The following is a 226,081-nucleotide window of genomic DNA, read 5'->3' as shown; positions in this document are numbered from 1 at the left end:
TTGTTATTGTTATTGTTATTGTTATTGTTATTGTTATTGTTATTGTTATTGTTATTGTTATTGTTATTGTTATTGTTATTGTTATTGTTATTGTTATTGTTATTGTTATTGTTATTGTTATTGTTATTGTTATTGTTATTGTTATTGTTATTATTATTATTATTATTATTATTATATCTTAACACAGGGTTTTTCTTAGGATCCTTGCTGTTCCCAAAAGCGCCGCCTTATTTATACAGATCAGTCCTCACATTTGTCTCTATTTCGTCTCGTCTAGAGGTCTAGATCTGCAGTACTTTCGGAATGGTGCCAAGCGCTCCAACCACCATGGCTACAACTTTGACTTTCACCTGCCAAATCTTACTGTTATTAATATTATTTGTAGGTTGACCTCGGTGATCAGCAGCAGTTGACTGGAATCGTAACACAGGGTCGCCATACTACAGCTGGTCGAAAGAAATATTGGGTTCACAAATATTTCGTCCAGTTCAGCCAAGACGCAGAGCATTGGAACTTTATTGAAAAGCCAAATGGAAGACGCCAGGTAAAAAAACAATTTTCAATTGTATTTATTTCTTTTCTGGGACAGATAAAAAGTACAATAGTGCATGTTGGTAAAAACATTAAAAGATACAACAAGACAAATTTTAATACAGAGGAAGGAAAGAGAACCACCTTGAGCCCAAAAGATTTCCTAAAAAGAAACTCCAGCTCTCCAGCAGGATCCAATTTCATGACTCTGCTTAACGACGAATTCCGTGCTTATGATCACGATTCCCTGCTTACGTGCAAGCGCCGAATTTCTGCGCTAGCCTTGTAAGCGTAGACTGCCTAGTAACGGTGAGTACGCACGCGCAGAAGCCAAAATTCGCCGCTAACCGCGTGAAATACGCTTTCCGTAAGCACAGAGTTCTCTGCTTCTGTAAGCGCTGATTCCTTGCTTATGGTAAGCAGAGCCATGAAATTGGGCCCTGGTCTTAAAGGCCGAGTCACACTGCAGCGATAACGAGAACTATAACGATCACGACGCAAAGAGAACGCATTGTATTGGTTGGTTTGCTCCACGCAGAATACGCACACGCTCATTAAACCAATAGAATGCGTTCTCTTTGTGTCGTTATCGATATCGTTCTTGTTATCGCTGCAGTGGGACCGGGCCTTAACACTGAACAACAATAAATTGAAAAAGAAAAACCAAATATAATTAAAATTACTTTTGTTTGTGTCGATTTGTATTCACCATTATTAAAGGCAGATACTTTTTGTAATTGTCTCAGACCATCCTCACTTGGCATTAAATAACAAACCTGTGAATTTTTCTGCTCAATTGGTCTTCAAAGGTGCAAGAGATAATGGTGTTTTTATGGTAATAGTATAAAACATTGTACAGTGATAGACTGAACGTACTTAAAGACACTGGACACTATTGGTAATTGTCAAAGACCAGTCTTCTCACTTGGTGTATCTCAACATATGCATAAAATAACAAACCTGTGGAAATTTGAGCTCAATCGGTCGTTGAAGTTTATGCTCTTGTTTTAGTGGTTGTTTTGGGTTTTGTTTTGTTCGGTAGAGGGAGGGGGGTTCCTTCCTTCTCCACCACGGTAGAGAAGGAGGGGAGAGGAGGGGAGACCGAATAAATAATAATAATAATAATAAAGAGGTTGGAAGCACACAAAACAATCAAAGCTGGGAAAGGGGGAGAAACGACCACGGTGAGCAGTTAGCAGTAGCTAATTGTATTGTATCATGAAAGAAGTTCATCAGGACCACAAACAGCGCCACCAACCGACTGGTGGTGCCTCGTTCTGAGGATACCTAGTGATACTAGTCGAAAGTATTGGCTGTGTTTTATAGATAATTGATTTCTTAATTGTATTTTTTTATCAATATTTTGACGACAGCATTTCTACGGCAACGTGGATAAGAACACAGCTAAGTACAACTTCTTGGAGAAGGCCATCGTTGCGAGGTACATTCGCATCAGACCTAAGAATCCACGCCGGAAAAAGATTGGTCTCCGTGTGGAGTTCCTTGGTTGCCCTGGTTAGTAATTCTTCACTCTTCTTCTCACAACAAATACCTAGGTGGTAAATTTGGGACTTTTTATTTATGGCTGTTATTATTAATTAGGGTTTTAAACATAGTCACTGGTCGGAATACTTTGCAGGGACACTATGTGTCTCAGGCTTTTTTGCTTGCTCATTGTAATATCATCATTTCCCATGTATAAATTAGTAAGTTTTGTAAGTTATTTTTATGCATGGAACTCTACCTTTCAAGACAGTCTCTGCCAAGTCCAGTTGAAGCGCGAAACCAGCTAAGACCTATTATATATCATTGTGTATTTTCGTTGCCATTAACTGCTTCAGTATTTCTTATTGTTGATGGAAATGTGCATGTTATAAGTTTTGCTATTATGGTTATGATTACGGCTAGATGTTCCACATCGTCATATGTTGGAATAGAGTATGCCCTTAGAAACACTCTCATTAAAAGTTGCAGATGTAACTGTAGCCACCGTTTTGGCCTTGGGCTAAGACTACTCAGCGGCCATTTTGTAATTCCAAGTTTGGCACTCGGGGAGAAATGGCAAACTCATGAATAAGATGCATGCCATTTTTTGTTCTCCTCTTTTTTTTTATAGAATTGGATCCATGTGCTAGCAGCCCATGCCAGCAGGGAGGTACGTGCAAGCAAGCGTCAGGCCTAAACCCGGACGGTTATGTCTGCAAATGTCCGCAGGGATGGACCGGCAAGAATTGTGATGCAGGTATTTCAAATTATGTTTAAAATGCCGTCTGGATTACTCCGTTTTTAACCGAAAATCCATTTTTTTTTAAACCCCCACCCCCCCCCCCATAAAGATCAAATTCATAAGAAAATGGAACACCCCAGATTTCAGAGTATGGCTTTCGAAGATTAATGTACATGTATGTAAGCAGGCTTCTTACTCGCAAGCTTTGGCGCTCGCAAGCTTTGGCACTCGCAAGCTTTCACGCTCTGCGCTCGCAAGCTTTCACGCTTTGCGCTCATAGTTCAGCCTATCACATCCCTGTTTTTTAGTTTGTTATTTTATTTCCAAGTTCATTCTTCTACACATCAAACAAGCTACCACTAACTCAAGTTTCAAGAGTCTTTGAAAAACATTTCTGTTCAATTCATTGTATACGTTTATTTGTTCATCTGAGCGCTTAGAGACTTTCTTTTTGAGGTGTTAGGCGCTATAGAAATGCAGTTGTTATTATTACTACTATTTTATTTTTATTTTTTATTTTCAGAGGAGGGAATTTGTCACAGTGCAGGTGATTCACACTACCATACATTTGACGGACGCCACTTCTACTTCCCCGGGGAGTGCTCTTACACTCTAGCCAAAGACTGCAGCGTCGGCGCAACTCCTATCTTTGATATCGTAACGAACAACGCCCCGACGGGACGGCAGATTGAAATCGCCACTAACGGCATAGTATGAACAGTTTACTTGTTTTAATATAGATCTCTTAAAAAAAAGTACTTTAAAACGGTACAAAAAGTATGGTACGAAAAGTATGGTACAAAGTACGAAAACGACAACAAGTGATCTTTGCTGAAATTCATTACATATATTTTTAGTCAATAAGGAAGTTGAGTTTACTCAAGATAAAACGGATTTTCATTGTATAAAAAAACATACTTCTGAATACCCTTCTCCGTTGCTTTTCAGAAATATTTTGGAAAAACCCCTATTACGTCATCACTAGGCTACGCTTCGAATTGGAGATACCCAAGCCTTTATTCGTATGGACTGTGAAAGGGGTAACCCTGTTTCAGCCCTAGGAGTAGGTGGCAATGGCCTCTGGAAAAAAATAATTGTAGCCCACACCTTGAAGTGGCCTTCAGGCCTTGTGTGTCAGGCGACTGAATAAAAATAAAAAATAAAAATAAATAAAAAATCACTCATGTGTATGTCTTATGTACATGTAGGAGCTCCGTTTTGTAAAGCCACTTTGTCGCAGCATAGAGGTATAACAAAGCAACATCTCACACATGACGTCATGTCTGTCAACGGCAGAAATGTTTATAGTTTTTCAAAACCTTTCGGTTTCGGCCTTATTTTTTTGTAAACACAATGACAAACAAACACATAATAACAAGTTTAAATGGCATTCCCGTTGTTTTGGTATAGCATGAAGAGTTTGTTTGCCTACATTGTTTTTTAGATGTTTGAGTTTAAACAAGAGGGAGTCGTTCATGTTGACGGTGAGGCCTGCAATCTTCCCATCAAGCGTTACGGTGTATCGGTCATTCATAACGCACTGACTGGCGTTGTAAGTATTATACTTCTTCTTCTTTCGTTTGATCTCTGGACCAAGCTTTACATTGAATAACATTAAGTTAGTAGATAAGTGCCTTAAAGTTGCGTCGTCATCCTATGAGTCATGGCTGACCCTTTGTGACCCTGATTATGATGGAGTTCCACTTATGCCTATCCAGTGTAGATCGATATGCATCGTTTACTGATAACCCCGTGAGTTCTTTGATTCCATCAGTCCAACAAAGTTTTTGACGGCTACGTGAGCGATTATCTTCAAAACATTCTTGCACAATGATCTTCTCCAGGTTGTCCCCCTGTCTTCTGGATATATGGCCAAAGTATTGAAGCTTGTTTTTGTCAATCTTTGAGGACAGGGTGGGTCTATCTTCTCCTATCAGGTTCCTAACAAGTTTGTTGATTTTTAATCTCTTTGAATTTTCTCGTAGCTGCTTGAAACAACTTATGGTTTGACTGTAGAATGGGACGGACATCACAGAGTTATCGTAAGCCTGCCATCTTCATTTGGAAGCACCGTCTGTGGTCTTTGTGGGAACTTCAACGGTGACAAAGACGATGATATTCAGGTATGTTTTATTGTTTTGCTACTTCCCTTTGTTATATGCCCAAAAAACCGAAATAACCATGTTTAGTGTCCCCACCCGCTTCCTTTTTAGAGGCCATCTCCTTTTAATTAGTTTTTTTTTACGAAAAAAAGGAAAACATTTAAACATTCTCAGACAGAACAAATAAATTTTGAAAAAAGTTGGTTGACTTTAAAAAAAAAAAAAAAAAAAAACTCCTTCCTTTTTGAAAAAAAAGGGCAGAACGCTAAACTTTTTTTTTTTTTTTGCCTTTTTCTTTTTTTTGCTTGATTTTCTATGTAACATAATAGTTATAAGCCCTTTTCACACCAGTCTATTCCTCAGGGTTACTCCACGGATATAACAACCTGCCTTTTCACACTATGATTGCTTTACCCACGGTCTACCCTGGCAAATGGGCACACGCGGGAATAGCCACCCCAGCTCTTGAGTAGGGGTAAGCGGTAAAACCCCAGGGTATTATGAAAACTTAAAACCGAAACCCAGTGGAATATGGAAACAGTTTGAAAGTGTGCCGGGGTATCGAGTTTGGGCCACTTGATGTCACACAATCATTCTTACATCATGTAGAGTGTCGGCCCTTTTTTTAAGGGTAAACTCACAGGCCTGTGTTTAACAATGTCTTTTTTGAATTTTGTATATGTTTTAACATTTTATTATAGGACCCTATGACCGAAGCACAGTTTGGAGAATCCTTTGCTACAAATGCTGCGTGTGGAGAATGCGTGGAATGCATATTGCCCAAACCGTGTCAACAATACCCTGATAAGCTCACCAAGGCCATGGCATTGTGCAAACCTATTCTTGACACTGCTGGTAAGAAAGAGGTTCTGTTTTTATTTTATTTATTTTTTCCTTTAAGGCATTGGACATGTTTGGTAATTTTCAAAGACCAGTATTCTCACTTGGTGTGTCCCAACATGTGCATAAAAATAACAAACCTGTGAGAATTTGGGCTCAGCTGGTCATCAAAGTTGCAAGAAAGGAGAGCCTCTGGACAGGAACTGTGTTTCTTTCGGCAATCCTTCAGGCTCCAGCTGTTTTGTTTTCTCCCTGTATTTAAATTCCTCATTGCTGTATTTTTAAATGTTTTTACCTTATCAAAGTGCGATATTGTACTTTTTATCTACCCCAGAAAATGAAATATATTTAACTCGAAATTTTGTTAAACAATTTATTGCATCTTCTAGGTCCTTTTGCAGACTGCCATCATGTTCTGAAACCAACGTTCATTTATGGCGACTGTCTTGAAGACATTTGCGGCTCTGACTTGATCAGCATAGTACCAGTTTGCACCCAATTGGCTGAGTATGCTGATTTGTGCGCCATGCATGGAGTGGTTATCAAGTCATGGAGAAAGACGGAACTGTGCAGTGAGTAGAAATGGGATTATAACAGGAATGGGGTTTTTCTGTTTTTAAACTTAAATCTGGGGTTTTTTGGTCAGAAAAAAAAATATTTTTTTAAGTAAGAACATGAAGATAAAACATTTTTTAAGAAGAAAAAAAAACGAAAAAAAACCAAAACCCAGCAATTTGGTTAAGTATTCTTTTTATAACAAAGATCAAATTCATAAGAGCATGAAGATAAAACCGTATGGAACACCCAAGGTTGCAGAGCAAATCCAAAGATGAATGTATGTAAGAAGGCTTCATGCTCGCAAGCTTTTTCTTTCTTTTTTTTAATAGAAGAGCTGCTTATTTGTAATCTGCTATTTGTAGTTCTACATGGTTATTTTATTTTTCTCTTTATGCACATAGACTGTTTTGTAGTAGGCCCTGTACATCTATTATTTAATAGATGGAAATTGCAATCGGCGCCTTTGAATGGTACCTTCCAGATACTGTGCGCCTTATAAGTTTTATTATATTATTATTATTATAAAGAATTTTTTTTTTTTTTTTGCTGGGTTTTATCCATTTACACCGATGTGTGTTAGCACTTTATACTCGGCACTTTCCCGAGCTCTGTGAAAATTTTTTTTTTTATTCCTGATGCATATTTTCATCTATTGAATCGTACCCGCTGCTAAAATACAGTATTCAAACTGCCAGGCGATCTCGGTGGTCTAGTTGGTAATGGTATGGTACTGCTCTAAAATTGCAAAGATTATGGGTTCCAATCCCACCCGAGTAACATGCCTGTGATTTTGTTTCACATTTTTTTTTACATGTAGCTTGGGCAAGTACTGAGTAAACAGTGCTAACATACATCAATTGGTAAAACCAAATTGAATATTCTTTATCCCCGATGCAACTTTAACATCTATTATTTTTATTATTAATTTTGGTTTTAACCCATACACCGATGTGTGTTAGCACTGTAACCTCAGTACTTTCCTGAGCCCCCGAGTCCCGTAAAAAAATATCACAGGCATATTACTCGGGTGGGATTCGAACCCACGACCCTTGCAATTCTAGAGCAGTGTCTTACCAACTAGACTACCGAGATTGCCCGGTAGCTAGAGGCAGTTCGAATGTTTTGGCAGCGGGCACCACAACGATATAATGCATCAGGGATAAAGAATATTAATTTTGGTTTTTACCCATACACCGATGTGTGTTAGCACTGTATACTCAGTACTTATTTTTATTATTATTGTTATTATTTTTATTTTTATAGTTATTATTATTATTTGTGTTATTTAACAATCCACAGGTATTACCTGTCCGGTGGGCATGGTGTACAATCCTTGTGGCAGTGCTTGTCCAGCCACCTGCGGGGATCCTCACGCTCCTAATACTTGCACCAAACCATGTGAAGAGACCTGTGAATGCCCAGAAGGACTCCTGAAGGAAGGCAACAAGATGTGCGTGGAACCCTCCCAGTGTGGATGCACCGACAACGGCTGTTATTTTGAGGTAATCATATACAAATAAAGAATGTTTATGAGTGCAATGGTGCAAATATTTTCATGAGTTGAAAGAGGGAATGTTCTTTTCAACGAGGTGGAGCATTTCCTCTTTCAACGAATGAAAATATTTTTAAAATTGCACGATTGACAAACATTCTGCAGAGTGTGGCTTTGAGTTCCAGCAGCTCGACTCAATCAAGACATTTAACCATCAAGACACTTAACCATGATACTTCGTCCATCGGAAAAGAACCTAGTGCACTTAGCGAAAAAGAGAAGGGGTTCGCCCCGGTGTTCCTGGTTTGATTGGCTGCATATTGCGCCACAGCTTCTTGTAAACCATTACATGGTGATGTGTAAAAAGAGTAGGTCTCAAAATTCAAACGTCCCACAAACAGTCCTACACAAGTATTCCTTATTTTGTTAATTTTCTTAATAGGTAGGTGCTTTCGTTTGTGTGTTTTGTTGGTGGTTTATTTGTGTCACTTTGAGTCTTTTAATGTAGCTTCCAATGACAGAAAAACTGTTTATTTTTTTTGTTTATTGTTTTCTTTCGATTGAAATTTTTACTTTCATTTTGCCATTGGCCACGAGTGTAAAAAGCAATAAACCAAGCTTTCTAAACTATCTATCACATACCTTGCAGGAAAATACTGTATGTTAAAGCGCCTTGAGCGTCACTGAGTGATGGACATGAATTACTGAGTGGCGGATACATGTATCTAATCATTTTCCATGTTTAAATTTGTAAGTTTTCTTTGGTAAGTTATTGTATTTGTAATAATTATTGTAGGCGCCCTGGGCACTCTATTGGTGGATATGTGCACGCTATAAGTTTTGCTATTATTATAACAGAAGCCGTTTTTTTTTTTTTGCCTGGTAGGGTAGCCTCTAGCTACCGGGAAACCTCGGTAGTCTAGTTGGTAAGACACTGCTCTAGAATTGCAAGGGTCGTGGGTTTGAATCCCACCCGAGTAACATGCCTGTGATATTTTTTCACAGGACTTTGAGAAAGTACTGAGTATACATTGCTAACACATCGGTGTATGGGTAAAAACCAAAATTAATATTTATTTTTATTGTTATTTTGCAATGCAGAGTGGCTCTACTTTCTACCGTTTTGGCTGTACTGAGAGGGGTCTGTGCGGCATAGATGGAGAGGTAGTGTACATACCTTCACAGTGTGGAGAGAATGCTGTCTGCGGATCTAGAAATGGAGTGTATGGTTGCTACTGCGATAGCGGATTCTCTGGAGATGGCCAACAGTGTCAAAGTAAGGGATTTGGGTTTTTTTTCTCACTCGGAACTCTTTGTAATTTGTATATTTGTTATCTCTTTGTAGCTTGACTGCAATTCAACCTTTGGCTGCGGTGGTCTTTGTTTTTAATAAACCATTTCAAATCAAATTGAAGAATCCTCATCATTCAATATCAACTGCTGTGGTTTTGAATAAGGAAATGTAAGAGTGACAAGGTCTTAAAGCCACTTGACACTATATATTGGTGTTTACTCAAAATAATTGTTAGCATAAAACCTTACTTGGTAACGAGCAATGAAGAGCTGTTGATAGTATAAAACATTGTGAGAAACGGCTCCCTCTGAATTAACGTCGTTTTTGAGAAAGAAGTCATTTCTAAGTAAAATATTTGAATTGAGGTCTTGAAATCAAGCATGAAACCACACAACTTCGTGTGACAAGGGCGTTTTTTATTCCATTATTATCTTGCATCTTCAACGACCAATTGAGTTCAATTTTTCACAGGTTTGTTATTTTGTGCATATGTTGAGATACACTAAGTGTGAAGACTGGTCTTTGACAATTACCAGTAGTTATGTCTAGTGTCGTTAATATTGCTCTAAACCATTTTGATGTATTGTCCTGCTTTTTAACGAATATCTTTTTTGGATTGTGTGTATTATTGTGTATATCTCTGCTTGTTTGCCTTTTATTGTCATTCAGTGATTGTTATTATCTTCTGTGCTTTTTTATATGCCCTCTCTTGCCTTAATGTATTTTTTGGGATTTAGGAGACATACGCCTTTTTGCGATAGTTATTTTTTTAACTTTTATGCTTTCCTGGGCACCCCACTGTTGTTTTACTTTGTTTTCTTAAATATGTTTAATGTATGTACATGTGCTTGTAAATGTGATTGCCCGAATAAATATTATTATTATTATTATTATTATTATTATTATTATTTCTTTTAAAATTTGTCTACATCTTTTTAATGAAGAGTTACATTTTGTTCATATTCAAGGTGTTAAAGACGACGCCTCTCTGCTCGTCTGCGAAGGTGAGGAGTTAAGCATCTTCTGCGCTCCTGGTGAGACTATCGTCATCATTGAAGCCGTATACGGAAGGAGCGAAGATTTCCAGAAGTGTCCGAGCGCGACACAACCACGCGGAGTTTGCGATGACGGGTCCGCGCTATCCGTTACGAGAACCAAGTGTCAAGGGAAGGAATCATGTATATTGCCGGTGTCTTCTGAGGTTTTTGGAGATCCTTGTTTTGGTGTCAAGAAGTACCTTGAGGTATGTCCTAAATTACTGTCAAACGGTAGGGTCCAGTCCTTGCTCTTAGGCTTTATACTAAAGACAGTGCACGCTATTGGCAATTGTCAAAGACCAGTCTTCTCACTTAATGTATCTAAACATATGCAGAAAATAACAAACCTGTGAAAATTTGAGCTTGATTGGTCATCGGAGATGCGAGATAACTATGAAAGAAAAAAATACCTTTGTCACACCAAGTTGTGTGCTTTCAGATGCTTGATTTCGAGACCTCAAATTCTAAACTTGAGGTCTCGAAATCAAAATCGTTGAAAATCACTTCTCTGTGTTTAACTTGCCCCCAGGAAGTTTTAGTTGCCCTGATTTTAAGTGCATCTTTCTGGTGCATTAATGGTAGCAATCACAACCTGGGCCCAATTTCATTGAGCTGCTAAGCACAAACATTTGCTAAGCATGAAATTTATTTCCGATAAAAACAGGATTACCAGCCAAATTTCCATTTGTTGCATAGTGCTTGTTACTGGTATTCAGCTTTTGTTTGCTTTTGTTTGCTTATTTTTATCAAGGAAGAAATTTCATGCTAAGGAAATTTTTGAGCTTAGCAGCTCTATGAAATTGGGCCCAGTATAATAGGCAAATGAAGTTAAATTCCGACACTCAAAAATACAATAAAACATTTTAAAAAAATGTATTAGTCACATTGGAATAGAAGAAATATATGGGCATTGTAACCAAGTACGTTGCATAGTTTTTAAAAGCCCACCGGGCAAGTTGGGAGGTGGTGTTTACTAGCCCGCAGCAGTTTTTTACTAGACAATGTTCACCAGGCTAGTGTTAAGGGCGAGCTCGGGGTCGTAGATTGGTTTTTATTAATAGTTATACACAGTTCTTATAAAGCCCTTTATGTGCTCCGGATGGGCTTCTCAAAGCGCTCAGTATTTTTCCTACAAGGTATGTGGAGATACGTGTATGTGACCTGGGGTGAATTTCACAAAGAGTTAGGACTCGTCTTATCTCGAGTTAGGACCAGTTACTAATCCTAACTTAGGACTATCCATGCAATTTGTGTATCTCCTAGGACTCTTCTAAGTTAGTCCTAACTCTTTGTGAAATGGACCCTTGTTCCTTTATATAGCACCATGTTATGGTTTACAAGGTGCTATGGCACAAAAGGCAGCCAACAGGGTTGTAGCTAGACCAATTTTAATGGTGGACAACATTTTGTTGGAAGTCCACCACGGGCAAGGGGAAAAATTATTCATGTTTAATTATGGGGCCAATATTGCTGAAGTGTTCCCAAACTGTTCATGTTATGGGGCCATGCAATAAGTTGAATGGCCTTTTGATTGTGTTCTTTCTCTGTGACATTTGATTCTCCTCATCATTAGCTGTATCTCAGATCAATGCAAAGTGGACAATATTTGAAATCTGTGCTGGGCAGCATTATGTTTTTTTGTCAGAGTGCTGGGCAAAAATTGTGAGTCCTGGGCAGGCCCACCCAGCACCGCCGCCCCCCGCGGCTAAAACACTGGCAGCCAAACATTTCTAGTAATACACATTGTTTATACAGCATTCTCTACTCAATAAGTCAAACTTTAAGACACATTTCCTTCAGATTTGTCGCATTAAATGGCGGATTCGGTTGTTGAATACTAAACAGAGCGTGTTTTGATTGTTTTTTTCTAAGGTTGATTACCAATGCAGTGCCTTGGCTGCTGTACCTCCTGAATCCAGCCAAGAGATTATGAAGAGAGTATGCCAAGGAGATGATATGGAGATAGATTGTGGAGATCTCTTTATTGAGGTAAAATATCTTAGTGTTGTATCTTTAGCAATTTTTATCATGGTCTTCCATGGTCTGGAAAATTTGAGCTCAATTGGTTGTAGAAGTTGCGAGATAATAATGAAAGAAAAAACACCCTTGTCACACGAAGTTGTGTGCTTTCAGATGCTTGATTTCGAGACCTCAGAATCTCGAAATCAAATTCGTGGAAAATTAATTCTTTCTCGAAAACTACGTTACTTCAGAGGGAGCTAGCTGTTTCTCACAATGTTTTATACTATCAACAGCTCTCCATTACTTGTTACCAAGTAAGGTTTTTTGTTCATAATTATTTTGAGTAATTACCAATAATGTCCACTGCCTTTAATAAGCGCTATATAAATTCATGCTGTTATTATTATGATTGTTTTGATCAGGTTGTGAGTGCTGTCTACGGACGGTTGACCGATGGTCAAGTGTGTCCAGGAGGTAACATTCAGAGCACGGACTGCGTAGCGGCATCATCCCTATTGGTTGTTCAAGAGATGTGTCAGGGAGAACACAAGTGTACTGGTCTTCAAGCGGCCAGTCATGTATTTGGTGCCAATCCATGCGAAGGAACATTCAAATACTTGGAGGTAATACATTGTTTAAATTAACTTTTTAAAATAAAGTTATAAACCCTGAGGGAAGCTGCCAGAGTGTCAACCAATCGATCAATAAAAAAACCCACCATTTATTGAGTGCCAAAATAAAAAAAAAATTGTTCGAAGACGCTCTTGAAATAAGAATACACTTGTTGAAAAGGATAACATTTGACCAGTTTTTTTATGAATAGTCTGAGCACCCTTGATGTGATTTTGAAAAGTCAGAAGCCATATAACTAACTTCCTTTTTCATTATTTATATCACAATCCCTTGCCAGTTTTGTTATTTACAAATAGATGTGCTCAAATTAAGTTCAACTGTTGTGTAATGCAAGGAAAAGAAGCCAGTGCACTTATCGAAAAGAGAAGGGGTCCGCCCCCGGTGTTCTTGGTTTGATTGGCAGAATATTTGCTACAGCACCTTGTAAAACATTACATGGTGCTATGTAAAAAAAGTAGGTCTCATAATTAAAATCTATAGTCCCACATATGCCTTGCAGGAAATACTGTATGTTACAGTGCCAGGAGATATGTGCGCCTTATAAGATTGGTCTTTTAAAAAGCGTTTGAAACCGTTTGTTATGAAATGCATATGGTTGGATAGATAATTTTAAAAGTAGAATATAATACAAGTAGTCCACACAAACATGCCTCGAAATTGCATGGTTTTCATGTTAAGTCGCGATCAAACACGGTCGGCCATTTTGTGGCGTCAAATTTTTGATGTTTGTGTGGATTATAATATTCTACTTTTAAATTATCTATCCAACCATATGCATTTCATAACAAACGGTTTAAAACATTTTTTAAAAGACCAACTTGACCGTTCCAAGGCATCGTGTTCCTTTAATACTGATATTTATTATTGTTAATAATGGATGATCAGTGTTAAACCATTCTTGTAATTGTCTACTCTCTTCTTCTCACAACTCCTTCTAAAACACGTACAATTTTCTTTCATTTATACCACAGGTCCGGTACATGTGTAACGCAGATGTGTTGCCGAAAGAGAGCATTAGCATAAACCCTTGCGCCCTGGAACCGTGTAAGAATGGTGGTCAGTGTGTTACTGTTCATACTGTGGAAGGGTTCATGTGCAAATGCCCTCATGATTGGACTGGACCAACCTGTGAGAATGGTAAGGCTATCAGCGATTTTTAAAGGTTATCTTAAATCCGAACTTTGACCTCACCCTTACTGTGGCCTAGGCCAAATGACATTCGACATTGCCTCTACAATGGGTCTGTTGGGCATACTAAGCTTACTGAGCTTAAAGATACTGGACACTTTTGGCAATTGTCATATCTCAACAATATCTAATTTGGTATCTCAACATATGCATAAAATAACATACCTGTGAAAATTTTAACTCAATTGGTCATCGAAGCAGCAAGATAATAATGGAAGAAAAAACACCCTTGTCACACGATGTTGTGTGCTTTCAGATGTACCTTGAATTCAAGAAGCTCAAATTCTGAGGTCTCGAAATCAAATTCAAAACATTAAAGTGAGAAATAATTTCTTTTCTCCTGACGATGACTAAAGCAAGCTAGTCGAAACGTTGAGACCATTTTCAGAACTGACTCCGCGGCAGTACAGTTATTCAATCCTATAAGCTAAAGTAGTAGTCCAGTCTAATTTCTATACCATCCGCCCTGGTAATAGTTATAAAAGCAGGACAGTTCTTTTCAGAACTGAGAAGTCTCCCGAACCTCCGATTATCTACTCCACGGCAGTAGAATACAGCAAGACAGTTCCCTAAGAACAACTCTACCTGGCAAGTAGATACACACATGGTGTTACCGCAAACCAAATATACAACTTCTTTCTCGAAAACGACATTACTTCAGAGGGAGCCGTTTCTCACAATGTTTTACTTTACTGTCAACATCACTCAATTGCTTGTTTCCAAGTAAGATTTTATGCTAATAATTATTTTGAGCAATTACCAATAGTATCCAATGCCTTTAAATAAGCTTGCATTGCTAAAGCAGGTTTCCTACCACTAGACGACCAATCATCGGGCAGGATGGATATAAAGGTAACCTTGTGTCAAGTTTCATGCTCTTAAGGGAAGGTGCTTAGCCGCCCCACTATAGGGTCAAAATCAAATTATACTCTTTATCATGTTTATACCCAATGCAAAAAATAACATCTTTTGAATTTTTTTTTAAATTTTAAATCTGACCAATACTGACAAAATTAAACTCGTTGGTTTCATTTACAGAGGAAGTCAGTTGTCGCATATCGGGACTATCTCATTTTATCGACTTCAACGAGCAGAGTTTCACATTCTTGGGCGATTCTAAGTACATCTTAGCGGAAGGATGCCTGGGCAGCGAGCACACATTCAAAGTGATGGTCGAGATGAGCAGGTCACCCATCAATAACGAAGTGACCTCAGTTAAAGATGTCCATGTGCATTATGATGACAGGGTAGGTTTAGCTTTAGTTATTTGTCTGTTTGTTTGTTTGTTTGTTTGTTTCTTTGCTTGTTTGTTTGTTTCTTTCTTTCTTTCTTTCTTTCTTTCTTTCTTTCTTTCTTTCTTTCTTTCTTTCTTTCTTTCTTTCTTTCTTTCTTTCTTTCTTTCTTTCTTTCTTTCTTTCTTTCTTTCTTTCTTTCTTTATTTGTTTGTTTGTTTCTTTATTTGTTTGTTTGTTTGTCTGTTTGTCTGTTTGTCTGTCTGTCTGTCTGTCTGTCTGTCTGTCTGTCTGTCTGTCTGTCTGTCTGTCTGTCTGTCTGTCTGTCTGTCTGTCTGTCTGTCTGTCTGTCTGTCTGTCTGTCTGTCTGTCTGTCTGTCTGTCTGTCTGTCTGTCTGTCTGTCTGTCTGTCTGTCTGTCTGTCTGTCTGTCTGTCTGTCTGTCTGTCTGTCTGTCTGTCTGTCTGTCTGTCTGTCTGTTTGTTTGAACAAAAGAAAACGGCAGCGTTTTTTTCTTTTCATAAGGGGACAGATATAGCTTATCTCACTTATACTTTTTGTGTCTTTCTTATAGATTGTTCAGCTCAAACATGATTGGACATATATAGCTTATCTCATTTAATAGTAATAATAATAATAATTAACCATTCTTATATAGCGCATAACACATAGAAATCAAACATGTCCTTAAGCGCTCTAAAGAAAAACACAACAGAATACAAAGACAAGATGTACTGGGTAAAAAACAAAATGGATGAATTAAATGTTAAATAAGTGCGTCTTTAAAGCAATCCTATACTTTTTGTCTTTCTTATAGATTGTTGAGCTCAAACATGAGCACAGGGTTCTAGTTGATGGAGAGAAGGCATCTAGCTCAGTCAACCTCAACTTTGGTAAAATAAAGCTCTGCCGAGTCGGTAACTACTTGGTAAGTGACTTCAAATTTTTTAATATTTTCAGTTTAATTCTGGGGCTCCACAGTCAAGTTCAGTTTTATAATGCAATGATTGAGTCCTTTAGATTTAAGTCTCAAATCTTATTTAGTTAGTTTTAAATAGGCCCCCTATTGACCTGTTATTCACAACAAACAAAGACCTGTTTGTTTCTACAAACACTCTGTTTGTAGTTGTTGTTATTATTGTATCAGCGTCTTCGGAAACTTGTGAATTGATAAATAAATGTAATAAAGAAATGTTTTCTAAATGGTGGATATCAGGTGTTTGAAAAGAAATTACCAAATTATGAATAAAAAAAGTAAAACAAATAAGATGAGTAAAATATATTAAATGAACATGAATTAAAATGAGTAAGATTAATCAAAAGAATAGAAATATATCAAATATATATAATATATCAAATAAAAAACTAAATAAAAATAAATGAACAAATAAAATATAAAATAAGACAAATCATATTTTTGTATTTTCATATCTGTTATCTAAATTATAGTTGCTGAGAACCGATTTTGGAATGATAGTTGCATGGGATGCTCTTAATCGTGTTCAAGTAAGAATACCTGACATCGTATCCAAGAAATCTTGTGGTCTATGCGGCACATATCAAGGAGTCTCAGATGAACCCGTTGGGTTTGTCAATAGCGACGGGAACAAGGTAGGTTGTTTTTTAGTTCAAAATATACTTAATATCGAAGTCTTATCGAGCTTGACCTTCCTTAGGCTCCCAGGGCCCAAAATAGCTTGCTTATTTTACACATGTTACTGGCAAAAATCTCGTGCCATGTACATTGCTTGTGACTAATATTTAGCTGTTGTTTACTTAGCAAAACAATTGAGTGGAGTCTTAGCCGGTCATCTGATTTTACAAAGATTTTGTTGCTTAAGCAAAAAATTTTGCTTAAGCAGCTCTATGAAATTTGGGCCCAGAGGATAAGCTAATATCTTCTCTTGAATTAAACTTTGATTGTCTTTTTTGCCTCTTGAAGGTTGATGACTTGCACGCGTTTGGATCGAGCTGGCGTGTTGCAGCTGACCCTCCAGCGTTTGTTCACACCAATCTCATAGACACACCTGCCTGTATTAAGTGGCCAGAGAATCTGCAGTACGCAAAATACGCTTGCTCCTCTCTGGACAATGATGACCAAAGCAGTAAGACTTTAATTATTATTCATAAATACCTCAGAGTTCCGCTATTCCTATTGGTGGAGAGCGCGTCACAAGGGGTGTTTAAACAGTTGATAATGACCAGCTTGAGCTGTTTACAACTGGTTGTTTTCGGCTATGTTAAGATGCATACTACCTGCACGAATGCATATCCGAAAATTGTCTCTGTCAAAAAAATGCAACACACGTACAGAGCTCAAGGACGTCAGAAAAAGTATAAGTTTTACAGAGTTTCTTTTAACCAAAAAGGCATTTATGCATGGGAATGAAAGAGTAGTGACTCGTTCTTATCCTGCCGTTAAAAACCTTTCAGGGTCGTGGCCGTGTGATAAAGGCATCGCACTGCCACGATTCTGTCGGTTTCAATGGCAGTTTAAGAACTCGTCGCTACCCTTTTATTCCCTTATAAATATTTAAAGATAGAGTAAGATATTTGGCTGTAAGACCACCGCAGCTTTGGCCTTTGAAAAAAAACCTTGTAGAATAAGAAATTTTTGAAATGGTAGCCATTGCTTGTTATACTATCTGTATTATAAAAGCAAAACATCCTTCTTATGACATACTCAGACTGTGTACCATGTTCCTTGCTTTTATCATTTAAAACACATCTCCATCACCTACCTGCCACATTACATTGGCGAAACATTAGTTTACAACATAAGTTTAAAGGATGTGGAACATGTCTGTTATCCATATGCCATGTTAAAGTATTTATAAAGAAGCGATTGAACATTATACCTGTTTGATAGAGTTTACCTAGGAGGGGAAGCTTCTGGGAGATATGGTCACATTTGAAAGAATGCATCAAAAACACTCACAGACCGGTGAGATCTTGTGTGCTCTTCTATGGCATACAGACCCCTTACATTTTAAAATTATTATATGTAGTACATGTTCGTGTATAGCGCTTGGCTATGGGTTGGGTCCTGAGTCTCGGCTGAATAAAGGTGTAGAGGACGAACGTCTTACTCGGTTAACAGCTGACTCAAGACTGTCTCGTGGCTGGCCCGCTCGCACAGTCCAGCCACTGGCACGCTTGGGTGACTTTATTATTTGTCAACACGTAATGTCTACAACATAATACTATACATCACTTCATATGGAAGTGTCATGGCCGAGCGGATAAGAGCACCAAATTCAAACTCTGGTGTTTCTGATCAGCAGAGTGTGGGTTTCGAATCCCCAGCCGTGACACTTGTGTCCTTAAGCAAGACACTTAACCATTGCTTCGTCCTTTGGATGGGACATAAAGCTGTTGGTCCCATGGGTTGTGTAACGCATGTATAAGAACCCAGTGCACCTATCGAAAAGAGAAGGGGTTCGCCCCGGTGTTCCTGGCTGTGGCTGCTGAATGCGCCGTAGCACCTTGTAAACCCTTATAAGGTGCTACATGTTTGGGTCTCAGAATTCATCACTGCAATAACCTTTCTTTCTGGAAGTTTGTATATACTCAGCGCCTTGAGTACCTTGTTTGGTGGATATGTGCACTATATAAGACTTCGATATTTTATCTTTGATACTTTCTCACAGGTCCATTCAAGAGCTGCTTTGGTAAGGTCAACCCATCAAGGTACTATGAGAACTGTTTGTATGACCTTTGTGCCTCGCTGCCTAGTCGGGAGTTATTCTGCCAGGCTTTGGCTGAGTATGCTGATGCTTGTCTGGACGATGGTATTATTATTGAAAACTGGAGGAGCACCGTCTTTGGAGGACAGTGTGGTAAGTTTGTTTGTTTTCTTCTTAATTAAAAAAACCCAAACAATTAACCACAAGGGAAACTGACTGGGTTTGACAACTCATCTTAAAGGAACATTACAGAATTGGTTTTTATTAACAAAACAGTTGCTGGCAGTGTAAGAACTTTATGTACTCCACCATATAAACATAAACTGACAAACCTGTAGAAGTCTGAGATCGACCGGCCATCTGGGTCACAAGAAAAATAGTGAAGAACTGATTACACATTTTGCATGACATCGATTAAAAAAAAAAAGAATAAAACACTCAGCGTTAAATTGAATTAGTTTTATTTATTTGTCATCAAATGTGACATTTTAGACGTAAATATTTACAGGGAGGATTTCTACTATCATCATCATTAGACCGTGGAAGTTTTATGTAAATCTGTGATCTTAGACAAGTTTTTTTCTTACCAATTTTGTAACTTCCTTTAAGATGAATCTTAGTGTTTTATAAAATCGGCCCTGGGGTCGATTTCACAAAGAGTTAGGACTAGTCCTAACTTAGGACTAGTCCTAGGAGATATACAAATTGCATGGATAGTCCAAGGTTATGACAAGTTACTGGTCCTAACTCGAGATACGACTCGTCCTAACTCTTTGTGAAATCCACCCCTGGATCCTTTAATTTGCCTTTTTGAGGTATGGTGGACACTACAGGAGTGCACGGTTTGGGTTGGTCGTCTACAGACAAATGAACCCAAACCCAAATATGTTGTATGAATGTGTTCACCATATCTCAAAATGGTGTATGGCCCTCACTTCTTTTAAAAAAAGTTTTCTACCTCATGGTCGACACCCTGAACAAGTTGAAAAATTGTTTTAATTTATCCGTAAGCATAAGCAAAAGTTATATCATGTCGTCTGATCCGTGCTTCTACTTTTGTTTGACTCTTTGTGGGTTTTCTATCGATGGTTTCTGAAATTCTTTTTTTCAAAATTGAAATGCTTTCACTTGCCATTATATATTTTTCTCCTGCTACAATTTTTAATTTCAGTGCGGATTTTATATTTTATCAATTGTTATTTTATTAAATTAAATTAAAGTTTATACGTTATATTTACTTTAAACAACACACCAAACTTTAAATCTTTTTTTCAAATGTTTCCATTTGTTTGTTTGATTGACAGCAATGACATGTCCTAAAGGTCAAGAGTACAGCGCTTGCATCAAATCCTGTCCGAAATCATGCGGTGAGCCTCATGCTGGCAAGGAACCAGTAGATAGGTACGGTTGTCTTTAAATGCGATTTTCTTAATTTTACGTGGTCTGCTTGTTTTGTGGGTGGTTTTTTTTTGGGGGGGGGGATAATTTTTATCTACATTTTGTAATAAAGTTTTTAGTATTTCATACATTCAGTGTTTTTATGACTTGGGGCTTGTGGAAGACACATCTTTTAATGCATTTTGTTTTGTTTTTTGTACTTCCTTGGACTACTCCTGGTCAAGATGTTTCATTGTACGAAGATTTCAGATATATTATTAGTCCATTGATTTGTTTTTGATCATAAGAAATGTCACAGCTCTGCTGTATGCTGCTATGACACTTTAAAACAAATAGACTACAAATCATCAATATAATTATCTGGGTAACGAAGAAGCGATCTCTGTTTTTTCTTCAGGTGTTATGAGGGATGTACTTGCAAAGCAGGAGAAGATCTTAAAAACTTCCAAGATGGAGATCAATGTTTGCCAGAGTCGAAGTGTGGCTGCGCCCGTCGGGGTATCTACTACCCGGTAAGAAAAAGATTCCTCTTTTAAAGTGAAACATGTCAAACAATAAATAAATGAATAAATAAATAAATAAGTAATGTGGTTATTTAAAAGGATAACAGTTTTTATCCCCCCAAATTTTTATTTGAAACCACGAACGCATGTGTTTTTCTTGAGGATTTTCGGTAATATCTAAAGAAAAAAACACAGGAATTTTCAGCTGTTAGTTTTATTATGTACATCTTCATTTGTACAAGATTAAAACAATCAAACAGTTATTATTATTATTTATTCAGCATAAAAACACAAATAAAATACAAACATAAACAAAATAAAAGCCAGGGACATATGCCTGGAACTGAAAAAGTTTACTACAAAACTGTAGTCTGCAGGCCTTCAATTTTAATATCCCTGGCCAACGAACCAAAGTTACAAAAAACCAAGTTCACATGTTTGTTATTTCATGTATGGACGATGTGACCGCCCTCTGTTGACATAACACTGTATATGTCATGTTTCGCTGGGCAAAAAGAGGCATAGTCAAGGTAAGATTGCTTACCCTTTATAGCTGGCTGCCACAACATATGATTTTGCCCCGCGATATACGCACATTCATGTTATGGTTTTCGAGTCACGGCACAGGTCACACCATCTATATTTTGGGTCTCATAAAGTACGAAAACTGGTCATTGACATTTATATTTCTATCCATTCTCGCCTTATGTAGCCCGGACAGCGGGCTGTGAATGAGGTCTGCACAGAACAGTTTGTGTGTCTACCCGGGGGTGACTGGATCTCCAACCCGTTGACATGTGATGTCAACGCTCACTGTGGATTGGTCGATTACAAGCACGGCTGCGTATGCAATGCTCAACACGTTGGAAACGGCAAGAGATGCTACCGTAAGTTTATTTCATCCCCCAATCGTTAACTCTGTTGACACTGTTTCTCTTATCCTTGTGGAAAACAGCCCCCTGGGGATAACATTTATCCTCAGCGAACTCCACTGGCTCCAGATTAAAACATATAGAACCAACTAATAAAAAAAAACATGTAGCTCGTCCAGACTTTAAAAAAAGTTGGTGAGGGAGGTCCTTAATATTTGTTATTTTCCTTTTTTTTTTTTTTTTTCCAAGACGGATGCCATGTCTAAGATGGCGCCATAACATGCGGACCTTTCTATTTACAACGTAACAGCCGGGTTTTTGACAACTGAGCTTGAAAAGCTATGGAAAGCCATAAATGCAAATAAAGAACAGATAGTTTGTGGCAACATTTGATACACATTAATTTTATTTAATAAAAAAAAAAAATCATAAGAGATATTTCAGCTAATAAATGAATCTTCTAAGAAAATTGATTTTTTATTTTTTATTTTATTTTTTTAATAATAATAATAATAATAATAATAATAATAATAATAATAATAATAATAATAATAATAATAATATGAACTACAAAAAACATGATGCAGCATCCAAAGTTGGAGCGGGCAGGGACAAGTAAAATGTTATTTATTTTACTTGGCCCAAAGGTATAAGTTTTATCCTCACTTTAAAGGTTCTTCATGGACTATCTCAAGACTACACTTCTGATCTTCTTCATAATTGTTTGCCATCTTCAATCTTTTGGCCAATTCTGTTCTGATGCAAACTACTGTTTCCATAACTTCTATGCTCAAAGAGCCTTTAACTTCGTTGCACCTTCATTCTGGAACGGCTTTACCCGTTTATAAGCGCCAAGCTGACCTTGGTTCTGATTTCAACAGCTTTGTAAGACTCGCTCATTTGAACAAATTTAACAAATTGCTTCATATTTTATTTAGTGTTTGGGGTAAGGATAAGGATAATTTTATCAGCAACCATAATCGAGTTGGATTCGTTTTAAGCTACATCAAAAATTACAAAATACATCACACTATAAAAACCAATAATTTACTTATTCAGTTATATGAACATCTCAGTTGGTAGAGCACCGTTTCCAGCTCCAGTAAATTTTATCTTTATTCAAATCCCAAATTATATCCAATCCAATCTGACCTATTTGAGAAGTACACAAGGCCAAGAAAATATATCTTCACGTTGTCCAGCTGAATCATTTATGTATTTAGAGAAAAAAGAAGGGAAGAAAACTACAACATTTAAAAGCAGTGGACACTATTGGTAATTACTCAAAATAATTATCATCATAAAACCTTACTTGGTAACCAGTAATGGGGAGAGGTTGATAGCATAAAACAATATGAGAAACAGCTCCCTCTGAAGTGACGTAGTTTTCGAGAAAGAAGTAAGTTTCATCGAATCTGATTTCGAAACCTCAAGTTACGAATTTGAGGTCTCAAAATCAAGCATCAGAAAGCACACAACTTCACGTGACAGGTTTTTTTTTCTTTCATATATTATCTCGCAACTTCGACGACCGATTGAGGTCAAATTTTCACAGGTTTGTTATTTTATGCATATGTTGAGATACACTCAACTGTGAAGACTAGTCTGTGACAATTACCAATAGTGTCCACTGTCTTTAAGGCATTTAACACCCTATATCTGTGAACACTGTTATACCCTCTCCAGACCATGGAGACATCAAACACGAAGAAGCGTCTCAAGGAGGGAAGCTTAGCATCAACTGCGGATCAGAGTATGTAGACATCATCTCCGGCACCTACAGTGTCTTCGATAGAAGCAGTGCAGGGTCACCCACCGACCGAGACTGCCCTACCGACAACACCCTGGACGTACTCGCCAATCACATCATCGGTGGTAGTAAACTCAAGGTCATCTCCTCAGCCATGCAGTTCGGCGACAGCTGCCAGCCGGAGAACAACCTCTTGAACGTCACTTATTTGTGCTCAGAGGAGCTTCCAGTGCACGAGGTGGAACACGGTAAGGTGGTTCACATGAGAGCTTGTGAGAATAGGATGGTTCAGCTGAAGTGCAAGAAGGGACAGAAGATGGAGATTCTGAGCGCTAAGTACGGGAGGAACGCCGGGAGTGAGGTATGCCCGAGCAAACAGATTCGTACGACAAGTTGCTTAGCACCACAGGACAAGACCCTTAAAAAGGTAGCTTTTTAATCAAGGAATAAAAGAGTAGGCGACGAGTTCTTAAACGTGCTTATTCGATATAAAGATGGTCAAACTTTTCTCTTAACATTTTTGCCAGAAGTGCTAAAGCTTTTGAGAAATTAGTAACACCTGTTTCATATAGGCGCGCTAGAGTCGCGCTCAACCAAATAAATCAGACGGACAAACTTATTATAACATTCATATTGGCTCGACTCATGAAAAGATCGACGTCTCAAACCATGGCGCTCCAAAGTTATTCCAAACAACTGCAACAGTCGATCTTTCAACTTCTAGCTAGTCTAGTCCCTCCTAACTGTTTCAGACGTTAATCTGTTCATGAATTTCAAAGAATTTAGTTCAGCACGACTCTGTGCTTGTCTGAAGCGGGTGTGAAACGCTTTTTATGATAATGTATTTTTGTTTTTCTCGCAGCTTGAGAAGCATTGCCGTGGACGTGACAAGTGTATAATTCACGTGAATGGACGACGTTTCTTCAGAAACGATCCATGCAGCGGAACTCACAAGTACCTTGATGTAACCTTTAAGTGCAACGACTATTAGAAAGTATGCAAACTTTAATTTTATCAATTAAAGGGAGTGTAATTACTCAAAAAATTAATGATCATAACACCTTTGACATTTTAAGAAACAATTCCTTTGAAAGGAAAGTGGTTTAAGTGAAAGATATTCAACAAAATGTCAACCTGAGAAAACTTGTTTGCATAAAATTCATGAAATCACACATTTCATCATTCAAAAGCTTTTCTTATGTCAAAAACTTTTTAGCAGTCTTTAGTCTTTGAACAAGGTTAAAGTTGGTGTCAAAGATTTTTTTTAAAATCATTATAAGTGATGTTTGAAGCTTTGCACAGTGTAAAGGATAAGGGCCATGTCAAACGAGGCAATTCACAGGCAACCAGTTCCAGGCAATCTCCATGAAGAAAAAGCATTCACATTTGAATGTTCACCTATTTCTCTTGTGGATTGTAAGACAATGTTTGAAACATGGCCTGTTTGCTACCAAAGTGGTTCTGCAGCATGCACTGTAGTTGGTTGCCTGCAAGTTGCCTGCAAAAGTTGCCTCGTGTGACAAGGCCCTAAGAATGAACTATAAATAATAGTAAACTTGCTGCTACAACCATGTAATAAATCTCTTCTTAGGGAGTGTATACTCTGGAAAGAGTTGGTTTGGTCTTGACGTTTTAAACAGTATACTCTGCTCGTCTTCACGAGAAAAAGAAAAATGAAGACGAGTGGAGTATACTGTTCGAAATCGTCGAGCCCAACCGCCCTTTTCAGAGCCAACATTCCCCCAAAGGAGAATTGACCAAGTTCATAAAGCCTGTAAGCATGAAAACCTGCTAAGCACATACAAATCTCGCTATAGCAGAAACTGTTTACCAGCCAAAATTCCATAAAATTTACATTGTCGCAACTGGTGTCCCTCCCATTTTTTACTTAGCAAAAGAAATTTGCTTAGCAGTCTTTTCTGCTTCACAGCTTTATAAAATTGGGCCAGGTCTTTGACACTTCTTATGTTGGACTCTAGATTTGAAAATATTGTTTCTTTATTGCTAACTTATTTTATATTTTTCCCCCTTTTTAAAAATCTACAGGAAAGCTCAACATCTGGAATATCAAAACCAACTAGTCTGCAGGCAAAAAAAACCTAAACTCATTGGGATTGATTACTTTAGCTTGTAAGCTTAGTGTTAAATGTGTATTTTTTGTAGGACACAAAGCACAATGTCCTCAGATCTATTTTAAACCTACACGGTTTAAAGAGAATGATAGTTGAAACCTTACTTTAAAATACTACTTTCTGAGATGCTGTAGTTTATGAGAAATGTGTAAAACAATGCCACAAAAAAACAACTTTCATCTCATGAGAGTAAAATTTTAAGGGAAGCTTTCTGCCATCATTATCTTCATTTCAATTCAATTCAATTCAATTCACATTTATTTCCACAAAATCATTTCCACAAATAATACAGACTACATTGTAATGCATACATGTATATATAAAATACAACAAAAGAATACAATTAGAGGAAAGCGTGTGGAGGCAAGGCTCAAAGTAAGCCAGGTAGCTTGTATCAGTTTGCCTACATAACAATGTTAATCTGTGGAACTTGTGTTTTGTGTCCTAAAAAAAGTACCCCGACCCTTTAAATAGATCTTGTGCATTGACTTCATCAAGTCACCATCTTAGAGGTAAACCGTTGATGAAACGATGGAACCTCACAGATCAGTACGCATGACGCACAAGATTGACAAATAAACAACCTCTATAGGAGACTTGCAGGGATGATAGGTGGCAGCAGACTTACCAGGTAAATCCAGGAGTGCGTTTTGGCGACCCCAACCAAAAACTGTTTCTGACGTCATAACCAAAACGGTAACCGAGCTCACAACTCGGTTATCGTTCAGTCTGAACAGCAGAACCAACGACCAACAACCGAAACAGTTTTTGGTTGGGGTCGCCAAAACGCACTCCTTGACTTGCAATCACAAGGTTGTGGGTTTGAATCCCCAGCTAAACGCTGAGCTCACAATGACTAGAATAAATATTGTTGTCTAGTTACTGAATCACAATTTCTTGATTTGTGTAATTCATAATCATAGACGTTAAACCAATGTTTGTGAGAGAGATTGGCTGTTGCCAGCTTGGCGTTTATATCCCTTGTGGTCTGCTGCCACCTAGCGTTGGAAAGTCTCCCATTGCACCTCTAGGCGATTGTGCCCTACGCAAATGACGTCATGCGCATAAGGTCTATTATGTAACAGTTGCTTTTAGTTTTTACCGATATTTCCAGAAAATAAAGTAGAGCAGGTATAATATTATAGAATATGGTTAAATAGACTATATCATAATGAAAATAAATATTTATTTTAAAATCTAAAAGTTGAAGGGGTGTTAAATAAATATGTATCTATCATTAAAAACGTAATGATTATTTTAAATATTTAAGGTGATTAAGATGTGCGATATTTAAGTGCAATACAATATAAAATTTAATCAGCAGTTTATTGAAAGTCTTTAACAAGCAAACTTTGTCTTAGGTTTCTGGTATCGTAAGATTGCCCCCTTTAGAAACAGAAGACAAAAATATGTTATAATTTGCCTCAAGTGGTTTTGGGTGTAATGTTTAATTTTATATAGATTGGAGGAAGAGCTATATTTACATTGAAACTGATGATATTTTTAAAGTTTGAAACCTTGCTTTGTGGAAACACAATTGGTGGGTTTTTTGAAGGCACCATGCACATATAACTCTCTGTATGAGTGGTGGTGGTTCTGAAAAGAACAGGGCCGAATTTCATAGAGCTGCTAAGCACAACAATTTGCTAAGCATGACATTTATGCCTCGATAAAACAGGATTACCAACCAAACTTCCATCCTAGCTCACCGAGAGAAAGTGATGGGGAGAGAGTTCATTTGACCTGATGTCTCCAGAAGACGATCAGAGCATACTGATCGAAACGTCGAGTTGAAACCAACGGTTCTTTTCAGAACCACCCCAAGAACTCATTAGAGATAGTCATTAAATGGTGTTACTGCAAACCTTTCTATATGATGTCTCCACAAAGACCAACGGGGCTCGAATTTGGGGGTAAAATACACAAGGCAGCAGGTCTAGTTGCTCAAAATGTTTACTGGACCAAACATTATTTTACATGACCAGAATCAAAATAAGAAAAAATTAGTGACACAGTTTCACATGTATCTAATTAGCACCGAGACCCACTGTGTTATTAAAGGCAGTGGACACTATTGGTAATTGTCAAAGACTAGCCTTCTCACTTGGTGTATCTCAACATATGCATAAAATAACAAACCTGTGAGAATTTGAGCTCAATTGGTCATCGAACTTGCGAGAAATGAATGACATAAAAAAAACACCCTTGTCACACGAAGGTGTGTGCGTTTAGATGGTTGATTTCGAGACATCAAATTCTAAATCTGAGGTCTTGAAATCAATTTCGTGGAAAATTTACTTCTTTCTCGAAAACCATGGCACTTCAGAGGGTGCCGTTTCTCACAATGTTTTATACCATCAACCTCTCCCTATTAATCGTCACCAAGTGTCCAATAGTGTCCACTGCCTTTAAGAGATGGGTGTGGTTATGCATACTTAAAAAAAGGGGGGGGGATACCACCAACATAGAGCTATAGGTAGCTCAGTTGGTAGAGCTCGGCACGTTAATTATGAGGCCGTTGGTTCGCAGCCCACTCTACTCAATTTTTCTTCTTTGTTCAACCCCAAATCATACTTCATTTTCAATAGAATTGAAAGGTGTCATTCATCATTTGAACATATTTCTGTTCAATGTTTTACACAGTGAGTTATTTGAGTGCTATTCAATTAGAAAGAAAAAGCAAAAAAAAAACCCAAAACACACAAGGCAGCTGGACTTTTCCCAGTCATGGGTTTACTGGCCCAGTACTAAAGCTACTGTCCTCTGGTCTGTGTTTCTGTTTTAAATTCGAGCCCTGTTAGTTTTCAGAGGTCATACTTTCATTATTAATACCTTAATAATTTACACTCAATATTGTGATAATGGTATTTGGGGTGATTGGGTTATAATATTAATAGACAATGGCATAATTATTTAAGTACAGACTAAGACATATTTTCTTTTAGATAAGTTGTAAGGAAATATTACAAACAATAGTAAGTATTGTGTTTTTTAGAACAGACTCTCTTTAAAATCCGAGACAACAGACTTTTTGAGATATGATGGCTACTATAGGAATGAACAGCTTGCTTTGGATGTATGAAGACAACTTACCCAAACTTAATGTTGTCATTTATTGTGTCCACCAAATTTCAAAATGGCTTGTTAACATGGTATAATGCCTTTATTATGGTGTCAAGGTACGAAGTAAAAGAAAACTTTCTCTTGGTGTAATTTCTAAATGAAGTTTCAGTTATAATTATTGCTTCTGTCTAGCCCACCTTGTTGAGCTGTAATGGCTCTCTTTAAACATGAGTCTCATCACAGTCACATAATGGCGACTGTGATGAGACCGATGTTAAAAGAGAGTCATTTACAGCTCAACAAGGTGGGCTAGCTTCTGTCTTGACATAATATTGTTCTGTCTTAAAAATTATGTTGTCCCTTTCTGAACAAGGAGGGGACAACCTTGGACCAGAATGACAGGCCTCAACTCATAAAAGGCAGTGGGTTCCGTCTCTACAGCAACCAAAATCTGATTTAAACTTTCATGAAATCTAGATAAAGACCTGTAATTTGCAATTACTCAAAATAATTGCTATCATAGCAGCTTACTTGGTAACGAGCAATGTAGAGCTGTTGATGGTATAAATCATTGTGAGAAACGAATCCCTCTGAAGTTGAAGTAACATAGTTTACTCAAATAAAGACTTCAACTGAAGCCTTTCCTATTCATCTGGGCCCAATTTCATGGCTCTGCTTACCGCCGAATTCTGAGCTTACGATCGCGATTCCCCGCTTACTTGCAATCGCCGAAATTCTGCGCTAGCCTTGTAAGCGTAGAATGCCTAGTAACGTGAAGTACGCACGCGCAGACGCCAAAATTAGCCGCTAACCCGTGAAATACGCTTGCCGTAAGCACAGAATTCCCTGCTTCCGTAAGCGCCGATTCTGTGCTTACGGTAAGCAGAGCCATAGCACACAAAGTAATAGAACAAAGGTGTTTTCTTTCATTACTCTTTTGCATATTCGATGACCAATTGAGTCAAAATTTGCACAGATTGTTATTGTATGCAAACATATTGGTACAGCTGCTGCCCAATTTCATGGCTCTGCTTACCGCCGAATTCCGCGCTTACGATCACGATTCCCCGCTTACGTGCAAGCGCCGAAATTCTGCGCTAGCCCTTGTACGCCTAGAATGCATAGTAACGGGAAGTACGCAAACGCAGAAGCCAAAATTCGCCGCTAACCCGTGAAATACGCTTGCCCCCCGTAAGCAAATAATTCCCTGCTTCCGTAAGCGCCGATTCTGAGCTTACGGTAAGCAGAGCCATGAAATTGGGCCAATCTTTTACATGCAAAATATACCAAACGTGTCCATGCCTTTAATTTGTATTCAGCGCGTCTCTGAGGCAAAGGAATGTGGCATTGTTACGTATGCAGATTTTACCTCGTTATGTATGCAAATGAGGTATTTCTGGTTCACTAGCGAAATGCTGTGCTGCAGGGAAAAGAGCAATGCCACGCTCGTTAGGTAGTTTTGTACGGGGCGGCGGGCAAGATGGACGACGGGCTGACTGGATTGACCACTCACTTTATAACTTCTGAGGAAGAATTCAGAAAAGACATTTCATTTACAGAACTTTTCTCTGTAGTTTGCTTACTATTTGGATATATTTTAGGCGAACTACGACAACCTGTCTTAACATCCAGAACTGGGAGAAACAAACAGACAAAATGAGTTTCAAAACATCCTTTTCGGCCGTGCAGGAGAAATGAACAATCGGCATTGACCACGCTGGACTATTTTGACCTCGCAGTTCGAACCACAGCCTTGTTGTTGAGCTTGCACGTGGACTAAAAACTCCATTGAACACATTCTTTGCTACAACTGACGGGAACTGGAGATTTCGGTTTGCGAAAAGGAATAGTGGAATCATGGTTTTTAAGATAGCGTGGACACAGCCTAGTCCAGAGGATGGTGGAAGAGAGGGAGCAAAAAACACTGGGTGAGTGAGATGATAATGATAAAGATTTCACAAAACTAGCTAGACTTCTAGCTAGAAGTCTTTTATTATTTTCGTGAGAAATTACCTCTTTCTCAAAATCTATGCTACTTCAGAGGGAGCTGTTTCTCACAATGTTTTGTACCTTCTAAAGGGTCTATGTACTTTTTGTAGGACAAAAATATGTCCACAGATTTACATTAAACTTACACAGTTTGAAGATAATGATAGTAGAAAGCTTGCCTGAAAATAGGTGCTGCAGTTTTTGAGAAAAGAGTAAAACAATGTCAAGAAAATAATTTTCGTCTCAGTGATCATGAGACGAAAATTATTTTAGCATGTAAAAACGTATTTTCATGACATTGTTTTTCTCAAAACTACAGCACCTCAGCAAGTAATATTTTCAGGAGAGCTTTCTACTATTATTGTCTTCAAACGGTGTAAGTTTAATGTAAATCTGTGGACGTTGTGTTTTGTGTTACAAAAAGTACCCAAATCCTTTAACAGCTTTCCAATGCTCGTTGCCCAAAAAAGTCAGTTTTTAAGTTAATACTGTTTTGAGTAATTACCAAACGTGTACCTTCCCTTTTTTAACTACATTAAATTAGTTAAATACAAAACAACCATGGGAATACTTTTTAGGCATCTGAAAGCACACAGTGCAACAAGGGTGTTTTTCTTTCATAAGAATTGGGAGAATTCAGAATATTTTGTGGATGAGGCCATAAAAGGTTACTCAAAATTCTGGTCCATTCACTATTTTACCATATCAGGGTATTTTCTCTATTTTAATTAAATTAAATTGTTTGAATAAAACTACGAACCTTGGAATATCTGCAAGCACACAAATTTGTGTAACAATGGTGTTTTTCTTTCTTTGCATCCACTATTGCAATTGCGATGACCAACTGAACCCAAATGTTCACAGATTTGTTATTTAAAGGCAGTGGACATGGTAATTACTCAAAACAATTATTATCTTAAAACCTTAATACCTTACTTGACTACGAGTAACGGGGAGAGGTTGATAGTATAAAACATTGTGAGAAACAGCTCCCTCTAAAGTAATGTAGCTTTATGCATAATGTTCAAGTACACCAAGTGTGAAGAGTAGTCTTTGAAAATTACAAATAGTGGCCCTTGCTTTAAAGGTAGTGGACACTATTGGTATAGTTACTCAAAAAATTATTAGCACAAAACCTTACTTGGTAACTAGTCATGGGGAGCTGTTGATAGTATAAAACATCGTTAGAAACAATCGACTCCCTCTGAAGTAACATTGTTTTCGGAAAGAGGATATTTGCCACGAATTCTATTTCGAGACATCAGAATTAGATTTTGAGGTCTCGAAATCAAGTATTTAAAGACACACAACTTCGACTGCCAATTGAGTTCAAATTTTCACTGGTTTGTTATTTTATGCATATGTTGACACACACCAAGTGAGAAGACTGGTCTTTGACAATTACCAATAGTGTCCAGTGTCTTTAATATGTATGTATTTACTTCTTTATTTACTTAATGGTAAACATTCTCTTATTTTTGTGACTACAGAACTTCAATATCCTCCCCATTGCCACATCGGAGGATGGTTTTGTTTCCTGACCACCATTGAACGACTTTGTCTATGGATCCATTTGACGTAAAAGGAGGTCATCAAGGGTAGGCCATAATCTAACCCGTTTCTTTTGCAGCGCCCCCCCCCCCCCCTTCTCCCATTCGTGTACAGAGACAACCCATTTCTTTTGCAGGGTCCTTCCCCCTTTTCTCCCGCCCATGTGAACAGAAACTCGACTGAGTACTTGTTGATGTTGTCTACACACATGATTCTTTTGTTAAGTGACGTATCCACTTCTCAAGATGTTCTTTCACAGCTTGCGGGATTTTTCTTGTTTCATAATTTGCATTATTGGTCGAAGCCAGTGACGCTTCTGCGCAGTTCTTTGGACTTCACTCAATTGGAGATGTTCATTGGACTTCAAAGTCCTCCGTTGACACGTTTAAGTGCTGTAACGATATAGCTTCTTCAATAGCATAAATAAAATCATACTTACAAGGCAGTGGACACTAATGGTAATTACTCAAAATAATTATTAGCATAAAACCTTACATGGTAACAAGTAATGGGGAGAGGTTGATAGTATAAAACATTGTGAGAAACGGCTCCCTCTGAAGTAACGTAGTTTTCGAGAGAAAAAAAGTAATTTTCCACGAATTTGATTTCGAGACCTCACAGAATTAGATTTTGAGGTCTCGAAATCGAAGCATCTGTTTTATTTCATTATTATCACGCAACTAATATGCACTTATACACACCGATGTGTGTTAGCAATGTCAGTACTTATCCGAGTTCTGTGGAGAAAAAAAAATCACATGGCTTGGGTTCGATCCCACGACATTTTAAAATGGTTTTTAAATACTACACTCAAGTGGAAACTTACCTGTAAACACTAACAAGGAATTGCTTTTTACTTTGTACCTATATACATAATTATATAGAACACTCGAACGCTTAGTTTATAAGTTTTATTAAGACCGGGGTGTCAAGACCCAGTTCCTTCAGTTTTCTTAAACAAATATGTATAAAAAACGGCTTATTATTTGTGTTGTTTACAGTAGGTACGGCGTTTATTTACCAACCACTTCGTCAACAAATGTTGGGGGGAAAAACGCATTGTAATTTTTGTAATGCCCCAATTTGTACAGGTTTATTTCACTATGTGTAAACCTGTATTATTATTGGAATACTCCTGAACACAAACGGCCTTCAGTTAAGATATTTTAAGTTTATATTTACTACATTTTTAATTAACGGTAACATTATTTATAAAAACAAAACACGATCAATCCACACAAACGTGGTAGTGCGCTGTAACCTTTATGACGACAAACGTCGCGATTGTAAAAATTGTTTATACAAATCAATTTACAATTTATTCATTTATTAGGCGCAAGTTTCATTAAACAAAATATGTAGGCCTACAGATGCGAATTACAATATAAAAAAGGTACAGAAAGTTTAACAATGGAATATACACTGAAAAATACAAGAACAATAGTTAAAACTATCGAACAGATATTATACATCAGCCGGTTAAAGGCCACACTTAAAAACCTATTAAAAAGCCTGCCGAAATAATTAGGTTTTGGTGAGCAATGTTTTGAAGGTACCGGTACATGCGTTATTAGCGGTTGTGATGGCTAAAACTTGTTCGACATTTACAGCCATTGGACACTTTCGGTAAACAGTGTTGTCCAAGTCCCACACTTCGTGTATCACAACTTATATATAAAATAACAAACCTGTGAAAATTTACGCTCAATCGGTCATCGGAGTCGGGAGAAAATAACGGGAAAACCCAACCTTGTTTCCGCACTCTTCGCCGTGTCATGACATGTGTTTAAAATAAATCCGTAATTCTCGATATCGAGAATTGATATTGTAAGCATTTTTGTATCACTATTTCAAAAGAAGTCTTTCACCATTACCTTCTGTAAACCCTGTAAGTTATTTGTAAATCTGTGAAATTTTTGTTTCTGTACCGAAAGTATTCAATGGCTTTAAACCCAATATCAGATATAGAGATGTCCTTTGTTTAAGCTGATGAAACTTCACCCATTACGAAAGGGGAGATACATGTACAATTACTAAAATCGAGTAATCTGCGGAAAATTTGCCAACGCCAAATTCTGGTGAAAGGTCACATTTATAATTATAAACCAGCGAAAAAATCTATATGAGGTAATGTGGCGACTTCGATATAACCCAACCGTTTCCTCACCCCCCCCCCCCCCCAAAAAAAAAAGAGAAGAGAATTTCAGAAATAATGGGAAATAATAAAACGTTCTAATAAATGTTAAATTTTCATCGGGGATAAAGAATATTAAATTTGTTTTGTTACCCTTATCCTGACAATGCCCCTGTCTGACCAGTGGAAAAAGATCGGAGACCTCCTGCAGGACGGCCGATTAGTGAGTGTGATTAGATCTCTTTGTACTAAGGTGTGGTACCGCCACTCTGCACCGTTGCCTTCGTGTAAAGTTGAATCATTGGAGACAAGAATTGTGAATACACACGTTTTCATTTACCGTTTGTGGTGTTTACATGGAAATATTATAGCATATATTTATATATTTTTTGCAACTTTCCTGTCACTAGCGGTGGTTCAAAATTTGGGTAATAGCACACGAGGGTGGTTGGTATTCAGTTGTGTTTTTCGATTTGGTGGGCGAAAGTGTACACAAATGTTATCAGGTCTCAAAAAAGTTGGTGTTTCTTTATTATATCTATACGACATACGACACCATAGTTGAGTGAAGAACCAACCGTCGATTTCACAAAACTCTTCCTAACTTAAGACTAATCTTAGGACTTAAGACGAGTCCCAACCTTGCACTGTAGCATGCAGACCTTAAGATTAATCCTAAGTTAGGACGAGCATGGGACGAGTTACTCGTCCTAACTCGAGATAAGACGAGTCCTATAACTCTTTGTCAGTTTGTGAAATCGACGGCAAGTGCGCACGCACAAACTCACATACGCCAGGTCGCCCATTGTTTGTATAAGGTACGTGGGTGATTACGAGGTGTTGTGATTTCGTCACGCATCGTCAGTTTTTCAACCAGCCACGATATGTTAAAATGTACATCCAAGCTAGTCTATGTATTCCGGTCATGATGAAGGTTGTTTTGAATTGTGTACACAACACCATTAGGTGCGACCAGTGAGTGTGTAACCATGTGTAACTGACGGAAAACCGTTACCTTTAAGGGACCATGGCAGTTGTACCTGGGTACCAAGATGGCGGTATTTCTGGGTGTATCACAGTCTTCACAATGTGGATGTTGTATGCAGTTTGGACAGTTGTTGTAAAGGGTATGGCGGTCATGCTACCCACACTGCAAGAGCAGTTTCAGACGACAACATCGCTTATTGGCTGGGTGATTGCAACGACGGGTACTGCCATGGGATTGGCGTGTAAGTTTCGTTAAAGGAACACGTTGCCTTGGATCGGTCGAGTTGGTCTTTGAAAAGCGTTTGTAAAACCGTTTCTTATAAAATGCATATGGGTAGAAAGATGTTGTAATAGTAGAATACAATGATCCACACAAACATGCTTTAAAATTGCGTGGTTTTCCTTTTACCTCGTCGACTAACACGCCGGCCATTTATGGGGGTCAAAATTTTGACTCCCATAAATGGCCGACGGTGTTAGTTCGCACAGTAGAAGGAAAACCAAGCAATTTTGAGGCAAACTTGTGTGGATCATTGTATTCTACTTTTAAAACATCTTTCCAACCATATGCATCATATAAAAAACGGTTACAAACGCTTTTGTTTTGACCAACTCGTCCGATCCAAGGCAACGTGTTCCTTTAACCATTCCTCAAAAATAGTAGGCCTAGACTCTATAGGTCTATATAGTAACGTCTGCACGGGGCCAGTATTGCGTTCATGTTGGCCTCCTAAAAGGTACTGGACACTATTCGTAATTACTCAAAATAACGGTTAGCATAAAAACTTACCTGGTAGTATTTATGAGCAATGGAGAGCTGTTGATATTTAAAAGAAACGCCAACGGCTCCCTCTAAAGTAACGAGGTAATTTCTCACTCAAATAATAAGGACTCCAGCTGAAGCCCTTTATTATGCATCTGAAAGCACATCACAAAGTAATGCAACAACCTTGTTTTTTCTTTCATTATTCTCTTGCAACTTCGATGCTTCGATCAACAATGAACCCAAAGCTTCACAATATATTTGGATAGACCAAGTGGAAATACTGGTCTTTGACAATTTACCAAACGTGGCCAGCCGTCGATTTCACACAAAACTCTTCCTAACTTAAGACTCTTATAATGACTTAGGACGAGTCCCAACCCTGCACTGTAGCATGCAGAGACCTTAAAGACACTGGACACTATTGGTAATTGTAAAAGACCAGTCTTCTATCTTCGTGTATCCCAACATACGCATACAATAAAAAACCTGTGAATATTTGAGCTCATGGTCGTCGAAGTTTCGAGATAATAATGAAAGAAAAAACAACCGTGTGCTTTCAGATGCTTGATTTCGAGACCTCAAATTCTAAATCTGAGGTCTCGAAATCAAATCCGGAGAAAGTTACTTCTTTCTCGAAAACTATGTTACTTCAGAGGGAGCCATTTCTCACAGTGTTTAATATTAACAACAGCTCCCCATTACTCGTTACCAAATAAGGTTTTATGCTAGTAATTACTTTGAGTAATTACCAATAGTGTCCACTGCCTTTAAGATTAACCCTAAGTTAGGACGAGTTACAATTTACTCATCCTAACTTGAGATAAGACGAGTCCTAACTCTTTGTGAAATCGACGGCAGTGTCCTGAAACAACTGAGAATTTTATTTCTATATATCCTGTCCATGACTAGCTTCTGCTCATGTTCATCCTTTGAGTCTTTTAGTTTCTCTATTCATGCTTTCACTACCCTCTAGTTCCGTCTTAGCTCGTTAATTGGCCTTTTCTTTGTTTGTAAGTCCTGTTTCGTATACTTGTCTGTCGTTATGTGGGAGGCATCACCTTTAAAGCTGAGGCTTGTGATGGCTGTGCCCGTTACAACAATACAAAACAAAACAGGATAACAGCACTAAACTACAGGTTGGTTAAAGGCAGTGGACACTATTGGTAATTACTCAAAATAATTATTAGCATAAAACCTTTCTTTCTGACGAGTAATGGGGAGAGGTTGATGGTATAAAACATCGTGAGAAACGGCTCCCTCTGAAGTGCCATAGTTTTCGAGAAAGAGGTAATTTTCCACGAATTTGATTTCGAGACCTCAGATTTAAAACTTGAGGTCTTTAAATCAACTATCTAAACGCACACAACTTCGTGTGACAAGGGTGTTTTTTTTTTTCATTATTATCTCGCAAGTTCGAGGACCGATTGAGCTCAAGTCTTCACAGGTTTGTTATTTTATGCATATGTTGAGATACACCAACTGTGAAGGCTAGTCTTTGACAATTACCAATAGTGTCCACTGCCTTTAAACAAGGTATAAATAACGCTAGTAGAACAGTCTACGAAGTAAACAAAGGGACTTATAATGATACAAACAATACGAATGTTGTATTTTAAGTTCTTTTCTGAGGTCCAGTATTTTGTTGATAAGTATATTATCTATACAAGACTGCGTCTTTTGAATATGCCTCCATATTTGGCAATAATATGGAACTAAATGTCGAGTTGAATTGAATCGAGTTGAATTTCGGGTCACTCCAGCTCTCACCAGTACCCAAATGCAAAAATGTGAGAATGGAACTTCCCATAGAGCAATTCTTTGCTCATTATGCGTAGATGGTTCCTGTTTTGTTGACACTCGCTCCTGTACGGTCCCTTTTGGCCGAGTGCACTAATGGGGACTGTTGAATCTGATTCACAAACTCTGTGTAGAGCTGTGCGTTCGGATCGGCCAGAACACTTGAATGACAGTCGTTGCTCAAAGTGAAACCTCAACCGAACATCAACAAAACAACAATTCACAGAAAGAAAAGAAGCCACTGTGCCGTAGGCAGTGACTGTGAGGTGGGTTTGAAGGGAAGTTTTCAATCCACCGAAAGAAAATGGAGCCACTGGGTCGTAGGCAGTGGCCGTGAGGTGGGTTTTAAGTGAATTTTTCAATTCACAGAAAGAAAATAGTGGGGCCGTATAGGAAATGACCGTGAGGTGGGAAGGTTGAGACAGAGTAAAATGTTGTGTGGAAGGTTTTGACCCAAAGACGACGAGGGGCAGCCAATGAGTCAACAAATAAATTATAAGTCAACAAAAAGAGTAATTGAGGCAATTATAATGCGTTTGTTCGCCATTAATTTGATATTTCGTAATAACGATTTAAAAATCAGGCCCCAACCTCAAGGTTTGGACAAACTAAAAACACTTCTGCCGTTGACGGCGCGCGTCAAAATGACAACGCTTTGACGTCATTGTATGTGAGCTTGCTTTGTTATACCTCAACGCTGCAACAAAGTGGCTTTACAAATTGGAGCTCCCAACTATGACATAAGATGAGTGATTAAATTTCAATACATTTATTCCAAAGCTGTCATACAAAACAATAATACAATAATGTACATTTAGGTCGAAATTAAACAAGCAATATAGTATGAGGTATGAGTGGGTACACAATACTTCAAAAAAGCAGCAATTTAAAGACAACATTTAGGTGTAAGGTTAAGCGAAATGCTTTTGTGCCCTAACCTCTGGACAGACAAACATGTAGCATGATTCAACCAAGGAACACAAACAAAGACAAAGACAAGGGACAACACGGACAGACGAATACGTATACATGTATCTACCAACAACTCAAAAGCGAGTCATCATTAAGTTGACTCTTACTATTATTAAAGTCATGAATTATAAAATTATAATGAGTATGCATTCGAGTAGTAGTTATTGTAGTTTTTTTTCTCGAAAATACAGGAAGAGTGATTGCAGATCAAATTGTACATAATATTTTGCCCAATTTCAAATGATGAAAATCAGTGAATTTTAACAGTTTAAGAGTACAAAATAATGCAACAGTATGGCCAAGAAAGTCAGTGTTAGAAGTTATTCTAACGGAGCTTTTCGCGAATCTTTCAGAAAATATCTGGATAAGGGTATGCAAAATGATTAAGAGGTTTTCAACTAGTGGTTTAATCCCAACGAGACCTGGTTCTTGATAATTTTACCGAGACGAAGTCGAGGTAAATTATCAAGAACGAGGCCTCGGCGGGTTTAAACCAATAGTTGAAAATCGATTCAACACACTTTAATTCCCATTCATAAATACCTTTTCGGTCAAAAACATCAACACTTTTTGGTCAAAAAGTAAAAATAAATGCAACTATTACAATTGTGCATTGATTTTTTTCAACACAACACCCCTCCAGCTATGAAATGGTATAGGCCTTCTCCTTATAAGGGAATGTTGTGTGCGTCGCGCGTATCGCGTGATGTGGCACAAGTGTTTCAGCCGTCGACCAATAGGAATGAAGAAACTGTCTTAAAAGAACAGGTGCAAGCTCGCGTGTCACGCCCATGTTTCGACACATTTTACTGGTCATAAACAACTTGTTTATACACACACACGTGACGCGCTCTCCACCAATTGGAATAGCGAAACTGTGGTATTTATATTTTTTTTTACACAATTCAAATCTATTTATAGTCAAATGACTCGATGTCTGATTGATTGAAAACATTTTAAATGAAAATCAGTGAAATTCACGACTTGACATTATTTTTCGTTCAAGCAGGTCTTTAAATTATTATTTTCATTTTCCACTGATAAAAAAATCTTTTATTTTTACAGCCCCATTTGCAGGTTTAATTGGCCGTCGATTTGGGACCGGTGCCTCCATTATGATGACTGGGTTTATCGTCGGCGCCGCGGTCGTAGTTGGGTCTTTGTCAACAAGCATTATTCACTTGTCCATATCACTAACGCTTGCAGGTGAGAATGAGAGTATAACTGTAAAAAGAAGAAAGACAAAAAAAATTCTTTGGAGTTTAAACAGAAATGTTGTACTCACTTTTTAAAGGCAGTGGACACTTTAGGTTAATACTCAATGATTATCATAAAACCTTTCTTGGTGACGAGTAATGGGGAGAGGTTGATAGTATAAAACGATGTGAAAAACGGCGCCCTCTGAAGTAATTCAGTTTTCAAAAAGAAGTAATTTTCCACAAATTTTATTTCGAGACCTCAGAGTTAGAATTTTAGGTCTCATAATCAAGCATCTGAAAGCACACATGTGTCTAACGAAGGTGCACCTTCTTTTGACAAGGGTGTTTTTTGTATCATTATTATCTCGAATTCAAATTTTCACAGTTTTGTTATTGTATTCATAAGTTAAGACACATCAAGCGAGAAGACTGGTCTTTGACAATTACCAACAGTGTCCAGAGTCTTTAAACATATTTTATTGATTATAACTTTGCCACTTAGAAATCAAACACACACAATAACCTATAACACGTTTAGGGTTATACATGTGGAAAACGTGGGCACAAAACGTATGCTTAGAAATATGTTGAAATTCTAAACACTGTTTTTAGAGTTTTATTTGTTTGGTACATCATTGTAAGTTTGAATGCACTCTTAAAACGTCCTAGACCCAATTTCATAAACCATGTAAGCACACTAAGTTGCTAAGCACAGAAAAGTATTTCTTAACAGAGACAGTTTACCAGCCAAAACTTCATGAAGTTAGCATTGTTGAAGCTGGTGCACCACTCAAAGTAGCTTAGCAATGTAAATTGCCTTGTGTTTTTTTCTGTTTTACATCTTTATGAAATTGGGCCCTAGTCAGATTTAACCCAGATTCCGGTAATTTAGGTGTGTGCTTTTGAAATTGTTTGATGATGTAATGCGCTGTATAGGATTTAAATAATATTAGTTTCATTTTGACACGATCTTCCTATCAGGTGTTGGGCTTGGAATCCCAACAGTTCTTACCATGGCAGCAGTCGGTCAGCGGTTTACCACGAACTATGCAACAGCCGTCGGTATTTCCAAGTCGGGCTCTTCCATTGCAATGCTCACGCTGGTGCCCCTCATCCAACTCTTCCTGGATACGTACGGCTGGAGGGGAACCATGATGCTCATTGGAGGGCTCTCGTTTCATCTTGTCGTATGTGGCGCACTCATGGTCGTTGTTGATAAAAACTTACCTCACACGCATGCGTACATCGCGATGGAGCAAAACGAAGACCATTCTGAAAATGACGTCACCTCCCGATGTGGCACGTTTTGGAAGTACGTAACGCACAACTTGGATTTGAAACTCCTCCGAAACATGTGTTACTGGGCGGCAGCAGCAATTTATTGTGTTAACTATACAGTTTTTGACATGTGGATTATCTTCTTTGTGTCGATGGCACAATCGAAAGGATTCTCTCCCGAAGATGCAGCAATATTTGTCACCGTTGCGGGCGTTTTCAACCTGATATCCAAACTCATTCAAGGATATCTTATTGATCGAGTGTTTAGGTCTTGCTGGGCACCTCTGTGTGTAATGACGATTGTATCTTCTGCAATGTTAATAGCAACTCCCTGGCTGAACTCCTATTGGCTACTGATGACATCATCTTCTATATTTATGTTTTGCATCGGCATTACGACCTGTCTTCAGGATGTTCTGTTCAAACAGATATTTGGAGCCGAGTTACTGTCCGGTATTTTTGGCTGGTTTGGAATCAAACTGACAATCTTAAGACTGTGTGTGGAATTTATTCCAGGTAAGTTATTGAGTCATTCTGGAACAAAGCAGCATTCTACGAAACGCTTTGATCAGATTAGCCCCAGACTCCGAGAGTGCCAGGGGGCCTAACCCTGACCCATTCTCGGGTCAGGTTTACCCAGAAAATTTGTTCAAAAAAATTGACCAAACTGCGTCAGTGTGATACCCTTTGGGGTCAATTTGATATAAGACTCTGATTCATTGGTCGGAAATGGTTCTGGCCCCCTGTGACTCAGCTCGGGGTCAATTCCGAGCCAGGATGCTGGTTTATCACCAACATCTCGCATAATGGCTCCACATATAGTGTTCTTGGTATTAATTTGTTTAGGTAGATTTCTTTAAACTGGTGGTTCTTTTGTTGGTTATTTGGGGTGTCTAGGCCGAACGGATGAGATCACCGAACTCGAGCTCTGGTGTTTCTGTTCAGCAGAGTGGGGGTTCGAATCCCAGTCGTGATACTCGTGTGTCCCTGAGCAATTCAATTTACTACAATTGCTTCTCTCCACCTAGGGGAAAAATGGTAATACCTTAGGGGGCAGAGATGGTCCTTGACGTTGGTAAGCTTAGAGCGCTACGGCAGCACTGGCTGTACACTCCCCAGGGAGCTGAGATGGTTTTAAGGAATGAGAAGGCCCAGTGATTAGGGGTCATGATTTTGGAAGCGCTTTGTAAAAAGTGCTTTATAAAAAACGAATATTATTATTACTATTGTACCTGTTTATTTTTGATATATCTCGATAAAAATAAACTTAAACTTTTAAACGGTAGGCCTACTTGTGTTTTGAGAAAATGAAGCGATATCTGGGAACAATTAAGAAAAACATATATATATTATTGGTTTATTTAAAACATCCAAACTTGGCAGCCAGAGGCTGAATTGCGTTTAAAATTACAGAGCATAAGAAATATATATATACTATTTTTAAATTTACAGAAAAACATTAGGATATAAAAATATTTATTTAAGTACAAATACAAAATACAAGATATTATATCAAACATATCAAACAATTACAGGTAAATACGCAAGCTGAGTTACGACGGATTTAACAATCTGAGCTTTCCGTGTTTTTTTTTGTTTTGTTCCAGGTTGGTTTTACGATATGAGTGGTACCTTCAACGAGGCGTTCATCTTCATAGGCACAGCTGCAGCAGTCCCACTGATCCCACTGGTAGCGTACAGATACTTCAAGATCGTATGATTCCGTGGTCATCACACGGTGTGGTCAAAAACTCCATCTTATTGTGACCCACTCCGTGAAAATGAGTCAGATGTCGTCCAATGCAATGTGCAATATATATATATATATATATTTTTATTTTTATTATTATAAAGATCTATATTTGCATGGTTAACCTTTAGAACACTTACTTTTAGGCAATAAAGCTTTGAACACAACAGTTTTGTGATCATATATGTCTAATTTGTATCCTTTTGCGCGAAATGGTAGTTGAATTTTGTTTTTTTATACTAGTAATTCTTTTTTCAAAAAAAAATGGTTCATTGGCTAATTTCAAACGAGAGTAACTCGGCAACGCGATACACCCCAATGCTCAGACATAATACCAAGTTACTGCTGCTCGTGTGTCCTTTTCAGCCATGCTTATAACTCAATTCTTTAAATTGTCAACATCGGACTCATTTTCACAAAGCGGGTCACATTTTGTCATGGTCGCAGTACATTATTGCGCAATTTTTTCATGACACTTCTGTTGTTGTTTCTTGTGTACAGAGTAATAAATAAGTTGAACAACAACTGTTACCTAAAACCCCAGGGATGCACATAATAAATAAGCAAGCATTCTTTCCTACTTATCTGACAAAATAATGAAACATTATTTTTTAAAGTGAAGGTACACGTTTGGTAATTAGTCAAAACAAATATTAACTTTAAAACTGACTTGTTAATGAGCATTGGATATCTGTTGATAATATAAAACATTGTGAGAAACGGCTCCATCTGAAGAAGCATAGATTTTGAAATAGAGGGAATTTCTCACGAAAATAATAAAAGACTTCTAGCTAGAAGTCTTTTATTCCTATTTGAAAGCACACAAATTCGTCCAACAAGGATGTTTTATTTTTTCATCATTTTCTCCCACCTCCGATGACCAATTGACCACAAATTTTCACAGGTTTGTTATTTTATACATAATATGTTGAGATTCACCAACTGTCTGTGACAATTACCAATAGTGTACATTCCCTTTAAGAGAAGTTTAGCTTGTTTTATTATGGAGTGGTTTTACTGAAAGCACTCGTGTTTGTGGCTGCTACCATATACAGCAGCGACAGTTCAACGAGTACAGTTGTGTAACTATTTTTGTGAAATAAACTGTTCATTCATTTGAAAGTTTCAATGTACAAAATAATGAACGTGTGTTTTTGTGTTTGTATAAATGTGTGTTTTAACTGTAATAAATCTAAGCACAGTTAGATGAAAGCATGATTAAAAAGAAAAAGTCTCAAAATAATGTTCGCTTAATTGAAATATCAATGGATTGATCAATGTGTGGTGAAGAGGTTTTCAACTAGTGGTTTAAACCCGCCGAGAGAGGTTCATTCCATAGTTTGGGGACAGCCGATGAAAAGGATCTGTCACCCAATGTTTGTAACATGTTGGCCATGGGCAAAAATAAACACAACTTATTGTTAGAACGTAAACAGTGTCTGTTATGGATGATTTCTTTGCACCAATTAGATAACTTGTACTGCATGTTAAAATGAGAACTTTAAAAATCAATACGAAATCTGATAGGCAACCAGTGCAGGTGACGCAGAACTGGCGTAGTGTGGTCATTGTCTTTGTATACCACATTCTACCTCCGTGGTCCCCACCAGCAAGTCTCGCAGTTACAATAATCAACATGAATTAGGGTGACTGAAGAATCCTTATAGACAGATGTTTACAAAACACGTATAATGTTATGAAGATGAAAGGCAGAAATGGAACATGCCTTAGAAATATGAATATCAATACACACATTTGTATCAAATCAGGCACCCAAGTTTTTAACAGATATATTTGGTGCAACTCTTGAATCTCAAAACTTGATCTTCATACCAGACAATTTAGGTTTAGATAAATGGTGCTTTATATAGTACTTTTATAAATTTAGTTTTGTCATCATTGATCAAGAGTCTGTATTGAAGCATTCTTGTATACGAATATCATTAATACAGTTTTCTACAACTGGAATGGCCGCATCTTGGCTAAGAACCGTACCGGGTTAAAGGCAGTGGACACTATTGGTAATTACGCAAAATAATTATTAGGATAAAACATTACTTGGTAACGAGTAATGGGGAGAGGTTGGTAGTTGAAAAACATTGTGAGAAACGGCTCCCTCTGAAGTGACGTACTGTTTGAGAAAGAAGTAATTTTCCGTGAATTTGATTTCGAGACCCCAAGTTTAGAACTTGAGGTGTCGAAATCAAGCATCTGAAAGCACACAAGTTCCTTGTGACAATCGTTTTTTTATATTTTTATTTAATTGTTACCTCGCAACTTCGATGATCAATTGAGCTAAAATTCTCACAGGTTTGTTATTTATGCATATGTTGAGATACACCAAGTGGGAAGACTGGTCTTTGACAAATTCCAATAGTGTCCAGTGTCTTAAAAAAGGACAAATAATATAGTGGAGTATCGTCTGCATTAAACGGTGAACAAGGTTAAAACGTCTGTATTAAAGATATGCACTGTACACTAGGGGTAATTAGCATGAAAACTTACTTGGAACAAGCAATGGAGAGAGCTGTTGATAGTACAAAAAAATATGAGAAACGGCTCCCTCTAAAGTAACATAGTTTTTAAGAAAAGACATTATTTCTCAGTTAAAAAAATAAAATGGGTTTGCTGAAGCCTCTTATTATGCATCTAAAAGGACACCAAGTTGTGCTTTTCTCTTGCAACTTCGATGACCAACTGAGCCCAAATTTATGCATTTATATTGGGAGTACCAAGTGAGAATACTGGTCTTTGACAATTACCAAACGTGTCCAGTGCCTTGCCATTGGACCCGTTCGGTAAACAGTATTTTCCAAGGCCCACACTTCGTGTATCACAACTTCTATACAAAATAACAAACCTGTGGAAATTTAGGCTCATCGGAGTCGGGAGAAAATAACGGGAAAACCCATCCTTGTATCCACACGTTTCGCCGTGTCATGACATGTGTTTAAAATAAATCCGTAATTCTCGCGTTCGAGAATTGATATTGTTTTACTGTTTTCTCAAAAAGTAAAGCATTTCATGGACTAATATTTTAAGAGAAGTCTTTCACCACTACCTTCTGTACACACTGTAAGCTATTTGTAAATCTGTGAACTTTTTTTTTCTGTACCGAAAGGGTCAAATGGCTTTAAATACATTTGAAAAATAATTAAGCAATGAGAGACCACCTTTGCATTACATCAGCAATTTTCTCTCTTCTTTACGTGGCCAGACGCGGCTGTTGTTGAAGTCATTTAAGTGGCCAGCCGCATACACCCATTCGACGATCTTTCATTAGCACTACCAGAGGTACCATACCCAAAGACTGCACAACACCAATGAAGATAAATGCTCCATCGAAGTTGCCGCTAAGATCATACAACAATCCTACATACATGGAAGACGAAGAGAAACGAACTGAATATATAGACGGAAACGAGTAATCTGGTTATGTGAGCTGCACGTGTCTTTTGGTTAACAGAACATCTTGAAAGTATAAAACTGTAGGAAATGTAATATTGTTAATAAAACTATAACATAACTCAATCAACATAGGTGTAACGAGTTGTTTTAGCTATTGTTTGAAAGTACGAATGGAATACCATAATACCAATACGAGAACCGTTACCATGGGTAACACCGTTTTCAATTTGTCAATGTTGAACAAACAACTACAATAACAAGTTAAACTGAAACAAACTCTTCTTACCTGGAAGAAATTCAATGGCTAAGCGTAGAGCTCCTGTCTTTAACCCCAACCAGCCATATACACCGACCATCCTCTCTACACCAAAGACTTGTTTGAAAAGAAGATCCTGAAGACAAGTGAGGACACCAAGGCAAAACAAAACAGAGAAAGATGACATCATCATGAGCCAATAAGAGTCCAGCCACGGAGTTGCGCAGAACATAGCAGATGATGTGGCTAACATAACAAACATGAAACCCAAATAAGACTTGAATACACGGTCTACGATGAATCCTTGAATCAGTTTGGACAGCACGTTACCAACGCCCGCAACGGTGACAAATATCGCCGCATCTTCGGGAGAGAATCCTTTCGACTGGGCCATTGACACGAAGAAAATTGTCCACATATCGAGGGTTGCACGGGTTGAACAGTAAATTGTTGCTGCTGCCCAGTAACGCGGATTACGAAGTAGATTCATATCAAAGCTGTCGACTACACACTTCCACAATGTGCTACATCGGTGGTTGGTTTCTTGCCCAGATTGATTTTCTTCTTGTTCAACTTTGTCATATTTTCTCACTTCAGAGGTCCTCCTCTTATCAACCACGACCATGAGGGCGCCACAAACGGCAAGATGAAACGAGATTGCTCCAATGAGCAGCAAGGTGCCACTCCAGCCGTACGTATCCAGGAAGATTTGGGTCAGAGGTGCAAAGAAAAGGAAACCTATGGAACCTCCTGTTTTAGAAACTCCGACGGCTGTTGCAAAATTTGTTTGAAACCGATGAACAATTGCTGCTTTGGCGAGCACCCGTGATAGTCCAAGTCCAGAACCTGTACGAAATGAATTAACAGTACATTTGCTAATCAGTGAATACACACCTTGTTACAATCATATAACACAGACTTGATAAAAATAAAAATTACGCAGCCCAGGAATCAAACGAGTCTCGGTGACGTTACGATAGCACCGGTGGGGCAGCAGATTCTGTTCCCGGGAGCTTCTGCCCCGCCATCAATAGCGCCCTCTTTTGAATCCTTCCCCTCCAGTCCTTGTCAATTTCCAATCAGGAGGACAGAACTCCAGCAGATAGATTGCCTAAATAACCGTTATCACCGGGTATGCAGCAGACAGTTAGTCAGTCAGACAAGAAAGTTCTGTTTGAGTATACAGGCAGAAAATAAAATTTTACTTTGCAAGAAAAAAATTAACATTTCCTTGTTTAGAGTTACTCTAGACCAAACAGAAATCCCTTTATGCTCTCGAATAATTTATGTTCGATGTCATTATAGCACTTACTTGCAAACACCATTAATATCAAAAAGAGCTGAACAATGCTAGATGAAAACGATCCGGCAACACACGCAGCACCGACCATGAACCCACACATCATAACGGAGACACCGGTCCCAAATCGTCGGCCAACTAGTCCGGCAAAAATACCTAATGGAATAAGATATAGAGAGATCAAGTCATTAATAATTGTTGAGGAAACTTTCGATGTAGAACTGCTTCATTGATCTAGAGTGATCCAAGGTTTGCATGTACGGAGCGTACTTAATGGTAGTCAAAATAACAAAATTGTGTGTTGAATTATTTCATTTTGAATCTGCCTCAGTCTGTTGCAGGTTGTTGTCGGAGATTGCGCGTACCACAGTCGTCGGTGTTGAGGAAGAAATAGACATAATCATGACAAATTAAAGCAGCATAGAAATTAATTTCCCCATCATTACCTCCTGCTCCGGCGGTGGTGCAAATTGCTGCAATTACCCAACCAGTGAGTGTCGTAGTTGTTCCAAACTGCTCCTGCAAAGTTGGCAACATTATCCCAAGTCCTTTAAAGAATACCGTCCAGATTAAAGTGACCGACCACGCCGTCAAGACTGCAACCCACCCGTAAAGACCCCCATCTTGTCCCGGTAACTCTTGCATGATTTCTCCCTAGTGTCAAGTCATCTGCATCTGTTAGCTACAGTATGAACGCCTGGTGTGGCTATCCCACACAGTCTCGTACTGTGTTCTTATCTATGTGTACTACAGCCCTTGGTGCGTTATGGAGTAAGACTACCCCCAAAAAGACATTTAAGGCAACCCATCTTTTATTTGCTTTTTTGTTATTCACTCATCCAAAAGGCACCCCTCTACTTCGTTACATTCATAGAATATTGCATTCCTTCCTGTTTTTTTCCTGATGTGATTGCATGCGGATTACACAATACACAACAGCTGTATTGTTATTGAAGTTAAAGGTCTAAAGAGACACGACCGTGTAAAAGCCCCGACCGTATAAGCCTCGGACACAAGTCAAGAAGCATTTATCTGTGCGTGGGGGTGAGTGGGTGTAGACATCATTGTGGATATTAAGTCAAAGATAGTCAAGAACAGTTCAAGAAAGTAATTACTGTAAATGAAATGAAAAACATATGATGTAATGCGTTTGATTTGGTTGAAAGTAGCCAGTTGCCCGAAATTTAAGTTAATTGCTCGTTCAGTTTTTCTAACAAACGGGTGAAAACCATTTCTTAGACAGTCCCGAATGACATAGGTGTTTTATTTTATTTTAGCGAACGTATCTACAAACAAGATACTCAAGACGCTTATTATCTTTCCGAAAGATAGGTTCTATTTGGAATAAGCGTGAAATCAGCATTGCAAGTGAGGTATACACGTTTTGTCAACATACCGCACGCTGCAGGGTTGGGGCATCGCAACCGGGTTTTAAATGATCTTAGGAGTATCGTTACCTAGACTTGACTTGAGTCCCAATTCCGTGAGAGTCATTTTATTGTCAGTCCCATCGCCTAAACGTCAGAAACTTTTGCGCGGCCGGTGTCCCAGAGATTTCTGTCCACCGGAGATTTGGTCCCCCATTAGGGAATTTAACATGGACTGCAGGAGGATGATTCCAAGAGGGCGCTAGCATAGAAGTACTTTGTACACAATTTGCCATTGGGGGGGGGGGGGACCGAATCTCCGGGGTGTGGGGGGGGGGGACACGCATACAGAATATCCTGCCACATCGGCATCCCCCACCTTGCCGCGTCCCCGGACCACACTAGTTAGATTTGGTTTTATAGTCGGCACGATATGCTTCTTAGGGACCTCTCGCACAAGAACGGGACTTGAATCAAGTTTAGTATCACACCTGAGACGGACTGGATAGAATCAATTTGTTTCAATATGGCATTATATCGCCATAAATGCACCTCCTAAAAGGTTATTAGAACAAGTCGTGCATCTGTCTCTTGGAATAGAATATCAAAATATCATAAAGTTTTCATAAATTGTCCCTGTTATACGAGGCCAGTTGCTGTTGTTGAAGTCAGTGGACGATCTTTAGATACATGAGGACCAGCAGAGGAACCAAACCCAGAGACTGCACAGCACCAATGAAGATAAATGCTCCATTGAAGTTGCCGCTAAGGTCATAGAACAATCCTAAAAACATAAAAGACGAAGAGAAATGAACTTAATATTAAAACGGGAAAAATAACCTGGTATAAAATAATGTGAGGTGAGTTTGGTTAACTTACATTCCTCATCAATCTAAATCTTAAGACAAAGCCAAGATTGCAACCTTCTTAAATGGATGTTTGATAAAAGCTTCAACACGACTTAAGCAACTCATGTGTTAAATTGTCTTTCCCGTGTTGTTTGGAAACGCGAAATGGACACCGTCATTTGAATAACATTAGGCCTATAATGGTAGTATCAGTATTGACGCAACCAATTCGTTTCTATAGTCTGTCATTGTATTATCAATCAGTACGTAAATCTAAACTATAATATACAGCAATCCTTCAGCCATCTTGAGCTCTTTGTGGGACTAGACAATGCGATGGTACCTGGGTTGTACTGCGCTGCGACGGGTTGAAGGGTTGGGCTACACAGCGATCATTGCGCTCCGTGCGTTACGTGACCTACAGTGGGTATTGGATGTTAACAAACACGGCGTACTGCATATAAACGTGCGTTAAAAAGACAAGATTACTGTTGCATTGTTTTGCTCAAAAAGGACTAAATTCTCGAAATCACTGAAGAATATTCTGGAGTTTATAACATGAGACCTTACCGGTGGCTGAACAATGCCAATAATGGGTAAACACAGTTCCACCAAATAGGAAACTCCAAGAGAATGTTCACATGATGTCATGTGTTGTGCACAGAAAGTGTGGTTTTACATTGCCCCTCATTGTAATGATTTTGTTGCCAACATTTTCAACAAAAATCTCTTTAATCAGCTATGAGTGGGACAACTTCGCGATCTCCCTTATCACACCCCAACTTCACGCCGTGCACAACGCAAAATCCACGGCGCGTGAGCTCGCTCAAACTATCAGTAATTTACGTAGTCTATAAACCATACTCTCAAAAGAAACCTATTTTGTAGTAGAATACTGGTAACATCAAACAGCAAATGTGATTTAAATCATTGTCACAATATTCAACTTTAAGGGCTCCGTTTTTAGTTAACAGTGTTATTTATCGAAAATACAGCCAATGGTCCATCGGTACGAGTCTTCACATGTCTTTACTGTGTAGCTGTGTTTTTATACGTGATCACATGTAAACATTGGTTGCGCAATCGGTCTATTTCATGGCTCTGCTTACCGCCCAATATTATTCTGCGCTTACGATCACGATCACGATTCCGATCACGATTACCCGCTTTACGTGCAATCGCCGAATTTCTGCACTAGCCTTGTATGCGTAGAATGCCTAGAGTAACGTGGAGTACACTAGCCTTTAGTCAAGGCGCACGCGACACCCGCAGATGTCAAGCACGTCACACACGAAAAAAGACCAGCGCGAGCGGCGGAGCCGCGAAGCGCCTTTAGCAACTGGTTTTGGGGCCTTATGTTTTTCTTTACTTTTTGCCACAGATATTGGTGGGAGAAATGTAATGCATAATGCGATGAGCGTGATGAGTTGTTGGCCAATAAGAAGACGCCATGCCATAGATCACTTGATTAAAAGCTAGGAGTACACACGCGCAGAAGCCAAAATTCGCCGCAAATCCATGAAATACGCTTGCCGTAAGCATATAATTCCCTGCTTCTGTAAGCAGAGCCATGAATTTGGGCCCCGGTCAGTCCCGGATTAATGTACTTTTAATTTGCAAATCGATTGTACAAAATAATGAAATTTTCCCGCTACCACACCGCCGTGTATGCTACCACCAAGCATTCAATATCAGGGAAGGATTGCTGTATATACTTATTACCTGGAAGAAAAACTAGGACCAGCCGTAGAACACCCCCCTTTACTGCCAGCCAGCCGTATACACCGACCATCTTCTCCACACCGAGGACTTGTTTGAACAGAAGATCCTGAAGACAAGTGAGGGCACCAAGGCAAAACAAAACAAAGAAAGTTGACATCATCATGAGCCAATAAGAGTCCAGCCACGGAGTTGCGCAGAACATAGCAGATGATGTGAACAACATCACAAACATGAAGCCCAAATAAGACTTGAGTAGTCGGTCCATGATTAGTCCTTGGATTAGTGTCGACGACAGATTACCAACGCCCGCAACGGTGACAAATATCGCCGCATCTTCGGGAGAGAATCCTTTCGATTGAGCCATCGACACAAAGAAAATTGTCCACATATCGAATGTAACAAAGGTAGAACAATAAATAACTGCTGCTGCCCAGTAACGCGGATTACGAAGTAGATTCATATCTAAGCTGTCGACTACATACTTCCACAATGTGCTACATCGGTGGTTGGTTTCTTGCCCAGATTGATTTTCTTCTTGTTCAATCTTGTGATAATTTCTCACTTCAGATGTCCTCCTCTTATCAACAACGACCATGAGGGCGCCACATAAGGCAATATGAAACGAGATTGCTCCAATAAGCAACATGGTGCCCCTCCAGCCGTACGTATCCAGGAAGAGTTGTGTCAGAGGTGCAAATAAAAGTAAACTTATGGAAGACCCTGTTTTAGAAACTCCGACGGCTGTTGCAAAATTTGTTTGAAACCGTTGAGCAATTGCTGCTTTGGAGAGAACCATTGATACTCCAAGTCCAGAACCTGTACGAAATGAATTAACGTAGCATTAAATGCTTTTGACTACACCACCAGAACTTGTTATACGGTCTTGAGAAAAGAATCAACTTACGCAGCCCGGGAATCGAACGGGTGTAGGCGATGAGAGATACCGGTGAATAGGCTAGTCTTGGCCAACCTGCGCTCGGTTGAAAATTTATATAGGGTGCTTTCGTTTAGCTTCCCTGGGTCGACCCCGATGTTGCGTATTTTATTTTTTTCCAGGACGAATGTGGGCACACAATGGGAAACTTTAGACTATCTGCCAATCACCAAGAGAGGGCGCTCTTCACCAGGTAATGTCAACAACTTGGGAATAGGAGAAGCATGAGTGACGGTCACTGACAGCAAATACCTTGTGTTTTGCGTGTTTTTGATTTTGTATTTTAGATTTAGCAAAACTGTATTTTGTTTTTCATATAACCCATTGCCAGCATAAACCAAACTGTTCTGGAACAGGACGTACTGGACACGAGTTCCCCAAGGATGACAAGCGGTGTGCATGAGATTTTGGGAGAGTTTCTTCTAGGGTAACTAGCAAAAATTCCAAAATGCTGACCTACCAAAACTTGAGAAGAAATCTGAAGTTTAGTTGTATGACAATGTATCTGATTTAAATTTTCAAGAGGCTGAGAGACTCCTAAATATTTTTTGAGTGTTTTTGAATTTTTAGCATTTACCATTGTTTGCTATAGGAGTTGTGCACCCTTACCTGGTAGGTCTGCTGCCCTCTAGTGGCAGAGCTTTCCAAAAGTCTCCCATTACCCCACACGTTCGCCCTCGAACCAGGAAAAAACCCCAGACACGCCACCACGTGAGCCTTCCCGTGGTGACGTCAGTGCACCTCGGGCCAGCCCCAAGTGACCCAATCCACAAGTGGGGCTCACGTGGTGACGTGTCTGGGTTTTTTTTCCTGGTTCCAGGACGAACGTGGGGTAATTGTGTGCCCACGTTCGTGCTGGAAAAAAATATAATACGCAACATCGGGGTCGACCCAGGGAAGCTAAACGAACGCACCCATAGTGCGCCCTTTCCCGGAATGATTTAGCCAACTTGACTGGCTCTGTCCCCATTGGTCCCCTGTCTTAATCCGAAGAGATAAAAACGGGTAGGCCTACTTACTTTTTAGAATCAGTGATTTCATTGGATACAATGATTTCATTGGATAAACGTGCAGTGACATAAGCTTTCCATATAGCTGTGTTTTGATTTGTTGGAGGGGATGCTGCTAACAAATATCACATCGGACAATCAAACACAGATACGGAAAGCTTACTTTCGGTCGTCTGCATGCAGTGTCCACGTGTGTATTACGTACAGTACATGTAAATGCATGTAATGTTAGTGTAGAATTTGGCTGCGTAACTCTATGTTAAATGAATGTAGGCGAAAGGTATTAGTATGGGGATTTATCTACGATGCCACTCTTTGGCGTTATTTACGAGCCTCGAAATGTGACGTCAGATGTTTAGGCTAGTACGTCTTTATCCCGAATTTGTTTTTCAAGAGGATAAAGGGAGATTTGTCTATTGGTTTTACAGACCCAGAGTTCTACCCAGATAGGAAATTGAAACGTACTTTGCGAGAGGTTTTTCTTTATCCAAGGCCAGACTAAGATTCCTTTCAATGTAATTAAAGCACTCACTTGCAAACACCATTAATATCAAAGCGAGCTGGAAAATGCTAGATGAAAACGATCCAGCAACACACGCAGCACCGACCATGAACCCACACATCAAAATGGAGACACCGGTCCCAAATCGTCGGCCAACTAGTCCGGCAAAAGGAGCTAGAGGGGTAAAAATAGAGAGGAGAATTCATGAACAGTTAAATTAAACTTTATTGATCAATTTTAACAACTTATCATGAAGGATGGCGTGTAAGAAACATAAATGATAGTACAAAAAAACCAATTTGATTATTTTGGTTAAAACTTAGCAGACAAAGAAACCGGGTGCACTGTAGTTTTTTTTTTTCTTCTTTGAGATCATTTAAAAAAGACTATAAAATACATCAGTTCAGTTTCAATGTTTTAGCAATATAGGGACACTGCATTGCCCATTTAAACACATTAGGCCTATTTGTTTGTTTCTAATGGTGAAAACCATGACATTTCATAAGGATAAACATGTACTCTAACGACACTCGGGCTAGAATTCATCCGTAATGAGGGTCCCTAAGCCAAAAAGCTGTACCGTAGCTGCAGTACGGCGCTCGCCATCAAATTAACAGTTTGGGGACAGAGCATCACAAAACAACTGGCGATGGCTAAGGTCAAAGGTCAATGGTGGCCGGGAGTTTTCAGAGCCCCCGGGCTCTTGCAAAACAAGCTAAATATAATAGCAGAGTCTTATACCTGTCTGCATGTTTATTTTGAGTTGATGAAGATAGAGAGACTTTGGTCAAGAAAACAAAAAAAGATATTTATAAATGTCCCCATTAATGGTATAATTGTCAAAGACCAGTCTTCTCACTTGGTGTATCTCAACATATTCATAAAATAACAAACCTGCGAAAATTTGAGCTCAATTGGTCGTCGAAGTTGCGAGATAATAATGAAAGGAAAAAACACCCTTGTCACACGAGGTTGTTTGTTTTCAGATGCTTGATTTCTACACCTCAAAATCTAATTCGGAGGTCTCGAAATCAAATTCGTGGGAATAACTTCTCTCTCGAAAACTACGTTACTTCAGAGGAAGTCGTTTCTCACAATGTTGTATACTACCAACAGCTCCCCATACTCATTACCAAGTAAGGTTTTATGCTAATAATTATTTTGAGTAATTACCAATAGTGTCCACTGCCTTTAATAATTACCTATCACTCCGGCGGTGATGCCAGTTGCTGCAAAAACCCAACCAGTGAGTGTCGTAGTTGTTCCAAACTGCTCCTGTAAAGTTGTCAACATTATCCCAAGTCCTTTAAATAAAAACGTACTGATTAACATGACAGCCCACGTTGTCAATACTGCAACCCACCCGTAAAGACCCCCATCTTTGCCCGGTAACTCTTGCATGATTTCTCCCTAGTATCACGTCTCGTCTTGTAATCACATAACTCCGAAATGTAGTTTTCTAGCAGTCCTACATTGGCCGCTCGTGGTACGTTATGGAGTAAAGTCTACACGTATGCCACAACACACTATCAATGCAATGTTTTTATTTTATTTGTTATTTTTTACTGATCCGTAGTGCTTGTTATATACCTCATAATATAATATATAGAATCCTGTAATCTGATTGGTTAAAAATGGAGTCATGGAAATAGCTATGCCCCCTTGTTTTTTATCAAGATGGCGTCATAGTTGACTAAATAATGGTCGCAAATAGGTCGTTCGTGTGTAATGAATGATGTAGGGCTTACATGTACATGTACGACTAGCGTTCCGTAGCCTTGCTCAAGGCAGTCGCATTATTCGCTCCGAAAAGACGCCGCTGTAAACCCACCCGTATACCCTGTTCGTGGTGCGTGCGATCACACCGCATGACCCACCCGTATACACACTGTCAGATCGTACGAATACTGTTCACACAAGTCACGCAGAGTGAATACGGGTGGGTTTTATACAACGGCGGTCTTTTTTTCGGAGTGGATAATGCGACTGCCTTGAGCAAGGCTAAGCGTTCCGTGTCACCTTCGCAGATGACCTTTCATCGTATTCAGTGTTGTTGATTAATCGGTATATAAAATAAATATTGACTGCTTAATAATCGGGGCACTGTTACAATTATAGGCCCTCGGTGATGTCAAAACCATGGCTATGCCCCCAGCTTCGCTTCGGGTATAAAAAGGTTTTGACATCACCTTGGACCCATACTTTTAACTGTGCCCCTCATAGACCAGTCAATATTTCCATACTACGTCATGGTTTCGACATCGCCGAGGGCCTATAGTTTTAACGATGCTCCGAATATTTAGCAGTCAATTTTTTTAAATGTTTTTTTTTATCATAAATAATAGAGATTCTTCTAATCTTGATTATCTCAGTTCGACATGTACACAAATAACTCTGACCACTCGGTGATTGGTCGGCTGCGAGGAATGGTCACAGTTCGCGCCGTGACACACGGGCGCTGCTAACAAAATGGACGCGTACACAATATAGGCCTTCACACTTTGGGTACGATTACACGAGCGACCTTTTCATCGCCCAGTGGTTTTTGTGCCCAGCATGGTTTTTCAAATAGAAACTTTGATTGGCTACAATGTTCCCGTTTTTTTATGGATCCTTCCCTTAATCCAGTTCCCCTTTGTCTATATATAAGAATTATTATATGAAGCTTTTATATATAATTCTACACGCCATTTCATTATTTACAAACAGTGATGGTAAATTGTTAATAATTATTGTGCTCATGCAGTTATTTTGATATACATATTGGACAACTTTCATTATATAGGGCAACGAAAGCGGTTCTTTCAATTATACACATAAAATTGTGTGTTGTAAACTTTATTATTTTTAAATGAAAGTAAAATAGTGGATAAAATGATTAATGTTATGTGAATAACATCGTTAAATACCAAGTTTACACTTGGCGCCTCATACGACACAACGTGCAGACAACATGCAGCTTTAGATTTCGCATCCACGACGTCGACTGACACGTGACTACATCTTGCTGAGGCATTGCACATGCGTCAAGTCGTCACCAAATAGTGTCTGCACGAGTCGAGGACCCCACTAAATTATGGTTTTGACGTACGTCCGGAAAAAACACAGCCGTGCTCGACGTGAACGTAGCCTTTATCAACGCGCACGCGGCACCCAGATGTCACTCACGACGGCCTAATGCCACTCAAGAAAAAAAGACCAGCGAGAGTAGCGACGCAGCGAAGCGCCTTGAATAAAGGCTAACGTTACAACGTGAACGAAGTCCGCGTTCACACAAATCTAAGGTCCCTATTATTGTGGTCCCGAGAATGGAACAGGATGCAGAGCATCACAAAACAACAATTTTCTGGCGATGGCCCACGATTGGGACTTGACTCAAGTCTAGGTCGATGCTGTGGCACAGTTAATTATAACATCATCTTGATAGGAAAAGGGGGCAAAGCTATTAATTTCAAAGTCTCCATTTTTTCAAGTTTAATATCAGTTCCTCGTTGCAAACCACAAGTACGTTTATTTTCAGCGGATTGTCTTCATTTGGAACCAGCTTCCGCTGTCAGTCAGATCTAATGTTTCCTTGTCAGCATTTAAGACTCTTCTGCTTCAACTTTGTATCTGACTTCTCAGCGGATGATGTTTGCACTTAAATGTAAAGTTGCCATTACTCTTGTTTTCGTTCGTTTTTGTCAGTTCCGCCTTCAACCGCACACCCCCCGAAAAAAAAAAAACGAGAAAAAAAAACCGAAATAAAAATCACTTGATAGAGCAGGTGTTCCTCTATCAGAATCAAGTAAGAAACAACTGGGCTCTTCAAATTATTTACAACTTGATGACTATTTTTGTACAGCTAATAGGTTACAAACTGGTAAACTCAGCTGTTTTTAAATTTACTAAAACAAATTATGGTTTGGAATTTTCTCATGTCGAGAGCTGACATATTTTTACCAAAAAGGTGGTATTTTACCCTAAAGATGTCTGATTTTAGAGGTTGTTGCCTTGACTGCATGGTAAGTCGGATCGGGCTTAAAGTTGGTGTGTATTCGTTGCCCATAAGGACCTACAAGCACAGCAGTTTGTTATCAAACTCGGAAGAAATGAGGTAAAATAAAGTAGTGACGAAAAGCGGTGTGTAGTCATGCATTAACCACGATATAGCTGACCTAGCAAGCCAATAATGCCCCAAATGAAAATATTATTATATACGGCACTATGGAACAGTGAATATTACAAAAAGGCTTAACAACAGTTGCCGAGATTGCATTGATAGTGTGGGCCTATTTCTACTTCTAAAAGGTCTGGATGTAATGAGGGAGTGTTGTAGCATATACACGTACACTTACCCCCTTAAAGTACCACGAGTACTATAAAACGGATACATGATAACACACAGGACGAGACTAGGGAGAAATCATGCAAGAGTTACCGGGCCAAGATGGGGGTCTTTACGGGTGGGTTGCAGTCTTAACGGCGTGGACTGTCAGTTTAATCTGGACGGTTTTCTTTAAAGGACTTGGGATAATGTTTCCAACTTTGCAGGAGCAGTTTGGAACAACTACGGCACTCACTGGTTGGGTAATTGCAGCAATTGGCATCACAACGGGAGTGACAGGTAATTATAATAATGAGGCTAGTTTGCTTTAATTTTCACGGCCTTGTCTTTTTCTTCCTCAACTCAAAGTAAATATGGACGAAGGTATAGGTTTTAGCTCCTTTTTCAATAGCCCCATAAATATTGCAAAATACGATTGACTCCCTCCACTTCTCGCATGTGGCAAGCTTTCCCACTAAACGTTCATCAGTTGTTTTGTCGTTATTTCCCCTTCAGCTCCCTTTGCCGGACTAGTTGGCCGACGATTTGGGACCGGTGTCTCCGTTATGATGTGTGGGTTCATGGTCGGTGCTGCGTGTGTTGCCGGATCGTTTTCATCTAGCATTGTCCAGCTCGCTTTGATATTAATGGTGTTTGCAAGTAAGTGCTGTGATGACATCGAACATAAATTATTCAAGAGAATAAAGTGATTTATGTTTGGTCTAGAAGAACTTTAAAGCCAATGGTCACTTTCTGAACAGAACAAAAGTTAAAAGTTCACAGAATTACAAATAACTTGCAGGGGTTTACAGAAGGTATTAATGATGAAAGACTTCCCTTGAAATATTATTTCATGAAATGCTTTACTTTTTTAGAAAACATTAAAACAATTATCAATTCTCGATATCGAGAATAATGGATTTATTTTAAACACATGTCATGACACTGCGAAAAGTCCGGAAACAAGGGTGGGTTTTCCCGTTATTTTCTCCCGACTCCAATGACTGATTGAGCCTAATTAATTTTCACAGGTTTGTTATTTTATTTTTATATATAAGTTGTGATACACGAAGTGTGGGCTTTTGGACAAGACTGTTTACCAATGTTGTGCCATTGCTTGAAAATTTGGAATGTCCATTTTTTTCATTGCGATAAAAAATATAAAAAATAAAACGTTAACGTAGAAGTTTTATTTTTGGCTCGAACAAAAAAGCAACAACATGTGGGGGCGGGGGGGGGGAGAGAGAGAGGGTAAAAACAAGCTAAAACAGCCTCGAATCTTAGGCCGTGTCCGAAACGACGACTTCGGCTACAGCTACGTCTAGATCAGCGCGTCTGCCAGTGTTGAAGAATAGGCAGACGCGCGCGCCCTAGCCGTAGCTGTAGCCGAAGTCGCCGTTTCGGACACGGCCTACGTCTTGCCTGGGAGAAGGAAAAACCTCTTGTATCCGCAAGTTGAACAAACAGCATCGCGTGAGCGTTCAATAAAAAAAACTCAAACGTGTATTTCATATTCAACGCGCGTGCAGAATGACGCGCTTGTCATCTTGTGGTCCCGTGGCGTTTTGTGCACGAAGCATCGCTCGTGCGCCCTCTAGTTCTTATATATAACCCTATGGTATCCGCAAGGATGAGTTATTCACGAGCCTCGAAGTATGCGATGTTCAGCCAGTGGGGGGATTGGGGGGGGGGGGGCTAGCCTGAACATCTGACGTCACATTTCGAGGCTCGTGAGTGACGTCCATAATTTCACCTTTCACCTACATTATTATTTCACACACGGTGGAATCCTACCAGCATGGCACATGCAAATACATGTACTGCACACAATACGCATGTATACACTGCATGCTGACAACCGAAAGCTTTGTTTGGTTGGTCCGATGAGATGTTTGTAAACTGCACTCACATCATTTCGGACCAATCAAAATACAGATGTGTAAAGCAACTCACTCCACGTCTATCTATTAAATCATTGTATCCAATGAAATCACTGGTTCTGAAAAGCAAGTCCCTGTCTTTATCCTTGCAGATAGCGACAGGGGCCCAGTCTAGTGGGAGCAATCTAGAGCCACACTGATCGCCTGTATTAATAGACAGACACTTGTTTTTCAGTACCAGCAATTTAATTTGATACAATGATTTCATTGGATAAACGTTCAGTGACGTAAGCATTCTGTACCTGTGTTTTGATTGGTCCAAGGCTAGAGCCAGTTATAAAGGTTTTTTGTTTATCTCGTAAGAGGAGGCGTTTTAGCGATATACAACCGAGTACAGTACACTAGTTAACTGTTGATCACTGACGTCTTGGGCTAAGACTAGTCACGCCGGTGCTCTCATCGCCTACACCCGTTCGATTCCCGGGCTGCGTAAGTTGGATCTTTTCTCAAGACCGTATAACAAGTTCTGGTGGTGTAGTCAAAAGCATTAATGCTATGCTAATTCATTTCGTACAGGTTCTGCACTTGGAGTATCAATGGTTCTCACCAAAGCAGCAATTGCTCATCGGTTTCAAACAAGTTTTGCAACAGCCGTCGGAGTTTATAAAACAGGAGGTTCCATAGGTTTCCTTTTATTTGCACCTCTGACCCAAATCTTCCTGGATACGTACGGCTGGAGTGGCACCTTGTTGCTTATTGGAGCAATCTCGTTTCATATTGCCTTATGTGGCGCCCTCATGGTCGTTGTTGATAAGAGGAGGACCTCTGAAGTGAGAAATTATCACAAGATTGAACAAGAAGAAAATCAATCTGGGCAAGAAACCAACCACCGATGTAGCACATTGTGGAAGTATGTAGTCGACAGCTTTGATATGAATCTACTTCGCAATCCGCGTTACTGGGCAGCAGCAGTTATTTATTGTTCTACCTTTGTATCATTCGATATGTGGACAATTTTCTTCGTGTCGATGGCTCAATCGAAAGGATTCTCTCCCGAAGATGCGGCAATATTTGTCACCGTTGCGGGCGTTGGTAACTTGTTGTCAAAACTGATTCAAGGATTCATCGTAGACCGTGTTTTCAAGTCTTATTCGGGTTTCATGTTTGTGATGTTACTCACATCATCTGCTATGTTCTGCGCAACTCCGTGGCTTGACACTTATTGGCTCATGATGATGTCATCTTTCTCTGTTATGTTTTGCCTTGGTGCCCTCCAGTGTCTTCAGGATCTTCTTTTTAAACAAGTCTTTGGTGTAGAGAGGATGGTCGGTGTATATGGCTGGTTGGGGGTAAAGACAGGAGCTCTACGCTTAGCCATTGAATTTCTTCCAGGTAAGTAGAGCTAGTTTCAGGTTCACTTGCTGGTGTGGTTGTTGGTTCCGACAAACTTGAAACAGCATTGCTCCTAATACTGGTATTGTCCCGTAAGTCCCGTATGGTTTTCCTTTCGTATGCCCAAGATAACCAAACTCACCTCACATTATTTTATATCAGGTTATTTTTTCCCGTTTTAATGATAAGTTCGTTTCTCTTCGTCTTTTATGTTTTTAGGATTATTCTATGACTTTAGCGGCAACTTCAATGGAGCATTTATCTTCATTGGTGCTGTGCAGTCTATGGGTATGGTTCCTCTGATGGTCCTCATGTACTTAAAGATCGTCAAATGACTGTATGCATCTGGCCACTTAAAGGATTTGGGTACTTTTTGTAACACAAAACACAATATCCACAAATTTACATTAAACTTACACCGTTTGAAGATAATAGAAAGCGTAGGTTTAAATATTAGTTGCTGAAGTGCTGTAGTTTTTGAGAAACAATGTAATGAAAATGCGTTTTTACATCCTAAAATAATTTTCGTCTCCTGTTCAGTGAGACGAAAATTATTTTCATGACATTGTTTTACTAATTTCTCAAAAACTACAGCACCTCAGCAAGTAATATTTTAAGGGAAGCTATTATTATCTTCAAACTGTGTAAGTTAAGTGTAAATCTGTGGACATTGTGAGGTTTTTTCCTACAAAAAGTACATAGACCCTTTAAAGAAGAGAGAAATTGCTGATGTAGGTGGTCTCCCAACTTTTAAAATAACTGATGATCCAAAACTTGCTCCGTGAAAGTTTAGAAATCGTTGTCTAAGAAACACCGTTTTGTGTTTTTCACTGTTCTTGACAAAGTGTTTGCCCAACCCGGGCCTACATCTGCTTTAAAGACACTGGACTGTATTGGTATATTGTCAAAGACCAGTCCACTTGGTGTATCACAACATATAAAATAACAAACCTGTGAAAAGTTTAGCTCAATATTGGTCGTCGAAGTTGCGAGATATTAATGAAAGAAAAAACACCCTTGTCACACGAAGTTGTGTGCTTTCAGATGATTGATTTCGAGACCTCAAAATCGAATTCTGAGGTCTCGAAATCAATTTCTATACGTCACTTCAGATGGAGCCGTTTCTCACAATGTATTATACTACCAATAGCTCCCCATTACTCGTTACAAAGTAAGGATTTATGATAATAATTATTTTGAGTAATTACCAATAGTGTCCACTGCCTTTAAGCAGCAAATAATATTGATGAAGAGTCACAGCAGGAGCCACAATTTGTACACGTGCATGCATGTTATTTTGACTGGCACCCTTTCTCTGCAAAGATTTCATTTTATGTTATTATGATTTCATTGGAGAAACGTGCAGTGACGAAAGTTTTCCATATCTGTGTTTTGGCTGGTTAGGTGAAAGGTGATAATGGACGGGGATTGACTTAGGCTGGCATATTATACACGTAATTCACGGGAGCCTCGAAGTGTGACGTTAGATGTTCAGGCTAGGGTCGCCCCTGAATATCTGCAAATTTGTCTTTGGTTTTTATTTTGTTACCCCCCCCCCCCAGTTTAACTCGTATTGGTGTTTCTGCTTATTTTTTTTGACAATATTGTAGGGTCTATGTACTTTTTAGTTGGCTAATGTACTTTTTTCTAACAGAAATTATGGTGTTCACGGATTTACATTGAGCTTGCAGGGTTTGGGGATGGTCATGGTGGAGGGCTTCCCTTGGAATGTTGCTTGCTGGTGTGCTGTGGTTTTTGGGGGATGGGTGGGGCAATGTCACAGAGTTAATTTTCGTCTCAGTTTTGGCGTGTAGGGTCGTATAGGCCAGTTATGGGATGTTTTGGTATAATATCATGTCTGGTTGATGGGTTTTTGCATGCTAAAATAATGTTCATCTCACTGAGACGAAATAATTATGTTTTGTGACTTGTTTTGCTCATTTTTCGGGGGCTGCAGTTCCTCGGTGTATGGTATTTCGGGGAGGCTTTCTACTGTCATTGTCTTCAAGCCCTGTAGGTTTGTTGTGAATCTGTGGACATTTTGAAAAAGTACCTTGTGTATATCGTTTGTGTTATTGCTTTTTACTTGCCATCTTTTGTTTAAACTTTTACTGCAATTTTAGAACGTTTAATGTGTAGTATATAATGTGTATTTTTTATGAGCTAGGTCTGGGAGAGCACATCTTTTTTGATGACAGTTTTTGGACTTTTGCCCTTCCCTGGACGGCCTGTGCTTGTTTTATTGTTTTGCTATTTTTTGTCCGAAGAATTAAAATAAAAAAATAAATAAATCATGCACTTGCAGTCGAGCACCCCATTTAGAGTCTTGGAACGCATTGTATCTTTCATAAACAGCCGTTTTATAACTACTACTGGTGCTGCTCATAATGTGAATACATCAATAAAAATAAAAATAAAACAAAAGAAATGTATACCGCCTCTAACTTATTTGTACAGCAGCCTGAGATAGTTTAAAACCCTATGGAGGCCAAGGTTTCTTATTAATAATAACAAGAGTGTGGTGTTTTTTTTTAATAAAAAATATGAGGTTCTACAACTTCAATGCAAAGGGTTCGCTCGGCCCCAGCGGCCAGTCTATCCAGGACCGCTGGGATTGGCTAATCGCTTGCACAGATTCCTGTTTCAGGAAGAACGTCATGAGTACAGTGCATAGAGATATGGTGCAGTGTGAGTGTGATGCATGATGGGACTGTGCATTATTAAACCAATGACAGTGCATGATACGTTTGCCCATCCCAGCGCCTTTGGTTAAAGCAAGGCGCTGGGGACGAGCGAATGCAAAGGGTTGAGGCTACCCGCTTAAAATTGAAGCATTGTGACGACAGAGGGCGCTGTATATGTTAGACGGGTTTCAGGGTGGAGCTTTAGTCCCACCCGGCCAAAATGTTATACTTTTTAAAGATCTTTTTCAAACGTGACGTAATGCGTCACATGGGGCTCCTCGGGAATTTATAAAGCATTTTCTTTTAGAATCACCTTACTCCAAAGTTAATGGAAAATAATAGGTTTTTCCCCCTCACAATTTGCTGACAAACGTATCTGCCAGAAATGTTTCTCAGATTGTATTACATGTGTAATGAATTTCATTTACGGTCTCTAAGCTTCCTGCGCGGTTGGATAAAACCGCCCTGAATCTTTGGCAATGAAAAGGCTGACCGCCTTTTGAAATGAAGAAACGTTCACAGGTTAGTTACATTGCATATCTCATCACTGAAGTTGCAAAGGGATAATGACAGAAAAACCATCCTGTGTGTGCTTTCAGAATTGGCTTCAGGAGGCCGCCGGACAAGGAGTCTTCTAATTAAGTGAGAAACGTTTTATATTAACTCTCCATTTTGCTCAAATAGGTTTTTATGCTAACATTTTTTTTGAGTTATTACTTATAGTGCGAGTGTAAAAACAACCGAACGGTTAATTAAACCAAAAAATTGTACGAGGGATTTTGGATAATATGGCAATCTGTCCCCCCCCCCCACACACACGGTCAAGTTTGACCATTACGTTCGAGGACACCTATTGTACTTTCTGTTGTTCAAGCAGTCCCTATTGTTTTGTACACCATGAGGACCCATGAAAACAAAGGACTGATTAGTGAGGACCTGTTGTCCCTATATTGATGTCCTCGATAGGGCCATACAAACCCATGGCAAACTGTGTACAAACTTAGCTTGATAGCGCCCTCTTTCGAATCATCCTCCTTCAGCCCATGTTTAATTTCCCATCCCAAGGGGGACATAACCTTGGAGACCGGTGTCGCATGCAATTATGTCCTCTAATGCAATACTATCCGGAGGACATTATTGCATATGCAATAATGCTCGCTGGACGGTTTTTCATATGCAACAATTTCCGCCGGACGGTTTTGCATATTTGCAATCGTGTCCGCCCGGACGCTGCTGCATAATGCCATTGTGTCCGCCCGGTCACATTTGTATATGCTATGCAGTTGTGTCCGCCCCGTGCAAAACCGTCCTTGCAGTAAATTAAACGCACACATACCTGTACAGTCTCATGTACATATGTCTACCGGACAGTTTTTGCATAGCCCCGGTTGCATAAGCAAAGCTGTCCGGAGCGTACAGTATTGCATGGCGGACACAATTGCATCTGACACCGGCCTCATCTAGATGCCGAGTAGGTTGATGAGAAACCCCATGCAAAGCAGAACCTTTATGTCTGTGGCTCTACCTGAAAATCAAAACAACAAATAGCGCCCTCACTCGGTTTGTTTTCATACTTCGCAGCGCGCATCTTCAAAATGGCGGACAGTCAACCCGTTCGTCTGCAAGAAAAAGGTAGGTCGAGGTCTTTTTAGAGTGGTATTTTATAGACTACATTCGTATTGTTCAGTCAAGACACACTGCTTGTTCGGGTAGGATCTGCTTGCATGTTTACAAATACTCGTGTATCGAAAGTCTACACACAATACACTGCTGCATAATTTAGTATCTCTCCAGCGTGCGTGCATAAAAAATTCACACACAAATTCACAAGGCCTTCACTTTTACACACGGGCATTTCACAGCACACAGGCACACGGCACAGCAGAATCTAGTTGTAATCATAACCCTCCACCCTCCCGACGGTCGGAGGCTGGTCGATGGTTAACAGACAATGCGCACAAGGTTTGACCGTAAGTGCGATTTCAAACAATATTAAAATTATTGGCTGACTACGTACCGTAGTCACCAGCTTTGCCCAATTTTTTACCACTTTCATCAAAAAACATGACACAAACTCTTAAATACAGGGTCGGGTATCACTATAAAGATTTGCTGATAGGCATTCACTAATATTGTTTTATGAAACAGATGGTTACAGGTGTTCGAGAGCATCAAGTTAGATTCATGAAAAGCTCCAAGGCCAGTCCTTTTGAATTTGAAAATATGGATTTTTACAAAAATCGAAAAATAATAAAATAAATAGTAAAAAAAAAGGATGCGGCCCCCCAAAAAGGATGTGGGCGGGGACGATCAACTGTTTTTTTTTGGCCTAAAATAAAAAGAACAGGGACTTTTGGGGATATTTTATTTATGAATTTATTTGTTTATTTATTTATTTATTATTATTTTTTTTGGGGGGGGGTGGGGGGTGGGAAAGGAATGTCTGCATCAGATCAGGCCGCCACTTGGTATGGGATTTATTTTGTTTTTAATGGATTCATGACGGACTTTATTCCCCTTTTTAAATTTTCCTAGAAGAGGAAGTGGAAGGCCTAGGCCTAGCTCAAAGGGAAATGACCATTTAAATTTTAACCTTTTTAGAAAAGTAAATTCAAGCCCACATTTCATCATGCACTCAATATTCTCGAAGGAACTCAAATTGGTGTGTAGCGAGCAGCCTTGCCAAGACCACTAAACTGCCAAAGACCCCCGAATTAGTAAATTAGATTTTTGTTCATGATTTTGATGTAGTAACTGTTCAATGTACCTGTGCCTCTCTGTAAACCGACTTTTACCAACACCCTCTGTAAACTTAAACCTGTCCAGAACGGCAGAAGAGTTGACAGAATATTTAGGGAATAACAGTGCGAGTACTCGGTCTTCACTGCGTGGTAATGACCGGGTTGGTGGCTGGCGCTGTTAGTGTAATAATGGACCGAGCCGGAGGCGAGATCCGTTAACAGCGCCAGCCACCAACCAAGGTCATTACCACGCAGTGAAGACCGGGTACGAACACTGTTATTCCCATTAATAAATACCTTTTTTAGCGAATTAAACGGCTAAAATTGTCCAAATTTTGTGACTTTTCTCTCGGCGGTACTTCCAGACATGTTCAGGGGCCATATTTGAGCTTTTCATGGTTCCCATCTCTTTCGTGTGTTAATCACATTACTGATCTTTGAGACCAGTGACTCTTTTAAATAATGATCTGTTCAGCGCCTTCACTGGGGTCAAAGGAGGCAATTGATTGGATGATAGCTGTTCCTTGTGCATTAAAACGCGCATGAGCTCGGCGTCAGTTTATACACGCGCTCATGTTACACGCAGGCACTCGAAATTGATACATTTTCAGCGGGCGTACGCGTAAGTGCGCGAAGTTGCAATGAAACTTACAGGGATATATATTTAAGCGTGCGATACAGTGCAACGCACAAGGTTTACACAATGTATGCTGATTTAGTGGCCACTTATTCGCTATTTTCCAAAGCTGGTCGTTATACCACCGTTAACACTTGACCGGGTTTTGACCAATCAGAGACTTGAAACCGTCCAAGGTATTTATTAATAGGCCTTATACATTAATTATCTGCCAACCCTTCTGGATAGGTTTAAGGATTTTTTTATTTTTTATTTTTTTATTTTTTTTTTTTTTTCTATGCAAGTCGCCTGAAGGCCACTTCAGGGTGTGGGCTACAATACTATTGGTCCAGAGGCCATTGCCACCTACTCCTAGGGCTGAAACAGGGTTACCCAGTTTACAGTCCATTCGGATGTAGGCTTGGGTATCATCAGTCCAAAGCCTGGTCGGTAGAGCAGAAAGCACTACCTCCCTAATTTTATGTAGCAAGTGTCACAACCGGGATTCGAACCTACACTCTGCTGATCAAATACCAGAGCTTGAATCCGGTGCTCTTAACCGCTCGGCAGTGACACGCCACAGGATATAATTTGACAAAATAATGACAATAAAGAAGTTGCCGGATGCAGATTTTTTTCCTTTTTTCTAGTTTCTAATTTTCTTCTCTCCCCAACCCCACCCCACCCCTTATCCTTTGTCAATCATCCAGAACCCACTCCCCTAATGCCACCCTCTTACAAAAAACAACAATAACAAAAACGAAACAATAACAATAAACAAACACCCCAACAAACAAACAGCAGCAAGAACAAAGTGTGAGCCTGTACTTGCTTCGTTTTTTATAGAACAATCGCCCTAGATGAGGAAATTGTAAAACTGTACTGCAAGCATTTCCAGGGCATGGAGGCAACCGCCTTCATTGCCTCCTTGAAGTATCAGGCCTGAAGTACTGAAGTACATGTAGGCCCCCTATTGTACATGTAATGTAGGTGCAGAGACCTGGGTGTGGTGAAGTTGGTCTACATGTATGTCATGTTCTTTCTTTCTTTTCTTTCTGATGCAACGACGTAATGCATTGTTCTTAGAGGAAACTGCCAATAGTGTTAAAATTAGGTTGGAAGTCCCTTATTAGCACACCAGTAGTAAGTAGAGGGGCTCTGATGATCAGAATCTATAATCACTGTCATACACACACCTGCAGTTAGTCCATGTGAACTTACTAAATGTAATGTACGTACTGTAAATTTTTTGTGATGCATCAAACACCAGGGCCCTACTGGGTGTGTAATGTATGTACATGGCTCAAATGTAACACTAGACTGGAGGTCAGTAGTTTCAGTGTTGGGCCAGTACACTCAAGACAGGACAAGGTCGGCCGTCTTCCTTTTATTTCAAATCAATGTCTTTGTCTCAAAAGAATGATGCTCAATTGTTGAGTTTGAGTATCACCCAGAAAAAGAGAGAGATAAAACTGCTCTTAGTATTCTGTTCAGATACGTATGTAAACAGTTTATATGATAAAACCGTGTTCTTATTTTTATTCTAACTCATTTCTCATTTTGATTCTGGTCTTGTAAATTAAATCTCGCTCCAGTCAAAGATTCTCAGCTACAAGTCCTGTGGTCTTGTAGAAACTTGTCTCTGCTTATTAAAGCAAAAAATATTGCTTAGCAGAAATTGTATTGTGATGACCAGGGCCCAATTTCATAGAGCTGCTTAAGCAAAAAATTCTGCTTTTAAAAGCAAAATAATCCATGCTTAGTAAAATCAGAATACCGGCCAAGACTCCACTCAATTGTTATGCTTAGTAAACAATACATGTAGCTAACTACAAGTCACAAGCAATGATATGGCATGAAATTTTGGCCAGTAACGTGTGTAAAATAAGCAAGCTATTTTCGTGCTTAACAAAATTTTTTGCTTAAGCAGCTCTATGAAATTGGCCCATGATAGTTTGGCTGGTAACCTTATTCTGGTAAGAATAATTTTGTGGTGCTTAGCTACTTTGTGTGCTTTAAGCAGAGCCTCTATGAATTGGGCCTGTGGATTCATTTGGATTCATTTGCTTCAATTTCATACAACAAAGCTGTAAAACTAAAAGGTTAGACTGGACTGAAGGGCCTGAGGCCAGTCATTGCATCGGGCCAGTAAACTAATGAACAGAGACAAGTCTTGTGTTCTGGTTTTTTTGTTCAAGTTTTCAGTCTGATTAATCTCTTTTATAGTTCTTTCGCGCAGATTGACCGATCGCGCCCAACATATATACAAATGATTTTCTCTTATTTCATGATCGTTCAAATCAAAACTGTTCTTGAACTGCGTGCGATTATTTTGGGTCTTATTTGAACTCTGGTACAAGCCATGATCAACATGTTTATATTCAAATGTGTATCTAGATCTTTTAAAACAAGTAACCAAATTTATAGATAAATTACATGGTACACTGTATATATTTTTCATGAACCTCATCTAGGCCTATCACATCATCTCACCTTGTCAGGCCTAGAATTTCATTTTTGTGAAAACATGTGAAAAGGGCAAGGTCATTTTTGTTTTGCAAACGGCACTTTCATTGGGAAATGAAGTCTGAAATGGGAAACTTTTGATGGAGCACCTAGGCCAAGACCAGGGGCAACGGATGCTACGGTGTGCGTGTATGTCCAGGCCTGGTATGTACTTTCTTCATTTGGATTACAATGTACACTTGTACATTGTGTAATACCCACTGTGCAATAAAAAGTAAACTTAGATGAAACATCACCAGCTGAACATCACATACATGTATCAGCTACATGTGAGTACATGCATGACATGCCCTACATGTTGGTCTTTGAAATTGTTGACGTGAAGGAAACTCCACCCCTACTCTAAATTATGGATGCTCCTGTTTCTCTCTGCCCCCCCCCCCCAATTCCCTTTCCTTTTTCCCCCACCTGACCATGGCTGGCTAAAGCTGTACTGGTCCATGTATTCAGTACATGTGTGTATTACACATGCATTCAGCATGACGATGACTAAAAGTAACTCTACTTCCCAGAGCGTGTTGGCGACGTCTTACCTTCCATCCTGATTCTGTGCCGGCTTTTTTTTAACCCATCCCTTCTTGATTTCTTGGCAAGCTTCTTACGGAGCTCTGCAGCTTGTCTTCTCAAAGTCTGTGATGAGTTGCATTCTTGGACGAATCGCTACCGGTTCGTAAATCACAACAGACATTAAGAGTTAATTCAACATGCTTTGAAGACAAAAAAAACTCTTTCAGTATGGTGCTCAGTTTGTGATCTGTCAGGCTCCGGGGATTTTGGCGTCAGTGGTTTTTGTTGTTATGTAACGCGTTTTTCTCGCTGAACGACTTAAATGGAACCTGTCGGAACATTGCCATTTTCTTCTTTGATTGACCAGCAACTGGCAGATGAGGATTGTTACGCTGGAGACACGAAATTTCAAGGTAACTTTTGTCAGATCTTCCGTGGCTTGCTTAGATTTTGAAAAGTCGGCAACATTTCATAAAAGTGGAATTTTAAAAGTGATACTGATTCAAGCTTCTTCCCTGGCCCTTTGCTGGTAAGTATTGGACATCTGTGAGCAATCGTAACACCAATACTCTTCATTGGTTTCCTTTTAAAAGGTAGGATCATGAGTTTGTTTTTTCTTCTTTCGAAACATAATTAATGCTGATTTATAGGAATTATCAAAAAAGATGTGCATTTACCTGTGAAAGTTTTAAAGACACTGTCCAGACACTATTGGTAATTGTCAAAGACCAGTCTTCTTACTTGGTGTATTTCAACATACATAATATGCATATAAAATAACAAACCTGTGAAAATTTAAGCTCAATTGGTCGTCGAAGTTGAGAGATAAATATGAAAGAAAAAACACCCTTGTCACACAAAAGTTGTGTGCTTTCAGATGCTTGATTTCGAGACCTCAAAATCTAATTCTGAGGTCTCGAATTCAAATTCATGGAAAATAACTTATTTCTCAAAAACTATGGCACTTCAGAGGGAGCCGTTTCTCACAATGTTGTATACTATCAATGTCTCCCCATTACTCGTTACCAAGTGAGGTTTTATGCTAATAATTATTTTGAGTAATTACCAATAGTGTCCACTGCCTTTAAAGATGAACACTAGGCCTAATGAATACAGTGTCTAGTTATTGATAAAACAGTAAAGCATTTTTTGCAGTATTTTCGAATCCATGGGTTTAGCGGGTGACAGCAGGTGCCAACCACAACGCAGCATTCATAAAATCAAAAACCACTGAAATTTGAACTCCAAAAGTCACCATTCTAAAGGCGATCTTGGGATTGATTTCTTATTAGCGGGGCACCGATACTGGTTTACTAAATAATTTTGCAGGATGCTTACTACCAAAACCATCTTATTAAGTAGGCTTTGCGATAAAGATATGTTATTATTATTATAATTGTTATTATATTTTTTTTTTTTGGGGGGGGGGGGGCAACTTGGTTTTTTCCAACTTTACACGGCATCCAGGGTTTTCCTCATGAATGCAAGCAAGAATGCTGAACAATTGTTTGTGTTGCCATTTTCTTCAAATCGTTCGACATTTCCGTCCGAAAAATAGAAATGATTGTACAATTTTCAATTTTTTTTTTAAATTTAAAAAAAAAAGAAGTTTGTTACAAAATTAATAATTTTATTACAGGCATGATATTCTTTTTACCCACATCTGTTTTTCGATTTGAAATGTTGATTAAAGCCCATACCATACATGGTCCCTTGTTTTAGGTGGTAAAATAATCCTACTTTACTAAATAGTTCAAATTAGTTTCAAGACTGCTCTGACCATTCTCATATTGAAACACTTTTTGGGTGGTTTTAACATGTAGATACTTTTTAAAACAACCTTAAAAACATTGTAAAACCTGCTAATGTGTGACAGACGCAAAGTGCTCTTTTTATTGTGATCCTTGTAATTTACAATGTACACGCTAGTCGCTATACAGACATTTATTCCAGACTGTTGACTTCAAACAGAGTTCATGTGTTTCATGTTTGATCATTAATTGATGGAGGGTTCTTTTTATCTGAAAAAGAGCAAACATCAGATTGTTTTCACCTTTACAAACAGGGGCCAATTTCATAGAGCTGCTTAACCAAAAACTTTGCTTAAGCAGAAAAATAGCTTGCTTATTTTACAAATGTTACTGGCCAAAATTTCATGCCATAAACATTGCTTATGACTAGTATTTAGCTGTTGTTTATTTAGCATAACATTTAAGTGGAGTCTTGGCCGGTAATCTGATTTTACTAAGCAATAAATTTTTTGCTTAAGCAAAATATTTTGCTTAAGCAGCTGTATGAAATTGGGCCCAGGTTGATAATTTATGCAAATGAAGTAAATAGATTAGAAATTTCCTCTCAAGGTGATTATTGAGTAATTGTGGATTTCCTGAGCTGTTTGAGTCATAATCAAGCGAGGGAGCTCTTCGCCACTTGTTTCAAGGGAAGGTATACGTTTGGTAATCACTCTTAAAAACAATGGCGATAAAAACTTACTTGGTTAAAGCCATCGGACCCTTTGGGTAAACAGTGTTGTCAAAGGTCCACACTTTGTGTACCACAACTTCTATATCAAATAACAAACCTGTGAAATTTTAGGCTCAATCGGTCATCGGGGTCGGGAGAAAACAACAGAAAAACCCACCCATGTTTTCGACATGTGTTTAAAATAAATCCGTAATTCTCGTTAACGAGAATTTATATTGTTTTACCGTTTTTTTTTCAAAAAGCATTTCATGGACTAATATTTCAAGAGAAGTCTTTCACCATTACCTTCTGTAAACCCTGTAAATTATTTGTAAATCTGTGAACTTTTTTTTTTTTTTTCTGTACCGAAAGGGTCCAATGGCTTTAAAAGTACAGCAATGGCCAAAAGCTATTTTAAGAATCATTTCACTTTGATATCTTTTTATCCCCCAAACTTTGAATCTGAGAAGCGTTACTGTCGTTTCTCAGCTTAGGGGCCTATACGTTCCAATCACAGATTATTCTTCCTACGTGAACATAGCCACTCCAGATTTTCGACGATTTCTAAAAAAAATGCTAGCCACCATTTGAAAGGAAATTCCTCCGTGGTTTTATAAATTACATAATTTTCATAGTATTCAAGCAATCAAAAAGATCCGAAAATCAGTGTACATTCCCTCTAAAGGGTCTATGTAACTTTTGTAGGACAAAAAACACAATGTCCACAGATTTACATTTAACTTACACAGTTTGAAGATAATAATAGTAGAAAGCTTCCCTAAAAATATTACGTGCTGAGGTGATGTAGTTTTGGGGAAATGAGTAAAACGATGTCATGAAAATAATTTTCGTCTCACGAGACCAAAATTATTTTAATCATTTACAAACGTATTTTCTTGACATTGTTTTACTCATTTCTCAAAAATTACAGCACCTCAGCACGTTATATTTGAAGGGAAGCTTTCCACTATCACTATCTTCAAACCCTGTAAGTTTAATGTAAATCTATGGACATTTTTAAAAAGTACCCAAATCCTTTAATAGGAATCCTTGAAGTGAAAGGAGTTATTTGTTCAATCACTGGGTATTACAGGGACACTACAGAACCAGTTGGATTCAATACAGTTTGGAAAAAACATGCATTGCATACTCATCACGACTTGGACTGGGTGGAGGGCGTGAGCAAGTTTTGCCTGAACAAGTACAATGTACATGATAGATCCCAGAGCAAAGTACACACACAAACACCATGCTGACTTGTAAGCCTGGTTCATACTTCCTGTCATGTTGATGTCACAAATTCGCAACAAATAATTCGCAGTAGTTCAACTCTGCTCAACTCACTTGCGAATATCGATGTGAAAGGAAGGTTGTGACGTCAAATGCACATCATCAAATTCGCAGGATATATGAACCGGGCTTAACTGGCCTCATACTCTACCATGCCCATGCAAGAGGCAACTGATTGCATACTGTACATTATAGTCCCAGTCCTAGCAACGGCAGCCACAGCAAATTATTATGAAAATGTAATGTTAATGTTAAAGGGCGGCTACAGGATGCTCTGAAATACTATTACATTTTTTTAATAGATGGAGTCCATAGGAAACAGAAAAAAAATATAACGAGTCTCTTACCTCCGAAACACTCCAAGCCAAAATTCTGAAAAACGTAAGGTCAAACAAACCCGCGCAGACAAAGGACTCGTGAAGTCATCGGCGGCTATTTGATATGGAAATAGCGCCCTCAATTGGCCAAAGCTGGAGAACTGTGCACAAACCCTATTGGGAAACTATTGCGCCAATGACATCAAGTGGTCATTGCATATCATTTTCATTATAAAGACGCGCAGAGGGGTGCTTTTTGACTTGAATTATTTATTACTAAATGCAAATTTTAAGCGTAAAATGGTTATAAACCAGTATTTACGATGTCTTTATTTTGGCAAAAAAAAAAGATTATAGTAAAAATATTGGATTATCCTGTAGCCCCTGTTTAACCAAAAACTAAAAAATTAGTATTCATTTTAAAAAAGTTAGTATATTTACAAGATTGTGTGTTTTCTAATTTTCAATAAGCGCTACTAGTAGTACCCAAGACTTGCTCAATCTATAAAACCCATCCGTCATTGTTCGTGCCATGCGTGGATTAATGTTGGATTCTGTGTATTTTGATAATGGAAAACCAATCAATCATTCTTTAATGAAATTAGTATCCTGGGAGTTTCATTATTGAATTAAAATAAAACTAGGTCTGGTACGGTACTTATAATAATAAAACCGGCAGAATTATTTAGAGTGGTGTCTTGGGCTGTGACCATGGTAACCTCTTGCCCGGAAGAGAATGCTTCTCTCCTGTTGGCCAACTAAGTTATAAGATGTGGGGGAAAACGTAAGGTGGAGTAGTCACTAGTCAAAAACTAGTCCTGACATGAGGCTTAAGCCGTGTTTCCATTTGGCTTTTTCTTCCACTGCCACGTAGAAATTTACTGTGACTGGCTTTGGTGTATTGTATTAGTACCATGTTTTCCCATCTTACAGTCTTGACTTTATCTTCTGCGACGTTTGCATAGCATTAAACAGCGTGGTTCATCAGGCAGGCTGGACAAGATGCCAGTCCATATCAGCTCTTGCTAGTACCTGAGTGTAGAGAAGCTCTTATCATAAAGTGACTTAAAGGAACACGTTGCCTTGGATCGGACGAGGTGGTCTATAAAAAGTGTCAGTAACCGTTTTTTATAAAATGCATATGATTGGAAAGATGTTTTAAAAGGAGAGTACAATGATCCACACAAATTTGCTTAGAAATTGCGTGGGGTTCCTTTTACTTTGCGAACTAACACGGTAAAAAATTTGACTCCCATAAATGGCCGACCGTGTTAGTCGACGAAGTAAAAGGAAAAACATTTCGAGACAAGTTTGTGTGGATCATTGTGTTCTACTTTTAAAATATCTTTCTAACCATATAGGCCTATGCATTTTATAACAAACGGTTACAAACGCTTTTGAAAGACCAACTCGACCGATCCAAGGCAATGTGTTCCTTTAATCAAGGACACAAGTGTCACGATGACCAGGCCAGGATTTGAACCCTTCAAATTAACTACAGAGCTTGAGTCCACAGTCCAAGACTGCTTGGCCACAACACCCCACACCCTTAATTTATATAATACCATAACAAAGTGACGTTTTGATAATTTCATATCATCGAAAGTTGTTTCTTTAGTTCACAATGACTATTTGTTATCACTATTCATGGTATAACTGAACCAGGGTCCAATTTCATAGAGCTGCTAAGTACCAAAATTTGCTTAGCATGAATTGTTTGCCTTGATAAAAACAGGATTTCCCAACCAAATTTCTACGTGATTTTCAAGATGACCATACAACAGCTGAATACCAATAACTAGGAAATGCAAAAACATGGAAGTTTGGTTGGTAATCCTGTTTTTATCAAGGAAGAAATTTCATGCTAAGCAAATGTTTGTGCTTAGCAGCTCTATGAAATTGGGCCCAGCAACTAAACCAGACATGTCTGGAGGTCCTTTTTGGCTTGTTGACAACATGATTAACAAATTAATTGCAAAGTCAGTCTAAAGCCAACCTCATCATTGTGCAAATGTAGTGTTTAGAAATTATCAGTGAACATCTGAATGATGTGACACTAATTAATGTATCAATCAAGCTATTGTGTTCTAATGAACGTTCTACCTACTACTACCAGTATTGGGTGCATAGTGTTAAAGGGAAGGTACATGTTTGGTAATTACTCAAAACAAATATTAACTAAAAAACTGACTTGGTATTGAGCATTGGAGAGCTGTTGATAGTATCAAACATTGTGAGAAACGGCTCCCTCTGAAGTAGCATAGATTTTGAGAAAGAGGTAATTTCTCACTAAAATAATAAAAGACTGTAGAAGTCTTTTATTCCCATCTTAAAGCACACAAATTCGTCCAACAAGGGTGTTTTTTCTTTCATCATTTTCTCGCAATTTTGATGACCAATTTAGCTCAAATTTTCACAGGCTTGATATTTTATGCTTAAATGTTGGGATACACCAAGTGAGAAGACTGGTCTTTGACAATTACCAAATGAGTACCTTCCCTTTAAATGAACAATGAACAAGGCCAGTTCGTTTAACTTGTTTATCATTACATAAATTTACTTCATACATTGTCCTTACGCCATAAAAAATACTGGGAATTGCGCTGTATTTCATTGTATTTACAGACAATAAAAAAGATACTGAAACTGAACTCAATGCAGTTGGACAACAAAGGTCGATTTTTACTACATTCATGTACCTTCCGCCAGAAGACGATCAGAGCATACCGATCAAAACATCAAGTTAAAACCTACATTCTTTTCAGAACCACCCCAACTCAATTAAAGATTATCAGTACATGGTGTTACTGCAAACTATACAATATCGTATTTCCACCATGCAAAGTTTCAAATCGCACTTACATTATACAAGTACTTTGCAACACTCGTCTGGGTTTGATTAAGGGAATCAATGTGTGGTGAAGAGGTTTTCAACTAGTGGTTTAATCCCAACGAGGCCTGGTTCTTGATAATTTTACCAAGACGAAGTCAAGGTAAATTATCAAGAACCAGGCCTCGGCGGATTTAAACCACTAGTTGAAAACCGATTCAACACACTTTGATTCCCATTCATAAATACCTTTTTAGTCAAAAAGTCAAATAAATGCAAAAATTATAATTGTTCAATGATTTCTTCCAACACGGCACCCCTCTAGCTATGAAATGGTAAGGCCCTCGGGTAAACAACTCCTTATAAGGGAATGCTGTGCGCGTCGCGCGTATTGCGTGATGTGGCACAACTGTTTCAGTCATTGTGCTTGACCAATAGGAATGAAGAAAACAGTCTCATAAGAACAGGTGAAAGCTCGCGTATCACGCCCATGTTTCAACACTTTTTACTGGTCATAAACAAAGGTTCATACACACCCACGTGACGCGCTCTCCACCAATAGGAATAGCGAAACTGTCTGAGGTATTTATGAATAATACTTAAACCTTTTTTTTTCCTGTCTCAGAGAACATGATGATTCTGGATTTATCTGGTCGAAGCTTGAAGAGGCTGGACAGGGTGAAGCAGACGGCCGATGAGTCTTCACCTTCCTCCTGCACAACTCTCATCTTAGATCGGAATGCAATCTCTAAGATTGAGTACCTGGAGGACTTTCATGCTCTGCAGCAGGTAAAGACAGTAGGCACAACCTCATTCCCAGGGGTGATTGATCTTGCCGCGCCATCCCTTGTACCCCCTGGAGTTGGTTCATAATTAATTTTGAATGGTTTTACTCTCCTAAAAGCATTGCTGCTGTCCTGGAGAGGGTGGGTTGCAAAATCCATGCTCTGTGCTTGTGCTGTCAATATTATGTTGATCAGAATATGATATTGCCAATTTATCCCGAGAGTAGCTCGTCCTAACTTAGGATGGGTTCAATGTGTCCTAACGTCTATGGTTACGGAACTAAGATTAATCCTTAGTTCTTAGATTAATAAGTTTTGAAGAGTTTGGTGAAGTCCACAACTGGAGCTTCGTTGAGTGACGGATGCGTGCTAAGTAAGAAGCCACTATCTATTATTATTGGGTGCGTCCGTTTAGCTTCCATGGGTCGACCCCGGTCTGCCCCGGTACGTTCGAATAGCTTTGACGTCATTCCAAGGGCTCACCCGAGTCAGCCCCAAGTGCCCTGCTTGTGGAGTAATTCACTTGAGGGTGACCCGTGGTGCATGGCGTAACCACGAGAGGGTGAGGGTGATCGTTCAATTAGCTTTTGTCAGGGGCTCACCCGAGTGAGCACTGCAGGGTTGACCCAGAGAAGCTTATCGAACGCATCATATAGGCCTACTATCTACAAGGATCTCCATTGAGTCTCTTTGATCTTGCTTATTCCCATACAGCTTTCCATAGCCAGTAATCGTCTGGTACGCATGAGTGGTATCTCAAAGACCAGGACGCTACGTGTACTCAACCTACCTAATAACAGCATCCAGTCAATAGAGGGCTTGAGGGATCTACTCAACCTGGAATGGCTTAACTTATCTGGGAACAGCATCAAGGTAAGGCTAGTGGCTGTGGATTTTGGCTACAGTGACTTGCGGCTGCTCATGGCTTTGACTTAGATCTTTCTGGTGTTTACAATCAGTGACTACTGTATGAAAATGATTTTGTTTTGGTGACTTTAGTTGACTGGATGTGCACTATACCCTGCTTTAGCCCCAATAGTGAACTAGTACCCCAAAAATGCTCCAACTAAAGCTCGAAGGCCATTTGTTAAAAAGCTTTAGATTAGTCAATGTTCACCCCAAGCTTATCATCATTCATTGGAGAAAGAAAGATCTGATCTTTAAAAAAAAATAATAGAATTGCTAAAAACAGTTTTGTTTCGTAATCAATTTCTTGAATTTGATGACCTTGATACTCTCGGTCTGCTACTCAGATCGTTCTGACAATCCTTTTGTTTCATACTTTGTCAAGATGATCTTGGGGTCGTCCAAGAGTGTCCTGTTTTTTATTATTTATGTGTTAATATCCCTTATACTGTATATTTGATGTAATTTTTATAAATATTTTTATCTTCTCCATTTTTGGAGATTTTGAGGAAATAAATAAACAAATAAATAAATAAATTTTGCAATCAGTTCAAATTGGAGTGGAAAGATCTGGTTGTGTGCAAAAACATTTTGGGGTTTAATACAGAACACACTTGTGGAAACAAAGATCAAGAACTTGGACATTTATTGGCTGGTTCCAAGAGGTGTTTAATTATTTGAAAGGAAACTCAATTAGTAAGAAAATTATTTCAAAGAATTCTGCTCTACTAATACAATATTCACTATCATAATAGAGTTTATAAATTGCACTTTGAACACAAGATTAGATTAAATTTGATAGGTTTTGTTTAATGCTATTTACACTTTTAGATAGAAATTGCCAATGACATTCATGCTTTTAAATACAAAAAGAAAGATAAACAGTAAAATAAGAAAAACACATAACTAATAAAGGGTCTATGTACTTTTTCCTAACACAAAACACAATGTCCACAGATTTACATTAAAATTACACAGTTTGAAGAGTATGATAGTAGAAAGCTTCCCTTGAAATTTTACTTACTGACATGACTGAGGTGCTGTATTTTTTGAGAAATGAGTAAAACAAATAACTTTCCCCTCAGTTTTAGCATGTAAAAAGGTATTTTAAAACCAGTTATGCTATGGTTATGGTATAATATCATAACTGGTTAAAGCCATTGGACCCTTTCAGTACAGAAAAAAAAAAAAAGTTCACAGATTTACGAATAACTTACAGGGTTTACAGAAGGTAGTGGTGAAATACTTCTCTTGAAATATTATTCCATGAAATGCTTTACTTTTCGAGAAAACAGTAAAACAATATCAATTCTCGTTAACGAGAATTACAGATTTATTTTAAACACATGTCATGACATGGCGAAACGCGCGGATACAAGGGTGGGTTTTCCCGTTATTTTCTCCCAACTCCGATGACCGATTAAGCCCAAATTTTCACAGGTTTGTTATTTGATATAGAAGTTACTGTTTACCGAAAGGGTCCAATGGCTTTAATGAGATTTTACATGCTAAAATAATTTTCGTCTTCCTGAGACGAAAATTATTTTGTGACTTGTTTTACTAATTTCTAAAAAAACTACAGAACCTCAGTTAGTAATATTTGAAGGGAAGCTTTCCACAATCATCTTCAAACCCTGTAAGTTTTAATGTAAATCTGTGGACATTTTGAAAAAGTACCCGAATCCTTTAAAAAAATCATCTTTGAATATGTTAGAAGGGTAAGGGCAAGGCCATTTTCATTTTAGAAAAAATAGGAAAATCCTTAAGTCAATGGGAAACGTTTGAAGGGCACCAAGGCCAAAACCAGGGGCATTGGAGTCCAGGGCCACCGTGGCCTGCGTGTAATTCCAAGCCTGTATTACTATTGGTGCATTCGATTAGCTTCTCTGGGTCGACCTCGGTCTGCCCCCGGTAGGCCTATGTTCGAATAGCTTTGACGTCATTCCAGGGGCTCACCCGGGTCAGCCCCAAGTGCACTGCTTGTTGAGTGGGTCACTTGGGGCTGGCCCCAGGTGCATGACGTCACCACGAGAGGGTGAGTGATCGTTCGATTAGCTCTTGTCAGGGGGCTCATCACCCGAGTGAGCACCGCGGGGTCGACCCAGGGAAACTAATCGAACGCACCCATTATTTTTAATTTTGGTTTTACCCTAACACCGACATTTGTTATTATTGATTTCAGAGTATTGACCACCTGAACAGCAATCTGAAATTAAAACATCTGGATCTATCTGACAACAGCATCTCCTCAGTCAGCGACATCTCCATGTTAACTGGTCTTAAGGTAAGGGGGGCGCCAAGAAGCCTGGGGAAGCGGGGTATAGATCACTCAATCCACCTGGTACCTAGGGAAGCCATCAGGGTGCAGGCTAATTAAATGCTTTATCGTGTTACCGTCGTGGCTACGGATGAAACTTCAAGGGTATATTCCGCCTGGACGTTTTAGACGGGTAAACGTGAACTTTGCAAAAGTTTAATGCAACATGTTTACCACAACTGGTCACAACTGCACTGCATTGAGCTTTTTTTCTTTAAGCAGCAGCTCAAAAGATGAAGGAAGGAAGAAATTTCATGCTGAGCAATTTTTGTGCTTACAGGCTTCATGAAATTGGGCCCTGGCTATAAAGCAATTAGTAGTTGTTTGGATTCTGAGGGAACACCCGAACACGGATATTGCCAAAGACGTGAGACTACCAACTTTTGGCTAGATACTCGTAGCTCAGTTGGTAGAGGGCCGGCACGTTAATCTCGTTGGTTCATATCCTGCTCTAGTAAATTCATATTCGTTCAACCAAAAATTAGTATTATTTTTTTCTATTGTATTTTAAGTTGAATTTATTTATTTTATTTATTTATCATTATTATTATAAAAAAAAATTCATGGGGGGAACCTAATTGTGAAAGACCAGTACCATTCATTCTAAAGGCTTTTTACATAATTTTTTTATAAATCCAAATTCAACAGTTTTATGCTCAAGGGGGCCTTCAAAATAGCTCTCCCGTCTCCCCCCTTCCCCTTCCCTCCTTCCCTGACTGATCTAAGACTAGCCACTTATACCTTGTTCCATTGATTGCCAATTTCCTGTTGACTCTTGTTTGGGACCTACTCTCAAACAAGAAACTGCTACTAAATTACTGTTTGCCACAAACTTGAAATCGAGTTCGTAATCGGTTGCTCGTACAATGAAGTGAGCTATCTGTCAAAAGTCACACATTTGCAAAGGATCGGTTTTTGTACAACCCTCAAATAATAAACCCCAACTTTATAGAAGTCTTAACTGCTTAAGGCTGCAAATGTTGCTTTTAAAACAAAATTTCTGGAAAGCATTAATGTGCAGCGGTTACCAGCCACAAATACATACTGGTAATACTTTTTATGCGCTTCCCTACTTTCTTTTGCCTAAAGCAGCTTTATGAAATTGGGACCTGTAAAAGCAGAAAATAATGTTTTTAAAAATATTGTCTGCACGGAGTTCACTGTGACTGTAATAACACCCTGCCGATCAGCCTTAATAATAAAAAAAAATAGAGGTTTTGTAGAGTGTCATGGCCGAGTGGTTAAGAGCATCGAATTCAAGTTCTGGTGCGTTTTCACCGGAGTGTGGGTTCGAATCCTGGTCGTGACACTTGTGTCCTTGAGCAAGATACTTTACTATAATTGCTTCTCTTCACCCAGGGGAATAAATGGGCACCTGCGAGGGTAGAGGTTGATATTGTGAATGAAAAAGCCTTTGGAGCGATATAAACTGTTGCCCAGGTTGTATACTCCCAAGGGAGCTGAGAAACATTAAAAAGGGATGTTATTGGCCCTATGACCAGGGCACTAATGTAAAGCGCTTAGAGAATTAAGTGTTAGTTATTAGGCGCTATATAAATCGAAAGTTATTATTATTATTATTTCTCGGTCAATTTTGGAAAATGAGCAGCCAATATAACCACCAAGCTATTCTATTTCGCGCGAAATCGAGTGCTACTAAAAAAGGTCATTCGATTTCTTTTTAGGATTAGTCAAAGGTAATGTTGCGTCATTCGATTTAACAAAATAATCATTCAATTTAACAATTCATCAAAGCATCATTCAAATTCGCAGACGCTTCTTGAGGCGTGTGTGTCACGAAAAAGAATGTCCATACGCTAAATTGAACAGAGTTCTAAAGGAATTTGACTCGACTCAAAACGAAATTGAATGGCCGAATTCTGAATTTGAATTGCAGTAACAACCGGAGAGGCAAAACAGCTTTAATTCGAACGCATGAAAATGAAATTGATTGCTCATTTGCAGAATTTGACCTAGAAAACCTATAATAAAATTGTTTTGTATATTTCACAATAACCTTCTCAATGCGCTTTAAGATACATGTAGCCATCCAATTTCATATAGCCTGTAACCACAACAACTTGCTAAGCACAGAATAGTATTGGTTACCAGCCAAAATTGCACTAAGCTTTCGTTGTCAAGCAGTTGGCCTGTTTTTTAACAGCTTTTTTGAAAGTAGGCCCAGGTGAATACAGAAAAGCGCTTAGTAATACATTGCCTATTCTCCAAGGGGGTGGGGCGGGGCTGGAATTGGAGCATGCTACTGAGATGAAGCTTGTGAACGAGGCTCATAATACGTGCACGCTGCCAGTTACCACACAATTAGGGATGGTGTGAAAACTTACAGCCGAACCACAAGGAAAACTGACTGGGTTCATTTTTAAAACAAAATTGGAGACTTGGAGATCTTTCCATCAAGGTAACTCGGCAAACTCTCTGGATATAAACACCAAGCTGGCAACAGCCTTTCTTTTACACAAATATTTGTTTAACGACTATGATTATGAATCACAGAAATCGAGGAATTGGGATCCAGTAACTAGACGACAATACTTATTCTATCCAGTCATTGTTAAATCAGCAGTTAGCTTGTATTCGAACCTACAACTTTGAATGCAAGCCGGCAGTCTAACCACTTGACCATGGTGACATGTGATTTGTCATATGTAATTATGGCCCTTCAGGGGCCGATTTCACAAAAAGCTACAATTAATCTTACTTGCAAATCAATCGTAGTTGCTTGTGATGTCAAAATACAATTCTCTATGGTAATACTGACAACTTGTCTTGCAATGAATTTAATTGCTTTTTTGAAATCGGCCCCCGATGTGTTGTACTTGAACATGATGTGCATGACAGACCTTTTCCATGAAATCCATTTTAAATTGCAGTTTGCACAAAAAATCTTGACGTTATAAATTCATAGTCTTTGTTCATGTAATCTACTGGCACACAGGCTTGGAGTTTCACCTTTGAATGAACAGATGGACAAGGCCATTTTTAATTTTGCAAAATGTAAAAGTCAATCATGTAACTCCAGGCCTGTGCACAACACACATACCATAGAAATAGAACCCGGAGAATGCTGAGTGTCTCACTGTGCCTGCGGTTTCGTTGTGAGACCATTTTTATGGATGCGCGTACGCCATTTGTTTACGCGTGTATGGCAAAAAATTTTGCCATACAGCGACGTAATCATTGACCAATGAACACACTAGAAACGGTCTGTTTGCGCTGACATTTTGCCATTTTGCCATACACGCGAGTCACGTGATGCTCATTTTGCCATACACGCGTGTCACGCGATAATAATTTTTCCATACACGCGTATCGCGCGGTATCGATACGCCGCGTCCACAGACGACACAGAGGGCGGCCGAGCTCAGCGTTCGCCGGGTTCTATTTCTATGGTTTTTACATACACTGGACTTGTGCATGTTGTGATGTTGGGGATGTGTAACAAAAGGCATTTATTTATATAATAATTTGTATGTATGTACTTCACTCGGTGCCATCAAACGATCAGTACATTCATACAATTAATGGGAAGACATTAATCAAAATGTGCTCAGCAAGCGTTAAGTGGATGTGGTTAATTATGATTAAAAATGACAAAAGTCAGAACATACACAATGCAGTCTTTAGATCAAGCACAGAATGAGCTGCTGCATTCTGCTTTAAAGGCAGTGGACACTAATTGGTAATTACTCAAAATATACATTAGCAATACAACCTTACTTGGTAATGAGTAATGGGGAGAGGTTGATAGTATAAAACATTGTGAGAAACAGCTCCCTCTGAAGTAGCGTACTTTTCAAGAAAGAAGTATTTTTCCACAAATTTGATTTCGAGACCTCAGATTTAGAATTTGAGGTCTCGCACTCAAGCATCTGAAAGCACACAATTTGGTGTGACAAGGGAGTGTTTTCTTTCATTATTATCTTTTTTCTTAAAAACTATATTACTTCAGGGGGAGCCTTTTGTAACTAACCTAAGGTTGACATTTGGTTTATTTTGATTTCATTCTCTCTCCACAGACACTGTTGCTTCATGGTAACATCTTGACCACGCTAAGGAGTGTACCGGCTTACTTTCCAACATCCATTGAAATATTATCCCTGGCTGAAAATGAACTCTCAGACTTGGCGGAGGTAAAGTCTCCTCTATCTGTCTTTTTGTAGGATATGTAATACAATCATAATCTATAATCTATGCTTTGAGACTGTTAAAGGCCCCCTCCATGTTGTTTATTATTCACAGTTAATTCATTTGAATAAAAAAACAACCAAAAGGAACTACAAATTAACAAATTAACAATAAAGAGGTTCAAGCACACACTTACACACAGCCTTTGGTTCAAAAGTTGTGAAAACGGAAACACCAAGAGATGTGTGAGAATGAAACTGAGAAAAAGGAATTTGAAGTTGAGTTGTTTATTGAAAATACATTGGTACCTTTTCTTTAAATGCTAATTTTAACCCCCTTTGATATTATGTAATATAGAAGTTACCAATATATAAAACAGGATATATTTGGGCATTTAAATTGACAAAAAGAAGTGTTTTTGCAAATTTTACCTGTTGGCCTGTTTTGGCTTGTTTTCCCATATTGATATTGTTTTACAAGCAACTCATTTATCTTGATCACATCGCATGCACAGAAATTATTTGACTGTAAAAAAAAAAACCTTGGGCTGTGACATTGCAATAGAAAGGTCTCTATACGCGTGTCTTTCTGTTTAAACACATTAATAATATCTTAATCGTGTCCGGCCGTATGGTGAGGATCATACAGAAATGAGCAGCCTCTAAAGGTTAAAAGCCTTCGAATAAGATTAACATGATTTCGTAGGTTGGTTGAGCTCATCTTTGAAGACGCCCTCAGACTCTGCCCACATTGTCTCAAGGAGATAGTTGGACACTAGCTTATAATGGCTTAGCGTGAATCAAGTCATTATTGAATCTGATGAAGTTGGACTTAGCTGCTTCCTTGATTAAGACCCATAAACGCCGAGTAGTGTCAACACTCAGGGAGGGGGATTATATTTACTCTGACCTCAGGAAGTTGAGGGTCATGATGTAGAGGAACACGTTGCCTTGGATCGGGCGAGTTGGTCTTTGAAAAGCGTTTGAAACTGTTTGTTATGAAATGCAAATGGTTAGATAGATATGTCAGAAGTATTAAAAGTAGAATATAATGATCCACAAAAGTTTCACTCGAAATTGCACTGTTTTTCCTTTTACGTTGCGCACTAACACGGTCAGCCATTTTATGGAGTCAAAATTTTGACTATTTTTTTTAGCTAGTGGACAATCTTGGTGGTCTAGTTGATTGGACATCTGCTCTAGAATGGCAAACATGGCAAAGGTCGTGGGTTCGAATCCCACCTGAGAAATATGCCTTTGAATTTTGTCTTCACAAAAGTCGGGAAAGTCTGTACTGAGTATACATGCTTGCACACATAGGGTAAGGGTAGACTGGGCCCCTGTCTTTATCTGCAAGGATAAAGACAGGTCGCTGCCGCTAGATCCAGTGATTCCCATTGGATACAATGCATGTGCAGTGACATAGATGCCCAAATAGTCACTGCTCTCAAGTCCGCAATGGAATTTGACTGCGTATCATGTGAAACGACAGAGGTCAGAGGTCAAACTACACGCCGGTTTTTGGCCGCTCTCTGGCGTTATTCACGAGCCTCGAAGAATGTCGTCGGACGTTCAGGCTAGTGTAAGGGTAACACCGAATAATATATATACAAGTATTAATCTGATTGTATTTTCACTTCCCGTAGGTATCGTATCTTTCCTGTCTGTCACAACTTCAACAGCTCTCCCTCATGAACAACCCGTGCGTCATAATGTCAACCTCATCCTCAAATTTGTATCCTTTTTATAAACGTCGGCAGTGAGGCATCGCATAAAGACCACATTGTTTGACTTGTGTCGAGGGAAAGGAAACCCTGAGGCGTGGGAAGGTACAACCTTATTGATTCAAACTGCAAGGAGATTGAAGTTCAAAAACCTTTTCCACACTGTGTCTCTTATATCCCCGTGATATACAGCCCTGGGGAGGTCCTGGGAGGATTTTACTCCACGGTTAAAGGCAGTGGACACTATTGGTAATTATTCAAAATAATTATTAGCATTAAACCTTTCTTGGTGACGAGTAATGGGGAGAGGTTGATGGTATAAAACATTGTGCGAAACGGCTCCCTCTGAAGTGCCATAGTTTTTGAGAAAGAAGTAATTTTCCATGAATTTGATTTTGAGACCTCAGATTTAGAACTTGAGGTCTCAAAATCAACCATCTTATCGCACACAACTTCATGTGATAAGGGTGTTTTTTTTTCTTTCATTATTATCTCGCAAGTTCGATGACCGATTGAGCTCAAATTTTCACAGGTTTGTTTGTTATGCATATGTTGAGATACACCAACTGTGAAGGCTAGTCTTTGACAATTACCAAGAGTGTCCACTGCCTTTAAATGGAAGGTGGATCGTAAGACATCGTTTGTAAAATGACTAATGTGCTACCAAAGTGGTCCCGTAGCAAGCACTGAATGTGGTTGCCTCCAAGTTGCCTGTAAAAGTTGCCTCGTGTGACAAGACACTAAGGCCTTGCCACATGAGGCAACTTACATGCAACCAATACCACAACTTCCTTGTGGATTGCAAGACATTGTTTGCAAAACTAATCATGTGCTACCATAGTGGTCCTGTAGCATGCACTGCAGTGGCAGTTGGTTGCCTGTAAAAGTTGCTTCGTGTGACAAGGCCCCAGAAGATAACTTTTATTATAACATGTGTGAGCCGACTTTATATCAGAATTTGTGTTTGAGTCTTAGATGTCCTGGGCTTTCCTGTTATCGTTCAGTACTCCCGGATGTCACTATAATGAATGAGTTTCCTTGACATTAAGAATGCCTATTCAGCTGTTTTGATTACAGGCCGTACATTGTCAACTGGTGCTTGAGTCTTAAGATACTAGACGGCCATGTTGTCACCCAGAAAGAAAGGTATGGAAAAATACACTGTCAATGTGTCTGGCTTGGGTGTACCGGGCCCAATTTCACAGCGCTGCTTAACGGTTAGCACTTTTTCGTGCTTACTGTAGCAGAAAAATTTGCGAAGGTGCAAGCGTATTTCACAAGTTAGCAGAAAAATTGGGCGGCCATAAATTGCGTGTTTACCAAAGATTTGCATTTGTGACGCCAATTATTTTCGTGTGGTAAGCACCGGAAGGTTAGCATCGGAAGGTTGGCATGCATTTTTCATGTGCTTCTTGTTTGCAGCGCTATGAAATGGAAATTGCACAGTAAGCACAAAATTGGCCGCTCAGCAGTGCTATGAAACTGGGCCCTGGTATGTACATGTATTTTAACAGGCCTGATACTTCACAGAGGCAACAGAGGCGATTACCTCCATGCCCCCCTGGGGCCCAATTTCATAAATCTATTTAGCAGAACATTATGCTTTGCATATTTCTTTGCTGATGAGCCCGAAATGAGCAGGGTACCAGTCACAGCAATGGTAAATGTATGGTATTTTGGCTGGTAACCTATTTTTACTGAGCAAGAGTTTTCTGTGCTTAGCAAGTTTCTGTGCTTACAGGCTTTATGATATTGGGCCGAGGGCATAGCGCTGCTTAACGGTAAGCAAATTTGCGTGCTTACTGCCACAGAAAAATTTGCTTAAGCCCTAGCATATTTCACAGGTTAGCAGCGCTATGAAATAGAAATTGCACAGTAAGCACAAAATCTGCCGCTAAGCAGCCCTATGAAATTGGGCCCTGGTCATTGCATTGGTGCCCTTGAAATGCTCTACCAGTGTCTACAGTAGAAATGTACAGTTTCCTCATAGGGTGCCCTTTACCAGGAAGAAAATGCCTTGGTGACCTTCCCCTTTCATGCCCTTGCCCTTTCAAGAACGAAGTACAGAGCCCTGGATTTGTAGTAAGCTGGGAAAGGCAATATGGGTTTATGCTTGAGCCTTTAGAGATCCAGGGCCAAATCGCTTCAGCTGCCGTTAAAACTGGCTGATTTTGTGCTTACTCTCCGCTTATCATTTTATAGCGCAGCTAACTGTAAGCGCCTGGGCCCAATTCCATAGAGCTGCTTAAGCAAAAAATTTGCTTAAGCACGGAAACAGCTCTCTTATTTTACACATGTTACTGGCAAGAATTTCATTCCATGTACATACATTGCTTGTGACTAATGTTTAGCTGGGCCCAATTTCATAGAGCTGCTTAAGCACAAAATTTTGCTTAAGCAAAAAAATCCTTGCTTAGTAAAATCAGATTACCGGCCTAGACTCCACTCAAATGTTATGCTATGTAAACAACAGCTAAATACCAGTCACAAGCAATGTATATGGCATGAAATTTTGGCCAGTAACATGTGTAAAATAAGAGAGCTGTTTCCGTGCTTAAGCAAATTTTTTGCTTAAGCAGCTCTATGAAATTGGCCCCTGTTGTTTACCTAGCATAACAATTGAGTGGAGTCTTGGCCGGTAATCTGATTTTACAAAGCAAAGATGTTTTTGCTTAAGCAAATTTTGTTTGCTTAAGCAGCTCTATGAAATTGGGCCCTGATAAGACATGCTAACCTTCCGGTGTGTACTGTATAGGAGTGAATGATGTAGTAGTGTAAATACATGGTGATTGTGCAAGCTGGCCGCCTTATTGTCTTGCGAACATGTGAGATACACTTAAACGCTTCAGAGACATTTCTGCTTTAGTTAGCCCCAAAGTTTGGTCATTATTGAGCAGTGCTATGAAATGGGGCCCTTGGTGTTCCATGTTGTCACTCAAAATGCTCTAAAAAATTGTCAGGCCTGTATGCTTCGTTTTTGAAAGGGCAAGGGCACCAAGGCATTTTCTCCTTTGGCAAAGGGCACCCTATGAGGAAATTGTATATTTCTACTCAGTAGAAATATACTGGAGCATTTAAAGGGCACCAAGGCAATGGCAAGGGGCTAAAGGAGGCAATCACCTCCATTGCCTTCGTGAAGTATCAGGCCTGACTTTTGATTAGTTTCCCCGGGTGGACCAAGGACTGAACCCTGTGCAACCTAAAAGCAAGTATAACAGCCTAATTTATACGAAGCATTTGTAATTTCTGTGAATTTTCTTGCTAATTAGAATGATGCACTTGCTACTCACAGTTTTTACTCATCACCTGTTAAGTTGAATTTCCTTTTTCTATTTAGACTTGAAAACAATTTTTAATTTCCTGCCGGGATTAGTCTTTTTTAAGACATTGTCTTATTTTAGGAAAGTTTGATCATAATGTATCATTTTGACCTCTGTATCTTGTTTCCGTTCAATCTCAGTTTGAAAGGGGAGTGGTTGTACAGTCAAGGGAAGGGGCGTTCATTCCATCCAGGCCAGCATGCCCAGCTTGTGCCCCACTTGTGGTTTCTGATTTGACCTCTGTATCTTGTTTTCTTTCAATGTCTCAGTTTGAAAGGGGAGTGGTTGTACAGTCAAGGGAAGGGGCGTTCATTCCATCCAGGCCAGCATGCCCAGCTTGTGGAGTTTCTCAGCCACACATGCCCTGTCCCAGCTGAAACTGAGGTAAATTCAATATGGTATCATTGCTTTTAAAGTGCGTAGAACTCGTATCTCAATTTTGCAAAAAGCTGTATCTCACACCAAGTGATCAATGTTAAGTTTTATCAGACTTTACACTGGCATAAAAATGTAAACATACAAATGGATACATAAAGAAACAAATAAGCAAAATAGCTATAAAAAAAAAGCCAGTGAGTAGTGAGGAGGAACAGGTGACCTGCACCTCTACAAAGCCGTCCTGCCACAAAGAATGTACCCTAAAACCCACCCCACGGTTAAAAACCACCCATCCCACTAGAAAAAAACAGAAGGGGGAGGGTTTGAAGACGACCACAATTACAGACGACCATAAGAGAAAATGCAAACATGTTGTGTCTCAGCGTGTACATGTACTTGTTTTGTATGTATGTACATACATTTACATCTGGGTTATCCCTTTAGCAAGAAGCAACCTTTTTCAACAATTTCAAACTCGCGTGTAACCAGTATTGAGATACCATTTTTACACTTGCACAAAGATACATGTACATCATACAACTCCCTAACGTCACTGCAAATGCAAAACATGAATTGTCTGCATGTTGCTGTGCGCAAATCGTGTTTTGTATTTATGCACTCAAATTAGCCAAGCACAACATAATTATTATAACAGGGTTACCAGCGAAAGCTCTATGTCACATGTACAGTTTACGACTGGTATCCTGCTCATTTCTGCCAAGCATGAAATTGTTCAACAATACTTTCTGCTTAAGTTCACTGGACAGTATTGGTAGTTGTTAAAAACCAATCTTCTCACTTGGTGTATCTCAACATATGCATAAAATAACAAACCTTGTAACAAACCTTGTTGTGAAACAATTGGTCGTCAAAGTTGCGAGATAATAATGACAGAAAAAACACCGAAGATGTCACACGAAGATATTGTGTGCTTCCTGCTTGATTTCAAGTTCTCATATTCTGAATCTGAAGTCTCAAAACCAAACTCGTGGAAAATTACTTCTTTCTTGAATACTACATGTATGTCACTTCAGAGGGAGCTGTTTCTCACAATGTTTTATACCATCAACCTCTCCCCATTACTCGTTACCAAGTAAGGTTTTATGTTAATCTTTTTTTTGAGGAATTACCAATGGTGTCCACTGCCTTTATAAGCAACTCTATGTAATTGGGCTCAGGTCATTATTTTCAGCACACAGTCCTTACTTCCCCCTATGAGCATCTCTGTACTGTAGGATCTGTCAATCATCACTCATTACTAGAGACAGGCTCGGTCCCTGAGGTCAGCCTTCCTGCCAGTGGTACATTAAGCTTCTAATCTCTCGCAGTGAGGTCTTGTGACACTGAATATATGTAACTTCAAAATCAAACAAGGAAATGACAATCATAACTACAACGGAAACCATTGGTTGTTTCCACAAACAAAAGTGTCCTAGTTTCAATATCGTGGTCTTTAAAAAAGTAAGAAAGTTAAACTGATAAAGTTCTAAAGAAAACAAATCCTTTTTATTTGTGCTATAATTCATTTATTTGTTGGGTACTATTACTTAGATACATGATAGAGTATGTTGATATTACATCGTCAACTAATTGTGCAGGGTTCTTTCCAGAATTTTTCAAAACTGTTGGGGAAAAATTCTGAAATCAATTTATGGAAGTTTGGCCTATTTTTAGTGTTAAGGCAACAATGGTACCAGGGTGTGCTCATCAGGGCCCGACACAAAACATGCTAAACACAAAAATTTGCATAGCATGAAATTTCTTCCTTGATAAAAACAGGATACCCAATGTTGTTGTTCCAGGCAATAGGGAAATGAAAATAAGCTATTCAAATGTTTTAGAATTTACTTGGGGATAGTAAAGCCACAAATCTTGTGCTCATTTATTCAAAGATATATGTATCTGTATCTGTATAGTTGAGCCGGCAAAAAAAAGTTCTAAAGAAACATCACACCAGCTTTGCGTATTGTGTGGATGGGATGGCTTAATTTTTGATGTGAAGATATCTAATGAGTTACTAGTAATCACACTCCCGGGTAAGGCATTCCAGTCCTTGATGGTGGCCGAAAAAAAATATATGATAAATATTTTATTTAACAGCTGCAGACAAAAGAAGATGAGAAACTGGTCAAGATCTTACAACAGCAGCGTCTTCACCAACAGCAGCTCCAACGCCCTCCCACCATGTCCCACCATCAAAATCCCGCCAGTGGTCCCTCCGAAAGATCCCCTCACCAGGGAGGTCCACACCAAAGACACTCACCGAGGCAGAGCACTCCTGCCACTGGCAAGAGCTCCGGGAAGAAATCACCCAAATCTCCGATGGAAGGAGGGGTCCACTCTGACGCTGTGTCCTTCTCTCTTCAGGGGATGCAGGACACCAGGCAGGTAGGAGGAGTACCAGGGACGGCTTGGGAGTCGACAACAGCGGCGGGACAGCCTGTGCAATTGAACTTCAAACCTGGCGCTATGGAAAGAGAAAACTTGCTAGATATGGTGCTGCAGGATCTAGAAGGTGAGTTCAGTCAGGGATGGGATTTCTCTGTTTTGAACCAGAATTTTATTTTCTTTAAACCCCAGGGGTCGATTTCACAAAAAAATGGGACTAGTCCTACATGTAGGTGGTATACACCGGTTCTCGTCTGAGAACTAGGACTAGTCCTAGGTGGTATACAAAACATATTGCTTTTCCCAAGTTAGGACGAGTAACTCGAGTAACTCGTCCTAACTCAAGATTATTCTTAACTCTTTGTGAAATCCACCACTGGCTTTCCCCCCCCAAAAAAAATATATATATATATATATATTATATGTTTAATCAAATTCATAAGAAAATGAAGATTAAACAATGGAACACCCCAGATTGCAGAATGCAGAGTAGGGCTTTTAAAACCAAAGATAAATGTTTGGAAGCAAGCTTTCGTGCTCGCAAGCTTTCACGCTTTGCACTCATAGTTCAGTTTTATTTCAACAGCCTATCACATCTCTGATTAGTAGACTAGCTGTCTCAAGGCCATTGTTATATTCCAAGCCTGCCTCACCGATAGCATGGCTGCTTACTGATGTACATGTAACTAGAAAGAAAAGCAAATTTCTGAAAAAACGGGGCATTAGGTGTTGTTTGCGTCACGTCATTCGCTTTGCATTTGCTTTCACTTATTTAATGTGTATGCACTTTTAAAGTGCTTAAGTCTGTGCCAAACAAAGCAGATACACATGTTATAACCAATGTTACATCTTGTAACATTTAATTCACTTTGCAAAAACATCCTTGAGACATGTATCAAAGAAAGGAAATTGTCAGGACTTGGGGTGTTCTCATTGCAAGATCTTCTTAAATACATGTCGTCTGTAAATTAGAGTGTAATGTATCTCTTTTAGGGCCATGTCACACGAGGCAATTTACAGGCACCCAGTTCCAGGCAATCTCCAAGTACAAAGGCCATTTACATTTCAATTTTCACCCATTTTTCTTGTGGATTGTAAGACAATGTTTGGAAAATAACTCATCTTCTACTTTAATGGTTCTGTAGCATGGACTGCAGTTGGTTAACTCCAAGGTGCCTGCAAAAGTTGCTTTGTGTGACTAGGCCCTTAAAGTACAATAGGTTCATACATGTATGTCCAGCTAGTTTTAGGATGGATAATTGGTCTCTCATTACTGGGCCCAATTTCATAGCGCTGCTAAGCACAAAAATTTGGGCTCTAATCAAGGTTGCACCTGTTACATGTGCCTAAATGTGGTTTGGGGTAACACCATGTGTGTATCTACTTGCCATGTAGATTTTATATGGAAAGGTTTGCGGTAACACCATGTAATGACTATCTCTAATGAGTTGGGGTGGTTCTGAAAAGAACCGTTGGTTTCAACTCGACGTTTCGATCAGTATGCTCTGATCGTCTTCTGGAGAAAGTAGGTGGATTTTGTTCTCTAGACAACTGTCTTGCTTTATATTCTACTACCGCGGAGTAGTTTGTTGGTCGGGAGACTTTTCTGTGCAAACTAAAAGATTCATCAGTGTCGGTCGGAGTTGTGGTCATAATATGTGTTAGTTCCTTATAAGATGAGTGTTTGAGAGAGCCAGTCGTTTTGGTTTTTGGTGATGATTGACGGAAAGTCACTATTAAAACTTATTTAGATATTGATTTTTTTTTTCAGATGAAGAAACTATGAGTAACACAAGTCAGCTAGCCTCCGAGTCTCAATACTTGCCAGTGTCCACTGCATCCTCCCCGACTAAGGCGATCGACCAGCGACCCTCAACAGCCCCTCCCCATGCCATCCCCTCTCGCGATGTTGACCCAATCCCCGCAGAGGTCAAGCCCCAGCAGCGTCCCTACACAGCATTCACATTCCACAAGGATATGTCACTCTTGTCCTCGGGTCAAAAGGACATAGGTCATGACTTCTCCGGGAAACTTGCATCTCCGCAGTCGACCCATAGTACGACAAAGTACGATGAGTATGACAGAAGGCCGATGAAGCCACTTGCTAAGGTCGGGGCTGCAACCAAGAAGGCTAAAGTCCATGTCACCCCTAGCCCGAAGTTGAGTCGGAAACCGCGGGCGGTGCAGGGGAAACACACCAACCCAGCTACTCCAACAGGTACCACACTGATCCGTCACCGATCACCGAACCGAGAAGCGGGGAAGAAGGACGACACCTTCAGTAGCTCAGAGCTGAAGAGGATCAAGGAGATTGCCAATAGTAGGAGGATGGCTAAGAGTCCGACGGCCACCTCGCCGAAGCAGACTAAGAAGAGAGATAGAAGAGGGGTTACAGTGGAACGGACCGATAGGAAGGCATCCACTGAAGGGGAGGAGGAGAGGAGCACACAGTCTGCTCAGCAGGCTGGTGCTTCTATGATGTGCAATCAGGATGCGGCCAAGAGCCAGCCGAGAATGACCAGCAGGTTTGTCGTTGATTTCTTAGTTCTTAGGTTTGATCTTTTGCCTTGTGAACCTTTACAAGGAGCTACAAGTATTATGACGTTATGTTTGTTCAAATACAGTATGTAAGGTTTGTCTTTGAAGGTTTCTTATTGTGATTTTCAAAAAAAAACTTGCATTCATGAATTTTTTTTATTTAAATGAGAAAAGTAGAGTCCATTACACAACATGATCTAAAGAAAACTGGAGTTTTTTTTCTTTTAAATGTTTTTCTTTATTGAAGATACTATTCATTTTGAAGTAACAGATAGTTATTTAAGACCAACAATTATTTCATTTCATTTCTTTTGATACAATGATTCTGCGTCTTCTTTATTCAGTCAAGACAAGCAGGCCAAGGCAGCGTTAAGATTCAAGCTTTCTGGAGAGGTCACAGTGCAAGACGGCGTAACCGGTAGTCATCGACACCCAGAATGCCATCAGAGTCCAGAGGGTGGACGACCACATCAAGTTTCTCAATACTGAACTGGAAAGGTAACTAGCCTTCCATTGTATGCTAAATACCAACCTCATTCCCAGGGGTGATCGATCTCGCAGCGCCATTTTTTCCCAGCATGCCTTGTTCAATCATAATCCCTGGAATTTGAGCGCCTATATTCAATCCTTTCTACGCGCGTACACATGTCTTTCGTCTTAAAAAAGTTTTGTTTAAACAAAATGTATTCGTGCCATAAAAAATGCGGGCGTGATCAACATACAAATAATATCTTAAAACTACGCACTTTACATCTAATGCATAAACAATTTCATGAGCCAATTAGCGTTGTTTCCCAGTACATCCCTCCCAGGGGTTAGTGACGAGAGGCATCGATACGGCGCGCTGCCCATGGTAGCAAGGCTGGCTAAATACATTCATGCATGTGTACAGGCAAACGCCATGGCTGGCAAATGTCATAGAAATGTCTACTAGGCAAACACACAAACGGATGTGCATCAGCCACCACCAGCGTGTTTTCAGTGAAAACAAGTTTATGTAACTTATGAAAACAAATATTGTGTATTCAATGAAAAACAAAAATTACTCTTCCCCCATAAAATGTTGTATCGCTAGACGATTTCCCTTGTTTAGCTTTTTGGCAAAATGCTACACATTATCTATCAGTTGCTACTCATCAAAAATCACAATTTGCTATTCAATATTATCTTTCAGTACAATTTATGTTATACATGTTTAGTCTAAATATTTTGCTATACAAGTTTGCTGGATGAAATCATTTCTGTATTGACCCAATTCGCCTGACGTCATCATCAGAATATCTTGGTTGCGCCATACTGGTGGGCAATGTCATTGTGCGTAATTCAGCGAAGTGCACATTTTAGGCGAGTCGGCGTTTACACATAAACCTATTGACCACCAAAATGGTGAGCGTAGCAAGGGCTCAATACATTGTTTATACCCATAAATTGTTTATTGGTAATGAAAACAAATTACACATGTCCTTTTTGTTTTGTTTTTTTGTTTTAAGAACGAGGCAGTTATACGAGCAAGAGAAACAGCTGCGTACTCTGCAGATGGAGGCCCTGAAACTTCTTTGGTCCCAGGTATGTTAGAACAATCATAGAATCGGATTATGAGATTTGTTTTTGGAGTCAAAGAATAATGTAGATTCAAAGGCAGAGGACATTATTGGTAATTACTCAAAATAATTATTAGCATGAAACCTTACTTGGTAACAAGCAATGGAGAGCTGTTGATAGTATAAAACATTGTGAGAAACGGCTCCCTCTAAGGTAACGTAGTTTTCGATAGAAGTTATTTCCAAGAATTTGATTTTGAGACCTCAGAATTAGATTTTGAGGTCTCGAAATCAAGCATCTGAAAGCACACAACTTCCTGTGACAAGGGTGTTTTTTTCTTTCATTATTATCTCGCAACTTCAACGACCAATTGAGCTCAAATTTTCACAGGTTTGTTATTTTATGCATGTTGAGATACACCAAGGGAGAAGACTGGTATTAGACAATTACCGATAGTGTCCACTGTATACTCAGTTCTTTCCCGAGTTCTGTGAAAAAAATAATATTAATTGGTAAAAATTATTGTTAAAACTATTTGGTAAACGCCAAAATGAATATTCTTTATCCCGATGCACATTTAACATCTCTTATCCGCTGCTTAAAAATAGGATTGAACTGCCACTAGCTACTGGGCAATCTCGGTGCTCTAGTTGGTAAGACGCTGCTCTAGAATAGCAAAGGTCAGGGGTTAGAATCCTATCAGAGTAATAGGCCTGTGTTTTTTTTAACAACTCGGGAAAGCACTACAGTGCTAACACATATCTGTATAAAGAAAACACAAACTAATGTTCTTTATCCGTGGTGTATATTTCAAACTTTCCCTAATGTTAGAAACTTTCCCATTTTCCTTCACAGGTGAAGACGTTACATGATTGGAAACACGATGTAGAGATCAGTGAGGAAGGATTCCCCGGTAAGAGACAGATGAAGACTGTCGCTACGTCCCCACTCTTCAAGAAGACCAAGGAGGACAATGCAGAGGTCTTTGTCTTCCCTGAGGAGAGCGAAAGACCTACGACCTCAAATCAGGAAAACCTCCAGCAGCAGGTACAAATTTGACTTTTTCTTCCGCTACCACGCAGAAAGTAACCGTGACTGGCTTTGGTGTAACTCTACCGTGCGTTCCCACCTGGACTTATATTCCGCGACGTTTGCATAGCGTTTTACATCACGGTCGCGGCGAGTTGACAGGGAGGGCAGTTTACCATGTGTCTCGTTTGGATTTAATTTTGTCATTCTACAGAAAAGTCGTGGTACTTAAAACATAAAAAGTCCATTGGGAACATGGCTTTTTGGTGTATGATAGTAGTGCAGCCTTGCTACCATGGCAATTGCACTGTTTTATTGATACCTCTCGTCACAAACCCCTGGTAGGGAGGTACCAGGTCTGAAAAACAGCACTGATTGGCTATCAAAAGTGACTGCTTTGCAGATATGCTTTTTAACAAGTTTTAATCACTTGAGGGGCACTGAGTTTGCGCTTGTTAAAATGCAAGTAATTTGGTGTGATCGCACTTCAAATAAATTATGTTTTATTACATGGTCATCCTAAACCGCATAAAGTTAGACATATCACAAGCTCAAAGAAGAGTGAGAGAGGGGACCAGTTGCTCTTTGACTTTATTCCTCTTTTGCAGGCTACCTTTATTGTGCGCACATTCAGAGTGGATCGGCCCCCGCATCAAATGAGGTCAAACGGGGTTTCTCATCGGCCCTTCATGTCTGTTGCGACCTCGTACATGTAGCAGTGCATTTTCTATTGTTTCATCCTCCTTGTATCTCTAACATGTCTTAAGGTGGCAACGATATGACGTCAATTCATCAAATATCATATTTGCTCACATTTTTCAAGAACGGTTGATCTGAAACAAGTCATCAGCCACATGTTTCATTTTGGAAATGTTATTTCTGAAACTTCTTTCCTAGTGAAATTACTAAACTGAAGGAACTGATCTTTTTGATGATTGTTGTATTATTGCACTTGTTTGAAATTGTGTTTTATATTGGTGTGTTATTTGCTCTGTGATTATTACAATTATTAACTTGATTTGTCTTTGGTATTTGTCTATCTCAAGATTATGATGATGTGATTTTATTGTGTTGTTTTTCTCCTGTCCATGTTTATTTATTTGTTTTACTAGGGGAAAGGAGAAATGCGGCAGGAACTATCATCAAATTGAATGACATTTTCTTTGTTGTTTAAATTGTTTGTTTGAAATGATTTCATTGATGAAAATTTTGTTTTACTAGGGGAAAGGAGAAATGCGGCTGGAACTATCATCTGATTGAATGACATTTTCTATGTTGTTTTAAATTGTTTGTTTGAAATGATTTCATTGATGAAAATGTTGTTTTACTAGGGGAAAGGAGAAATGCGGCAGGAACTATCATCAGATTGAATGACATTTTCTATGTTTAAATTGTTTGTTTGAAATGATTTCATTGATGAAAATGTTGTTTTACTAGGGGAAAGGAGAAATGCGGCAGGAACCATCATCAGATTGAATGACATTTTCTATGTTTAAATTGGTTGTTTGAAATGATTTCATTGATGAAAGTTTTAACTCTGCTTTTAATTGTGTGTAATAATTTTCTTGTCTTTCATGCTAATTAGTTGTGATGTGACTAACAAGTAAATCATGTGTATGCTCAAGAAATTTTGGCCCAATTTCATAGAGTCGCATTATTTTTTCCTGAATTTTTGTTTTTGATATTTCTATCTTTGTTACTGTTCTATTCTATTACCTTTTTACATTTTATATTCCCTGTATATATTTTCCTGTATTTTCGACCTTTGGTCACCATGGGAAATTTAGTTTTTCAAAGAATATCAAAACCATTAGGCCTAAAGAATGATTGAAAGCAGAAAATATTGCCTGTCAAATTTCTGCTAAGCAAAAGTGCTAAGCAAAAGAAACCAGTCGCACTTGGTACACATGACATGGCATTTCGCCTGGTAAGCCATAATTTGGTAAGCGAAACTGTTCAGATTTGTTGTTACTTTCTTTGTGCTTAAGCAGCTTTATGAAATACATGTATATGTTTCATTGTTAGGTTGTGAAAACAAGAACAATTTTCTGTTGCAAACTACTTTCCAATCATTGTTAGTTATGATATAAATGCAAACACGTTTTTGGTAATTACTCAAAATAATTATTAGCATAAAACCTTAATTGGTAACAAGTAATGGGTAGCAGTTGATAGTATAAAACATTGTGAGAAACGGCTCCCTCTGAAGTACGTAGTTTTCGAGAAATAATTAACTTTCCACGAATTTGATTTAGAGACCTAGATTTTGAGGTCTCGAAATCAAGCATCTGAAAGCACACAACTTCGTGTGACAAGGGTGTTTTTTCTTTCATTATTATCTCGCAACTTTGACAACCAATTGAGCTCAAATTTTTACAGGCTTGTTATTTTATGCAATGTTGAGAGACACCAAGTGGGAAGACTGGATACACCAAGTGAGAAGACTGGTCTTTGACAATTACCAATAGTGTCCAACAGTAACCCTAGCAGAGTCTTTCTCAAGGCTTATTGTTATTTGTGTTACTATATTCATTTTGAACCACTTTTAGACTTAGAGGTTTTAGCATAGAGTGCCATATTCTTGCAATATTTAATATTATTATTACTACTACTTTAATTAAGAGGGGCTCTAAGGTCCAATTAAGTTTTGTGAAACACTTATTTTCCAATTGATAGAGTCCTATGAAGTGGTCAAAATATTACAAGTCCAACCAGGGCTCAACTTTATGGCGAATTCTTACTGCCGAATCTGCGCTTACTATCACCATTCTCCTCTTGCAGTGCAAGCACTGAATTTTTTGCTAGCTGTGTAAGCGTAGAATGCCTAGTACGTGTAATGTCAAGAATGCATGCTGGCAATGTATCAAATTTTTTTTGCGCTCTAAAAGAGTATCATGTAAAAAGGCATTATGAAATCACTTATTGTGAGGTTCCAATTTTGTAAAACTTTACCACTTTCTATTGGAAACGGAGAGTGTCAAAAAACTTCAAGAGTGTAAACTTGAAAAAATGTAAAGAGACACGTTGCCTTGATTATACGTCAGGAACTAAACATGAGACACCAATTTGCGGAGTCAATTTTTTGGACTTCACAAAATAGCCAACCGTGTTTAGTTCTCTAAGTAAAAGGAAAACCCACTGCAATTTAGAGGCTTATTTGTATGGATATTTGTCTACGGTTTCAAACGCTTTTAGTCATAGACCAACTCGTCTAAACCAAGGCAACGTGCCACTTTAAAACCTCCCTTTGTAAGCTTTGTTATTCATACCTACTTGTGCTTTTGTTACGTCCAGGTGAAGAAGTTGCAGGAGTCGATGGATGCCATTGTAAGCCTGATATCATCAGGTGGATTGAACGATAGTCAACCGTCAGATCAAATCACTCAAATAGCATCTCCATTGCGCTCACTGACAAGACCACTGGTAGGTTTTATTATTATTATTTTTTTTTTACGTTTAAAATTCACAGCCAAAGGCTGAATTGTGTTTTAAAAGGCAGCTATTGGTAATTACTCAAAATATTTATTATCGTAAAACCTTACTTGGTTACGAGTAACGCAAGCTGTTGATAGTATAAAACATTGTGAGAAACGGCTCCCTCTGAAGTAGCGTAGTTTTCGAGAAAGAGGTAGTTTTCCACGAACTTGATTTTGAAACCTCAGAATAAAATCTTGAGGTCTCGAAATCAAGCATCTAAAAGCACACAACTTTTTTCTTCCATTATTATCTCGCAACTTCGACGACCAATTGAGTTGAAATTTTACAGGTTGGTTATTATGTGCAAATGTTGAGATACACTGAGTGAGAAGACTGGTCTTTGAAAATTACCAATAGTGTCCAGTGTCTTTAAATACAGAGCTTTATCAAAATAGATTTGCTAAAAGCTTCAGAAAAACATAAAGAATTTTCGTGGGTTAAAGGGATTGTATACATTTGGTAATTGGAACCCATTGTTTGTTTCAATCCGTTGAAGTTGTAGTAACCTGTGAAAATTTCATTGTGTTTTGGTAGTGTTTTTGAGATATCTGGTTCTACATGTACATGTATACAGATGTGCCAAAAGCCCGGGGATCGATTTGAGAGTTTGATCACTGTATGCCTGTTAGGATTATTAATCTAGAAATCTTTGCCACACTTTCATATTTTCATTGCATCAAAACCTCACACTTTTTAATTTTCCCTAAAAAAATCAATCTAATCCGTAAATTTTCTGTGTCTCTGATTTCCTTCAACAGACTCTTGATCGCCCAGGAGAACTTGAGAAATCTTCTCCAGCTACTAGTATCCCACGTAAACCTCAGAACGTCCGTGTATCTTTGCGCTCCGACACGAGCCTCTCCCTTAATTGGACCCCTTCCTCAATCGTCGATGGATCGTCAGTGTCCAGTGCAGTCAGCTCTGTCCTCGGCTATCGGCTGTATATCAATAAAGACAAGCGCCCTCTTGAGTCCATTGAAGTACCAACAACCCAAGCAATTCTGGGAGGGCTCTTGCCAGGACTGTACAGGTCAGTTCATCACAATTATCTACAACTACAACCCTGGCCGAGCATGAAATTCTTCTCCTAGAGTTTGATTTTAAGACACTGGACACTATTGGTAATTGTCAAAGACTGGTCTTCACAGTTGGTGTATCTCAACATATGCATAAAATTTGAGCTCAATCGGTCGTCGAAGTTGCGAGATATTAATGAAATAAAAAACACCTTTGTCATACCATGGTCACACGAAGTTGTGTGCTTTAGATACTTGGTTTCGATACCTCAAATTCTAAATCTGAGGTCTCAAAATCGAATTCGTGGAAAATACTTCTTTCTCAAAAACTACGTCACTTCAGAGGGAGCTGTTTCTCACAATGTTTTATACGATCAATCAACCTCTCCCCATTACTCGTAATCAAGTAAGGTTTTATGATAATAATGATTTTGAGTACATGTAATTACCAATAGTGTCCAGTGCCTTTTCGATTTGTTTGATAAAATTTTCCTTCTCTTTCCCAAAGACTGAATATCCTGCCTGCCTGCCTGGCCAAATCGAACCGGCTCCCAGTCAATGTTGGCTCTCATTGCATGGTCAGCATTCCTGCATGAGATAATGACATTGTTGGGGGAACCTGGGGACCATTTTGGCTGGGATTGTATTGCCACTGCGTTTTCAAACTCCAAGAAAACTCTACAAATTGGATTCTGGCCCATCTGTTACAAAGCAGATATCTTACTATCCACTCTTAAATGAGCTATAACAATAATAATAATAATAATAATAATAATAATAATAATAATAATAACAATAATAATTATAATAATAATAGAACGGCTTTTATTTAGGGCCTTTAACCCCAAAAGGGTTACAGAGGTTAAAAATTTGAGGAAGTCAAGGAAATATCGAATCGCTTTAAGATATTTTTGAGCTTTGGTGCATTATTTGAGATGTATCGTAACTACTCGAAATCAACTTATTTTATTATTTGTCCTTTTTAGATTTACTGTCTGTGCCTTTACATCTACATGTGAATCACAAGCCTCTGACGCTGTAAGTATTGAAATACCTCAGATGAGCAAGTATGCCGATCAAGGCAAGCAGGACAGCATCTTGCACTCGCCTCTAGGTACTGATAAGAGCCAAGGAGATGCTTCCATCCTGGATGATGACGTCCCCACACAAGATTTGGACAGTAAGGATGCGTTTGACGATACCCTCCGCACAAGTCTACCACCTTCGCCAGAGCCCCCACTTGTGCAGACTCAGATTGATGATTCCCAAATTGAGAATGTCGCAGCCTTCACAGTCGCTCGTGAGATGAGTCTGGCGATAGTAGAGCAAGCCATGAAGACGGCTCTTGATTCGGAAGAATCAGCAGGCGATGCGTCTGTCGGGAATGATCTGCCTCCTCGAGATGATCCAACCGGAGACAGCTCAACAGGAGATGGTAGTAGTCCTGGAGGTGGTAGTCCTGGAGGAAGTAGCTGTCCTGGAGGAAGTAGCTTCCCAGGAGGAAGTAACTCCCCAGGAGAAGGTACCCTCCCAGGAGGAGGTAATGGTAAAGTACAACAGGAAGAAATGACTGACCATACTCCTCCTGAAGGAGAGACATCTGAAGAAGGTCCTACCACCAGCTTAGCTAGCAAGGATGTCCATTCTACAGCAGTAAAGCATGATGCAGCCTTGGTAGACACTGCATTGATTCATCGACAGAACTTACTGATCGAGCATCTAATAGACATGAAAGGCATGTCCCAGGATGCTGTCCTTGTGAACTTGCTTAGCGAAATAGCTCAACAGTCGCCTCATCATGACTTACAGAGGGGTGGAGTTGAAAACTTGCTATCCTTTCCAACCCACCAGGAAAGCATTCAACAGAACGGACAGAGCAGTGCGACGGTAGGCACCAGTGCCTCAAAGGGTGACCAGTGTTTGCCAGGAATCAAAACTGAAGTAACGGCACTAGAACCACAAGAACAGTCAAGTGCCAGTGACATTCAGTCCATGAAGGGACTCACTGTGTCGCCAGCCAAGGGTCAGGGAAGGGGTCTACCATTAAGTGGCTTGAAAGCACATCCTGGCAGACCTGCTGCAGATATACCAGTCCACATTCCTCGAGGAGCCGTAAGAAATCTCATGATTCGAGAGCAAGGCAGTCGCAGCCCCTCGCCTAAGAGGGCCTGCAAAACGTCATCTACAGCCTACGCCAACAGAGATAGGTCCCACTTATCTCAAGCACTCAGCAGCCGACAGCTGAAGCCAAGCAAACTCGCCATAAGCTTTTCAGGGCCATCTTTAGTCAGCAACCTTAAGCAAGGGTTCCCTGACGATGACTTCAACAGGCCCAAGAGTCAAGAGATTGAGGCGTTGAATTTGGAGATGTCCTCATTGCAATTATCCCAGCAGGATTCTACATGTACACTGGATGAGAGTAGTTATGACGAAGGAACAGTTGGACTTAATGAGGTGTCGAGAATGAAGGAACCAGGTGATACCTCTCCCACCAATGGCTACAAGGACACACCTCTCTACTCCTTGCAACCATCCGCATCAGCCGAGCTGATCCAAGACACATCTGATCAGATGCCTTCCCCATACACGGAGGCTCAAGACACATCTCAAGGCCCATCTGCTCTTCCTTCCCCTACTCCCTCTGCCTCAACTGACCCGGCGAAAAAGGACTCCAGGAACAAATCAAGAGCAAAAACACCCTCCTCTAGTGAGACACCCGCCTCCACCAAGGCACCTCAGGAAAACACAAGCCCAGAGTCAACTCGTGAGTCAGCCAGAACCACACAGAGAAACCCACCGACCCTTGGGTCACCGACTAAGAGCAGACTACCAAGAATGTTCAGTGGGATCCCGGAGTCCAGAGCGAGGTCGGCCTCTCCATCTACCAAGACAGTGGCTCCAAAGAAGAAGACGTCGCCGTTGTTCATCAGTAATAAGAAGACAGATAAGGTAAGGCAATCCAATGGTTTTGTTCAGTGTATACTAGTTACAATGTGTAGCTGTTTAATACCCTTTTTTATACTAATAACAGCGGCATAACTATGATAACACATTGTAGTCAATATCTATTGTCTTAACAAAATTAAAACTAAAAGAAACGTACTATATATGTATAGGATTTGAGGCATTGCATGGTGAGGTATCATATATTTGTTTTGCGGAAACACCATGTGTGTATCTACTTGCCAGGTAGAGTTTGTTTATAGAGAACTGTCTTTCTTTATTCTACTCTTGCGGAGTAGATTGTGTTCGGGAGACTTCTAATATTAACACTAGGTATTTTATGGTGACTGAAAACAATGACCAATATAACGAAAGAGATTGATTACAATTTTGTTAAGGCCCATCTTTGAGAATTGTTGTTTATAAGTAAGTAATGAGTGTGCTAGAAGAACAGGACTGGAATAAAGCCTAGGTCAACAGCAGCCAAAATATCTTAACCTTGCGACGCCCCACCCATTAAATTCTACAAGGTTGCATTGGTTACTGCAGGTTGCAGTACCTCGTTAACATTGTATTAGATTTTGTTACTGTGGAAGTAAACCGAAGTGAAACTGTACTAAAGATGGTATCGAACGTCACAAGGATTGTCATGAGTGGGTATCTCTAACATCGGTGACTTCTATCTACGCCTACCATCAATAAGGGCTTGGCTCGATCGGAAGAAATGGGTTAAATTATTTGATTGAAACAGAGATTGGAAAAAAGTCTTTCAGAGTGACGGAGTAAGATTACATAGACAGGTGGATTGTGACCCAATTAAAACAATATATATCACTACATTGCTGCAGGGCGTAACTCTGGACAGAGAAGCACCAACACTCTGCTGTGGGTTTGGAAATCAATTATTAGTTGAACACCTGGGATTCATGTTCATTGTGCTGATAATTGGGGAGATCTGTTTAAGCACTGAATGGTTTCGCTTAGCAGACTCGGGTAACTAGTAAGAGTATTTGGGATTTGAGGCATTGCATGTTGAGGTATTGATATATATTTGGTTTGTGGTGATACCATTCGTGTGTCTTCATGCCAGGTAGATTTTGTTTTTTTAGAGAACAATCTTGATGTTTATTCTACTAGTATGGAGTTGATGCTCGGATAGCGGGAGACTTTTCAGTTCTGATAAAAAAAAAACTGTCCTACTTTTTAACTACATTGATGATTGTATTACCTGTGGGGGGGGGGGGGGGGGGGAGTAGAACCGGCTGGGACTACTTTAGTTTATAGAGGAACGTTATTAACTTCACTACCATGGAGTGAGTTCGTTTCACACTACCTCCATTTTGAACCGTGTTGAAACGTACACCCGGGTCCTTTTCGGTTCAGCCTTGCTTATTTTCGACACGGATGACAAGCAATATTCACACTGGTCTTTATGTGAACTGGCTAATGTGTGAACCGATAACGGTTCATGCCGAAAAATGCAATTTCAATCCGGATTGAGATTTTCAACCCTGATCCCTGCCAGGGTTGATTTCAATTCGGAAAACAACATTTTAGAAATGTGACAACAATACGGACAAATACAACGAAGAATAAGACACTTTGAGAATCCAGTCTTCCCTTCACCCATACAACAATACAATTTTTATTTTCTGTAATTTCCTTCCCAGTGACGATCAAGTCATTTTCACACAACCTTTTAACATCAAGGGAACAAGTTAAAACCTGTTCCTTGTGAGACATTTACATAACATTTTAATAATAATGAGGAATACAGCTTAGCAGCCAAAAATAAATCTACATCATACATACAGACACTGTACATTCAATTGCCTATGACTGCCATATTTAGTTACTTTACAATGTTTAGAAATTATTTTACATCCAAAATATATATATTTGTATGTCTGTTCGTTGTCGATATAATATAATTAATATACTAGTTATCTACTGCTATGATATACTTTATCTGTGTGGTTACAATCTGAGGGTTTGTGACGTACAAAATGATGTACACAATTCATTACCTTTAACAGAGCAGGGCCCATTTTCATAGAGCTGCTAAGCACGAAAATTTGCTTAGCATGAAATATCTTTCTTGATAAAACAGGATTACCAGCCAAATTTCCGTTTGTTGCATATTGCTTGTGACTGGTATTCAGCTAGAGCTGTTGTTTGCTTATCCTGAAAATCAAGTGGAAATTTGGTTGGTAATCCTGTTTTTATCAAGGAAGAAATATCATGCTAAGCAAACTGTTGTGCTTAGCAGCTCTATGAAATTGGACCCTGCTTACTCTATCTGATTGTACACTGTTAAAGTTCCCTGAAAGTAAACCAATCTGTGTATGTTCTGATGTATTAAAATCACCTCGCAGTGTGTGGGCAGCTATGCTCTGACTAAGATTGCAACTCTTCTTTTTTTTTTTTTTTTTAAATAACTGTCACCTTATTTGGACGTCTTTGACATAACTTAAAGCCCTCGGACAACATTTGTAATTGTCAAAGGCTAATATCAACACTTTATGTTACCCATCATACATACACACGATATAATAACCTGTGAAAGTTTAAGCAATAGTCAGTCTTCAGAATCACAAGGAATTAGTTAAACACCACCACAAGTGTGTTCATTGTTTTCAAACTTCAGATTTTAGACACGCGAGTTCAAAACAAGTTTTTGGATTTGTGGTTCAAAGCTACTCATTTTGTTCTTTTCTCAAAGCGTACTGTGTTGCAGGAGAAAAGATAATTCAGGGAAGTTTTCCCCAGATTCAAGATGTAAGGTTAAGGAATTTTTTTTAAACATTTCTAGCTTCAATCTTAATGTTGATTTTACCCATACACCGATGTGTGTAAGCACTGTATACTGTACTTTCCCAAGTTCTGTGAACAAAATCACAGGCGTAGCTGTTACTCGGGCATGTCGTGTGTGATACGAACCCCCAACCTTTGCTATTCTATAGCAGTGTCTTACCACCGAGACCACCGAGATTGCCTGATAGCTAGAGGCAGTTCGAAACCAAAATTAATATTCTGTATCCCGATGCAAATCTAAAATCTATTCACTCTTGCCAATGTTTAAGGCACCCTTTAAAAGTCCTCACTCATCAATTGCAATTTCATGTGCCTTAATTGCGGCGGACTGTTTGTAAATGCACTGGAAATAAGCAGCCAGATTAATCTTTTCCACGCTCTCTATCCTGAATCAATCTGAGCATAGCTCAAAATTGATCCAATGTTGATGAAATTGTCTCGTGTTAATAGCCGGCCGGGTTGTTTTATCAATGATGTGTGTTAAACCCGAGACGATCATGGGGCCGATTTCACAAAGATCTAAGATTGATCGTATACTTGCAAATCAACCGTAGTCGCTAAGTAAAGTGTGATGCCACAATAAAAATCACTACAGTGACACTGAAAATTTGTCTTACGATGTACTTTGTTGCTTTGTGAAATTGGCCCCAGGGGTGGATTTCTCTTAGCAGGACTAGTTTTATCTCGAGTTAGGATGAGTAACTCGTCCCAACTTGGGACTAGCCTTAAGTTTGTGATATCTCCTAGGACTAGTCATTTACCTTACTCGTTATGAAATCGATCCATTGGGCTCGAATGTGGTAAAATTTAACAAGACTGTAAGTCTTGTTTAGCTCAAAATTTTCACCGGACCAACATTCATTTCACAAGACCAAAATCTTAAAAAGAAAGAGCTTTTAACAAAGTTAAACAATGTACGTCTTAGTTTTTTTTAAACAATCACTAAGTGAAGGGTTCTCTTAGATGTTTTGGGTCACCATTTGCACTCATCCTTGTTCCTCAATTCATATAACGAGGCCGTGTCCTGGATAAGCCCCATGTCATTCTAGTTTTTCAAAGCCTCAAAGAGAGTAATTTTTTAATATTTCCGCAATGCATACAGAAGCGTGAACACGCATTCTGAGATCCAAAGTTAAAATCAATTAATTGCTTTAGGAGACGTTTCTAACTTCCTCAATCCCCCTTCCCCCATAGTGTGATTTAATTCTGACTCATCACCCAGCCTTTGCATGTGAAATGAAAGTGAAATGAAACCCCTCTCGCTAATTGATTCAATGTTGTATTGAACAAGGGAGGATGCAGCATAAGTTTTAGGTAGAGAAATAGTTATTCAGTACCCTGAAGAAATCTTTGTTTAACCCATATTGATAAAAATGATAAAATGATTACTTGGTAATGAGCAATTGAGAGCTGTTGATGGTATCAAACATTGTGAGAAACAGCTCCCTCTGCAGTAATGTAGTAAGAAGTAATTTCTCACTTGTATAAAAATAAGACTCCTGCACTGATGCCTTTTAATTAGGCGTCTGATGAAGGTAAACAAATTTGCGCATTAAGGATGTTTTTTCTTTCATTATTCTCTTGCAACTTCGATGATAATCGAGTCAAAATTGTCACAGATTTGTTATTTTATGCATGCACCTGTTTATTCGGATACACCAAGTCCTAGGAGATATCCACCCCGGTGCCTTTAATATACAGTACTCATCAACATTAATTGGTTTGACACGCGGGACCTATATCTGGAATATGCAGGAAATATTTACCAATCCCTGTAGGGGCCAAGTGGGGTTTTCAGTTCCGTTACAAGTATGCCAACTTTTTCTATGGTAAATTCTTATACAGATACAATGTATGTTAACATAACAATTAACATTTATAAGGCGCTATTCCATCAAGATCATAGCGCACTAGAAAGAAATTAACTTGGAAAAAGGTGAGTCTTAAGGACTTTTCTGAAAACAGAAAGAGTAGTAGATTCCCTAATGGCAGTTGGGAGATTGTTCCAAATCATTGGCCCAGCCACACTGAAAGCCTTTTGACCTAGAACTTTGCTCGGGGAACATTCAAGCGAGTGATGTCAAGTGTGGACCGAAGAAATCGTAGAGGAGTGTAATGTGACAGTAAAGTGGTAATATAATGAGTTGTAGTTTTGTTAAAGCATTTAAAAACGAGAAGAGCAATTCTTAAAATGGATTCGTTCTCTAATAGGTAGCCAATGAAGTTCCCAATTACTGGGCCCAATTTCATAAAGCTGTGTTTTAAAAGCAGAAATTACTGCTAGACAAATTTCTTTGCTAAGCAAAAATTGATTAGGACACCAGCCAAAACAATGTACATGTGTAAATGTAATGTAATTTTGGCTGGTAACCTATGTATGTTAAGCAATACTTTCCTGTGCTTACAGGCCTTTTTTAAATTGGGCCCTGGGGTCAATTTCACTCAGAGTTGGGACTAGTCAGAAAAGCCCTAATTCATAGGAGAATTTAAAAACTTCAGACTAGTTCTAAGTTAGGATGAGTAACTTGTCCTAACTCGAGATAAGTCTAGTCTTAACTCTTTGCGAAATCCACCCCAGGACCCAATGAAATGGTGCTGCTTTACATCTAACTTGGTATTTACAGTGCCTGTAGAGCGATATATTCTGCTAGTTGTGGGGCCATTCAGCAACAACAACAACAAGTTCACGTTTTATCTGTTTTCCCCCTTGAAATTGTGGCCGGGTGGGTTTACAAAATTTAATTTAAGACCTTGCGTACTCGGTAATTCTCTTATTAAGGAGCATTTTATTTATTTTTTTTTGGAGGAGCAAGGTATTATCCTTCCATCTTAAAAAAATGAAATCTGAAATTCCATGAACTGAAAACTTTATTGTATTGCACATCATAATGTACATGTATTCATATTCGTACATATTCTAATATACATGTATATCTATCTACATGTACATGCAGTGAGATATCAACTTTCTTTGTTTACGTTGTATCTGTAACATGAACCAAACCAGGACATGTGGATTGGTCAAGCTCTTTGAATAATTACTGTAAAGAAATAATCAAATACTTAAAGGAACATTACACAATTGGTTTTGCTAACAAAGCAGTTGCTGGCAGTGTCAGCACTTTATGCAATCCACCATATACATTTACTGACAAACCTTTAGAAGTTTGAGATCGATCGGCCACCTGGGTCACAAGGAAATAGTGAAAAACCGAGTACACACTTTGCACGACATTGAGGAAAAAAAAAAATGAACAAAACGCTCACTGAGCAATAAACTCCAAATTGGAAATTTGTTTCTTATCAAGTATGACATTTCAGACCGAAATATGTTTTGCTGTCATCATCATTAGACCATGTAAGTTTGGTGTAAATCTTGTGATCTTTTTGTAATGTTCCTTTAATATACAGAAAAGGTACAATACCATTTAATACATTTAGTTGATTCACTGTTACATAATTGAGGCAGCCACAGTGATTTACATTCATAATCTTTATAATTAATATTTAAGTTCTATTGTAGGATTTTTTAAAAACACAAACAAAACTGAGGTAATATTGGCTAAAGCTTTTAATACAATCAGTGGATTTTGTTGGTTGTAATTTCGGTTGTAATCATTAAACTATTTACATAATAAATAATTAAAAGAAATACATTCAAAAAGGTAGGTCACTTTGTTTAAAGACACTGGACACTATTGGTAATTGTCAAAAACCAGTCTTCCCACTTGGTGTATCTCATCATAATTATGCATAACATAACAAACCTGTGAAAACTTGAGCTCAATTGGTTGTCGAAAATGCGAGAAAAAACACCCTTGTCAAACGAAGTTGTGTGCTTTCAGATGCTTGATTTCGAGACCTCAAAATCTAATTCTGAGGTCTCGAAATCGAATTCGTGGAAAATTACTTCTTTCTCGAAAACTACTTCACTTCAGAGGGAGCCATTTCTCACAATGTTTTATACTTTTAACAGCTCCCCATTGCTCATGACCAAGTAAGGTTTTATGCTAATAATTATTTTGAGTAATTACCAGCAGTGTCCAGTGCCTTTGAGCTTAATTTGTTGGTTATAAGTCAAATTACAAACAGGCCTGGTACTTAAAGGTAATGGAGACTTTTGTAGCGCAAGTATGTGTCTATTTAGAAGCTCATTGCGCATGATAGCTGAAGTCATGAAATAAATCTCAAATGACAAAATGTATTGACTTTTTATACAGTGATGGGGGTAGTTAAATTTTAGTCAAAAAATCAAATAAAATTGAATAACATTTTGGACCTTTTATTATATTCCTTGGACCATCTCTCAGCTTGTAAATAGCACAGCACAAGAAATGATCAATGCGCTTCAAACAATGTTACCCCTGGTCACTAGGCCATTTATTTCATTCCTTAATTCATCCCAGCCCCCTAGGCAATACGCAACCTGTGCTGCCAAGTATGCAGTGCACCAAGCTGAATCAATCACAAGAACCATCTCTGCACTCGCAGTACCACTGAGTGAACTGAAGCAATTAGAGTGAAGTGTCTTGCTCAAAGACACGAGTGTCCCAACTGGGATTCAAACCCACACCCCGATGACTCTAGTCTCCTGAACTTGAGTCCGTTGCACTGGACCACTCGGGTCAAGTCACACCATACTTGATGGAGGCTACAGATGTTATTGCCTCTACGTCCCTGGACATTACCATGGTGCCCCAAGTAAACATACCAGCTATTTCTACTAAGTCAAGCTGCAAGGGTGTATGCCGCAGCTAGTTGTCCAACAAAACATTTCAAATGGCTTTCACCAAAACGTTGGTGAATAAAAGTTAACCACTATCAACTGAGAGAATTTTGTCATTTGATAATGTATTTCTTGACTTTATAGTACGTATAAAGCAGGTTTCTTTGCATTATTGAGGTGCTAAATATGTCAGTTTAGAGTCATTTCTAAGCAAACTGGTGTAGACAGGTGGACAAAAAATGAGTTTCATATTGGGGGGGGGGGGCATGACATGAGAAAGTAATGTGCTTTGGTAGTGACATTTCTGGCACATGTACAGTAATTATTTATATCCGTGTAGGGCTGTGCCGTTACTCTTACATTTAACTGTTCAAATCAGATTTCGGGTCGACCGTGACAAATTAGAATGGAAATTCCACAATAGAGTGTTAACTGTCTACTTGGGCCTTATCAATCCCTTACCACATCTTTTAAAGCTGTTCTGACATTATTGGTTGGTAACTGCCCTTTGTAAAATTATCTGTAATTGCTATCTCTGTCGTAGTGTTTATTGATGTATGCAAGTGTAATTTTTATGTTACACAACATTTTTAATGGCCTAACGTTTACACCCAAACCGAGTCTTTTTCAAGGACGTGCATTATTATCTGTTGTTAGCACTTTCACAACCCCCGCAAACCGCAATCTATACGTTTTTGTGCGTTTTTATTAAGTTTGGACAAGTAATGTAAGACTTTATCTCCTAAAATCGCAGGCGTGATGCTTCACAGAGGCAACAAAGGCAATATGCCTATATCTCCTTGCCTTGGTGCCCTCTGAAATCGATGGGAGACTTTTGATTGCTAGGTGGCAGCAGAGTTACCAGGGCAAATATCAATTGTTTACGTAGTTTAGAGCATGCGCACAATAATATGCGGCGGTCAGGTTGGTGTAGTGGTGTCTTGCCTCGCCTTCCACCTCTGGGACCTTAGTTCGAATCCCACCAGGGGCACCACATGTATGTGGATTGGGTTTTTCAGTAACTACTGAATGCGTGGGTTTATCCCTGGAACAATTCTCTGAGTTTTCCTCCCACATAAACTGAAATTTGTTAATCATCTTCTCTTCACGTTTGGTCCTGGGCCCAATTAGAGCATTGAGAACCAGATCCAGATTCAGTTTAAAGTGAACAATGGATTTACCTTGTAAGTCTGCTGCCACCTATTGACTTAATGCTCGAAAATCCCCCATTCCATAAAGCATTACAATTTACCCTCACAGAGGTATATTTTCTTACATATCGAGAAACTGTGTTCCCCTCACTTGAACGACGTATCAGTCCTGAAAACATGATCAAACCATAACACACAGTCAGGCCCGATATTGAGGCAACAAAGGCGATTGCTTCCATGCCCCCCCTGGTCAATGCCTTGCTGCCCTTGAAATGCTCCAGTAAAACTTTGTAATTTCCTCATACGAACGAGGTTATCAGTCCTGAAAACTTGATGAACTTTGACACCGTCAACAGTTCAGTTGGATACTATAACGACGGGGTCGTTGATAGCTCCGTCTCGGGTTCCACATTCACGTTTAATTCCACGTTAAACATACTCATACAGCATTCTACCTTGATCTTGGCTGCCTGGATTGGTTGGGTGGGGTCCACAACGGGGATGACGATCGCGTCGACGTAACGCTCTCTTATCTCGCACGTTACACCCTTGATGATCGGGGAGGATTCGTAGAGACATTTCTCTTGTAAGAACCACTGACCCTGGTTGACCTCCGGGAACTGCGTGGAAGATTGAGAAAGTATAATTTAGAAAGTTGGTAGTCAGAGGTGGCAAGCTAGAAAGGTGTTGGATTTTGACTGCTCTTTGTTTTAGACAACCCTACATGTGTGTTATAATAACTTTGATATACACACTAAGTTTAGGGTAAGAGTTGGGGCAAGGGTTTGGTTTTGGGCAAGGGTTCGAGTTAGGGCAAGGATTGGGATTTCAGGCTTAAATAAAGAAAAATTCAAAATCTTCCTTGGCCTACATGTGTACAGGTCTATAGTCTTGACAAGAACAAAATTTGATTTTTTTTTAATCATTACTGTAGTCCCTACAAGGCAAACATCCTGGATGTGTGGGGAGGTTTTTAAATTTTGTACAATCACGCCTCTGTCGTGCACAAGGGTGACGTAATAATAAAACACCAAAACAGCTAAACAAAAGATATTCAAACACTTGCTACAATCGTTTGCAACTTTTCTTGTGTCGTGTCCCTTTTGGCATGTTTGGGTAGTTGTAGTGTATTTATACATTACAAATACCCAAAAGCTAATGCCCAATGACCATGCATTGTTTAGATCCAGCTTAAATATATGACAATTTTCACAGGGTTTTTACAGCTGAATTGGTAAGGCTGAACGTAATAATATCGTTAAGGTGCTGTCAAGATAATACAAGGGGACTTTGCAAAATCTCATGCCACATGCCATAATAACAACCCTAACTGACTTGAACATTGTAAATTAAAGACAGACACGACAAACTGCAAAACATCCCTGTAACTGGACTACACTGGAAGCCATGTGTAGCACGTGGCCTTTCAAATAAAGCAGTCAAGTTTTCAGCCCATAGAGAAAGATTGTAAAACAATGTCATTCGAGCCTTATAGAGCGCACGAATCCACCAATAGGGTACTCAAGGCGCTTGAAAAAAAAAACAAAAAAAACTCGAGGCGCTTGAAAAAAAAACAAAAAAAATTGCAGAGGAACCCCCCCCCCAAAAAAAAAAAAGTATATATAATAATAATAATTATATTAATAATAAAAAAACAGCGCGACTATGTTATTGAATAGCCACACGAGTTCATTAAAGTCTGTACCGTAATATGAAAAAGTAGGCCAGAAACTATCCTAAATAATTGTTTCCCAAGGACCGGTACTATCATGTTTGTTAAAACAAGATGACACCAACATTCTCCATCAATTGATCAAGACACAGAATGTAGCTTTCCGTTTTCAGGTCTTACCCCCTTTAAGATCCTTGTTCTATTTATGTGATATAGTTTGTTTTGAAAAACACAGAGTGGGTTGGTAAATTAAATGCAGATTTAAGCCTCCCCCACACACTAATACTATAGGAAGCCTAGTCTTATGTGAGATTTGGATGTTACGCCTCTGTGCCTGTTCTTGAAAATAGCTTACGGGTGTTCAAGGGTTGGGCCCCGCTGGGCGGAATAGAGGCGGGTATCCTGTTTAACTTCCTTTTGTTGCATTTTGTGTAGGCGGTTCTTCTCTACAGTCCAAAGTTAAATAATTTAAATCGTGTACAAAATTGCATCAGAGTTGAATTCAAGGTATTGACCAATTTCATGATGCAAAGGCGCACGACTGTCATAATGTACTTAAACATTATACTGCCATAATGTACTTTATGTACATAATGTACATAAATTGACTGCCAAAAAAATACATTTTGTATGATAAAATAATTTTCGTCTGGCTGAGCCAATTTTTTGTTCATGACTCGTTTTACTCATTTCTCAAAAACTACAGCACGTCAGCATTAAGTAATATTTGAAAGGGAAGCTTTCTACTATCATTATCTTCAAGCTGTGTGAGTTTAATGTAAATCTGTGGACATTGTGTTTTATGTACTACAAACAGTACCCAGACCCTTTAAGCTGCATTTGGCGTGTCATTGCCGCGGTTAAGAGCACCGGATTCAAGCTCTGGTGTTTGATCAGCAGAGTGTGGGTTCGAGTCCCGGTCGTGACACTAATTGCTACGTAAAATTGGGGAGGTAGTGCTTTCTGCTCTACCAGCCAGGCTTCAGATTGATGATACCCAAGCCTACATCCATATGGACTGTGAAAGGGGTAACCCTGTTTCAGCCCTAGGAGTAGGTGGCAACGGCCTCTGGAATAAAATAATTGTGTGTCTTGCATTAAAAAAAAAAAAACTCACCTGTGCTAACTGTACCAATGTTCCATTGATGGTCTCTGCCAACACTATGCTTGACCATGTCTCCACAGCAGGACACACTTGCATTTTGAACGTTTCTCGTTTCCTCCTGGAGTTGCGTTTAACCCTCCTATGCACCGCCCTATCGGCGTTGGTATCTGATAAAGACTCGTCCTCCCTCGCTATTCCACCCGGTTCATGAACCAGCAGGTGTGATCGATGTTGACGGAGCTGACGTTTTGCGGAACGGTACCTCAATCCCTTTGAGTTCCTTTTACTTCCTCTGTGTTCGGTACTCTCAATACTTCTACTGGTCAGTGAGGAGCCGTCGTAAAAATTCGACAACGTTTGTGTCAGTCGCTGGCTTATCGGCACCTGAGTGCGGCGATGGTGGTGCAAATAACTTTGTAAAGTCCTGGCATGGTTTGATTCGGACCGTTGTGGTTTTAGAGTTTTCCGGGACGATTTATCCGATATGCGATTCACGTTTCTGGTATGAGGTGATGCATCGTCCTCATCCCCTGAGTTTTTGTGTTCGCTAACACTAATAATTTCCTGTGCATTAGGAGCTTCCTCTAGCACAAGCTCTGTAGTTCTTCGTGGTTCTGGCTCAACAGGCTCAGGTTCGGGATAAGTCTCCTCCAAGGCAAGGTCTTTTAGAGGGTAGCTAGAGAGGTCCAGCTTGTGCCCCAGTCTTTCTAGCTCCTGCCTGATCTGATCTATATTCAGATTGGTTTGTAGCGCCTGTTCTTGTAGGTGATTGATATCGAATGAGATCACATTCCTTCGCTTCGTAGTGTTTTCCGTTGTCCTCCTTGTTGTCGTAAAAGTTTGTTCCTCCGCCTTTTGCTCTGACTGTCTGATGCGCTGTTGGTTGACGTAGTTCCGTATGAAGCTTTCTGCTTCATTCCAGTCAGGTGTACCAACGTCGCCTTCACCTTCTCTTATATGAGCTACGTCCTCCTTGACCTGATTCTCTTCCAGACGGAAAGTTTCCTCTTCGAGTTTCTGAATCTGACCTTCCGTCAGATGGACATGTCTTGGTGGAGGCTCAGCGGCAGGGATTCCCCCGAAGCTCTGCTCTCCTTTCGCCAACTTGTCGACTATCTTCTGCCTCGCCAACGGCAGAGTATCTCTCGGATGGAAGAAGTCCTTGTACCTCAGCAGGATCAAGTCCCGCTGATGGTCTTCTAGTCTGACAAGCGTCGTGTGCTGCAGCTTCTCATTCTCAATCAGGATTTGCGGGAAGAGCTCCAATATATCCAGAAACTCTTGGCTGTTGAGGAGATCAACCTGCTGTTGGTTGCTGAGGTAAACGTCCGAGTCACAACTGAGCTGGAAGGGACAGAAGAAGCCACAGAATTTCCTCCAGAAGGCCTCGCTCTTTGGTTTGGACGTGGTCACCGCTTGACCGGGGTGCGGTAGAAAGATGAACAATAGAAGGAGACGCAGAAGAAGTTGGACCAGATGGTGTTGCATCTTAGATCTTGACAGGATCACCTTTGAAGTTATCTTCAAAAGAGGAATCAAACAAAAAGCTCATTGGACATAATGTTAATAATAGTATTAATAATAATATTCGGTTCTTAAATAGCGCTTTATCACACCCCTAGGAGCGTATCAAAGTTTTCAGTATTATTTCCGGCAAGGTATGTGGAGCTACATATTGAAGTATGAAACCTAACTCTTTATGAGACCTAATTTCTTTATAAGACCTAATTCCTTTATGGCGCAATATGCAGTTGATCACACCAGGAACAACGTGGCGAGCCATTTTGGTTCTGGGGTGGATTTCTCAAAGAGTTAGGACTAGTCTTATCTCGAGTTAGGACCATTTACTCGTCCTAACTTAGGACTATCCATGCAATTTGTATATCTCCTAGTCATAAGTTACGACTAGTCCTAACTCTGTGAAATCGACCCCTGGTCTTGTAACAAAACTTCTGGTCAAGTAAACATTTCGAGCTACAAGCTCTGCGATTTTGTGGATTTTTCTTCTCATGGATGTGATTTCTCCCTCTTTTCTCAATTTTTTTAAAAACTGCAATAAAAAAATAAATTAAAATTGCAAAGGAGGGCTTTCAAAACCAAAGATGTAGGAAAGCAGGCTTTTCACTCGGGAAGCTTTCGCGCTCGCAAGCTTTCACGCTTTGCCCTAATAGTTCAGGTTTTTTCAACATCCTATGACATTTTCTTCAGTATTTCACACACTCAAAGTACTTCACCTTCGACCAACAAATTACCGTAACAATGTTTGATTTTGAAACTATTGTTTATAATACTGGGCCAAGATCATGAAAAGCAGCTCAAATTACACTTGATTTATCTCGAACAGGCATTATGACCATTACGAGTTACCTACTATGTAAGTGTTTCTTAAAAGGCTAGTAGCGGGGGCTGCACAATGCAATCGAAGTTGCTCATAGAAAAAAGAAAAAAACATGCGGAGGTGTATAGAGATATTGAGCCCGCAATGTAATACCGCCTGACAAACAATCCAGACTCTCCCCTTGATATCAGCAGAGTGTGACGTCTCAATTACAAGTGAGGACCAATTATAAATCTACGGCTTACAACAAGCAATCACTACCGGTCTATTGTTGTGTGGTATAATCTGGAGACTCCGATATGTTTCATTCTAGGGCAACAATTACGGTTGCAGGGTCGGTAAAGTTCACCTGAACACAATTCAAATAAAAGCTGACACCTTGTGAAAGAATAATGTTTCAATAACACCCTTTGTCTGAGATAGGTCCATGAAATAATGTGTTTTTTGTTGGTCTCTCATTCTTCATCAAAGATCAACCTTTCCTTCAGGGGAGTTATTATTTATTGCAGGCTTTTTTAAACAATGATCACGGTTCCAGGGTCGGTAAAGTTCACTAATTGAAAATGATTCAAATTAAAGGTGACACCTTGTAAAATAATAATGTGTCCCTTGTCTGAGGTTCGTCTATGAAATAACATCTTTGGATCTTTGATTTTTCATCGGAGACCAACCTTTTATTTTTTGTCTTCAGGGGGATTAGTTATTTTTATAACAACAATTACGGTCCAGGGTCGGTAAAGTTCACTCGAAAATATTTCAAATTAAAGGTGACTCCTTGTGAAAGAATAATGTGTCAATACCTTCCTTGTCTGAGATAGGTCCATGGAATAATTTTTTTTTTTTATTTGATAATTCATCAAAGACCATCCTTTTCTTTTTCTTCAGGTTGATTTATTGTTTAGTTTAGGCTTAGTATCTAAACGATCTCAATTCAGTACAGGGTTGAATCTTGCGGACCTTTTTGATGAGTTATTTATGAATTTCCTGACACTCTTCCCATGTTGGATTGATCAAAAGTGACCTTTGGAGAACTAGGACATCTTGAAGGATCGAAGGATGCTTATTTTCTCTTTTGTATTCTTGGAGTTAGTAGATGGAAACTTGCATCGGGGATAAAGAATATTAACTTTGGTTTTCCCCCATAATACACCGATGTGCAATAGCACTGTATACTCTGTGAACAAAATCACAGGCATACAAACTTTATTACCTAGGTGGGATTCGAACCTTGGCATTTGCCTGAATGGCAAATGCCGAGGTGACTGAGATGATAACTTGGAGTTGTGTAAACCTGAAAACTAATTGTCTGTTTTGTTTTTTTTAAGATTTGAAACTTTGAAACAGATTCATAAACAAGGCTGAAACCTTTGAACATGGGTTCTTCAAACCAAATGACAATCTCACATTCTACTCATCTGTCTCTCTTTCTGTCACTCTCTTTTGCAAAGTGTTGCAAGATTAATGTCTGAAGACGATGACCCAATTTTGAATAGAGCTGCTTTAAGTCTTACAGTAATGCCGGGCTTTAAATCATGCATCTCTTCTTAGTACTTTAATCTGATTACAGATTATTACTTATTTTTTCTCCCTCACTCGGAAAATTCAGCAATTATTTTTTAATTATTAATAAGTCTGAGAAGAATATTTTGGGTTTTAAAGAAGGGAATCAATGTGTATTAACACCGTATACTCAGTACTTTCCCAAGCCCTGTGGAAAATAATCCACCTGTGGGCATGTTACTCAGGTGGAATTCAAACCCACAACCTTTAAGAATATTGTAGAGCAATGAACACACTATGGGTGCGTTCGATTAGCCTCCCCGGGTCGACCCCGGTGTGTGGCGTTTTCTTTTTCCAGGACGAACGTGTGCAGATAATTACCCACGTTCGTCCTGGAAAAAAAACCCCGCCACACACAGGGGTCTACCCAGGGAAGCTAAACGAATGCACCTACAATGACTGGGGTATTTGTAGGGCTGTAGAGGTGGTAACCCCTTTATTATATACATGTTCTGCATGCACTACTTCACTGGTAACATCCCTTCGCTTTGAAAGTGCAGCCCCACGAGGGTCTCGTGTGGACACCAAGAAAAATAGACGTTATTCAAGCTGACACCAGAGGTGTCAAAAGCAGGCTCGTTTGGGACCCCAAAAAAATAGAACTTCTCACAAGCTCCTCGTGTGAAGTGAAGTCTAGTTTACCTCTTTACATCAGGCACCTGTCAGTATTGCTAAGTGTTAAGTGAAAGCGTTGGAGGTGCCGGTTTGGTGTGGATCAAAAACTCTGCCAATTCACATGTGAGACGGCCCTTCTCAATCGTGTCGTTAGACTGATTCAAGTTTTGCATGTGTTGAGTCGAATTTACTAAAATTGTCAGACTTCTAACCCTCGCCTCTAAAAAAAAAAATAAAACCACATTAGCCGAAGAACCACTTCACTGTGGTAAAACAGGGAAATGAATTAATTAATGTGAACATTAAAGACACTATATTGGTAATTGTCAAAGACTAGTCTTCACAGTTGGTGTATCTCAACATATGCAGAAAATAACAAGCCGGTGAATATTTGAGCTCAATCAGTCGTCGAAATTGCGAGATAATAATGAAAGAAAAAACACCCTTGTCTTGTCACACGAAGTTATGTGTTTTCAGATGCTTGATTTCGAGACCTCAAACTCTAAATCTGAGGTCTCGAAATCAAATTGGTGGAAAATTACTTCTTTCTCGAAAACTACGTCACTTCAGAGCGAGCTGTTTCTCACAATGTTTTAAACTATCAACCTCTCCCCATTACTCGTTACCAAGTAAGGTTTTATGCTGATAATTATTTTGAGTAATTACCAATAGTGTCCACTGCCTTTAAGACCGCTAGATTGTGAGTGAGGGTTTGTTTCCTTCATCCCACAATAAGTTTACTTGGGACCAAAAGGTACCAGATTAACTTTGGGATACGTGATGTGAGACTAGGGCCTATAACCTGCTCTGTCATTTCTGTATAATGACTTCAAGGCCTCATTAAAGACATTCATAAAATGGTTGTGGGTGCGTTTTTGAAGCATTTCGCAGCTTTTTAAGCAGGCCCGTACTGTACTTTACGCAACTGAGGTTCGCAAAATTCGCATATGTGATGTTGCAAAAGAAAGGTATCTAAGGTCGATAAACTTGAACAAATCTTCACTGTCCGTCAGTACATACTCAGATCTACCAAGAAGGTCAACATCAAGATCTTAATAAGACCTATATGTTACTTAGATATTGTAACAGAATCCAGGACTATCCTGTGGTGACTTAAAAGGAAACCCATTTTATAAACTTCACACTCCTTAGAAACAAATCTAGACCTGAAACAATAAAGCTCAGGAATTGGGTGATTACTCATGACTGTTTAGCTTCGCAGGCTGCTTCCTTCATAGCTATGAATCATTGGATAAAAGATCTCTTGATATTAATATAGTTTTAAATCAAATTTCTTTTCTCTCAATACCATTGATCTTAGTAAATGTATTGTGGGATGAAGGAAACAAACTCTCACTCACAATCTAGCGGTCTTAAAGGCAGTTGACACTATTGGTAATTGCTCAAAATATTTATTAGCATGAAACCTTACTTGGTAACAAGTATTGGGGAGAGGTTGGTAGTATAAAACATTGTGAGAAACGGCTCCCTCTGATGTGGAGTAGTTTTCGAGAAAGAAGTAATTTTCCACGAATTTGATTTCAAGACCTCAGATTTAGAATTTGAGGTCTAGAAATCAAGCATCTGAACGCACACAACTTCGTGTGACAAATGTGTTTTTTCTTTCATAATTATCTCGCAACTTCGACGACCGATTGAGCTCAAATTTTCACAGGTTTGTTATTTTATGCATATTTTGTGATACAACAAGTGTGAAGACTTGTCTTTGACAATTACCAATAGTGCCAATCCCCCGGTCTTTAAAGGCACTGTACACGTTTGGTAATTGTCAAAGACCAGTGTTCTCACTTGGTGTATCCCATCATAAGCATAAAATAACAAGCCTGTGCAAATTTGGGCTCAATTGGTCATCGAAGTTGCGAGAAAATGATGAAAGAAAAAACACCCTTGTTGGACAAATTTGTGTGCTTTCAGATAGGAATAGAAGTCTTTTATTAATTAAGTGGGAAATTACCTCTTTTACAAAAACTACAATACTTCAGAGGGAGTCGTTTCCCACAATGTTTTATACTATCAACAGCTCTCCAAAGCTCGTTACCAAGTCAGTTTTTAAGTTAATATTTGTTTTGAGTAATTACTAAACGTGTACCTTCCCTTTAAAAAGGTTGAAGAAAGGGCCATAGATTTATTTTATCTTTATTACGTGTGTTGGCATTTCAGCTGAAAACTGCAGAGAAAATAGCAGGAACTGTCAGGTACTTCCATCAAGAATGTCTAATTCAGTGAATTTAACAAAACAAAATTTGAACCAAGTATTAGTAGTTACTGATCTACATGAATGCCCAACCTTTAAAGCCAAGCTATATATAGGAACCTTGACAAAACAAGGATGCCTGAATATAACGCCAGCCAAACTCCATGCCTGGATGCTTCAAGAGTCCAATAATATTTCATGAAACAAACAAGTCTTCTGTCTCATCCAATCTATTAAATAAGATGTTAACGGACCACAGCAGGGCTGATCAAACTTCACAGTGGGACCCTCAAAATTGTATTTTCATACTCGGACGCAAAGGTTATAAATAAAGATGGACTACCTACGTTATTCAATAGATATTATTAGCACTATGTTGTACTTAGATTTATCAGGGTCACTGACCTCTCGTGTCGGTGGTCTTGATTGAATTTTTCCCCAGATATAATAGTAATAACACAGCAAGGCGTACTTTAATCAGTGGGAAACCATTTAAAGCAATGGGCAAGAATGATGGAAAAGAGGGAATTCTCAAGTGGTAGGGAAAGCAAGTTTGAACAGGTGTGTCTTCAGTTGCTGCTGAAAAAAGGAAGATGTTGTGTGTTTCTCTGAGGTTTCCAGGAAGTGAATTCCAGAACCAGTGTGCCATGCTGTGCAAAACCCCTGACTCAAAAAATGGCCGACTGTGATTGTGTTTGTTCAAAGGCGCTGGTCAAGATGGAACAAGAGGGACATTCTCAAATGTTAGGGAAAGCAAGTGTGAACAGGCGTGTCTTCAGTTGCTGCTGAAAGAGGGAGATGTTGTGTACATGTATTTACCCTGAGGTTTTCAGGAAGTGAATTCCAGAGCCTGGATGCTGTGCTGAAAGAAAGAAACGGCCATGTGGAATGCATTTCAAGTTCACTCACTTTTATTCTTTGCGCTTCGGCCAAACTTTCAAAATCTGGGTCCAGTATGGCACACACACTTTAAAAAATAAAACAAATAGGGTGTAATGGTTAGGTGATGTGTTGCATAAGAACACGATAGTCAAGACCAGGACTTGACGTCACTTTGCTGGTACGAAACATCGGAACTTTATTTTCAATGTAGTTGACTGCTGTTTTAAAAAGATTCTTCAATCCCATGTTGTGAGTTCAACATTTTCAGTTTAAGTTCAGCGTCCTCGAAAAAAAAACCCAGCCCCTGATAATGTTGATTTAAATTAGCAAATTACCACAGGAGACTTGTGTGTTGCCATTAGGTAAGCCCGATGACTGATATTATCTGTACACAAACATTATGTATAATTTCTGAAAGGAATGATGCACTTATGTTTAAAAAAAACTGTCTTCTCGATGGCATCAAGAATAATAACAAACAGTCCTGTGGATGTAGGACATCTTTTGACAGATAATGCTGTTTCGAAACAGAATACATCAACAAACTTTGGCATAGTCCACAGACTTTGCACAAAAAACTTCTGACACGCCTGCAACTTTTGTACATGGCTGATGAACGTGACATAGTATGGGGATCCCAATAATGTTTAAAGGAACGTTACAGAATTGGTAAGAAACAAAAATCTTGAAGATCACAGATTTACATAAAACTCACACGGTCTAATGATGATGATAGGTTAAAACATCCCTTGAAACATTTGTGTCTGAAATGTCATATTTGACGAGAAATAAATAATCTAACTTCGCGTTTGGAGTTTATCGCTCAGTGAGCGTTTTATTCATTTTTATTTTGGCATCGATGCAATCCAAAATTTGTAATCGGTTTTTCACTATTTTGTCGTGACCCAGATGGCCGATCGATTTCAAACTTCTACAGGTTTGTCAGTTAATGTACAAAATGTATATGGTGGATTACAAAAAGTGCTTACACTGTCAGAAACTGTTTTGCTAGCAACAACCAATTTTGTAATGTTCCTTTAATATTTAGTTTCTAAATAACTACTAAGTATCAAGTGCAGATTTTGTTCATGCAAATCTTCAATGAAAGCTTGTGACTGTCTCGAATCTAAAAAAACCCAGCCATATTTAAATATAATTTTTTTTTATGAGATGGGCCAAAAGTGTGTAAATCTTTAACAGTGTTGACATGTTTAGGCCATCTTTTTTGTCTTCTCTTTTCGTTGTTGTTGGCCTTTTTTGTGTGTGGTCACAGCAATTTTCCCTCGTGTTATAGTATGGAGGACGAAAAGTGGCCATCTGCTTTTTCAAAGGACCGCCCGTGAATGTTTCAGTTTATTGAACAAACGTGTCACCCGCTTCATTTGAAATAAACCACACGGGAAAATGTATGACTGACCGTGTTTTTTTGTAAAGAAAGAATCCCTGAAGTCTATTTTGGATGGTAGCCGTGAAACCTCCGCCAGAGTATTTCCTTTGAGATGCCGCGGCCACATGCGCGGTCATCACAAAAGTAGGCCTACTTCTATGGAACGCCAAAGAGGCATTTAATCATCGGTGATGGTATTTGCAACCGGTGATCAAATTTGTCATCGGTGGTGTTCCTATGCGATCGGTGATCAATTTTAGCAACCGGTGATAAAACACGATCGGTGGTCCATTTTAGCGATCGGTCATGCATATTCATGATCGGTGATGGTTTAGCCATGCATATTCACGATCGGTGATGGCTTTTTGCAATCGGTCAACTTTAGTGATCGGTGGTGGCTTTTTGCAATCGGTAAACTTTAGTGATCGGTGGTGGCTTTTTGCAATCGGTCAACTTTAGTGATCGGTGGTGGCTTTTTGCAATCGGTCAACTTTAGGGATCGGTGGTGGCTTTTTGCAATCGGTCAACTTTAGAGATCGGTGGTGGCTTTTTGCAATCGGTCAACTTTTGCAACCGGTGATGGAATTTTGCAATCGGTCAACTTGAGTGATCGGTGGTGGCTTTTTGCAATCGGTCAACCTCAGGGATCGGTGGTGGCTTTTTGCAATCAGTCAACTTTAGTGATCGGTGGTGGATTTTTGCAATCGGTCAACTTTAGGGATCGGTGGTGGCTTTTTGCAATCGGTCAACTTCAGGGATCGGTGGTGGCTTTTTGCAATCAGTCAACTTTAGGGATCGGTGGTGGCTTTTTGCAATCGGTCAACGTTTGCAACCGGTGATGGAATTTTGGGATATCCGAATTTTGCGTCCGGTCGGTGCAGGCCTACTTCAAAACCTATGATTGTGTAGATTGTTGATATTAATTGTTGTTATTTTCTATTTCACACCACCGTGGAGGAATAAATTACACTCATCAGCGGGTTGACTGACTTGCCAAACATTTTTAGAAGAGTACCATTTTATACCCAGATAACATACATACATTGGGCAATCAGTTATTCCAAATTATTACATTATTGCAATCAAGATTTATTAATAACTACAATTTTTGGGGTATTTTATAGCAAAAAAAATCTCAACAAGTTACATTACTTTGTCATTTTTTAATTGTTTCGACAATCTTAAGACATCCTGTGCCACAGCTTTGACACCCTGCCTTGAAAATTGCATATTATGACCAATGTCGGTTCAATGCCGGCCCAATGGTGGCCGTTACCAAATCAGTATTGGCACAAAAAAGTTGTTTTATACCATTATTTGCCAAAACGGTGTGCCACTTCGAAACCAGTATTGGCCCAGAAAAGGTTTTCTATACCATTTTGTCAAATGGCGTGGCGCTAAAAACAAAAGTATTGGCCCAGAAAAGATTGTCTATGGTGCAGCTACAAAACCAGTGTTGGCCCAATAGAGGTTTTCTACCATTTTGCCAAAATGGTGTGCCGCCAACAAACCAGTATTTTAACTCGTAAGTTTTTATTAATAAAATAAAAATGCAAAAAGTATATCAAATATATTAAATTTAAATGAAATTACTTTGCAATAAAAAAGTTCATTACAATAAAGTGTAGTTGTCCATGATAAACAAAAAACATAAAAAAATGAAAAAACAGCAGCAATGAATAAATCAAATTAAAAATGCTATGTAAAAACCAATAGAATAATAAAGGAGGTATACATTTTAGAATTTTGTTTTATTAATAGTGTTACACCCGTCGTAAGCCAGAAGGTTTACTCCGATGTGCACATTAATTTGAATAATTCTGTATTGAAAAGGATGAAAACGGAAAACACAGTAAGTAGGCTTCACGGTTTTAATTGTCTAGTGCACTCACTGAGCATCACATCCAATATGACTTTTGAAACTTCACAACAATTACTTGAACATTAAAATAGAACATGTTAAAATTACGTCAATAATAAACTAAATCTCTGCCTGAAATATCCATCCTAGTGTTCTTTGCATTAAGCAAAACTCCACTCTGTGTCAATAAACACATATCACTAGGCTCAAACTTGATAATAATTAAAACACTGGCTAGACCTGTACACTTCTGAACTTACTCCATACGTAAAGTAATCGTAGTATTTTAGCCCAATAATCAAAACCAAGTAACACATTAGCTCAAAAGGATCAATAAACACCTTCTGTGACCCTACTAGACCATGTTAAAGTCTTCAGTCTGGTGTACATGTATACACAAAAACAATTTGGCTATTTTAATAAACCAGCAAGAATTAGTCACTTTCTAAAACTTGGACTTGCCTCTACTAAATAAAACTAAGCATGTTTCAAACCATCAAGGCTCTCCACACTATCTTGACTAAATACTCTACCAGTGACCAAGGCCTCAATAGTTTAAAACTAACGACCTTTACTCTTCCATTTTCCACTGAGAGTCTAGAGTTATTGTTCCCTCATACTCTGGTCCCTGTGTACACATGTATATTTACATGTAGCATACATAATAATCTGTACAGTGCTTAAACTGAACTCATAAAAGATCAGAAAATACTCTTGTTTTTCCTCTAGAAATAAGCATTTTTGGAACAGTCATAAAACACTTTTCTCAGTATCAATAATTTCCAAGGAATGTAAGCTATCAGAAACTCAAGTTAATTTATAAAATCACACAGAGGAAAATGGACTAAAATCTGAACTAATAATTTTACACACTTAGGAACTTCTCATGTTTTAGACAACTTTTGGTTACCTGTAAAATTCTACACACACACACATGTACTAATTAATGGATGGTGAAAGTGAAAGCTATGGCAAAGTTTGAGGGCATAAATCTTTCTTATCACTTAGTCAAAAACCATAAAAAATACTACCATAGCAATCTACATTTTATGAACTTATTAATTTATGGAAAGGAAAACCTACATACCTGCATTGAAAAGGATGAAAACGGAAAACACAGTAAGTAGACTTCACGGTTTTAATTGTCTAGTGCACTCACTGAGCATCACATCCAATATGACATGGGATGGCATGGCATGGCTGCATGCTGTGTGTGTGGTGCACATGGTGATCCCATAATACTTACTCACTGGGGTTATTTCCAGGCTTCTGATTGGTTAAGAGTATGGCTGTTGAAACAAAGGGGTGGGGGCATAATAGTTGAAAATTTAGGGGAGGGGCATAATGAAAATTTAGGGGGGGGGGGGGCATTTAGGCATGAGGCCTCTACAATAGTATTCGGTTTCTCAAAGTGCCGGTACCATCAGGGGTCGATTTCACAGAGAGTTAGGCCTAGTCCTAACTTAGGACATAGTCCTTGGAGATATATAAGAAACGTATGGCTAGTCCTAAGTTAGGACGATTAACTCTTCCTAACTCGAGATAAGACTAGTCTTAACTCTTTGTGAAATCCACCCCAGCTTCAATAACTTGCATGGGCTAATTCCTTTTTAAATATCAAGTCGGTTTAGTAATTAGAACATATTTCTTTACCGTTTTGCCAAAGCCAGTATTGGCATAATTGGCCCCGAAAAGGTTTTCTATATGACACCATTTTGACAAAAATGGTGTGCAGCTACAAAACCAGTATTGGCTCAATGAGAGGTTTTCTGCCTGTTTTCCCAAATGGTGTGCCACAAAACCAGTATTGGACCATTGCAGGTTTTCTACCACTTTCCCAAAATGGTGCACCGCTACAAAACCAGCATTGGCCCATTAAAGGTTCATCATTTTGCCGAAACGATGTGCCGCACAAAACCAATATTGGCCAAGACAGGCAAACCTCCGTCCTAACTAAAATAGTTTGCCTCTATAAAACCGACATTGGCCCAGTGTGGGCACTTTACTAGCAAGGACATGACGCTTGACCGGAAGAAGGCCAGCACTGGCCCAATTCTGGCTCAATATCATCATCATAATTAACGGCACCGTATCGAAACTCGACGCCGGTACATGCCACCATTGGCCCGATACTGTATTGTTTGTTAGGCTATAACTGAAAAAAGGTTTGAACATAGGTTGTGAAGTTCTTGGGATATTGTCCCACTTCCGGTTGACCTGGAAGTAGAGCTAGGTCAATATGGGGGGCAAATTTTGTTTAAAGGTTAATCCTTAATGCTCAAAGAGTCTTAATGCGCAAAAGGGACCCTAACTCCACAAACTCGCCCTTCCAAATTTTTTCTTGCAACGCTAAAGGGCGCGGCGGCCCCAAGATCGTCACAGACGCTATGCAGTGGCGCGCTATCTATCCCAGCAAGCGACGCGCTAACGGAACTTACAAATACTGGTGTATTGAAAGATTCACCGATTGTTGTCGGCGGCATCACTGCCCCATGCACCGCCGCTGCCGTTGGTGGAACCGTAAATGTCGATGGAGGTACCCCATCCGCCATAACATTCCATCCACAAGCTGGTGTCGTCGACGGGGCCGTCGTCGTGGGCGGCGGTGGTGCCGAAGCAGCGGTTTTTACATAGCATTTTTAATTTGATTTATTCATTGCTGCTGTTTTTTCATTTTTTTATGTTTTTTGTTTATCATGGACAACTACACTTTATTGTAATGAACTTTTTTATTGCAAAGTAATTTCATTTAAATTTAATATATTTGATATACTTTTTGCATTTTTATTTTATTAATAAAAACTTACGAGTTAAAATGCTGGTTGAATTTTCGTCTGATAATGAAAGTTTTACTTTCTGTCATCTGTCTACTGGTTTGTTGGCGGCACACCATTTTGGCAAAATGGTAGAAAACCTCTATTGGGCCAACACTGGTTTTGTAGCTGCACCATAGACAATCTTTTCTGGGCCAATACTTTTGTTTTTAGCGCCACGCCATTTGACAAAATGGTATAGAAAACCTTTTCTGGGCCAATACTGGTTTCGAAGTGGCACACCGTTTTGGCAAATAATGGTATAAAACAACTTTTTTTGTGCCAATACTGATTTGGTAACGGCCACCATTGGGCCGGCATTGAACCGACATTGGTCATAATATGCAATTTTCAAGGCAGGGTGTCAAAGCTGTGGCACAGGATGTCTTAAGATTGTCGAAACAATTAAAAAATGACAAAGTAATGTAATTTGTTGAGATTTTTTTTTGCTATAAAATACCCCAAAAATTGTAGATATTAATAAATCTTGATTGCAATAATGTAATAATTTGGAATAACTGATTGCCCAATGTATGTATGTTATCTGGGTATAAAATGGTACTCTTCTAAAAATGTTTGGCAAGTCAGTCAACCCGCTGGTGAGTGTAATTTATTCCTCCACGGTGGTATGAACTAGAAAATAACAACAATTAATATCAACAATCTACACAATCATAGGTTTTGAAGTAGGCCTGCACCGACCGGACGCAAAATTCGGAAATCCCAAAATTCCATCACCGGCTGCAAACGTTGACCGATTGCAAAAAGCCACCACCGATCCCTAAAGTTGACTGATTGCAAAAAGCCACCACCGATCCCTGAAGTTGACCGATTGCAAAAAGCCACCACCGATCACTAAAGTTGACCGATTGCAAAATTCCATCACCGGTTGCAAAAGTTGACCGATTGCAAAAAGCCACCACCGATCTCTAAAGTTGACCGATTGCAAAAAGCCACCACCGATCTCTAAAGTTGACCGATTGCAAAAAGCCACCACCGATCCCTAAAGTTGACCGATTGCAAAAAGCCACCACCGATCACTAAAGTTGACCGATTGCAAAAAGCCACCACCGATCACTAAAGTTTACCGATTGCAAAAAGCCACCACCGCTCACTAAAGTTGACCGATTGCAAAAAGCCATCACCGATCGTGAATATGCATGACCGATCGCTAAACCATCACCGATCATGAATATGCATGACCGATCGCTAAAATGGACCACCGATCGTGTTTTATCACCGCTCGCTAAAATTGATCACCGATCGCATAGGACCACCACCGATGACAAATTTCCGGTTGCAAATACCATCACCGATGATTAAATGCCTCTTTGGCGTTCCATATACTTCTTCCAGTATCGACTGACTGACTGACTGACGTGATTGGTTCCCCAACACAAACACAGTTCGGCGCCCGTGCATTGTGCGTGTTTTATGGTTCACGTTCACGGGCCGTCCTTTGAAAGCGAAAAAACAAATGGCCACTTGTCGGCCACCTAGGTAAAATATGATTTTCCGGTATCTGAAAGAAGAAAAGGAGATGGCCACTTTTCGGCCGCCAGAATAAAATCTGCTTTTCAGGTGGCGGAAAAGCAGAGAAATAGAAAATTCCATTTTTACAAAACGTTAAATCTGCTTTTCTACTATTCTGATAGCAGAAAAGCAAATGGCCACTTTTCGTCCACCAGAGTAAAATCCTCTTTTCATGTGGCAGAAAAGCAGAGAAATAGAAAATTGCATTTTCACGAAACGTTAAATCTGCTTTTCTACTATTCCGATATCAGAAAAGCAAAAGGCCACTTTTCGTCCGCCAACATATGGAGAAAAAGTAAAACCTGCTTTTCTGGTAACAGAAAAGTAGAAAAGTAGAAAATGCTTTTCAAAAAACGATCAATCTGCTTTTCAGGTAGCAGAAAAGTAGAAAAGGAGAAAAAATTGCTACAAAAACCCATTAAATCTGCTTTTCTGCAATTCTGATACCAGAAAAGCAGATGTCCACTTTCCGTCCTCCATAGTTATAGGTCAATGAAATTAGTTTAATTACCAGATTGGGGGGGGGGGGGGCGGGGGCAGATTCATCATCTTTTTGATAAAATATATTTTATTATTGCCTTCCACATGTTGCAGTAGGCCTAGACTAATTGCTCTGTTCGTATCCTGGGTCGTGATTTCACTTTGTACTCGGCAAAACGTTGGCAATTTAAAAAAGATCAAAGTTAACTTGTCTAAATTGCCTCTTCACCGTGGAGTGCCCTGGAACAGATGGCCAGTAATTGTGTAAAACACTCTGTTTAGTTAACAATATGCTTGCTCCTAACATTCGGTTGTCAATATGGTTGCTTTTATACATGTACATAAGCACCTACTTTTTTTTCTCCTTCTTTTATCCTTGCCAAAAAAAGGTTAATTTGTTTGATCAGAGGGCAAGTTTGGCGAGCTGATTGAAATGTTGGTTGTTTGAAACATACGTTGCCCTGCGTTTCGGTAGTTAAAAACAAAATTATGATTATTATTATTATTTTTTTTTCATGCTTCTGTGTATGGAAATTCACAAGAGTGCATGGCTTATAGCTCTTTTTTCCCGGAACCGTTTTTATTTAAAGGCAGTGGACACTATTGGTAAATACTCAAATTAATTATTAGCATTAAACCTCACTTGGTAACAAGTAATGGGGAGAGGTTGATAGTATAAAACATTATGTGAAACGGCCCCATCTGAAGTGAAGTAATTTTCGACAAAGAAGTTATTTTACACTGAATTTGATTTTGAGACCTCAGATTTAGAATTTGAAGTCTCGAAATCAAGCATCTGAAAGCATACAACTTCGTGTGACAATGGTGTTTTTTCTTTCATAGTTATCTCACAACTCCGACGACCAATCGAGCTCAAATTTTCATAGTTTTGTTATTTTATGCATATGTTGAGAAACATCAAGTGAGAAGACTGGTCTTCGAGAATTGACAATTGTGTCCAGGGGTGGATTTCACAAAGGTAGTCATGGACTAGTCCTAGGCAATGCTAAGAGATAGGACCAGTCCTAAGTTAGGACCAGTAACTCATCCTAACTTAGGACTGGTCCTATCTCTTAGCATTGCCTAGGACTAGTCCTAAGTTAGGACTACCTTTGTGAAATCCACCCCAGTGTAGTTAAAAAGACCAGAATTAAGATGAGCAAAACATTTTTTTGTATAATAATGAAAGCAGTTTTTTGTTTGTACAAGCTGGAGAAATGTATTCTCGTTTGTCAATTTGAAATAATATCTTTTCTATGAGAATTGATGATGAGATTTAGAATACTCTGCCGAAAAATAATGGTATAATTTCCCTTTAAACCATTAACTATGTTTCAGACACCTCCCGGCTCATCATAGTGTTAATTATGCATAGACGTCGGCCAACCAGTCAATTATAGCTACCGTAATTCTATTTCTCCCCCACTCAACTTCCATATACAGTTGTTTTTTTATTTCGGCTCAAAGATTCTGAAGTCTGGCAGCAGGGCTTGCCCTTAAAGCCACTGGACACTATTAGTAAATTGTCAAAGACCAGTCTTTTCACTAGCTGTATCTCAAAAAATGCATAAAATAACAAACCTACATGTGAAAATTTGAGCTTAATCTGTCATCGAAGTTAGGAGATAATAATGAAAGAAAAAAACCTCTTGTCACACGAAGTTGTGTGCTTTCAGATGCTTGATTTCGAGACCTCAAATTCTAAATCTGAAGTCTCGAAATCAAATTCGTGGAAAATTACTTCCTTCTCGAAAACTACTCCACTTCAGAGGGAGCCAGTTCTCACAATGTTTTATACTACCAACCTCTCCCCATTACTCGTTACCAAGTAAGGTTTTATGCTACTAATTATTTTGAGTAATTACCAATAGTGTCCACTGCTTTAAACACTAGCCTGGAGAACATTGTCTAGTAAAAACTGCTATTGGCTAGTAAACACCACCTCTCAACTTGGCCAGTGGGTTACTAAAAACTGTCTAACATTCTACTTAAAATGCAGTTATGCCCAGATTTCTTCCATTCAGATGTGAATAACAAATTTTGTTTTAGTGTAATTAATTTGTGAGTGTTTGAGTGTAACTTTATGTGCCCTTTTAGAAAGATACATTTATAACAATACATGTTTAAATTCAGGGCAACTTAAACTTCCTGGGGACAAGTTGAACTCGGAGTTTATTAGCCCGGTTGCACAATACTCTATTCATTTAGCTTCAAGAGTTCACTCCTGCAGCCGTCGTTTTGATGGGTTTTTGTTTATCCTTTTTTTTCCCCTGTGATTACTGTTGATCGATTGCTGTGTCGCAATGAAGCAGTTATCGTTCAATATATTACAAGGTTTGTTCGCACCCTTTTTGTAAAGAGAGCTAGTGTCAATCCCGTTGTAATCAATGATGCATTTGATAAATGAACAGCTTTTTGGGTATGTAAACAGATTATCACAGATGATTGAAAGCTGGTTTACACTTTTGTCGACTGCATGATGATATATAACACATGGTGTTTTGAAGGGAAATTAAAGTACCTTTGGTTTCGTGGAATTATTTAATTGTTTGAAGTCCATGGCCTGTGGACTTCGTTTTTGAAAGGGCAAGGGCACCAAGGCATTTCTCCTTGGTAAAGGTCTATACATGTACATTGTAAATTTCTACTGTGGCATTTCAAGGGCACCAAGGCAATGCTCATTTCAAACGGTGGTCGCGTTTTTGAGATATCCCTGCAGGAAGAGTTCTAGAATTTTAATAGCACAATTTGAGAATTCTCAGATTCAAATTGTGGTGTTTTCTAGTTAAATATAATATATAAAGTTATTACAATTTTGGTAAGGTTGAACAAATATTTGTTGTTATTTTTTTTCTTCAGGTTTGCACATCTTTACATTTCAAAATTAAGATGGAGATGTTGGACAAATGTCCCTTGAAATATTTTTGCCTGAATTACAAAGGTTTAATCAACTGCATTCTTGACTTGTAATATATGATACACAGACAGAGTGTGCACAACATTAATACATTGATGTACAAGTGTACAGATTTGAACCAAACTTACATTGTACGAAGATGGCCATGTTGGAAAAATATTTGAAATATTTTAGCTTAAAATGCTTTAGTCTTTGAGAAATGAGTATGTATACTTATTTACACTAGTTTTTATCCACCATAATTAAAAACATACATGTTTTTGTCTTGTTTTTATTTTAAAATGTCACATATTTTTGATTTCATGTAAAACTTGGGTCACACATACTGTTGAAACTGGTCTTTGATAACTAATGTTGACCACATGCTTTGAACTAAACTACTTACCAAGAGTTTTTTAAAGGTGTAATAAATTACGTCTTTTTTATTTTTGTTATGTCTTATCCCTAAATGACATGTCCGCATGCGTTTTTTAAACATTTATTGTCAAGCCTCATCGCTCCAAACTGGAACCAACTCAATTTTACAACTTAACTCTTATACCAGCACAGAACAGTGTGTGTGCAATGCTTAAAGTGGCAGACACGACTTAAATTACTATACTACAATTTTCAATATTAATCAATTCAGTTCTCCAATTGTTTTTCTCGTTATCGTCATCTGACAGGATTTCCTTTATTCATAATTGGTTATTGATTATGTGAGGCACAATCTGCACAAAAATTGATTTCAACTTTGTGATTCATAACAATTTCAAGGTTGCGTTTATGATGCAAGTATTTCCTCCTAGTTGCCAAAACAAAAATAATATCTAATTTAAAACAAAAGAAGAAAAAAAAAACACATTGATTTATAGAGACTGGTTGTCAGATATCTGAGTAAAGGGATGTTTTTCCCAGATATATGTCAGCTGTCCTGTCAAGGCTGGGGTAATCAGCTAGGCACTACAAAGTACATGCACCAATCATCACAAAGTTGCAAATTGATGTTAATAATCCCCATTGGTAATTACTCCAAAATGTAATGGCCTTTAGCTACCGAGCAACCTCGGTAGTCTAGTTGGTAAGGCACTGCTCTAGAATTGCAAGGGTCGTTGGTTTGAATCCCACCGGAGTAACATGCCTGTGGTTATGTTTTCACAGGACTCGGGGAAAGTACTGAGTATACAGAGCTAACACACATCGGTGTATGGGTAAACAAAATAATAATAATATTCTCACTTCCGGTTGACATTCTTTGTTTACTGTGGTAAAGAATGCGCAAAATATCTGGGCCCAATTTTATAGGGCTGCTTAAGCAAAAATATTTGCTTGAGCAAAAAAATCCTTGCTTAGTAAAACCAGATTACAGGCAAAGACTCCTCTCAATTGTTATGCTAAGTAAACAATAGCTAAATGCCAGTCAAAAGCAATGTATATGGCATGAAATTTCGGCCAGTAACCTGTGTAAAACAAGCAAGCTATTTTCGTGCTTAAGCAATTTTTTTCGCTTAAGCAGCTCTATGAAATTGGCCCCTGGACTACCTGTGTAAGCAAAGGATGCCTAGTCAGTGTAGTACGCACTCGCACAAGCAAAAATTCACTATGTAAGCGCAGAATTCCCTGCTTTCCGTAAGCGCTGATTCTTTGCTTACAGTAAGCAGAGCCATGGAAGTGGGCCCCTGATGTTAGTCTCAGCCAGCACATCACAGCTACTAATGACATGATCTAAAATCTAAAAGCTAATAGACTTACAGATGATAGATATCACATCCCGAGGTTATGGACACTAACGATGATTTAGTATCCAAACTCTTGAGTAGCTTTTCCGCCTGATTATCAGTAATTGTGTTGCCCAAACGTGAAAATGTGTAATTAATGGTAAAAAATAACTAGGCGATGATATCATTTGTGCAGTGTAATGGGTTTAACCGGAAATGTTTGTCACAACTCAAAAGAGAAGAATGGAGTGTTTTTTTTTAGTTTTTTTTTTTAGTTTTAACATTACTCTCTTCTTGTGAGTAAAATACATTTGGAGTTCACTCAAAGCAAGTATCAGCATTCTTCGTACTTGGATGCTTTCACGCTCGCAAGCTTTCAGGCTTTGCACTCGCAAGCTGTCACACTTTGCCTTTATATTTTTAACAGCCTATCACATCTCTGATAAAAACACAACTGTTTGGTCTCAGCGAACGTCTTGAAGTTTAAAAAAGCCTATCACATCTCTGATAAAAACACAACTGTTTGGTCTCAGCGAACGTCTTGAAGTTTAAAAATGAATAAAAAGTTCACCCTTTTCATCAATACCCGAGTGATTTAGCTCAGCTGCTTCTCAACAGAGATAATCTCGGGACGGCCTCGTCTGCAACAATTGATCTCGATAGTGACCCGTAGCAGATTGTTTGTTGAATTCGCATGCCTTTACCAATCAGAGAAATGGAAATGATTGTCTTTATGTGAGCGTGGGATTCGCCGACGGATACTTACTTAATTACAACTTCTAATTTAGGGGACATTTTTTCAATTGAGCATGGGATGGTTCTCCAGCTGACTTGCAAGAGAGTACTTTTGTGATCATTAGAGAATGATGTATTAGAGAATGGCTTCCCATGCCGACGTTGGGCAGTAGGCATACCTATAGATCTTGTCTTTGTACAACAACATTCAAATCTCTTCTCAAAACTTAGCGTACGTCACAGGGTTTTAAAAGGACTAATTTTGTTGTGTCTGTTTTTCTTTTGTTTTGTTGTTAGTTTTACTGCGCCCTGAACACCCAGCAGGGTAGATATGTTCACATTAAAAATCTTTATTATTTCTATTAGTAGTAGTAGTACTTTAGGAAATATGGGGGTGTCACTACAAGCATGCTACAAGTAAAGACGTCGACCAAAACAACATCCAGCCTTGAAAATTTCATTTGTTGAGATTTAAAAGGGTGTTGATACCTTGTTTTGGTCTTTAAACAATTTTTCTTTCTTTCTCTACTACGTGCACAATAATAATAATAAAACAAAATATAAAAAAAAAATCACATTAAAGTGAATTTTTTTAAACTTTTTACTGGTCCAGTAATTTTTTTTTTTTTTTATACAATACCTCAATCTTTTTTTCTTCTTCTCTATAACATGCACAGTAATATTATTTAAAAATAAAATAACAAAATAAACAAAAAATTGAAATTCACATGAAAGTGACAAGTTGTATTCTTTTTTATTTATTGTCACATCTGTTTAATTCTACTGAATGATAGGTGACAATCCAGTGAGGAAAACAAATGGAATCAATTTCCAAATTGTCACTGTTGCGGTTATTGACTCAACAGTGGATACGATTGCACAGGGTTTAATGAAAAAACAATCCCAAGCAAGTATTTTAACAGCTGAGCCCAGCTAGGAGTTTACGAGGCAGTCTCGTAAAAACAGATTTTGCCTAATGAAACGCAGTGTGTGCATATTTATTGTACAATGCTTAGCACTTGTGTCAGTTGGCAATTTTTGGGGTGAAATTATTTTTTTAAAGGCACTGCACACTATTGGTAATTACTCAAAATAAGTGTTTGCACACAAACTTTGGTAACAAGCAATGGGGAGCTGCTGATAGTATAAAACATTGAGAGAATCAGCTCCCTGAGACACAGTGAGAAACGTTTCTCTCTTTTGACCTGAAGCCTTTTATTATGCATCTGAAAGGACACAAATTTGTGCAACTTTAATAATCGGACTCAAATGGTCGTCGAAGTTGCAGGAGAATATTGAAAGAAAAAAAAAACATCCTTGTTGCACAAATTTGTGTGCTTTAAGATCCCTAAAAAAAGAAATCAGGCCAAAAGTGTTCAGTCTGAAATTTCTTCTTCCTCAAAAACTGTGTTACTTCAGAGGGAGCCATTTCTCAAAACTTTGTATACCATCAACAGCTCTCCATTGCTCGTTACCAAGTAAAGACCAAGTAAAGTTTTTGTGCTAACACTTATTTTGAGTAACTACCAATAGTGTCCATGCCTTTAATGTCCGGCCAAACACTTCCAAAGAATCTCAAGTCATGACGGTGTGTCAGGACCGTGTTTAATGACAACTCCGTCTGTCTTTGGGCTATTTAAAGTGCTTAACCCATGTATTATTTTGTTATTGACTCCATGGTTGATCAGTCAACTGCTCTATTTAGGGTGTCGGGGCATGTCGAGGAGGTAATAAGGCGTACTTGCCTACACAGTACTCCAACGCTTAGGATGAGTGAAATCAATTAAAAGAAACATCGGTTCTTTATGCTTGATTACGGGTGGATGAATTTCATCAAGTTGTGCGAAGACATGAGTTGTTATTAAGACCAGGCTAGCTATTCCTCCTACTTAAGTCAAGATTCTGATTTTGTTGCTTTGAAAAAAAAACACACTGAAAAACCCCCAGAAAATTGTGATTAAATAGCCTCCAAATTGCATTAAAGGAACACGTTGCCTTGGATCGGACGAGTTGGTCTATAAAAAGCGTTTGTAACCGTTTTTTATAAAATGCATATGGTTGGAAAGATGTTTTAAAAGTAGAATACAATGATCCACACAAACATGCCTCGAAATTGCATGGTTTTCCTTTTACTGTGCTAACTAACACGGTCGGCCATTTATGGGAGTCAACAATTTGACTCCCATAAATGGCGACCGTGTTAGTCGACGAGGTAAGCGAAAAACCGTGCAATTTCGAGGCATGTTTGTGTGGATAATTGTATTCTACTTTTACAACATCTTTCTACCCATATGCATTTTATAACAAACGGTTACAAACGCTTTTCAAGGACCAACTCGACCGATCCAAGGCAACGTGTTCCTTTAAAGTCAACACATTGTGTACACTGTACATGTAGGTCAGCCGTTGTACTTTTCTCCAAAGGACCAAATATCATGCCCGTTTTTTCTATTTTAGCTTGAGAGTCCAATGTATCCAAAGTTACCACCTGTAATTACCCAGTAAATTAGATCACAGTTACACCTTCTGGTGTCCAAATCACTGTATAAGAACTGTAGATTATTATTAAAGTCTCCTAAACACATTCACTATGCAGAAATTGAAGTTATGTGATAGAAAGTGCACTATAATAGCACACCGTCCCAGATTGGAATTTGAAAAAGTAAATTCATCCGCATTCTCTTTGTACTTAAGAAACACACCATGCGACGAGCCTGTTTAAAAAAGCAATTAATTACAGTTACAGATTGTAATGCATCCATGGATGTAAATTGCACTAAGCGCATCAACAGAGGTGTTAAGATATATCACTTACATCGTTGGTATTTAGGAAATGAAACTTAATTCCCGTCCAGTGGTTTTTAATAAACCCACTGGAAGTGATGGATTGTTACAATTTAGAGAACAACACATGGATTTGGTCATGTTTTTACAATTGTGGCAACCAAAATTAGCAACTAGTGATTTTGGAGTGTTCACTTCAAGGAACACGTTGCCTTGGATCGGACGAGTTGGTCTATAAAAAAGCGTTTGTAACCGTTTGTTATAAAATGTATATGGTTGGAAAGATCTTTTAAAAGTAGAATACAATGATCCACACAAGTTTGCCTCGAAATTGCGTGGTTTTCCTTTTACTGTGCGAACTAACACGGTCCGCCATTTATGGGAGTCAAAATTTTGACCCCCATAAATGGCCGACTGTGTTAGTAGACGAGGTAAAAGGAAAACCGTACAATTTCGAGGCATGTTTGTGTGGATCATTGTATTCTACTTTTACAGCATCTTTCTACCTATATATATTTTATAACAAACGCTTTTCAAAGACCAACTCGACTGATCCAAGGCAACGTGTTCCTTTAAAGGGAAGGTACACTGTTGGTAATTGTCAAAGACCAGTCTACTCACTAGGTGTATGCCAATATAAGCATACAATAACAAGCCTGTGAAAGTTTGAGCTAAATTGGTCATCGAAGTTGCGAGAAAATGTCGAGAGACAAAACACCCTTGTTGGACGAATTTGAGTACTTTCAGATAGGAATTATAAAAGACTTCTGGCTAGAAGTCTTTTATTATTTTAGTGAGAAATTACATGAACCTTTTTTCTCAAAATCTTGGCTTAATTACCTCTTTCTCGAAATCTATGCTACTTCGGAGGGAGCCGTTTCTCACAATGTTTTATACTATCAATAGCTCTCCAATGCTCGTTACCAAGTCATTTTTTAAGTTAATATTTGTTTTGAGTAATTACCAAACGTGTACCTTCCCTTTCAGTTTTGCAAAAGGTACTTCTAAGTTCTATACTCTAAAATCTTAAAGTCACCTGGAAATAGAATTTTGTTTTCTTTCAAACATAAGAGTATATGCTTACGAACAATAAAACAATTTTGTTAGTAACTGTTTGTCACGATTTATATGTTTAAAAAATAGATAAAGTTGTTTGGGGGGCTGACTCCGCCTACCCCTTTTGTGACGTCAATCAGACTTTGCCTGCAATGCGTATAGTAAACACACGTGCAAAGTACATGTACGTCCAAGTCGTGAGTTGGTACGTTTCAAAAAGTGTTTTTCTGCATTCAGCAGCAATACAACTGGTCGGCATTGCCGGAAAAAAACAAAAAAAATCTTTTTTTTTGAAACGTACAAACTCACGAATTGGTCCGTACATGTACTTTGCAATTATGTTTACTCTACGCATTACAAGCAAAGTCTGCCTCGATTGACGTCACGAACAGCGCCCTCTCGGGTCGGGGTCTACTCTTAAATTTGTAAATAACATAAGAACTGATTTTTTAAAACCTTAGTTAACTGTTTATTCACATTCCACTCATCAAAACACATATATTAGTGGCAAAAGCTTTATTTTGAAAAAATACCACTTCCAGGTGACTTTAAAGTATATATGAAATACTTGTGAATGGGCACCATGGACAATACCAGGCATGAGTCAAACAGACATCAATGTGGGCAAGGGTGGTAGGGGTGGGCCTCCGCTTACCCGCCCATGTCAAGATCGAAGGATAGGCCTATGGCACGTAAATAAACTCAGGAAAGTACCAGAATTCAAAGAACAAAAATTATGTTGAGTTAAACTCAGCTGTCATCTACATGTAGCAATCCCCCATATACCCCGTTTTTAACAGGCGGAAAGGCAAGTGTACATTGGGTATTACCCACAAACAAGTGTGGGTTGAATAACCATGTACCGGTAATTGTTTATTTTTTCCCCCCAAATTTTTTAAAATAGACTTCCTCTAAAACATGTTATTTAAGTTCCTAAACATTGTGATGAGTGAATACATCTCTGCCTGTATTGAATGAGTCACTTGTTTTTCTGGGGCTCGGTAAAAAAAAGTGTATTGATTTTAGGAGGTTGTTCTCCTTCTTCATCTTCCACTCTCATGGCAAATTAATAATAAACTATGTAGGTGGATAAAAAATAAGAACCATTTATTGGATTACAGTATATTGTTATAATTCATTGTCATTTCTGTTGCTCTTCATCAGATGGTTTGTTATGTTCTAAAGGCACATAGACGCTGTTGGTAATTACTCAAAATAATGATTGGCATTTAAAACCTTACTTGGTGACAAGTCATGGGGAGAGGTTGATAGTAAAAAAAAAACATTGTGAGAAACGGCTCCTTCTGAAGTGACGTAGTTTTTGAGAAAGAAGTAATTTTCGCGAATTTGATGGTTCAGTGTAAAATTTGAGAGTGTTGTGAGTCTCTGTCAGAGTGATTCTAGTCATAACTTATTTATTTATTTATTTTTGTTTATTTTAATTCTTCGGTCAATACAATTAAAACAAGCACAGGCTGTCCAGGGAAGGGCAAAAAAAAAAAGAAGAAAAAAAAAAAATGTCATCAAAAAAGATGTGCTCTCCCAGACCTAATTTCATGGATTCTTGACTTGTTTCCCTCTATACTAAGCGACCATGTATCATCATCATCAAGGCTTGACTTCATTAGTTTGAGGATCGTGGGTCTACATGTACACGTAGTTCACAAAGCCTGCAATAGGCAGAATATTCTTTAGTCTGATAGCGGATTATTTTGCCGATGGAAAAGTACAACAAAAATTGTGATTAAATAGACTGAAAGTCTGATTAAGGGTTTGGGTACGTTTTGTATGACGCAAAACACAATATCCACAGATTTACATTAAACTTGGATAGTTTGAACATAATGATGGTAGATAGCTTCCCGTAAAATTCTACTTGCATAAGGTGCTGTAGTTAGTTTTTGAGAAATGAGTAAAACAATGTTACAAACATGTTCGTCTCGGTTAACGGTTGTATGGCTTCTGACTGGCACCCCCGAACTAAGCTATTAACAAAATAGGGACACTGCCAATATAGGGCTAGATAGCTCAGGTGGTAGAGCGCCGGCACAATTATCCGTAGGTCGTTGGTTCAAATCTCACTCTAGTTAATTGTTTGTTCAACCCCAAAAATCATTTGAAATAATTATCCAGTCAGTTCCCCTTGTGGATTATATTGAAAATTATTTTAGCATAAAAAAACGTGGTTACCAGTACTGGTAATTAAATAATGAAAGAAAAAAAACCCTGATGACTGAGAAAAGGGCTTTATGCCAAATATTATTTTCTGTTCAAACTAATGGTTTGGTAACTGAATCACGAAAAGCTGTCTGACAATTATGTATCTTTGTTCCAACGCCTCGAGTACCTTGTTTGTCGAAACTTGCTTGAAACTTGCGCTGTATAAGACCCAGTTATTATTAAATGAAGCGATGAGTGTTTCAATATATACCTAAAACTAACAAATTTTCACCAACAGAGGCATTATGCATCAGTACAATAGTTACTCATATAACAATCTGATAATTTATAAATTTAGTTATATGAGCATTTTCTGAAAGCACAGTCAGACTTGAGAATTAATTTTGTGGGATTACAATTGCTTTTGTTTAAAGGAACACGTTGCCTTGGATCGGTCGAGTTGGTCTTTGAAAAGCGTCCTGTGACCGTTTGTTATAAAATTGATATGGTTAGAAAGATGTTGTAAAAGTAGAATACAATGATCTACACAAATATGCCTCGAAATTGCGTGGTTTTTCTTTTACCTCGTCGACAAACACGGTCGGCCATTTATGGGAGTCAAATTTTTGACTCCCATAAATGGCCGACCGTGTTAGCTCGCGAAGTAAAAGGAAAACCGTGCAATTTTGAGTGATACTTGTGTGGATCATTATATTCTACTTTTAAAACATCTTTCTAACCATATGCATTTCATAACAAACGGTTTCAAACGCTTTTTATAGACCAACTCGTCCGATCCAAGGCAACGTGTTCCTTTAATATTGAGATTCGCCTTTGAGTCTCAATAAGAGCATATACGTGCCCCCCCCCCGCCCTCCCCTTCCACCATGCACACACCGCTTGCATACATGATATTTATTTATTCCAAACATTTTCAAACGCTTTTTTACAACCCAAAGCACCCAATCTGAAGATGGACATCACAGCTTGTAACAAGTATTGACTTTACAATTATACACCACAAGGGAAACTGACTGGGTAAATTCTTAATGATTTGGTGTTAACTACACTAGAGTGGGACTCGAACCAATGACCTCCGGATTAACGTGCCGACACTTTACCAACTGAGCTGTTTATACATTGTAGCCCTTTGTATGAAATCTGATCAAACTTCGTAGTTACATTTGTACTTAATAATAACTTGTTGTTGCTTAAAAAAAAATCATTTGTTTAGTATTGACAAATACCTTTCAGAAGTGTAAAGTTTCGAGACTCCATCTGGTGGAAAAATACATCAACTCTGCTCCATACGTCTACTCTGCCTTAGGGAGCCGCAGAGGCCCACTTTAATATACACTTTAATATACACTTCTTTCATTGAACTGATGAGCGTATAATGTGATGGATGAATTTGATACAGCGATGCTGTATTAACCCTTGATTTAAAGCTCTGAGGCCTGTAGTTAAACCATGATTATAGCCTGTTAAATTTGTAGATTCGAAACTATTGGTTTGTGGTCAGTGTGTACCATCTGCCTTACAAGTGATACAAATATTACGCCTCTCTTAATATTTATGCATGAGTACGTCACAATTCTAACCCAAAACGATGCCACCAGCACCGTCTCGGGCATCAGCAGCCACACAACAATGGAAACTTAATACAATTTGGGCTGGTTAAGCTTACAGGCTTTTTGAAATTCAGGACCAGGGGCCATTTTCATAGAGCTACTAAAATAGCTCGCTTGTTTTTCACATGTTACTTGCAGAAATGTCATGCCATATATATTGCTTGTGACTGGTATTTATCTCTTGTTTACTTAGCATAACAATTGAGTGGAGTCTTGGCCGGTAATCTGATTTTACTAAGCAAGGATTTTTTTGCTTAAGCAAAATTTTGTGCTTAAAGGAACACGTTGCCTTGGATCGGACGAGTTGGTCAAAACAAAAGCGTTTTTAACCGTTTTTTATATAATAATAATGCATATGGTTGAAAAGATGTTTTAAAAGTAACATACAATGATCCACACAAGTTTGCCTCGAAATTGCGTGGTTTTCCTTCTACTGTGCGAACTATCACCGTTGGCCATTTATGGGAGTCAAAATTTTGACCCCCATAAATGGCCGACGTGTTAGTCGACGAGGTAAAAGGAAAACCACGCAATTTCGAGGCATGTTTGTGTGGATCATTGTATTCTACTTTTACAACATCTTTCTACCCATATGCATTTTATAAAAAACGGTTACAAACGTTTTTCAAAGACCAACTCGACCGATCCAAGGCAACGTGTTCCTTTAAGCAGCTTTATGAAATTTGGCCCTGGTCTTTACATTGGTGCCCCTTCATTAGTTTCCCTTGACCAAGATTTTGTAATGGAAGGCCTCTTGCAAGATGTAAATGGCCTTCCCCTCTCGAAGACAAAATTCCATGCCTGAAGTATAATGTGTAAAAGCACTTCCTTACTTTTTTAAATATTTTTTTAAAAGCCATTGGACACTTCCGGTAAACAGTATTGTCTAAGTCCCACACTTCGTGTATCACAAATTGTATAAATAAAATAACAAACCTGTGAATATTTAGGCTCAATCGGTCATCGGAGTCGGGAGAAAATAACGGGAAAACCCACCCTTGGTTTCCGCACGCTTCGCCGTGTCATGACATGTGTTTAAAATAAATCCGTAATTCTCGCTATCGAGAATTGATATTGTTTTAATGTTTTCTCAAAAAGTAAAGCATTTCATGGAATAATATTTCAAGATAAGTCTTTACCTTCTGTAACCCCTGCAAATTATTTGTAAATCTGTGAACTTTTTTTTTTCTTTTTCTTTTTCCGTACCGAAAGTGTCCAATGGCTTTAAGGAGTAAATTCACTAATTGATATTACGCTTGTTGTTTTGATTCGGCTCAGTGAGTATATGCACTTCTAGGGTCGGGGTGATGTTTGAAGTCGTTTTACACGTGTCATCCATTAGTAGGTTACACACCACGGAGGGATTTCAATGCCTCCGTGGTTAAAGGGATGACATGGGGAAGTGAATGGCGTCACGCCGTGAGCGAGTAGAGACGGGTGGGGGGGGGGGGGGGGGGGGTGACGACCGTACCTTCACGGTCTGTGATTCCAACAGGAAGGGATTCCTGGATCTTAATGCATTGCATTGGTGGATTGTGGTTGCACTTTAAGTACATAAAATCTCTTAAAACCTGACATTTAAAGCCAGTGGACACTATTGGTTATTACTCAAAATAATCATTATTAGCATTAACCTTACCTGGTAACGAGTAATGGGGAGCTGTTGATATTATAAAACATTGTGAGAAACGGCTCCCTCTGAAGTAACGTAGTTTTCGAGAATGAAGTAATTTTCCACGAATTTGATTTTGAGACCTCAGATTTAGAATTTGAAGTGTCGAAATCAAGCATCTGAAAGCACACAACTTCGTGTGACAATGGTGCCTTTTTCTTCTTTCATTATTATCTCGCAACTTCAACGACCAATTGAGCTAACATTTTCACAGGTTTGTTATTTTATGCATATGTTGACATACACTAAGTGAGATGACTGGTCTTTGACAATTACCAATAGTGTCCAGTGTCTTTAAGTAAAAAAAATATCTTTCTTGACGTATATGAAGACTGCAGTTCTTTGTGTGTTACTTTTATAGTTTTCTTCAACCAAAAACCAACTCTTTTTCAAAGACAATAGCACACAATGATCTCAATATTTGAAATGGCTGTTATTTCATGTGAGCTTCAGATATAAATACACTGAACACCTTTGGTAATTGTCAAAGACCAGTATTTTAACTTGGTGTATGTCAACATATCCACAAAATGACAAACCTGTGAAAACTTGAACTCAATTGGTCGACGAAGTTGCGACGTAATAATGGAGTAAAAAAAATCCCTGTCACACAATGTTGTGTGCTTTCAGATGCTTGATTTCGAGACCTCACGCGTGAGGCCTCGAAATCAATTAAAATATTTTACTGAGAAACTACTTCTTTCTCAAAAACTTCGTTAGTTTAGAGGGAGCCGTTTCTCACAATGTTTTATACTATCAACAGCTCTCCATTGTTCGTTATCAAGTAAGTTTTTATGCTAAACATTATTTTGAGTATTTACCAATAGTGTCCAGAGCCTTTAATACCATTGTACTATTTTAAGCACTAGTCTGCCACAACAATCTAGTGAAGAAGGATAAAATGAAAAGGTGCTTCCTTTTTTCCTTTTCCCTAAGTCTGGAAAACATTTCAGCTCAGTGGGCCCCACTATTATTATTTCAACGCAACTTCATCAACCTTGAGTTCAAATTTTCACAGGTTTGTTATTTTGTGCACATGTTGAGATACACCAAATGAGGAGACTGGTCTTTGACAAATACCAAATGTATCCAGTGTCTTTGAAAGAGTATGCCTTCATGAAATATGGAAATAAAAAATGTACAACTGAATTAAGTTAACGGACAAATACAGTCATCATCCAAGATTTATAAATTACTTCATCCCCATCGCTGCAATTGTATCATTTTATAAACACATGTACTTGGCACTGATAGATGGTTAGCATTAACTGAACACTAAGGTCACACACATCATCAGCGCTTAGCGAAGTCCAGAACTGACTAGACCAGTCAACTGTCGAGGAGACTTTCTCTGTCTCTCTCGTTAAAGCATGAGATGCAAGCAGACCCCTTGATCAAGTTGTGTAGTAATTCAATTGTTTGTAAGCCCAGCTTGGGTCCCGGTTTGCCCCATGCCGGCATTTGATCATGTCCGACCTGGATTGTAATATCCACGACCGTACGGAATGTGGTACTGCATATAGCTTTACAGGAGCAGAGACTTAAGACCGTTTTACTTTGCGGGGAAGTGATCCCGGCGAGATCAAAACATTACGAGGGATCTCTGTTCCCGACTATTGATTTCAATGTTGTAGCCATTTTTAGTGAACTAAATGTCACGGCTTGTTTGTCTTTGTTACTATAAGAGTGATTTCTGTACCCCCTCTCTCTATGTATATAAGTGTTTTCCCAGAAGTTGTGTTGGTGAGATTTTGATAAGTCGATTAAATTTGTCCCAAGTCCCTTGTTTCAAAACACTCAATTAATGGTTAATTACTTTGACATGTATCGGTGTATGGTGATTGAATGACACTGACTGTAATTTTGACGAATCCGTGGTTTCTCTGGGGGTCAGTCTGAGTTTTGTTAGAGGGGAAAATGGTATTTTGTTTTTGGTGCTCTGCGGTTGAGCATCATAGTGTTTGCTGGTCTTTAAAGGCAGTGGACACTATTGGTAATTGTCAAAGACTACCCTTCACAGTTGGTGTATCTCAACATATGCATAAAATAACAAACCTGTGAAAGTTTGAGATCAATCGGTTATCGAAGTTGCGAGATAATAATGAAAGAAAAATAACCCTTGTCACACGAAGTTGTGTGCATTTAGATGGTTGATTTCGAGACCTCAATTTCTAAATCTGGGGTCTCGAAATCAAATTCGTGGAAAATTACTTCTTTCTCGAAACTATGGCACTTCAGAGGGAGCCGTTTCTCTCAATGTTTTATACCATCAACCTCTCCCCATTACTCGTCTCCAAGAAAGGTTTTATGCCAATAATTATTTTGAGTAATTACCAATAGTGTCCACTGTCTTTAAACTGTGGTGCAGATAATGTTTGCTGTTTTGTTTTATTAATCGTTTGCTCCGCTGTACACAAATCTCTGATTTGTCAAGCCAGATACTTCATGCAGGGAGGCAACGATGGTGATTGCCTCCATGCCCCCTGGTCATCATTGCCTTGGTAACCTTGAAATGCTGCAGTAGAATATGTACAGTTTCCTTATAAGGTGCCCTTTGCCAAGGAGAAAATGCCTTGGTGCCCTTGCCCTTTCAAAAACAAAGCATACAGGCCTGATTTTTTTTTTACATTCTGATGACTTCGGTAGTTATCAAATCCAATTGATGGAAAGGTCATCAACTTTTGTAAAGTGTCCGACTTATTTACAAATTAAAAACAAACTTAAAAAAAATTAGACCACGATTGTGCCTTACCTCATACGATTCTTGGCTGCCAGGAATTAATCCATTTGCGACGGCGAGGAAATCATTTAATAAAGTCTTTTTTCGCAAGTCCAGATTTACTCTTTGACGAGTCGGGAGGTATCGTCACTGTACCGAAGATGATAAGGATGATAATGATGATGATGATGATGATGACAGTCGAAGTTGTTCCTCCACCTCCTCCACCTCGTTAACTTTATAATGAGACTCGAGCCTCCCCCACGCTGGCTTATCAACGTCAGACGTCGTCGTCATACGGTTTACCATTACCTCCACTCGGTACCAACACCAATGTCCTACACTGTGCATTGTATCGCGATGTTATATTATTTCCGTGCTTTGCTTTGGCGGAGAGAGTGTGCTAACCATTTTCCCTGGACCACTGTTTTTATTCTTCTGTCTTCCGCGCTCTGTCCCACTCTCTCTTGCTCTCTCTCTCCCTCCACACTACTTCACTGAATCAGGTTCTCGATTCTTCCATTGGGTCTTGGAGGGGGTTGCCATTGCATCATTGAGGGGGTCGATTGTAATTGGTTCTTGCTGAGTGAATGTGTTACCACTGTATACCTAATTGAGACGGACAGTAAAGACTTGGGAAAATCGTGTCGTGAGACAGAGGGTGTTCCAATCGTTGACCTTTGCTTATTTTGTTTGTATACTTTTTTTCTTTCTTTTTTTTGGGGGGAAAATGTCATTCTTTCATTGAATTATCCCAACTGCCATGCTTGCAAGCTGATGGATTGGTAGAGGGAGTCACAAACACTCATGCATTATTCATACATTTATGCAAATGAGCATCTATTCCACCCGGCAGTTTTGTTTTACAGCTGTGCACCATGTGTGTGCAGAACTGCAAGGCCACCCCTGTACCAACCACATAAAACTAGCAGCTTCCTCTATCGTTATACACTCACCATATTACAGTTTAACGCGGTACCCCCCCCCCCCCCCTCCCCAACATCACCAGCAGACCAGCCGGGTACGCAGCCCCCCCCCCCCCACCCCCACTGGTGCCGTCATTGGTGTGAACTGAAAACAAAAGACTGTTTTGACGCAATATCCTCGTCTGACGACACACACTGAGAGTCCACGCTTCTGTCCTTGAGTTACCCTAAGGCCCCCCTCGCTCTATGTCGTCGCTGTTTTGCATATAAGTGGGCCCGGCTTTTGTTAGGGCTAAGTTTGGATAACGTATGGTGTCTAAGTAATCAATTGGATTATATGAATACAGCCCGAGGTTATGAATATGATTTTTTAATAGAGAGTTCACAGTAGAACAGAAATTATGCTTTGGAAAGAGAGTGATAATTCCCTCGCTATCATCTGTCGTTCTTTATTAATAATAATATTAATAATATGATGATGATAATAATAATACCAACAAAGATATATTGAGTGCACATACACCAAATATGACGAAAGGCAAAGTAAACCTTTGGTTTTTGCAACCGTTCAATTGTTTTAATCCCAGATAAATGTAGATATGTACACAATAAAAACTACTAAAAATTAATTTCCAAATAGTTGTCGCGTTACGAGGTAACACTTCTCAAATTTTGGGCCATAACAACTTGTATCTTTCTACCTAACCACAATACTTCTGAAAATGCTTTTTCGAAAGCTGCTGAGTGATAGGCTTCTAAACAAATGTTTTGATTGCCATTATTTTTTAAGAATGATACCAAACTTATAACTACTGTTGGTAACCACTCATAAAATGAATGGCTCTAAAATGTTTGCTAGACAAGTAGAAGTACAGCAGCAATCATACAACATTCGATAGTATAAAGTATTTTCAATTGTGCTACTCATTGCAGAATGATGCATTTATATTAAAGGCACCGGACCTTCGGTAGTTGTCAAAGACCAGCATTCTCACTTGGTGTATCCTAACATATATGCTTAAAATAATAAATCTGTGAAATTTGGGCTCAATTTGTCATCAAAGTTGCAAGAGATCATGAAAGAGAAAACAAACTTCACGTGTGGTACACCAGTTCATTGGTGTCATCATTAGCTTATATAAATTAACCAGGGAAGTGGAGTGTTATTTTATACCACGTATTTTTCCTGCGTTATACTGGTGGCAGCGGTGGGATTCGAACCCACACCATAGGTATTATAGCTCTACAGAAATGTATCGAGCATAGTGAATTTTGATAGAGGATAATTTCATTTGATAAACCTACAGATATACATATATTTGAAATGATTTAGAGAGCCTGTATAAACCTGTTTGACATTTTGCAACATATTCTTTGACATCAAACTCATACTGCATTTTTTGTTACTCACCCTTACACGCTGACTGCCTTTGCTTCTGAAATTTTTCAGAGATAAGGTCACTGGAACGCTGTAATTATCTGCTTCCTGATGTGTAGGAAGGCCTGGGATATGTCCACCCCCCCTCCCCTCCCCCTTAACCCCCCTAGATGTGTAGGTGGTTCCAATTCAACAACTTCTTATCCACGGTGGTCACATTTCAAGTGTTTGTACCCCCTTGATGCCAAAGTTACGACTGGGGGAAAGGATGGCGTGGGCGTTGTAGTAAGGTCAAATAGATTTGAAGTACATGATGTATCTCTTGTATACTTGGTATTGACATTAACGACATTGTGGATTGGTGCCGACAGGTTGTCAATAAGATAGATATGTAGGTGAGGCTAATTTTTGTAAAAAAAGAAAATTAAAAAAATTGTATGCAAGTCGCCAGACACACAAGGCCTGAAGGCCACTTCAAGGTGTGGGCTACAATCAAAATTTTCCCCAGGGGCCATTGCCAGCTACTCCTGGGGCTGAAACATGGTTACCTACCCACTTTAAAGTACATAGGGATGTAGGCTTGGGAATCATCCACTAGGAGCCTGGCTAGCAGAGCAGAAAGCACTACCTCCCCAACTTTTATGAAGCAATCATGGTTATAAGTGTCTTGCTTAAGGACACAAATGTCACGATTCGGATTCGAACCCACACTCTGCTGATCAGAAACATCAGAGCTTGAGTCCGGTGCTGTTAACCGCTAGTCCATGGATGCCAGAGTTGTTGATGAAATTTATTTTGTGTGCATTTTTGTTTTAAATGTTACGGTTGTTGTTTGAGATACTAAATTTCCACTGTGCCAAATTTTAAAGTACAACACTTTAAAAGATCTGGGTTTGAACAAATCAGGGGTTTTCAATCCCAAATCGTTTACCCTGGTTTCCCTAATGGTTTTATTTGATACTTAAAAATTCATCCTTTTTGTTTGGTTTTTATTCAGAAAGAGGATGGGGTCCTTTTTTATTTTATTTTTTATTTAATTTGGAATGTATTTATAGAGAAAAGAACTAAACTAAACTTTTACTGGCTTTGCTGAACTTAGAAGTCTATAATTATAAACAGTGTTTGCCCTTAACAGGGGTCCGCTTGCCAAAATGCCAGTTAAACACCAGAAGGCCAGCCAGAATTCTCTCCAGATGGAAGGTTCCTTGTCGAAAAACATCCCTATTTAGTATGTGAATTATGGACACATGCTAAAGCTGACAGACTAGTGAAATAAACTGGTCCTGCATGTCTAGTCAATGAAAAGTGAAAACCCTGCTAAAATATGGGTAAATTAAATCAATCACCAGAAGAATGGTGCCCAGACAAACCGAAAAAAACATGAAAAAGGTAGTCTTTGTCTTAATTTTATTTTAAAGGACGTGGCTTCAAACAAAAATGAATTAAAAAATTGTGTTATTTATTATTTATTCTACATATCAACAAATACAAACAAAATACAGAAAAAAATAACCAGTACCAAAAGCCAATGGCACTTGCCTGAAATTTGAAAAGTTAACTAAATAACTGTGATTCGAAAGCCTTCAATTCCGATGTCACTGGCCACTTTTAATGTCAACATATTTTGGTACAATATTCAACACGCACATTGTACTTCTTGCCAAACCTGAACATAACTGTATGCTTTTAAAGGTGTGTTTAGTAAAAACCAAAGGTTAAAGAGCGCCAAGATGCGGAACTCAAGCTTTATCTTTTGTTGGAACGTGAAATAAGCATGGGCGCCATTTCAGCAAGTGAATGTTTTGTTTCCCATTGATGGGAATGGTCATTGTCTGCACTGATCTGCACAGGTCTACTGTTGTATCAAAAGAGTTACTTGCCGAAATGGCGTCCAGTGGGATTTCACCTTTCAGCCAGAGTTCCGCATCTTGCGCCTTACGCCGCTCTAAAATCTTTGGTAAAAACTGAAGCTTGAAATGAAAATGCTCGTCCAAAGGCAATGATGTATCATCCTGTTAAGAAATGAGAATGATACACTTTAGGTTGTGTTTTATGGAGAGAAGACCTTTTTTTACTATCCAGTGTGGATTCAATCGCTCCGAGTCATGGCTGAGCTATAAGGGTATCTTATCTGGTTTCACCTTCCACAAAACTTTCGTTTGCAATGTCCCCGGTCGTAATTTGTCCCAACTGGTGCTTTTCAGACTATCCTGTTTTGTAAGTGTGACGTGAGCCAATTTCACGTCACACATAAACTGGTTCCAATGAGTGTTAAAATGTCGCCATAAGCGGTCCTGAAACTTCATCTTTAAAGGCAGTGGACACTATTGGTAATTATTCGGAGTAATTATTAGCATAAAACCTTACATGTCAACGAGTAATGGGGAGAGGTTGGTAGTATAAAACATTGTGAGAAACTGCTCCCTTTGAAGTAACGTAGTTTTCGGGAGGAAGTTATTTTCCATGAATTTGATTTCGAGACCGCGGAATTAGAATTTGAGGTCTCGACATCAAGCATCTGAAAGCACACAGCTTCGTGTGGCAAGGGTGTTTTTTCTTTCATTATTATCTCGCAACTTCGACGACCAATTGAGCTCAAATTTCCACAGTTTTGTTATTTTATGCATATGTTGAGATACAGCAAGTGAGAAGACTTGTCTTTGACAATTACCAACAGTGTCAATAACAAAAGAAAGGTTTTGTGTTCTTGAAACACATCAGGCCTGATACTTCATGAAGGCAACATATAGGCAATATTGCCTTCATGCCCCTGGTCATTGTCTTGGTGCCCTTGAAATGCTCCAGTAGAAATTTACGATTTCCTCAAATAGGGTGCCTTTAACCAAGGAGAAATTCCTTGGTGCCCTTGCCTTTTTCAAAAACAAAGCATACAGGCCTGACACGTTTATAATTTTTTTTTCCAGCAGTCTTTAATCAAAATAAATTTTATCAAAAGGGGAAAGGATCGTGTTTCCATGGTTCCACTGAGCAAGAAAGTCTCGCCCTTGCTGAGTTAATTGTCGGCCACATCTGCTTTTCTTCCCATGCACCTTGAACTGGCAGTCTGGGGTCTTACGATACCAAGTGTGTCAGGCCCTTCACAGGGTCTTGCATGTTTAATGACTTTGTAATTTTTGTGTGTGCTTGGTCGCACATCTTAAAGGCACAGGACACTATTGGTAACTACTCAAAATAATTGTCAGTATAAAAACTTACTTGGTAATGAGCAATGGGGAGCTGTTGATAGTATAACACATTGTGAGAAACAGCTCCCTCTCTGAAGTGATAGTTTTTGAGAAAGAAGTAATTCCTCACTAAAATATTTCAATTTAATAAGAGACCTCAGCTGATGTCTCAAATCATCAAGGCATCTGAAAGCACACAACTTGTGCGACAAGGGTGTTTTTTTCTTCCATTATTCTCTCGGAACCTCGGCGACCAATTGAGTCAACATTTTCACAGGATTGTGTTTGTGTGCATATGTTGAGATACACCAAGTGGAGAAGACTGGTCTTTGACAATTGCCAATAGTGTCCAATGTCTTTAAGTCAAGGGCGGGGGGGGGGGGGGGGGCGGGGGATTCATTGAGCCTTCATTTACATACCTTAATGGTAATAATGATGTCTGCAATGGAGGAGTCCAACCTGGGCTAGTGTTATTATGTGACTGATGAGTAATCTTGATGGATTTCCAAGTAGATTACGTTAGGTTCATGTAGGCAAACACATTGTGAGAAACGGCTCTCTCTGAAGTAATGTAGTTTTTGAGAAAGAGGTAATTTCTCACTCAAATAACAAAAGACTTCAGGCCTGTGAGGCCTTTTATTGTGCATCTGAAAGCAAATAGATTAATTTGTGCAACAAAGTGTTTTTCTTTTTTCCTTTCTTTCATCATTCTCTTGCAACTTTGATGACCAATTGAGTCAATATTTACACATGTTTGTTATTTTATACATAATGTTGGAAGTGAGAAGACTGGTCTGTGACAACTACCAAACGTGTCCAGTGCCTTTAACGGCCACAATGTATCGAGAAGGAGGGGGGGGGGGGGGAGATGGGTGAAATAGGGTATTTTGTATTAGGATGAGCTAATCCAAAGTGCAGTTGGTGAAAGTGCAACCAACTCCTCTCCAATAGATGGCTTGACTGATATAAGTTTAGTGGGATGTATTGACGTCCTGACATATTGGTTAATACCTGCATGTACCCTCCTTACAGATAGTGTACATCCTATTGGGCCCTACAAAGTAAAAAGCCTTACAAAGTAGTCTTAGTTATCAAGATGTGAAACTGCTTGCCAATCTTTGACTCGTCTTGGACGAGGCTGAAGATGGATTAAAACCCTTTAATATGCTTGATTCCAAAAAAGCTTTGATTTCATTGGCCATTGTTGGCTCGACCACGCTTCCACTGGCAATAGAACAACAACAACACCCCAATGCGTCATATGTTCTATTGCATTATTTACAAAGGAGGGGGTGACAAAACCATGCATTTATGAATCATGTTGACCATGATTAAAATGAAATCAAATTTATCATGGGCTCCAATATGGATAACTATTGGACGCTTCGATGGTCCTTCCCAAAATTACCGTGAGGCAAGGTTGTGTCGCCGCGGTTGGTTAGAGTCGTCCATATTTTTGAGATTATGTGTTGTGACAATGCACTCATAATTATGCATTCAATGTTTGTTTGACCATGATGGAGGAAAGAATATTTTATCCATGGTATAACATAGATCTAAATGCTAGAGTCTTAATGCTTTATGTTTGAACCCTAGTTTATTTTGAAGGTGTTAAGAAAGACTGGTGCTAGAGGGCGCTCTACAAAGATTAAAATGTGAGCCCAAGACCAATGTTTAAAGGGTTTTTTCTAAAGAAAATGGGGTACAGAAATCAGTGCTGTACCTTTTTTGTGGACAAATGGGGCAAGTTCAGGTTTGGACCATTTTGAGCAGGCCTATACCAGACACAAATTGTACATGTGACATAGCAATTTGGCTGGTAACCATATTCTGGTAAGCATATTTTTGTTGTGGTTAGCTACTTTTTGAGCTGAAACAGCTCATGAAATTGGGCCCTGATGGCACAGAAGCGAGAACCCCCCTTCCAACCCTCCTCCCACCGTTGCATTACACCCATATGTTAATAATCCTTTAGCTAAGGTAGGATTAATGCTCTTTGCTGAGTGGGTGGGACAGATGGTCGATAGGCTATCAAGTGGGCCATTTATAGATACAGAAATCAAATGTAATATACATGGTATTTGTATAGTGAAATTGAAAGTACGCCTTCGTGGAATGTTTTAAATGTAAGGGGTAATTCAGATTTGTTTGCCCCTCTCTTTTGTAATAATTAAAAAGACAGTAAGTTGGAACAAACATTAACCTGAATGATGACTTTTGAGCAGCAAACTGAATCAGTTTGTGTAGCATTTTGCTCTGTTGTTCAGGGGGAAATCCTTCAGTGATTTAACAACTAGATTTGTTTTAAAGATAGTGTTGGCTACTTGGGTATGTGCTTGTAATCTAGCGACTTAATTACAAAGTCCAGTCCAGGTATTGGGCTATCTCTCATCAAATAACCGACTTGTGCTGATGAATTTTTCGGCTCAAGATCTGAATTCTCGACTCAAGATCTAGAGCCATGATTATTTGTAGAAATGGACCGGAGACAATCACAAATTAACTGCCCTTTTTCCTGACCTGTCTCTTGGATGAGAAAATAATGTCAGATTTGTCTAATTTATTTTTTAACTCTCTGGGATTCTTATTTATTGATCTCTTGATTAAAGACAGTGGACACTATTGGTAATTGTCAAAGACCAGTCTTCTCACTTGTTGTATCGCAACATACATAAAATAACAAACCTGTGAAAATTTGAGCTCAATTGGTCGTCGAAGTTGCGAGATCATAAAGGAAGAAAAAACACCCTCGTCACACAAAGTTGTGTGCTTTCTGATGCTTGATTTCATGACCTCAAGTTCTAAATCTGAGGTCTCGAAATTCGTGGAAAATGTTTTATACTATCAACCTCTCCCCATTACTCGTTACCAAGTAAGGTTTTATGCTAATAATTATTTTGAGTAATTACCAATAGTGTCCAGTGTCTTTAATTCTGTGGGATTCTTATTTATTGACCTCTTGAATAACACCAGAAAAATAATAATAACAGTAGCAATAATGAAAAGAAACAAAGTATTTTTTTACATCCATTATGTTGTGATAGGAAACACATGTCTTGGCACATTTTTTCCTGAAAAAGTTTAGGTTGAACAAAGACAAATTCACTTTAGCAGAATTAAATAGTGCGACCTTAAGGAGATTTCTATAGTGCTAAATATTGGTGGCATAATAGATGGAATTTGAAATGGGGATAAAGATTATTAATTTGGGTTTTACCCATATACACCGGCGTGTGTTAGAGTACTGTACTGCTCTTTCCGGAGTTCTGTGGACAAACTCACAGGAATATTCGTAGCGGAATTCGAACCCATGACCTTTGCTATTCTAGAGCTGTGTCGGATCTCTCGCTTTGCCAATATTTTTGTTTGGGAGGCGCCAGTCAGAAAAGTAAAGAGTACAAAAAGCATTCACCTTCATCAGAATTGGGTTAGAAAAGGTCATTTTGCAAAACAACCCCCTGATAAAACCAAATCTACACCCCCCCCCCCTGCCAATGACCCTCCACACCCCCTTCTCTCCTCTCCAAAAGTCCCAATCTCCCCAAAATGTCAACAATCCATGGACGGACTACTCTGAAAATAAACTAAAAACAACTGCCTTTAGTCCACTTCTGTCTTGGTCGGGTGAAACTGAAATATCAACAGGCAGAGTTTGATCCAAATTAAACTGTTGGTTCATAACACTACGGCAGTGTTAGTGTACTTGACATTCAATGGTTCATTGATTTGGGTCTGGTGGAGGGCCAGATGTTATGATGCTCGATTCCCCTCACGCGGGAGGATTTCCAAAAAACAAACAAAAATTACATCCGGAGTCCGGAGAGAGTTTAACAAACGGCTTACTGATGATATTAATCGCCTGTCATGTGGATTTATTTATCTGTCAATACATGATAGGCATTGATTTTTGCATTGCAGGTTGGAATCGGAATGAAAATAATAAACAGGATTTTTTTAAATATTTGAGGAGGTTTTTATGACATTTCTATTAGTGATTGCGTTGGCTGTGATTGAAAGAAAAGATGAGTTCGAAAAAAAATTAAATTTGCGAGGTTGTTTTGCAATTCAACTGAAAAAAAGTCCGGGCTCCCTGCCCCCACCCTCCCAAGCAGGCCATCCCCTCCCTCACTGACAAAGTGAGTTGTGGTGTCGCTACGTAGGAAACCAGTCAACAGTTGTCAATTTCAACACTTTTGATTAAAAGAAAATGAGCAGAACGTAATTGGCAGGTGTTGTGACCCACTTATGCTTTACTCGTCTTTCTATTTCTACTTCTTGTTTCCCTCCTTTTCCTCTCTCTCTCTGTCCTTCTGTCTCAGACTCGGAGAAAACCTCATTAAGAAAGTGATTTATAATTTAGTATCGTTCTTGTCATCTTTCTAAAATAGAACTGGTGCAGAATCATAAATGCGAGGTATACAATGTGTATGTGTTCACAGTTATTTGTTTTTCGGTTAAAAGGTGTGGTCATAGATTGATAAAGACGCCAAAAATGTATGACCATAAAAAGTTCCTTTAGTGAGAAGCATGCAGCAATTGATGAGAGAACTGTTTAGAGAAAGGATTTTCTTCAAATTTACTTGGTTAATTTTTTTCCCCTTTTTTATCTGAAACATGTGGGATTCGAACCTAGTAACCCCACAAAGTCAAAGGTTTGAACCACTTGACCTCCAATCTTGCCTGATGATAGACTTGTGGACAAGTCGTTAATGGTCCCATGCGGTGAGATAGTCGAGTTGTGGCTGTGCTATGGCGAGATCGAGAACTGCTGGTTGCCGAATTCTACTCCCCTTTAAATGGGACTGTATAGTCGTGACAGCAGTAGTAGAATACCGCGGGAATTGCGGGGAGAGTCGGAGCGCTATCACCTCGACAGACATTTAACGACTTGTCCAGTCTAGTCTGATGAGGATGTGCCAGTTCACATCCAGCTGGTATCGGCGAACAATTTAATTGTTGAACTTATTGCACAGGGATGAAAGTAAAGTAAATGTTATATAACTTTGTCTTCATTATTACATTTTCCTTCAGGTATAAGAAAAACAAATAAAATAAAATACACCCCATCAGGGGTGGTAATATTGAGACCATGGGTGTTGTCACATATTTACACACCTAGGGAATCAAAATTAACACTACAGGGTGTTAAATCAACACTAGTGTAGTTGTGTTGGCAGAAATTAGTGTTATTCTAGCACCTTATGGTGTAAATTTGGTGATTTGGTTTTGGATTTATGTAATGTATCTGCTCTACGGACCTGTATTAGCAGACATCGTAGTTGGGTTACAGTTATTGGGGTTATTTGTATAGTCACTAAATAAAGACAGTTCTCTTAAGACGAACTCTACCTGGCAAGTAGATACACACATGGTGTTACCGCAAACCAAATATATATTGATACCTCACCATGCTATGCCTCAAATCCTATTACTAAATGTAAACGAAATTGATAAAAAGATGTTTTTTTGAAGTGGTTCCGGACACAAAACTAAAAAATACTTTTTCTCATTTTCTTTATCTACAGGCAAAGTCCCCTCCAGACGCCCAAACTGAGCACATGTTCCAAAGAAACCGTCCCTCTGTGGTCGGAGGCGGCAATAGCCACACCTCAAATTCCGCTTGCAGGAGCAAGATGAAGAGACCAAGCAACATGCCTACTCTCAAGTCTTGCCGCTCCGAACCAAGCCTATACCAGAAATCTAGCTCCACATCTTCGAGCAAGAGCCCTGTGACTGAGACCGCCCCAGGTCGAACCACCAATGCTCGCAGAAGCTCCACCAGTAACCAGGAGAAGAATTCTGCAATCAGTGGCAGCGGTGGGATGAGCCCTGCCGTCAGCTACTCCAAGATTCCCATGAAGCACTCATCAGGCAACGGCGGCTTACAGAGTCGCATCAGTCCACCCAGGAGCCCGAGGGTCACCAAGCATAAGAAAGATGACTCGGCGAACGGCAACATGAAGAAACCCACGGCCAAACAGGGAAGACTGTCACCGAACGCCAACAACAACAATAGCAGCGGAATCACTGGGGATTTAAAGAAGAAGTCAAATGCTACCAGAAGCAAGCGAGCGGAAGCCCTTTTAATGCAGCTAGAGCTTGAACTGCTTGCTTAACGGCTTGGGTTAGGAAAGAGTTTCTTGTAAAGTTGAGTAATATATGTACTCAAATGTATGTATTCGATTCAGAGTTGTTATGAAATATGGAGAACAACACTTCTTAGAATCGTCCGACAAAAACATCTTTGAACAAAAAAGTTTTATGTGGGAGGCGATTAAGGAAAGGAAATTAATTCTGAGCATGTCGGTTTTTCCGTTTTAATTAAGTCACAAAAACATATTTTCCATTTTAATTAAGTCACAAAAAACATATTTATGTATATATTTTATTCATGTACATAATAATTATGTTTAATTGACCACAAATATAATTATAACAAGTGATTATAAGCCAAGAGTTTGTTTAGGCATAGAGGAATTTGTCCTGGAGGATTATAGGAATCTTCTGCAATAATAATCCCACCCACCAGGTTTATGTTTTACTTAATAATGAATATTACGCAGAATGTCGATGGCCAGCAATGTCCCTACGGATCAAAACTTTGACTTGGGTTTACAGAATGTAAATGGTCACATAACATTTTCAGACATGATATAATCTTCATACTTTGGCCTGATTTCCAATCATCTTGTTTTCCCTTGGAAAAGACAGATTTTGTTTTGTTAAATATCCTTTCAATTTGGGGGATTTATGGTGTAAACTTTAGAAGACTTTTTAAGTCTTCTAGAGCATATATTATACAATATAAAAAAGTGTCAGCGCTCTTCAGCTCAATGCAATGTGCATTTCATTTGGGGGGGGGGGGGGTGGCCGAGCGGGTAAGAGCACCGAACTCAAACTCTGGTGCTTCTGTTCAGCAGAGTGTGGGTTTGAATCCCGATCGTGACACTTGTGTCCTTGAGCAAGAGACTCCCCTCCATGCCCCTCACAATCAAACCACCAGGGAACATTTGTTAAAAGCGCCAACTTGGTTATAAAGTTTCACTTACCTCTTGTTCGTGGGTTTTATCTGTAAACAAAATAATGTTTTTATTTTTGAAGTAGAATGTCGAGCTTACCACCAACAGGATAAAAGTGACTTGTTGAAACATTAAGTAATAAACTACAAAGTGAGCAAAGATATTGAGAAAAAATGGAGAATGCCAACACAGGGCTAGATAATATAGCTCATTACTCCGGACGTGGCAGATTTATATCCCGCTCTATTCAATTTGTCTTTGTTCAACCTAAACCTGTGAAACACTGACATGTGTAAACCAATGTGACCAAGCTGAGGTCAAAGGGCAAAAGAGTCTGGAGCCCCTTTTCATAAATTGAGATTTTGAACTATAACCGTTTAAGTACATGAGGAACTGAGGTCAAAGGGCAAAAGAGTCTGGAGCCCCTTTTTACAAACTGAGATTTTGAATTATCGCCATCTCAAGTACATAAGGAACCTGACCAAACTGAGGTCAAAGGGGAAAAGAGTCTTAATTAATCCCTTTTCATAAATTGAGATTTTGAACTGTAAGTACACAAGGAACCTCACCAAGCCTTGTCAACGTCCATGCCTCAAAGATAAATAAGCTGACGATGTGCTTTTTCAAGAATTGATGAAAGTCAATGATTTGAATCTGGGTGGTTGGAGAACAAGATTAAAGATCAACAAAATTGTTGTCTGAAACAATATCTGGGTTGTCCTTAATTTGCGATTCTGGAGCAAGTTCAAAGAGCATCTGTTGGTTAAGTCGGACTAATAAAAATCAATGCACTTGTATAGTGTTCTTAAAGATGCTATGTCAGATTTTTGGCCGATTTGACCCCAAAATTTTGATTTAGAATTCAATAGGTATTTTGATGGGGGTTGAGAAAGTTACAAGCTTTCATTTGAGCCATTGCTCGAAAAAGTCCGCCAATTATTAGTAGTAGTGAAATAAAGTGCTCAAAATTAGTTTTTGTCGGGATCGACAATATATCACGTGACCAATTCTTATTTTTTATGAGAATCTTTTTAAAAAATGTTCATGTTTCCTGACCATTAGAGCGGGTGATACTCTTTGAAATACCATTCACTCAAAAAAATATATTTTTTAATGTTTGGGGCAAAAAATCTGACATGTAGCATCTTTAAAGGAACACGTTGCCTTGGATCGGTCGAGTTGGTCTTTGAAAAGCGTTTGTAACCGTTTTTTATAAAATACATGTGGGTAAAAAGATGTTGTAAAAGTAGAATACAATGATCCACACAAACATGCCTCGAAATTGCGTGGTTTTCCTTTTACCTCGTCGACTAACACGTCGGCCATTTATGGGGGTCAAAATTTTGACTCCCATAAATGGCCGACCATGTTAGTTCGCACAGTAGAAGGAAAAGCACGCAATTTCGAGGCAAACTTGTGTGGAGCATTGTATTCTACTTTTAAAACATCTTTCCAACCATATACATTTTATAAAAAACGGTTACAAACGCTTTTGTTTTGACCAACTCGTCCGATCCAAGGCAACGTGTTCCTTTAAGAGAACACTTGTATAGTATTCTTAAGAAAAAAGGTTACCATCTGAAATACCATGTCACAAGGACAAAATGTAACTGGTACTCAGCTTAGTTGTGCTTAGCAGAAAAATGTTTAGCATATTTACTGCTTAAAGGTAGTGGACACTATTGGTAATTACTCAAAATAATTATCAGCATAAAACCTTACTTGGTACCGAGTAATTGTGAGAAACGGCTCCCTCTGAAGTAACATAGTTTTCGAAAAAGAAGGAATTTTCCTCGAATTTGATTTTGCGACCTCATAATTAGATTTTGAGGTCCCGAAATCAAGCATCTGAAAGCACACAACCTTGTGTGACAAGGGTGTTTTTTCTCATTATTATCTCGCAACTTCGACGACCAATTGAGTCCAAATTGTCACAGGTTTGTTATTTTATGCATATGTTGGGATACGACTAGTGAGAATATTGGTCTTTGACAATTACCAATAGTGTTCAGTGTCTTTAAACAGCTCTATGAAATTAGGCCCTGTTCTTTGATGAGCAAAAAGATCAAGAATAAACTGTTTTAGTGGAAGCGTGTAATGTTGTAGTGTGTGTATCATTCACTTTACTTTGTTCTCTTCACTAGCTCATGTTCACTTTCTCAAGTAAAGAAAGATTTTCCCGGGCCAACATGGCTCATCAGGCTGGACGTGTACATTGTATATCTGCTTTCATTGGTATTAAATTGGGATTTACTCAAAATAATTTTTAGCATACCATAAAGACTTACTTGGTAATGAGCAAAGAATAGCTGTTGATAGTACAATGTGAGAAACGGCTCCCTCTGAAATAATGTGGTGATTGAGAAAGAGGTAATTTCTCACTCATAAAAAAAGGTTTCATCATATCAGGCCTGAAGCCTTTTATTGTGCATCTGGAAGCACACAAAGTAATGCAACAAGGGTATTTTTACTTTCACTATTCTCTTGCAAACTCGGTGACCAATTGAGCCCAAATGTTCACAGGTTTGTTATTTTATGCATATGTTGGGATACGCCAAGTGAGAATACTGGATTTTGACATTTACCAATAGTGTCCAGTGTCTTTAAGTTACTGGATCATGTTATGTTACCATCAATTGATTAGTTAGAGCGAGTGGGCTTATGTGGTATTATGTGTTGATTGAGTTATAACACTGTATAAACCTTACTCTGCTTTCACACCTACCCAAAAGTCACTCTGTGAAATTGAGGAGGATTGCTATTGAGTAGCATGGGGTGTAGTGCCCACGGACTTAAAGGAACACGTTGCCTTGGATCGGGCGAGTTGGTCTATGAAAAGCAATTGTAACCATTTGTTATAAAATGCATATGGTTAGAAAGGTGTTTTAAAAGTAGAATATAATGATCCACACAAACATGCCTTTAAATCGCACGGTTTTCCTTACAGTCGTGAACTAACACGACATGTCAACTTGTGGTGTCAAGTTTTTACTCCACCAAATGGCTGACCGTGTTAGTTCGCTACATGTAAGTAAAAGGAAAACCACGCAATTTCGAGGCATATATATTCCACTACTAAAACACCTTTCTAACCATATGCAATTATAACAAACGGTTTTCATAGACCAACTCGACCGATCCAATGCTACCTGTGCCTTTAAGTTCACATCTACGGTTGTGACGGAAAACAAATCTCAGATGTTATTTCATTAAGGATACCTTTTAGAGTCTTTGGTTCCTTGACATTTCAAGGTGTGTAGACCACTGCCTTTGTGTTAACAACTCGTGATAATTAGTAAAAAGTGCTCAACTATGAAGAAGTCATACTTCTGGATCTGATGTTATTCCATTAGCCTAAGGATACCTGAATAGAATCATGTTCTTTGACCTTTTTTGACATAACAAGATGTATAGCACTACCTTTGTGTTAACAACTCGTATAATTAGTAAAAAGTGCTCAACTATGAAGAAGTCGTACTTCTGGATATGATGTTATTCCATTAGACTGAGGATACATAAATAGAATCCTGTTCTTTGACCTTTTTTGACATAACAAGATGTATAGCACTACCTTTGTGTAATACCACTAATAATTAGTAAACGTGCTCATCTATGATATCTATTAACTTCTAAATGATGTGTTTTGGATACCTAAATAGAGTCCTGGTTATTTGATTCTTCGGCATTTCAAGATGTACAGCACTACTTTTGTGTTACCACTATAACGTGCTCATCTACGATATATCTATTAACTTCTGGATATGATGTGTTTTGGATTCCTAAATAGAGTCCTGGTTATTTGATTCTTCGGCATTTCAAGATGTATAGCACTACTTTTGTGTTACCACTAATAATTAGTAAACGTGCTCATCTACGATATATCTATTAACTTCTGGATATGATGTGTTTTTGATACCTAAATAGAGTCCTGGTTATTTGATTCTTTGGCATTTGAAGATGTATAGCACTACTTTTGTGTTTTAGCATAAAACCACTCGTCAAATTCTGTCAATGTGCTCACAGCTATATAGAATGGTTAACTTTCTTCTGGATCGTGATGTGATTTTTTTAGGATACCTACATGTAGATAGAGTCTTGTACTTTGACTCTTTTGAAATTTCAAGATGTATGGCACTGCCTTTGTGTTAAAGCCAGTGGACACGATTGGTAATTGTCAAAGACCAGTCTTCTCACTTAATGTACAAAATAACAAACCTGTGAAAATTTGAGCTCAATCGGTTGTGGAAGTTGTGGATGCTTGATTTCGAGACCTCAAGTTCTAAACATGAGGTCTCGAAATCAAATTCGTGGAAAATTACTTCTTTCTCGAAAACTACTTCACTTCAGAGGGAGATGTTTCTCACAATGTTTTATACTATCAACCTCTCCCCATTACTGGTAATAAAGAAAGATTTTGTGATGATAATTATTTTGAGTAATTACCAATAGTGTCCACTGCCTTTAACAAGTCGCTGTAGCTCAACCTCCATGAAGAAGTAGACTATGTCTATTAACTTCTGGATATGATGTGATTTTGTTTTTTAAGAAAACCTAAATAGAGTCATGGTTCTTTTAAATCATGCAATTTGTATATCTCCTAGGACTAGTCCTAAGTTAGGACTAGTCCTAACTCTTTGTGAAATCGACCCCAGTTGTCATAATTAGGCAAATCTGCTCAACTGTGAAATCAGACTTATAAGCAGGATGGGATGCATATCATATCTGGTCACATGAAAACAATTCTAACAAAACTGACAGAAACATTTCTTCAGAAGCATTTTGATTATTTTATTTCTTCTTAAATTATTCCATTCAGAGATCGACACTTGAGGGCGTCCTCACACAACACGTGTAGTTCAAAGCATACAGCATTACTCCTCAATTGAAATCTCTTAAAAAACCTATCGCCACAATATGTAAGATATGGCTTATAAAGTACAAGGACTGGAAATCAACCTGGAAAAACACACCTGAGAATGCAAAATAAGATGTTCGCTCTCTAAAGGCACTGGACACCTTTGGTAATTGTCAAAGACTAGTATTCTCACTTGGTGCCATCTGTACCTCCATGGTGTTACGTATTACAACATAGATGCATAACATAACAAACCTGTGAACATTTTGGCTAAAGTCGCAAGAGTAACAGTGAATGAAAAACACCCTTGTTGCAAAAGTGTGTGATTTCAGATGTCTGAGAAACGCTTCACCGAGGCCTGAAGTCTTTCTCAGATTCAAATATTTTAGTGAGAAATTACCTCTTTTTTTAATAAACTATTTAACTTCAAAGGGAGTCATTTTTCACACTATTTTACATTAAAATTACCAAGTTAGTTTTTGAGCTAGTATACATGTATAAAATATTTTGATTAATTACCAAAGGTGTCAATGCCTTTAAGCAAAGTGATGAGCAATTTAAATATATAATATAGGCCCCATATGAATCAAATGACTTTGGCTATGACAACAAGCCGATAGCAATGTCCAAAGCCATTAATAGGGGACTTTTAGGATGCTAGGTGGCAGCAGACTTTACCAAGTAAATCCACTGTTATTGTGCGCATACTCGGAACTACATCAGAAATTTACCTTGTAAGTCTGCTGCCACCTAGTGTTCCAAAGTCTCCCATTTTGGGGGCAACTTTTATTCTGAAATAAAATAACTGCTTTGAATACTACAGTCTGGGTACAGACAAATACAATAAAAGACAATACAGTGTACATGCATATTACCATAGGCTCATTGAGAAGTTGTCCAAAGCCAACATATACTTTTCTTACATAATAATAGTATTAAATTCTTATAATATAGCACATTTCACAATAACCGTCTCAATGCGCTTTACATTAAGTGACCTGGTCATTGGGCCAATAACATTCCTTTAATCTTTCTCAGCTCCCTAGGGAGTACACAGCCTGAGCTGCCGTGGTGCTCTAAAGGCTTTTTCATGCACAATTATCAACCTCCACCCTCGCAGAAACCCATTTATACCCCTGTAGATACCTAATAAACTCTCCACCAACAGCTTTTTAAAAAAATAGCTCAAAATTCAGACATAGTAACGGCCGACACAGCGTTGTTAAAAATAAATCATCTCAGCAAAATTTTACATATATATGTATGTAAGCACACAAACTTGCTAAGCACAGAAATACTCGCTTAGCTGAAACAGCGATCATCACCTGGGCACAATTTCATAACGCTGTAAAGCAGAAAATACTGCTTCCCTGCTTCCGCAATCGCCAATTCTTTGCTGAAGGTGAGCAGGGTCATGAAATTGGGCCTAGCCGTCGATTTCACCAAACTCTTCCTAACTTAGGATTAATCTTAGCACTTTAGGATGAGTTAAGTTCCGTATCCATAGAGGTTAGGACGCATTGAACCCATCCTAAGTTGGGACGAGTTACTCAAGATAGGATTAATCCTGGCGTTTCGTGAAATCGGCAGCAGGTGACACTTTGCTGTTTCAGCTAAGCATGAATTTTTGTGCATAGCAAGTTTGTATGCTTACATAAGACTGTTACCACAGTGGTCAAGAAAAACATTATAAGTTGATCTTACATTTAAAAATTACGTTTGTGCGTTTTAAATACATTTTAGAATTCATCAAAGCACTAAACCTGAATCTTCATCAACAATACTCATAAAAATACCCTTAAATATTGTACTTTTTGGCTAAAACACTAGAAATGACTATCTAAATACAACAGTACATTATTTTGTTCATTGATTGCACATACATAATGAAGACGATCAGAGCATACTGATTGAAACACTGATTCGTTAACCACCAGTTCCTTTTCAGATCCAACACTACTCAAAAAGAGATTGAAAAAGACATTTCCACATGGTGTTACCGCAAACCCTTCTTGAAAAGTGTATTTTCATTACACACTGAAAACCTTCCTGTCAATCATTTGACAATTAACTGGAAAATGAATACATTTTTAATTTGATTTTGTTAAGCAATATGAACAGCATATACTGTGATTACATTAATAATGGCTCACACACAATGTAATGTGTGATTGGTTTAAGTTTAATAATAATAATTATAATTGTTAGTTTATATAGCACTTCTCACGCCCGAAGGGCGTCCCAAAGCGCTTCACATTAATATTACCCCTGGTCACTGGGCCTTAAATCATTCCTTAAACCATCTCATCTCCCTGGGGAGAATACAGCATTGTGCAACAAATATGCGCTACTCAGCTAAATCAATCACAAGAACCATCTCTGCCCTCACAGGTACCCATTTACCCCTGGGTGGAGAGAAGCTTATGGTTAAGTGTCTTGCTCAAGGACACAAGTGTCCTGACTCGGTTTCGAATCCACACTGATCAGACACCAGAGCTTGAATCCGGCGCTCTTAACTGCTTAACCGCTCAGCCATGACACCCCACAAGTCATAAGTCAACACATGCGCTCACACACAGTGCGTACATCTTCAACCATTTGAAGGCTGCACTTTTACAAGGAAGAAGAAGTAAAACCCGTCATACATGCAGCCTAATTTCACCCAGTTAAAATAAAAAAAAAAACAGTTACTGTTCCTTATAAGGTCACACTAAGACAATGTGACGATTAGTACTGAGTTTTTGTTCAACATGTTCAAAGCATACGAAAATTACATAAAATAACTTATTTTAAAAATTGCCCCTCTTCAATTTCTTCTTAAAAAAAAAACCCTGAGTAAAACACTTGCTCTGCTCTACCAACAGAGGGCTCAAAACACCATGAGTATTAACTGTTCATTAGACTGGTCCCCTGTCAACCCCAGGGATAAAGACGAGTAATAATAATAATGGACCGTTTTTATATAGCGCTTTTCACGCCCGAGGGGTGTTTTAACGACATTATAACCGATACCCCTGGTCACTGGGCCTTAAGTCATTCCTTAAACCATCTCAGCTCCCTGGGGAGTATACAGCTTGTGCGCAATATATGCACTACTCGGCTAAACTATTCACAAGAACCATATCTGCCCTCACAGGTACCCATTTACCTCTGGGTGGAGAGAAGCAATTATAGTTATAGGTATTGGTTTTACAGATTGGTATTGGTATTTTCATACAATGATTTCATTGGACAAGTGTACAGTGTCATCAGCTTTGCGTATCTGTGTTTTGATTGGTCCAAGTTGATGTTTGGCAGCTGGACCCACATCACTTTAGACCAATCAAAACACAGATATTAGGGAGGTTAGGCTGCACATTACGCGTGAACGAGAACGTCAGAAAATTGTGTCGGTACAATCTCACGTTTTTAGCATAGAAGTTACCATTTGTCATGTCAGGTGCACGTAACATGGGCGCGAATGATAAGTGAGCATGCAATAAGCCCAAAGTGACAACACCATTTGTTGACGTTCACGTTCATGTTTTGCTCGCGTAACGTGTAGCTAAACCTCGCTATTGACAGCTAACGTCACTGCACGTTTACCAGCATGGAATTATCTAATACATAATTTGTAAAATTATCCTTCACAAATTCAGAGTCACGACAATTTTTGGAAACTTGGGCAATTTACATATACATTACAGCTGCACAAAGAGCTGATATGGCGCTGATAATACATACACGGCGTCACAAGCTCACTACAGCGCCCTCAATCAGTTTAAAGGAAGCGTATAATTGGTATACAGTAGGCATGTACATGTGCTTAGTTTTCCACTCTCTGCCCTGAACTATGCGGGATATGTGAATATGTGGGGGGGATGTCTATTTATTTTTAAACACCGACCACCCTGAAAGATGAATCAACTATGAAGAATCTTTATGTGTTTAGTGAATTAACCCACATACTATTGAATGGTCAAACCGTAGTAGGGTTGACTGTGTACTGTGTAGATGCATTCGCCACATGATATCATATTGCAACTTGACATAGTTTATCTTTTCATAACCGCTGCGGTTGATATTAAATGGTCAAATAGTAGGAGGGTTATAATCCTATTAGTGAAACACAACATGCATGACAACCACTGCTTTTTCGCAATCTTACTTGATGAGCTGAAACTGTGAACATCAGTCAGTCTGAAGACCAACCCCTTCTAGTTTGATTTCTAGAGGACTGTGTGTTTTTTAAGCCCTGCTTTGCTCTATAGTCTCATGGTGCAGACCCATTCCCACTGGAGCCGTCCACCCACCGAACCCCTTCTCTAACTCTCTAGCGACCGCCAACGTCAAATGGTCGTTGTACTTATTGGCAGCAACCTGTATACCCAGTGGGAGCCCCTGGGCGCTCAAGCCCAGCGGTACCTGCGTGGCGGGTAAGCTCAGTATGTTAAAGGCAGCAGTATAGGCGAAGTTAAACGGGTACAGGAAGGGGGCGTTGTGGAAGGGTGCAAGCTTAGGGTGAGAGGGACAGATGAGTACCCCGTCCTCCCCGAGGATGTTCTCGATCTCCTCCCTGAATCTCTGGAGCTTCTCCAAGAGGCGTTTGGTTCGCTCCGGCATGAGTTTATCCAGTCCTTCGATCATGCCGAGCATGATCGCCGGCACGGTATGAGTGGACATCCCAAATGCTCGCTTCACGCCTTCCCAGAAGGGGTAGACTTTAGGTCCGTTGTTACCCATGAGATTGACGAAGGACTCGTTGTCGATGTTGGACATCAAGCTGAACCACATGTCGAGAGAGTACTTCAACCGGTGAAGCTGGATACGCTGGACGGTGACCCCAAGTGACGTCTCCAAGTATGTCCGGACCTAGTCGTAAACAAGGGAGGGTATTTTTTAACTGGCAGTGTCCTAGATCGCTTAAATCAGCCTACTTCAAGACTATCAGGGTTGTGATAGGTCGTTGAAAAAAAACCCTGAACTATACAGGGTACTGCTATGTTTCAGGACATCAAGTGAAAATCAAGTTTCAACTTCTTCAACCTTAACATCAACCAGTTGTCCCGCTCAAACTTGGTGGAGTTGGATGTTTGTTTTTCTTGTCAATAATCAGTGTGGGTTTTTTTAAAAACCATATGAACTCGGCCAAATGTCATAGAGCTGCCTATGCCAAAAAATAGTGCTTAACATTTTTCTGCTGAGCCAAATCATGCAGGATCTCAGTCGCATGTTATTTTGTCTGGTAAGCATAATTTTTAAGTAAGGTTTGCAGTGACACCATGTGCATGAATCGTTAATCCTTTTCTCCCCCTTTTTGTTTTCTGAATAATCTGGTTTATACAATTCTCTCATTTGTTTTTTATTTTTATTCATCAATTTTATTTGATGTACCGTAGCCTCGAATTGTATCAGCCCTCTTGCTGTGGTCATCATAAATGATCTTCAACAAACCATTTCAATCAATTCAATTTAGTAAAAAAAAAAAAAATTACCTGTTCTTGGGCTTTCTTGAGCTCTGGATCCAGAGCCGAGACCAAGTTCAGCCGAACGTCGTCCCCTATGCTGAAATATCTCAGGTTTCTCAGGTCAACAGGATTGTCCAGTTTGAGTTTGGATAGGCCGTAGTTACCCGCCATAATACGTAGCATGGGCTCAAGGTCAATGGCAAAGCGACACATTGGTCCTGTACCCAGCATGCAGTCGCGCTCCTTGCCTGCTGTGGGGAACTGTCCAGAGTTCAGGACCACACCTAGACACGATCATGAATATTCAAATTTATTATTCTCATCTATGCATTCCAAAGGCGAAAAGAGATTTTAATATTCCTACTAAATAACAGCGTCATTTGGGGTTTTCCGTTTTATGTGCTCGAGGACAATGGCAAAGTGACACATGGGTCCTGTACCTGGAGTTCAGGACCACACCTAGACATGATCATGAATATTCAAATTTATTATTTGAATCTATGCACAATCCAAAGGTGGAGAAGAAATATTGGTAAATATTCCTCACAAATGACATCATCTTTTGCTGTGTCATTTTGGGTTTTCCATTTTTACAAATTACAGCTCTGAACTAGTCTCTGTCAGTACCTAATATTGAAAACAGTGCACAGGCCATTCACTTAAGATTTTTAACAAGCAGCCCACCGGGCTAGTTAACTGTGCGTTTCTTACTTTCCACTAGGAAGTTTTAGTAGCTTAAATGTTAAACATGATTTGTTAAAACAATGTATGTAACAATGTTTTATAATATCAACTCTCTCAAGTGCTCTTTACCAAGTGAGTTGTTATGGTCATAATTAACCTTTGGAGTAATTACCACAAGTATACCATACCCTGCCTTTAATGGTGAGCTGTGAGTTAAGTATGTTTAACAGCTTTAAGTAGCCCACAGGGCTTGCTGAGATGCAGTGTGTACTAGCCCCTGACAGTTTTTACAAGAAAATGTACGCCGGGCTAGTGTTAAAGGAACACGTTGCCTTGGATCGGTCGAGTTGGTCTTTGAAAAGCGTTTTGTGACCGTTTGTTATAAAATGCATATGGTTAGAAAGATGATGTAAAAGTAGAATACAATGATCTACACAAGTATGCTTCGAAATTGCGTGGTTTTCTTTTTACCTCGTCCAATAACACAGTCGGCCATTTATGGGAGTCAAAAGACTCCCATATTATGGCCGACCGTGGAGTTCAGTGGGGACTCGGATTATGCCGGTCGCGGCCGGGACAGGCTTGTCCTAGGACACACCCGTACCTAGGACCAAACCAATGGAATGATGTGTGTTTTGTTATTCCAGGTCTTTGTTGGTCATGTGCTTTGTGCTTTGTCTGCTCTGTCTGTATTAACTCTATTGTGATTGTTTTTGTATGTTCACTCACCAACACAAGCTGTGCTTACTTGGCTGTTCCCCAATTCCTAAAATTCTTGTATCACTTTGTTAACCTTGTATTTATATTTATTGAGGAATTTGGAAATAAATGTTGTTGAATTGAAGCCATAAGCCTTTTTGAGATATGGCGGACACAATGCTACAACACTATAAGGTTTGGGTAAATTTGTGTGTATTGACCATAAAAATAGAATGTGTCTTATTCAGTGAAGTGCGCATTTTTAGGCAAAGCGGCGTTTACACGTAAACCGATTGACCACCAACATGGTGAGTGTGGCATCAGTCGCCGTGTGTATCACGTCCGCCTTACCTCAAAAAGGCTTATAGCGTTGGTTGTAAAAGGTTCTATGGAACAATTTAACAGTACCTGGACTTGGCTTATGGCCAAACACACCGTTGAAGAAAGCAGGCATGCGAATACTGCCCCCTATGTCTGACCCGACACCAATCACTGACCCTGCTCCTCCCAGAATGCATCCTTCTCCTCCTGCAAGTGAAACATAAAACCAATCAATCTCAGAAGAACAACATTACCAAACGTGTCCAGGGGTCGATTTCACAAAGAACTTCGGACAAGTCCTAACTTAGGACTAGTCCTAACTTAGGACTAGTCCTAGAAGATATTAAATATATTACGCTTATCCTACATGTAAGTTATGACGAGTAGCTCGACCCAACTCGAGATAAGACTAGTCTTAACTCTTTGTGAAATCCACCCCTGTGCTTTTAGATTTGCTTTTCAGAGAGACCTTGGCTTCAGAACCAGTATTGGTGAATGAAATTAAATGAAATGAAAACACACCTGAGCTTCCTCCCACAATCCTCCTGACATCGTACGGATTGTTTGTCCGGCCGTACACAAAGTTTGCCGACTCATACCACATGCAAAGCTCGCTGACATTGGTGACGCCCAGAATGACGCATCCAGCACGGCGTAGATTGGCCACTATTGGAGCATCACGATCTGACATTAGACCTTTACGGTTCACAAGGCCGCTGGTGTTCGGCTGATCTACACTCATGATAAAAATAACAGAGACGGAGTTTTCATTCATACAATTTCTGATTGCAGGCTAACCCTACAGTCTTTGTGTATTTAGCTACAGACCCTCCTGAATCATCCAAACTACTGAAAGGTGGCATGGGTGGATAATAGGGTGTCATGGCAGAGTGGTTTAAAGTAAGCCTGGGGGACTAGTGCGTCTAGTGTCACAGTCGCAATTATTGAATACTTAGTCAAGTTGCGACTACCGTTTTTCAACTACGTGGTTGATCGTGCTGCCACAACTAAAAACTAGTCGCGACTACCTGCTTGGCAAAATGATACTAACCGATAACAGAGAATGCCTCCTTGACAGTCAGGGGTACTCCCAAGAAGGGGGCGTTCTTCTCTGAGTAGCGATCAGGAACATCCCCGCTGTCTAACATCTCATCAATGTGTTCGGCCTCGTCTAGAGCCTCGTTGAAACGATACGACACCACAGCATTCAGAAGGTCATTGACTTCCTTGATTCTTTGGATGTAAGCTTCAACGACAACTTGACATTTCAGCTGGAAAAAAATTATAAACAGGCATTGAATTTCATGCTTGAACGGGCACAGTATGAGGAAAATGTCAATTTGTAGTGGAACTTTGCAAAGAAGGGCATCACGGCAAGAGCACAGGGCACCACGACAATTGCTGTAGGTACCTTGGGTTAGTTTAATGCCTGCAAAGTTTAACACAATTGCAAACATTTCAAGACCGGTCAAAAAAAATGACTAAAATACAGTGACTTTGAAATTCTTGGTAGGGAAGATAGATCAAGTATTTAAAGGACCATCCTGATGATGGTATTATGAATTGCGTTGCCAAGTATGGATGATGTGACCTCTCTGACGTCACTCTAAAACCATAACATGATTCGCGCGGGCAAAACCTTTGTGTTTTGGCAGCCAGCTAGAAAGTACACACAATCTTACCATGACTACGCGTCTTTTTGCCCGGCGAAACATGACGTGTACAGTGTTTTGTCAACAGAGGGCGATTTGAATGTAAACATAGGTCACATCGCCTATCTTTTTGTTTACCAGCCAAACCACCATGTCACTTGTACAATCTGTGACTCGTATTCTGTTTATTCTTGCTTAAAACAGAATACTTTTAGGTAGCATTTTCTGCTTTAAGCCACAGTATAAATTTGAGCCCAGGGCCATAAAGCTGCTTTAGCAGAAAATATTTCTTACAACTTTTCTGCTAAGCAGAAATGAGCAGGTAACAAGATATAGTAGTTTGGATAAACCTTATTCTGGTAAGCAACATTTTATTGTGCTTTCTTCTTTTGGTGCTTTTAAGCTGGTCTATGAATTGGGCCCTGATAGGAACTGAATACCAATCCACATGCAATGCCAAAAATAATATATAATTGAAAAGAAAAGAAATGGGTTCTACCTGATACTAAAACTTGTTTACTTTTTAAAAAACATTTTCCAATGTTTTTCTCTGCTTTTTAAACAATTTATCTTCATTTTTATTTTGCCTTACTTGGCGTGAACGGATCTTCCTGGCAAGACTAGACGCACTCTCAAAGATGATGGGGTTTTTAACCGGTGGTATTCTAGCCAGTGGACGGTCGCCGTTGATGATGAGGGACATAAAACCAAACACGAAGTTTACAAAGCAGTTTAGCAATGATTTGAGGACCATCTTGACTCGCATCATTGCTTGGAACCAGCCAAAATATGTTGTAGACTTTATGTCCGAAAACTGTAGAGTAGGAAAAAGTTACAATATTTTAATTCTTCAAAATAATGTAAAGAGGCTACATACAGTGTTTGCCTCATTGATTTATCAGACACTCAGACAGTAAACTTTTAATTACTTAACTTTAGCCCTTTTCAAAAGCACGGATTCGGCTTTGGATTCAGCTTTGGCCTCCGTCCTCTCGTCTGAAGCCCTGAACGCTTTAATGCAAAGCATGTGCAATATTGTCAAAACAACCGTGGGCCAAGCTAGCCCTCGCATGGCCCTCGCATGGCCCTGGTTAGTTCAGGCACTCTACCTGGATAGTTTAGACTACATCCATGGTTAAAAACAACCACTTTGACTCATTGATTGAGTGACCCAGTCAGTTTTACACTCATGCAAAATGTACACAACTTGCTTCTTTCATGATAATTCATGTTGTAATTGTATTGTAGCATTGCCCTTGCATGATTGGGTATTGCATAATAGAATTGCAGTGCCTTTTTTAATGTAATAATGAACGCAATTTCATACATAAACACTTCATTATTCATATATTAATCACATGACTTGCTGTCAAAGAATGTCAAATTTAATACCTGTATATGTACCTTTGGAAATGAAATGTCGAGGAAATCAGACACTTTACACATGAACTTGATCACCGTCCGTGTAGAATTTGACACCACAAGCAAGCCCGGTGAAGAGTGTAAACATGGACCAGCTGGTGTAGAAATGTTCTTCCCAAATACAAATATTAGCCCAACTATAGTTGGGATTTACCCAAGTATGGCTAGCGCGGTCTGACTGTAGTTATGAACGGCCCAACCATACTTCGTCTCATAGTTCTATGATTTGGCTTTTGATCCACAGTTCGGTGAAACGTTAACCCAATTTCCATGCCGCATGAGGGCGTGCTTCCGTTACGGCAGGCTGCATATCTGACTCTCAGCCTCTTGAAAAGTATTTTTGGACAACCAAAATCTGCAGATTAATTTTCGGCTTTGCATTTGTTTTTGTTGGCTTGCAGTCGTTTTAAATGTTTGCTAATAACACCAGAAAGTAATAGGACATACACCGAAAATATGTTTTATTTTTCAATAACATTAGGATAGGCTGGTTGGGCAAAGAAACTAAATCAAACCCCTGCCTGGGAATCCTTGCCCCCCCCCCGCCCTTTTCACGGTCTCATCTGCGTGGTTTCATTTATTTATTTGTACATTATACTTACAAAATGATCGCAGCGGGAGCTGAACTGGTCACATAACAATGGTAAAAACATAAACAAAATGTTATAAACAATCACATAATAACTAAAGGGCAGTAAAGTACAAAATTTACAAAACCCTACATAAAAACTATTACATTTTGAGCACTTTTCGGACTTTAAGAAGGATAGATTTCCTGCAACTCACTAGTACAGTGGTGAAATTAATGTAAGAACAAAAATAAACTTAAAACAATCACAAGTAGAGTGTGTCATCTCCCACCGGTGATGTGTTTATATTGTTTTTGTAATTTGTACGTTTCTCTTACGTTTATCAGTTTATCCTTGTTTGCATAAACTCATAGTTCAGTGGCCACAGCCAATCGCCTGCGGGCATCTAAGGAATTTCATTTAAGGTGTGGCAAGCCCCTATTTTGTATACATATTCCTGGGTGCCTGTATTTCCAAGTCATTTCTGTTCCTGATTCCGTTGTGTTCTGTTCGAGTATATTTTTAGTTCTTCTCAGTCATGTAATTTCCCGTAGCCATCTCCCGTAAGTAACCTTATTCTGTTTACAACTGTTATTTCTAGCATTTATTTCCCTTATGCATAAATATCTTTATTTTAACCTTCACAGTAAAAACTTCCCTTATGTTTTCTCATTTTCCTAATAGTTATTTATCGGCGTTTTAGCCAACTCAATCGGTCCCCCTTTTTTACGGCTTATAGTCTCTGGAGTTAATTTGACGTGTTATTCATTTTCTTGCTGCTTTAGCCTGTATTTATTATATTGCTTGGAGTTATTTCTCGTAAGTCCCCCGTTGTTTTCCTGTATATTATTTATTGTTGGTTTATGTAATGTTTATACCAGAATACCAGTGAACGCCCCAGAATACCGATTTACCATGTGCACGGACCTAGTTTCTGAGTCTCTCCCGGCAATGATGTAAATTATTAATGTGTTAGTTATTTCACCGTTTGTAATTTACGCCAGATTTGTCTTTGTAGTGTCTTATATTTAAGTTTCGATTTAATATTAGCCCTCGGCCATTGCTTGTTTTATTGCTGTATCTCGTTCTGCATTTAAAGTTGTTTTTGTTAGACTGATACGGTTCACCTTTGTCCCCTTCCCTTAATTGTTTAATAATGTGCATTTTTCGTGTCATTTAATAAGCTATTTATGTATTTGTTATTTATAGTTTCACCTGTGTAATAATATACACCGAGTGTAAATAAATGGGAAAAACTCGTCCAAAGGTCTCCGCCGTCTCCAATTTTGTACCGTGCATGTGACAGTGAAAATCAGAGCCGTAAAACCGTCACCCTCTCATCCATCGTCGTCAACCGAAGTCGCCCTCCTGCCCCCGGCCATCAACAGCTGCTATCGTGGTCACCAGCACAGTTTCGGCGCCATCGTCGACATCACCGGCGGTTAGTCGCCCAACTATGGCGCACCTGAAGACGGCAAGGACGACAGCCAAGAGGGCGGTAACTAAAGAAATTAATTTAATTAAGCAATGTATAGCCGAAGATGACACTGATGGTATTGGCGACGAAATTATCAAACTTAAAGAGTTGTTCAGAAAGTTTAAATCGGCCCACGATGCCTACAATGAGAAATTCACTCAAGATGAAGATATAGATGAAAGTGAGGCTTATTTTTATGATGAACAGAAGGAGTATATCTCTTCGTTGAATTCATTTAAAGTGTATTGTAAATCCACACAGGTTAAAACTGAAATTACTGCCGATGACTCAGATTTATCTCGTAATGAACTATTGCGTTTGCTTAATCTCCCTAGAGTAGAGTTAGAGAATTTTAGTGGTAATCCATTGCATTTCCATCAGTTCATTAGGGCATTTGATGTTAATGTAGACAAAATATGTCAAGACTCTGACCTTAAGTTGTCCCGGCTCATGCAATACACTTCAGGCCCCGCCAAGGAGGCGATTAGAGGTTGCCAGTTAATAGGAGGCGAAACTGGGTATTATCAGGCTCGTTCAATATTATTTAGTCGTTTTGGTAACCCTCATCTGGTTACAGAGCGTCTTGTACGAGATTTGAAATCGGGTAGACCAGTTAGATCCCCCAAGATATTCAACAATTTGCTGATGATATGAGTAATGCTTTTCTTGTTCTTAATCAGTTGGAGACTTTACAAGAAGTTAACACTCAGTCAGTCATATTAGAAATAATCAGTAGATTCCCGAATTACATTCAGTCGAGGTGGAGAAAGTTGGTGTTCAAATCTAAGCACAACAGTGGTAATTATCCTGTATTTAAGGAGCTTGTTCAATTCATAGACTTGGTTGCCACAGAAGTGAACGACCCAGTGTATGGCATTAGTCAACCCAAGCAGGCAGATAGCGCGAGAAGTCAGTACAAGGCTTCGTCCTCTCACTTTTCCACGTCTTTATCTGGGTATGATTCGGGAATGGGTACACGGCCAAGTGAGCGAGATGATCAAGTTAAGAATTTTGCTTATGCTAAACCTGAACAGCCATGTGTGTTATGTAGTCAGAGACATCGTTTGTGGAATTGTGGAAAGTTCAAACAGATGAATCCTAGAGATAGATTGCAGGTTGTAATTAATCATAAGTTATGTCATAACTGCCTCCTCCCATTTCATAATACTGATAATTGTGGGAAGCGATCTGTGTGTGGAGTTAGTGGGTGTGGTCAGAAACACACAATGTACATCCATCATGGTTATGACATGCCTAGTAGTAATGTAAAGGTATCTAATGCCGGTGTATTTGCTGATAAGGCAACCTACATGCCCATAGTTCAGGTCATTGCAGACAGACAGCGTAAAGTATTTGCCTTATTAGATAGTGGATCGAGCAGTACGTTTTGTTCCCGTGCCTTAGTAAGACAGCTAGGAATTACAGGTAAAACCCTGAACGTTGATCTTAGTACTTTGAATAAGTCCGGTATACAGCAGTGTGAGGTTGTTAGTTTGTCGGTTTCCTCAGAGGCAGGTGAGAGTCTAGACTTAGCCGTAGTGTATGTAGTTGATGAGATACCTGTCAGGAACGCAGGCATTGACGTTTCATCGCATGCCCATCTTCATGGGATTGATTTAAAGTCAGCTTATCAGTGCAATAACTTATCAGTTGATTTGCTAATTGGTCAAGATAACGCCGAGGCGCTTGTTCCCTTAGATGTGAGACGAGGTAGATCAGGACAGCCCTTCGCTGTCCGTACTCTGTTTGGATGGTGTTTAAACGGACAGTCCCCGGTAAATGTGCCTAGTCGTAAAGTTATTTGTAATTTTGTGTCTAATTCATCAGTAGATGATGATGTGTCCCGTCTGTGGAAAATTGAGAATGAAGGTTTAGAACAGTTGTCGTGGTCTCCTGATGATAAACTAGTTATGGCCTTGTGGGACCGTGAGTGTAGGAAGGTTAGTGGTCATTATGAGCTCCCCATCCCATGGAAAGATAGATCAGAACCTCTTCCCAACAACTTTGTCGTTGCTAAGTCCAGGTTAGAGTCCTTGCGTAGAAGACTTATTAATGACAATCTTTATGATAGATATGATGCTGAGATAAGTAAACTCATGGATAACAGGTATGCTGAGAGGGTTCCAGACAGCGAGTTGTTTAGTCCTGAGAGGATTTGGTATCTTCCTCACCATGCTGTAGTGTCAGACAAGAAACCAGATAAGCTCAGGGTTGTATTTGATTGTGCTAGTAAGTTCAAGGGTAGATCGCTGAATGAACGTTGTTTACAAGGCCCAGATTTAATTAATAAACTCCTCCCTGTCTTATTGAGATTCCGTCAGCACAGCATTGCGATTCAGGCAGACATCGAGGCCATGTACAACCAAGTCAGCATTCCAGTGAAGGACAGAGATGCTCTACGGTTCCTGTGGTACGTTGATGGTCAACTGAAGTGCTGTCGAATGACGTCACATCTGTTTGGTGGGGTATGGTGCGCATCAAGCTCGACATACGCGCTACGGCGGACTATTCTTGATGCCCCCGGTGTGGATCCCCTGGTCAAGAATACGGTAGATAAGTCTTTTTATGTTGACGATTGTCTAAGTTCGGTCGATTCTAGATGTCACGCCAAAACCATCATCACAGAAACCCCTAAGATCCTGGCAAGAGGGGGGTTTAATCTGACAAAATTTGTTGTTAATAAAGAGGAGCTTTTGACCGAGGTATCAGTAGAATGCAGGGCTAAGGAAGTGCGCGAGTTGGGCATTCAGTCTGAAGGTAGAGTGTTGGGAATAAAATGGCAACTTTCCCCTGACGAATTCTTCTTCGATGTACAGCATATCCAGAGCGACTCGATGACCAAAAGAAAGATGCTCAGCATAGTCTCATCTATTTTCGACCCACTCGGGTTGTTGGGTCCAGCAGTGCTCGCAGGGAAGCTGCTCTTACAAGAGGCGACTGCTCGTAAGTTGTCTTGGGACGAGAGATTACCATCAGACCTTGAGAAGGATTGGAATGGCTGGGTGCAATCTTTGTATTCCGTGAGACAGTTGAGGATCCCTCGTTGCATTAAACCATGCGAATTAGATGACGCCGTGTTTGAACTTCATCATTTTGCTGACGCTAGTTCACAGGGTTATGGTTGTTGTAGTTATATTCGCTGCATAAATAGATTGGGTATGGTCCATGTTCAGCTGATAATGAGTAAGAACAAAGTCGCCCCGCTCAAGTTATGTACCATACCACGCTTAGAACTTCAAGCAGCGGTTTTGGCAGTTAAAGTAGACGCTTTGTTGAGTCGTGAGTTGGATCTTGATTTCAGTCAGTCGTATTTCTGGACAGATTCAGAAATTGTGCTTAAATATATCCAGAATGATAGTAGAAGATTTAATGTCTTTGTAGGTAACAGAGTTAGCCTAATTAGAGAGCTCAGCGATCCCAAACAGTGGTTCTACATCGAGACTAAGGTCAATCCTGCAGATTTAGTCACCAGAGCTTCGTCTCTTTTCAGATGGGATGCAGAGTTATGGTGGAATGGTCCGCAGAAGTTGCATCAGTACAAGAGTGATTGGGTTTCCCCTCAAAATAAGCCAGCCATCTTGTCGGGTGATGATCCAGAGGTGAAGAAAATCCAATCTGTCATTGTGTGCGAGGCAGTCGTCGGTGAAGCCCCTCCAGTAAGGTCTAGAGATGGTAGTGTATTAGATGATCCGCTGTGTGTCATAATGCACCATTACTCGTCATGGTACAAAATGAAGAGGGCTCTGGCTTGGTGGTTGATGTTTAATAAGGTCCTTAGAGGGCGTAAGCCTACAAGTAGGTTGTCAGTGCAAGAAGTCAGAGACGCTGAGATTATTCTTCTTCGTAAGAGCCAACAGCTAACTTTTGGGTCAGAGTTGGAGAGATTGAAGCAAGGAAAGGTCGTCAAAACGTCCAGTACAATCAGAACGCTCAATCCAGTTTTGGATAATCATGGTTTATTGTGCGTAGGTGGTAGGTTGAAGGAATGTGACGTCACGGGTAAACATCCCTGCATAATCTCGGGAAGACATGTCATTTCTGGTGCCATTGTGAAGGATGTTCATGGTGTTGCCCACGTCGGAGTTGAATGGGTCTTGGGTATCATCAGAAAGCATTTCTGGGTAGTAAGAGCAAGACCCCTTATCAAGAAGATGATTAGGGCATGCGTCACATGCAAACGTCTTTACTCCAAACCCTGCGCGCAACTCATGGCTAACCTCCCTATAGAGCGTATTGAGGCGAACAAACCGCCATTTTCTAACATTGGCATTGATGTATTTGGTCCATTTCACGTTAAGTATGGTAGATCAGAAATTAAACGGTACGGCTGCCTTTTCACCTGTTTAATTACTAGGGCTGTTCATGTGGAGAAGTTAGATTCATTAGACACAGATTTCTTTCTAAATGGGTTTAGGCGTTTTGTCGCACGTAGAGGTTATCCAGAGGTAGTATTTTCTGATAATGGTACTAATTTAGTAGGAGGAGAGTCCGAATTAAGGAAGAGTAATGAAAGTATCTCTCGTAAATGTGTAGACGCTTATGCTGTTAAAGAAAATATAGTGTGGCACTTCAACCCTCCTACTGCATCCCACATGGGGGGAGCTTGGGAGCGCTTGATTGCTGTGATTAAGAGAGTAATGGTAGCTATCCTCCCCAGAGCAGTCAGACTTACAGATGAAATCTTGGAAACTCTGTTTTGTGAAATAGAATGCATTGTCAATGGGCGTCCATTGACCAAGCTCAGTGACGACCCATGTGACCCCGCCCCACTTACACCTAATCATTTGTTACTTTTGAGGCATGGTGCGAGTATACCACCGGGAAAGTTTGACTCTGCGGATGCTCTTCGCAGGCGCTGGAAACATGTGCAGCATCTTGCTGACCAATTTTGGCGTAAATGGCTCAAACTCTATTTACCAGAGCTGCAGAGGCGTTCCAAGTGGTTTGATGTAACAAACAATTTGGCTATCGGTGATTTGGTAATGCTAATGGACGAAATGACTCCGAGGAGTTTGTGGCCTTTAGCATTAGTCAGCGGTGTCACTAGTGGTAGGGACGGTTTGATTAGGTCAGTTAAAGTCAAAACCCGTACTTCCGAGTTCGTACGTCCAATAAGCAAGTTAGTCTTGTTGGAATCCGCTAATAAACTTCCCTCTGGTGATTAATTATCTTGTTAATAATTACAGTATTGATCTATCCCGTCTCCGGCTTTTGCTATAGACATTTTTTCTTATTGTTCTGGTTACGATTACTCAGAATTTTGCTATTTTTGATTGTCTGTTATGGAGTTTGCGAGTGTGGTGTCGTGCCTTTGGCACTAATGTTTATGTGTATGTTTGAGGTCGCACAAGCGGTCCTTCGATTATAATTATTTGGTATTAATAATTAGAATGTAATTCATTAATAAGGGGGGAGTGTCATCTCCCACCGGTGATGTGTTATATTGTTTTTGTAATTTGTACGTTTCTCTTACGTTTATCAGTTTATCCTTGTTTGCATAAACTCATAGTTCAGTGGCCACAGCCAATCGCCTGCGGGCATCTAAGGAATTTCATTTAAGGTGTGGCAAGCCCCTATTTTGTATACATATTCCTGGGTGCCTGTATTTCCAAGTCATTTCTGTTCCTGATTCCGTTGTGTTCTGTTCGAGTATATTTTTAGTTCTTCTCAGTCATGTAATTTCCCGTAGCCATCTCCCGTAAGTAACCTTATTCTGTTTACAACTGTTATTTCTAGCATTTATTTCCCTTATGCATAAATATCTTTATTTTAACCTTCACAGTAAAAACTTCCCTTATGTTTTCTCATTTTCCTAATAGTTATTTATCGGCGTTTTAGCCAACTCAATCGGTCCCCCTTTTTTACGGCTTATAGTCTCTGGAGTTAATTTGACGTGTTATTCATTTTCTTGCTGCTTTAGCCTGTATTTATTATATTGCTTGGAGTTATTTCTCGTAAGTCCCCCGTTGTTTTCCTGTATATTTATTGTTGGTTTATGTAATGTTTATACCAGAATACCAGTGAACGCCCCAGAATACCGATTTACCATGTGCACGGACCTAGTTTCTGAGTCTCTCCCGGCAATGATGTAAGTTTATTAATGTGTTAGTTATTTCACCGTTTGTAATTTACGCCAGATTTGTCTTTGTAGTGTCTTATATTTAAGTTTCGATTTAATATTAGCCCTCGGCCATTGCTTGTTTTATTGCTGTATCTCGTTCTGCATTTAAAGTTGTTTTTGTTAGACTGATACGGTTCACCTTTGTCCCCTTCCCTTAATTGTTTAATAATGTGCATTTTTCGTGTCATTTAATAAGCTATTTATGTATTTGTTATTTATAGTTTCACCTGTGTAATAATATACACCGAGTGTAAATAAATGGGAAAAACTCGTCCAAAGGTCTCCGCCGTCTCCAATTTTGTACCGTGCATGTGACAGAGTGTGTTTTGTTTGGCCCGGGTCAACATGTTCACCCATCCAGGTGTGTTTTTTGCAGGAAGAATTTCTTCCTCGGTTCTTTCAGCTCTTTGTGTTCTCGTCTCGTCTGAGTAAACAATGGGATTATACTTCAAGCATGATGTGTCTTTGTCGAGACAGATGCAAGTACGCTTTCACTGCCCACTGATCCGAGTGTATAATCTTTCTCCAGTGACAGTTGTTTGCTAATGCCACCAAGAGGCCATTGCAAACAGTCATCATTCAACGTCGCCGAGCCACTGGACATAGCCTATACTGAGCACCATGGATGCTAACCCAAGCACGCCACAATGGAACAACAGCAACATACCCACTGCAGGGGACATGTTTGAACGTAAGTTAGGTTGAGTTTCGACCTAGAAGTCGGACATTTTTATTGTATTAAAGCAATTAAGGAAAAGTTTAGGACTTCGTCACAACTACGGGCGGCAAGGTTGCGGCTCGATTGGTTTCGCCATATTATGCCTTTCGCCTCCTGTGGACCCCGGTTCGAGCTAGGACCGTAGCCCTGCATATCGCATCTTAATGGCCGTATATTGAGGGCAGCATCCGGGCCGGGCAACCCGGGATTTGCAGTTTCCTTCAACCACATGGATGAAGGAAACTTCATTTTCCATGCTTCAAACAAGGTTGTTATTTGAGGAGTAAACTTTGTCGAAATACTTTTACTGATTTCTAATCGATAGGGCTGGTGCGATTCAGGCAAAATAATCTCAAATGGCTCACTACAATAATTATTCCAATAAAAGGGTTGGGGAAAGAATAAAAATGGCCTGACGTTTAAACCCAAACAGAGTCATTATCGATGGTTTAAAAGACAACATAACTTACATAGACGGGTAATAGGCGCGCCTATAAACTTTTCTTTTGCAATGTCACAACTCCAGTTTTTGCCACCAACAACCGAGGTTGGAAAACTGTGGAAAGCCATAAATGTAAAGCAAAATCTGAAAGCCACAGTTTGTAACAATGTTAGGCCAAATAAAAATAAATACCAGTTGATCGTCCCCTCTCTCATCCTTTTTTGAGGCCGCATCCTTTTTTTTTATTTTTTTTTATTTTACTTGTTTTCTTCAAAAAAGCAACTATTTTGTCATTGAACTCACTAATCTTTTGAGAACTTGTAACTACATAATTATATAAGTTGTGACTTTAAACGGAAGAATTCATGGCCAGTTTGAATTAAAATGCTTGGCAACCACCTTTGAAATAAATAAAAAGTAGAACATAAAAAGGGTCCCATCCTACAAAAATCCTTAAAAAAACAAACACCGAACGATCAACTGGTAATTTTTTTTACTAACAGAGTCTTTCTCGAGGGTTTAAATGACAACACAACTTAATACATCATTATACACTGTAAACAAATTGGGTAAAAAAATGCCCAACTTTTTACCTAATTAAGGGCGAATAGTGAACTCCTCCAACTTTTGGGCACAATATTACCCATCAAAGTTAGGCACTCTGATTGCCAAATAATTGGGTAATATTTCCTCATCAATAGTTGGGTATATTTTGGTAACCAACAGTTGGGTAATTTTTTGTTTACCTATTTTCTGGGTATTTAATAAATAATCAATAACCCACTTATTGGGCGATGATTTTGTTAATGATTTAACCCTTTTCGGTGTTATCCAACAAATGGTGAATGTATTTAACTCTTTGATTTACAGTTTCTTCTGTGATACGTCATACAACCAGGCGTAGAAAATATCTTTTCCACGATGGCAAACGGTGGTGAGCTGTGACCTTCCAAGGCCTTGGCATCTCTCTCAAAATCGCGAGGGTGCTCAGTGGTTTGTAGATGCTTTGGAAGGTTAGTTTTCAACTGAATACAGTTTGTTTCCTGTTCAGTCGTTGTACACAGTCGTGACAGTTGCAGCGCAAGCACACGCATACATGCCACAACCGGCGTTGCAAATAATGGCATGATAAAACTGAAACTAAAAACTGAAACTAATTCAACAGTAGTGTCACTTTGTTGCTCCCTCTGCAACTGCCACGACTATGTACGACTGAATAGAAAACACAACTTCATATTTAGTTAAAAACTAACTTTCAAATTTGATCTATATCTACTGGAAAACCCCGCTCGTCACAGCCACTCCTCCACTCGCCATGTTGGAAAATATCGTTATGTTTTTTCATACCTTACCCAACTTTTGGGCAACTCTTTGATCGTAGTGCGCATGATCGGATGATTTTGACCAATTAATGTGCATCATTTTAACCAACAATCGAAATTAACTAAAATTACAAAAAAAGTTGCTCCAATAAATAGGCAAAAGTGTAACCAACAGTTATGATAAATTCAGATTACGAATTATTTGCCCAACACTTGCCCAAATTTTGTTCCGCTTTTTAAACAAAAAATTGGCAAACAAAATGTTTGTCCAACACCAATTCTTAGTTTTGTTGGGCAATTATCGACCAATAATTGTTGAAGTTACTTTGCCCAACAAATGATTTGACCAACGTTTTTGCAGTGATAGACGGGTAATAGGCGCGCCTATAAACTTTTCTTTTGCAAGGTCACAACTCCAGTTTTTTTGCCACCAACCCAGGTTGGAAAACTCTGGAAAGCCACAAAATCAGACGGCCACAGTTTGTAACAATGTTACACAAAATACTCAAAAAATAGTGTTGAGTTTGATGGAAACAATACAACCAATCACGAGATGTATTTTTGTAATTGATGTTTGCAAACAAAAAAACATAAAAAACAACATCTGATAACACGATTGAGTGTTTAGTTTACTACTAAAACATTCGGCCGACCATTTCAACCAGCGCTGTTTTGTTTATCAACAATTGAAAGGTCTAAAAGGTCTGTGTATAGGCCTACCTGTTTATGTGTACTGTGTGTTTGGAAACAAATTACACCGTTTCTTTCCGGGTCATAACCAAAAATAATATGGCAACCTTTCACCATATCCCAGCTGTCCTGAAGTAACCTTGTGGGACTGTCAGATGACAATAGTGGCTTTCGTATGGATGAACGGATACATTGTAAAATTAATGTAACATGTGTTATTATAAGAAACGCAATCAAAAACTCTCTCTCAAACCGTTCACATGAACTTTGAACACATATAATATTACTTTTACCAAATTCCATAGATAGACTCTCTTTTCACTGCTTTATCCAAACAATCTTTCACAAAAACTTGTACATTTCCAAAGACTTGTGTGACCATTGGCTAGCTTCTTAATTGGGGATCAACGCCGTATTTACAACTTTCCCAAGGCTCGATAGTGAGCAAACAGATCAGCCTGATGGACGTTAATCCATTGCATACCGACGTGGACAAAATTTCATAGCGCTGCTTTAAGCTTTAAATTGCGCTGCTAATCAGAAATGAGTAGTTTCACCTTCCATACGAAAGCCACTATTGTCATCTGACAGTGCCACGAGGTTACTTCAGGACAAAGGTGAAACTACTTTTTAAAAATAGTACGATTTTCAAGACAGACTTCACAAAATCTCAAAATTTCAATTTGAAGTGTATGTCCAGATTCTATCAACTTGTCGCGGAGCTTTGTGTTGGCTCTTCTGGATTCTGTTTACCTTGAAAAACCACACCCGCACATATCGTACACTTGACAATAGTTTGGCTGCTAACCAATTATTCTACAACGCAACATTTTGTTGCGCAAAAAAGGCCCAAAAATTAGGCCCCAATTTTTGCTTGTGCTCGTGCGTACTTCATTTTCACAGCAGTCTTTTAAGAGCTGATTTGGCATAACAGCACAACACAATTAGGTTTACCCAAAAATGTAATACCAGCTAAAATACCGTTTGACATGTGGCTTCTTTGACTGGTACTACTCAATACTTTGCTAAGCACAGATAAGTATTGCTTAAAATAAACAGGTTACCAGCCAATTAACATGTCATTGGGTTTACATTGTTGCGATTGGTCTCCCACTCATTTTTTTAATTAGCAAATAAATTTGTTAAGCGGTATTTTCTGCTAAAATAGCTGTATGAAATTGAGCCCTGATCAGTTAAAATAATTATTGTTGTCTTGTGTGTTCCGCAGGGTTCCGTTCTGAGTCCTGGTCATTGGCGCTGTTAATCCTGGCCACTGTACTGACGCTGTTGACGGTGTGTCTCTACATCGAAACAGTGATTCTCGTTTTACTCAAAGTCAACATTGGAATGAGACGTCTGCTCATTTTACTACTGTATGGATTGTTTCCGGTAAGGACAATGTTTAGAATAGTTCGTCCTATGACCTAGACTGGGCCCCTGACTTCACCCGCAAGGATATGTCTGTCTTTATCAGCATGGATAAAAGACAGGTAACTTCTACTCAGATCCAGTGATTCCATTGGATACAATGATATCATTGGATAAACGTGCAGTGACATTAGCTTTCCTAAGATGCCCAAACAGTTCACGCCTATCACGTCCGCCATATGATTTGACTGCGTATCTCGATGTGAAATGAATGTAGGTCAAAGGTGAATGGACACGCCGGCTGGAGGCAGTATCTAGCGTTGGTACATTATGTATTCAATATGCGGGAGTTTAAATTTGTAGTTATAACATTTATCAAACAATGATCATTATTACACTGTGATCAATATTGTTGAAGCAAAAGAGTTACTTACATTAATACTTCACGTTTCAGCCCGACGACAATGGGAGCATTGGATAAGTTTGAGTTTATGCGCACATTTGTAAAATTTGGATACCAGAGCCCAGTTTTACAGAGCTGCTAAACACCTTCAAAGCACAGTATCTTTTAAGAGGAAAACCAGGCAGTCAAACACTGGTTTGAACAGTGATTTGGCTTGGAACCTTATTTTGGCAAGGTAAATATTTTTTGTTTAGCCACATTTGAACAGCTCTATAGATCAAATTGATCTGGTATGAGTCTGCTAAAGTCGCCAATTATATTTTAAACTGCTAAGCCGATTGTTTTGTTCGTGATTAGGGGGTATATGTTATTATGCACAATAGTATCATGCACCATTTCAATAAAGAAACAGGGGCATATCTAAAGTTAAAGGAACACGTCTTTGAAAATCGTTCTGTAACCGTTTGTTGTAAAATGTATATGGTTAGGAAGATATTGTAAAAGTAGAATACAATGATCTACACAAATATGCCTCGAAATTGCGTGGTTTGCTTTTTACCCTGTCGACTAACACGGTCGGCCATTTATGGGAGTCAAAATTTTGACTCCCATAAATGGCCGACCGTGATAGTTCGCGACGTAAAAGAAAAACCGTGCAATTTCGAGTGATACTTGTGTGGATCATTATATTCTACTTTTAAAACATCTTTCTAACCATATGCATTTCATAACAAACGGTTTCAAACGCTTTTAATAGACCAACTCGTCCGATCCAAGGCAACGTGTTCCTTTAAGGTATTGATATTCGGAATATTGTGTCAAAAATTTCAGTTTCAGAATCTTTTACCAAAAGCTGTATTGGTGTGATATTGTTGTTGTCTTTTATGCACAGATTACTTCCCTCACTTCACTGCTGTCTCTTTTCTCGCCATCGGCTTCAGTAGTCAGCACTTTATTTGCAGAAATGTAAGTAACAAAACCACTCGTTGATTTGAGGAGTTTTCAAAGCTCGGCTTTGGCTCTATAGTGTGGGTAATGCCGGTGTCGCATGCAATTATGTCCTCTATGCAATACTATCCGGAGGACATTATTGCATATGCAATATTGTCTGCCGGACGGTTTTGCATATGCAATCGTGTCCGCCGGGACGCTGCTGCATAATGCAATTGTGTCCGCCCGGACACATTTGCATATGCAGTTGTGTCCGCCCCCGTGCAAAACCGTCCTTGCAGTAAATTTAACGCCCTTGGTCGACGGAACACGTTCGCCGTTTTTTTTACAAGCTATATGAATGACATGGGAAATGTTCGGCCGTTGGGTATTCGCTGCAATCATAAAATACGTGAATATTCATGCTGCATACACGTAGGTTCAGTGCATGCACACTGGCTTACGCGTGCACATACATTTACAGTCATACATGTCCACCTCCCAGGACACGATTGCATATGCAAAAGTGTCCGGAGCGGACACAATTGCATCAGACACCGGTGTCCCAGGGAAGTCTGTCCCCTGAAGATTTCTGTCCCCCATAAAGGAAACTATTACGTGGGTTGAAGGAGGATGTTTCACAAGAGGGCGCTATCAGAAATAGTTTGTACACCGTAAGCCGTGGGGGGGGGGGGGGGGGTTGACATAATCTCCGGGGTACAGAATCCCTGTCTGTCCCCCAGGAGATCACGTCCCTCATACGGCGAATTGTATGGATACTGTCTGATATAGCGTATAGGATAAAGCGTCTTTTTTTGGTTTACAGAGTTGCCTTTGGACACCGCAATCGCATGCCACGTCACTCGAACAGATAACAATTTTCTTCAGATCAATGATTCATTATGTTTTAACCTTTCTTGATACCATTAAGTGGTATGTGTGTGTTTTTGTGCATATTTTTGGTGATATTTCGTTATGCTGTTTGTATATTTATATATTCTTAATGCTTCAATTTATTGTTGTTCTCTTTAGGACCAGCTGGAGTTGTTCTCTTTAGGACCAGCTGGAAAGGAGAGCCTCTTCTGACACGAAACTGTTTTTTTAGGCAATCCTTCGGGCTTTTTCTTGTATACCCTTGTATGTGTGTGTTTTATGCGTATTTTTGGTAATATTTTGAAATGCTATTTGTAATGCTTCAAGTTATTGTTGTTCTCTACAGGACCAGCATGATAGGAGAGCCTCTTCTGACAAGTACAAGAAACTGTCCTTTTAGGCAAACCTTTGGGCTCCAGCTGTTTCTTGTATACCCTTGTATGTGTGTGTGTTTATGCGTATTTTTTGTGACATTTTCAATTGCTGTTTGTATATTTTTTATATATTTATATATTTTTTATATTTTTATGCTTCATTGTATTGTTGTGCTCTTTAGGACCATCTGGAGAGGAGAGCCACTTCTGACAAGAAACTGTCTTTACCTCGAGCTCCAGCTGTTTCTTTTTCTTCCCTCTGTATTTAATTTTCTCATAGCTGTATTTGTTTTAATGTTTTTACCTGATTAATGTGCATACAATAATGTACTTTTTACCTACATGAGAATAGACTTGTGGACAAGTCGTTAAAATGTCTGTCGCTGTGATAGCATTCCGATTCTCCCCGCGATTCCCGTGGTATTCTACTACAGTGATGGCACGACTACGGTCCCATAACCACTTGCACAACCTGACAGCGGTTTGTACATGTCCTATGGGCACTTCATCAGCCGAAAGTCGGGGAGTAGAAGTCGGCAACCATCAGCTCGCGCGAGAGCAGTGATCTCGCCATAGAACCGCAACAACTCGACTATCTCACCGCGTGGGACCATAAACGACTTGTCCACAAGTCTAACACGAGAAATGAAATGAATTGAAATATAAATAAATATTTACATGCATCTTGTTGTTGAGACTGTATCTTTCTGCTCTTGCCCCCAGTTATTTGGCAATCTGTTTGTACATATTCGTCAAGTTGATAGTTAATCTCTTCGGTGGCATAGACTCGACAATGGGGGCGCTTTCCGACCAAAGCACTTCACTCAGACAACCTCCATGCTGCTGTTGTTGTTTTTGTCTGCCAGTGGTTACAATAAATAAGTAAGTTGTAAGTCTTTTTTTCTTCATACAAACAGAAGATTTCTTATGAAAGAAGTTCATCAGGCTGAAAATTTCTTGTTATCTAACACCCGGGGCCGAATTTACAAAGAGCTACAATTGATGATATTAACTGCAAAACAATCGTATTTGCAAATACGGAACTTGTTTTACTGTCTCACGATTATTTTTTTAGTGCTAGTTTTTATGCACCTAACAGCAGCACCCAAAGTAATGCAACAAGGGTGTTTTTCCCCTTTCGCTATTCTCATGCAAATTCGATGATAAAAAATGAGCCCAAATTTTCACAGGTTTGTTAATTTTTATGATGGGATACACCAAAAGAGAATACTTGTTTTTTAAAAGCACAATCCTTCTATCACGATTTTGTTTCCTCAACAGACAAGGTTTTATCTTTCTTCGACTGGGGATATTTCAGTATATAATAGTCATTCCTTTTGCTGTTGCAATCCCTGGATTCTATTGGCTACTCGGCCCGATTGAAGCTGGTGGTGTGGTAAGTCCGATATTAAATGTGTTCGAAAATCTACCTTTCTTCATTGGTTTTTTATTTATTTACCCAGCTTCGTATTCCGATAAATTTCTGATCTGACGGTATTTAAGTGACCAAGTTGATCACCAGCTCAATACCAAGTATGTTTCAATACTAGATAATATTTTAGGATAATAGAATAAGCTGCTGTAAACTGTTCACCAACCAAAAGGACCTATGGTGGTATAAACAAAAAGGTAACAATAATGACCCGATAAGAGCATCTGATCTACCCCTCGAGTTGAAAACCAACGGTTCTTTTCAGAATCACCCAACCCATAGATCTCTATGGGTTGGGTGGTTCTGAAAAAACCGTAGGTGTGGTGTAACCGCAAACCGTTCCATATCGTTTGTCCACCATGCAAAGTTTCAAATCCGTACTTAGTAATGACCTAACGTATATTATTTTGAGTTCTTACCAAACGTGCCCATCATCAGTGCCTTTAACCAAATCCTACATTTGTATCTTTAATTTTAAAGGCATCCAACCTGGACCTTCCATCGACCATTGCCAAAGTCTTATCAACCTTGACAGCTATCTACAGCATCTCAGTTCTCTTTAAGACGTCACAGGCTCTCTTGAGTCGCTTCTATGTCTTACCCCAGTTCACTCTACTAAGGATCGTCGTTGTACTCGTGAATGCCCAAGGGGCTGCCCTGACGATGATCATCCGCTTTGGAGAGATCCAGTGCCTGGTGCCACTGACGTGCGACAGATACTTGGTTTTAACAAGTAAGCAATTTTTGTGTTGTCTTTTTGCTGGTTACCAGTTAAACAGAGAATAATGTTCAAACTCCTAATTACGACATTCAACTGCAAACATGGTTTATCTCCTCAATATCTCAATGAATTAATCCTTTGTTGCTTTTGTTTTTGCTGTAATTTCTTCTTTTTGTATTTGTCAGTGGGTATTTAATTACAAGCCTTTTCGGTTTCTGTAAATGCCCACTGTATAGACGATGTGACCTCTGACGTCACTCGAAAACCATGATTCGCGCATTGTGTTTTGGCAGTCAGCTAGGAAGTGTAAAATGACGTATACAGTGTTTTGTCAACAGAGGGCGGTTTGATTGTAAACATAGGTCACATCGTCTATAGTTTGCTTCGTACCCATTACATTATATAATTGTCATTCTATTGTTCATAATAATGTTGTAATTAACTATTTTTCTCATCCAGTTCTTGACTGTCTTTGACTTACATTAATGTACTAATTGTTTATTATTTTCCTTTTTCACCAATGGAAATAAATTAATATTGATTTGAATTGCATCCAATCTTACTCAAGATTCTGCGGCAGTTTGACCAATTCTTGGGTCATTTTGACACAGATTCCTGGTTGACCCAGAAATTGGTCAGTGTATATGTATTGTACTGATCAGGATCCGGCTCAATTTTGACCCGGAAGTATAATACGAGTATTATATTTTGTTTGTATTTCATTTGATAGTATTTATGATTGTAATTTCATTCTTCGTTCCTTCCTTATCTCTTTGTTTTAATGTGCATGATATATTAAAGGAACACGTTTGGTAATTACTCAAAACAAATATTAACTTAAAAATTGACTTTGTAACGAGCATTGGAGAGCTGTTGATAGTATAAAACATTGTGGGAAACGACTCCCTCTGAAGTAACGTAGTTTTTGAGAAAGAGTTAACTTCTCACTAAAATATTAAAAGTTCTAGCTAAGTATTTTATTCCTATCTGAAACCACACAAATTCGTCCAACAAGGGTGTTGTTTTCTGTCATCATTTTCTCGCAACTTCGATGACCGATTGAGCCCAAATTTTCACAGGTTTTTTTATGCATATGTTGAGATACACCAAGTGAGAGCACTGGTCTTTGACAATTACCAAACGTGTACAATGCCTTTAAGTGTTCATATTAATTTATCTAATCTCCATCATTTTGTTTAATGCTTGTAGTTTGTACAGTTTGTGTCATGAGTATATGCCTAATGTATTTATTTGGTACAATAGATTTGTCACAAAATACATCTGCGTGTATTGTCTTTATTAGTGTTGGTGGCTACATGGCTGAACTTTTAAATACTAAGACTTGAGGTAGGCATAGCTTGATATTAAACAAAGTTTCCTCATTAAAATCAAAAAATAAAATAGGTCTATATTACTTGTTTTTAAGTGAGTTTTTCATCTGATTCCCTCCCGCAGTTATTCTGAATCTACTACTAATCTTGGAGATGTTTCCACTCATGGTAGTTTGCAGGATCGTGATTGGAAGGTGGATCCGGTCCGGAACGCAAAACCAACACTACGAGGACAGCAGGAACCGGAATGGTAGTGACGACCGCAATATGGCGGCCAATAAAAACAACAATGACAGGGGACTGGAAGTTAAGTCGATTTCGCAAGTTGCTCTAACCGTGTTTTCCTCGGAGCATTAGGTATCTAGCTTGAAACAGTTTACCATGGCGTATAACGTAGTGGCAGACGATCTGTCCAGCGCACATGGCATGCATTTATTCTTAACTAAATACCGACGGTACCTAGAAGCGAACGTTTTGACCTATAATATTATGACGGGTGAAATAAGTTGCACTGAATGAGACGATTATAATTATAGTGCTGGCCATAAACTCCCTTCCTGGGACGCTGCGTGCGTGACTCGCAGTCTGCCCGGCGCACATTTTCCACTTGACAATTTGCCTGAAAGTAACTTCAACTATAGCATTCACTGGCATTGTAGGTAGGCTATGTAGAAACAAAAGTGATTTAAAGTTGGTTGACTCTAAAACAAAATAAAGACGGGGACTTTCACAGAGGGTGATGGTCGCAAAACGACGGGCGTTGTGGCATGTCGTGGCCGCATCAGCTGGTGTTCTGGTGTTCCTGATCAGCTGAGTGTCCAATAGTGTGAACCCTGTGTGACCTCCAAAGCAAGACACTTAACCATGCTTCGTCCGTTGGTTCAGTTGGTCCCGTGTGTTGTGTAACGCACGTAAAATAATCCAGTGCACTGCATCACTTAACGACTAAAGAGAAGGGGTTCGCCCCGGTATTCCTGGTTTGATTGGTAACATATTGCGCCAAAGCACCTTGTAAACTATCACACGGTGCTTTTATACAAACATTGACTGCTTCGATTGCTATGGTTAAAACTACGACTCCCGAGGTTCGATCCCCGGACCGTTCTATTTTCCCGAGGGGATCACAGTGGGAGTACACGTAACGTTCGTACGCGCGTTTCAGATTCACACATGCACAACTGATTGGGTTCGAGATGGGTAAAAAGACGTCTGGGTACTGCACGCCGTGTGATAGTGGTCGGACTGTCACACGGCAAACGATGCACTATCACACGGCCGCCGTCTAGTAAAAATAAGACATATCATGTGACGCGCTCTAAACCAATGAACAGGCAGAATATTTGTAAGGGGTGTTATAAAAAGGAATGGCTAATACTTGAAAGGTAGCTCCACATACCTTGCATGACAAAATACCGAGCGTTGTGATATACGTCCCATAGGGATTTGATAAAGGGCCATCATAAGAACATATTATTCTATTAAAAACAACAACCACGAACTTTAAAAAACAGCAATGAGTCTGGCAGATCGTACACCTAAATTGTTTGTAAGATTCGAAACTTTGCATGGTAGAAATACGATATGGAAAGGTTAGCGGTAACACAGTGTAGTGACTATCTCTAAATGAGTTGGGGTAATTCTGAAAAGAACCCGGTTCTTTCTACGTTTCGATCAGTATGCTCTGATCGTCTTCTGGAGAAAGCTGATTGTTTGTGCAGTTTCTTTTATTTGTATATACTTCTAGAAAATGCTTTTAAGTGATGAACATCAGGCAAAGTTGGCCAATATTTTTTAAAGTATGATGGGAAGTTTTTTATCGACAGTTTTTATTATTAATGAAGAAGAAAGTTTTATAGATAGTATCAACATGTAGAATATTTAGAAAAAATATATTCATATCGCTTATGACAATCAGAATGCTTAACTTTGTACTCGTGTTATTTGCTAAAACAGTGCAAGGTGTTATAGAGGCAGTAGGAAAACAGTCTTGGTGCAAGACGTTCTTTTATTTCACGATTTTGTGATCCACCACGTAGAGGGCGCTCTATACACAAGCAGACTATTAGAGGTGATTATTTTTTTTTTACGAATACGGTTTCGTCTTAAAATGTGAAAGTTAAGGCTTAATTGGTCATCGAAGTTGCAAGAAAATGTACAAATTTGTGTGCTTTCAGATAGAAATAAAAAGCTCGAGCTGAGGTCTCGAAATCAAATTCGTGGAAAATTACTGATTTCTAGAAAACTACGTCACTTCAGAGGGAGCTGTTTCTCACAATGTTTTATACCATCAACCTCTCCCCATTACTCTTCTCAAGAAAGGTTTTATGCCAATAATTATTTTGAGTAATTACCAATAGTGTCCACTGCCTTTAAGAATTACTTAAACGCGCCTAACCGATACTGTGAATAAGTATACGTTTTACCTGGCATTTTCGTCAGAAACACAGCAGCCTATCTCACATCCAGGCATTTGAAAGTGATTTCATGTCTTTGGTTGAAACCTTCATTCAATTTTTCTTGATGCATGCACTTTTGAAGGTCTTTAACTTGGTAGATTAATGTCCCAGATGTCTGTGAAAAGAAAGCTGATGTGAATTTGAATGCCGATCGAGTGGGTTGTTAAATTAGATGGCTAGCTGTTTGAAACCCCATAGGAACAAAGGCCACCCCAAACAAGTCACCGATGTTTCGCCTCATTGGAAGGCACTTTTAATCATAGGGTAATTGTGTGAGATTCCACTTGTGTGAAGTGGTCCCAAAGTAATTCCTTAGTGATGCTAGGAAGACTTTGTACATGTATAATACAGTTAGATAAAGGTATATTACATTATGTTGGCTGCAGACCTTGTCTATAACTAACATTCAAGGTTCGTCGTGTACAAATGCATAACAGAGCTGCTTAAGCAGAAAGTATTGCTTAACACTTTTCTGCTTAACAGAAATGAGCAGGATACCAGTCAAAAACGTACATGTGACACTTTTTTGGGCTGGTAACCGTATTCAGGTAAGCATAATTATTTGGTGCTTAGCAGCTTTTTGTGCTTAAGCAACTCTATAACTTTGGGCCCTGTTTTTAACCATTTAGCCACTGTACCGCCCAGCCGCCTCTATGCGGTACGAGGAAACCTCGCTAGCTTGTGTCTGTAGAAAAAACGGAACATCAAAATAAAACTCGATAGTCATTAGTAGGTCTACGCATTTGTTAATATATTTAGTTGTTATATATCGTTATTAATTCTCCCTTCACAGTTGACTTGTCGAAGCTAATGATGATGAAATAATTTAGCTCTTACGAAAAAACCGCTCATTAGTAAACATGAAATTGTTCATCATTTATGATGATATTGTCGAAAGTTAACGCCTTCGCATTTAATCAGTATGAGCATTGAGCCAGATAAAAGCCTTGAAAAGCTATTGTGTCCATTTCATCCGTGCACAAAAATATTCGCCATAAAAATTACCGTAGCCGTTTAACGAGAGGCATTTATTGTTTCCATGAGAACTTGTACTTTTATACAAATATTACCGAAAGGGTAAAAAATTGTGCATACATAATAAGCCATGGCTATCTTTTAAAATGCGAACTACGATTCCAGTAATTTACTGCAAGAATCTTGAGAAATTGGTATTGCAGCAAACTCTGGCGGTGCAGGGACTAAAGGGTTAAGTGGGTGTGTACAATGAATGTTATTAATGTGTGGAAATGTCAAGTGACTTCAAACTGCATCGGATAATGATGACCTGTATAACTCAACCTCATTGGTGACTACACTATAATGAAGGGGATCGGGTCTAGTAGAGGATTGATAATTGTGTTACGTACAGCGGTTCTTGTTCTATCGGCAGTAACGTAAAGTGCATACCACTTTTCTCCCCGTCTTGTCACAGGTTAAATCGTATGACAAATGAAGAAAGAAAATTGCTTAGACATTCATTGAAATTAAATGACGAAGAGCTTTCAATTTCGTGTCAAATATACCAAAATGGACCCACACTATTTGCCTTAGTTCATTTTGGACCCTAATTACACAGAAAAATGCCCAAAAGGTGTTTAGTTGACCATGGGCCAATAAAGCTGCTTAAGCCAACAAACAACTTGCTTAAAGTCACCTGGAAATAGAATTTGTTTTTCTTTCAAACATAAGAGTATATGCTTACGAACAGTAAATCAATTGTTTTTAGTAATTGTTTGTCACGATTTATATGTTTAAAAAATGAATAAAGTTGTTTGGGGGCTGACTCCGCCTACCCCTTTTGTGACGTCATTCGAGGCAGACTTTGCTTGCAATGCGTATAGTAAACACACGTGCAAAGTACATGTACGTCCAAGTCGTGAGTTGGTACATTTCAAAAAGTGTTTTTTCTGCATTTTAGCAGCAATACACCTGGTCGGCATTGCCGGAAAAAAAAGAAATTTGAAACGTTTAAACTCACGACTTGGTCCGTGTACTTTGTACTTGGTCCGTGTACTCATGAACTTTGCAATTGTGTTTACTCTACGCATTACAGGCAAAGTCTGCCTCGATTGACGTCACGAACAGCGCCCTCTCGGGTCGGGGTCTACTCTTAAATTTGTAAATAACATAAGAACTGATTTTTTAAAACCTTAGTTTACTGTTTATTCACATTCCACTCATCAAACACATATATTAGTGACAAAAGCTTTATTTTGAAAAAATACCACTTCCAGGTGACTTTAAGCACGAAAATAGCTTGCCTATTTTTACACATGTTACGGGCCATAATTCCATGCCATATACATTGTTTTTGACTGGTATTTAGCTGTTGTTACTTTTAAAACATAATAATTGGGCGGAGTATTGGCCGGTAGTCTGATTTTACTGAGCAAGTTTTTCTTTTTTTTTGCTTAAGCAAAATTCTATGCTTAAGCGGCTCTATGAAATTGTGCCGTGCCACGTGCACTCGTAAACCAGAGCAACCTTCAGCGTTCCACTTCCTGGCGCAATAATTCCTGCTCATGGACGATTTATTTATCGCCCCCACCACTGTAATTTCTCCCCCCAAAACGAGTACATGTTTTGTTAAGCAATTCGTTGACAATTGTTTTTGAATGTCCCATTAGAGTGTGTTGTGAAGCTGTTGATGGTATTCAACATAGAGAGAAATGGTTCCCTCTGAAGTAACGTAGTTTAGAAAGAGGTAATTTCTCACTCAAATAGTAAAATACTTCAGGCCTGAAGCCTTTTTTTATGCATCTGAAAGCACACAAAGTAATTTAACAACGGTGTTTTTTTCTTTCACTATTCTCTGTTGTGATACACCAAGTGAGAATACTGGTCTTTGACAACCACACGTGTCCAGTACCTCCAAGCAGCTCTAGAAAGATGGGCCCTGGTGTATACCATTTTTATTTCAGTAGTGGGTAGACTGGGCCCCTGTCTTTATTCGCAAGTTACTCACGAGCCTCGAAGTTTGACGTCGGGTGTTTAGGCTAAGTCGTGGGTCGTATTCTTAACATACAGAATCATTTATACACGTGTTGGGAAACGACGTCGTCATGCATGCAGCAACCATCTCAATGTATGGCTTAATGTACGGATCGAATGCTAGCTGTTTGTGCACATAAGATTTCTTTTAAAAAAATAGATGGTTGATTACTTTTTGTTACAATTTTTTATGATTGATTATTTTGCAAAATAATATAGCGAACTTCCGTCCTTTTGAATTTAAGTTCAATCAGTGGAGAAAGAGATTGGAACGCGCCAACACAAAATTGAACAACTCTTCAAGGTTGAAATGAATTAATCAACGAAGTTCCAATGGTTTTATTTTAATCTATTTGGAAGACGTTTTCTCGAAGCAATGTTTGGTGAAATTATTGTTGATTTTTAATTTTGATTTAACATAGTCGAGCCATGCATGACATTTTTTGTGGAGGTCCGCGGTTAACTATGCCGAACAGATAGAGGCGACATTACATTTATACATAATAAGCGAGCTGTGTTTTGGTTTAATAGTAGGGCCTTCTATTACAAGTAAATGGAGATAAAAACGTATAAGTTATAGGCCCCTACATTTGGTAAAGAGCACGGGAGAGCTGTCGATACATTATACATGTATACCATTGTTAAAGCCATCATACACTTTCGGTAAACACTATTGTCCAAGGCCCACACTTCGTGTATCACAACTTCTACATAAAATAACAAACCTGTGAAAATTTAGGCTCAATCGGTCATCGGGATCGGGAGAAAATAACGGGAAAACCCACTCCTGTTTTCGCGCGTTTCGCCGTGCCATGACATGTGTTTAAAATAAATCCGTAATTCTCGCTAATGAGAATTTATATTGTTTTAATGTTTTCTCAAAAAGTAAAGCATTTCATGGAACAATATTTCAAGAGAAGTCTTTCACCATTACCTTCTGTAAACCCTGTAAATTATGTGTAAATCTGTGAACTTTATTTTTTTCTGTACCGAAAGTGTATAATGGCTTTAAAGGCACTGAACTCTATATAGGTAATTACTCAAAATAATTGTTAGCATAAAAACTTACTTAAAAATACTCAAAATAATTGTTAGCATAAAAACTCACTTAGTAATTCAAGCAATGGAGAACTGTTGATAGTATAAAATTATATGTGAGAAACGGCTTTCTCTGTAAATTTTTTTTATGAAGTAATTTTCCACAAAAATATTTGAATTTCATTTCGAAAATTCATAATTTAATTTTGAGGTCCCGTAATCAAGCATCTGAAAGCACACAACTTCAAGTGACAAGGTTGTTTTTTTTCTTCCATTATTATCTCGCACCTTCGACGACTAATTGAGCTCAAAATTTCACATGTTTGTGATTTTGTGCAATGTTTAGATACACCACGTGAAAAGACTGGTCTTTGACATTTACCAAAAGGTGTCCAGTGTCTTTAAAAGAGGACACCAAGTCAATAAATCACGTAGGCTATAGAATTACTGTACAGTGAACGCAGAGAATAAACAAAGAGAGCCTGTACTTCCAAACGAATCTCGGGTTTGCTGATTAAATAAAAATCCACCCGCTACTTGTAAACCCGTAAAACGAAGTTCCCGCTTGTGTTGTTCACCCCATCTCCCTATCTCTCTCTCTCATCGAAGAGGCAAACATAACCTTTATTCCCTGAGTTTAGGCCTACTACAGTGACGGTATACCTTCATTGATTAACATTGACGTCTCTGAAGTGTGGCATGACTCCGTGACTGAATTGAACAACGCGTTTCCGTCACCGACACGCTTTCGGCAAGTACATCAGGGGCCGATTTCACAAAGCAATAAAAGTTCATCGCAAGACAAATTTTTAGTATCACCATAGAGATTTGCATTGTGACATCACACTTTACTTAGCAACTACGATTGATTTGAAGTTACGATCAATTTGAGACCTTTGTGAAATCGGCCCCTGGGCCCAATTTCATGGCTCTGCTTACCGCCGAATTCCGCGCTTACGATCACGCGCTTACGTGCAAGCGCCGAATTTCTGCGCTAGCCTTGTAAGCGTAGAATGCCTAGTAACGTTGAGTACGCACGCGCAGAAGCCAAAATTTGCCGCTAACCCGTGAAATACGCTTGCCATAAGCACAGAATTCCCTGCTTCCGTAAGCGCCGATTCTGTGCTTACGGTAAGCAGAGCCATGAAATTGGGCCCAGATATGTTGTATCTTCGCTTACCCAATCGTGTATCAAGAAAGGGTACTTCAATTTAACAGAGCGACTCGGCAAGTCTATCTATAATTGTCCAGATGCTTACTAAACACGTCACCATTTGACATGGGTATTGTTTTTTTGCCTTTTTGTTAACCAATCGTGTCTCAGTAAAAGGTGTTTCAATTTAACAGAGCGACTCGGCAAGTCTACCCATAACTGAACCAGACATACATTACACCGGACAGGCGGCAGAGTTGATTGCGTGTACTACATACGCCCATCACTTTGGGGCTTGCTGTTGCTCAAACCGCCTGCATCTGTAAATGCCTCGTATTATTTCACCGTGACGAGACTATACTTGCAGAGAGGTTTTCGTCTAAGGAGCACTTTTAGTGTCAGCTATTCTTATCACTTGAGGAGCATTTTAACCCACATGACAATCGCTACTTTGAAGAACATACCAACACACTAGTTTCCTTCAGTGGGTTGAGTCAAGACGAGTCGTCAGTTCGAGACTCAGTACTCACAAAACACCCAACAGTTCACCTCGTGATCGCTACTTTCTCAGTAAGTTGAGTCAAGTCACTCATCGGTTCGAGACTCAGTACTCCCAAAACACCCAACAGCTCACCTCGTGATCGCTACTTTCTCAGTAAGTTGAGTCAAGTCACTCATCGGTTCGAGACTCAGTACTCACAAAACACCCAACAGTTCACCTCGTGATCGCTACTTTCTCAGTAAGTTGAGTCAAGTCACTCATCGGTTCGAGACTCAGTACTCACAAAACACCCAACAACTCACCTCGTGATTGTTGCTTTGTATTGTTTTCTTTCGCAAGTTGAGTCCAGTCAGTTAAATACTCGGTATTCACCACCACCCAACATGTCAAATTTCACCATGACTGAAAGCAGTATCATCACCAATGTGTCCATCGATGTTGTGACCCACATGGAGGAACATGTACTCGTTCAACCGCGATCTATAGTCGTCCTGTTCCTGTTCCTACTCATCATCGCGATCGGAGTTCCGGGTAATGTTCTCATCATTGCGGTCTTCTGGACCAAGCCACGCCGGACCAGCACGGCTGTCCTCATCATGGCACTGGCCGTCACCGATCTCGTGTCTTGCCTGGTGCGCATACCCGATGCCGTCTTGGTTGCACAGCAGTTGGACGGTACGCACCCGTCCTATACAGCCTACTTAACGGCCATAATCCTCGCCAACAATCTCTTACTGACAGTGGCCGATGGTCTGGCTGCTTTGATAGCGTTTGATCGCTACGACTGCGTCTGTCGACACAATAAAAGACTGCTCACTCACAAGCGGTCTCGCGTTGCAGTCGTACTCGTCCTTTGCTTGACGCCTATCACAAACATCCCAGCATTTCTGTATGCTCTTGGCAATACTGGAATTTTCAATGTAGTACTCTCTAAACAGGTCGTCTTCTACTCTCTGGACGTTGTTGTGGTTATGATTTGTTATGGTAAGGTGTATGCTATGATTCGACGCCACGTACGGGTTGGCTTCGCCCGTAAACGAGTCGAGCAGTCGGGTGTAAGCGATAGCCTCGGCTGGAGACCGACTGGGGCGGTTCCGACGGGACTTCCGTCTACTACAGCTGATGGAAACGAGATGCAAGAGGTGGCTTGTACGGCCACTGACCAGGCACCTGATACCGCTTCGAGCATTGCACGAACAGTTTCAGTTCATCACAACCAAGACGCAATCGCAGTTGTATCGGGCCAGCCATCGCTCTCCCGTACCCCAGGTCCACGCCAGGAGTCACTCGAGGTGATGAGGCCACGCAAGCCAGCCGGCCCGTCCAGCACCGACCTTCAACGCAAGACAACGCGGATGCTCTTCTCTGTTACTCTAATATTCTTAGTAACATACATCCCCTATTGGATCTATGTTAGCTTCGCGCTGTCAGGCAGGCCGCATGATGAAACAGTGGATGTTGTGTACAATTTGTTCAATCTCTTGTTTCTCAACAACGCAGTTAATCCGCTCATTTACGGCTTGGCGAACAGACGATTTCGCAAAGACATTCGGGATGTCTTGAGGAAATTGTGTCGACGTGGCGCCGTGCCGATGGAACAGTAGTGGCATGGAAACTCTTGAAGTAACTTTTGAGCCCATGAGCGCATTTATATTTTTAAAATATTTCAAATGTTAACTTATGAGTTAAAGGAACACGTTGCCTTGGATCGGACGAGTTGGTCAAAACAAAAGCGTTTGTAACCGTTTTTTTATAAAATGCATATGGTTGGAAAGATGTTTTAAAAGTAGAATACAATGATCCACACAAGTTTGCCTCGAAATTGCGTGGTTTTCCTTCTACTGTGCGAACTAACATGGTCGGCCATTTATGTGAGTCAAAATTTTGACCCCCATAAATGGCCGACGTGTTAGTCGACAAGGTAAAAGGAAAACAACGCAATTTCGAGGCATGTTTGTGTGGATCATTGTATTCTACTTTTACAACATCTTTCTACCCATATGCATTTTATAAAAAACGGTTACAAACGCTTTTCAAAGACCAACTCGACCGATCCAAGGCAACGTGTTCCTTTAAGTACAACGACAGCAGAGCGAAGCGGCAAGCAAAACAAAATCCAATTTTAAGAAGGGTTACAAGGTAAAAGTTCACCTTTTTGATGCACTCATTTTCCAATCAGATTCCTTAAAGACACTGGACACCTTTGATAATTGTCTCACTTGGTGTATCTCAACATATGCATAAAATAACAAGCCTGTGAACATTTGAGCTCAATTGGTCGTCGAAGTTGCGATATAAAAAAAATAATGGAAGAAAAAAACACCCTTGTCACACGAAGTTGTGTGCTTTCAGATGCTTGATTTCGAGACCTCAAAATCTAAATCTGAGGTCTTGAAATCAAATTCGTGTAAAATTACTTCTTCGAAAACTACGTTACTTCAGAGGGAGCCGTTTCTCACAATGTAATTACCAATAGTGTCCACTGCCTGAAATATGAAAGAGTGGGAAAAATAACAAGTCTCTATCCTCACGTTGAAATGGTGAAAAGGTGTACTACTCTTCCAGTGCGAATTTTTTTTTCAATCTAAAAGAGTCCATTGACGTAAAGGTACGTCTGTAGCCAGCCTCTGTATTTTTGTACAGATATTTTCATGGTAAATGTGCCACTAGTGTGTCTGACTTTAGTTCCACCTAACAGACTCTTCTAGCGTGAGTTATTTTAACTTTTAAGTTTGAAAAGACTTGTATCCCCATACCAAGAGTGACTTTTAGCCTTGTTTGGGGCGAACTTGCATAAAAAACATAAAAACAAAGTATACATTGGTCAGCCTGCTTTGTGCAGGCAGTTTTTAACTTGCATCGTAGTTTGTTTTAGTTATTCCCGCATTGAATTCGACCATTGAAATGTAAAGATCCATTGTTTTTGTGATGTCCGATGACGTCACATTTCATATTTCGCGCTCACTTTTCAACGTAAAGTAAACATTTATATATATATATATATACTTTTATTCATTCTCGTATTTCGATGCTTAGTCAAAAACTGCATTGAATTTGACATTTTGACTGCAGATAAACTTATTATTCCTCCATTCGTTGTTTTGATGTCCAATAACGGCACATTTCATTTTGCTCCCATTGTTCAACGGAAGGGACATTTTACACCATTTGAACGTGAGGTTTGAGGATTACACTCCCCCCACTGTCTTGAGGACGCTATCTACTTGAAAATGAGTGCATCTCAAAACGGAATTTGACACTCTTTTAACGTGTGCCGTTGTTTGTTGAGAACACAACCTTTCACGGTTCGAATGGACTTTAAGGGACACACCGGCTCACCGTTTACGCAGTTTAGGGGTGTAGAATCATAAATAATGTTTTTATAGATGATTGCTGTAAAAAAAATCATCAAAATGTCACGTATTTAGCGAAAAATGGGGGGAAAAAAACAACGGCCATATAACAAGCTTCCGTTACACGGACTCTTTGAATGTGAATCTTACGTTAGATTTTTCACCATTATTTACATTTTGTAGCGATAATTTGAATACATGATCTTTTTCGTCAATTATTCGTGAATAATTTTGTAAAAAAATATTTAAATTTGGTTAAGTAAGTTACTTTTAGACGGCTGAAAGTAAAACTAGCCCGGAAGGTCACGTGATTGTTTGTACCACTTTTTGGTTAGAACAATCACGCGACCTGCGTTTTTGTCTTAAAATGCTCAAAAACGGCTAAATTTGATGATTTTTTTAAGGACTGTTCTTCTTCATTCCTGGAAGACCGTTGAAGTCATATATTGTAGCCCAAAAAGCCCAATTCGGCCGGTGTGTCCCTTTAAAGACACAGAAGTCACACACTGCTCTTGTTTTCATCATACGTGTGGAATGTGAATTATTGATTATACCTTTTATTATACTTTTCTCAACTTGAGATTTCTCTTGTGGTAAACAATAGTCGTTCACAGTGCACTTTCATGGCATACAATTCTGATAAAAACATCCTGTTTATTTGGAAGCGACCAGTCGTTTTCAATGCCATGGCTGCATTAAAAAATAAGCAATGCTGTAGCTGCATTGTTGTAGCACAAAAAAGTAGAACATAAAATAAAAAATAAACTAATATTGAAACCACTCTAATGTAAGTCCTTAATCCTACAACTAAAGCTAACAACGTGACATTTTGATGTATTCGGTCTTACATGTATTGCATTGATCAGTATTAAACTTTACAGTCGGTCTTTTTTCGCCGTGCGAAATCGGCATTCAATTTAGATGCACATCTTTAGATATTTCTGCGAACTATACATTTTGAGTGCAGTGAGTTCCAAATGTAATGGTTGTCTGTTTAAATTGCATGACGCAAAATGTTCATTTTCCTTAAACATTAATTGAAATTGTCGAATACCTGGGCCCAATTTCATGAAGCCTGTAAGCACAAACATTTGCTAAGAACGAAATGTCTTCCTTGATAAAAACAGGATTACAAACCAAATTTCTACGTGATTTTTAGGACAAGCAAGCAACAGCTGAATACCAGTAACAAGCAATGTGTAACAAAAGGAAATTTTGTTGGTAATCCTGTTTTTATCAAGAAAGAAATTTCATTTAAGCAATTCTTTTACGCTTACAGGCTTTATGAAATTGGGCCATGTTTCGAGGATTTTCATATTCGTGTGAAATGGCAACGCGACGTTTAAATTTACCGTGTATTTTGGCAAAAATTACAAGCACAAGTTGGGTCAGTGCTTCATTGTGTGTTTTACATCACTGTAAAACATTGTGGGTCTTGACCAGGATACTGGTCTAAAGAGGCAATTTCAACGTCAAACCGACCGGAATTTGTGCCGTCAAGGTGCCAATAACGTGAGTCGCGTCGGAAGGCAGAGCGTTGATTGACCGTCCAAGGCCCCCCTCAATCCGCCCTTGATGATAGTGAGCCGTTTAGTCTGTTAGAAATGTTCTTTGTATATTTTATTTAAAAAATAAATAAAAATCAGGCTTTTAAGATATTATATAAAATTTGACGATAAGACCGTGTATACTTACATAATAGTAAAGACATGAATATTTTTTTCGACGAAAACTTTTGAGCACTCGAACTGTTGTTTATTTATGTAAAGCAGCATCTGATGTCGTCTCTGGTTGACTTCTATCATTTACCCTTGTTGTGTCTTTTTTATTCATAGACCTACCTAGACTTGTGGACAAGTCGTTAATGGTCTGTCGCGGTGAGATAATCGAGTCATGCATTTATTCTTAACTAAATACCGACGGTACCTATAAGCGAACGTTTTGACCTATAATATTATGACGGGTGAAATAAGTTGCACTGAATGAGACGATTATATAGTGCTGGCCATAAACTCCCTTCCTGGGACGCTGCGTGCGTGACTCGCAATCTGCCCGGCGCACATTGTCCACTTGACAATTTGCCTGAAAGTAACTTCAACTATAGCATTCACTGGCATTGTAGGTAGGCTATGTAGAAACAAAAGTGATTTAAAGTTGGTTGACTCTAGAACAAAATAAAGACGGAACTATCACAAAGGGTGACGATCGCAAAACGACGGGCGTTGTGGCATGTCGTGGCCGCACAGGACTCGAGCTCTGGTGTTCCTGATCAGCAGAGACTGTGTTCAAGGGCTTAAGAGTCCAATTGTGACCCCCGTGTGTCCTCCAAAGCAAGACACTTAACAATGCTTCGTCCGTTGGTTGGTCCCGTGTGTTGTGTAACGCACGTAAAATAATCCAGTGCACTGCAACACTTATCGAAAAGAGAAGTAGTTTGCCCCGGTATTCCTGGTTTGATTGGTAGCATATTGCGCTAAAGCACCTTGTAAACTATCACACGGTGCTTTTATACAAACATTGACGGCTTCGATTGCTATGGTTAAAACTACGACTCCCGAGGTTCGAACCCCGGACCGTTCTATTTTCCCGAGGGGATCACAGTGGGAGTACACGTAACGTTCGTACGCGCGTTTCAGATACACACATGCACAACTGATTGGGTTCGAGGTGGGTAAAAAGACGTCTGGGTACTGCACGCCGTGTGATAGTGGTCGGACTGTCACACGGCAAACGATGCATTATCACACGGCCGCCGTCTAGTAAAAATAAGACATATCATGTGACGCGCTCTAAACCAATGAACAGGCAGCATATTTGTAAGGGGTGTTATAAAAAGGAATAGCTAATACTTGAAAAGGTAGCTCCACATACCTTGCATGACAAAATACTGAGCATTTTGATACGTCCCTTGATAAAGGGCCATCATAAGAACATAATTATTCTAACAACAACCACGAACTTAAAAAAACAGCCATGAGTCTGGCAGATCGTACACCTAAATTGTTTGTAGGATTTGAAACTTTGCATGGTAGAAATACGATATGGAAGGGTTAGCGGTAACACAATGTAGTGACTATCTCTAAATGAGTTGGGGTGGTTCTGAAAAGAACCCGGTTCTTTCTACGTTTCGATCAGTATGCTCTGATCGTCTTTTGGAGAAAGCTGATTGTTTGTGCAGTTTCTTTTATTTGTATATACTTCTAGAAAATGCTTTTCAGTGATGCACATCAGGCAAAGTTGGCCAATATTTTTTAGAGTATGATGGGAAGTTTTTTATCGACAGTTTTTATTATTAATGAAGAAGAAAGTTTTATAGATAGTATCAACATGTAGAATATTTAGAAAAAATATATTCATATCGCTTATGACAATCAGAATGCTAAACTTTGTACTCGTGTTATTTGCTAAAACAGTGCAAGGTGTTATAGAGGCAGTAGGAAAACAGTCTTGGTGCAAGACGTTCTTTTATTTCACGATTTTGTGATCCACCACGTAGAGGGCGCTCTATACACAAGCAGACTATTAGAGGTGATTTTTTTTTTTTTACGAATAGGAAAACAGTGTTGGTGCAAGACGTTCTTTTATTTCACGATTTTGTGATCCACCACGTAGAGGGCGCTCTATACACAAGCAGACTATTAGAGGTGAATTTTTTTTTTTTACGAATAGGAAAACAGTGTTGGTGCAAGACGTTATTTTATTTCACGATTTTGTGATCCACCACGTAGAGGGCGCTCTATACACAAGCAGACTATTAGAGGTGAATTTTTTTTTTTACGAATAGGAAAAGTCTTGGTGCAAGACGTTCTTTTATTTCACGATTTTGTGATCCACCACGTAGAGGGCGCTCTATACACAAGCAGACTATTAGAGGTGAATTTTTTTTTTATATTTTTACGAATACGGTTTCGTCTTAAAAGTGTGAAAGTTTAGGCTTAATTGGTCATCGAAGTTGCAAGAAAATGTACAAATTTGTGTGCTTTCAGATAGAAATAAAAAGCTCGAGCTGAGGTCTTTTAATATTTTTGTAAGAAATTACCTCTTGCTCCAAAAAAACTACCGTTACTTCAGAGGGAGCCGTTTCTCCTCACAATGTGTTACACCAGCTCGATCTCCGGTTGCTCGTTACAAAAGTTGTGTCACGGGTACGATGCGACCCCCCCCACGTTTATTTTTATGTTACGTAATCATTTGCTTTACTTGCATGGCTAGCGCCCTCTGCGGGCTGCTTTCCGGTTCAAGAGCATTCTGTTTTGGGCCGAAGACCTTAACTGACGTCTTTGCGTGTCTTCACCCAACAGATTCACCGTTTACAGATCTCAATAAAACTAAAGAGCTACTATATGATCAGACTTGCCGTTTCATGCCCGTACTTATTCCAAGGGTCACAGTTGTTATGCGGATGAGTAATTACGAAACGTGTACATTGCATTTCGCATGTCAGTTTTCCACACAATTTTCTTGTGACAATAAAATAAAGTGCTCGTGGGATGCGGATGAGTAACTACGAAACGTGTACATTGCATTTCACATGTCAATTTTCCACACAATTTTCTTGTGACAATAAAATAAAGTGCTCGTGGGATTTGCATAGAGGTATCAATATTTAGTTAGCGGTGGTAACACCATTATGCATAATCTACTCGATGTGTAGATTATGTTCTTAAGAACGTGTCTTGCTATTTATTCTTCTGCCACAGAGTTTGTTTTTTTCAGAATTCGGGAGACTTCGCAGTTCTACAAAAAAAAATGTACTGCTTATAAACTACCAGGGCCCAATTTCATAGAGCTGCTAAGCACACAAATTTGCTTAGCATGACTTTTTTTGCCTTGATAAAAACAGGATTACCAACCAAATTTCCACGTGATTTTCAGGATAAGCAAACATCCAACAGCGAATACCTGTAACAAGCAATATACACCAAATGGAAATTTGGTTGATAATCCTGTTTTTTACCACTGGAAGAAATTTCATGCTGAGCAAATTTTTGTGCTAAGCAGCTCTATGAAATTGGGCCTGGGCACGAAATCACATGGGACTACTTTCGCTTGTGGAAAATAGTTCCTTGTCCATGCAGTGCAATACATTGGTTGCCTTAAAAAAGTACATGTGTTAAAGGCTGTGGACACTATTGGTAATTCTCAAATACTAGCCTTCACAGTTGGTGTATCTCAACATAAGCATAAAATAACAAACCTGTGAAAATTTGAGCTCAATCGGTTGTAGAAGTTGCGAGATAATAATGAAAGAAAAAACAACCTTCGTCACACGAATTTGTGTGCTTTCTGATGGTTGATTTCGAGACCTCAAGTTCTAAACTTGAGTTCTCGAAATCAAATTCGTGGAAAATTACTGATTTCTAGAAAACTATGGCACTTCAGATGGAGCCGTTTCTCACAATGCTTTATACTATCAACCTCTCCCCATTACTCATTGCCAAGTGAGGTTTTATGCTGATAATTATTTTGAGTAATTACCAATAGTGTCCACTGCCTTTAAGAATTACTTAAACGCGCCTCACCGATACTGTGAATAAGTATACGTTTTATCTGGCATTTTCGTCAGAAACACAGCAGCCTATCTCACATCCAGGCATTTGAAAGTGATTTCACGTCTTTGGTGGAAACCTTCATTCAATTTTTCTTGATGCATGCACTTTTGAAGGTCTTTAACTTGGTAGATTATCCCAGATGTCTGTGAAAAGAAAGCTGATGTGAATTTGAATGCCGTTCGAGTGGGTTGTTAAATTAGATTGCTAGCTTTCTGCAACCCATAGAAACCACGGCCACCTCCAAACAAATCACCGATGAAAGAGTTTCGCCTCAATGGAAGGCACTTTAATCTTAGTGTAATTCAATTTGTGTGAGTTGGTCCCAAAGTAATTCCTTAGTGATGCTAGGAAGACTTTGTACATGTATAATACAGTTAGATAAAGGTATATTACATTATGTTGGCTGCAGACCTTGTCTATAACTAACATTCAAGGTTCGTCGTGTACAAATGCATAACAGAGCTGCTTAAGCAGAAAGTATTGCTTAACACTTTTCTGCTTAACAGAAATGAGCAGGATACCAGTCAAAACCTGTACATGTGACATGGTGTTTTGGCTGGTAACCGTATTCCGGTAAGCATAATTATTTTGTGCTTAGCAGCTTTTTGTGCTTAAGCAGCTCTATGAAGTTGGGCCCTGTGTTTAAGTGGGTGTGTACAATGAATGTTATTAATGTGTGGAAATGTCAAGTGACTTCAAACTGCATCGGATAATGATGACCTGTATAACTCAACCTCATTGGTGACTACACTATAATGAAGGGGATCGGGTCTAGTAGAGGATTGTTAATGGGTCATTCCGTGTCAAATCACCCAATGGGTTAAACCCTACCCTCTTCAAATTTGCTCAATTTTAGTTTATGGGGTAATCGTGGCTCAACAAGCTCAAATTTCAAATTTCAGCTCCATCCGATAAACGGTTTTCGCGCTACGACATGCTCTTTCTTGTTGATTTCGGTCGAAATGCGCCTGACCTCTGACATTCAAACGACCATAAATCGGTAACCTTTGGGTCAAATTGGTTGAAATTGGTGTCTTTGGAAAGGAAATTGTGTAAGCTTTCCAAATATGTCTTCTTCTTTTTTGTAGGAACATGCATAGGTATGATAACCTTTTGACCTCTACCTTGAATTTGACCTTGTGGATCACGTGACCCGGCGACGAACTTCGGTGAAAATTTACCCTTATACGTTTTCTCCACAATATAGAAAAATTAGAATTACAATAGTTTTGACTTGCCTTCAGGCTCCACTCAAAGTTGCCCTACTTTCCTATTCCTATGCAAAGTACATGTACATATACATACCTGTTCATACGCATGTATATCAAGCAAGGCTATAATTATGGTCCCCAAGCAAAATCATGACATACATACGTACGGACATGTATCAAATGTACATGTACTTTGCACAGGAAAAGAGAAGTAGGACAACTTTGATTGGTGCTTGAAAGCAAGCCAAAAATATTATATCTCAAAATTGTTGATATTGTGGAGAAAACATATAAGGGTAAATTTTCACCGAAGTTCGTTGCTGGGTCACATGATCCAATATTGACGTCTCTGAAGTGGGGCATGACTCCGTGACTGAATTGAACAACGCGTTTCCGTCACCCACACGCTTGCGGCAAGTACATCAGGGCCCAATTTCATGGCTCTGCTTACCGCCGAATTCCGCGCTTACGATCCTGCGCTTACGTGCAGGCGCCGAATTTCTGCGCTAGCCTTGTAAGCGTAGAATGCCTAGTAACGTTGAGTACGCACGCGCAGAGGCCAAAATTTGCCGCTAACCCGTGAAATACGCTTGCCGTAAGCACAGAATTTCCTGCTTCCGTAAGCGCCGATTCTGTGCTTACGGTAAGCAGAGCCATGAAATTGGGCCCAGGGCCAATTTCATAGAGCTGCTTAAGCAAAAAATTTGCTTAAGCACGAAAATAGCTCGCTTATTTTACACATGTTACTGGCCAAAATGTCATGCCATATACATTGCTTATGACTAGTATTTAGCTGTTGTTTACTTAGCATAACAATTGAGTGGAGTCTTGGCCGGTAATCTGATTTTACTAAGCAATGAATTTTTTGCTTAAGCAAAGCTCTATGAAATTGGGCCCAGATATGTTGTATCTTCGCTTACCCAATCGTGTATCAAGAAAGGGTACTTCAATTTAACAGAGCGACTCGGCAAGTCTATCTATAATTGTCCAGATGCTTACTAAACACGTCACCATTTGACATGGGTATTGTTTCTTTGCCTTTTTGTTAACCAATCGTGTCTCAGTAAAGGTGTTTCAATTTAACAGAGCGACTCGGCAAGTCTACCCATAATTAAACCAGACATACATTACACCGGACAGGCGGCAGAGTTGATTGCGTGTACTACATACGCCCATCACTTTGGGGCTTACTGTTGCTCAAACCGCCTGCATCTGTAAATGCCTCGTATTATTTCACCGTGACGAGACTATACTTGCAGAGAGGTTTTCGTCTAAGGAGCACTTTTAGTGTCAGCTATTCTTATCACTTGAGGAGCATTTTAACCCACATGACAATCGCTACTTTGAAGAACATACCAACACACTAGTTTCCTTCAGTGGGTTGAGTCAAGACGAGTCGTCAGTTCGAGACTCAGTACTCACAAAACACCCAACAGTTCACCTCGTGATCGCTACTTTCTCAGTAAGTTGAGTCAAGTCACTCATCGGTTCGAGACTCAGTACTCACAAAACACCCAACAGCTCACCTCGTGATCGCTACTTTCTCAGTAAGTTGAGTCAAGTCACTCATCGGTTCGAGACTCAGTACTCACAAAACACCCAACAGCTCACCTCGTGATTGTTGCTTTGTATTGTTTTCTTTCGCAAGTTGAGTCCAGTCAGTTAAATACTCGGTATTCACCACCACCCAACATGTCAAATTTCACCATGACTGAAAGCAGTATCATCACCAATGTGTCCATCGATGTTGTGACCCACATGGAGGAACATGTACTCGTTCAACCGCGATCTATAGTCGTCCTGTTTCTGTTCCTACTCATCATCGCGATCGGAGTTCCGGGTAATGTTCTCATCATTGCGGTCTTCTGGACCAAGCCACGCCGGACCAGCACGGCTGTCCTCATCATGGCACTGGCCGTCACCGATCTCGTGTCTTGCCTGGTGCGCATACCCGATGCCGTCTTGGTTGCACAACAGTTGGACGGTACGCACCCGTCCTATACAGCCTACTTTGCCATAACCCTCGCCAACAATCTCTTACTGACAGTGGTCAATGGTCTGGCTGCTTTGATAGCGTTTGATCGCTACGACTGCGTCTGTCGACACAATAAAAGACTGCTCACTCATAAGCGGTCTCGCGCTGCAGTCGTACTCGTCCTTTGCTTGACGCCTATCACAAACATCCCAGCATTTCTGTATGCTCTTGGCAATACTGGAATTTTCAATGTAGTACTCTCTAAGCAGGTCGTCTTCTACTCTCTGGACGTTGTTGTGGTTATGATTTGTTATGGTGAGGTGTACGCTATGATTCGACGCCACGTACGGGTTGGCTTCGCCCGTAAACGAGTCGAGCAGTCGGGTGGAAGCGATAGCCTCGGCTGGACACCGACTGGGGCGGTTCCGACGGGACTTCCGTCTACTACAGCTGATGGAAACGAGATGCAAGAGGTGGCTTGTACGGCCACTGACCAGGCACCTGATACCGCTTCGAGCATTGCACGAACAGTTTCAGTTCATCACAACCAAGACGCAATCGCAGTTGTATCGGGCCAGCCATTGCTCTCCCGTACCCCAGGTCCACGCCAGGAGTCACTCGAGGTGATGAGGCCACGCAAGCCAGCCGGCCCGTCCAGCACCGACCTTCAACGCAAGACAACGCGGATGCTCTTCTCTGTTACTCTAATATTCTTAGTAACATACATCCCCTATTGGATCTATGTTAGCTTCGCGCTGTCAGGCAGGCCGCATGATGAAATAGTGGATGTTGTGTATAATCTGCTCAATCTCTTGTTTCTCAACAACGCAGTGAATCCGCTCATTTACGGCTTGGTGAACAGACGATTTCGCAAAGACATTCGGGATGTCTTGAGGAAATTGTGTCGACGTGGCGCCGTGCCGATGGAACAGTAGTAGCTTGGAATTCTTGAAGTGACTTTTGAGACCGTGAGCGCATTTATATATTATTTAAAAAAAAATTCAAATGTTAACTTATGAGTTAAGTACAATGACAGCAGAGCGAAGCGGCAAGCAAAACAAAATCCAATTTCAAGAAGGGTTACAAGGTAAAAAATCACCTTTTTGATGCACTCATTTTCAATCAGATTCCTTTTTATGAAAGAGTGGGAAAAATAACAAGTCTCTATCCTCACGTTGAAACGGTGAAAAGGTGTACTACTCTTCCAGTGCGATTTTTTTTGTCAATCTAAAAGAGTCCAATGACGTAAAGGTACGTCTTTAGCCGGCCTCTGTATTTTTGTACAGATATTTTCATGGTAAATGTGCCACTAGTGTGTCTGACCTAGTTCCACCTAACAGACTCTTTTAGCGTGAGTTATTTTAACTTTTAAGTTTGAAAAGACTTGTATCCCCATACCAAGAGTGACTTTTAGCCTTGTTTGGGGCGAACTTGCATAAAAAAACACAACAACAACAGTATATATTGGTCAGCCTGCTTTGTGCGGGCAGTTTTTTAACTTGCATCGTAGTTTGGTTTAGGTTTTTTTCCCGCATTGAATTCGACCATTGGAATGTAAAGACCCATTTGTTTTTATTATGTCCAATGATGTGACATTTCATATTTCGCTCTTACTTTTCAACGTAAAGTAATAAAAAAAAGAAAATTATTCTCGTATTTCGATGCTAAGTCAAAAACTGCATTGAATTTGACCTTTTGACTGCAAATAAACTTATTGTTCCTCTTTGGAATGTCAAGATCCATTCGGTTTTTTTTAATGTCCAATAACGGCACATTTCATATTTTGCTCCCATTGTTCAAACGGAAGGGATAATGTACACCGTTTGAACGTGAGGTTTGAGGATTACACTTTCCCCCCACTGTCTTGAGGACGCTATATCTACTTGAAAATGAGTGCATCTCAAAACGGATTTTGACACTCTTCCGTGTGCCGTTGTTTGTTGAGAACACAACCTTTCACCGTTCGCATCGACTTGAAGACCCAAAAGTCACGCTCTTGTTTTCATCATACGTGTAATGTGAATTGATTATACCTTTTAATGTACTATCCTCAAATTTAAGATTTCTCTTTTGGTAAACAATAGTCTTTCACAGTGCACTTTCATGTCATACAATTTTGATAAACACATGTTGTCTATTTGGACGTTGGAAGTCACACACTGCTTTTGTTTTCATCATGAGTGTGAGATGTGAATAATTGATTATACCTTTTACTATACTTTTCTCAAGTTTGGGATTTCTCTTGTGGTAAACAATAGTCGTTCACAGTGCACTTTCATGGCATACAATTCTGATAAAAACATGTTGTTTATTTGGAAGCGACCAGTCGTTTTCAATGCCATGGCTGCATAAAAAAAAAGCAATACTGTAGCTGCATTGTTGTAGCCCTTGCACAAAAAAGTAGAACATAAAATAAAAAATAAACTAATATTGAAACCACTTTAATGCAAGTCCTTAATCCTACAACTGAAGCTAACAACGTGACATTTTGATGTATTCGGTCTTACAGGTATTGCATTGATCAGTATTAAACTTTACAGTCGGTCTTTTTTCGCCGTGCGAAATCGGCATTCAATTTAGATGCACATCTTTAGATATTTCTGCGAACTATACATTTTGAGTGCAGTGAGTTCCCCAAAAAATGGTTGTCTGTTTAAATTGCATGACGCATGAGGTTGGAGTTTGTCTTGCCTTTCGCTGAATCTTGCACAATGACTTTAAAGGAACACGTTGCCTTGGATCGGTCGAGTTGGTCTTTGAAATATGGGTAGAAAGATGTTGTAAAAGTAGAATACAATGATCCACACAAACATGTCTCGAAATTGCGTGGTTTTCCTTTTACTTTGCTAACTAACACGGTCGGCCATTAATGGGAGTCCAAAAATTTGACTCCCATAAATGGCCGACAATGTTAGTCGACGAGGTAAAAGGAAAACCACGCAATTTCGAGTGATACTTGTGTGGATCATTATAGTATACTTTTATCTTACCCACATGCATTTTATAACAATAGGTTACAAACGCTTTTCAAATACCAACTCGACCGATCCAAGGCAACGTGTTCCTTTAACTTGGTTGTGTGCACTGCAGTAGTGGACACTATTGGTAACCACTTAAAATAACTGTTATCATAAAAACACTAACATGCATTGGAACGAGCATGCCCCCCCCCCGAGCTGTTGACAACATTGTGAGAAACTGCTCCCTCTGAAGTGACGTAGTTTTTTAGAAAGAGATAATTTCTCACGTAAACAGACTGGTCTTTGACAATTACCAAATGTGTCCAGTGCATTAAAGGCAGTGGACACTACTGGTACTTACTCAAAATAATTATTGGCATAGAACCTCACTTGGTATGGAGTAATGGAGAGAGGTTGACAGTATTAAACATTGTAAGAAACGGCTCCCTCTGAAGTGACGCAGTTTTCGAGAAAGAAGTAATTTTCCAAGTTTAGAATTTGAGGTCTCGCGATCAAGCATATGAAACCACACAACTTCGTGTGACAAGGGTGTTTTTTTCTTTCATAGTTATGTCGCAACTCCAATGACCAATCAAGCCTAAATTTTCACAGGTTTGTTATTTTATGTTCAGATAACCAAGTAAGAAGACTGGTCTTTGACAATTACCAATAGTGTCCAGTGCCTTAAAAATGAACTTGTCACTGAAACACGCACAATGATATTATGGTTTAAAACCCCAAACTAAAATATAAACATCGGTCAACCCCACCCTCATTTCATATCAAGTAAGTCTGGGTTTCTCGTATTTTAATCAAATCAATCCGGACGAAGAAAAACACAACTGCATTATCAAGCTCGATGCTCCAGTTCTTTTTTTTCCATTTGTTTTCATAATGAAAAGCAACTGTACCGACCTGATTATTTTACCATTTTAATTTGTTTCTTCGCACATGACGTGCATCTTGTCTTACAATAAATTATGAGCATCGACCCCCCCCCCCGAACCACCACTCCCATTAATTTCTTGTAGGGGCCTATATAATCATCTCTTTTGACTATATACCTGTCACGAAACTTCATGGCTTAATTTTGTCTCACACGTTATTTTCATTTCGACTGCCAACTATTAAATTTGATGTCGGCGTTGTAGTCATCATATTTCTTGTAGATATAATGTCCGCCCGGACAGGGTCTAATTTCATAAAAACCCTTAAGCACACAGAAGCGCATAGTTCGGTGGTAAGCAGATTCATGAAATTATGGGCCTTGGACCCAATTTCTTATTATTTCACAGAGCTGCTTAAGCACACAACAGAACTAAGCACAACAAGATTGCGCTTTACCAGTCAAACTACAATGTCACATGCACAATTTGTGACTGGTAGTCTGCTAAATTTTGCTTAGCAAGCAATTGTTAAGCACCATTTTCTGCTTAAAGACAGTGGACACTATTGGTAATTGTCAAAGATTAGTCTTCACAGTTAATGTATCTCATCATATGCATAAAATAACGAACCTGTGTTTCTCACAATGTTTTATACTATCAACCTCTCCCCATTACTCGTAATCAAGAAAGGTTTTATGCTGATAATTATTTTGAGTAATTGGGTAGTTGGGTCCTGGCTAGGATGATCTCCATAGGGAAACACTTGTCTTTATAAATCAGGCAATTCGATCCAAGGTAATGGGGAAGGCCTGAATCTCCTTCCACACTTGATCAATGTTGATGGACTAATTATTGCAATCATGCGAAGAGATTTATGCACAGCAAACTGATGGATTGAAGTAATTTCTTACCGGGACGGACTCATATGTATCAAATTTCAATAATGGCGTATTAATTTTTAACCCGTTTTTGTTTTTAAACGGGATAATTCATAATAATTTTAATAATTTTGGCTTTTTACCCATACACCGATGTGTGTTAGCACTGTATACTCAGTACTTTCCCGAGTCCTGTGAAAAAATATCACAGGCATGTTACTCGGGATAATTCATGACAGGCCGAAGGGAAAAGTATGTCATGTGTAACAGCTTTGGACATGTTTGGTATTACTTAAAAAATTACTTGGTAGCGAGCAACGGAGAGTGCATGATAGTATAAAACAATGTGAGAAATGACTCCCATAAACAATCTAATCCCTTTTAATAGATGTTAAATTTGCATCGGGGATAAAGAATATTAATTTTTGGTTTTTACCCATATACACCGATGTGTGTAGCACAGGACTCGGGAAAGTACTGAGTATACAGTGCTACACATATCGGTGTATATGGGTAAAAACCAAAAATTAATATTCTTTATCCCCGATGCAAATTTAACATCTATTAAATCGTTTGCAGTACCCGCTGCTAAACATAGGATTCGAACTGCCTCTAGCTACCGGGCAATCTCGGTGGTCTAGTTGGTATGACACTGCTCTAGCATTGCAAAGGTCGTGGGTTCGAATCCCACCCGAGTAAAATGCCTGTGATTTTTTTCACAGGACTCGGGAAAGTACTGAGTATACAGTGCTACACACATCGGTGTATATGGGTAAAAACCAAAAATTAATCTAATCCCTCCCCTTTTTCGCTTGCTTTGAGCAGCAGTTGAAACCAAATCTATCTGTTCCACTTTTGGGATATATGCTTTAGCAACAAGGGAGCTTCAAAACAACTTTATAGTAGTAGTCCAGTCTATTTTCTATACCATCCGCCCTGGTAATAGTTAAAAGCAGGCCAGTTCTTTTCAGAACTGAGAAGTCTCCCGAAGAATAAAGCAAGACAGTTCTCTAAGAACAACTCTACCTGGCAAGTAGATGAACACATGGTGTTACCGCAAACCAAATATACATTGATACCTCACCATGCAATGCCTCGTCAAATCCTATATAATTTAAGAAAAGTATCATAATCCCCCCCGCCCCCCCCCCCCAAAAAAAACAAACAAATAAAACAAATAAATAAATAAATAAATAAAATAAAATAAAATCAAAACAAATTAAAAGCAATTTGATAAATTATTAACATAATAATATACATGTTGACAGACAGTGCGCGCTAAAAGGAGAAAGAGTTATGGTCTATGTTTCGAGAGTGAACTGAGTTGTCATGGTAAAAGCAACGATATAGTGAAAACTAGGTGGCTGGTTTTGGTGTTTTAGTATGCTTCCATATTCGCTACCTTATACGGAGAAGTGGAGGTCGACAAAAGTTATACAAAATATCCACTCTGGGGAAACTCTAAAAGACGGATTGCTCTATAAAAAGGAAATTCTGTGTGGATGGGATGATTCTACATGAAGGTTAATATTAGAGGGTGGAGAGCGATCGGTTATTAATATCTGAAAGCATTACGCGCTCCTAATTTTTCGGGGGAAGACCTACCGTTGAAATGAAGATATTTCCACTTTGTGACAATCTTTGGAGTTTAAGAATTTCAATTAGGGTGCATTTTGGCACAGATCATAACAAAAGAAGCAGATAAAAGAGCACATATTTTGGCCGTGTAGAAAAAAAAACATTTAAATTTTTCACGAGGCATGTATTAATAATGACTGAACTCGAATCAAAGTCTGAAATTTCTGATCCCTGAAAGTAGATCGCGTGGGTCTGAATGAGTTCTTAAAGATATTAGAGTGATAGAGAGCAGATGATGCATAGCCTACTGTTCCTCTTCTTTAAATGTATAAACCTTGAACTACTCTGTTCGTTTTTGTAAAGTATGGAAATAATTGTGACTTGCGTTTTTAAATTGAATAGTGTGTAACATGTAAGAAGGAGAATTGTGATAGTAACTGGTGCAGCAATAATGAGTGATTTTGGTGCATGGTGAATAAGTAATGAAGTTGATATTGATATTTGAGCAAATTGAAACATTGTAAATACACTGGACACTATTGTTAATTAGTTGAATTAGTTATTAGCATAAACAATATACTTGGTAACGAGCAAAGATTATAGAGCGCCTTAGAGCGCTCTTTAATCTTTGGTAACGAGCAAAGTGGGCTGTTGATAAAACATTGTGAGAAACATCTCCCTCTAAAGTATAACGTGTAGTTTTTGAGAAAGAGGTAAATTTCCTCATTTTGGTTTTAGCATTCAATTCAATTCAATTCAAAAATGGTTTATTAAAACATGACTCGCAGTTAAAAAACTGAATTGCACATGTCAACATCATAATATGTTAAAAAAAAATTACATCAAGCACTGTCTACTCAGGTAATTTCTCACTCAGAAATCAAGAGGCTTCAGGCCTGAAGTCTTTTTTTTCTTTCTTCAGGCATCTGAAGGCACACACATTATGCAACAAGGGTCTTTTCCCCAATATTCTCTTGAAACTTTGATGACCAATTGAGTCCAAATTTTTACAGATTCGTCATGCATTGGGATACACCAAGTATGAGATACTTGTCTTCGACAATTACCAAAGGTGTCCTTTGGTCGATTTCACAAATAGTTAGGACTGTCCTAACTTAGGACTAGTCCTAAGGGATATCAAAAACGTACAGCTAGTCCTAAGTTAGGACCAGTAACTCGTCCTAACTCGAGATAAGACTAGTCCTAACTCTTTGTGTAATCCACCCTAGTGCCTTCAAGTGATGTGAAGTCAAACTCTATGTCTCCCTTCCCTCAGCCGGTGTCAGATGCAATTGTGTCCGCCATGCAACACTGTCCGCTCCGGACACTTTTGCATCTGCAATCGTGTCCGGGGCTATGCAAAAACCGTCCGGTGGACATGTACATGACTGTACATGCATGTGCGCGCGTAAGCGAGCGTCTGATACCTACGTATGCTGCATGAATATTCACGTATTTTATGATTGTAGCAAATACCCAAACGGCCGAACATTTCCCATGTCATGCACTTAGTTAGCTTGTAAAAAAATGCCAAACGTGTTCCGTCGACCAAGGGCGTTTAATTTACTGCAAGGATGGTATTGCACGGGGCGGACACAACTGCATATGCAAATGTGTCCGGGCGGACACAATTGCATTATGCAGCAGCGTCCGGGCGGACACGATTGCATATGCAAAACCATCCGGCGGACATTATTGCATATGCAATAATGTCCTCCTCATAGTATTGCATAGAGGACATAATTGCATGCGACACCGGCCCCTAGTTTTCATTTTACCCATCACTGTGACAGCTCAGCGAGCAAACATCTCTGGAAACATAGTTGAGTCGCCAATACTTGTCGGTAACGGTTCATCTCAGTGTCATATTTGCCCATCTTTCGTTGCTAAGAAGAGAACCATGACAACAAACGTTGATTTGATCAGTCTATTGTTCAGTTCAGCTTGCTAGGGTTACAGTGACGCAGAGCCAGATAGGTTATTGTGATCTAATATAAAGTTATTTGTTTAAAACGAATGTTTGAATTACAGAGAAGATAATATTTATAAAGGGGCTTATGGAGAAAATTTTTTAATCAAGTCAGAATTAAAACTTACGAGCTAGCATAAGTCACAATATGATTTATGTCTCACAATTATGATTTAGCAATTAATCATCAGTTATCATGTGTCCCTTAAATCATATGTATATGTGGTATTATTATATAGGTCATCGGGCCTGTTATAGTTATGATTTATAAAAGTCAAATTTGATTTATGAGACAGAATCACTCATGCTGATAATTTTTGTCTTCTATTTGAGGTGTTGTAAGGGGACATACAATTACAACACCTCA

At 39.1% G+C, this 226,081-nt stretch overlaps 12 protein-coding genes and 1 non-coding gene across 15 annotated transcripts in view; 9 read left to right on the top strand and 4 right to left on the bottom strand.

Moving 5' to 3' along the window:
* LOC139947234 (uncharacterized) overlaps positions 1 to 28,640 on the top strand; it is a 79,724-nt gene extending 51,084 nt beyond the window's left edge. The window contains exons 45-69 of the mRNA XM_071945112.1: positions 386 to 544; positions 1,905 to 2,046; positions 2,648 to 2,773; positions 3,282 to 3,469; positions 4,203 to 4,310; positions 4,744 to 4,881; positions 5,562 to 5,715; positions 6,090 to 6,272; positions 7,558 to 7,760; positions 8,852 to 9,026; positions 10,013 to 10,287; positions 11,954 to 12,070; positions 12,466 to 12,666; positions 13,648 to 13,813; positions 14,903 to 15,111; positions 15,913 to 16,023; positions 16,545 to 16,706; positions 17,038 to 17,200; positions 18,746 to 18,934; positions 20,086 to 20,182; positions 20,577 to 20,691; positions 21,395 to 21,569; positions 23,241 to 23,731; positions 24,167 to 24,298; positions 25,351 to 28,640. Coding sequence (XP_071801213.1) covers positions 386 to 544; positions 1,905 to 2,046; positions 2,648 to 2,773; positions 3,282 to 3,469; positions 4,203 to 4,310; positions 4,744 to 4,881; positions 5,562 to 5,715; positions 6,090 to 6,272; positions 7,558 to 7,760; positions 8,852 to 9,026; positions 10,013 to 10,287; positions 11,954 to 12,070; positions 12,466 to 12,666; positions 13,648 to 13,813; positions 14,903 to 15,111; positions 15,913 to 16,023; positions 16,545 to 16,706; positions 17,038 to 17,200; positions 18,746 to 18,934; positions 20,086 to 20,182; positions 20,577 to 20,691; positions 21,395 to 21,569; positions 23,241 to 23,731; positions 24,167 to 24,295 — 4,176 coding nt within the window. The 3' untranslated portion in view covers positions 24,296 to 24,298; positions 25,351 to 28,640. The remainder of the gene's footprint in view (positions 1 to 385; positions 545 to 1,904; positions 2,047 to 2,647; positions 2,774 to 3,281; positions 3,470 to 4,202; positions 4,311 to 4,743; positions 4,882 to 5,561; positions 5,716 to 6,089; positions 6,273 to 7,557; positions 7,761 to 8,851; positions 9,027 to 10,012; positions 10,288 to 11,953; positions 12,071 to 12,465; positions 12,667 to 13,647; positions 13,814 to 14,902; positions 15,112 to 15,912; positions 16,024 to 16,544; positions 16,707 to 17,037; positions 17,201 to 18,745; positions 18,935 to 20,085; positions 20,183 to 20,576; positions 20,692 to 21,394; positions 21,570 to 23,240; positions 23,732 to 24,166; positions 24,299 to 25,350) is intronic.
* Positions 28,641 to 29,831: 1,191 nt separating this feature from the next.
* On the top strand, positions 29,832 to 42,910 carry LOC139947415 (monocarboxylate transporter 12-like). Of its 2 annotated transcripts, XM_071945319.1 has the most exons (5): positions 29,832 to 30,427; positions 31,979 to 32,086; positions 39,761 to 39,901; positions 40,876 to 41,688; positions 42,780 to 42,910. In XM_071945319.1, exons 3-5 carry the CDS (start codon positions 39,811 to 39,813, stop codon positions 42,890 to 42,892), a joined length of 1,017 nt encoding a protein of 338 aa, XP_071801420.1. In that variant the 5' UTR covers positions 29,832 to 30,427; positions 31,979 to 32,086; positions 39,761 to 39,810; the 3' UTR covers positions 42,893 to 42,910. The 2 variants fall into 2 exon arrangements, with proteins under 2 accessions (XP_071801420.1, XP_071801419.1); XM_071945318.1 differs by lacking the exons at positions 29,832 to 30,427; positions 31,979 to 32,086 and adding an exon at positions 35,123 to 35,402.
* A 93-nt stretch (positions 42,911 to 43,003) lies between these two features.
* LOC139947414 (monocarboxylate transporter 12-like) lies at positions 43,004 to 48,777 on the bottom strand. The gene is made up of 4 exons (XM_071945317.1): positions 48,333 to 48,777; positions 47,899 to 48,042; positions 46,617 to 47,432; positions 43,004 to 46,294 (listed from the first exon to the last, which is right to left on the bottom strand). Exons 1-4 carry the CDS (start codon positions 48,529 to 48,531, stop codon positions 46,158 to 46,160), a joined length of 1,296 nt encoding a protein of 431 aa, XP_071801418.1. The 5' UTR covers positions 48,532 to 48,777; the 3' UTR covers positions 43,004 to 46,157.
* Positions 48,778 to 49,921: 1,144 nt separating this feature from the next.
* LOC139946743 (monocarboxylate transporter 12-like) lies at positions 49,922 to 55,670 on the bottom strand. The gene is made up of 4 exons (XM_071944409.1): positions 55,472 to 55,670; positions 54,300 to 54,443; positions 51,824 to 52,639; positions 49,922 to 50,037 (listed from the first exon to the last, which is right to left on the bottom strand). The coding sequence occupies exons 1-4, from the start codon at positions 55,668 to 55,670 to the stop codon at positions 49,922 to 49,924; spliced, it is 1,275 nt and encodes a 424-aa protein (XP_071800510.1).
* A 3,006-nt stretch (positions 55,671 to 58,676) lies between these two features.
* LOC139947416 (monocarboxylate transporter 12-like) lies at positions 58,677 to 62,197 on the top strand. Its single transcript, XM_071945320.1, has 4 exons — positions 58,677 to 58,875; positions 59,092 to 59,235; positions 61,032 to 61,847; positions 62,067 to 62,197. The coding sequence occupies exons 1-4, from the start codon at positions 58,677 to 58,679 to the stop codon at positions 62,180 to 62,182; spliced, it is 1,275 nt and encodes a 424-aa protein (XP_071801421.1). The 3' UTR covers positions 62,183 to 62,197.
* A 3,921-nt stretch (positions 62,198 to 66,118) lies between these two features.
* Positions 66,119 to 164,808, top strand: LOC139947061 (uncharacterized). Its single transcript, XM_071944887.1, is given in 18 exon segments — positions 66,119 to 66,163; positions 78,447 to 78,610; positions 79,321 to 79,479; positions 81,695 to 81,796; positions 85,867 to 85,980; positions 87,621 to 87,709; positions 88,761 to 88,844; positions 91,288 to 91,402; positions 93,497 to 93,911; positions 95,556 to 96,309; positions 96,672 to 96,733; positions 96,736 to 96,820; positions 97,813 to 97,888; positions 98,720 to 98,911; positions 102,188 to 102,316; positions 103,129 to 103,400; positions 104,373 to 106,335; positions 161,867 to 164,808. Coding segments are annotated over 18 exon segments (5,403 nt in total). The 5' UTR covers positions 66,119 to 66,126; the 3' UTR covers positions 162,458 to 164,808.
* On the bottom strand, positions 114,968 to 150,944 carry LOC139947060 (uncharacterized). The gene is made up of 3 exons (XM_071944886.1): positions 150,886 to 150,944; positions 117,810 to 119,318; positions 114,968 to 115,640 (listed from the first exon to the last, which is right to left on the bottom strand). The coding sequence occupies exons 2-3, from the start codon at positions 119,283 to 119,285 to the stop codon at positions 115,389 to 115,391; spliced, it is 1,728 nt and encodes a 575-aa protein (XP_071800987.1). The 5' UTR covers positions 119,286 to 119,318; positions 150,886 to 150,944; the 3' UTR covers positions 114,968 to 115,388.
* A 3,351-nt stretch (positions 164,809 to 168,159) lies between the features above and the next one.
* LOC139947455 (fatty-acid amide hydrolase 2-like) lies at positions 168,160 to 178,520 on the bottom strand. Of its 2 annotated transcripts, none has more exons than XM_071945364.1 (7): positions 178,411 to 178,520; positions 177,611 to 177,832; positions 176,418 to 176,637; positions 175,889 to 176,098; positions 175,454 to 175,573; positions 173,690 to 173,946; positions 168,160 to 173,066 (listed from the first exon to the last, which is right to left on the bottom strand). In XM_071945364.1, the coding sequence occupies exons 1-7, from the start codon at positions 178,462 to 178,464 to the stop codon at positions 172,443 to 172,445; spliced, it is 1,707 nt and encodes a 568-aa protein (XP_071801465.1). In that variant the 5' UTR covers positions 178,465 to 178,520; the 3' UTR covers positions 168,160 to 172,442. The 2 variants fall into 2 exon arrangements, with proteins under 2 accessions (XP_071801465.1, XP_071801466.1); XM_071945365.1 differs by having other exon boundaries at positions 178,423 to 178,520.
* A 1,945-nt stretch (positions 178,521 to 180,465) lies between these two features.
* On the top strand, positions 180,466 to 186,578 carry LOC139947420 (uncharacterized). The gene is made up of 4 exons (XM_071945323.1): positions 180,466 to 181,014; positions 181,167 to 185,554; positions 185,996 to 186,046; positions 186,500 to 186,578. Exons 1-4 carry the CDS (start codon positions 180,466 to 180,468, stop codon positions 186,576 to 186,578), a joined length of 5,067 nt encoding a protein of 1,688 aa, XP_071801424.1.
* A 587-nt stretch (positions 186,579 to 187,165) lies between these two features.
* LOC139947529 (organic solute transporter subunit alpha-like) lies at positions 187,166 to 203,836 on the top strand. Its single transcript, XM_071945467.1, has 8 exons — positions 187,166 to 187,298; positions 191,008 to 191,168; positions 192,443 to 192,516; positions 194,451 to 194,609; positions 195,009 to 195,123; positions 195,640 to 195,892; positions 197,336 to 201,316; positions 201,913 to 203,836. The coding sequence occupies exons 1-7, from the start codon at positions 187,229 to 187,231 to the stop codon at positions 197,566 to 197,568; spliced, it is 1,065 nt and encodes a 354-aa protein (XP_071801568.1). The 5' UTR covers positions 187,166 to 187,228; the 3' UTR covers positions 197,569 to 201,316; positions 201,913 to 203,836.
* A 1,913-nt stretch (positions 203,837 to 205,749) lies between these two features.
* LOC139947419 (D(2) dopamine receptor A-like) lies at positions 205,750 to 206,955 on the top strand. The gene has a single exon (XM_071945322.1). The coding sequence runs from the start codon at positions 205,750 to 205,752 to the stop codon at positions 206,953 to 206,955; it is 1,206 nt and encodes a 401-aa protein (XP_071801423.1).
* Positions 206,956 to 217,174: 10,219 nt separating this feature from the next.
* LOC139947418 (D(2) dopamine receptor-like) lies at positions 217,175 to 218,377 on the top strand. Its single transcript, XM_071945321.1, has one exon. It carries the CDS (start codon positions 217,175 to 217,177, stop codon positions 218,375 to 218,377), a length of 1,203 nt encoding a protein of 400 aa, XP_071801422.1.
* Positions 218,378 to 222,794: 4,417 nt separating this feature from the next.
* On the top strand, positions 222,795 to 222,868 carry Trnaa-agc (transfer RNA alanine (anticodon AGC)). Its single transcript has one exon. It is a non-coding gene; the product is annotated as a tRNA-Ala (tRNA).
* Positions 222,869 to 226,081: the final 3,213 nt, after the last annotated feature.

The sequence above is a fragment of the Asterias amurensis genome, chromosome 14 (assembly GCF_032118995.1).
Source record: "Asterias amurensis chromosome 14, ASM3211899v1".
Taxonomy (NCBI): Eukaryota; Metazoa; Echinodermata; class Asteroidea; order Forcipulatida; family Asteriidae; genus Asterias; species Asterias amurensis.
The sequence above is the reverse complement of the archived record's forward strand: the minus strand, read 5'-3'. Positions and strand labels throughout refer to the sequence as shown.

Excerpts from the sequence above, each read along its gene's own strand:
- LOC139947060 (XM_071944886.1), bottom strand. The coding sequence starts at position 119,285 with ATGCAACACCATCTGGTCCAACTTCTTCTGCGTCTCCTTCTATTGTTC. Across the intron at positions 115,641-117,809 it reads CATTGGTACAGTTAGCACAG|TTCCCGGAGGTCAACCAGGG; the intron begins GTGAGTTTTTTT and ends TCTTCCACGCAG.
- LOC139947418 (XM_071945321.1), top strand. The coding sequence starts at position 217,175 with ATGACTGAAAGCAGTATCATCACCAATGTGTCCATCGATGTTGTGACC.
- LOC139947415 (XM_071945318.1), top strand. The coding sequence starts at position 35,201 with ATGGCAGTTGTACCTGGGTACCAAGATGGCGGTATTTCTGGGTGTATC. Across the intron at positions 35,403-39,760 it reads TACTGCCATGGGATTGGCGT|CCCCATTTGCAGGTTTAATT; the intron begins GTAAGTTTCGTT and ends TTATTTTTACAG. Across the intron at positions 41,689-42,779 it reads GTGTGTGGAATTTATTCCAG|GTTGGTTTTACGATATGAGT; the intron begins GTAAGTTATTGA and ends GTTTTGTTCCAG.
- LOC139947529 (XM_071945467.1), top strand. The coding sequence starts at position 187,229 with ATGGATGCTAACCCAAGCACGCCACAATGGAACAACAGCAACATACCC. Across the intron at positions 187,299-191,007 it reads TGCAGGGGACATGTTTGAAC|GGTTCCGTTCTGAGTCCTGG; the intron begins GTAAGTTAGGTT and ends TGTGTTCCGCAG. Across the intron at positions 192,517-194,450 it reads AGCACTTTATTTGCAGAAAT|TTATTTGGCAATCTGTTTGT; the intron begins GTAAGTAACAAA and ends TCTTGCCCCCAG.
- LOC139947455 (XM_071945364.1), bottom strand. The coding sequence starts at position 178,464 with ATGTGTAAAGTGTCTGATTTCCTCGACATTTCATTTCCAAAGGTACAT. Across the intron at positions 176,638-177,610 it reads GGAAGATCCGTTCACGCCAA|CTGAAATGTCAAGTTGTCGT; the intron begins GTAAGGCAAAAT and ends ATTTTTTTCCAG. Across the intron at positions 173,947-175,453 it reads TGGCCATAAGCCAAGTCCAG|GTGTGGTCCTGAACTCTGGA; the intron begins GTACTGTTAAAT and ends GATCGTGTCTAG.
- LOC139947414 (XM_071945317.1), bottom strand. The coding sequence starts at position 48,531 with ATGCAAGAGTTACCGGGACAAGATGGGGGTCTTTACGGGTGGGTTGCA. Across the intron at positions 47,433-47,898 it reads GATATTAATGGTGTTTGCAA|GTTCTGGACTTGGACTATCA; the intron begins GTAAGTGCTATA and ends CATTTCGTACAG. Across the intron at positions 46,295-46,616 it reads AGCCATTGAATTTCTTCCAG|GATTGTTGTATGATCTTAGC; the intron begins GTAAGAAGAGTT and ends CCATGTATGTAG.
- LOC139946743 (XM_071944409.1), bottom strand. The coding sequence starts at position 55,670 with ATGCAAGAGTTACCGGGCAAAGATGGGGGTCTTTACGGGTGGGTTGCA. Across the intron at positions 54,444-55,471 it reads CATCACCGCCGGAGTGATAG|CTCCTTTTGCCGGACTAGTT; the intron begins GTAATTATTAAA and ends TTACCCCTCTAG. Across the intron at positions 52,640-54,299 it reads GATATTAATGGTGTTTGCAA|GTTCTGGACTTGGAGTATCA; the intron begins GTGAGTGCTTTA and ends CATTTCGTACAG.
- LOC139947419 (XM_071945322.1), top strand. The coding sequence starts at position 205,750 with ATGACTGAAAGCAGTATCATCACCAATGTGTCCATCGATGTTGTGACC.
- LOC139947420 (XM_071945323.1), top strand. The coding sequence starts at position 180,466 with ATGGCGCACCTGAAGACGGCAAGGACGACAGCCAAGAGGGCGGTAACT. Across the intron at positions 181,015-181,166 it reads GCGAAACTGGGTATTATCAG|TTGGAGACTTTACAAGAAGT; the intron begins GCTCGTTCAATA and ends GTTCTTAATCAG. Across the intron at positions 186,047-186,499 it reads TCTAAGGAATTTCATTTAAG|AATACCAGTGAACGCCCCAG; the intron begins GTGTGGCAAGCC and ends TGTTTATACCAG.
- LOC139947416 (XM_071945320.1), top strand. The coding sequence starts at position 58,677 with ATGCAAGAGTTACCGGGCCAAGATGGGGGTCTTTACGGGTGGGTTGCA. Across the intron at positions 58,876-59,091 it reads CATCACAACGGGAGTGACAG|CTCCCTTTGCCGGACTAGTT; the intron begins GTAATTATAATA and ends TTTCCCCTTCAG. Across the intron at positions 59,236-61,031 it reads GATATTAATGGTGTTTGCAA|GTTCTGCACTTGGAGTATCA; the intron begins GTAAGTGCTGTG and ends CATTTCGTACAG.